Raw genomic sequence first — 236,981 nt, forward strand, 5'->3', positions numbered from 1 at the left:
ACAAATGTTTTTCTGCCAGTAAGTAAGAATTCTAATCCTGTTTGAAACCAATTCCAGGTTTGGAGAGTCAAGGAGATCATTGAGTCAAAGTCTCATTATGGCTAACAGAACAAAATCATATTTTTAGCTTTCTACTTCATCACATCTGTGTTTTCTATCTTCTGACATTCTTACTTCACCTCTAGTCTCTCTTGTTGGCTCAGTATTTCTTCTTAAAGAAATATTCTTCCCACTCACTACATTAATTTGTAAGCAGCCACTGGACAGGACTAAGCTATCCATGCAATTATCCACTGGTACTGCAGAACTTCTACCCAAATGAAGCATGGTAGGAGTGGAATGATGACTGTTCTCGTTTTCTAGAATTCTTCCAAATGAGGAGGAAAATTTGATATTTTTTCTTTAGTCACTTCCATGCTCAGTATGGTATTAGGTTGGTGCAAAAGTAATTGTGGTTTTTGCCACTACTTTCAATGTCAAAAAATGCAATTTCATTTGCACCAACCTAATATTATTCTACGGGCTAACAGTGTTTGTGAGTTTTTATGATCACTATTTGGGGACTGCTATCTTCAGAAATATTATTGCGTTAAGACCCTTTTGCTGTGTGCTTCTGGCCAGCAGGACTTTCCTTTGGCTGTGAACTGTATGTGAAGTAGCTGGGCAGATGCAATGGCTTCCACTAACTCACTAGAGCAGTTGGCTCCCTTGTTAGGAAGACCCTCATTATCACTAACTTGAGAACTGCTGCCAGGTATAAGACAAATGTGGTGATGCCATAGTCATTCATCAAATGAAGGGAAAGAGTGACCTTTGCCATCTATTAGGATGAGATGGAATGCTTTGATGTCAGCTCAGTTAAAGTGGTATATGTGCCCATACCTATCCATTCAAACCCAGAGTCAGGGAATTGTTAGGAGTCATTTGACTGAGCTTTCTGCTCCTGCACAGATGAATGTTTTATACAATTCAGACTCTAGTTCTAATAGTCCAAAGCCTTTCATTATTGCCTGGCCTGAGAAAAACTTCTCATTCAGTTCCTTCCATTCTTTTAAGGACAGGGGACATCTTTTGCTAAATGTTGTTGGAATACGTAGACATTTAGTTGCAGCTTCTCAAAGAAAAAACATCTCTCACCAGAGCTAGCTATCTTTAGCGAGGTCTTCCCTATTTCTTTTTTTGGAAACATGAACCATATATTTCTCTGGCTAATTGGTATTTCAAAAGCAAGCTCAGAAACAAGGCAAGGACTCCAGAAAGTTTTTGTAGAAATGTTTATTTTTGATGTAGCCAAGGCAATTTAAACACACACTTAATCAGAAGCAGGGACAGGTTGAAAAATAGATCTGAGGTCTCAAGAATTATTGGACAAGCAGACTAGAGAGGTCCTAGGAATATTTTCTGGACATGGGATTGTGGGCTAAGCAAGTGAATTCAGCAAAGGAGGTCACAGGAGTGGATCCTGTCAACTCACCTTCCTGCACCTCCACCTCCACATTTACCTGCTTTGCTTCTTTCCTGCCAACCAGCCCAGTAATCCTGAACCCCACTCCATTGCAGGAGCCAGTTTCCTTAGAGACAAAACTAGGGCCAGGGAAAGTAAGCGTGCCAACCGGGCCAGGGTGTTGGATGCTCCAAAGGAAGTAAGAAATGGTGCTGAGCCATAGGCTGAGGCTCCATGGGGCAAAGCCACTGCCAGAGCCTTGTGCCAGGGAGAAAGTCAAGGAGTACCAGGTTCGAGGAGCCAGAACCAAGCACAAAGACCTGTGCTCAGAGATGCCAGGCCAAAGGGTAAGGGAGAGGAGATCCCAGGTCACTAGCTCCAAAGTCCACAGATGCAATGGCTTATTCAAGAAAGGCTCAGCACTCATAGAGCATGGGCTAAGATGAAATTGGAAGCACTTACTATTTTTCAGCTGTACCTTTCATACATGAGTCAAAGAAGTTCATGAGTAGACACTAGTTCCCTTCCTTGTATTAGAAACAGGCATCTCTCTATCCTCTGTTTCAAAGCTGAGGCCTCCCTCAGCACGCTGGATTCCATGTCCCTCCACCTTCCGTATTACCATGCACTAAATCACTCTCTCTGGCTCTGCTGTCCTCAATCTTTCTCCCTTGGATCTTTCATATCATCCTATAAACCTATCTCATTTCCCCACACCAGGAAAAACAATGATTTCCTAAATGCTGCCTTCTCTCTTAAGTGACTTAGAGAAAGAGAGAGAGAGAGAGAGAGAAAACTCTGCAATTATGAATGTATACATAGGTCATAAAATTGATTTTTCTAATCCAGAAAATTATGACAAAGGTCCAGATGAAGAGGAGTGAGATAGTATACAGTTGGCTTCTGGGCAATTGATAATATTCTATATCTTAACCTGAGCAGTGAGCATTCAGTATTTATTTTTTAATTTGTTAACTGAACACATAGGTTATATGGAATTTTCTATGGGTAGGTTGCATTTGTAAAATTTAGGAAGTTTTTGAAAACTGAAAAAACAAAACAGCAACAAATCCTGTGCTGGGGGTTCTGTCTCTTCGCCTTCTGGTGACCTTCCCTCTATATTGTCTGTTCTTTCTCAGGCAGGTTTTCTACACAGCAAGAAAGTTTGCCATGAGCACACCTCACAGTTTGCAATGAGAGTGAAAAAGGGCACCTTTTCCCTGAGATTTGTATATCAGATCTCTGGGAGGACATTCATTGGTCTGCATGTGTTTATGCCCACATTCAGTCATGTGCCGGTAACCTGGCTCTCGGCAAGGAGGGAGGGACTGATTTTTAGTGTTTGCTAATTTCTGTGGTGTAAATACCTCCACCATGGCTAATTTCAAGCTACTGATGTAATGCCACTTGTGAAGTGGAAGGAGCCCATTCTAGCACGTCACTGCCACATCGCTGATCAAGTCACTGTGGCCAGGGTGATGAGACACATACTCTGTCCATCCTGGAGCAGGAAGCATAGCATAGTTTGGACAGGACACCATGAAGGTTTACTTCAACAGAATTACATGCAGCAGGGAGGTGTGGCTGGCCAAAGGAAATAAAGAACTAGCACCAGAAAAAAGGAATGAATGCTGTGCAGCTGAAAAAGCACATGCCCATTGGACTTTAATTTTTTCCTTTTCCCTTCCCTCTTCCCATTCTCTGTGTTTGGTCTGCATGATCTCATCCATCTCCATGGCGTCAATTCTCATGAAGTAATGATATCCAAAATCTTCAATCCTCTCCTGGCTTCTGAGCTCCACCTTCACATTTCACCTGTCAATTGGATATCTCCATCTGCACGGTCCCAGTGACCACAAACCATGCATATTGTTAAGTGAATTCATTCTCCCTCCCCACAAGCATGTTGCTCTGGTTCACTGGTTAAAGACTTCAGAGTCATCTCTGACTCATTTCACTCTCCCTCACTCCCATCTCCCCACGAACAGCCCGAGTCCTATTGATTTGTGCCTCTACAATATCTGTGAAACATATCCTTCTTCTCCCCTTTCCAGTGCCATTGCCCAAATTTAAACCTGCACTGTCTTGCACCTTGGTTTTTAGAGTGACCCCCTTCCTGCTTTCCAAGCCTCCTCCCATCCATCCAAACTTTAAACAACACAACTTTTAAAAAATACAAGTGTGATTATGCCCTTATCCCTGGGTCAAGACTTTAAAGGCTCCCTGTGTCCGTAGGATGAAATTCAGACCCTAACTCAGCACACCAGGCCTTTGACACCTGGCTCAATCTTCATCACCTGGTCACACCAGGCATTCTTATGCTCCTTGGCTTTTACACGTGCTGTTCTTTCTGCCCAGAATTCCTTCCCCATCCATTGTTTTTACTGGACTCTCGCTCATCTTTCAAGTCCCAACAAAAAATTGGATCCCCTCTCATTACCCACCCTCAACCACAGAACTATCTAGGCTCCAACATCTTGTGATCCAAACCTTAATAATAATACTTACATTGTATTATAGTTAGCCATTTATTAATACATGTTTTGGATGAATGGAATGAATGGGTGGATGGATGAATTAATGAATAAATGAATGAATTCTGGATGAGTAATGAATAGGAAAGGCAAATGGATAATACCCACCAAGCTCTGCAGTCCTGGAGGTTTCTATTCAGTGATCAAAACCCCTGTTCTCCCTTATAAGCGGTAAAAGTTTTATGTAAGTGTTAAAAATTAAAAAAAACCAGTAAATTATCTAGGCAGAGTCTTGACAGGACCATAAGCTCATCAAATAATTGGGTGAAAGATGCTGACAGTTCAAGAAGAACACATTTCCTTTTGAAAAAGCATCTGCATTTACACCTTATGTTCAGATAAACACATTTTTCTCCATTTCATTTATAATCAAATATGTTTTTATTAAAAACATATTAAAGAATTATTTTTGAGATATACCTTCTGCATCCGTCTGCTAGGAGGTACAGTGTTGCATGATGTAACAATAAAACCTTTTTGTAGTAAAGCTGGGATCACCACGAATCCTGAGGCATTGTCAGCTTTTTGTGTGATTCAGTCTACTAAAGTGAAGGGGTATTAACTTCATTTTCTCTCACTTTGCCAAAAGACAAATTTAGGCACAAGAAAAGGCAAGTTTGACTCAAAGGAACATAATTTGATCAGCGTGCTCCTGTTTCTTACTCTAGTTTCTAGGACACACTTGCCTTCTTAAGAAGGATTAAATAACTTCAAGTGGAAAATTAAGTAAAGAGAACTGATTACTACAGAAATAAGGATCTTGTTATTATGTAAATGGTAAGACCGAAGGAGAAAAACTAAAACACAAAACCAAGGATAGACTGTGGAAGGAAAATTGAATCCAACTACAGTGTTTATCAAAATTTCATCTGCCAGTTTTAAGTTCTATAGGATAATATGGTTTTAAATTTTCAGGTCATCCTTGGCTGGGCACGGTGGCTCACACCTGTAATCCTAGCACTTTGGGAGGCTGAGGCAGGCTGATCACAAAGTCAGGAGATTGAGACCATCCTGGCTAACACAGTGAGACCCTGTCTCTACTAAAAATACAAAAAATTAGCTGGGCCTAGTGGTGGGCGCCTATAGTCCCAGCTACTTGGAAGGCTGAGGCAGGAGAATGGCGTGAACCTGGGAGGTGGAGCTTGCAGTGAGCCAAGATCGTGCAAATGCACTCCAGCTTGGGAGACAGAGTGAGACTCTGTTTCAAAAAAAAAAAAAAAAAATTTCAGGTCATCCTCTAGTTATAATTTCCTTCTTCATATTCATATTAACATTTGGGTATCTTAAACATGTAAATGAAAATCATCAATAAGCCTCAACTAAATTATAAGAGCAAATACTTGATCCTAGATTGAAGTTCCTTATGGCCCAATCTTTATCTACTGCAATAAATGTCTGTGGCAGGAATAGGAAATATATGGGATTTTTGCCATGTTTCTCTTCCTCCCGTGCCCAAGGTCAACAACAAAGAATCATAGCAGCACTTTGGGAGGCTGAGGCAGGCAGATCACCTGAGGTCAGGCGTTCGAGACCAGCCTGGCCAACATAGTGAAACCCCATCTCTACTAAAAATACAAAAATTAGCTGGCTGTGGGGCTCACGCCTATAATCTCAGCTTCTGGGGAGGCTGAGGCAGGAGAATTGCTTGAACCTGGGAGGTGGAGGTTGCAGTGAGCCGATATCACACCACTGCATTCCAGCCTGGGTGACAGAGCAAGACACTGTCTCAAAAAAAAAAAAAAAAAAAAGAATCATAGCATTTGTTATCGTGATCTGTATGCCAGTCTTCGAATCTTCAATACAAAATTATCCGTGGCGGTCACCAGTAATGTATCACTGTTAGCCCACATTTCAGTCAGGGATGAGCAGGAAGCAGCTGGTAGATTCAAACTAGTAATTTTAAGGGTGCTTAATACAGGGACTATTGTTAACCTTTATCACTCTTAGGCCTGAAGGGACAAGTGGTTACAAGAATCTAGAAGGAGTGGCTGCATGGAGAAGGTGTTTGACAGGAGCCTTTGGTGGAGAGAAGCAGTCTTTGCAATCAGACAAGGAGGGAGCTGGGGAATCCATACCCAGCCCTCACTCTCCTCCCTCCTCCAGTCTCCTGCCAGAGTGTTCCATTAACCAAGCACAGTTGGTTCTATTGCATGAAGCAGGGTGGAGAGTAGATTTGGAAAGGACAGTGGCAGACATCGGATTGAGATAGGGTTGAAAACATGCTGCCATTTATAATTTCCCTCATTGTGCTGTCTTTGCATGTGAGCGCAAAGACAAAACAGATGCCGATGCTAGGATGTCATTGACTTTTCATGTCTTCATTTCCCAGTGGTTAGGCAGGAGTGAGCCTGCAGACCTCTAAGACAGATGATGCAATTCTCCAAGCTTAGCATTCTAAACCAATTGAATTGTTGGCAAAAGACTACCAGCCGATGCTTTTTAGAAAGATGTGATAGACTATTTTGTTTGTAACATGTCTCAAGCAAAGCACGCAAGAAAAATTTCCTCCTCTTTTTCATCTGTCTGCAGATGGGATCCTTGTTTCTCCGGAGTCATCTGCAAGTGTTACTGATCTCCCCATCTGAAACCCCAGTCAGTGGAAGAGAGTGAGATTTCAGGGGAGTTTATTCATATCCAGTCTATATATTTTTGATTGAAACCTGATATCTTGACTCCAAGTGTCTCGTGATCTGCCGTCACCCAAATGTGTTTTTGAGGCTTCATCCCAGTGGTGTTTTCTTGTGCTGCAAATAGAAAGCTGATGGTTTCTTTCCTGTTGTGGAAAATGTTTGTATGTCAGTTTTCGAAATAAATATTCTAAAACTGTCCATGGAACATTCTAGGGTGAATCTTAAGAGTGGAGAAGGCCTTGTTTAAGTAGGGTTTGGTTAGCATCTGGCCTGGATTTAAATGATCACATTAGGTGAGCAGCCTGTGAAATTTCAGCTTAATTAACTATAATATTTACTATTAGTGCAAAGAAAAATGGGAGAAAGGGAGGAAAACTGATATTAAAAATAAATTTACTGTATTGCTTCTTTCCGCCTTTTGGTAAAAGGGTAAGTAAAACAAGGAGGTGCAAATAGGCATTTTATATATAATCAATTACTATTTCTCATCTGGCCATTTAAAAATTCATTCAATAGATATTTTTAGTCAGTGTGGTCAGTGTATCTTTAGTGTTTCAACAGAAAAATGAAGGGAAAGTCTTTTGGCATATTTTCCAGTTGTGTTTAAAGACATTTTTCTCACTTTAAAATTAAAGACTACTTATGAAACAATAAAATCTCTCTCTCTTATGCTGTATGTTTGAAGATCTTCCAAACTTTATAAATAATAAGCTTCCAAATATCCTTGTGAAAATTTGGTTTTATTTTCCCTGGGCCAGAGAAATTACATGTGAGAAATAAAGGTCCAAAGGCATGGGACAGAGAAAATGGGATTCTCCTGTTCTGTGCCCCCTTCACCCCTGCCTTCATGCCCCTTGTTTCCCAAGCTCTCCTTGGCCTTTCCTTTTGCTCTCCCATCTCCATTCTCTGCTATTGTTCTGTCATCCCCAAGTCCTTTCATTTAGTTCATTTTTATGCTTTCCTCCTTTGATTCCTGTTTAACACCCATGTTTCCTGGGTTTTGTGAGCCTTCCCATAACTTGGGGTCAAGTATTGGAGATGCCTGGGTATCTGAATATTCACCAAACCCCACTTGTCCTTCCTGTGTCCTGTGGAAGGCTTTGTGAAGGAAGAGACTTTGAGGATGGGCTCCACCAGAGGAGAGGGAGCAGGGAGACCTCTAGCCAGTCAGAGGAGTCATGGCCTGGCATTGGCAAGAGAGTACCAGCTCACCTTGGGGGAGAGGGAGCTGTGGAGTGAGTCATATCACAGAGCAAGAGAACACAGTGGGGAAAGGAAAAGGGAGAGGCAGAAGCTGGGAGACTGACTAGATTCGAGGAAGAGAAGAGGAAAAGCTCAATGCGGGTGCTTAGAGAAAACCATCAGAGATTGGAGGAGAACTAAGGGTTCAGTGACAGGGAGGCTAAGGAATGAAAAAATTCCCAAAGGAAGGCATCCAAAGTGAGAGATTTCAATAGAATAATTAGGCTAGATTGCCATAAAAAGACATAAAGGTATTGAGTTTTAGCATCTCGTCCAAAAAGCTTGACACAGTGAAACTTAAGAAATGCAGCAGTGGCTTAATGGATAGCAGGCATTTTTTAAAATTTTAGGCATGAGGCTAAATATGAGCTTGAACATGTGAGAAGAGGTTCCCATTAAAGACGTGGGAGGAAGTGGCATCGTGGACACACACAGAAAGGTTATCTTGGAAAGATAAGGGACACAGCTTCCTGCCTCTGAGATCAGAGGAAGGAGGGTGGAATAAACATGAAGCAAATCTGATGCAAAGGGTAGAGGAGTTGAGGAAGTTTACCTAGGATGGCCTCCCTCTTCTCACTAAAGATTGCTAATGAAAGGAGCTAGGAGCTCTGAAAGTAGAGGAGTGCCACTTTAGATCATGTACTTGGAAAAGCTGATCTGTAAAAAGTCGTAAATGTCCACTTAGAATGCCTAAGAAGCATATTTGAGACACAGAATGAAGAGCAAGAAAACAATGCTGCTGTGGAGGTGGGGGGAAATGGAAGCTGGTTTTGAAAGCAAGCAATCCCAAAGACCAAAAAAAAAAAAAAAAGCAGCTTCACATTCACATTCTAGTTGTGTGCCTAAACTTCCTTCCTTACTGATTTTTGCAATAAAATAGTAGACCAATGGTTTGGACATGTGTATACCAAAGAGAGCTCTGATAAATTAAAAGTCACCTTGGCAGAAAGCAGTGTTCTGGATCTGGAATGCCCATGGTATATCAAAAGGTTCTTTGTAGAACAACCCCAGAGATCAAGGGTCTGAGGTAGGAGTTTCTGAGTTATCTAGAGAGCTAGGCTATGCACAGGGCAGGAAATTCCTTCATAAATTACCGACGTAGTATTTGCCTTTCCTAAATGATCATAGAGCAAAGTACAATGAAAAGAGCACAGTGCTGGGCTCTGAGAGTCCAGAGTTCAAGTCTGGGACCCCTACTTACTATATGGGCAAGTTACTTAATCTCTCTGAATCTGATCTATAAGATCTAGATAATCATACCTACCTCATAGAACTGTCAGAATTGGATGACATAATAAATTCCCCTTCTTCTTTCCCTACCTGCCTGAACACTTTGAAAATTTCAAATTCTAAATTGTGGAAAAGAGTGTATTTATTATATCCATCATGATTCTATAAACATCTCTCTTAAAGACTTAAGGATGAGTTTTTTAAAGTCATGAAAGTAGAGAAAGGAATTTTCAGGGACAATCTCAATGTAAATCTGGAAAAACCAGTAAGATACAGGACCTCCCTGAAGTTTCCCTGGGGTTTCCTTTGGTCTACTGTTTGCTGCGACTGCCTCCAGAGCATGCTCTCCTGAATGTCTGAAAAGAGATTTGACAGGGAGGGGGAACCTTGAGAAAGAGAAAAAAGGCAGGCACTCAACGAAATCAAGGTAATGGAAGGTTTATGTCTCTTCCCCTAGGAATGACAGAATCGGGTATGTGAGACTTCCTCAGAACTGTCTAATCTGGGTGTCAGGAATTTGTTTCTAGAAAGACAAGCCCAGTCCTAGGATAGCAGAGCCATCTATTCTGAAAAGTATGATAAGTTAGGCACAAAACTAACAATAGCTGCACAACTCATTAGGTTTCCTAGTCACAAAATTCTCAACATTGACATTCCTTAGCTTTGTAAAAATGTTGAAAGCAACCTCTTTGCATGAAAAGCACACTACTTCAGCAAGAAAATGGAAGTGATGAGAGAAGAACTGTCATGAGGTTTCTACCTTGCATCTGCCAGCCTACCTGCTGCTGGCCTAGCCTCTACCTTCCCCTATCACTGTGATGACCTAGCCTTGCTCCTGCCCTCGGCCAAAGTCTCTACCTGGGTGCTGGTTCCACTGTCCATTGTACCCAAGGACATTTGCTCCAGCAGTTCCCTGCCGCCTCCATCCCCAACCCTGCACCTTCAAGTTTTTCTCTACAGTGGCAGTCCTATCAACTTACAAACATGCTGTTCTTTCCTAAAAATAATTCTCTTCTCTCCCTACTTCCTCTTCCAGTTATATCCCATTTCCTCCTCTCTTTAAGAAGAAAACCCCTTGAAGGAAACATCTGTTCTTGCAACCTCCAGTTGCTTCTCTCTCTTTCTCTCTCTCGTGAACCCAGTTTGGGACCCCCACCTCTCCACTCACACTACTCAAGGTCACCAATGGTCAAGAACACTGCTAACTCTAATGTAACTTCTCAGACCTCCTCTTAATTGACCTATGGGCAGCATTTGACAAAGTTGGATGCTTTATGCCTTGAAACACTTTTCTCTCTTGCCTCCCAGTTTCTCCCGGTGTTCCCCCAACCTCACTGGCAGTGTCTTCCTCATCCCTCCAAACTCTAAATGTTGGACTTGCCCAGGGCTCATCTCTTGATACTTCGCTTTTGTAATTGCATTTACTGTCTTGGCAAACATTTCCAGTCTTACAACTTTAACACCACCTCTGTGCTGATGACTCCCAAAATTGTATCTTCACTCTGGACCTCGCCATTAAACTCACAGCCATCTACCCACTTGACTCTCCAATTGGATATCTAATTGATGTCTCAAACTTAACACGTCTGAAACCGAGATCCTCGCATTCTTCTTGAAACTATCTTTGCCTGCAGTCTCCGGTTGTTGGCTACTCCATTCTTCCAGTTGTTTCAGCCCAAAGATCCTAAGGGCATCCTTGACTCTTTCCTCTCTCACACTCCCTATATATGATCTGTAGGCAAATACTGTTGGATCATATATATATATATATATATATCTGTCATTCCTAGGGGAAGAGACACCAGGGTCTTTGCACTTGCTGTTCCCTCTGGATCGCTCCTCTGCCAGGTATTCTTATGGCAAGATCCCTCACTTCCTTAGTTACTCCATCTTAGTTACTAGCTTTTTTATATATATAATAAATTATATATAATTTTTAAAAATTACATATTATATAATATATAAATCATATATATTTATAAATTATAAATAAAGTATATAAAATATATATATATATATATGTCCTTCACATTCTTCACATCACCCTCTTGCTACCATTCTGGTTCAACTCTCCATCATCTCTCACTGCTGTGGCAGTCTCTAGTCTCTCTGCTTCTATCCTTGCCCTCTGAGGTTTCTTCTCAACCTAGCAGCCAGGGCTATTCTGTTAAAAAACGTAAAGTTCAATCATGAGACACCTCTGCTCAAAACCTTCCAAGGATTCCCATCTCATCCAGAATAAAAGTCAAGTCCACATGATGATGCCCTCTTATCCCTTGACCCCATTTCCTACTGCTTTCCCCTCAATTATGCCAATGTAACCACACTGGCCTCTTTCCTGTTCTTCAAACAACTGAGGTGTGCTTCTGCCCCAGCGTCTTTGCACTTGCTGGTCCCTCTGGATTGCTCCCTCTGCCAGGTATTCTTATGACAAGATCCCTCACTTCCTTAGTTACTCCATCTCAGTTCCTAGTTTCTTCTAAGGGCTTGATTAGGCTTGGACATCACCAAATGCTAGTTACTCTTCTTTCATCAGATCAGCTTCCTCCATATCAGTTCTGTTCTCATGCCTTTTGTAGTCATTCAGATGTTTGCCAGCAGCTTCCAAGATTATATCCTTCCAAGCTTGAATACAACAGGAATTGGCAAAGCCTTTGTCCCTTCATTATTAGCAAGCATCTAGCAATTTAGAAGCACACATCCTTTCCATCTTAGGAAAGCCTATCCTGCTTTTCTGCGTCATTTTTTCCCCTCATTATCGTTTATCACTACGTAACTATACATTTTACTTACCTTGTTTGTCGGCTTCCTCACTAGAACATATGTCCCACAGGGTCAGACATTTTTCTCTGTTTTGTTCACAACTTTATTCAAGCACCTAGAACAGGTCCACTCATGTAGTATTTGTTGAAAATTTGAAGAAATTGATTTTATTAATTGAATATATTTGAGTAACCAAACATATTGCCATCCAATATTTTTAAAGGTATTTGGGGAGAAATATGGCAGAAATCTAGTTTAAACTTATGCCAGACCTGGGAAAGATACCACGCAGTAGTAACCTTACCCATTATACTCAAGAATGAGGTCTCCAAGAATAGCGTTTTCTTTGTTGCAGGCCACTGGCCAGCATCCAGCCAGACGCCTCATTGCCAATGAAAAGCCAGCTTCACGACCCTAAGGATAAGAAAACCAGTGCTCACAACCACCAAGCGAGGCATCACAGACAGGGTGGAATCACTTCTTACCGATTGATAACATCACAGCGATGGGATAATATCTCGGGGCAGTGAGGAAAGGTGCCGTGTTATGGTCTTGGTTATAGTTATGGTTATGGATAGGAAAATTGGCTCTGTCCAGTTTGTGACCCAGTCACATTTCAAGAGCTCAGGTACCTTACTTGAATTAGATTTAATGTTCCTTTTGTATGAGTGAATCATGTCTTCTTTTTTGTTTTTGTTTTTGTTTTGTTTGTTTAAAGAAGGAAGCTGTACTTCAAACACCCAGGTATAAGAGATGAGTGGATAATAAATATGTGGTAGCATTTGAACTTACAAAGAAATTCAAAAAAGTTTTTTCCCCCTAAAATATTAATTAAGTGACTAGTTGTGCGATGTTAGGTAAGTCTCCCGATTTTTCGGAACTGTAATGTCCTCATCTGTAATATAGTAGTGCAGGACATATGATCACTAAGGTCAGTTTCTGCCCTTTTGTTCTTTTGTTGCAACACCAATTAACCCTTATAAGAATAAAATAATAATGTTTGTCTTATATATCTCATGTTTTGCTAATGAGGATCAAATGAAATAATGTTTCTGAAAGCTTTTGGTAAACTAAACACTTTGCCCATGCAAAACATTATTACTATTCTCTATAAGTTTGGTAAGATATGTTTACTGTCCCTAAAATATTTTTGGAAAAATATACAACTCTAATGAAGAGCAATTGTGACAATCCTAATACATAAAGTACTTGGATAACTGTCATTTAAATTTCTTAAAAGCCTCAGGTGCGGCTTGATCAGCTTTAAATGACATCACCAGAAACATTACTCTTCCTTCTTCGGGTCAGCTTCCTCCGTATCAGTTCTATTCCCATGCCTTTTGTAGTCCTAAGATGTCTGCCAGCAGCTTCCAAGGCTACATCCTTTCAAGTTTGAATACAACAAGAACTATCAGAGCCTCTGTCCCTTCTGTATAAGTAAACATCTAGCGATTTAGATGCAAACCTCCTGCAGTGTCTGTGACCTAGAGAAATGCAATATGTTTATTGGCTTAGACCTGGGCATGAGCGCTATCTGAAAGCTGGGCAGATCCCTGTCCAGCCCCCCTGGATGAGGAGTGAATAAGGAGTGGATCCCCCAACAAAAAAAATGGTCCATTGAGAGTGTCCTTGCTGAAGAGGCAGGCCACATGTACACATTTCATAAGAAAAATGTGAGCATTAACTTTTGTCATAGCTGTTGGATAACCCCTCCAATTGCCAAGAAATCTGCACGTCGTTTTTACTGTGCAAACGAGCAGGCTGTTGGGAGACTTTTGTTAGTAGAAAGCTCTGAGTTTGCAGAGTAGAGCCAAATCTCCCTCAAGAGCCCATGCAGTCCGCTGTGTTTATTTTGTTCTTGCTTTCAGGTAAGGCTGGCTGGAACAGATCAGCCATGCCGTTAACAGCCATGAGAAGTGCTGTATCATTCACAAGCTTTGGTACACACAATTTCCAGGCACCACATTTTCCAGGGCACCTCAGTGAGGCATCACTCTCGCACAGTTCAGGGAGGAGAACTCAGTCTATCCTCCGAGAGCACATTAAACACAAGTTTGTGGGTTTGGTGGTTAGCTGCCAACAAGAAGACTGATCTCTGAATAAATAGTTCATGACAGGAGGACTCCAGAGTTCTTGGCAGAAAGAGGTGTTTCCAATACTAATGCTCCTTATGGCCGCCAAGGCGCATATGCTAAGTGGTCCATGTTTACTGGTAGTATTTGCATAAAGGATCAGCTCTCTTATTTTATTCAATGCCAAGATTTCCCAAGAAGAAGGAGATGGTGGATCCTCAGCACGAATATGGTAATGTGGCTGGTGCCACTACAAACCCTGTAAACAGTGTAACTGTGGAGGCTGTACCATCAACGTGACAGGTTTTCACATGAGATTACACTGCTATGAATATGAATTTTCCTCTGTGGCATATGAGAACTGCATCTTACAATGGAAGCTCTGCTACACGGAGATTTGGTTAAGCTGTCAGACTGTTAAATAAGTGGTCTCTTACAATTTGTTTATACCTCGACTGAGCACAACGTTTCAATAAAGAAGGAGAATTTTAACTGCCTGAAGGGAGATGGGAAAGAGATTAGAGAGTCTCTCTTGGTGGCTGACCTTTATCTCATTTCAGGGACTTTATTTTTCTAAGCATTGAGGAGCAAACAGTAAGAAAGTTGCTTCTAAAGATTCTGAGGAAAACCCCACATCTGTTAAAATAACTAAATGAGCCCCTGTTAGCCAAATCAGGGGCTTTCTCACACTAATTTGTAATGGGAAATAGGAATTAAGGTCCACAGTGGCAAAACGATTTTACCTTTTTCCTACTTTCACTGTGATGCCTTATGATTTAATATGACTCTAAACTAGTCTTTTGTGTGAAGGCAAGGTTAAAGAACGAGAAAGAATGAAAACTCCTAAGGTCTGGGGTTCACATGATGTCCCTTGCAAACTATTTGCCTGCCTAAATATTTTGGTTCTTTTGGTTTTTGTGATTGCTAAATTCTGTCCCAGAGTATTTGTCACCAGAACGACTACAGAAAAATTTGGTTAACAATGAAGTGCCAAAAGCAACTGCTGCAGCTAATTCTGATGCTCCCAACAGTCAGAACCAGCTGCTCTCCATAAGGGATTCATCTGTGGCCATGTCTAAACTCCTGTATACAAAACGGTGGGAAGGGATCGGCTGAAGCATGCCAATGTAGTCTTTATTTATTCATGATGGGATTGGAAAAAACACATTGAAGGCAGTTTTTTCTCGAAAAGTTTTAGAGAGACAATTATTCGCCACTTGGCAAAGGCAGGTAGGCAAGTGTCATGGTTAAGTGTTCAGATGCCAGGAACAGATGGACCTACTCAAGCCACCTACTAGCTGTGTGACCTTAGGAAAATTACTTAGTCTCTCTGGTATCTGGTTTTGTCATCTCTAACATGAGGATAATATTAGTTTCTAATGCAGTATTGTCTTGAGAATTAAATGAGATAATGGGCATAAAGTTCTTAGCATAGTTTCAGGCCCATTTGAAGTGCTAGATAAATGTTAGCTATTATTATTATTACCTGATTTACCTTAAATATTAGCTCTTGCTCCTGCTAATTAGAGACTATAAAGGCAGAAAAAAACTACAATAATGTTGGAAGATGCTTGCTTTCATGTTTTCAGAGATGAACATCCAATATGTTCTACTTAAAATATAAGATATTAGGAATCCAAGGTTTCCATTTCAAAAGCCAATTAGAAGTGGTAAGAGATTTTAATTTGGGAGGTAACACAAGGCTCATTCTAGGATTACCCTAATGAACATCTCGTTACTTATTTACTTTTGCTTTGAATGTGCTGTTGCAGAAAGAGCTTGGAGAAAGTGCTGGACAAGCTGTGAAGATAAAGTGTAAGTATAAAAATTTTCCATACATAACACACACACACACACACACAATCTGAAGAATTGAATTTTCTGTCTGCTCAGAACAGTTACCTCTTTGTGCTACTGCTAAATTTGCTGAAATGTTTCCCTTAATGGTGGTGCATTTGAAAAGGAGATTAAAAAACATGTAATTTTTGTCTTCATGAACATGACAGAGCCAGTCATATACTGGAGGCCACAGGGAGAGTCCAGGGGCCTTTGTGGCTGGGATGAAATCCTGAAGGCCCCAATTCCTGCTGAGAATCCATCAGTGCCAAAGGCCCATGGAGAAGGCGAGGAGAGAAAAAGCATAGGGCAGCCGCTGCCATCCACACGTTCATTTTGCCTGGCAGAAGGGTTGACCAGAAAGCCTTTCCTCCAAAGGTATAAAGCAAGTGAAAAGCAAGTTACAAATATATGCACTTTTGAAAATTACCATGTGGGCACAGAAAAGAAAAAGATTCTCCTTGTTCTTATTTTAAGAGAAAAATACTCTTCACATTTCCTTTCTGTGAGAAAGATAAATAAGAAACATTAAGTAGGGAAAATAGGTGGTGAGACAAAAATTATTATTTTTTCCTTAGCCAATGACCTTTGAGAAATTGAAATTTCCTTTGAAGGAATTAAAAAGGAAAAATAAGTAAAAACTAAAGCAGCCTTCTGGCTTTCTTTGTTACCCTACACATTGAGCACAACTGACAGGGTGGCCACTGCAGGACAATTCATAGGCCTTCATTGTTGAGTCATGGTCTCAGGTGGTGCATTGGAGGTCGCCGAGGCCTTGGCCTGCAAATGGACTGAGAAGGCCATTGAACAGTGTGGCGCATTGCTAATTAGTGGCAAATTTGGCCTGTTTCTGCGTGTGAGGAAGCTTGAGCTGAATATGGCCCCATCTGCTCTGAAAATAATGATAACCAAATATTAAGCAAAGGCTTTTCTTTCACAGGGAACTCCTATCTACAGTAATTTTTATTTTCATCTTTGCATTTTTTAATTTTTTGGTTTAATGCACAAAAACTGTTTTTTCAAGATGTTGTTGTCATAGGATGGGCTAACAGGCCCCCTAAATTTGAGGAGGTGTTCTTCATTTCTTTTGTTGCTTTCATTGAGCTTTCATTGTTGCTTTCATTGAGAATTATCTCCTTCAACTTCTGAACCCTGCAGAACACATTTTAGAAAACTGGATTTAAACTTAGCTCTGCAAGGTAAAGTAGCTTCCCTTCATTCCATCTGCCTCTGTTCATTTTTCACTGCTGTGCAAAGGCCATGTCTCCAAAAGTTGATTTACTGGAGGCTGACTTTTCCTGGAAAAAAATGTCAGAAGACTCTTCCCATTCCTATAATGGTTTCTGAACTGGGAAACTCATGTCTTCTTGTTTCTGTGTGTGCTTATTTATTTTTTAGTCAAGCAATAATAATTGCTCATTTTTTCCCTAATTTACTCATATTTACCTGGGGTTTAAAACCAGAAAAAAAAGTAAATAAAAAGAAAACAAGTACCAAGAAAAACACCAAAACAGAGTATGACTTTTCTCAGATCCCACGTATGGATTCCAAAAATAAGTAAGTAAGCAAAGGTACAGAACTTTTGCATTTTTCCTCCCTCTCCTAAAGGCCTGACCAGAGAAGGGTCCCCTACCTTTTTGTTGTCTCATCTAATCTTCATGCATTTTCTTTTTTTGTTTGTTTGTTTTTTTGAGGTGAAGTCTTGCACTGTCACCCAGGCTAGAGTGCAGTGGTGCTTTCTCAGCTCGCTGCAACCTCCGCCTCCCAGGTTCAAGCGATTCTCCTTGCCTCAGCCTCCCAAGTAGCTGGGATTACAGGCGCCCGCCAGCATGCCCAACTAATTGTTTTGTATTTTTAGTAGAGATGGGGGTTTCACCATGTTGGCCAGGTTGGTCTCGAGCTCCTGACCTCGTGATCCGCCTGCCTCAGCCTCCTGAAGTGTTGAGATTACAGGCGTGAGCCACCTTCTTCCTGCATTTCCTAGGAGCTTGCACAAATAACCCTCATTAGCTGAATGGTCCTAATAACTCCCCAAAACTAATTTTCAGCAACTGTAAAAAAAATCCACTAAGAATGGAAGTCTTGTACCACTTGCAGCAGATAACCATTTTTCTGTTAATTAAGTCGTTATAATCTTATTGCTATGAGAGGGACTTTGCCTGTATATCCATCTACTCTATAGCCCAGAATAATGAAAATTCTGCAAGAACCTTTGCTGATGGGTGCACCTTTGAGTTTACAAAGACAAATGATTTTAAAATGGACTCTATAGACCACTAGTAATGAAATTGACCATATCCAATTTTGAAAGCCCTAAGACCTAGGAGAAACTGCAAATTAGTGGAAGGTAGTATGTTTCTGGTGATGTGAAGCCCAAGCTGATATTGGTCCAGTGAAGTGTTGCAGGATTTGATAGAGCAGGTTAATATTGTCCCACCAGGTTAAAGGTCGACCCAGACATGAAATGTGTAGGCAGCTTTAGGCCTAGTACATTTGCAATTTCTGAAGAACTGAAGTAGTAACAGAAGAGTGGCTGGTATGATTATACTGGTGCTCTACGGGCATGTGATACAAATTAAAAGAAGAAGTAGCTTAGGCTGTTATCTTTCTTATGTAGAAGTAGTAACGACGGTAGCAACAATAGGAGCTGATATTTATTGAATATCTACTGTGTTCTAGACATGAGGCTTAGCAATTAGTATTCATTACTCCACGTAGTTCTCACTGGAGCCCAAGTGGGAAACACTTATCGTCCCCCATTGTATAATTGAAGAAACTAAAACACAGAGAGGCTAAATAACTTGCTTGGCTTAATCAGCGGTCAAGTAGTCGAGCTGAGACTTGAACCTCCATCTGATTCCAGAGGGAAATCACTTAGTCACTATCCTCCATTAACTTTCTGCTACATTACTCTGCCGCTATAGTTTATAGAATTATGTGACTGGGCAGGGGTTGCCAGGATGGTGCCTACAGCCAAGACTTTTGTCATCCGAAAATCTTTTGAATAACATTTCCAGTTTCTTGTGAAACCTTCTCTTTGTTTAACAATCAACTTAAATTCCTCATACTTCCCTTTCAAACTCTTAGCTGTCACTTCCTCTTGTGCAATTACAAGATCAATCATATGATCATCTTTTTTCTTCAAAGAAAATGGAAGCAAAGATAAGTGTTATGGTCTCTATACCTCCTTAGTTAACATCTCCAGGCCCCAAACTCTCAGAGTCCCTGCACATTGTAATATTTGGGCACTGTCCTTGCTGAGGTAGGTAACCTTGGGTATCTAAATCCTGGACCCATAAACGTAAGGTGCAAATGCTAAGGTGCAAAGCACTGAGAGGTAATGTGATGTATAAGTCCTGTTTTACTGTTCTCATGTAAATCAATTTCTCCTTCAAACATTGCAACACAGCATTTGAAATTCAGCTGAAGAAAGATTCATTCAAGTGTTTTCTTAAGTGCACGTTTCTAAGTTGTTTTGGTGTAAGGGGAAAACGCCATTTTAAAGACTTACTTTTATGAGACCTAAAACTTTTTATGTTCTCCTGTTTTTTTTTCTCTTCCCTCTCTCCTCATCCTATTTAGCCTTTCTCAATGGCTTTATTTTCAGCAATACCACTTTTACATTGAACGTATGCTTTACAGTAACAAAAGGTAAAGAGTAGTCTGTGTACTGGATTGATTTTCAATTTCTTTTCAAGAAAGGCTTTTTTAGCTCAAAAGAAGGGCAATCAGAAATAGAGCATTTTGCCTCTTTCTTTCACAATACTCAGTGCTTGGTTGTGGTTCCCTAATTTTTTCTTCTTCGAATCTTGGTACACGTTTCGAACTACCCTCACCTGTACTATCTCTCAGGCTTCGCAGTCTCAGTCTTGGCCAGTCTCCAAGTAGATTCTCTTTATGTGATATAATTTTAAAAAACAGAAGCAGTTTGTCATCTCAAACACTAGAAGAATGTGCCATGTCACTCTGCTGTAACTCCCTCTCTTCTGTCTTTCTCTCCCACTCCATTAAGTTTCAAGGGAGCAAAGGTACCCAGGAAGTTTTCGCTATAAATGAAGCTCCCTCGAGCTGGACGATAATAAAATGGAACAGATAAATGACCTCCTTTGTCTTTCCATGACTGCTTTATCAGTTTAAGGAGCCAAATGATGTGGCAGATTTGCATTTCTATCTCATGGAAGCTGGCATATTTTTTTTGTAGCCACGTCATAGTTCATCTAAATTTGAATACGTGAGACACAAGAATCCAGAGTTAGATGCTTTAACTTATTTCTATAGCAACTGGAGTACAGTGCTCTATAGAGGGGAGCCACTCAATACGTATGTGCCAACTTCAGCACCTCTCAGCCTTACAAAGATACTGGAACGCTTGAGCAATTCCCAAGACAGGAAGCAAAAAAGTGATAGGTTGTTGCTGATAGCTTAGCTGCCTGGAGCCTCAGTAAATTATTAATATGAGGGGATCAGCTGATCAGCTTCTGATTTCTATGGAAAAATGTAAGGGGGGACTCCCCCCAACGAATCTACCAGAAAGAAAATGTTTCTGGAACATATTGAAATATATAACCAGAAGGATAATTGCTATTGAAAATTAGAGGATGGGGAGCTGTGACCAAAATTTGGTGATATCATTTGATTAAAAATATTCGTAAGCACAGATGATGATGATGGAATTAGTGCTGCCTAAGTGTTTGTTCACAAATTAGAGAAGGGCTGGGACGTGGTATGAGTTGAGCCCTCACAAAGGGGCATGAAAAAGAAGTAGAAAAACTGCAAATATTTACGTTTTCATATCTGATATTACTTCATGCAGCCTTGCCTCCTTCCCCCTTCTCTCTGAAGTCAGCAAAGGTGGAAAAGCTGAGACTTTAGGGCCTTCAGCTCTGGAAACAAAGTAACAGAGTAAGGGAAGCAGGAGGAATGAGAAAAAAGTTCTTTACCAGTTAAATATGCATTTGGGACTATAGGATCCTCTTTAAAAATAAAAGCAACAACAATAATTCCTTAGACAAACTGGCAGAAGAGAAAGGCAGAGAACTGTTTTGAGTCTTAGCTCTGTGTCAGGGGGAAGTGACTGAACCTTTCTGAACTTCAGGCTCTCCACTGGTCAAGATGAGATCAGGAATCTACTTCTGCCCTTCTTAGAAAGTGGCATTGGAATAATGTATGGGAAAGTCCATTTTGGAGTGAGGGGCTGGGGTTGTGGTGGTTGGGATTTCTGAGTGTATTTATGTCCTGTGGCTGCCCTGACAAATTATCACAAACTGGGTGATTTTGAACAACAGAAATGTATTCTCTCAGAATTCTAGAGGCCAGATGTCCATAATCAAGATGCTGGCGGGGCCATGCTCTCTCCAAAGTCTCTAGAGGAGAGTCCTTCCTTGCCTCTTCCAGCCTCTGGTGGCTCCAGCATTTCCTTAGCTTGTGGCTGCATCACTCCAATCCCTGCCTTCTCCTCTTCTTATAAGGACACTTGTCATTTGATTTAGGGCTCACCCAACTAATCCAGAATGATCTCAAGATCCTTCACTTAATTATATCTGCAGAAATTCTTTTTCCAAATAAGATCACATGCATAGGTACTGAGGGCTGGAACTTTAACACATTTTGTGAGAGGGGGGCACAACCAACCCACTGCACTGGATTTCTAAGCCTCAAGACATATGGATCATCATAGCTTACTATGAATTAGTCTAACCTAATAACAGATTTGTACAAAGCATAGCAAGGGTGGTGCTCTGCTAACTAAAGGAGAGCTGTCTTGGAGCTTAGGATATTTGGAGGAGGGGAGATGAAAGTGGAGTACCCGTGGTGATACATTCAGGATCCTGAGAGAAGTTGGGACCACTGTCCTGGCATTGAAAGAGAGGTTGGGCGGGGGGAATGAAAAGTTAAAAACAAACTTCACCTTCCTTACCTTCATTCCCAAGGATCTGATAATTGCTCCTGTCATGGCAACAGAAAGTCACTGGAGTGCCTCTTTGTCACACTTCTGCCACCTGTACCATAAGGTTGATCTGTTACTTAAATGTAAAATGAGAGACACTGGTCTCCCTGAAGAACAAGCGTACATTTGAATCAGGTAGCCAACCCGTGTGGCGGGTGGGACTGCATCTTCACATAATTTATATATTGTCAGGGGAGTTCCTCACTGTGATGAACAGAAAGCAAGGGTGTGTCTGGTTCTTGAGCCTGTAGGCTGATGCTCTCTAATAGACCACCCATTCTCATGCCATAATCCTGTTAGGAGCTGCAATGAACACAAAGCACTATTGGACCAGGAATGCATGATCCCATTAGGAGCCTGCCCCCTGCAAAGTTCATCAGCAGAGCCTTAGGTGCCCTCTGGAGCTGTTTTTATTGGCTTTGACACCTCTGCCTATTTCTAACACTCCTAGAATAACTTTGAAGTCCAAAGGGCATTTGATTGATTGATTGAGAGACAGGGTCTCACTCTGTCACCCAGGCTGGAGTGCAGTGGCGCAATCTTGGCTCACTGCAGCCTCAGCAGCCTGGGCTCATGCAGATCCTGATCTTCCCACCTCAGCTTCCTGAGTAGCTGGGGTTACAGGCATGCACCACCACGACCGGCTAATTTTTATTATTTTTTTGTAGAGATGGGGTTTCACCATATTGCTCAGGCTGGTCTTGAATTCTTAGCCTCAAGTGATCTGTCTGCCTTGGCCTCCCAAAATGCTGGGATTACAGGAGTGAGTCACTGTGCCTGGCCCCAGAGGTCATTTTAGAAAGTGGGGCCTGGACTCTAAAGCTCTTGCCTGTTCTAAGATCTATGCTATACATTCATTTATTCTAAAGAATAGCTAATGCGTAGTGAACATTCTAAGCACTGTTCTAGGTGCTGAGGAGGCATTATTTCTTTAATTCTCACAAGAATCTTGCAAGTTAGGGAGATCATTGCCTCCTCTGTTCAGGTTAAGAAATGATGATCAGAGAATTTAGGCAATTTGCCCAAAGGCATATTGCTGGTAGGTAGAGAATCCAAGAATTAAATAAATCCAGGTGTCTAACTGCAAAGCCCATGCTGTAGAAGGCCTGGAGGGTGACAGGGGTAAGCTGTTTGCACAGGAGAGAGAAGTGGAGAGGGAACCTGGTAAAAAGAAGTTTTTTCTAAGAAAGAAGGGCTCAAAAACCTAAAAACTGAGACCAGGGAATTTTCAGACCATGTGACAGGGACAATCTGTCACTGCTTAGCACCCTTGCTCCCATGTCCTCTCAAACACTGATCAGACAGAATAGATCTGCCCGTGAGAAGGTAGTGAAAGCTGACATATGGAAATATTTCAGGTCAGCTTTTACTAGAACTTCTGGTTTGAAATCAGGATCGCTTAAAACACACACACACACACACGCGCGACAGATGGTTGTTTTCAGGAAATCTTCCCTTATGAAATGGAATTCCGTGTTCTTAATTAACACAGAGCAAACCCTGTTTTGGGTGTCTTGCATACCTAGCCACAATTTTTCCCATTTTATAAACATAAGATGTGTCTCTCTCCACAGTGATACTGTGATGAGAGTGGCCGAGCTTACTAAGAGGGATTTGAATACATATAGAAATACAAATCAGTGGAGATCCTTTTGCCACTTTAATAAACTGCTATGAATAATTCTGAATCTGAGACCACTAGCTATTTAACATGCCCAGCGATAATGGAATATGGCTCTCTGAACACTTCTAAATGATTTCTATTTCAGAGTTGGGAAACACCAGAGAGACTTTTGTTGCTCCAGTTACAAAAAAAAAAATTTCTTCTTGGGAACTCCAATTCTAGAAAAGTAATGGATAACTGTATACATGTTGGAAGAGGAGAACCATGCAAGCCTTTTTGACACGTAATATATAAACACCAGTTCTGGGCCCTGCCCATCAACTCATATAAGAAAAATATAATTTAAAATGCCTATTTTTCAAGTTATTCCCATGAATAATTATGAAGGGGGCCATATTTCTTGTTCATCAAAAAATAATTTTTTTTCACATGTTAACTCCAGGAAAGTTCAAATAATGTACCTTTCTGCTTGAAACAAAGTGTTCCAGATACTACTGCCAACAACAAACTCTCCCAAGATATAGCAGCTTAAAACAACCACCATTTTAATAAGCTCATAGATTCTGTGGGTCAGGAATTTGGATAGGGCACAAAAAGGATGTGTTCATTCTGCTCTGGGACATCTGAGTTCTCGGATGGAAAGGCTCAAAAGCTGAGAGTGACTCAGCGGCTGGGGGCTGGAATCCTCATACCTGTAGACTGCTTCACTCTCATACCTGGGATAAAAAGGTGGCTTGTAGAGTAGGGCTGCTGACCAGAGCACCTCCATGTGGCCTCCCCATGTGGCTCAGCCTCCTCACAAGCATGGTGGCCTCAGGGCTCCAAATGCATGTGTTCTGGTAGACCAGATAGAAGCTGAATGTCGTGTTGTAACTCATAGAGTTACTTCCACCATGCTGTATTGAACAAAGGTGTGAAAAGCCCATGCAGATTCAAGGTGAGGGGACACCACCTGTTGATGGAGAAGCGACAGGTCACACTGTAAAAGATAAACGTGAGATGGGAGTTATTGCTTCAGGTGATACATATATATTTTACCCAGGATGCAGGTAACAACAATGGTAATAATAGTAACTAAATCTTACAGTGCTCACTATGTGCTGGACACTGTTCCACACCATTCACCTATATTCATTCAATTCAGCCTCGGTGGAAACTGGGATACAAACAGGCTAAGTAACTAGCCCAGTTATACAGCGAGAGAGCAGTGAAACCAGGCTTAAAGCTCAGGCAATTCAGTTCCATTTGCTGTATGCTTTAACTCCTCCATAGTGCCTCTCCAGTCCAATGAAGATACCTTAAGTATAAGGAAACACAAACTATAAAGTGACATTTATGACATTTACTTCTAGGCTATACTAGGGAAAGGGGACAGATCTTTATTGATTATCCACCACATGTCAGGTATTATGCATCACACATTACCTTTCTTAATTCTCCCTGTAACCCTGTGAGGTAGGTATTATTACTGTCATTTTACAGAAGACAGACTTGAGGCTCAGAGATGTTAAGTAACTTGAGCAAAGAGCAGAGCTGTCAAATGTTGGCCCTGAGATCTAAAGTCAGATCCATCTGACTTCAATTTACCTGCTCTTTCCCCTTTCCATAGCTACAGTCTGCCTCCTCTTGAGGGTTTTTGTGTCAGGGTCCACTTGAATCCTAGCTCACATTAATTCACTATGGAATCTTTCGAGTCTTGATAACATGGCATTTTAGGAATGTGGCTGGATGATTCGGAGCAGCTAAAATCCCTTGTTTGATTATGGAGCTTTGGGGACTAATAGTGCAACATTTGTGTTTGTCTTCGTAAATTCCTGCTGGGCGTGAACTGTGACTTTTATCTTAGGTAATAAGCCTGAATTCTGGAAGGACTGTCTTTTTTCTCTTTCTAAGACTATGACTTACTGAATACCTGACATTTCCAAGAATGTATCCTTTGCCCTATCAGACCATTAAGTAAGCAGTAACTGCTCTGAAAAGGTCTGTGCTTTGCTTTGTCTTCAGCTATAATTTGATAGACACTCAACCATAACATTATGATTATGAAGCACTTAGGCAGGACTGTGCATCTGCAAGATGCTGTCTAAATATTTTCTGATCTTGTGCTTCTTCCTGTAAGTCTCTAATCCCAGCTGTGCTGGGTCCTTAACTGATTCTGAGAAAGTTCCTTGATCTGTCATGGAAGAAAGAGACAATTTGATTTGGGAACCCAGGGATATTTGTACACTCTTTTTATTCCATTAATGTGACTGACAGCTTCAGCTCTTGTGCCAGAGAGCTCTCTTTCAACTTGCTTCCTGGGCTGACAACTGATGTTTTAACTTGCCCATGACCTGTGGACTCAGAGGGTTATACTGTTTGTCCTTTTCTTCAACGACAAAAATGGCACCAAATCTATCATTGCCTCAAGTCTGACACTGTGCTTTCCAAGGCTAAGATTCAGTGGACTTTCCTAGACTTTGTCCAGAGAGAAAGTTGAGGGTTTTCAGTTATTTATACTCTTAGGAAGCTATAATGACATTATTTGGAATCACATCTGTTCCTAATGGGATAGAATTTAATGACGGGAGATCAGGTAGAGTCACAAAGGTTTTAGATAGGTACAGAATTCACCAGTGCAATATTCAGGCATCAATACAAATAGGAAGCTAGTGAGTGAATGATATCTCTTATCAGGATTCAAAAGCCATTTGGATGTGTTTATCTTAGTTCACTTTCTAACACAAAAACTCCTTGACAAGGTGCCAAGCCCTTTTCATCTTAGTGTAGGCTCACTGCCTAGCACATGGCAAGATTTTAGTAAATCTTTGTCGACTTGTTCAGAATTGTCTCAGAAACTTGCTTACAGGAATTTGTTTAAACTTGGAATCCATGTCAGAGAAATTTAAGGAAGAAAGGGCTGAATTTTTTATGTGTGGCTCAAACCCTTCAACTCTCCGGCCCAGTGCTTTCCTTTTGAAATCATCCTTAGCATTCAGTGGGCTGGAGTGTATTACATAGTAGCTGTGATTTACTCATTGTCCTACGGGGAACCTTACTTAGAACTTACCTAATCTCCTTGAGGGCTGCAGAACTGCTCACGCAGTGCCTAGCACATGCAGTGGACACTTACTATAATTTGCTGAGTGACTGCAGTTACTGAACCATCCATCTTACGAGGAAAAGCTTTTCTATTAAGTTCCATCTTGGTCACAGAAGTTACTCATCAAATCCCATTCTGGATGAAACTGCTGTTCTTTGCAAATACTTAAGATATGCATGCTTTGGTGCTTGCCTTCAATTTCCTTCAGAGAGCACCAGAGTGGGTGGAGGCCATTCCTTTCTATTTTTTAAGGCATTACTAAATGCAGTATTCATCCAGATTAAAAATATGCACATAAAAACAGAATTATCTTAATCTCATTATAAGAAAAAGAAACACACAAGCTAGTTGAAGTAAAGAGAAATTTATTGTAACTGTCAAAAAATCCTATGAATCTAATGATACAGCTGGGGACAGGTGGGAACTTAAATTTCTTCAGGCGGATAATTCCTCTTGGTCTTTCTCAGTTTATTGTCTTTACTTCTCTCTGCAGATCAGCTCCATCTTCCCTATGGAAACAAACTTCTATAGGTCTTTTAGGATCTGCTTCCCTGTAGCTTCAGCTGCATTTAACTTTGGGATGCTATAAAGCCAATCCTAATATTAATTCTATTTGACCTTATGGCTCTTAAGCCTAAAATGTCAATTTACCCAATCTCTATGTTTCAATTTCCGAAATTTCTGAAAGAGGATTTGAATGGTCCTGACTGGATCATTTGCCCACTCTTGGTCCATTTACCAAGGGCATGAGTCATATTCCTTCAGAGTCCGTAGCAGGAAAAGTTCTCTAAGAAGAGAGTTTGGACAAGGGAAGATGATGGACATATCTAGAACAAGAATCTTCCAAAATTATCAAGGAAATCTGACTTTGGAGGGAGATATTTCTGATTAGGTTACTTGTCATGAGAATATTGAAAATAAAAATGATAAAAATTAGCCTCATAGACTTTGTACTTAATACTTTACTTTTTATTGCTAAAATACATCTTTATCTCCAAATCTGCTATTTCCTTTCCAAAAATTATCTTTAGAGGATAATTTTGTAAACGTTGACCTTGTAGGTTCTATGTGAGAAGCCAAACAACAAGGGTAAATCCTTTGAACATTTCTTGTTGCTTCTGGTAGTTTCATTTGTAACGACTATCTGGCCTAAATTAAAGTGAGGTGCGGGCAAGTGGAAATCAAACTCCAGGGAAAAGATTGGAAAAGCTGGGGATACTTTTGAAGTTTGTGAAGATGAAAGAGATTGTAAGTAGTCTCAAACCTTTCTTTGATAATTTACTCATTTAAAATCTGCTTTCTTCAAAGGCAATACATAAATTTATTGAAGAATTAACTTTGGAAAATATGGGTAGGCTTACATCTTAAAGATTATGATATTGATTGATTGCCTAGAAATGACTATATTTGATTATTTAAAAATTTTTAAATGGTCCCATTGTAATGTAATGTAATTATGTAAAATAGACAATGTTAATACCCTAGTAACAGGGTATTAACAGGCTCAAGTTCTCAGTTCTGCCCCAAATATACCACCTACAGTAGACATGTTTACAGTGCCTGCTAGCCCAGAGCAGCTTCTAGCGAAGCAATTTCCACTTGAGAGAAGAGAGAGAGACAGAGACAGAGAGTGCACACAACAGTGCATCATTGGCGGCCACGTGCGGTGCGGTGGCTCACGCCTGTAATCCCAGCACTTTGGGAGGCTGAGGCGGGCAGATCACCTGAGGTGGGCAGTTCGAGACCAGCTTGACCAACATGGAGAAACCCTGTCTCTACCAAAAATTCAAAAGTAGCCTGGCGTGGTGGCACATGCCTGTAATCCCAGCTACTCTGGAGGCTGAGGCAGGAGGATTGCTTGAACCCAGAAGGCAGAGGTTGCGGTGAGCCAAGATCGCACCATTGCACTCCAGCCTGGGCAACAAAAGCGAAACTCTGTCTCAAAAAAAAAAAAAAAAAGAAAGAAAGAAAAAGAAAAAAAAAAGAGTGCATCATTGTCAGCCATTTTTTCTTTTCTTTTCTTTTCTTTTCTTTTTTCTTTTTTTTTGAGACGGAATTCCACTTGTCACCCAGGCTGGAATGCAACGGCATGATCTCTGCTCACTGCAACCTCCGCCTCCCAGATTCAAGCGATTCTCCTGCTTCAGCCTCCCGAGTAGCTGGGATTACAGGCACCTGCCAACACGCCCAGCTAATTTTTGTATTTTTAGTAGAGACGGGGTTTCACCATGTTGGCCAGGCTAGTCTTGAACTCCTGACCTCAGGTGATCTGCCCACCTTGGCCTCCCAAAGTGCTGGGATTACAGGCGTGAGCCACCGCACCCGGCCGGCAGCCATTTTTTTCTACCACTTGACTCTTCCTCACCATTATAGCTGATTGAACCAGGAGGGACAACCCAGCTCAAGGCTGGCCTATAACCTCTGACTTGATGTTCCAAAAAAACGTGTTGAGCCAATCAGATTCCTTCTCTCAGGAATGTGAACTTAGAAATGTCAAGAGAAGGAATTCAGAGAGCATTATTAGGAGCAGAAGCGGAACCGTTTGTTACAACATAGAGGAATTTAATTTCCAGTGTGCTCTGCAAATATGAGCCAATAAAGGAAGTCTGACTATAGAGAGGAGGTGGAGAGCAGGAACATATTAGAAATCAAGCATCTGCTGATAACTGGACAGCCCACTGGCCCCTGGAGCTGCCCCAGTTTCTTTTTTCTTTTTTTTTTGAGACGGAGTCTCGCTGTGTCGCCAGGCTGGAATGCAGTGGTGTGATCTTGGCTCGCTGCAACCTCCGCCTCCCTGGTTCAAGCAATTCTCCTGCCTCAGCCTCGCGAGTAGCTGGGACTACAGGCGTGTGCCACTAGGCCCATAAATTTTTGTATTTTTAGTGGAGACGGGGTTTCACCATGTTGGCCAGGATGGTCTCAATCTCTTGACCTCATGATCCTCCTGCCTTGGCCTCCCAAAGTGCTGGGATTACAGGTGTGAGCCACTGCCCCTGGCCTCTTTTTGATCCAGGTGGAGACTTACAGCAAAATCTCCCTTTTCTTGAAGTATCACGAGTGACTCTCTGTTTATTGTGATTCAAAAGGCCTCACACCACAACATCATCTTATCTAGAGTTCATGTAAAAAGGCTAAGGACTGCCAACTTACATTAGGCAATGGAACTTGATAATTTGATATTCAGGTTACTGACATTGATCCTTTTGATAATGAAATTTGAGCAGATTTGGAGTTAGCAGCATTGTAAAGCGTTATGTGCATGTTGGCCTGCTTTCATGGAGCCAGAAGTTTGTATCTCTCCCTCAACCATGCTGAGGTAGGCACTCTCGGCAGCTGGCTATGGACTCAGCTACAGAGGACACACTCACCAACAGACAACAGACAAACCTGTGTTGCTCAGAGGTGACTGGACCATTCCAGTCTAGGGTCTCTTAAGAACAGATAGGATGATGATTAGGATGGCTTCCCAGTTCCTGAACAAGAAGCATGGTTCTTTGGCAAGGCCATAAACTCTTGCTTAGTGTACAGAGTCAGAAGAGCCCTGAAGTTAAAGAAGGTTTTTAGTCACCCTATGCATAATAGAATCACTCTATAGCTAGGCCAGAAGTGATCTGGTGAGGGAGTTGGATCTGCCAGTCGCTCTTGACAGTGAGGACACAGAATGCCTTTTCCACTGAGAGTGAGTGTGTGTGTGTGTGTGTGTGTGTGCGCGCGTGCGTGCATGCACACACATGCACATGGTGCTGAGGCAGCAGAGCAGTGAGCAGAGATTGAGCCTTTAAACACTGGCCCACACCCAGAGTGAAACAGCTCTCTTGTTTGCTCAGGGAGCGCATTGGGTACATCAACTGGCCTCAAGGGCTTGAAGTTAGCCAGGTGCAGTGGCCCATGCCTGTAATCCCAGCAGTTCAGGAGGCCAAGGGGGGCAGATCCCTTGAGTCCAGGAGTTTGAGACCAGCCTGAGCGACACGGCAAATCCCATCTCTATAAAAAATACAAAAATCAGCCACGCCAATAGCCCCAGTTACTTGGGAGGCTGAGGCAGGAGGATTGCTTGAGCCCAGGAGATCGAGGCTGCAGTGAGCTGAGATCGTGCCACTGTACTCCAGTGCCTGGGCAACAGAGTGAGACCCTGTCTCAAAAAGCAAAACAAAACAAAAACCCAAAAAACAAAAAAGGAGCCTGGAGCTCTTACTGGAGGGTTGACTAGCACAGTCTATGATTCCTCTGTTTATAATACCTTGTGAATAGGTATCTCTGGCCCTGTGCTTTTAGTTACTTTGAGACAGAAAGGTACATCTAGTTAGCTAAATGGTCCTCCATGCTAGAAGTGCATGTGTGGCACAAAGTGATGTGCATGATAGGCATATAAAAGGACATTAAGATAATATCACCAATAAGTGTAAAGTAAAATTTTAAAAAGTAATTAACGTCATAGCATATTGTTAAAAGGTGTGGATTCTGGAACCAGGTATTTTGAGTCTAAAGCCCAGCTCCTACCACTTACTAGCTGTAGAGCTCTGAACAAGGCACCTAAATTCTCTATGCTTCAATTTCTTTATCTAGGTAATGAGGATGCGATGCTAATAGGGCCTACCTCATTCAGTTCTTGTGAGGATTAGATATATTATTTGTGTAAAGTCTGTACGATAGCACCTGGTACATAATAAACATTCAGTCAGTGTTAATGATGCTACTATTACCTACTGAACTTCAAGAATAAGGCACAGAGAACTGAAGACTTGTTGAAGGCTCTATGGTGATGAGCTGCAAAGTTAAAAGGAACACAGGTTCCTGTTTGACACTGGTTCTTTTATAACATTCTGCAATAAAACCAAGCTTTGCATTTCTCATGCCTCTGGGAAGGAAGTATAACGTTACACATGCTTTCTTATCAATTACAGGTGGAGAAAACTAGAGAATAAAAAGGGAAATTTACACTCAAGGTGATGTCCTCTCTGGTTTGCCTTTTTGTGGTCACTGAATTGTTCTGACTCTGTTGCCATTCTCCCTCAATAGCACCCAGGAGTAGAGTCCCTTAGCAGCCCTCCAGGCAGTGAAGACCCTTCAGAGGCTCTAGAGTATATGACTAAACTAATCCCAGAGCCCAGCACTAGGCCTGGCACAGAGTAGACACTCACTGAATAATTATTTTAAATGCATGAATGTCGATTTTGTTCCTGTTGTTTTGACATCATCACCTCCCATCTCAAAATCTTCAACAAGACCTCTCTCCTTCCAATTCAAATTACTCTCCTATATTTTAATCTTCTTGATCTAATCCTTCACCATTCTTTACTTCCATTAATGTGTCTTCTTTGGCTATGCTCTCCCATTTTTATCCCACACACAGTGCTAAATATAGCTCTATAACATTTTTTGTTTACACTCCATTTTTCCCACTTTCTCTCCATTGGAATGATAGTTGTAGTAGACAGTTTCAAGATGTTTCCCAGCCCACATCCTTTTTTCTCTAAAAATTGCTCCCATAGTAGCTATGTTTGAACTTCATGCCCCTGACTGACCCTTAGCCTTAGCTGATGGGACCAGGACTTGTCACCTCGCCCAAGGTAAGCCAATCAAATTCTTTGCTTTTAGAACTGGAATTGGGATTGCGAGTGGCTAAGCAGTTTTTGTTAGTTACATGAGCTAAGGACATGTAACTGCGGGAGCTATAGGGTGGACCCCTTTGACAGGTGCATAAAGAAACAAAGATGACTGCACAGAGAGAAGATAAAAGTGAAAACACAGAAAGAAGAAAAAGAGGAAGAAAAAAAAGACACAAAGAGAATCCATGCAGTCTCAGAGGAAAACAGAGATCAACTACCTTAGTTCTTGGTGAGATTTTCCATTTTCTGGTTCTGTCCTTGATGAAGCTCAATTGCACTTCCTGTCATTCTTTTCCATAAACTACCTACATAAACTTGTTACAAATTCCTCATCTTTAAGATAGATTAAATGGGTTTCTGATACTTGCAACCAAGAATGCTTAATAAGACTATATTAAATAGGTCGGGTGTGGTGGCTCATGCCTGTAATCCCAGCACTTTGGGAGGCCGAGGTGGGCGGATAGCCTGAGATCAGAAGGTCAGACCAACCTGGCCAACATGGTGAAAGCTCATCTCTACTAAAAATACAAAAATTAGCCAGGCGTGGTGCTGTGCACCTGTAATCCCAGCTACTTGGGAGGCTGAGGCAGGAGAATCACTTGAACCTGGGAGGTGGAGGTTGCAGTGAGCTGAGATCACTCCATTGAATTCTAGTCTGGGTGACTGAGTGAGACTGTCTCAAAAAAAAAAAAAAAAAAAGACTATGTTAAATAAAGGGATAGTGTAGTTTATCTTATTTAATTTATGACTGAGTTACAAACCACCCCAAAAGTATTTTGTTTTGCAGTAATAGATAACTGATACAATCATCCTCAAAAGCCGCTTAATAACATCTCTAATTGTGAATGAAAATGTATGCTTAGAACTATAGACATTTCAACTTAATATCCATACTTTTTATTACAAAAGATGATTGCCAGAAAGATTATAAATTTTAAAATGCCTAGAGGAGTGAGAGGGCAAGGGATTTAATTTTTAAGCCAAAAAAAAAAAAAAAAAAAGCTAGCTTGTAGCATCTATTGGTCTAGACGTAGAAGAGGACACATTTAATAAAATGTTCATTTCATAGAGGAAATAAATTTGGTTCTTTTCTCTCATAAATGAATATTTCTTTAAATGGTAAGTGTTGGAGCTTAGTTAAGATTTTTGACTTTTCTGTTGTGTATTTGTAGCTTGCTTTTGGTCAACAGCAGATCTTTCTGGCATATTGACATTAGCCAATCATAACACAAGAACTGAACACAAGAGGGAAGACCTCTTTGTGTAATTGACCAGTGACCGAGCAAAGAAAAAGGTTAATAGGAACTTACATTTCCCAGGCGGGTGGATGTTTTGTAAATCAACAGTTTTGATTTTGTGGGCCTTAAAGTGTTTAATTCTCCCATTGCTATGATTCAGCTGCAACCTTGGCTTTAATGCTTTTGAAATAAATGAAAAATGTCATTTTATCTTATTATTTATCTTAAGGGAATAGTTACAACTTCTGCCTCTTAGCTGGTGCACATTCCTACCTTAATTGTTGACTGTGGGGGTCAGTTCCATCTGGGCAGAGCTGTGTGTCTACGTGCCCTTGGATTTTTCATGTGAACTAGCACGTGGTAATGGAGATTGGGTGGCTCTGCTTCATGTGTTTATTTTGCAGCTAAACACACCTGATTGCTTCATATGTGCAATGATAATGGCGGCATTTAAAAGAATAATAAAATGGTAAGAATCAAATGAGTGCCCTTGTTGCACCCAAGTTAAGGTCAAATGGATACTCATGGGCTAGTTGAAGATGATTGAAACATTAGATCAAAATTTTAGAGGCAGCTTCCTGACATAAGCTGATCTTTTAGTATTCTCTCACAATCATGCTACTGTATGGTACTCTATAGTTTAGAAAGCATTCTCGTTTGGATCAATTTCTTATTTCAATTCTGAGACTCTAGTTGTCACAACTAGAACATTTCACAACTAGCAGGAAAGCTACAGATTATGTGGACTTTACCAGCCAGATTTCCACACCCTCCCCATTGCATAGCTTTGCACTGTCCCTCATTCTGGGATCAGGATTTTACCTCCAAAGTGTGACCACTGGGAATTCTGGTTTCCTGCTGTCTTACTTGCTGCTGTATCACTTGCTGTATCTATCACCAGGCCTTCAAAATAATAGATACTAAATAAATATTTATCACATTGGCTTATGATTACAGGGCTGAACCTACGAAGTACAGGAAGCTTTCAACACATATTTACTGATGTGTTATTTAATAGTTCTACATTCTCCCTCACACAATATTCTTCCTGTAGTTTTATTCAAAAATAATAATACTGTACACATGTTAATACTATGCAGTATGCAAATAACCATCACATGCATTACCTCATTTGATTTTCTGAAAAATGTTGTGAGATACATAGCCAGGAAGTGTTACCTCACAGATGGGAAAACTGAGGCAGGCAAAAGGAAATTTAGTAATGTCAAACTGAGGTCTCTGACTCCTATACCAGGCCTCTCTCCACTCTATTAGAATCCCGTTCTCAGGCTTCAGGTTAACTTCTTACTTGAGTCCCTGTCTCATTATTAAACAAGTGTAGGGAGGCCCTCTTTCAGGACCATCTCACTGTTATAAATTTGTCTCTTTGTTTGCAATAATTCTGGCCTTTGGCTAAGAGTGTAAAAATGAATCCTTTTGTTAAGAAATAACTTATTATGCAGCTTTTAAAATGCGTATCTTGATTTCAGCCAAGCATTTTATGGTCTCTCATGATATGTATGTAGGTAAAATTGTTAGATGATTTTATGTTTTATTGTTTCAACAACTATTCCCAAATCGCCAGAGAATTCCAATATCGAAGAGAAACAAATCACATTTTCCCATCATTACCCGAAAGCCCAGTATAATCTGACTCCTATCTACCAGTATAATCTGACTCCTATCTACGTCTTCAACTTTTCTTATATGCCTTTCCTGCTCATTCAGTAAGCTCCAGTAGCATGGGTTTCTTTCTGTTCCTAATATATGCCAAGCTCATTCCCATCTTAGGGCATTTGTACTTGCTGTGCCTTCTGTATGGAATATGACTGTTCCTTCAGATCTTGCACAGGTGACTCTGTCGTCATTCATTCATCTGCTCAAAGGCCTCCTTTAAGAGTCTTTTCCTGGTCTCTGTGTTAAGTGAAAAAAGTTAGCAGAGTAGTATATATAGTGTGCTGCCATTTCTGTATATTTTCTTAAATATTATTTGCACAATCATATACATACACAGAGGATAATGCTGGAAAAATACACAAGAAACTGGGAATGGTGGTTTCCACTAGGGAGGAGAATAGTAGGTTTAAGACATTTTTTACCCTTTGGTATTATTGTCATTGCTTACCATCTATATGTACTACTTATTGAAATAATTAAAAGCTGTTTAGTAGAATGAGAAAAAATTCATTGAATTGTCTGAAACTAACAAATTGGAAATAAGATAGAAATAAATATTTAATATTTCACTTAGATTCAGTAATTTAGTTGCACAGGTTCTGATAAGGTAGACCCTTCTTAAAAGCAATTCATCTGACAAAAATCCAATATTTTCTTAACTACGAGCTCAACCATTTTTGTTTTAAAAAGTGAATGCAGGCCGGGTGTGGTGGCTCATGCCTGTAATCCTAGCACTTTGGAAGGCTGAGGTGGGCAGCTCACCTGAGGCCAGGAGTTCAAGACCAGCCTGGCCAACATGGTGAAACTCCGTCTCTATTAAAAATACAAAAATTAGCCAGGCGTGGTGGTGTGTGCTTGTAATCCCAGCTACTTGGGAGGCTGAGGCCGGAGAATTGCTTGAATCTGGGAGGCAGAGGTTGCAGTGAGCCGAGATCGTGCCACTGCACTCCAGCTTGGGTGAAAGAACGAGACTCCATCTCAAAAAAAAAAAAAAAAAGTAAATGCATCCACCCAACAGCAGCAGAATGCACATTCTTTTCAAGGATACACAGAACTTTCTTCAGGATCAATCACCTGTTAGGTCACAAAATAAGTCTGAACACATTTAAGAAGATTGAAATAATACCAAGTATCTTTTTGGACCACATTGGGATGAAACTAGAAGTCAGTAGCAGAAGGCAAGTTGGAAAATTCAAATATGTGGAAATTAAACAACATGCTCTAGAACAACCAATTGGTCAAGAAGAAATAAGGGAAATTAGAAAATAGTTTGAGACAAACAGAAATGAAAACTATCATACTAAAACTTATTGGATTTAGCAAATGCAGTACTAGGAGGGAAGTTTATAGCAATACATACCTACATTAAAAAAGAAGCAGGGGCCGGGTGCGGTGGGTCATACCTGTAGACCCAGCACTTTGGGAGGATCCACTAGGTGAGTGGATCTCTTGAGCTCAGGAGTTGGAGACCAGCCTGGTCAACATGGTGAAACCCTGTCTCTATAAAAAAATTAGCTGGGTGTGGTGGCACAGACCTATAGTCCTACCTACTCAGGAGGCTGAGGTGGGAGGATCGCTTGAGCCTGGGAGACAGAAGTTGCAGTGAGCCAAGATTGTGCCACTGCAGTCCAGTCTGGGTAACAGAATGAGACCCTGTCTCAAAAAAAAAAAAAAAAAAAAGAAGGATCTCAGATCTCAAATAAGCAACCTGATTCTATACCTCAAGGCATCAGAAAAAGAAAAACATACTAAGCCCAAACTTGGGAAGAGGAAGAAAATAATTAAGTCAGAACAGAAATAAATGAAATGGAGAATAGGAAAACAACAGAAAAAAAATCAAAACTAAGAATTGGTTTTTTGAAAAGAACAAGTGAAAAAAGATTCAGATAAAATCAGAAATGGAAGAGGAGACATTGCAACTGGTGCCACAGAAATAAAGAGGATTATAAGGGACAACTATGAACAATTATACATCAACAAAGTGGGTAACCTAGAAGAAATAGATACATTTCTAGAAATGTAAACTACCGAGACTGAATCATGAAGAAACAGAAAATCTGAACAGACCTGTCACTAGTAAGGAGATAGAATTGGTAATCAAAAAACTCCCAGCAAAGGAAAGTCCAGGATCAGATAGCTCCACACGTGAATTCTTGCAAACATTTAAAAAATAACTAATGGCAGTTCTTCTCAAACCCTTCCAAAAACAATTGAAGACAAAGGAACATTTGCAGACTCATTTTGTGAGGCCAGTGTGTACCTTATGAGATAGTCTGGATACTTCTCCCAGCCCAAATCTCGTGTTGAATTGTAATCCCCAATGCTGAGGGTGGGACCTGGTGGGAGGTGTTTGGATCATGGGGGCAGAGCCCTCATGGCTTGGTGCTGTCTTCCTGATAGTGAATTCTCGTGAGATCTGCTCATTTAAAAGTGTGTGGCACCTCGGCTGGGCGCAGTGGCTCATGCCTGTAATCCCAGCACTTTGGGAGGCTGAGGCTGGTGGATCACTTGAGGTCAGGAGTTTGAGAACAGCCTGGCCAACATGGTGAAACCCTGTCTCTACTAAAAATATAAAAATTAGTTGGGCACGGTGGTGGGTGCCTGTAGTCCCAGCTACTCGGGAGGTGGAGGCAGGAAAATCTCTTGAATCTGGGAGGTGGAGGTTGCAGTGAGCTGAGATTGCACCACTGCGCTCCAGCCTGGGAGACAGAGTGAGACTCCATCTCAAAAAAAAACAAAAAAGAGAAAAAAAAGAAAAAAATGTGTGTGGCACCTCCTCCCCCCCAACTCTCTCTCTCTCTCTTTTTTTTCCTTTCCTTTTCTTTTTTTTTCTTTGTTTTTTGAGACAGGGTCTCACTTTGTCACCCAGGCTGGAGTGCAGTGGTGTGTGATGAAGTATGATTTGTCCCTGAGATGCAAGGATGGTTCAACATATGAAAATCAGTCAATGTGATATTAACAGAAGGATGAAAATCACATGATCATCTTAATAGATACAGAACAAGCATTTGAAAAAATCACATGATCATTTTAATAGATACAGAACAAGCATTTGAAAAAATTCAGCACCCTTTCATAGTAAATACACTCAACAAAATAGGAATAAAAGGAAATTCTCTTAACATATTAAAGGCAGCATATGGTAAGTCCACAGCTAACATAATACTCAATGATGAAAAACTACAAGCTTTTCCTCTAAGGTCATAAGCAAGGCAAGGATGCCCACTCTCGCTATTTCTATTTAACATAGTACTGAAACTCTCAGCCAGAACATTTAGGCAAGAAAAAGAAATAAAAGGTCTCTGTTAATAAATTAGCTCTGTTCTCAGGTAACATGATTTTATACATGGCAAACCCTAAAGACTTCAGAAAATAACTGTTACAACTAATAAATGAATTCAGTAAAGTTGCAAGACACAAAAATCATTTGCATTTCTCTACACTAACAACAAACAATCCAAAAAAGAAAATAGAAAAACAATCCCATTTACAATAGCATCAAAAAGGATAAAATACTTAGGAATGAACCAAGGAAGTAAAAGACTTGTACACTAAAAACCACAAAATATTGCTGAAGGGAATTGAAGATACATAAATAAATGGAAAAATATCCGATGTTCATGGATTGGAAGACTTAATATTGTTAACATGTACATACTAACCAAAGCTACATATTCAATGCAATCCCTATCAAAATCCCAATGGCAATTTTTACAGAAATAGAAAAACTGAATCCAAAATTGATATAGAACCACAAAGGAGAAGTTAAAACAATCTTGAGAAAGAAAAAGAAACCTGGAGGCCTCACACTTCCTGATTTCAAAACATATTCAAAGCTACAGTAACCAAAACAATATGGTACTGGCATAAAGACAGATATGTAGATCAATGGAACAAAACAGAGAGCCCAGAAATAAACCCATTCATATATGGTCAACTGATCTTCCACAGGAGTGCCAAAATTACAAAATGGGGAAAGGATAGTCTTCAACAAATGGTATTGGGAAAACTGAAGATCCACATAAAAAAGAATAAAATTGGACCCCTATTTTATACCATACACAGAAATAAACTCAATAGATTAAAGACTTGAACATAAAACCTAAAATATAAATCTCTGAGAAGAAAACATAGGGGAAAGTCTTCATGCACTGGTCTTGGCAATGATTCCTTGATATGACACCAAAAGCACAGTCAATAAAAGCAAAAATAGCCAAGTGGGACTGCATAAAACTAAAAAGCTTCTGTACAACAAAGGAAACCAGCAAGAGAGGGGAAAAGCATACCAAATATAGGTATGGAATGGGAGAAAATATTTGCAAGACATATATCTGATAAGAGGTTACTACCCAAAATACATAAGAAACTCCTACCACTCAATAGCAAAACAAACAAAAACACAAATGACCCAATGAAAACATGGGCAAAGAACTTAAATAGACACTTCATTAAAGAAGATATAGAAATTGCCAACAGATATAGCAAAAGATACTCAGTGTCACTAATCATCAGGAAATGCAAATCAAAATCACAATGAAATATCATCTCATATCTATTAGGATGGCCACTATAACAAAACAAAGCAGAAAATAACAAGCGTTGGCAAGCATGTGGAGAAATTTGAATCTTTGTGTATTGTAGATGGGAATGTAAAATGGTGTAGCTGCTATGGATAACAGTATAGGGGTTCCTAAAAAAATTAAAAATAGTGCTAACATATCATCCAGCAATTCTAATTCAATGTATTTATCCAAAACTATTAAAATCAGGAACTCAAAGAGATGTTTGTACTCTCATGTTCATTGCAGCATTATTTACAGGAGCCAATCTAAATGTCTATTAACAGATTAATGGATAAGGAAAATGTATATACTTACAATGAAATATTATTCAGCCATTAAAAGAAGGAAATCCTGTCATATGCTATCATATGGGTAAATCTGGAGGCCATTATGCTATGTAAAATAAACTAGTCATGGAAGGACAAATGACTACATGATTTACTTATATGAAGTATCTCAAAAAATCAAACTCATCAAAGCAGAAAGTAGTATGGTGGTTGCCAGGGGCAAGGGGAAGGAGAAATGGTGAGCTGCTGTTCAATGGGTATAAAGATTCAGTCACGTAAGATGAAAAGGTTCTAGAGATGTGCTGTAGAACAATGTTCTTATAATTAACAAGCTGTACTGTGCACTTAATAATCTGTTAAGGGGGTAGGTCTCATGTTATGTGGGGTTTTTTTTCCCACAATAGGAAAAAGTCAATGTATCTTACAATAGCAAATCATGAAAATGCAAATAAAAAATTACCACCCATTAAATTAGTAAGGATTTTAAAATGCTGGTGGGAGTTTCCTGAGGCAGCCTCTCACATACTGCTAGTTACAGTATAAACTGGCAGTTACAACCTTCTGAAAAATGGTTTGGAAATATGCATGAAAGGGTCTTAAAATATTTGTACCCTTTAATATAATAATTTTACCTATAGAAATATGTCTTCATGAAGTAATAACAAATATAAACATGTTTATTATTTATAAGAGCAAAAATTAGAAACCACCTACATATTCCACAGGAGGGGAATGGTTAATAAATGTTGATGATGAAACAACAAAAATATTTTTGAAGTTTTAGTTACAAGAGAAAACTTCTGACGATATAATATTAAATTAAAAAGGCAGGATACACTTTAGAGAGGGTGATTATACATATGTCAAAAAATTAAAAATAAAAAATGAAGGAAATACACAAAAATGATAAATAGGGTTTTTTCTGGGTAATGAGATTATAGATGATTTAAGACAATTTTTTAAATCCTTTTTTTCGTATTTCTAAAACTTTTGACAAAGAGCTTATATTACTCTCAATCAGAAAACTACAAAAAGATAACAGCTTAAAAATGAAATGTAATCTAAAGTTGCATGAAAAAATATACTGTATCTTGCTCGGTTTGTCCAAACATATTTTTGAAAGTGTCTACTTGCTCTTTAGTCTTTCCAAACATAAACATGTAAGGTAGAATGTAGAATGACCAAAAATTAGATGCTTCATTCTAGAAATACTGAAAGGTATTTGACTGACTTTAGGTAAGTTTAAAACAAACATACACTTTTTCACTAAATCTTTTGATTTTAACAAAACAGGAAGACATAATTGGGGAAAAGTCAAGAGAAAGCCTTACATTATTTATTTGTATAGTAAGCATATGGCCTCTGGTAGCCCAAGAAATAGCACAGACTCCCTCTGGGATGATGTGGGTGGGTCATCCTCTTCAAGAGAGTGGTCTGGGGTGAGGGATATAAATGGAATGGCAAGCAGAGAGAGCAGGGAAGGGTCTGCCCTGGCAATCAAGTCAGCCAAGCCCACCCTGGCTCTTAGTGGGTTGGCAGATGGCACAGCCAGATTGTCCCACCAGCCTGTAGCAACTCACTAAAACAATTACATTCAAGAGGGGATAAATCCATGCTACAATCAGATTCTTAATATTAACTGGGGATGATGGGGTCATGTCCTAATTGGTTTAAGTTGTGAGCTAATAACTCTGATAAGAGATGCACAGAGAAAGTCACACGCTGGCTTCTTTAGGAACACAAGCCATCAACGCTCTGAGAAAATCAAGTTAACACCCCTCACCACTCTGCCATCCCCCTAGCCCTACCATTTGATACCATTTGAGAAGTGTTTTTACCTTTACTCATGTCTGTTTCCTTGAAATCAGAGAAAGCAACTGTGGGGACCTTGGGTACATAGAGTCTAGAAAAACAGACATAGTTTTGATGGGCTCATGCTGTGTTTCAAGAAAATTGAAAGTGTGAATGAGTTGCCAACAGTTAAAAATTGAGAGGTTTGGTGTAATCAGGATTTGAGGCTTTTAGAAAAATTAAATCTAGCAAGAGTGAACTGTCATTATCACATGGCAACAATCAGCTAGAGATGAGTGACAGATAAGCCCTGTAGACGGGACAGACCCTACCAATGTGCCACAGTCCTCACTCAGCCCATTTGCTCATTTGGATTTCCATGCCTGGTCCCTGTATGTATTCTTGACTGTGATCAATAGAATTGCTCTTACCAGTCAGAAGCTTTCAGGGCTCAGAGTGATTCACAGAGCTGATCTAGTCTTGAGCTGCCTAGGATAAAAAGCCTCCATTGACACAAAAACTCATTCACAACAACACTTCCTGTAAGTCAGTCTGATAAAGACAGACCTGATTAAGTACTATAAACATTCTCAAAGACATGTTGGGAGAGTAGAGAGACATGTCCCTCTGAAAGTCAGGGGTGCCACAGGCAGATAGCTAGACTGGGGGGCCTGGGAAGATTGGGATATCCTATGGGAAACTCTCAGCCTAGTGCCGGGAACTTAGTAGGAGGTTAATACATATTTCTTTCTATCTTCCTAAGAGCAGATGCGAAGCACAGCAAGGAGGAAATGTAGCCAGAACAGTGTAATGCAATGCAACGCACACAGGCACAGCAGGCCAAGACAGAAGGAAGGAGGTAATGGTAGCCTAGAGAGCAGGAGCAGCAACAGAGCAGGCCTAGAGAAGTTAGGGTGACAGAGGCAAGCACCATCGTAATCGGGCCAGCGCAACTGCAGAATGATTCTGACAGATCTTTGATAGTCATACAATCTATGTGGTAAGTAGATACACAGAGTACATGAAGACAACATTAATCCAGCAGAAATTTGAAAGAAATTTACATCAACACTGGGGAGGAGACATGATTTATCCCTTTAGTGAAGGAGTGCTGGTTAAAACTGCAACAGATTTTTTATTACATATAAAAAATATAGAGAATACGTAATATATGCAGAATAACTAATATTCATTTGAAATACAGAATTTCTATAGTTAGCTGAAATAAATTAACTGTTTAATAAAGTTTATTTTTGGCTTACCAGTGGTGTGGCTTTAGTTACTTTGGAATAATTTATTTCTAAAACCTCAATTAAAAAAATCAGTTCCTAACTGAAGTAAAATTATCAGAAACATCATGTCACTACCGTAATAACCTGTCAGAGAATGTTACACAAGGGGTGCAGCACAGCGGAATGGAAGGTTACAGATGCAATTATTATTTTTTCTAGCCCTTTGCTTCGGGTCATAGCCAACCAGTCACTATACACAGGGTAGCTTTTGCAGTATTTCTTTCTTTAAATATTTAACAGTGTTGAGAGGCAATGACTCGCAATAATATGTAGAGTTTCTAGCACATTATGAGTGCTTAATAAATGTTAGAACAATAAAATCCTGTATGATGAAAAACAGCAGTCAGTAAAACTATCACAGTCTACGATATTTTAAAGCCATAGCAATAACTAGTTTAAAAAGAATAGAAAGCAAACAGTGCATTGATTAAATCATGGTCATAAAGGAACATTTACGTTCACTAAAAAGTCCACCCGGGTATTTTCCCCTTATATGTATTAGGGGATGGAAAGAAGGCACAGGAAAAGTGGATAAAGTATGGATTAAAAAACAACTCTTCCCCCGTCCCCCCGCCACCCCCCAAAAGCCAGGTGGAGCTCTATTGACCACAAGCCGGGGTAGCTACATCCAGTGCAACGGTGGGGTGCTCCAAGCGCCTTCGAAACGTCCTCTACTCCAGCACCAACTGGCAAAACCTTCTAATTTTCTAGACGCCTTTCTGCTTGGTTTTGGAAGGGGAGGCACCCAAGTGGGTGTGTGCGACACCTCTAGATGTAAGCCGGGACACAGTGACATCGAGAGAGCGCTATTCTACTCGGAGAGGAAGTTAATCCCATCGAACTCCAGCCAGGAAAACGTGGGCTTGGGAACCGCGGCCGCTCGTTTCCAGGATCTCCCGCGGGCCTTCGCGGCTGAAGAACCAGGCGGCGAGGGCTGAGGACCCCGCGCTCTAAGTTTGGGGAAGGAAGTGAGGAAAAAAAATAGAGCTGCTCCTTTAAGAACTTCCTTTCCCTTTTACTCTATGTTTACATAACACAGGGGCCGAGCCTCCCCCGGGCCGAGGGGGGCGGGGACTGGGCGCGGGCGGCCCCACGCGCCGGGGGAGGGGGCGCCCCGCGGGCCGGGGGCGGGCGCCTGGCTCTGCGTGGGGCGGGGCGGCTCCCACCTGCCCGCGCGCTGGCCCCCGCCTCCCCCGCCTCTCGTGCGCCCGCTCCCTCCTCCTTCCCTCCCTCCCGCGGGGCTTCGGCGGCGGCGCTCAGCGCAGGCAGGTCCCCCTGCTGCCGGGTCCCATTTGTTGCCGGCTCTGACTCGGGGCGGCCGCGGCGCGCGGAGCTCCGGGGAGTCAGGCGGAGCAGCCGCGCAGCCACGACGGAGCAGCAGCGGGACTGGCCGCCCCGCGCCCCCTTCGCCGCCGTGCCCTTCCCCGGCGCGCTCACCCCGTTCTCGGGATGGGATTGTAGCGGCGGCGCGGACTCGGCGGGGATCGCGGCGGAGGCGGCGGCGTCGGCGGCCGAGCGGGGCTCCATGTTTTCCCCTGGCCAGGAGGAACACTGCGCCCCCAATAAGGAGCCAGTGAAATACGGGGAGCTGGTGGTGCTCGGGTGAGTCCTGGGGTCCCTGGTCCCGGGCAGCGGCGCGGGCGGGGAGCGCCCGCATCCTCGAGCGGGGCTGGCGGGGTGGCTCGGCGCTCTTTGGGGACCGCCGGGGCGCTCGGGGCGGCAGGAGAGGCTCTCAGGGCCCGGACGGCGGCGCGGGGGCGGGATGCCCCCCATCGGCGCGCGCTCGGGGTGCTGCGGCGGGCGCCGGGCTGCGCTGTCCGCGCGGAGGACGCGGCGGAGGAAGTGGCGGCCAGAACTCGGGCGACCCAGCGGGGGCAGCGCCGGGCACCGGGTCCGCGGCCGTATCGTGGGGGCGGGGGCAGGGGCTCCACTTCCCGCGCGCCGCGTCCGGGCCGGGGAGGGCGGGCAGGGACTCCATGTGAGGCGCCGCGGTCGCGGGCACTTCGCGGGGTCGCTTCCCGAAGCTGAGAGGCCGGCCGGCGAGGAGCCCCGTCTTCCCACCTCCCGCGCGGACCGTGGTTCCCGCGCCCCCGAACTCCGAGCGCGGCGCGGTGAGCTCGGGCCGCCGCGGGCTGTGGGATCCCCGGCTGCGCTTTGCAAATTGTTCCGATGACCGCCGCGGGCCGCCGCAGCCCGAGAGCAGTGAACTGTGTGTGACCCGGTCGGCCGGCCCTCCGCTTCTCCCCGCTTGGAGTGCTCTGGAGGGGAGGGGCAGGATGCGGCTGCTCGGGGCCTGGCACCGGGGCGCGGGCCGTATCCCCCCGGTCCCGGCCTCGCTGATGCCCTCCCGGCTGCGGGGAGCTCGCCAGCCTCGCCCGCCTCGGCTCCCTCTCTGCTGGTGAAAGCCGCATCTTGAAGATAGTAATTATGTACGATCGTTAAACGGCAGCAATTAGAGACTTCGTCTACTTCCTGAGTTTCCTTGTGACATTTCTATTGTTTACCCTTAATAAGCCAGGAGAGAGGCTTTGCGGGCTTAAAGCTGGATATAGTGGGCAGTGAAAGGGGAGGGGGAAGGGGGAAGTGCAGGAAACTGGGGGGAAGGAACAACTTGGGTTTAGTGTTGAAGAAAGGATTATTTTTTCCTTTGGATGTGTCGCTCCTGGGAACCCGCGCTTTTGTCCTTCTGCGTTGAAAGACCTGTATTCAGAACATCCTCGGCGCTGATAGGTAGGCTTAGCACACATATGAGGAGTCATGGCTGTGGGAAGACTCAGGGAACTTTGCAAAACGTGTTTTGATAAGTGAGTGCCTTGAAGTAAGTGCTGACTTAAAAATAATTTTAAAGAGAGGAGTTTTTGAGGGAAGCTTCCAGACACCGCACAACTCAAAGCTTCCCAGTCTTCCTGACTTTGTTGCTAGTGCATTAAGTGGGGGTGGTATTGGAAATCTCATTACCTATTTTGAAGCTGTTTGCAGATAAGTGTTTTTCTCACCTACATCTTAATTGCACTTCAAAGACAAATATCAGGGTTCACAGGAAGGCGGGAGGAATGACAGGAGAAAAGCCGCAGTTTAGTCTGTCTTATGTAACTTCAGCCCAACCTAATTTTGTGGAGTTTGGTTTTGTTTGTGTGGCCGGCTTCAAAGTGTGTTTAACACTGTGAACTTGACGCGGAAGATTAACGTATGCCAGAACTTTATTTCATTATTTCCTTTTGAGGAAATCATTGTTGAGATGTTTCAGAAAAGCAGCGAGTGGGCCTGGAGAGGTTTTGTGTTCATAGCTGGAAGTGCAGGGCATTCCGAAGCCACGGAAAGGATTGAAACCCTGGATTGTCCTAGTATCATAGTCTCACTCCGCAGGAGCCTGTGGATATAACGTTGCAGTTGCATATGGTCTGCCCTTTGCTAATGCTTTTCCAGGAGACCAAAGTATGACATAGTTGGCACTTAGGGGGCGAGACACTCAACCGTCGTTTGTGTACCTACTCTGTGCCTGTGCTGTTTAGGCATTGCTGATGCAGTGAGAACAGGGAACTTCCCTTTTAGAGTGGAGTGACAGGCATAAACAGAAAGAAACATGCAAATAGAGGAGTAATAAGTGACAATTTCAGGTGCAGCCAAGTTCTGAAGAGGAGTTGATAAACTCGGAGAATGACTGCTTAGGTGGGTATTGGTTTCTTCGGCTGGAAGGTGAGGGAAGTTCTCTCTGAGGAGGTGAAATGTGAGTAGAGGATGCTAGTCTGGTTTTTGAATACTTGAATTGTGGTATTTTTCTTTTTTCGAGAGTAGGTTTCTGACTGTTTACAATGTTGAACACATTGAAGAGTGCAGGTGAAAGAGTGACTAGGTAGGAAGATTTTTAGAGAGAACCTTATTCGTATTCCACCCTTAGGATTTGAGACAGTGTACTTCATCTTAAAACAACAATAACATTCATGTAGAATTAATATCATCTTTATGATATTATCTTTATGTCCTCTGGGGTATAAATATTGGAAAACAGAAAATTTCAAGTAGATTTTCTGAATAATGAGATGATTCCTGAGATCTAAAAATGCCTAATATTTGGTATTGATAGAAGCTTTGCTTGTCAAATTCAATGCTTTTTTTTTTTTAATGGTTATGTGACTGTCCTTTTTGCTCACTTTCGAATGTCATAGTGAAACATTACTAGGAAATCCTGGAGAGCAGAATGAAGAGCTGATAGATGTCTATATCCATATATAAATACTTCTATATCTTTTTGTGTGTTACACAGTATTATTAAGAGATTCCACATAGCTAGGATTTTAGTGAGCTCATCACTTTCTGGGCAGATTAGTGGAATTTAATTATTTCATGATTCCAGCCAGTTAATGTATCATAGCCACAACTCTTTGTTGTGTCCACTACTTAACTGAAGGTAGAGAAAAATGACTGGTCTAACCAGCAGGTCTTTTTGCTATAATTTTAAACTTAAGTTTTAAGGTTAGGGAAGTGGCTCAGGATTTGAGAGGCAGTTTGGTATAGTGGGAAGAACATGCATTTACAGGTGGGTGACCTGAATAAACCCTGCTGTCTTGCTGACTGGCTCTGTGACTTTGGCTTAGTTCTCCTCCTCTCTGTTTCTTTATCAATTTGCAAAATATGATTGGATTAGGTAGGCTTCAAGAGCCCTTCCTGGTCTGTGCTCAGTAATTCTGTTCATTGGCGCAAATGTAGAAACTATTTAGTTAACATATTCTAAGTTCCCTGACAGTTGTTTTAATAGCAGAAAAGACCAATGCTGTGGTTGTTTTTTATGAAGATGTGTGTAAAAACAGAATTTTTAAAAAAGTTGTAATGATATACATCTATTTGACTCATTGGTGTTAGGTTACCCATGAGAGCATTTAAATTGTGTAAAACTTTATGTTCCAAGTTTAAGAAAGACAGTGATGTTTTGAAATTTAGCTAAATAGACTGAAATAACCAGCATGAAGAGGAGATGATCTCATGATAAAAATTTAGGACTGGATAGCATTAGGGGAAATTCCTAATGTAGATGATGGGTTGATGGGTGCAGCAAACCACTATGGCACGTATGTACCTATGTAACAAACCTGCACATTCTGCACATGCATTCCAGACTTAAAGTATAATAAAAAAAAATTAGGACTGGAAGGGGGCCTAATGGTCATGGTATATGTTTAGCCCTTATATTTTATTCTTGAGGACACAGGCTCCCAGAACGAGAGAGGTTCAAGTTCATAGTTGATCTGGGCTGAGCTGGGTGGCTGTACTCCCCTACTCTACCCTTTCCTCACTTTAAGACAGATTCCAGCAGCGCTGTCAGTTCCTCAAAACATCCTTTCTGGATTCAATTTGAAGCATGTGGCTCTCTTGCTGACTAATGGCCCATGGTGGTTTTTGGAAAAATATTGCTTACTCTCTTAGTTCCTCTCACCTCACAGTTGAATGGATAATGCATTTTGCAAGACTTTTTTTTTTTCTTTTGATGCTTCACAAAATGTATTTTTATTGGCTCTCTCAACCAAGGGTTCTTAACCTAGGGTCCACAGATGGAGTTTGGGACGTTCTTGAACTTAGATGGGGGAAAAACATGTCTTGATTTTCATGATATTCAAACTGCAGTTTAGCATTTTCATTCACTTATGAGTGTAGGCAACAAAAAGACTTGCTGCTAGATTTTGTTATTTAATGCATTTTTTTTTTTTTTTTTTTGAGACGGAGTCTGGCTCTGTCGCCCAGGCTGGAGTGCAGTGGCGCAATCTCAGCTCACTGCAAGCTCCGCCTCCCGGATTCACGCCATTCTCCTGCCTCAGCCTCCCGAGTAGCTGGGACTACAGGCGCCCGCCACCACGCCCGGCTAATTTTTTGTATTTTTAGTAGAGACGGGGTTTCACCATGTTAGCCAGGATGGTCTCGATCTCCTGACCTCGTGATCCGCCCGCCTCGGCCTCCCAAAGTGCTGGGATTACAGGCGTGAGCCACCGCGCCCGGCCTAATGCATTATTACAGAAGTGCACATGTGTATAGCAATTTAAGACTTTTGATATTTAAGTATAAGTGATTCCAAATGTAATCCTTTGTATTTTATTTTATATGTTTAAAAACATTAGTCTGAGAAGGGCTCAGTACATGTCATCAAACTGCCAAAGGGATTCTTGGCACAAAAAGAGGGTAAGAACCTCTACAAATGAAAATTTATAAATGTGACTAAATATGACTGAAAAATGAAGTATTTTAGTAGAAATTGATTAAGCTCTACAAAAGGAGGTAGATATCTGCCTCATTTCCTTTGGATGATTCAGTGTTTTGTTAGGTAAGACAAAGAGGGGTATAGTAGCTTGTAGAGTTTATGGTCTTTTTTTTTTTTTTTTTTTTAAAGCAGGTCCCAATTTCTGTATGCTTTTTGTTGTTGCTGTAACCTCAGCACTTTGCCTTGACTACTCCACCCTTTGGTGGCAATAAGAAACCTTCAAATATACCCTAACACTTTTCCTTTTCTCATCCTCCACTCTAATTTGGGCCCAAAGACATCAAACATTAGTATCTTTTATAGACTAAAAGGTCTTTGAACTTAAAAAAAATTTTATAAAACAAAATCTTTACTGTCGCTCAGCATGTGGGGTGATCTGAAGAGCTCAGATCTGTTTGTGTGGATGGAGTGTCTAATTCTGTAGGCTATTAAGGGTTATGGTGTTACTGTCTTTGAGTTGCTATATTTTCCTTTACTAACTTTAGCCTTGTTTGGAATATGTGGCTGTCTGTGTTGCTGTGTGGTTTCTGGTCTGGCTTTCTCAGATTTATTTGTTTCTCTCTTTAACACACCAAGACTGAAAGCTTCATTAGGTCTTTTCATTTCTGGTTGTGTTTCATCCTGTGATCAATATTTGGGGATGCTGTGTATAAATGAAAGTAAAACAGGCTTGATTCAGGTTCAGTAATTTTACCAAACATTTTATCGAAAAGATAAAATACTTATGCACAAAGGACCAAAACAAAACAAAATAGCCATTGCTATATTTGAGGAAGACCAATATTGTCACATTGGAGCACTGGTTTTATATCTGCTGTGCAGGGCTTGCAGTGTGGCCTTCCTGAAAGTATGTATGTGGGGTTGTAGGTTGGCTTTTGAATGGAGACAACAGCAACTTGGTAGACCTCATTGGTATGGGAGAAAAATAACTGTGAAAAGGAATTTATAATGTCTTTTGATTTAATTAAACGTTTCTCCTGGGGTGTGCAGAAATCTATTTTATAAAAAGAAAAGTAAAGGTTAGAATAATTCAGTTATTAGTTCTTACTGAGCTTATTGTCACCTTCATCTTCTAGAAAATAAAATAATAAGAGCAGAAAGTGCTTCATATTTCTTAGCTTTGTCTAAATCAGCTGTTCTCAACCACTGTCTCAACTACCTCATATGTGATGATCAGTCTTGAGGGTATGTGGCCAGTAATTTATGACAAGTAATAAAGTGTGGATCTTTCAAATGATTCAGATATGTCATGTTAATAATGCCATTTTTCACCCTTTTGCATTCTGATGTGTTTTCTCAAGTGGGAGAGAAAGGGGTGGAGTTACATCAGGCAAGCCAGGAATGTATGCATTCAGCAAATATTTATTGGCTGTCTACTCTTCCAGGCATGAGGAATACAGCTAGGACAAGGCAGACACATTCCTTTTCCTGGTGAACTGCTCTCTTATTTTTGTCCCAGTCTCTTTGTGAATAACTGTTACTGATACATGGTTCATTTATTTATTCCCCAAATATTTAAGCATCTGCCACTTGTCAGATGCTGTGGATTGCACTAAGGGATGCGCAGGTGAACAAGACAGTTATGGTCCCTGCTGCTGCAGCACTGACAACCTAGCTGGGAGACCTGAAGGCTGGGATGGTGGATGTGTTAGCAGGGTCCCCTAGCCATGTGCCAGGATGAGATGGGGATGACCAGGATGGAGATAAGAGGGAAAGAGTGCTTTCCGAAGAAGGTTTGGAGTATTCTGCAACCTAGAGATGGACACGTGCAGCTACTTTGAGGAACAGAGAAACACTCTTTATGGCTAGAAAAGAATGATTGAATGAAACATTGTGAGGGATGATGATGGGGGGAGATCATGAAGGGCTTATAAGATATTGGAAGGGATTTGGACTTTACCCTAAGGGCACAGGAGACTGTCTCAGGGTTTTGCTAGTATGAGATGGGAGTGAAGAAAGCCTTCTGCTCTTTGCAGAGTGGAGTTGGAAGGCACGGTGGAGTTGGAAGGAGAAACTGAGGCTGCAGCCCAACAAGGCAGAGAGAGAATGGAGTGTGAGCTAGAGGGCAGCTGTCTTGCTTCTAGTTCCTGGTTCGGGTACCTCCTGAGACCTAGTTTCGTGTGATTGACCATTCATTCAGTGACTCAAGATACTGACTGAGGACCAGCACTGCTCCCAGCCCTGGGCTACACCAGCGAACAAGACAGACAGCTGCCCTTCCTGCCTGCTTGGAGCTTACCTTTTACTGGGAGAGGTGAGCAAGCAAAGGAGTAGATAAAAAATGGAACTTCAGAGACTGCTGGGAGGAAACTAAAGCAGGATAAGGAGGAAGAGAGTGATTGGGTGGGCAGGGGTGGATGAACTGGCGGGGTGAAATGCTAGGGATAAGGTAGTGGGGGATCCTTTCGGACAAAATAATCAGGAAAAGCTTTTCTGAGAAAGTAATCCTGTGTCCTTTGAGAGTCCCCACTTCTTTCGGTTTTTACTTACTTTTTTTCTGTTTAAGCCACCTTGAGTGGGTTCTGCTCTTACAATCAGAAGATTCCAAGTATCCCCGTTAAGAGGCAACGTACATAAGCAATTTACTGAAGGGAAAAATAGAAGTGTAAACAAATATAAGGGCAGATAGTTAAGCATCCCTGGACAAAAACGTGGTTCTGCCGTCTGTGCTGCATGCCATGTGCCCAGAGTGGCCATTGAATTCCACCAGAGCGTATTGCCACTTGAGGGTAGGAACCTTGACTTCCCCCCTCCTTGGAATGCTGGGCTTCCCTTTCTGGTGCATGTTAGGTACTCACTGAGCCTCTTGGAGAAATGGATTTCTGTGGCACACCCTAGTTTGCCACCCCACATGGAGATGTGGCCAGGGCTTAGTGAATGTTTCTGGACTTGGAAGGAGCACTCTGCTTCTGTAGCACAACTGCAGTTTTGTAAACAATCCTACCAACCTTTAGGGCCCAAGTCAAAGTTTCCCTGAGAAACTAAACATGTGCGTTACTGACATCAGATATTCCAGTTTCAACTTTTGTTTGTTTTTCTTTTTGTCAGTCACCTAGCAGTCATGTTGTCACCTGCAGAAAGTCCTGCCTTGAAGGGAAGCAGGCCATCTGTTCTGATTCCACCAGCTGCTCGGAGCTGCATTGCAGTGCGCCACAGTGGCGTTGAAAGGCTGTGGTCATTAATGCCTATTAATGATGGCTGGAAATACTGTGGCATACAAGCCTCTTGGATGACAGACCTAATAAATATGCATCAGGGGGCATTTTCAGCAGCAGGTTTAAGGCTATTGCGAGTCATTCTCGATTGAGGTTTTCTTTCTAGCCATCCGCATAATGCTTCTCACTCTCAAACACTTCACTCTGCTTATCCCTGCTTTTCTGCTCATGCAGAATCTGTTTTAGGATAAGAAATCATTATTTCAAGCTTTGTACTTCCATTCTTATTAGTACTGGTTTAACAGAATTTAACCAGAGCGAGCAGTTGTGTGTTTGGCTTCTAGGCTATTGGTATAAAACGGCTGATCGTGATTACCAAGTGCCTCGGAGGACCTCGGTGGCCCCCCTCCTTTCCCATCTTGTGCTTCCTGCTCCATGATTATAGAACACTAATTATAATCAGAACTGGTGATGGGTGAGCAATTAGGCTTTTCTGGACTGATGATTGATTGATTGATTGATTGATTGCGTTGGGGAAAGGCCCTTCCTGCGGAAGGATTGTAGACACAAAGGAGTGTGCTTTCACACCAGATCCCAGAAAATTATGCTGACTAGATCCTTGATGTAGTACATAAGATTACATTATGGTTTGGGTACTTTCATCACATGCTGTGGATAGAATTCAAAATGCAACCTGACAAGACTGATAGGAAATAAATTCATTAAGTTTTTGTTGAGTTGTTTTTTGTCTCCTCGGGTTGTTGATCATTCTAGTGAGCACAGTTTCAGCCTTTTTGATGAGTTATTCCAAACATTAAGTACTGTACGGTTTAAAAATCTTAGCTAACAAAAGCATTTTTGGAGTGACTTTATAATTTATAAGTCATCTGCAAGTCTTTTTGCATTTGTTAGTCTCCAATATTATCTGAAATTTATTGAGAGCATGGCAGTTGAAGAATAGCCTAGCTTACTGAGAACCATGCTTCTGGCAGACTGGAACATAAGCAGCTTTCACCCAGGAGAGCTAATGCATGACACAGATTTTCAAGCTTTTAAAGGTCACCTGACATGAAATAACAGAACTAACAGAGATTCGAGTAGGTGGGGTAATCTATACAAGCATCCTGCAGGTACAGGATGGCGGAAGGACCAGAAGAATGTTTTAACACTGCATTCGGGTGGTTAAAGGACAGGATGAAGAGCTCATTTATGTTGGTTGTACCTGTCTGTGACTGTCGGCAGTAAGAAGGTAGTACAGTTCCTGAAATACTTTATGTCTCCTCCACACCATAGAGAACAGTACTGTGTTGGTGAGAAGCAAGCCAAGGCAGAAGATTGCTCTTGTGTGGTGCAGTTTACAAAAGAGAGACAAAATTTGATAGCAGCCACTGCTGCCAGCCACCTGCACAGCACTCAGGGTTGGGAGAGCTACAGGCCTAGCATCCACCGGTTACTGCCTCCAGATTGAACACTTCGCCATAGAAAGAAAATGAAAACATTCCTCTAGTAGCTAAAGTGAACGTAACTTCTGAAATTTCCCCAAATTCTGTTGGGGAATTTTAGCATTTTTCATTTCTAATGAGAGGGACTGAAAGATGTGAAATCAAAACTTTTGCATTCAAAATTGGTCAACTGAGTGTAAAAGAAATTTAAATAATTGAACTTCTAGATGATGTTAAGTCTGTAGCTTTTATAATTTTGTTGTTTTTAAAGCTTAAAATTACACTAAGAATTTTGAGATGCATGTGTGTATGTATATATTTTATTGCATGTGTGTTCTGCATGGGTATATTAAAAACAGGATTCATTGATCCTCCACATGGACCCCTGAACTTTAAGATGAAGAAAAAAAAGTGGGATTGCCTGTACATACTAGGAATTAAGCACTATCTAAACATACACACTAAACACTGATCATTCAGTTTGTGTTAGGTGATGCTGTTGTTGCTGTTGTACGAGGCTGATTTCACTTCAGAGGACTAGGGGTGGTGGAGCCTACATAAGGAAATGCCCCCCAGGGGTACACAGTCTAAGGGCAAGACAGATGACTTAGCAACAAATCATTAATTAGGGTGTAGCGGGGTGGTGGGCGAGAGCTCTGGGCGTATTATATGCCAGGTTCCGTTAGGTGGTTTACATTATCCTTTCCAGGAGTTCAAATTTATTATCTGGGCAATGAGGCTCCAGCTTAGTGACTTGTCCAAGCTCACTCCCCTAGTTAGTGGGAATCTGATTAGAAGGTAGGTCCTTGTGGCTCTCGTGCTTGGTTATTTCCACCAGGGTGAAGGTGAGAGGCATGTGTATTGCTGGGAGATTGGGAAAGATTTCCTGGAGCAGTTGGCCTTTAGCAGAGCCTTGAGAGGTGACCTGGGTTTTTTATAGAGCAGTGGTAGTAAAAGCATGGCGATTTTGGAACCTTGAGGGGTTTGGCTGGAGGCTGAAGTACTTGGGGAGGGAGGTGAAGTTGGAAAGTCAGGTTGGGGTATTGAAATACTTGGGCTAGGGTTATAGTAGGTAATCTCAGAGTGGTCCCTGCCTTCATGGAGCTTACAGTCCATCAAGAAGGAAGCCCTTTAAGCAAACCTGGCAAGGTGCTGCCAAGGAGAAGTACAGGGTTTCGTGTAGAGTGGGGGACAAAATTTGTTTTTGGGGGAGGGCAGGTTTTTGTGGGGAGGGAGGGAATTCTGTGTCAGCAGAGGTAGAAAGGGTGAGTTAGCTAAGGGTTAGCAAGGGGAAAGCAGAGTGCCTGAAGGCACATCGAGAGGTTGAGGGGCTGAGAGGCTGAGAGATATCCAGTGCCTTTGGAGTTGAAGGGATGAGAGGGCCTTTGTGATGAGAGAGACTTGAAAGGAAGGACCTGGGCCCAGTAAAGGCTGTGGCCTCTGGGAGGGGGAAGCCCTGCTAATAACATTTCAAGGCATTATTGCAGACTCTAGGTAGCAGGCAGTGTCAGCCTTCTGAGTAGGTTAGTGAACTAATCCTTAGGACCCAGTCTTGCTTGAAATCTCCAAATAGGCTTGTTTTCCCTTTTGTAATTCATTTCCCTCCTACCTTTGTCTCTCTTCCCCTGCCAAAGAACAGTTGCTCACAATGGGCGTAGCCCCCTTCTGTGCGATGGCAACCGTGAGGTGAGATAACGTGATCCATTTAATCATTTGGGCACTCAGTGGTTTGATTTTGAAACTTGTGCTGGAACCACTGAATGTTTTGGGGTTAAACTCCACTGGCAGAGCAGTTAGTGATCCAAGAACTCTTTCCTGTTACCCATTCAGACAACTGTGCCTCTGGAGCCTTGCTTTCCCTGGAGGCCCAAGGGATGGGGTCCTGAGTGCTTGTCCACCAAGAAACGAGGAGAAGGACCCATAGCCCTGTGCTCTTTCCTGCATGGGAGGTTGCACAGTGTGCCCACCAGCTAGAGGATCGCCCTCAGGAGGCAGAATGGGCTGCTTTTCCTCCAGGCTGTTGTTTCAAGCAGGGGTGGGCTTGTCCCTCTGCCTTGGGGTCTTGGCTGTCTCTTGCTGAGCTATGGCAGCAATAGTGTGGAGCAGCTGGGGACTGGCATTTAGCCCCCAGACCAGCCCCTCTGAGGGTGTAATTGATCCCATTGCTGGAGAAAAGAGCAGAGCAGATTTCTGGCCTTGCGGTGTTTGCTGCAGGTGGGGGTCTTGGATCACTGAGGGGCTGCCCTGCTTGGCCTGGTCATATTCCCATCTCGACTTCTGCCATTTCTTCAGGGTGCTCCTTTTGAATTGAAGTGGAGGTCCCTGGCCAGAACCTGCAGTTAAAAATGATCCTTAAAGAGGAAGCATTGAGATCTGAGTTTTTTTTTTCTTTTCCTGAGGAGATGAGGAAATTCTGGCTAGACTCTTGCTGCTTAGTGGGTTGGTTCTTCCTGCTCCTTGGGGGAGGTCCCCAGAGGGCTGGCTCCTGAGCCCTGATGGTATCTGTCCTTTACTGAGTGCTGATTCTTAGCTGGGTTCTTTGTAAAATGCTAATCGTGTGTGGCCTCTTTAAATGTTTAGCAAGGGAGGTAGGTACCATCACTCATCATTTTATGCATGAAACTGAGTCATGATGCTTGAGAAGCTTGTGCAGGGCCACATGTGACAGAGTGCTGATTCGAACCTAGGTCTTTCTGACTCCAAGTTGTTCAATCCTGCCTTTACTGTATGTGTTCCAAAGCAGTTTTGTATGTTTTTATTTTGTTTTTTTTTTTAACCAAACCCTTGCCATACTGGGTATTCTCATTAAACATAGTGGTGTAAAACTTCACTCATTCAAAGAAGTTACCAATAAGGTGAAATGTTTTTTCCTTGGGTTTACAACTTATATTAACTTTTTTGGGAAGTTGCCCACATACGTGCTTTGCCCACGTAAGTATTGTGCTCCTAGTATGTTTTCAGAAAATTAAATGTCTGTTTTTGAGGAAATAAAAATGAATCCTTATATCTGCCCTATTTACCTGAATATATTATATATAATTATATATCATATTGAATTGATGCATCAATATGATTTGGATGTTGGATAAAGGCAGGAAAAGCTGCCTTTGTCATCCAAAGTAATAAGTTCATTTCTCTAGTTTTCAAGATGATCCATTTTGTTCCTCCTTCCAGAAAAGCTGTCTAACCTTACTAGCTGTGGCATGTACCCTTGAAATCTTTCTTCTTGCTTTTGTTGCTGTCGTTGGTAATTTAGGCTAGCATTTGTATTTCGTTTATAGTTTGGACAAGGGGCTTCAAGTACTTTTCCTCTCTAATAAAGGTCTATCTTTGCCTGGGACTAATGTCACTGTTATGTTGATTTTTCCTTTCTTGTCTTTTAATCTTCCTGTTAGTATTGATTAAGGGAAAAGTCCATATAGCTCCTATCTCCTCACTAACAGTACCTGGTATAACTTGTTCCAGCAGTAGCACTTGGTTTAGCTAATCCAAAAAGCATAGTCCAACCGCAGTCCAGGAAAAGTGCCTTTTATTTGCTTATTGTGTTAGCTTAGACCAGGTGCCAGCTCTAAGGCTTTGATGAAACTCAGTTGATTTAGACCCTTCTGAGAGCTGGCATAGCTTTACACTGTATAGTTTGAACCTTCCTGTGAGAGCAGTTAAGCCTTTTTGGTTACATAGGTGGTGAGGTACATATGACCCAGAGTTTCTGAAAAACATTCTGAGCAAACAGGCATCTTGAGATATCAGTTGGTAAAATACCAAAGGACAAATACAGCATCTTCATAAGCAGTATTAGATGTTATATGGGAAAAACCAGAGACCTGGAAGCACTGCAGGGAAGTAATTCAATCAGCAGGTTCTGCTAATGTAATAAGCGACACAAGGGTGAAACCTGAGTAGTTTACATGTACCAGAAATGCCCTTCAGTTGAATTATTGTCTTATCATGGTTGCCTGCCTGTGCACTACTGTTTTGAATATTAAAAGACAGCACAGCTCACTTTCTCCCCAGATGGAAAAGGCCCAAATCTTCATCACCTTAGTAATTTGTTTCCTCCTCTTCCCGCTCCTTACCCCATTTAGTCAAAGCTCATGCTTTGGGTTTATTACTTAGAAATCTTGTCCGGGATAATAAAGCATACAGACTTGGTGTTGTATAAAAACCACTACAATCCAGCCTGGGCGACACAGTGAAACCCTGTCTCAAAAAAATGAAATAAAACTGCTCTTTAATCATGCCGAGTTCAGGAGAGAGTTGCTTCTCTCTTTGCAGGTAGTGTGGAGGGCTGAGCCGAGGGGATTTCCCCCTCACTGAATTTTCCTTGCTCCTGTGCAATTTACTAATTATAAATATACTAATTATAAATCAGTAAATTGAACTGCAAGTCTCTTGCCCAGTGTGAGAGGCTTATAAAGGGGCCCAGGCTCCTGCCGCATGCCATATGCTTCTTTACAGCAGCCCTGGAGGAGGAGATGCCATCCCATTGAACAAATGAGGAAATGCTGATGCCCAGACACTGAGTGACTCGTGTGACTCTGCATAGTCAGTAAAGGATTTTGAAGTTCAGGAATTCGAATCCAGGTCTCAGATTCTAAAGCTCAAGTGTATTCCACTTCTCAAAGCCTGTGTATACATCTTATGTTTGTATCAGGACTTTACAAGACTGGAGGCACTTCCCTAAGCCTGTATCATCGTCCGTAATAACTTTTGATAGAGATCAGGAGGATGTAACTTAATGTTTTACATTAAGGTCCGAAGTTGTGATGATAACAGTGGAAATGCTGGAGACTTCCATGTGGGACTGCTGTCGTGGGGTGGACAGCTGTGTAGGCGGACAGCCCTGCTGGAGTCACCCCCGCCCTGCTGCTTGATGGCTTGGCCTGCTTATGTTCCTGTTCTGTTCTTCCTTCCCAGACCCACGGAAAGGGTCAGAGGGTGCCTGCCCCTGTTTTTCCTGTTACCTCCATTCAGATCAAATCCAGACAATAGAGCTCATCTCCCTCAGGAGAAGGGCTTTCTGTAGCCCTTTCAGCTCAGTTTAAGTGACTGTTTCTCTGATCTAATTGGGTCTTTTTATCTATTTGAACACTCACCATGTTGGTTACCATAAATCACGCCCTCTTCGATTTTGCTTGTGAAATTAATTCACCCCAGTTTTCCCTAGGTTAAGCCAGTTTTAAGTTATCTCTCATTGATTCCTACAACTTTCAGATGTGAACACTAATCATTAACACAGATCATTTAGCTTTCTTCGCTAAAAAATTTGTAAATGGGATTTTTTTCTTAAGGCAGGCCATTTATATTTAGGTAATATTGTATTAATTTAAAAGGCTGTATACTAAATGGTATATTAATGAAAATTTTGGAAGAAAAATTTTTCCAAATTTTGGAAAAATCCTCATTTTTGTTTAATCCATGATGCTAATATTATTTTCGTTTTTTTCACTTTCACTTCTAGTTATTGTCCATATACATATTTTCATACATCTCATTTTAAACATAGTATATGTGCTTCTTTTTAAAGTGTTAGCCAACTGACTTTCATTTTTAGAGAATTTGATTAATGCTAAAAATCATTTAAAATAAGCCAAGTATATTTTTTCTTGATCAGAGTGAGGTATATGTTAATAGGTGAATACAAGCCTGCTTTTTTTGGGCAAGTTGAGGGGGCAGCATCAGGAATTGCCATGTGATTTCTAAGGTCTCTGTATGTTTTAACAGGATATATGGGAGGAGGAGAAACAGGGTTCTGTCCTCTGAGAGCTTTAGAAGATCTCTGAAAGACTCAGTATGTATGCACAGGGCATGGCTTCTGAAAATAAGTCTATTAGGTACTTAGAGGAAAGGACACTACATTTCACACATGTCCTGCCCAGGCAAGCTCGGGATCCAGTTTTCTGCCCTTGGGGCCTTTCCCCCGCCCCCGTTACATGTTCATGTAACTTTCTTCTTTTTCTTCATCTTTTGGGCTTTGGCACATGCAACTCCCTCTGCCTGCTACAACCTGCTCAACTGATAGGATTTAGCCCAGGTGTCACTTCCAGCATGATGCCCTTCCTGAATCCTCCCCCTTTTCCCTCCAGTCAGGAGCAAGGATCTCTAGTGAGCTTTCTGTGCCTTGTAAATGTCCCCTCCTTCAAGCACTATGACAGGGCAGGGTCTGGGGCTCATTCAGCTGCCATCTGTCCCAGTACCTGGTGTACCTGGCACTACATGGAGGGTCAGAATGGATTGGAAATATAAACATTCTCATAAGGATGTCTTCTTCCTTCTTTTTGCTATACCCTGCTGTAGTTTTTAAGAATGTATTATTTACTTTAAAATAGGTACTTAGTTTATTTGTATTTCTTTATAAAGAATGCTTAGTTTATTTGTATTTCTTTATAAAGAATGTGTCTTCCAAGGTAAGGTAGATTGTAAAATTCTTCAGCACATAAATATAGTAAGTACTCATTGACAATTGACTGTCTAGTTATAAAGTGAGATGGTGATAAATTTTAAAGTTTCCTTTTAAACTTTTAAGAAAGAGAAGGGGTTACAGTCATGAGTACAGAGATGTGGCCAAAAAGCTGACAGTAATTTCAGCTTTTTGCCTTAAATGATCTTTCTTAGTATGTAGTATTAAAGTCTCCCCAGAAAAATCAACAAACTGAAACATATTTTGACAGTGATAAAGCTTTATTTTTACTCAAAATTAGTTGCTCTGGTTTCTTATCTTTTCACTCTGAAGTCACAGATAAATACTGTATTATTTTTTCCTTATAGTTATCCATCTGGCTTTTGTATTTATATGCTTGTATTTGTGTTTTCACTCTGAATCTTTTGCTTTTCAACTCCTTTCCTTTGATTCTTAGAGAACTTTGTGCTTACAATCTATATGTGATATTTGCTGTTCTGCCAATTTTGATGTATTCTTTTTTCATGTCCCTACAAAAATACTTGCTATTTGTTGACTTTTTTGCCTCCACTCTGCTCCTATGTTGAGTGCAGCTTGTTGTATTTGAAGCAAGACTGCTGGAGTGATAACCGTGAAAGCCAACTTCGGTTTATTTTTTTCTCTCTTTTTAAAAAAAAAATCATTATGAGGAACCAGTAATCTTGTCAGTAAACTATTTTTTTTTTTTTTTTTGCTGGAGAGAGTTGAATATAGCAGGAAAATATAAACCATCTTTTTTCTGTTTTTCTTTTATTACACCATCCCCCAATCCAGTTTCCCAACCTGCCTTCAGTTCGTAGAATTCTCAAATGAATATTCATCTCCTTTCTCCATTTCTAATCTAGTTTTTATAGGGACCATAATGGATAATAAAATTTCTAAAATTCAACTTACTGATAGGATTTATAGCAAATAAAAAGGGAAATGTAATGTTTTTTAAAATTACGTGTATAGTGGAGAGCAGTGTGGTGGCATAAATTATTCTGAATTAAAGTTCTTGGTCTTAGTGGTGTCTCTGCAACCCCAGAGCTGTAGCGTAAGTGTGAAAGATACACAGACACAAATCTGGTTCTGTGAGCATGTGTGCTGCCGCGTGAGGGGCCCGCGAGTAGAAGGGTGAGGTCTGCTGCTCAGTGTGTGTGCACACACCTTGGGAGTAAGCCGCAATCCAAATGATTTGTGAATTGTGGCTTTGGGAGGTGGCTTAATGAATTTGTTCATTTAGTTTTGATTGGATTATAATAAGAGACTGTCTTATGGTGAGTATCTGGCCGATTATTTTTTGCCTTGTAGATTTTCTTAATGGTATGTAATGGGTACATGCTCTCAATAAAAAATGATCCAGAAATTGCAGATATTTTCTCTCATAAATAATCCTCAAGGATGGTAGCTCGGAGATTTTGAGGGCATGTTGGTGGTTGATGAATCAATTTATTATTGAAGATCTCTCAAGTGGGATTTCTTCAAGAGGTGACATCTTTTGGCTTTCTGTTACAAATGTATCAGCTACACATGGTGACTATTATTAAATTGAAAACAGCCTTTATTTTTCTGATAGACTAGTTTTCAAAATCTGGAACTGTTGTTTCTTCTGGACCAAAAGTAACTGGGTGAAAAAAAGACCAAGACTAACAGTGTAATATGCTGTATGTTTTGCTTGCTAAGAAAACTTGAGTGGTTAACAACCTTGGCTTTGTGTAGTAAAGACCTCTGTTAACTGGACTGCTTCAGAAGAGGCATGCTTTTGGACTGGAAGTTTTAGGTTAACTGATGATTAAGCAGAAATCTTTGTAGAGGATTTTTTTTTAAATTAGAGTTTGTGATTCTGCTTTTTCTAACACATCATATGGAGTCTGCTTGCATCTTTCTTTGATGGATGAGGCTTACCTCATTGATCTTTCTGAACATTAGTAATTGTTGAATAACACTGTAAATTTAAAAGACGTAGAAAACTGGGACCCAACAGAATTCTCTGAAAATACCATTTATACATGTTATTCTTATAGATAAAATTAAAACTTAAAAATCAAGTGTTAAAGGATGTTTAGCTCTCTGTAAGGACAGATTGTAGGGAAGGCATTTCTGTTATCCGGGGTTCCACTGGTTTACTTAGATTCTGCGTATTTGAGTTTTTGAGTATTTTCAAGGGGGTGTGGTGGAATGTTGAGGTCCACAGTGTCTCTGATCACACCCGGAGGTTCTGGATTTAGATAGCATGGCAACAAAATAAATATGTTTACTTGGTGCATCTGCGGTGCTTATAATTTAGAAGCATCACTGCTGTCAGATTATATTTTTAACCTTTTAAACTGGCATTTCCTTGTAATGCATTGGGCTGTTGAAAATGAGATTAAATCAGGGTTTCAACTGAGGAGAATTGGGACCAGAAAGCAAAGCTGGAGATGTCATATGTGATATATCATTCTTCAGAGCTGTTTAGTTAGAGGGCTGCCTTTTGTTTAAATAAGAATAAAAATAATAATTGGCTACTTCAGCCCACTGACCTTGGAAATTGTTACATCCTCTGATGTAATTTATTAGTGTAACTTAGTGAGTGCCAGGGGTTTTAATTGATGCATAAAGCGCAGAATTTATATGGGACTCCTGCCATGGGTCTCACTCTAAAGTTGAATGTGTCTTTCTTTTCCTCTTTTTCTCCTCTTTCTCCTTCCCTTCCACCATACCTCCTCTTCCTCTCCCTTCTCCACTTCTTCTCTTTGTAATTGTGCACTCTGAGATCATTACTTTCCAGGTAGACCTTGGCAGTTTGTCTTTGGCAGTTTCTTCTAGGATACATGTGGAGAAAAACCCACCAATATAGAATTAGTCTGTTTCTCAGCTTCTTGAAAAACTGCTTCACACTTCCTTGCCTTCTAGTTAGAGGTGACAGTGTTATGCCTGGCTAGTGTCTAGTCTTACGTTGACTGGACAGGTTTGCTTGGGTGTTACTGAAACAAAATGAGTTTTCACCTACCCAGTAGAAACCTGTACTGCATAAGAGGTAACAGTGTCAAGTTTACAGCTAGGAGTTAAAGATGGGATTTGTAACCTCTTTCAGAAAGTTTTATGTCTCATCATTAACAATAGTAACCTTTTTTTTTTTGTCTTAGAAGAGAAAGGCTGTTGAGTGTGTATAGTAAGATGAATTTTTCATGTGAAATTTGAGAAGTGTCTTTCTCAGTCATTGGAATGGGTAACAGAGAAAAAATGAGCTTTTTGGACCACATAGCATGTCATTGCTCTGCCTCTGGATTAAAGTGGAGGAAAAGAATGAAACCCTACGCTACCTAGAGCTTAGCGGGTCATTGGATCCTGTCCCATTGCCAAAACAGCAGACTTTTTTCCAGGTTCCCTTGACGGTACTCTGACCCTGGTTCCTTATCACCTCCAGAATGTTGCTGATTTGAATGTCTTAAGTTTGATTCTTCTGCTGGAGATCAGGCTCATGCATATAGAAAGGAGCAATGTAGAAAAGTGTGTCGTTTCCCCTTCTAGGGTACTGAGCAATATAGTTATGAAAAAGCACTCACATTCATGTGTGGAGCTCTAATTTGACCGTCAGTTGTTTAAAAAGCAAGATTGTGTGATCACATTTGAGGCTGATGGATTTAAGATGTTAAATTGTTCTGAGTTTATTTAAATTGCTGATGTTCTTTAGGGAGTCGAAAACATTGATCGTTGCAGAGAGTTCAGAAACCTTTAAGAGTAGTGCTTGGATCATTCTCGTAGAGCTATTAGTTGATGTCACATATTTCAGTTTGAGGTTGGGATGAGCTTGCTTGCTCTGGGCTGTGGTTCCTTGCCTGACATCACTTCTTTACCTGCGAAGTTATGGGAAGCTCCCAGGTGCACATTTCCCTTGGGCTGTCTTGTGGCTGCTGTCTTTGCTGCCTCTGTATCCGTGGAGGAGGCGGCTTTGTGTGCTCGATACTCCGCGATGTGGGTCAGCCAGGCTGCATGCCTTACCTCTCCCCAGCCCGCTCTCGCTGCACCAGCTTGCCACTGATGCCTGTGTCTGTTAGATGCTCACCAGAGCGTTACAGGGCTCAGAAAATGGCTTTCTCTAAGAAATGGCTGTTTTTGTTTAAAGTAGTCATTTTCCATGAGGAGGTAAAAGTAACTTCAGGAATATTCTTTGAAAATTGTACATGTATTTGGCAAAAAGTGCCACATCTCAAAACAGATAGTGCATTTCTACATAGATTTTGACACAAAGTTCCATACACTTGGAGTTAGAGTCTGATTGTGGAATTAGAAAAGACATTTTCCAGGATTTGAGCATTTCCTCTCTTAGGTGTCCCCTGCAACTTGTTAATCAAAGTACAGGTGGTTCTGTGGTTCTTTTTTTTTCAAAGACTGAAAAGTATTCATGAATTATGTTCTGCAGTATCTACCTTTATTAGACTATGAAACGACAGCTGCTTAATAGGAATATTATCGTTTTGACTTTTGTAACTTCATAAAATGTCCTGTTTAGTTAGTACACTTAAGAAGAGGTCAGATCTACGATTAGTGACGTGTGAATAATAATGGAATATTAAAATTTTAGAGGTTTGATCCACCAAGCCTGTCTTAGCATTTATTCCATTTCAGACTATAACTGACTTATGGCATAACTAAAATACATAGTAAGCACATTGTTTTCGCATATTGTCAGTCTAGTAATGTCCGTCATTCATTCACTCAGCTTGTGTGAAGTCTCAATAGTGTGATTATGGAAACGCTCAGTTCAGGTTGAAACAATGATTTCTCCTGTGTTGTTGATTTGTTTGTTTTCTCAGGTGCCTTTTCACAGCCTGACTTTTACTTCTTTCCTGCTGACAAAGTTGATGAACATGTGGGAAGGCAATGGGAAAAAATGGGGATTACATGTGATTCAAGCTGGTCCAGCCCGACAGGGTACTGGAGGGATTTTCAGAATTGTGGGGACAGCTGGGTTGAGGGGGACTCACTGAATAAGCCACAGAATCCTTAATTATCTAACAATGTGCCTTGCTTCTCGCACACCCTAAATGATAGGGCATTACATACCCAATCACTTTCCTTGGTTTGGTGCTGGCTGGAGGTGGAGATAGAACGGGAGGAAGGAAAGGAAGACAGATGGGCCAAGGAAGGTGGAGGAGGAGGGAGAGGATGGGGGAGGAGAGAGACCTTGTAGGCTGCTGAATACAGTGGGATTGAAAAATAGTGGGTTTTCTTTGTGCTTGGTAGTTGCGTGATTTAATTGTCTTAGACTAGTTGTGAAACTATGAAAATTGATTGATTTTTATATATTTGCTATGAGATTGCTTATTTTCTAAGGAAAGTACCCTGAAGTTTTTTGTTGCGCTATGACAGTTAATTTCTTATTGAACTGACTTCTTTCCCCCCCGTTTGTTGCTGCTTATTATTGTTTGCTTTTCCTTTTCATTCTTCTTTGGGTACGTTTTACATTATGGTTCATTAAAAAATTTTAGATTTACTTTTGTCAAGTACCTGAAGGTCTTTTTAAAAAATTTCTTACTGCCTTCTATGTTTTCAGCTTGTTCCCCCACCACACACACCTTTTTCTGTTTTTCTATGTTGCAAACTTAATTTTTTAAAGGTAATTTTCTAAAAATATGATTCTGCTATCCAGTGAGACTCTACTAGCACAGATGAAAGAAAAACTGGGCCAGAAGTCCTCACAGTAATCATGTCACACACCACTCCCAATTCGGCAGTCTTTATAGTTGGTAAAATTCAGCTCCTTTCTTTGGAAGGGGTAATGCAAACCGGGGTAATGCAAACCAGCTTCTTTACTAAAAAAAAAAAAAAAGAGGTGAGATTTTAGTATTTGAGGTTTGTCATTTGTAGGGCAGCTCATTGCTGTTAAAATTTCTGGCTTTTCTGGCTTTCATCAGAAATGAATGATTAATTTATTCTGAAAATGGACCTTTCCTCCTTCCCCCTTCTCTTTTTCCTGCCTTGTTAACGTCTTAGCACATGTCTGAATGAAATGGAAGTATAGCTCTGTTGATTATAGCTAAATCATGCATCATGCCTCAAACATGTATAATTTAGAGCTGGGTGCTTCAATTGAGTACTGTTACATCTGAAAGGTTTATAATTTTACAGAATTGATGCACACTTCTCATGAATGTCGTCAGGACTTGTAAAGAATAGTTAATAACAGCCTCCTCCTCCCAAAACACAAGCAAATTCCTTCTACCCCATTGTACTTATTCATTTAAAATGAAGTACAGCCATATCTATGGTCATTTTAAATGAAAGCCATTTGAATATATTCTTGTTAGGTGCAAATTAATCTAATTTCTTCAAAAGTAGTCAAAGCAACAGTAGATACAACAATAATGTCTCCTTAAGTTCTATTTTGCCTTCACAGTGAGGTCTAAAAAGAAAAGGACATTAAATTTAAGCAAACCTTTGAAAACAACTCCTGTTTTGAAAACAAGTTTTTGAAAGTTTCTAAGTCAAGACTACCTACATTAAAGAGTTATATGCAGATACAATACAATCCTCAGTAGGATCATATGCCTCTTTAAGAGGATGTTTGTCAGCTTCTCCTTATGGAATAATGGCAGGGAAGAAGAATATTGAAGACTTAAAAGTACTTTTAGTTTTTAACTTTATCCCAAGGACTTAATAGTGTTTTCAGTTTGAAATTTTGGTTTAACCACAAGATGGAAAAATTAATGATGCAAGAACTAGTGCCCACAGGATCTAATGGGCAAGTTGGGGGGTGACTTGGTATTATGGGAGCTTTGCTCTTCATCCTGAGGTACAGGAGGGAAGGCCAAGAGAATGGGAAAGATGTGTGAAGCTGGCAGGTTTGCTGGCCTGGGCATGGGGTTGCTGACATAGCAGCTGAACATTGATTTCTATCCTTTTTCCCCTCGTACTCTATTGTTTAGTTGTCCTGTCAGCTGAGGAGAGCATTAGTTCAGGAGTATAAAAATAGTCGTTTTGTCTGGTTTGGTGAGAACCCAAAGGCTATGGCAAGGCTTGGACCATCAGGGAGGGATGGCTGTTCATAGTACTGAACAGTTTCCTGGGAAGTCTGGGATTCCCTTGCATAGATGAAACTAAAACTTGTTTCATTCAACTTAAGACAAAGTTTCCATTTGATTCATAATGAAAATGCTTAACATTTTCCAGGCATTATTCTGTTTACTGTGTGTATGGGTCCGGGAAAATTAAATGTAGGAAGAGACGACATCAGACCAGAATGTTGTATGTGCACCCCTGTGCCCTCAGGGCTTTTGTCAGGAAGGACGTTGGGACTGGCAAGGCAAGATTGGCTGGCACGAGAATGGCCAGTTAGGCAACTAAACATCTTTTCGTCTTTGGTCTGTTAGGTTTTTTCTGAGGTGGAATTTGCCTCACAGTTTTTAGGAGATAATTTATTTCGTAGACCAGGTATTAGCCCATTCTCATGTGGCTATGAAGAAATACCTGAGACTGTGTAATTTATAAAGAAAAGAGGTTTAATTGACTCACAGTTTGGCATGGCTGGGGAGGCCTCAGGATACTTACAATCATGGCAGAAGGCATCTCTTCACAGGGCAGCAGGAGAGAGAGTGAGGCAAGCAGGGAAAATGCCAGATGCTTGTAAAACCATCAGATCTCATGATGCTCACTCACTATCATGAGAACAGCATGGGGGAAACCACCCCCAAGATTCAGTTATCTCTACCTGGTCCAGCCCTTGACACGTGGGGTTTATTATGGTTCAAGGTGAGATTTGGTTGGGGACACTGAGCCAAACCGTATCAGACCCTATTCCTGGATTTGAATTATAAACATTTCATGACAAGGAAAATTCCTTGTAGCATTGTACAAAGGCCTTGATAAACTTAAACAAATGCAAAGGGTGTTGCTTGTGGCTATTCAGTACCATATCAGTGTAGTTCTGATCTTTTCCAGCTCTAGAGAGTTCTTTTATTAGTAATGGTCTCTAAGTTACTGTGATTTGAGTCTACCTATCCCCCTTGGAAATAAGAGGTCACTGTGGGCTCATAACTTCAGATAGCGACACTGATCTCTGCTTCATCTGTAAAATTTTGGCTCACCCTTTAAAGTTAAAACAAACTCAAGGTTTCAAGTAAATAGGCAACAAATATATTACTCATTTAGAAATCTGTTGGACAGAATCAAGACATGCCACTTCTTGAATGCTATTACCTCTTAAGTGGAGGCTTGCTCCTACCCACTGCACTGTCTGAGAATATGGTGGGCTTGCGAGAGGAAACTCCCACTGAGCCATTAGGCTCCCATTTACCAGTAACTGGGTGCCTCACAGTTGCTAAATTGTCAGAGTTAGGAATTTAATACTTAGAAGTGGTGGTGAGCTCCCTGCATGGGGACAACATAGTAGTATCCCTAACCTAGAACCTGGCAGAGGCCTAGAATATTGTGGGGGCTTAGTAGAAATGTATTAAACAAGGAATGAATGAATCAGTCTTCCACACCCTTCTCTTTGCATACACATTTACACATAATTACATATACATTTGTCCTTTACAAAATTCTCAAGTTTGATTTTTTTCCTTCCAGGCCAGTTCAGTTCCTTTTCATTGTAAATAAAGAGGATGAGGTTATGGCATACTTTTTTTTTTTTTAAACACTAAATATTGCTATTTATAATACTTATTTTTAATAAAAATAGGAGTACATAGCCTTCATGTTTCAAATAAAAAAGATGAAAAAAACTACTGCGCTGTGTTTTTAAGATTAAAAAATTATAGGACCAGATTTAGATCTTTTTAAACTACAGCTTTTTTTCTTTGCTTTTCATTTTGATCTTATGTAAAAATTGTTCAACTATACAGAGAGTTCCCATATATCCTTCATGCTTCTTCTAATATCAATTTTCATATTCATGGAAAAATTATGGAACCTGGAAATTAACAATGGTACAATATTATTGCTGAAACTACGGATCTTCTATGAATTTCACCAGTTTTTCCCCAATCCCTTTTTTTTGGTTCCACAATCCAGTCTAGTATCTCACATTGCATTGGTTGTCATGTCTCCTTACTCCCTTCTAATCTGTGACAGTTCCTCAGTCTTTCATGACCATGACTCTTTTGTTGAGTACTGGTCGGTTATTTTGTAGACTGCCTCTCAATTTGGGTTAGCCAGTGTGTTCTTGTGGTTAGGCTGAGGCTATCCAGTTTTGTCTAGAAGTCCACAGAAGTAATGTGTTCTTAGTGTATCACAGGAGGATGCACTGCATACAAATGATGATGAAATGTCTTACCTTGATCACTTAGTGAAGGTGATGTCTGCTTAATTCTTCTCTGTAGTTATTATTGTTCCCTTGTATTTGATAAATATCTTGGGGGAGACACGTTGAGATGAATTTTCATGTTTTCCCTTAGACTTTCACCAGCTGATTTTAGCATCCATCAGTAGATCTTGCCTGCAAGTTATTTCTGTGATGTTTGCCTAATGGTGATTTTGTATTTCCTTTATTTCTTTTTTTTGTTTATTGGAATTCTTCCGTAAGGACGGTCTGTCCCTTCTCCTTCATTTAAATATTTATTCAGTTTTTTATATCAAAATGGAGTTTTGGATATTTATTTTGTCCTATGATTGTAATTCAAAGAAGTAAATTGTTATTTACTTTTTTGCTCAAACTGTTTCAGCTTTGGCCATTGTTGAGTTTCGGCAGGTTGGCTCCTGTGTCCTTTTGACATGCCCCATTGGGCACTTCCTTGATTTTTAGCAGCATATGATGTTTTAGGCTCACCTTGTATTTTCCCTGACTCAGCCTGCAATCAACCACTTTTTCACAGAGCCTCATTTCCTTTTATTGGAAGATGATATTTAGAAGTCAGGATCTGGGTGCTAATTGAACTCATTGCTACTGGATTATCATTGCTTCCAGACCATCTTGGTGGAGAGCTAGTAAAAACATGCATGTATACTAGCGTATGCTTGTATATACATCTATATTTATTTCTATATACATGTATTTGTGTGTGTGTGCATGTGTATACTCATACTGTACTACCGCTGATTCCAATCTAACACCCTAAGAATCATTCTAGCCTTCTCTCTTCCCTTACTTGTAACTTCTTTCGTAGACAGTGAGAAACTTGGTTCTCATTACTACAGCATATTTACTACTTTGTTCAATCCTATTGTATCATTGAGGATTCAACCAGAGAAACAGAACTAGCAAGAGATATATTAAAAAGATTTCTTGCAAGGAATTGGCTTATGTGATTATGGGCCTGGCTAGGTGAGTCCAAAATCCATAGAGCAGTCTGCCAGGAAAGACAGACTAGAACTCTTGGGCATGAGCCAAAGCTGATGTCCACAGGTGGGATTCTTCAGGGAAGCCAGAGTTCTGCTCCTAAGCCTTTTCATCTGATTCAGTTAGGTCCCCACAGGCTATCTAGGAGAATCTCCTTTATGTAAATATAACTGATTATGGACTTTAATAACATCTACAAGATACCTTCATGGCAGCATGCAGATTAGTGTTCGAATAACTAGGGACAATAGTCTGACTGAATTGACACATAAAACTGGCCATCACACCTAATATATGCATAATATAGTTACAAAATTGCTAATATAGATATGATTATAAAATTTTGTAAAGATGATGTATAAAATTTTGTAAAGATGATTATAAAATTTTGTAAAGACATGATGAATGTAAAATAGCACTGTTCAGAATCTCTAATTATGCATTTATTTATAATCTTGTTGGGCCTCTTGCCCTGTAACTCCAGCCCTGTCTTACCCTGTAATCTCAGCACTTAGTATGGGGCCTTGTACAGGAATAAAAGGAATAAGGATTTCCATCCTACTATTTCTTTATTACTGACTTTACTGTTTGCCGGTGTTTCTCCTGTAATGACAGAAGAGGGATGTGGAAGACCCAGTTTGGAAGGGGTTAGAAAAAGACCAAAAGGTGGGTGTTAGGTTAAGTCCTGGCTTCTAGGTGTATTGCTATGAAGAACTTCCTGAGACTAGGTTCTTTATAAAGAAAAGAGGCTTAATTGGCTAACAGTTCTGCAGGCTGTGCAGGTAGTGTGGCTGGGGAGGCCTCAGGAAACTTTCAGTCATGGCAGAAGGCAAAAGGCAGGCACATCTTCACATGGCAGAGAGAGTGAAGGGGAAGGTGCCATATACTTTTAAACAGCCAGATCTCATGAGAACTCTATCAGTCATGAAACAGTGCTAGGGGGATGGTGCTAAACCATTAGAAACCACCCCCATGATCCAGTCACCTCCCACTAGGCCCCACCTCCAACACTGGGGATTACAATTCAACATGAGATTTGGGTTGGGACACAGCCAGACCATATCTCTAGGAAAATGTTTCATAGATGTTCTTTTTGCCTCTGGTTAATTTTGAAATAGTTCAGTGAATGACAGATCTGTTTCAGTCACAGAATGCCTGCTTTCCCTCCCTTCCCCACACCTTCTTTCCACTCCTTCTACAAGTTCTGCTTAGTTAGGTTTTATACCTTTGAGAGCAGGATAACTCCCCATAGTTTAAAGCTCCAAAATAGATTAGCTGAGGGCGTTATCAGACAGTAGCAGTTCACATTTTTTTTGTTTGGAGTAGCAGCAGAATGCAAACTATCATTTATTCAACCATATTTAATGAGAGTTTTTCCTATGCCATGCATTTGGGCTACAGAAAGGAAAAGATACGGCCTCTGCTATGAAAGGGTATATATTCTAGTGTACTGTTTCTCTAATTTGAGTAACACATGGTTCTGTTTCAAAGGGAAAACAATTATCTGAACTCCCAATGTTGACTTACATTACTTTTGTTATAATATTACTGAAGTATGTAGAAACCTGTAACTAGGAATAAGCACTTTATGCTTATATATTTTTTACAGCTGTAAACCAAAGCCAGTTTGTAATGAAATATAAAACTATAAAGTCATTGAAATCCAAATTGACTATATTAATGTGACAGATGACATTGTTTTGCTAAAACAAAAGGACTGTTTGCAATACAAAATATTGTATTGACTCATCCAGGCAGAGGTTTTTAAGTTCAGACTACCTCTCCTGCGTGGGATGACTCAGTGTTCCTAGTTCTGTGTCGGAAATGCTGAAGTCCTGGTTCTTGTGGAGTGCAGTATGATTTCATTTGGTCTCCTGTTGCCCCAAATGCATCATCTGTGTGGTAGGTCTGCCTCTTGGTTTTTTGTTAGTGACAGACAATGGAACGGGTAATAGTTTGCCCCATCATGACTCTAAATGCAGTACAAACTGGGACATTGAGAAAGAAGATTTAAAAATAGGCTTCTTTACATATTGTGGACCCCTAAGAATAGGTCCATGAATCTCCCTTGGCGATACATTGGTTCAGTGGAGAGAGAGGTGCAAACATACTTTCACCATATGATGTGCTCATTACTGTACTGGAAGTTCATATAAGATACAGTCTGATGGTAGGAGAAGGTGTGAGCATTAGGTTGAAACTTGAAGGATGAGAAGGATTTTGCCAGGTTGACATGTAAAGGAGGGCATTTCCAGCAGTACTAACGGAATGTACACAGTCATAGGGTCTTGGAGGAATGGGTGGTTCTGTACTATTGGAATATAGTACAAACTTGTGAAGTTGAAAGTAGCATTCTAGCACAGTCTTCATTATGGAATTATTATGTTTGCATGATGAGAGATAAATTTTACTCGTGTTATAACATTAGAAGATAAAGGTCTTCTTTTTTTTCTTCTTCTTTACTGAGGTGTTCTTTATATGCCATACCTCACCTACTTCAGTACAGTTCAGTGGTTTAGTAAATTGATACATTACTTTATATATTCGTCACCACAGTCCAGTTCAGAATACTTTCATCAGCATACATTGTTCCCTCCTGCCAGTCTGTGGTTACTTCCTGTGCCCGTCTCAGCTTTAGGCAACCACTGATCTGGGCTTTGTCTCTATAATTTTGCCTTTTCTAGGAAATTCATAACGTAGGATCACACAGGATTTAGTCTTTTGAGTCTGGTTTCTTCCACTTAACATAATGTTTTCATTAGTCATCCATGTTGTAGCATGTATCAGTACTTACTCCTTTTTATGACCAAGTGATATTCCATTGTATATCAATGGCCATGCCACATTTTGTCTATGTATTGATCAGTTAATGGACAGTTGGATTGTCTTCAAGTTTTGGCTATTATGAATGATGCTGTTATGGACATTTGCTTGCAACTCTTTGCATGGATGTATATTTTTCTTTGGTAGGTACTTAGTAGTGGAATTGCTAGGTCTTGTGATGAGATGCTGTACCATCTTACTGAGTTTATTGTATTACTGGCAACAAGCCATAGTGTTGTCATTTGCATTTATGGGGAACAGCAGCACATGTACATGGGGAAGAGGGAATGAGAAGATATGAAAATCACTGGTGGGATGGCTTCTTTCTTTGCCTCTTACTTAACATTCTGAATTCCTATACCAGCACCAAATTGCATAGAATGGCATTCTGAGGATATAACATTTTTCTTCCTGAAGTTTAGTGTTTATATTAATTCTTTTTCTGTTTATGAGCTCTGGTTTTATGTGAACTATTTGTTGATCCATGAAATCTAGGAAAATACCCCTGTAGTGATCCCCAACTGGGCTAAAACAACACCGTTATAATTCTCTGTCTTGTGATGGAATTCTCTGGCCCTAGCCTTTTAGAAAGTTAGGGGAGAGCTATAAATATGTAGGAGGAAGAGAAGATATTTTGAGGTGTGTGGTTTGGGTGTGTGTTAAGAAGGAAAACTGGAGTACTGTTATGTTATTACCCATGTGGCGTTTTGACCACAGGATTATTAGTCTGACAGGTTGTCTTGGAATCAGATTTGGTACAAGACTGCATAGTCTATGTAACTGAACCTGGGAACAGTTCAGTTTAGGTTTGGTGCTTTAATAGCATTAGATGGGAAATGTAGATTACTGAATACTTTTGGGTCATAATATAAAGTTCAGCACCAGATCGTTATCTTTCCCTGGTAAATCCACTTCCTTGCACTGGATTCTGTCTCAGGGCAGCTGGCACTATAAGCTGTGCAAACCAGAACCTAGAAGTCAGCCTGGATCCTTCCCTCGCCCCTCACATCACATAAATCACTGAGCTTTTTTTACTTCCTTATGTCCAATCTGACTTCTCTTTTCTATCCCAGGCTTGCCTGTAGCCTCCTTATTCCTTTTCATCTTTTCTCCATTCCAGCCCATCCTTCACAGTGCTAACCACAGAGATCTAGTAACAATGAAAGAGAAGTGACCCTGTTAAGATTTATGTAAAAATGTGTGCGCATGTGTGTGTTGGCTTTAGGATAAGGTGCAAATGTTCCGTGGTGTAAAAGGACCTTCACAGTACAGGCCGTGCCTGCATCAGCTCCCTCTGTGTTCTCATGTACAGCCCGCAGCCTATTCTTGGGGCTTCTCAGGTGGCCCATGTGCTCTTGCTTCCAGGCCTTTGCAGATCCTGCTCTGGCTGTCTGGGACACCCTGTCCTCCCCAGCCCTTGTCTGCTCCGAACATATACCTTCAGCCTTTCAAGACTCAGTGTAGGTGCCTCAGCTGCCTGAAACCTTCCCACACACCTTTTCCCTCCTCTCCTCCTTTCTTCTGTGTTCTCTGAGCACTTTTGCAAACCTTCCTATTGTCCTTTGTCCCTAGGGACTGTAGCAGTGTGTTTGCTTCTGCTCCCCTGCTGAACTGTGTTCTCCTGGTAGCAGGGACTTTTCTTACATGTTTGTGACCCTGGTATCTAGTCCTGTGCTTGGCAAGAGTGAACACTCCACAAGGATTTTCAGATGAAGAGGGAAAAGGAGTCAGGGAAAATGGGGGATGGGAGCAGCAGATACTTGTGAGAAGTGAGAGGCAGCCCATGAATATCGGAGGAGGAAGTGTGTGGGTAACTGTGTCTTTCAGGAAGGTTGAGACCCAAACCCAGTCACTGATTGAAAGAGCTTCAGGAGAGAGGTCACCTCCTTAGCTTACTTGTTTCAGTAATCCAAGCTCTCATGCTAAGAAAATGTAGAATGACATTTTACCCAAATCCTTTCAACTAGGGTTTAAATCTTTTTGGCTTTAGTATGTATGGATCCTTCTGTGAAGGCAGATAAAACATTCTAACCAGGGTTTTAATAAAATTGAAACGAGTTGTGAAGTTAGATGCCAAAATGGGTGAACCTACTAGATAAGCTTTAAACCTCATATCCATGGTTATTGAAAAGTGAGGGCTTTGCAAACAGTGTGCTTTTCCCTGTTTAACTTTCTTCTTATGCATCGTTCTGCTTTATGTATTCTGGTAAGATATTCCGCACACTGCAGCTCGTTCTCTGTCCTTTTTTATTTCTACAACTTGCCAAGTTTAATCACATGTGGAATTATGCCTTACAAAATAAGAATGCCTGCCTCAAGGAGCATGGGAGTCTAGGAAGAAAATGCTATGAGAAAAGAAATGTAAGAATATATCTTATCACCAAGTATTTCTCCATTTGGCTCATGGTTCAGTTTCCTTGGAGATTGGAGCCCACCTTTTACTTTTTTTTTTCTTTTTTAAAACTACATCACAGTGTGAAATCTTTTTTGTTGCTCTGGTAGATTAATTTTTACCTGACCTTGAGGAGTCGTGTTGCCTCAGTTCATTTCCAGATTATCTCACTTTGCAGCATCTCTGAAAAATATCTTAAAATCTCTAAAATATTGTGTATGTTATATTTTTATTCTTGGTCTAAAAGCTCAAGTATCTTTTAGGGATTAATACAAACATTTTGTATTTTACTTTCGTTAAGGACGTTTAATGTCTTTCCTCCCATGTATATAGAACATGCATTTTTCCTGCCTTCTTCGTTTTTTGGTGCTGGTCGGAGATTTAACAGGTCTTGCTTCCCTCTAACTCTCTATGCTAGCTCCAGCTACCTAGTGGATGGGATTAATGGTTTTTCTAGACATCTATGTTATAGACATTAGTAATATTATTATTAAGAGGAAAATGTTAATAACTTTAGTTATGCTTGCTACCTTCCCTCTCAAGTGCTTAAGATATAAGGAAAAATAAGGTAAAGTGCTTTGATCTCTTCAAAAGCGAAATAGTTTGAAGAGGAAATACTGTGGGAATTAAGTCCCTGGCAGAAAGCATGGCGTAACTGTCAAGTGTGTCTGGTGGTTAACATTAAGATGCAGTGTTAACTGCCAATATGCCAGCTTGAAGGAAACCATTTCCCCATGTATAAGCCAAAATAAATTCATTTAGACAGAGTTTAAGAATGAAGATGTATTTTAATGAATGCTATGTATGTTAATTGGTCCAATGTAATCTCGTAACTGATCCCATTTTCTATTAGCCATATGTTTGGTTTTTTGAAAAATTATTTTTAAGTATACTCAGTAGTCACTCTAAGTGATTTTTTTTTCAGGCTAGCCTATATCTGACACACTGCTGAGTAGTAGAGTATTTATTTATTAATGAGTTTTGGAAGTAGGTAATTAACATAACCAAGAATGTTTAAGTATCTGTTTATATATTTTTGAGGTATTAATAGTACTTGGAAAATATCTTACAATCTCTTGTTTCCAAGATTCTAAATATCTGAAGGGCTGTCAGGTAGAAAAGTGGCAGATTTATTTGCATTGGTTGAGAAGGCTTGATATGGACACTGAGTAAAAACGACAGAGAAGCCAAGTTTAACATAATATACAGAAGACCTTTACTAGGGATGTGAGCTGGCCTTCTGTGGCTGTGCTCCATCCACTTGGGACAGCTGGTCGGCCAACCCTTTGTCTCAGAGCTAGCAGAGTGGATTCTTGGCAGCATGGAGTGGCTGGACGAGGTGATGCACAGGATTCCTTCATCCTTGACCCTGAGAAATCTGATGTAACTTTATGGATAAGAAGACTGAAGTTTAAGGGGATGAAATGATTTTGTCTTTTGCATGTTAAGAACTATGAAAATGAAAGATTCAGGCACCCTTGTCATCTTTGTGGCTGGAACTTAGAAATAAAAAGTGAAAAATGAGATTGAAGTAGGTGCTTCTGACCCGTGTTCTGACAGTGTTGCCTGCCCATTCCTGCCCACAGCACCCCGTGCGGCCTCTTTGCAGCATCTTTGGTGACTTGGAGCAGTTGCAGGGGTTTAATGCCATGTGGCCTTTGCCTGTACCATTCTCTTATTGCTCCCTCCCTCGGCCCCCATTTACCTGGTGAATTTTTACTTCTAGCCAGTGCATTGTTGTGCAGTTATCACCTCTGTGAACTCATTTTTGATCCTCACTTATCTTTACCCCATGCTTACTGCTCATCCTTGCTGGCCCCAGGTACTTCAACTGTGATGCTTCCTTGCTATTTTACACAGACCTGTTCTAGAACAACATTACTTATTGTAAGTGTTGCAGATTTCTCAAGGGGCTGAACTTCTTCAATGCATTGTGTGACCTTAATAATACCTCAACCATTAGAATGTAGTTGTTCAGCTAGGACCTGAAGTCACAGTGTTTGTTCATCCCAGCTCTGCTGCTTCTTAGCTCCGTGGTGGTGAACAAATTACTTAACCCGTGCCTAAGTTTCTCTTCTCTTAGATGAGGATATTAACAGGGCCTACCCCATAAGTTTAAGATTAACTGAGTTAATATATGTAAAGTACTTAGAACAGTATCAAGTAAGCATTTAGTAAGTTATAGTTACTATCTGGACTAAAGCTGAGAAACAAGTTTTATTAAGAAACAAATTATTAGTAGTTTATTTAAGAAGACAAAGTTCTGGGCCAAAAGAAAATGAGATTAAGCTGCTCTTAACAAAGATACCCCAACGACACCTAAGTCTTATAGTTGAAATTTAGTAGATGTTTCCTCTCTCATCAAATAGCCCAAAGTTGAGCAGTCCAAGGCTGCTGTAGTCCACAGGATCATTCAGGGACCCAGCTTCCATTCATGCTGTTACTCCCAGGTAGTTGGTCCCACTCACATAGTAGAAGCTGCCCTGTCTCCAGTCTGTGTTCCAGCATTCAGGCAAGAGAAAGGCCAGGGAATGTGCTTTCAACTTTAAGGAGAAGAGCCAAAAGTTGTACTTATGGTCACATCCCTTTGTCCCAGACCATTACGTGGCCACATCTAGCTGCAAGGGAAACTGAGGGAGTTTCCTTCAAATGGACAGGTTAGATTCCCAGTTCTGCCACTTAAGGCTGTAAGACTTTGGGAAAGCTTTTTAACCTCTTTGTATATCCTTTCTTATTCATAAAATGGGGGTAATAGGAGTACCTACTTCACGGGGTTATGGGGGAGGACACATGAAGGATTCTGGACAGGGCTTGACACAAAGGAAGCATTATATAGATGTTAGAAGTTGTAATTATTCTACTAAAAGGAAGATGGGAGGATGAGTATTGAGGGACAATTACAGTCTGTTTATGAGAGGAAAACCAGAGACTGGAGCTCTGCAGCCTGCCTCATTATTTGAGGTTTCTGGGTGGCCACCAACTTACTATAATTATTGAAGGTCCCAGGAACTTTTAAGCTCTATCTAAGTCTGTCCTGCACAGGTCTTGTTTAGACCTCCCTTGGGTCAGTGTGAGGAAGGTTTATTATCTTGTGTTTATGGTTTTGATCTCTTAATTTTTCATATATATTCTTCCTTCACTATAGCTTGTCATTAATATACCAAGGAAGTAAACATTCTATTTATAACCAAATTAGTTTATAATTAGAATGTTAATTCTTTCTTATAGTAGATATATTTGTAAAAAGATGGCTGTAAAATGAAGTTTTCACATATTGAAATTGATTTCCAGTTGATGTCAATTAGAAAATATGGATTAGTGGGAATGTAGGCAATATGCATTCTAGTTATTTCTCACTCCTTTTTCTGCAAGACATCATCCCATGTCTTCGTCTAGTGAGGTGGGCTTTGTGGTACTGTATGTATACACACCTACCTCTGCAGTTCCAAAATTAGCTGCTTAGAGCACTATTCCAGAAATGATTCTGTGTGCCATGATAGTAGGATAGTGGGTTAAGTACACTCGGGAAATATTGCATGTTGTTTCTTCCACCTGGAGATTCATAACTCTTTGAATCTCATTACATTAGCATTTTTAAAAAAGCATGAGAAAGATGATAAGGAAAACCCTGTTTAATTTTTTTTAGATCTCTTCACAAACTCATTTGAAGATGAACTTTTTTGGCTTATTGGTTTGTTATTGGCTATAGCCATTTGGAAAAACGGGGTTTTTGTATATAATGATTTTGGCAGTATGAGAGATCCCTATCTATCTCTGAGTTGCCTGTGGTTCCTGCTCTTAATTGTCATTAGAGTCAAACTTAAAGATAAAGCTTACTACCCTGTTCAGCTAGAGAGAAAGTAGCAAGAAGATGGTCACTGGTGAGAGAAAAGGATTTGACATTGCCTGATTCATGGTGCTGACAACTCTATTCTTTTAGGCATTGATCCAAGACAAACTTTTCAGACTGAAATGTTTTCAAAAGAGTGTCCTTAGGCCCTAGAAACCAATTTTGTATGCTAATGATAAATTACATGAGTTAAAAATTTGACTAATATTCTATATAAAAGAATTAAATATATCCATGTGAGGAATCTCTGTGGAAAAAGCAAAAAACTTGAGATTTAATTTTAAAAATAAAGTATAAGAATGATAGGTACATAGAGTTTTTTTGTAAACAGCTTCCCCAACTGTTTTTTATATTTAAAATGGAGGTCATTACCATGCATCCTGAAAAACTGAGTTCTTTTCTTGTGCTAGAGATAATGTGTGGATTAGTGGTGTTTGTGAATGTATGTATTTAACAATTTGGGTGCATGGTAGCCTTCTACTGAGTATAAATTTAAACCCTCTTCTTATGGTAAGAGTTGATTTTGTTTCTGGCTGTTGTTTCAAATCTAAATTGAGTAATACTGTACCATTAGAAATTAAAACAATGAAGACAACTTATTTAACAAAATATACACTTTAAATTCTGATTTAAATATACTCAACATAGACATTTAGAAGATATAGAAAAATATAAATAATTAAATTACCCATTTCTAATGGCTAGCAACCACTGTTAATATTTTGGTGTGTTTATTTAGTTTTTCTTACGCATATTAAAAAGTTTCAACATGTTTAAGAGATGATGCTATGTGTACATTTGTATATTTTGGTTTACATAATTTTTTTCATTGGTATTAAGAATTTGTAGTAAATATAATTTCATCATGTAGAATTACACAGTCTACTTGATTCATTGTTATTTGAACATTGATATGGTTTGGCTCTGTGTCTCCACCCAAATCTCATCTGAAATTGTAATCTCCAGGTGCTGAGGGAGGGACCTGGTGGGAGATGATTGTATTATGGGGTGGTTTCCCCTATGCCTTTCCCTGATAGTGAGTGAGCTCTCACGAGATCTGTTGGTTTTATAAGTGGCAGTTCCCCCCATTCTCTCTCCTGCTGCCATGTGAAGAAGGTCCTTGCTTCCCTTTTGCGTTCAGCAACGATTGTTAGTTTCCTGAGGCCTCCTAGCCATGCGGAACTGAGTCAGTTAAACCTTTTTCCCTTATAAATTGCCCAGTCTCAGGGAAGTTCTTTATAGCGTTATGACAATTGACTAATACAGACATTCATGTTTACATTTTTTCCCCTTATAAACAGTGACATAATTAACATCTTTGTACATAAAACTTGACTTACATTTCAAATTTATGTCCTTAGGATAGACCCCTCAAATTAGAATTATTAGCTCAAAGTACGTGAATACTTTTATAAGGGTGTTGATGATTGTTGCTAAATTACTTTGTGGAGAGATTGTACTAATTAACATTCTTACCAGTAGTATGTTAGAGCACTGTGTCATTTGATCAGAGTTTGGTGATTTGATTGGCAAATAATGAAACCTTGCTTTAATTTGTGTTTTTTTGATTACTGATTGGATTTATATGTTAAAAAATGTTTGTTAGCCATTGTTATATTTTTTCTGTGGATTGTCTATTTATATTCTTTGCCAGTTTTTCTCTTGTGTCTATGAAGATGTCTGTGTCTTGCCTTTATTTGTAAAAATGTTTATTAAAGACACGAGGCTTTTGTCATGTTATTGCCAGTATTTTTTCTAGTTTTGTTGGATGTGTAATTTTATAATTTTTGATATGCAGAAGTTTCAGATTTTTATGTATTCAAGCATATCAATCTGTTGGGTTTTTTTTTTTGGTTAATTTTTCATTGCTTTTATGTTAGGAACATTATTCCTGATTCAGGGATAAGATGAATAATTAACTTTGTTATTTTATTTTCTGACTGTTCAGATCGATCTTTTGAGTATTTTAGAATTTATTGTGTGGTGGAATGTAAGATACAGCTTGAAACAATTCTTTTCTTTCAAAATAGCTTCAGTTTCCCCAGCACAATCAATTGGATGATCCAACTTCTTTCTCATTGACTGGTGGTCCTCTCTTCATCATACATTACTTTTAATATATCAACGGTCTATTTCTGAAGTGTTTCTTCTGTTCTACTGGCTTTTGGTTTTTGTTCTCAAGTAATACATTTTTTTTTTTTTTTTGAGACGGAGTCTCGCTCTGTCACCCAGGCTGGAGTGCAGTGGTGCGATCTCGGCTCACCGCAACCTCCGCCTCCCGGGTTCACCCCATTCTCCTGCCTCAGCTTCCTGAGTAGCTGGGACTACAGGCGCTCGCCACCACGCCCGGCTAATTTTTTTTGTATTTTTAGTAGAGACGGGGTTTCATCATGTTAGCCAGAATGGTCTTGATCTCTTGACCTCGTGATCTGCCCCCCCCTCAGCCTCCTAAAGTGCTGGGATTACAGGCGTGAGCCACTGTGCCTGGCTTCAGGTAATACATTGTTTTAATTATTGTAGCAACAGTGTTAGTTTTCTGCCTTCTTTTTCAGCAATTAGTACCCCTTATTTCCGTTTCAATTTTATTGATTAGGCTAGAACTTTTATAACAGTATTTAGGAAAATGGTAATAGTGGACATCCGTGTTTTGTTTCTGATTTTTAATATAAGTACTTCTACTGTTTTATCTTTAATTATGTGAAAGAAATATTGTTTTATTCTTGGTTCTTAAAAACAGTAATCTGGAATAATAAAGAATTTATCAAATGTCTTCTCAGTATCTGTAGTAAGTCTGAATTTGGAAGTTGTTTATAGATTGAGTTTTTATAGGTGAATCATACTTTGTGAGTAACATATTGCAAATTCCAAAATGTGTCCCTAGAAAAAAATGCTTCAACCCCAAGCAAAATATATTTTTTGATGCTGAAATGTTTCCTTTCCCTTAAAAGGCAGTAGGACATTTTCTTAATTACCAGTTAGAGAGAAAAACATCTTCAAGCAGAGAGAGAGAGAGAGTTTGAGAATGTCTTCCAGCCCTCCTGGCATTATTCCAGCAAACTATTTTAGAAACATAATGTCCAAAAACTGTTAAATTCTAGAAATCGTGAGGACAGAATTGAACTAGCATTCACGGTTCTTCTGCTGATTGGCTGTGTGACCTTGAGGATGCTTCACTTGACATGATTGAAAATGTATACCAGCACTGTCCAGTGTAACTTTCTGCAATGTTGGAAGTATTACATGTCTCACCTGTCCGGTATGGTAGCCACTGGCCACATGTAGTTGTTGAGCACTTGAAGTATGGCTAGTATGGAGAGCTAGATTTTAAATTTTATGTAACTGCAATTAATTCAAATTAAAATTTAAATGGCTGCATATGGCTAGTGGCTACTATGTTGGACAATACAGATCTATACGATGAATCATTATACCTATAAGGTCATTTGTAGCTCTCAAACTGTGCCTCTCTGAGTAAGGCTGCAAATTACCCAAGAATCTTCTTACATTTCACGAATTTGTAAACTGGGAGATTTTGGAGAAAACTGCTGTTGTGTTCTGATTCTTGGATTTTTGATCATGTATTTATTCCCTGTATTCAGATTATGTACATGGCTGTTGACTGACTCCTAGCATCCATGTAAAATATAACATGCTATTTGTGATAATTGCCGAGTTAGTGTATTCATGTATTTTTGTGGCATATATGAAGGGCTTCCCTCTTTGCAGCTAGTGGGTTAATGTGTCAAACTAAAATTAACTTCTAGGTAATATACTTTTGTAACACTGGAGAGTTGGTTGTGGCAAACATCATTTACTACAGAGAGGCTCAGAGGTACTTTTGAGTAATTGACCTGATTCACTTACTACTTTGCAGTTAGTTAGAAAATGTACTTCTAGAGAGTGCTTCAATTTCTTAAAATAAGCTTGAATTTGTATACATTTTATTTCTAATATTTTCTAATCTCATGGTTCAGCTATTATATGTAGATGTTCTAGAAATAGAAGAATCTTCTTTAGAAAAGTCTTATGAAGGGGATGAATCCATGTAGCATCAATATACACCATGTAAAGCTGTGAATGGCTTTATGCTTTGTAGCTCATTAAAAAGTGTTTATATTTCGTATAAAATCACTCCCCCCAAAAAAAAATCTCTCAGGGGTAATTGAACAAAGCCAAAATGATTTGTAAAAATTATCATTTTGAGAATTTGTTTCTGTACAATAGCAATTAAGTATCTCCTTAGTAAGTAATTTGTTTGGATGTTGTCCATTAATGTTCAAAGTTGGATTTGCTCGATCTGGCATGTCTGTATTTCCAGGAATTTTGAAAAATTCTCTAAGCATATTCAAAAAGTTTAAAGTAAATATATATTAGCGCGATTCTTAGGAGTAGTAAGAAAGGCATGCCATGAAATGTTAAAAGGAAAAGACACTGGAAGTAATTATTTTAGTAGTTAGGTATGATACAGAGGATTCCAATGCTAGTTTCAATTTCCGGCTTTAATACCTAGTCTCAAACTTAGGGCAATAATCAGATTTCTGTGTACCATCAAGTTTCTTTATTTGAAATATTAGATGATAGGGCCAATGTTACTATGTTACTGTTTCCTTTATAGGTAGCCTTTGAGATTCTTCTTCTTCTTCTTCTTTTGAGATGTAGTCTCACTCTATTGCCCAGGCTAGAATGCAGTGGTGCAATCTCGGCTCACTGCAACCTCCACCTCCCAGGTTCAAGTGATTCTCCTGCCTCAGCCACCTTCCAAGTAGGGATTATAGATGTGCATCACCACGCCTGGCTAATTTTTGTGTTTTTAGTAGAGACGGGGTTTCATGGTGTTGGCCAGGCTGGTCTCGAACACCTGACCTCTGGTGATTTGCCTGCCTCAGCCTCCCAAAGTGCTAGGATTACAGGCGTGAGCTGCTGTGCCTGCCCAAGATACTTATTTTAATTTAATTTTATTTTTCGAGACAGGGTCTCACTGTGTCACCTAGGCTGGAGTGCAGTGGTATGATCTCGGCTCCCTGCAACCTTGACCTCCCGGGCTCCAGTGGTCCTCTCACCTCAGCCTCCTGAGTAACTGGGACTACAAGTGCATGCCACCACACCTGGCTAATTTTTATATTTTATTTATATACTTTTTGTAGAGGTGGGGTTTCACCATGTTGCCTAGGCTGGTCTTGAACTCCTGGGCTCAAGCTGTCCTCCTGCCTTGACCTCCCAATGTGCTGGGACTACAGGTGTGAGCCACCACACCTGGCCGAGATTATTTTTTAAGAGGCTTCTTACTATAGTAGAAGTTGTATATAAACAGATTTAAAAGAGTCAGTGTTTTGCCAAATAATTAAAAATTTTCCTAATTATTTTGTATCTAAAATTGATCATTAGAGATTAAGATATTTGTGCACACACATTATTTGGCTTATTTGAGGGACCACAGATTTTAAAAGACATAATGATTTATTGGAAAGAAAAATAAAAGACATACAATTTAATATTACCATCTGTCTTCTTTAATATGTATTCATTTTTAAAAAGAATCTGATTTTCTTATAACTGATATTAAAAGGGAGACATTTGAAGTTATCCTTAATTTTAGACTTCTTTCTGAAAGAGTATTCTTTATATATAAAACGTTCAGAGGGTATATATTTGGTATTTTATGTGTATTTAGCTCACAGTCTTTAGATACAGAGGAAGCTGCTTAAGTTAATTTGCATGTGAAACACAGAGTATCAGCTAATTATTGCCATATGATGCTGTGTAACAAATCATCCCAAAACTCAGTGACTTAAAACAATTGTTTGTTCTCTCAACTCTGTGGGCTGGTTGAGGAGGCACTGCTTTAGGCTGTGGTGGAGTGGCTTTGCACCTGCTGTGTGGATGTGGTCTGGGTCTTCTCCAAGTGTCTCTCATTCTCCTTGGCATGGCAGGCTAGCTGGACATGTTCTTCCTGTGGCCATGGCAGAGATGACAGAGTATAATACCAACTGCCAAGCACATTTCATGCTAAAGCAAGTCACATGGTCTAACCCCAAAATTATTAATTGGTAAAATATGTAAAGTATGGAGTATAAAAATCGCTCTCATTCAGGAATAAGATATAATAAGAAACCTTTACCTGGTGGTTCTTGCATTATACAAATAAGTACTATACTGATCTATTTGTTGCTACACTTTGTTTTTTTCTCTTGGTGTGATATTTTCTCTTCTTTTGGGAATCAAAAATTACTGCAGGGCAATACTTAAAAAATAATTTTTACCCATAGGGTAAAAAAAATTACTTGACATAAAGAAGTAATGTTATATTAATATATACTTAAGTGGCGATATTTTGGATTGTTAGAGCCAACAGCAGCATACAAGAAACAGTCTTTAAGAGTAACATAAATAGCCTTCCTGATTCCCAGTGCTTTGCCCACCTTCAAATTGGTCAGTGAGAAGTGCTCTGCTGTTGACCCGCCAGCAATGCTCAGACGTCAGATTCAGAACAATAAAAACATCTTGTATGATTCAATAACAGTACCTATTTGAGATGAAAAAGGAGAGGAGAAAGACTTCAAAAAGGCAAGCAGCTAAATATTAGATAATATAGTTCTTTTCATAAACAGTTTCTTTGTTTTTTTTTTTTTTTAGGTAGACTGGATTTGTTTTGCATGTTCTTTTTGTGTGTGGCCTGGTTGGAGGAAGAAGTAGGGAAATTTGGCTTTCAAGAATTAATAGGGATTGGAATAAATGCAGGAAGGAACAGAGTGCTTGCCCAGGGATTAGTGTTAAGTGTGGTACTAATGAGGCTGGGGTTGGGAGTCAGTCGAGGCCTCCCGTGAGCTAGTTAACTCTGCCCTTACCTCCCCACACCACACTGTCCCAGAACCCAAACCATATGGTGTTATGCTTTTCTACTTTATGAGGCAGGAAACAGACTCTGAGAAGTTAAGGGATATGTGCAAAGTCACATTTGGCGTTGGAGGTAGAGCCAGGACACAGTCCTCCTCTTCCCTTTGCACCAGGTCTTTTACTTCGGGTGAGGGTAGGGGGCTGATGAATGATGGTGTGTGGGTACATAAATACAGGAAGAACAGGTTAAAACTTAATGAACATGGGTGTGGTACTGTGTTTCTGATATTAAGAACTTTTTAATAGCCTTGGGAAGCATTTTGGCATGGGGAAGCTGGAAAACTTCAAGATAAGAAAAAGGTTATCTGAAAGTCAACTGCCACATCTCAATTGCTATAAAGATTTGGGGGTCTTCTGTGAACTGCAGCAACATATCAAAGCCAGTAGTTAACCTAGCAATGACAGCCTCCACCGTTCTTAGACGGGATGCCAGTATTTTAGTTGGATGAAACGCCTCCTGTATTGATACTGAATTGAAATGTTTGAAAGAATTTTAGGATCTTTTAAAAACTGAATTTGTAACTGTGTTACTATCTGTGTAGCTGAGGAAACTGGGGCCCATCTTAGTTATGGTTTAGGTAAGTTCACAGCATCAGCTAGGAAAAGAGCTAGAGCTGGAATCCCTCTCTCATGATCCTTAGACCCCTGCCATTATTTTCACACAAATGTGGTGACTTTTATTGGGCCCCTCCTCTGTTTTAAGGTTCCCTGTAGAGGTAAAGGGGATTATGCAAAGAAATATGAAACCTCTCAACAGCCAGTAGAGATGTGTAAGATAATGGAAGATGAACTTATGTTGTCACACAGGTCTGGCATAGAAGACTGTTATTAAGGTTCCATGACTAGAATCACACGTGTAAGACATGCCAGGAAATAGCCCCTCAAAGACATCAGAGTAGCATCCCAATTCAAAGCTTACTGTTCTGCTTTCATTTATTTCTTTTTTTCCTGTTGTGCTTTCTAAGTCCCTTTTATTAGCATTTGTCAGGGGTCTTTCATCTGTTCATCTTTTTTTTTTTTTTTTTTTTTTTTTGGTGGTGGTTGTTTTTGAAACAGTCTCACTCTGTCGCCAGGCTGGAGTGCAGTGGCGTGATCTCAGCTCACTGCAAACTCCACCTCCCAAGTAGCTGGGACTACAGGTACGCGCCACCACACCCAGCTAAGTTTTGTATTTTTAGTAGAGATGGGATTTCACCATGTTGGTCAGGATGGTCTCGAGCTCTTGACCTCGTGATCCATCCGCCTTGGCCTCCCAAAGTGCTGGGATTACAGGCGTGAGCCACAGCGCCTGGCTGGGTCTTTCATATCTGTTACCTTGACTATCTTGTCTACCTGGCTGAGTCTGTCAAAAGACAGGGTGTCTTTTTGTTTCCTAAGTCCCTTAACATCCAGCCCTGGGACTAACATGCCCCATGCACATTACTTGATGCATTTTGAATGAATACATATTTTTTTTTTCAGTTATATCTTAAGCAGCTACTTGGAGCAAAGACCATTTCCAGCTAGGAATGGGGACTTGAATCTATTGTAAGGCCAAGCCAGGGAACATATTCTGAATGAACTGATGTTTACAAAGCTGCTGCAGGTTATCTCTGAAGTCTGTTGTGGCACTACCATATTAGTTCTCTGGCCAGCAATCAAACCTACGTACTTTGTAAGACTTTCCCATATGCAACATTTCTTTTTTTTCCTTTTTAAAAAAATTTTGGTGGGTACACAGTAGGTGTATATATTTAGGGGTACATGAGATGTTTTGATACAGGCATGCAATATGAAATAACCACATTATGGAGAACGGGGTATCCATCCCCTCAAGCATGTGAGTTACACACAATCCAGTTACATTCTGTAAGTTATTTTAAAATGTACAACTAAGTTATTATTGACTGTAGCCACCTTATTGCCCTATTAAATAGTAGGTCTTACTCATTTTTCTATTTTTTTTTTTTAAATACCCGTTAACCATCCCTACCTTCCTCTTGGCCTTCCCAGCCACTGGTGACCATCTTTCTACTCTCTATGTCCGTGAGTTCAGTTGTTTTGGTTTTTAGATCTTACAAATAAGTGAGAACATGTAATGTTTGTTTTTCTGTGCCTGGCTCGTTTCACTTAACATAATGACTTCCAGTTCCATCCACATTGTTGCAAATAACTGGATCTTATTTCCTTTTATGGCTGAATAGTACTCCATTGCGTATATGTACATTTTCTCTATCCATTCATCTGTTGATGGATACCTAGGTTGCTTCCAAATCTTAGCTCTTGTAAACAGTGCTGCAGCAAACATAGGAATGCGGATATCTCTTTGATATACTGATTTCCTTTCTTTTTGGTATATACCCAGTAGTGAGATTGCTGAGTCATATGGTAGCTCAATTTTTAGTTTTTTGAGGAACCTCCAAACTGTTCTTATAGTGGTTGTACTAATTTACATTCCCAACAACAATGTACAAGGGTTCCCTTTTCTCCATGTCCTTGCCAGCATTTATTATTGCCTGTCATTTGGATAAAAGCCATTTGAACTGGGGTGAGATGATATCTCATTGTAGTTTTTATTTGCATTTCTCTGATGATCAGTTATGTTGAGCACCTGTTTGTCATTTGTATGTCTTTCTTTGAGAAATGTTTATTTAAATCTTTAGCCCATGTTTTGATTGGATTATTAGATTTTTTTTGTTTGAGCTCCTTATATATTCTGGTTATTAATCCCTTGTCAAAGAGTAGTTTTAAAATATTTTCTCCCATTCTGTGGGTTTTCTCTTTATTGATTGTATCCTTTGCTGTGCAGAAACTTTTTAACTTGATGTGACAAATGGCGCTTTGGTTGCCTGTGCTTGTGGAGTATTATTCAGGAGATTTTTGACTAGGCCAGTGTCCCGGAGATTTTCCCCGGTGTTTGCTTGTAGTAATTTCATAGTTTGAGGTCTTAGATTTAAATCTTTAATGCATTTTGATTTGATTTTTGTATATGGTGAGAGATAGTGGTCTAGTTTCATTTTTCTGCATATGGATATCCAGTTTTCCCAGCACCATTTATTGAAGAGAATTTTTCCCAGCGTATGTTCTTAGTACATTTGTCAAAAATGAGTTCATTGTGGGTGTGTGGATTTGTTTCAGGGTTCTCTATTCTGTTCCATTGGTCTATGTGTCTATTTTTATACCAGTACCATGCTGTTTTGGTTACTGTACCTCTGTAGTGTAATTTTAAGTCAGGTAATGTGATTCCTCCGGTTTCATTCTTTATACTTAGGACAGCTTTGGCTATTCTGGGTCTTTTGTTGCTCTGTATACTTTTTAGGTTTTTTTTTCTATTTCTGTGGAGGATGTTACTGGTATTTCAATAGGGATTTCATTGAATCTGTAGATTGCTTTGGGTAGTATGGACATTTGAATAATATTTATTTTTCCAATCCATGAACATGGGATGTCTTTTCATTTTTTGGTGTCCTCTTCAGTGTTATACAGTTTTCATTATAGAGATCTTTCACTTGACTCGTTAATTCCTAGGTATTTAATTTTATGTGTGGCTGTTGTAAATGGGATTACTTTTAAAATTTCTTTTTCACGTTGTTCAGTATTGGCACATAGAAATGCTACTGACTTTTGTATGTTGATTTTGTATTCTGCAACTTTACTGAATTTGTTGATCAATTCTAGTAGTTTTCTTGTAGTCTTTACAGTTTTCCAAATATAAGATTATATTATCTGCAAACAAGGATAATTTGACTTCCTACTTTCTGGTTTGGATGCCCTTTACATCTTATCTGATTACTCTAGCTAGGACCTCCAGTACTATGTTGAGTAATGGTGGTGACAGTGGGCATCGTTGCTATGTTCCAGATCTTAAAGGAAAGGCTTTTCCCCATTCAGTATGATACTAGCTGTGGGTCTGTCATATATAGCTCTTATTATGTTGAGGTATGTTCATTCTATACCTAGTTTTTTGAGTGCTTTTATCATGAAGGGATGTTGAATTTTGTCAAATGCTTTTTAAGCATCAATTGAAGGATAAATCCATTTTATCCTTCATTGTGTTGATACAGTGTATCATATTGATTGATTTGCATATGTTGAACCATTCTTGCATCCCAGGAATAAATCCCACTTGGTCAGGGTGAATGTTCTTTCTAATGTATTGTTGAATTAGGTTTGCTAGTATTTTGTTGTGGATTTTTGCAGCATTATTCACCAGAGATATTAGCCTATAGTTTTCTTTTTTTGATGTGTCTTCATGTGGTTTTGGTATCAGGGAAATATTGGCCTCATAGAATAAGTTTGGAAAGTATTCCCTCCTCTATTTTTTGGAATAGTTTGAGTAGGATTGGTATTATTTCTTCTTTAAATGCTTGGTAGAATTCAGCAGTGAAGTCACCAGGTTCCGGGCTTTTCTTTACTGGGAGACTTCTTGTTACAGCTTTGATCTTACTTGTTATTGGTCTGTTCAGGTTTTGGATTTCTTCCTGGTTCAATCTTTGTAAGTTGTGTGTATCTAGGAATTTTTCCATTTCTTCTAGATTTTCTAATTTATTGGCATATAGTTGCTCATGATAGCCACTAATGATCATTTGGATTTCTGCAGTAGTATCAGTTGTAATGTCTTCTTTTTCATTTCTGGTTTTATTTATTTGGGTCTTGTCTCTTTTTTCTTAGTGTGGCTAAAGGTTTGTCAATTTTGTTGTTTTTTTTTTTCAAAAAAACAACTTTTTGTTTTATTGATCTTTTGTATTGTTTCATTTCAATTTCTGCTCTGATCTTTATTATTTCTTCTACTAATTTTGGGTTTGGTTTGCTCTTGCTTTTTCTAGTCCTTTAAGATGCATCATTAGATTGTTCATTTGAAGTTTTTTCTCTGTTGATGTAGGCCATTAACAGCTATAAACTTCCGTGTTAGTACTACTTTTGCTGTATCTGATAGGTTTTGATACGTTGTGTTTCCATCATCATTTGTTTCAAGATATTTTTCAGTTTCCTTCTTAAGTTCTTCATTGACCCACTGGTCATTCAGTAGCATATTGTTTAATTTACATGTATTTGTATAGTTTCCAAAATTTCTCATTATTAATTTCTACTTTTATTCCATTGTGATCAGATAAGATGTTTCATATTTCAAATTTTTTGAATGTTTTAAGACTTGTTTAACATTTGTTTTTAAATAGCCTGTCTTCAAGCTCGTATGTGACCTAACACATATGACCTTGGACAGACCACATAATGTGGTCTATGCTTGAGAATGATCCATGTGCTGAGGAAAAGAATGTGTATTCTGCAGCTGTTGGATGAAATATTTTGTAAATACCTATTAGATTCATTTTTTCCATAGTGCAAATGAAGTGCAGTGTTTCTTTGTTGATCTTCTGTTTGGAAGATCTGTTCAGTGTTGAAAGTGGGGTGTGAAGTCTCCAGTTATTATTGTATTGGGGCTTATCTCTCTATCTAAAGGGGCTGAGTTGGCCCTTGTATCATTATATAGTGACTGTCTTTGTCTCTTCTTATAGTTTTTTTCTCGAAATCAATCTGACATAAGTATAGCAACTCCTGCTCTTTTTTGGTTTCCATTGGCTGGAATAACTTTTTCCATCCCTTTATTTTCAGTCCATATGTGTCTTTATAGATGAAGCTTGTTTCTTGTAGGCAACAGATCAATGGGTCAGATCAATGGGTCTTTACATTAAATGTAAATAGACTAAACTCTCATTATTAATAAGGGTTTCTGCCATTTTGTTATTTATTTTGTGGTTGTTACATGGTCTTCTCTTCTTTATTTTCTTCTTGTCTTCCTCTAGCGAAGGTGATTTTCTCTGGTGATATGACTTAGTTTCTTGCTTTTTGTATATCTGTTGTATGTTTTTTGATTTGAGGATAACATGAGGCTAGTAAATACTGTCTTATAACCGGTTATTTTAACCCAATAACAACCACTATTTGCATAAACAAACAAAAAGAAAACTAAGAAAAATGCTATGCCTTAACTTTGCCACCCCTCCACCTGCTTTTTAACTTTTTGTTGTTCTGTTTATGTCTTACTGTACTGACTATGTCTTGAAATGTTGATGTAGGTATATTTTTGATTGGTTCGTCTTTCTACTTAGGATAAGAGTAGTTTACACACCATAGTTACAGTGTTAATAATATTCTGTGTTTTTCTGTGTACTTACTGTTAGTTGTGAATTTTGTACCTTCAGGTGATTATCTATTGCTCATTAATGTCCTTTTCTTTCTGATTGAAGTATCCATTTAGCATTTCTTGTAGGAGGGGTCTGGTATTGATGAAATTTCTCACCTTTTGTTTGTCTGGGAAAGTCTTTATTTCTTCTTCATCTTTGAAGGATTTTTTTTCTAAATATGCTATTCTAGGGTAAAGTTTTTTTTCCTTCAGCACTTTATGTCATGCTACTCTTCCCTGGCCTCTGAGGTTTCCACTGAAAAGTCTGCTGCCAGACATATTGGAGTTCCATTGTATGTGATTTGTTTGTTGATTGGTTTTTTTTTTTTTTTTTTTTTTTTTCAGACAGAGTCTCGCTCTGTCGCCCAGGCTGAAGTGCAGTGGCATGATCTTAGCACACTGCAAGCTCCGCCTCCTGGGTTCACGCCATTCCCCTGCCTCAGCCTCCTGAGTAGCTAGGACTACAGGTGCCTGCCACCACGCCTGACTATTTTTTATGTGTTTTTTAGTAGAGACAGCATTTCACCATGTTAGCCAGTATGGTCTTGATCTCCTGACCTCATGATCCGCCTGCCTCGGCCTCCCAAAGTGCTGGGATTACAGGCGTGAGCCACCGCGCCTGGCCTAGGATCCTTTCTTTGTTCTTGACCTTTGGGAGTTTGATTATTAAATACCTTGAGGTATTCTTCTTTGGATTAAATCTGCTTAGTGTTCTATAATCTTGTAGTTGGATATTGCTAACTTTCTTTAGATTTGGGGAGTACTCTGTTATTATCCCTTTGAATAAACTTTCTATTCCTATCTCTTTCTGTACCTTCTCTTTAAGACCAGTAATTCTTAGATTTGCCCCTTTGAGGCTATTTCCAAGATCTTGTAGGCATGCTTTTTTTGTTTTTTATTTTTTTTTCTTTTGTCTCCTCTGTATATTTTCAAATAGCCTGTCTTCAGGCTAACAAATTCTTCAGCTTGATCCACACTGCTATTAAAGGACTCTGATGCATTCTTCAGTACACCAGTTGCACTTTTTCAGCTCCAGAATTTCTGCTAGATTTTTAATTATTTCAGTCTGTTTGTTAAATATGTCTGGTAGAATTCTGAATTCCTTCTCTGTGTTATCTTGAATTTCTTTGAGTTTCCTCAAAAACAGCTATTTTGCATTCTCTGTGTGAAAGGTCACATGTATTTGTTTCTCTGTGTTTGGTCCCTGGTGCCTTATTTAGTTCATTTGGTGAGGTCATGTTTTCCTGGATCGTGTTGATGCTAGTAGATGTTCTTCAGTGTCTGGGCATTCAAAAATTAGGTACTTACTGTAGTCTTCACTTTCTGGGCTTATTTGTAGCCCTCCTTTTTGGGATGGCTTGCTGGATATTTGAAAGGACTTAGGTGTTGTGATCTAAGCTATATCGGCTTTAGGGGGCACTTCAGGCCCAGTAACACTGTGGTTCTTGGAGACTCAGAGAGAAACTGCCTTGATGGTGTTGCACAAAATCCAGGAGAATTCTCTGGATTGCCAGGCAGAGACTCTTTTTCTCTTCTCTTACTTTCTCCCAGACATACAGAGTCTCTTTCTCTCTTCTGAGCCACCTAACGCTGGGGGTGGAGTGACACAAGCACCCCTGTGGCCACCACCACTGTGACTGCACTGGATCAGACCTGGAGCCAGCACAGCATTGGGTCTTGCCCAAGGCCTGCTGTAACTATTCCCTGGCTACTGCCTATGTTCACTCAAGGCTCTGTGGCTCTGTAATCAGCAGGTGGCAAAACCAGCCAGGCTGTGTCCTTCCCTTCTGAGCAGCGCGGTCCCCCAGGCCCTGGGTGGGTCCAAAAGTGCTGCCCTGATGTCAGGGACTAGAGTCAAAAACCTTAGAAGTCTACCCGGTGTTCTATTTTATTGTGGCTGAGTTGGCCCTCAGACTAGAAGGTGCAGTTCTTCCTGTTCTTGCCTTCCCTTTCCAAAGGCAGAGAAGCCTTACCCCTTAGCCACTGCCACCCTAGGCCATGAGGAGTACTGCCAGACTACTGCCAATGTGCCCTTATGGCCTAGAGTCTCTTAAGTCAGCTTGTTGTGAATGCTGCCTGGCCTGGGACTCACCCTCAGGGTAGTGGGGTCCCCTCTGGTCCAGGGAAGGACCAGAAATGCTATCCAAGAGTCAAGTCCTAGAATCAGGGACCCCAAGATTCTGCTTGGTGCTCTACCCCGCTGTGGCCGTGCTGGTACGTAAGGTGCAAGACAAAGTGCCCTTTGCTTTTCCCTCTGCCTTTGTCAAGCAGAAGGAGTTTTGCCCCATAGCTACCACAGCTGGGAATGTGCTGAGTCTCAACAGAAGCCAGCAAGTCTCACCAGAAGCCACCAAGGCCCTTGATGTAGTACCTGGGTATCACTGCTGGTTATTCAGGGTTCAAGGGCTCTTCAGTTAACAGGTGATGAATTCTGGCAGGACTGGGTCCTTCCCTTCAAGGCAGTGGGTTCCCTTCTTGCCCAGGTTGTATCTAGAAATGTCATCTGGGAGTTAGGGCCTGGAATGGGGACCTCATGACTCTGACTGGTGCCCTATCCTGCTGTGGCTCAGCTGTTATCCAAGATGCAAGACAAAGTCCTCCCCACTCTACCCTCTCCTCTCTTCAGTTGGACAGAAGGAAAGGGTCTCTTTTGGAGCCACAAGCTGTGCAGCCTGAGGTTAGGGGAGGGGTGATGCCAACACTCCCTGGGCTGTTCCAGCTGGTGTCTTAAGTACGTCATGTGTCCCTCCTCTCCCCGCCGCCAAGCCCACGGTCTCTGGGCCTAGCTCATCACTAGGACTCACCTAAGAGTTGCAGTCCTTCTGGCCTCGACTGCGCTCCAAGTTTACATGGAGACACAGAGCACTGTATCCCTTGGTGGTGAGGTTTGCGGAGACTCAAGTTCAGACCACTGGATAGGCGATTGGCCAGGGCTGGTTTAAATGCTCCCTCCATGGTTGGGCGTCAGCTGAGTTGGTCGGGTGTTCCTTTTGCTCTAACAGAACAGCACTGAGTTCAATGCCTCACCATTACTGTGCTCTCCCTCCTCAGCTCCCAGAGAAGCTCTTAGCACTAGGCTTGCTGCTGCTGCGTGGGGTGTGGAAGGGATGGTGTCGGTGGTTCAGGACTGTTTCTTCTGTCTCTTCTAGAGCCTCTTTCAGTGATAATGAAGTTAAAACCAGGTATTATCAGTGCTTACCTGATTTTTGGTTCTCATGAAGGTGTTTTTTCTGTGTAGATAGTTGTTAACTTGGTGTCCTTGTGAGGTGGGACAGTGGGTGGAGCCTTTAATTCTGCCATCTTGCTCCGCCTCCTCCTATATGCAGCATTTCTTAAGCAAAGAGAAATAAACGTTGTTGCGTTTCTGGGCTTTATAGTCCATTGGGTCAGGGGAAGTCCATGCATATATGATAGGTTAAATAATAAGAGGGTTGGGACTATAATTTCATAAAACCAATGTTAGGCGCTTATTGGCATATGGGCATTTCCTTAAACGCGGTTGGAATAGTGCATTTATACAGTGAGTTAGGGTGAGCTACCTCAAGACTGGTGCCAGATTGCAGGGTTTTCTCAGAGACTGTGTGCCCTGCCTTTGAGTCTGTCTGTCTCTAGTGTCACGTCCTGTTCATCTGCAGTGTACAGTCTACTTTGATCGTAGTAGTTGCTTGTGATTTGTTGGTGCAAGTGACAGAGCAGTTGCTTTAGAAGGAAGGCAGAGTCTTCAGCCTGTAATGAAGAGCTGACCACCTCTGGAATGTGATCCTGTGATGCTGATGCAACCTCCACTTCTGGAGCCCACATCGCTTCCATTCCATGTGGATGTCGCTGTAAGAGTTCAGGCTAGTTAAGATAAACTGTGACGTCTCCAAAATGTGACTGGGAGCACCTAGCATCCCCCTTCTTGCTCTGGTTTCCCATAGAAAATTCTTATTGACAAATACATTTTTAGGTGGCAGACATCTTTTTAAGACTTCATCTTTGCACTGTATGCCAAAAAATGTCTTGAATTTAAAAACTGTCAGTGTTGTCTACTGGAAAGAGTATGAAATTTGGAGTCAAACAGAACTGATGTAGCTTTAGGTTCTGCCTGACCTTTCCTAACTGTGTAAGTTCGTGTGTGATCAGCCATTCTGAGCCTTTTGTCCGTCCACTGGGAGTAATAATGTCTCCTTCACAGGGTTTCTTGGCACATAGTAAGTGTACAGCAAATGTTATTAATTCCCATTAATATGTGAATTAATATGTGAACTCGGAACTATAAAACAGAAAAACCCTTTATTACTTGGTTAAGTTTCTTACAGAGCATTTTCATTATTCTTTGCAGCTCCCAAATACCCTTACTATAAAGACCAACTGTTTGCTCTGCATATATGAAGAGTTAAATTTTCATCACACATTTATTAAATAACTGTTTTTAAGTCTCCAGAATAAAAAAGAAAGTTAAGCCTGAAAGGCTCTTATGGGCTCGAATTGAAACACCCCTGTTGCAGCAGCTGAAACAGGTGTGGCAGCAGCACTCGGACATTTTATTTCTACAAACTTACTGGCTGAAAAGCGTGCCAGCCCAGGGAACGTTCTGACCTTCTTTCATGGGACAGTAACTTTTTGCCTTTGTAAGCAGAATTTTGTCTTTATGTCTGGGCTCTATTCTACTATACAAAAGATGGTTGCTATGGTTTGAATGTGCCCCTCAAAGTTCATGTGTTGGAAACTTAATCCCCAATGCAACAGTGTTGAGAGGCGGGACCTATAAGAGGTGATTAGGTCATGACGGCTCCACCCTTGTAAATGATTAATGGTGTTATCTCAGAAATGGGTTCCTGATAAAAGGATGAGTTCAATTTCTTGCTCTCTCTGGTACACATGCTCTCTTGCCCTTCCACCATGGGATGAAACATCTAGGGAGGCCAAGCAGGCCTCTCCAGATGCAGGCTCTCTGACCTTGGAAGTCCCAGTCTTTAGAACTGTAAGAAAGAAATCTCTCTTCTTTATAAATTACTGAGTCTCAGGTATTCTGTTATAGCAGCACAAAACATACTAAGATAATGGTCCTCTCATCAGCCAGCCAGCTTGTAGGTTTTCATTGCCTACTGTGTGTCCCTGTTACACTGTGCCAGGTGCCAGAGATACAGAAGGCCTCACTTTTTTAGAACTCACATTCCCTAGGAGGCAGATGGGCCAGATGGGGGGTGTGAATAGGCAGGGGAAGATTTGGTGATAGTTTTCAGGAGGAGGTGACAGTGTTCCACTTAAAATAGATTGGGGACCAGCCAGGCACAGTGGCTCATGCCTGTAATCCCAGCACTTTGGGAGGCTGAGGTGGGTGGATCACTTGAGGTCAGGAGTTCGAAACCAGCCTGGCCAATGTGGCGAAACCCTGTCTCTGCTAAAAATACCCAAAATAGCTGGGCATGGTGGTGTGCACCTGTCGTCCCTGTTACTCGGGAGGCTGAGGCATGAGGATCACTTGAACTCGAGAGGCGGAGGTTGTCGTGAGCCAAGATCATGCCACTGCACTCCAGCCTGGGTGGCAGAGGAGACTCCATCTCAAAAAAAAGAAAAAGAAAAAAAGATTGGCAGGGAGAGGATGACTGTGGGAAGGGTTTGGGGCTTCCTGTTCCAGGAATCTATTACTTTGTAACCAACTACCCCAAACTTAGTGGCTTAAAACATGTTACTTAATGCACAATTCTGTGGGTCAGGAGTTTGGGCAGTTCTGCCCCATATGGTATCAGCTGAGGTTACCTGGTGGTCATCAGCTGCTCTGGAGTGTCCATGATGGCTTCACTCATGTCTGCTGCCTTAGCGGGGTGGCTGGAAGGGTGGGCTCTGCTGGGACCACTGAGCAGAGTGCCTACGTGTGGCCTGCCCAGCATGGTGGTCCCAGGGTAGTCAGCTTTTCACACTGGCCTTTGGAAGTCTCAGAACATCACTTCCTTTGCGTGTTGTTAGTAAGCAAACCACTAGAGCCAGCCCAGATTTAGGGAGAGGGGAGTTAGACTCCACCTCTTAGTGGGAGAAGAAGCCCTCTTTAATCTACCACACTGGGTTCCTTGATAGGAGAGTGGCTGGGAGACTTTTAAGGAGGGGAGGTTGGTTGGTGTGCCGGGTGTATGATGAATGATCAAATGTACTTTTGGATCTGGGGGCAAAGATTGAATGATAGTGGACTGAAAAGCCAGCAAGTATTGGAAGCAGAATAATGGGTGTGGGTACTTTTCAAGATTCTTGGCTTTGTGAGGAGACAATGGAAATCAGAGTGGAGGCTCATAGTGAAGCTTAGGGTTGGAGGCATTTGCTTGTTTTTGCTTTGTTTTGAAGATGGGTGAGATCACCAATGACTCATTCTTTTCCAAATCATGGTCGTGCATTTTCTTTCTCTTAACTGACCTCTTAACTGATTAGACTCTGTTGAAATTCTTTGGTCTTTGGCGATATAACTTTTTCCTGGTCCTGGTCCTTATGCCTGTGACAAAGAAAGGGCTGTTTCCTTAAATAGTTGAATTTCCCAGGCTCTGTCCCAGCTTTCCTTGCTTCCTTATTCTGCACCTTTTTCTTGAGTAGCCTATATTATTCTCATGACTTTAACTGCCCCTGCATGGTGAAGGCCCCAGGGTTATAATTTCTCTGGAGCTCCAGACCTAACTTCAGTTGCCTCCTCCATGCCTCCCCGGATGTCCCTGTAATTCCTGTTCCTAACAATGCTGTCACTCTGGCCAGGCCAGAAGGCTGTATGTTGTTCCCTTTATCCCTCACCCTGTGCATCCAAACGGGTTACCAGTTACTGTGAATTTTGTCTTTAAAACCAGGGTTCTTACCTGTGGCTGCATCACTTGGGGAGCTTTGCAAAAATGCAGACCCGGAGCCTCATCTCAGGCTTATTGAACCAGACTCTCTTGGGTTTTAGGCATTCATATTTTTGTAAGGTTTTTTTTTTTCCAGGTGATTCTGATGTTCACTTTGTATTGAAAACAACTCTAAAATTTTTCTCTAATCCTCCAGTTCATCTCCACCATCGCTGCTTTGGTTCAGGCTTTTATAGTTTCCTGTGGCTGCCATAACACATTACCACAAACTTGGTAACAACAACAGATGTTTATTCTCTTACAGTTGTAGAGGCCACAAGTCTGAAATCAAGGTGTCGGCAGGGCCCTGCTGCCCCTGAAGGCTCTTAAGGGGAGAATCTTTCCTTGCCTCTTCCAGCTTCTGGGGCTCCAAATGTTCCTTGGCTTGTGGTTGCATCACCCCAGTCTCTGCCTCCATCACATGGTCGTCTCCTCTCTATCCCTGTGTACCTCTTACAAAATCACTTGCCATTGGATTTAGGACCTATCGACCTAACAGTAATCGAGGATGATCTCATCTTGAGATCCTGGGCTTAGTTACATCTGCAAACACCACTTTTCCAAAAGGTCACATTCACAAGTGACATAGATGTATCTTTTTCTTTTGAGACTGAGTCTTGCTCTGTTGCCCAGGCTGGAGTACAGTGGTACGATCTCGGCCCACTGAAACCTCTGCTTCCTGGGTTCAAGTGATTCTCCTGCCTCAGCCTCTCAAGTAGCTGGGATTACAGGCATGTGCTGTCATGCCCAACTAATTTTTTGTATTTTAAGTAGAGACAGGGTTTCACCATGTTGGCCAGGCTGGTTTCGAACTCCTGACCTCAAGTGATCCACCCGCCTCGGCCTCCCAAAGTGCCGGGATTACAGGCACGAGCCATCATGCCCAGCCTTGGATGTATCTTTTTAAGGCCACCATTCAATCCACTGTACATAGCTCCCCATGGCTATGGTGGTGCTGCTATCTGATTATCTTGCCTCTAATCTGGTCTGGTCTTGCCTCTAATTTCTTCCAGTTCCTCCTGCACTGTGCCACCCTATGTGATTACTTTATATTTCCAGTCATGTTAGCCATTTGCTTAAATCTTACCAGACTTTTCATTCCCCTTAGGGTAAAAAGCCATAACCCTTAGGGAGTACCAGTGATAGGGTTTAGCTCTGTGTCCCCACCCAAATCTCATCTTGAATTGTGATTCCTGTGTGACAGAGGAGGGGCCTGGCGGTAGGCGATTGGATGGCGGGGTGGGGGTTGGATTTCCCCCTTGCTGTTCTCGTGATAGTGAATGAGTTCTCACAAGATCTGATGGTTTAAAAGTGTGTGTCACTTTCCCCTTCTCGAGCTTTCTCCCTCCTGTTGCCGTGAGAAGAAGGTGATTGTTTCCCCTTTGGCTTCTGTCATGATTGTAAGTTTCCTGAGGCTTCCCAGTCGAGCTTCTTGTTAAGCCTGTGGAACTTTGAGTCAGTTAAACCTCTTTTCTTCACAGGTAGTTCTTTATAGCAGTGTGAGAATGGACTAATACAACCAGGACGTTACAGTCGGGCTCCTGCCTACCTGTTACCCTCCTTTCCCACTACTCTCTCCACTTGAACTTCATACTCTCCACAGTGCTGAACTGTGTAGTCCTCCTTGCCTTGCACATTATATCACCCCTTCATTCTCCATTTAGACTTCTTACTTAGATTTCTTTTTCTTTCTTTTCTTTTTTGACAGTCTTGCTTTGTCACCCAGGCTGGAGTACAGTGGCATGATCTTGGCTCACTGTAGTCTCCACTTTCCTGGCTCAAGTGATCTTCCCACCTCAGCCGCCCGAGTAGCCGTGACTACAGGTGCATGCCACCATGCCAGGCTAATTTTCATATTTTTTGTAGAGGTGGGGTTTCGACACATTGCCCAGGCTGGTCTCGAACTCCTGGGCTCAAGCTATCTACCTGCCTCAGCCTCCCAAAGTGCTGGAATTACAGGCATGAGCCAACGTGCCTGGCCAAGATTTCGACAGTTCAAGCAGTGCTTCCACCATGAAGACTTCTCTAATGCGTCCTGCCATGTGCCTTGTGCTATAAGCGCATCTTGTTACATGTATATTTATCATATTTGTTATTGTGCCTTTCTCTCCTTCTGAGCAGAGAGCTCTGTGAAGGCAGGGAAGCTGATATACATCATTGTAGCTCTAGTACTTGGCATTATGAATATCGAATGAATGACCATGTAGCTTAACCTAATTAGAAACTTGTCTCATGGTGACACTGGTTTTTCCAGTGCTACTTTAATTATTTCCAATAGGATTTTTCATCTAGATGTATTAAGTAAGTAGGCAGTCTGTAAGTAGGCTGGCTTATTATTTGCTTAACCTGCAATATCTGTGCCTCTATGCTTAGGCAATTTAAATTAAAATGTTTCTGCATGTGTTAAGGTTGACACTTCTGGTTTTTTCCCCTCCCTTTATATTAGATATGACTTTTGGGTTGTAACTCGTGGAAATCAAATTGAGTTAGCTGAAGCTGAAGGAATTTTGTCAAGAACGGCTGGAGTACATCTGGGCCAATAGAAACCCTTAAGGATCCTCTTTCCATTGCTTTTTGTGCTTGTCTCTGTTCTTCTGCTTCCTTCTTCACTTTGTCTGTTTTTTTCAGCCATATAACACTTTGTGACATCCCCACAGCTCCTGTGTTTACATTTTACAGCTCTAGCCAGCAACTGAGAATGGATGACTATCTCTCTGTCCCAATTTTGTATTTTCCAAAACTAGAATATTATTGGCCAGGTTAAGTCAGATGTCAGCCTCTGGCCAGTCAGCCCCAGAGTGGTGGGGAAGATGTTGGCATGGCCATTTCATTCAAATGTGGTGCTGGGGTTCAACTTTTGGAGTTAAGGAATAGATGCCAGAGAAGGAGGTATAGTTGTGATCAGATAGCCAAACAAGCGTCTGCTGCACTCTTAGGAGGCTGAGGCCTATTGACCTGGAGTCTATAGTTGAGGCAAGAAAGATGCAGCGCAGAGTTGTGCCAAACCCCTCTCAACTCCAGTGGGGATGGCACCAGATTCAAGAGGCTGAAGAAGAGACTCAGAGCCAGCAGATGAGACATGGGGTTTTGTTGGTGGCTTACATACAGGGGAGAGAGCCAGTGGCGGTGGGTTGAGCAGGAGAACCACAACTGCATATAAAAGGCATGCAGTTAACATAGCATTTTCATTTAACATGCTCCCCCTAACTGCCACCTGCGAACCTTCACTTAACCAAAGCAAAGGGCCGTGATATCCTGGAGAGCCTGCGTTCCTTGGGACTGGATGGGCACTCAGATGTTCCTCATAGATAAAGAATGACTCTCTGGTTTGGCCACTCTTGGATACCGTAGCTTGGAACTCTGAACACACATTCAAGTGCATCTACCATACAGGGTCATTCTCAATCACATTATTGCTGTCAAGTGCACCTGCCATACACACAGAGCTGGGTAGAAGTGAAGGGCATACATAGCAAGCCTTGCCAGATCTTGTACTAATTGTGTGTAGGCCACAGTAGTGAAAATGTTCCTCTAAGTTGTTTACAATCCTGGCTTTAATTGGTTCACATATGCTTCCTTTAATATAGAGTGTTCATCTTGATTTAAGTGACATGGAAATATATTAAAACAAAACGGGTTTGTAATGGTTGTTGACTCATGGATACTTTATAGTAGTCATCACAAACACGTTTAAGAAAATAGTGTACATGGTTCTGATCTGCCTGAGAAAAACTAGAGGAATAAGACTTGAAATAAATTATCTTTTTATTATGGAGACATCTTTATATAGCTGACATTCCTTTGTGCTGGAAATGGAAACATTAAAAAGACAATGGGAATAACTTACAGTGATAATTTGAAACCATTGTCAGACTGTGGCGCTGACTTGACTGGTGAAACAAACACACAAAGCCCCTTTCTTCCAACTTATGTTTCCCAGTGGGTCACAAGTTCTTGCTTCCCCCTGTCCAGCCACTCCCTTCTGGGTGTAGCTGGAAAAGTGGAGAAGGCCCAGGGATCTGTCGGACAGGAACAAGCCACCAGACCTGCTGTCTCCTAACCTTGGTGTTCTGGGGGAGCCTTGGAGCTGTCATACATACCTGTGTAAATTTTAAATATTCCTTGTTTTAGTTTTTTTTTTTCTTGAAAAGAACTTCCGCCAAGGTGGAAGCAGAGAATAGTTGTGTTAATGTAGCAATATGGGCCATCAGTAAGAACATACAAGGGCCGATTAATCCAGAGTTAGAAAATACAACTAAAAATTGAAATGCTAACTGTGATCCTGCATGTCTTTTAAGCACTGGTATTAGCTAAATACAGGAAACCTGCTTAAGGACATTATATGTTTTCCAGATGACTTCTAAGTTATTTGACAATTTGTGGACTAAAACTCATGTGTATATTTTTGCAAGCTAATTTTTGCTAACAAAAATATATTTAATTTCTGCAAGCTGTCTTTTGCTGATCTGACAGCGTAGGGTTCAAACAGAAATGAGAGTGAATGTGGAGGATTCTGAACTTTTAAGAAAGCAAGTAACTAAATTGGTTGTCTTACAAATAAAGATCCTGCAGACAACATTAACATGGTTTGAAAGTGAGAGATGAGGTTTAATTAGTATGCTATTTTCTAACTAGTTCATTTAAAAATATTTCTCAAGTGTATCTCTGGGGTCTATTAGAATGGTGCTAGTTGAATTGAGCCAGCCCTAATATGGCCTCTGCAGAATACTCATTTGCTTATTTATACTCTGCCTCTTTCCAAAAAGATTTGAAGAATCTGACTTTATAAAATAGGAAACCTATAATTACTTGTACATCACTCTTAAATTAAGTTCCTAGAAGTGATTTGAATTTCATTACAGCTGAAGTCTGTGTTGCAACCCTTTCCTTTTGTGGAGTGTTTAGTGGGCAATTCTTTTATGACCATTCCTGTCTTTTCCCTTATTCAATACCTCTTTTATGTTTAAAACTTGAAAAATCTGCAGATAGATGAACTCTTTCCTCTCTGTTTCTAGGTACAATGGTGCTTTACCCAATGGAGATAGAGGACGGAGGAAAAGTAGATTTGCCCTCTACAAGCGGCCCAAGGCAAATGGTGTCAAACCCAGCACCGTCCATGTGATATCCACGCCCCAGGCGTCCAAGGTAGGTGGGTCTGTCAAGAGTTGGGAGGGTGCTGGCAAACAGTGACTCACAGATACTCCTTGTCCGCTGCTCTCTTTCCTTTCGTCTTTTCATGTAGGACAGTCTCTCAGACCATTTGAGGCTGGATAATGCTTTGTTGTGAGGGGCTGGGCTGTGCATTGTAGGGTGTTTAGCAGCTTCCCTGGCCTTCACCCCGCATTCTTGCTCCCCGCAGTTGTTAATCACCAAAAATGTCTCAAGACATTGCAGCCCGTCTCCTGGGGAGGGCTGGGCAGGTAAAATCTGTCCTATTAGGAAGCACTGCTTTAGGATACCAAAGCAGCTAGCATTTATTGATTTGGAATAGATGTAGTTGAAATGTGATGTTCTTTATCCTAAAGAGTTTTTGTTTTAAATCTGGGTATAAACCTCATGATTTATTTTCCTTCTGTTAATTGAGTGTAGTAGGTGGTTTTACATAATCTATATGTACATGGAATTGAATTTGTGTGGCTCATAGAAGGATGAAAAGTATACACGACCAAGTGATAAAAGAGGCCAACTATACGTATTTTTTTCTCATAATTTTGAAGTGAATAAAATGCTAATTTAAAAAAACTGGTTATTTGTTTTCTGATCTATAAGTCGAGGAAAAAATCTGAGTTTTTATTCCAATTGATACATGTTACATAGTCGATTTATTACAGTGTTTCTTTGATTAAATAAATTCCTTAATATATAGTCTTATTTTTTATAAAATATATTTACATGAAGCATTTCATATGGGGCTACTGGCTGTACCTGTTGATCATGAGTTTGGACCACCTGGCATATAAATGAGAGTCTTGATTTCCATTTTTCCTGAAAACCCACTTTTGGAAGAAAAAGGAATGGCTTCCTGGAAGCATGTGTGATATTTATATGCAATGTAAACATAGATCACCTTTGTTAATGTTTTTATTTATTTATTTTTTTTTTTTTGAGACGGAGTCTCGCTCTGTCGCCCAGGCTGGAGTGCAGTGGCGCGATCTCGGCTCACTGCAAGCTCCGCCTCCTGGGTTCATGCCATTCTCCTGCCTCAGCCTCCCGAGTAGCTGGGACTACAGGCGCCCGCCACCACGCCCGGCTAATTTTTAGTATTTTTAGTAGAGACGGGGTTTCACCGTGTTAGCCAGGATGGTCTCGATCTCCTGACCTCGTGATCCACCCGCCTCGGCCTCCCAAAGTGTGTTTTTATTTTTAAAAAGCTCCTATTTCTGAAGCAGTGCCATTGAAAGAATTTGTTAGGAGGTGCCAATTGAAATGATCTTGTATTAATGAGGGATGAGTAGATAAGAAAATATCAAACACCATGGAAACAAGAAAGATTAATATTTAGTAGATAAGCCAAAGCTAGAAAAAGAGAAATAAACTAAACATTTTTAGGTGGAAAGAACATTTTATGAGGAAAACAAAGGAAATCCAACTTTACGAAGATTCTGAGGAAAGGAAGAGGTAAAATAACAACAGAATCTTAAGAGGTCAAGGAAGTAGGATAAACATTTTATACTCCAAAAATATGTGGTGAAGAACGATACCAAAACAGATGTTTTTAAGCATGTGATGAGTGCCAGAAATGTTCTGGTATTTAGATGTGGTCCTTATAATTTTGTCTATTTGTTGACATTTCTTTTTTTCCTTCCTCTTTTTTAAAATCTTGGGTTCGTGTTAATACAATGGCTGACATTTTAAAAAATGTATAGAAATCTTGCTTTGATTACTCATGCTTCATGTTGTGATAGAATGAAAATTTGCAACTGTTGAGAGAAAAGTATCTCTTCTTTAATCTTTAGCCACTGCCATCTCCTCCCATTTTAGCCTTTTATGTTTTACTTTTATACCTAGATTTTACTTCCAAGTTATTTAGATTATTAATCTTTTGATAATTGTCATCTAAGTCTGTGTTTAAAAATAATACCCACAGTACTAAAAGTAGGGCAGATTGGGTTTAGGTCTTGACCCTCTGTATTTTATAATCTGGGAAAAATATATTCTCAGGGCCTCGGTTTACTCATTAGAAACTGAGTAAATTGGCTTCAAGCAGGAGCTCTGTTGAATTAGAAAATATACTTTGGTCATAACAATAGAAATTATTCTGGCTAAGATAAAACAGACAAAAGTAAGAGAAATTATTATAGGCTAGCCCTCAGAATCAGGGAAAAGTTGAGTAACCAGGTTTTGAGAGAGAGGAGAACTGGAGTATCAACAGCAGTGCGCATGGATATTTTTTCAAGAGTGTTAGATAGTGACTTTCCTCCAACCAGCTTCTATCTCTTTTAAAGGTTTTACATTTTCTGATAGGTCTCCCCTGGGTCACCGAACTATGACCAAGGGAGATGGGCAAACTAAGAGCAGACATATTTATTGTGAGCAGATCAGCCACACCATGTTGCCTTTCAGACTCTCAAACTCTCGTCCCGGCCAGCTGTACCCGGCCACTCCTGCTGCTTGGTTTGCTCTGTTGGCACCTTCTACCTTGGCGCCCCCCATCTACCTCTTCCGCCCCTTACTCCTGCTCCCTCTCAAACTCTCATCCCTGCCAGCTGTGCCCAGCCACTGCTGCTGCTGGGTTTGCTCTGTTGGCACCTTCTACCTTGGAGCTCCAGCCAGTTGTGCACTCAGCCCTTTACATATTTAACCTTTTCTTCAGATACCCCTCCCACTTCCTGGCTTTAACTGAATCTGATTTTCAGTGAATGCACTCTTTTGTTATTTTTTCCATCTTATGTTTGTGGAACATATTTCAGTGACTCGGTACCTACCCCCGAGTCTCTTTCTCCCTGACCCTGTAGCATCTATAGCTTGTAGTACTTTAACTCTTTCAGTTTCTTTGCCACTTTTCCCACTGATATGGTGCTCCTTACAGCCCATTGTCACTTGGAAATGAGAATTATCTCCAGTTCATTCTATTTTTGGATATACTTCCTTATCTCTTATCAAGATATCCAACCCATTAGCCTGTCTCTGTTTGCCACGGTTATTGGCCCACTTGTCCTCTCCAGGTATATCTTAATTCCACTCCAGATTCTCTTTCTCTGGGCTTTATGGATATCCTTCTTCCTGTGTCTCTGGCTCTGGGCCCTTCCTGACCCTGGTGGACTTTTTTTTTTTTTTTTTTTTTTGGTCTTTATTACTCACCCCATGCCCCTTAAGAATGCCAGTAAATGTCATGGTACTTGGCAGACACTGGCCTGAAATGACAGTGGTTTGTGTACCCTGAGATTTTTGATGCTGCAGTATTGGTAATGAAAGTTCATCTTTGATTGGAGTTGGGAAAGTGGGACCTAGAAGGGTAGGTGTGGTTATTCATTGCTAGGATTTACGCTCTTTGCCTTTTGGCTGTCTTGTTTCTTCCCTCCACCACAATCATTCTCTCTGCCCACATTCTGGGGACAGAACAGGGATATCCCTTTGCTGGTGGTCGTGGCAGCTGGGAAACAGGACCTCTTAGTTTTCCATGCATGTCTATATCCAGGCTAAGTCAAATGAGGATGGCAAGTGCGTGCTACTGTTGTGTAATCTCTATTTGTGTAGTGTTTATTCATGTATGTATTTGCTCTTAGAATAATACTCAGAGGTATTTCGCTGATTATGTAATGTGTGTGTGTGTGTGTTTTTAAATTAAAAGTCCTGTTTTACTTCTGGCCATTCTGTTGCATAGGCATAGGGCTTTTAGCAATTTATTCACCCATCCATTTATTCAACAAATATTTATTCAGCACCTTCCATGGCCAGGCATCATGCCAGGTATTGGATATTCTGCTGTGAACAAACACATCCACATGGAGCTAAATGTCTAGTGAGTAGGCAAACGAGAAAGAATCGTGGGATATATATTCAACTGCGCATTGTGGAAAGTGCTAAGAGGAAGGGAGCACAGAGTTTAGACAAGGTGCAAGGAAGGACCTCTAAAAAAGTGGTGCGAGAGCTGTGAGCTGGAGAGGAGAGAGGAGTTGACCAAAAAAGCAGAGATCCAGGGGTCTTGTGGGTCTGGCTGGAAAATTTGGATTTTTATATAAGGGGAAATATTGAAGGGTGTGAAGCAGAGGGAGTGACATGATATGACTGAGAATTCAAGTCAGTTCATGTGTTCGTTTACTTTTTTATGATATGGGACAACTATTTTGCTCTTACTTAACCAGTAAATAGTATGATGGTGGTAGTGGTGACGGTGTGGATACTGGTGCCTAATAGGAAATATTTTGTTAGCTGCATGTTTTAAATTTAGCAACATTACTATGGAAAACTCTTCATAATGGTTTTCCCTTCTCAGATTATGCTTTATTGAAATGTCCTTTTTTGGGTATTTTACTTTTAAAAAGTAACTGAAAATCACTTTATTCCAGCTGGCCTATTTCCGAATGGAAAATATTAGTGGTCTTTGATAGTTTAGAGAAACATGAGGGCCATTTAATGTCATTGCTACAACCAGGCTGCTCTTCACCGTGTTTGGGCTGCTGTGGCTCTACTGGGTGATAAAATATTGAAACACTTTCTTATCAGTTGATGAATAATACAACAGTAACCATGAGAAGTGGTAAAACTAACAATATAATTTTCAACATAAACTCATTCACCCTAGCTGATTTTGTAGGATGTGCTGGGGTCCACTTTGGAAGCGCTCACTGTCTGTCTGCCGAGCGTGTGTCTCATGGCAGTGAGTGGCGTTGATCTCCTGCACATTCATGACGGAGCTGGGGCCTCGGTGCTTCGGGAGAGTCATCAGCTTATCATCAGCCTCAGACTTTCGCATTGCTCCTGCTTTTAAATAACTGAGTTTTAAATAGGTCTTTCTTTGGTTTCTTTCATTGTTACTGCATTATAACTCTTGGATTAGTCGTGTGTGGTGTTTCATACTTAGAAATTCAATAATTAATTTGTTGAGTATTTTATTTTAAATAAAGAGGCAATGAAGTTTGGGAAAGTTTTCTTTTTTTAGATGTCATAAACATGAATATTCTGAATCTCTGAGAGAAGAAAAAAATAACAGTAATAAAACACAGCTAAGAATATCTTTAATACTATGCAGGAATATAAACCTGAAACAAATGATTTGTAGGTCTAGAATCAAGAACAATTTGATTATTTCAACAAAAAATAATAAACATAAATCAGTTTCCAAAAAATTGAAATAACAACATCCAAAAACATTTTATCTGAGAGTTTTGACAAGGCAAAGGAAAAAAAATTTACGAAGTATCAATATAATATACTGTATAGTTTAAAATAATTTTCTGACATAAAGTATTTATTAGGACTTCAAGAATTGTTTTTATGTGAATGTAGCATGAAAGTTTGGGTTTATGGTCCTGATCGTTGCAAAACATATATCTACTGAGATGCAAAAATGCATTTTGGAGAACTTATAAATCAGGGCAGTAAAATTTCAGTCATTATTGACATAGCTCCAACAATTTCACATAGAATTGTTTTAATAATTTACTTAAAATGCAATATTCAAGACTTCAAAGACAGTGTGATGGTTTTTATTGATTTCATGAAGCTGGAAGGAACAACATCTGAAATATATTAAACTTTATTAGTCATACTCAAGAAAAATTGTTTCAATGAGAAATACTTACATGAAAACCTTGTGAATGTTTCACAGATGGTGCAAGTATAGTGTTAGGGAGAAAGAGTTGTCTTAGCTGAAATTCTAGAAAAACTTCTAGGTGTTTTCATTTGATGCTGTCTCACTTATATTTGGTTATCTCTGGATGATGCAATAGGAAGATAAGCCAAGTAAACCACTTAACTTTTTTTTGGAAATTTTACATTTATCTTGTATCAAATAAATACTAGAGAATTAAATAACATATTTGAGACCTTGGAATTGAGATAGACTGTTTGGACCTTTAACGGTCAGCCAAAGATGGGAATATTCATGTTAATGGACATTGTTAAAATAGCATTTGGACAATTTTTTTAGCAGTTTGGCTCTATTACATGATATACTAACCAACGTGAATTTTTTCCATGGTTTTAGAAAAAAGAAAAATTTTAATTATTAAAATGGACAGATTTATTTGACAAATACTAAGTGATAGAATATATAAATCAAATACAGGAAACTGTGATGGAGAAGAAGGTATTAGAGGAACAAACAAATTTGAAATGAAACAAAATATTAATTCCAAGGGAAAAACTCTTACATTGCCTGGCAAATTAAAAGAAAATGCACTTATTTGGTGACAAATCTAAGGAATACAATTAAATTTTAATAACATCCTTTTAATTTATTGATTCTGAGAACTTGGCTAATTGTTGTTTTCAAAGCACCATAGATTGAAGGCAAACAAAATTTTGTATAATTAAGCCAGAAATTAAACAGAACAATCCAATAAGGCTTGGATGGTAATAGAAATAGTGAATATAAAATCTCAGTATTATTAGGGCTGAAAAAATAGAATTTAACTAATATTAGTTCAGTAGAAGGTAATGGAAGATTTACTATGAGCAGTATTATGTGATGGGAAAATCTGTATATATTAAGACTTGGTTTGCCCATTGTACTTAAATTAAAATGGGGGAAATTATTGGAAGAATTTGGTTTCGTATATCAATCACAGCTCATATATTGCTTAGCTTGTGACAGATACATCAAATAAAAAGATCATACCAGTAATTTGTAACAATTAACAGATGACTTGGAAATGAGTCACATGATTTGATGATTGGTTGCTGTTAGAACTTACTTCACCTGGGATACGGTTTCATAAAATGTGTAATTCATATTATTTAGAGAACAAATGGAATATTTTACAATTTTTTATTTATATGGCTTTTTTTTATTAGAAGGCTGGTTGTTAAATAATATCACTCCTGACATGAATAACTTTAATAAGTATATCTGTGATTAGGTGATTATCCTATTATATGTTTTACATAGAGTGAGTTTTAGATCAAGAATTGGCTGTTACTAACCCTCTATTACATTTCCATTAATTTTGACTAATCAGTACTTTTCCGTAAAATTTGATTAATCAATACTTTTATGTTTTTATGTAGTTCTTTTGGTAATTCTGTCGTTGCAAATAATGTAAGTATAGTAATTTGTGAGCTGTTCTTTTTCCTTCTTATTTTTGGTTTAGTTTTTCACTTCTGTTACTCACAAAGCAAACATTAGGCTCTCTTATTTAAATACATTTTCTTTCAAACCACCTAAGTAAAATGTTGAGTTTTTTGCTGCTGTATTTAAGCCAGGCAGTGTTACTTTCACTGATTTAAGATCTGAAGCAGCATACCTACTTATCATCATTTCTTTATACAGATTTGTGTAAGAGTGTTTAAAGTAGGTTTTAAGATACAGTATGTTTAAAATTAAAATTTGAGGTATGATTTGCAGTGTCTACTGAATACTTCAAGAAAGTAGAAGAGTTGCTTCATTATATCACATTTTTGTTTGTTTCAGCAATTAATCTAGTTTGACATTAGCATTTTTGTTTTTCTGTAATTTTTTTTTCTAGCATATGTAGTTTCATCTTTTCAAGCATCAACAACAACTAATTTTGTGTGTATGTATTGATACTTAACATAAATTGCTGCTTTGCTGTGTGGTCTGGGTAGAATTATTCATTGTTTTCTAGCAAAAAGGGACATTTGTCTCTTTTTTCCTGCATGTATTATTTGGTTGGGAGAATAATTTCTGTCCCCATTCTCCCAAGATGCTCATACATTAATCACTGGAATCTGTGAATATATTACCTTACATGGCAAAAGGGATTTTGCAGGTGGAATTAAGGTCATGAGACTTAAAATAGGGAGATTACCCTGGATTATCTGGGTGGGCCCACTGTAATCACAAGCGTCCTTAATAGTGAAAGGGGAATGGAGAAGACTCATGAGATGTGAGGGAAGAAGGAGCAGGAGAGATTTGGAGCATGAGAGGGACTCCACCTGCTGCTTCTGGATCTGAAGAAGAGGGGACTATGAGCCAAGGAGTGCAGGTGGCTTCTAGAAGCTGAGAACAGCCCTGGCAGCTGTCCAGCAAGGAAACAAGGGCTTCAGTCCTGTAATCACATGGAACTCAATCCTGCCAGGTCCCTGAATGTCCCTGAAAACAGATTATTCCCTAGAACCTCCATAGATGCTGCCCTGTCAGCCCCTTGATTTTGGCCTTGTAAGACTCAGGCAGAGAAATCAGCCAAGCCTGCTGAACTTCTGGCAAACAGATCTGTGAGATAATACATTAGTGTTGTTTTTAGCTGCTAAGTTTTGTGGTAATTTGTTATAACCACAAGAGAAGACTTATACATACTATTTTATGGAAAATCAAATGCAAAATACCTCACATTACTGAGCAGCTCTTAATCTCGTGGTGTGGGAAATGAAAGGTTGGGGAAGAGATGAAAGAATTGAGAGGCAGGGAATGAGGTTTTTTGTTTCTTTTAAAATTCTTTTGGATGGAGAGCATTAGAGCAGGAAAGTTTGACTCTAGCACTCAGTAACTTAATTATCTGTGTAATTATCTGCATTACTGATAGACAGTAATTATAATTTTGACTTGATGCATGTATTCATTGGAAAAATAATTTAATTTGTGTTGTCCTTAAAGCATAATTTTATTAGAGTTGCTTTTAACATGTCAGTGTGGAAAGAATAGTTCTATCTGCATTTATAATTATGCTTCTACTCAAACTTATTTGAATTATGACCCTGATTCAGGCACTTGCAGCCCATCTTTTCATGGAGGAAAAGAATCTTCTGCTGCAAATTAAAAAAACAAACATGGAGCATTAAAGTTGGAAGGAACTTTATTCAAACTGACTGCTCATTCAACAAATGAAGGAGTTAAAAAGTTCAAGGAAGCTCAGTATGTTGACCTAAGTCACTAAGCCAGGTGCGCTACCGAGGACCCAAGAATGTTGGTCTGTTGCTGCAGATGGCAGGTAGAAAATATTCTGAAGGATAAGACCAAAGCTGGGTTCTGCTCCTCATTTTTCCACGTTTCTATAGTGTGAATTGGGAAATTTATTCATCTCCAAACTAGAATGCTGCAACCCTAAAATAAGTGAATATGATATTTGCCAATAAAAATGGAAGTTGCTCTGTAGACCTACAAGGGACAAGTTTGTACATTATATAAGTATCAGTGTTAGGATAAGCTGTCAGTCTAAAATCAGATGCTCTGTAGAAAGAGCCTGTTCTACAAAAGCAAAAATAACGGAGGCTTGACTTTTAAGTAGTTTGGTTGTAGGGGTAGTTATGACCGCTTGTAGTAGAGAATATATCAGGATAAGTTCTGTATAGCTGAAAAGAAGTCACAGACTTCAAGGGAGGATCATTGAGGTACCAGTGGCTGACTTGGAATGGTTGTGGCCTGTTTTGTTACACCTTTTGCTTTTCACGTTAAAGTGCGTGATTGGCCTTAACTTTTCTGAAAAAGTACTTTATCCTCTTTGAAGTCCTCCCATTGCTGACTGATTCACAGAGATACCTATTTATAAGCTCTTTGTTGATCATAACCGTGTTCCAGGAGAGGCACGAATGAGTGGCTTCAGGAAGCTTTGGTTTTGTTTTATTGAAGTTAGAGGTGATGGAGGGCAGCCTAGGTTTGGGAGCTCTCAGATAGGCAGCTCCCTTCTGGTTCACACTGTGCTCATTCTGCTGCCAGGTGAGCCCTGCAGGATTGCCGTGCTCTTCTCTGTGCTCCGCAGGTAGCCACGTTTTCTCTGGCCTCTGGATCTTCGCAGGGGGCGTTGTCGTTGCCTAGGATGTTCTTCAGCCTGGTGTACTAGCCCTCAATATCAGTATTCGGAAAAGTTGGCCCAGCTGCCATTTCCTCCTCGGACGTCTCCCCTCACTCCCAGCCTCAGTGAGAAGTCTTTCTGTGAACTCCTAGAGTGCCTCTTGTAAATCCCCACAAGTGCTCTGACACTGCATTGGAGTTGGCTGACTTCTCGTGTCTTCCTGGATGGCAGGCTCCTTGAAGGCAGATACTATCTTTCATTTCTGTACTCCCATTGCCAAGCACACTTTGTTGAATGAGTAACCAAATAGTGTGACCTGCTTTGGGACAGTCACTGGTTCTAATGGGTCAATAACTAATGGATTGGTATTCTGCAAACCCACAGGCACATGCATAGATAGTTTATGTATCAGGTATGCTTGGTAAATTTTGTTCAGGTTAGTTCTGGAATCTTGGGATTATACTGTGAATATTGCTTTCTATCCTTTTTTCCGTCTCTTATGTTACGACATTTCCCTGTGTCATAAAATGACCATTGAAAACTTGGTTTTTAGCCACTGCATAGTATTTCATTATGTTAATGTATTCAGTGTATTAACATTAAAATTTAACCCTTCTATTGTCGTTTCTAAATTTTTCTATTATAAGTAGCATCATGATAAGCAGCTTTTGCATAAAAACTTGTGTATCTCTGGTCTTTTTTCCTTCTCATTTCAGGCATAGCATTTGTTTTTGAGAGTTTTAAGATGTAATGGTTGATTATATGTTTTTTAAATTATGAAAAGCAGAACTGAGTGAAAGTGCGGGCTTTCAAATGTAGATTTTTTGAATGTTTAGTTTCCCTGTTTAATATCTGTAGGCTCTTGGGCAAAAGATGCCTTTTTGTGGCTCATCTTTCACTTTATAAAATAGGGATTTAGGCTGGGCGCAGTGGCTCATGTCTGTAATCCCAGCACCTTAGAAGGCTGAGACAGGTGGATCACCTGAGGTCAGGAGTTCGAGACTAGCCTGACCAATATGGTGAAACCCTGTCTCTACTAAAAATATAAAAATCAGCCGGGTGTGGTGGCCTGTGCCTGTAGTCCCAGCTACTGGGGAGGCTGAGACAGGAGACAGCTTGATCCCAGGTGGTGGAGGTTGCAGTGAGTCAAGATCTCGCCACTACACTCCAGCCTGGGTGACAGAACGAAACTCTGTCTCAAAGAAAATAAAATAAAATAGGGATTTATATCAGTCAGTTGAGACCAGGTTATTGTACAGTAACAACTCTGAAATCTCAGTGAGTTGACAGCAATAAAGCATGTTTACTACTCAGTTTTTGTCCATCATGGGTTAACTTGGGGGCTGTGTTCCTTGTGAAAATTCAGGAAGCCACACTGATGGAGGTTCCATCTTGATGTATACTTCAAAGATTATGTAGGACGAGGTAAGAGAGAGAACATAGCTCTTCAAGCTTCCGCCTGGAAGTGACATGCTTTTGTTGCACTGGCTAAAGCAACTTTCATGGCTCTCTGCCTGATTTCACAGGTTGGGAATGTATAATCCTTAAGTCCCTGCTGGTAGTAATAAAGTCTGCCTCCAGCTAGTGACTCAGGATGGGAAACACCTGGAACGCATCATATGCCTACTACGTGGTAGCAGTTGATTAATGTTAGCTAATATTAATGCTGGTTTCTCTGGGAAGTATTAATGACCTGTTATAAAAGTTATACATAGGTGTAGGATATGATGAAACCTAACATTTGTACTTACTTATTGGCAGTTTAATTATATAAAAAACTTAGCTAAAATGCATTGATAGATTAAAAATTAAAATTGCATCATCATAATTTGAATATAGATTTTCTCTATAAACTTTACAATTTAAATGTATCTTTGTTTTTGTTTTTAAATCACAGCAGTGAAGGTTTAACAATGAACAGTTTCTAAATTAGTTGAATATACTAACTTTGAAAGCCAGTGCCTTTCGTCACGGGAGAATGTACTTACCAATTACAACATTTTGATAAGGCATTCTTATGTGAAAATGCATCTGATCTAAATCAGTTTTGCATTCTCTGGTCTGCTAACATTAGTTTCATTTCTTGCATTTTGAACAAAGAGTTGTGTATTTTTTTCAAATTAGAGTTGGACCTCTAAATTGAGGTTTCATATGAATAGTTATATTTTTAAAAAATCTCTTCAAGTCATTCTGTAGTACTTGATTGAAATCATGAACATGACATACCACTTCATCAGCAGTTTTTCCCAGCATTAAATTATTTTATTATTTTACTCTAGTGTCACAAATCTAAGAATGTCATTTCTAAAAATTTCTAAAATAGCATTGATAATTAAGTCTTACAAGTTAGGTAGACTGAATATTAAATTTGGTTCTCTTAAAATGCAGAAGAATGAGAATTCTGATAAATAGATCTTACCTAGCATTTTTTATTTTAAGAAGATTTTCTTTAAAGTACACAAAACATACATGTAGAGTTTGATGAATTTTCATAAAGTGAACACACCCATTTCTACAGTACCCAAGTCAAGTAACAGGACATTATCAATACCCTCAAAGACCCCCTTGCTCCCAGTTACCCCCACCCCCAAGCAGTAACAGATAACCCCCATCCTGACCAAACACCACAGATTAGTTTTGGTACTTTGTACAGTTGGATCTATAGTGTAGACTCTTTGTTGCTGACTACTTTCATGTATCATTATATTTGTGAGCAAAATAACCTCTGTTGGATATCATAATTGTTCATTGCTATATAATATTCCATTGTGTGAATATTCATTCTCTTAGCCAATATGCTTTAACATTTTGATAACACTAAGACCTGTTAAGTTTTTGTAAATTATTAAAGGTATTTTAACTTAGTTTAGGATGTAAAGTCAAAAAATATGGAAGTCAATAAAAGCTACCAGTGGTCACATTTATAACTTGCAGCAATTTGAATTGTAGTTATTTGTTGCATAAGTAAAAATGTGTCCTCACTTAGAAAATTGGTTAGTCTGCTAAAACAGTAATGATTTTACAGAATTGAATATTTGGAGGACAAACTCTATGGTAAACTCTGGATTTTATTCTGAAAGGTGAGTGACGGTCCCCGATGCCACCCCTTTTGTGAAATCTGTGGTGTTCTCTAGTGTGCCCTTTCCCTGCCTTGCATTGGACTTGGTCCTGACAAGTCTCTGTTCCCAGCAGATTGTGAGGTCCTGGACAGCAGGACCCACTCTTATAGGCAGGTCCCCAGAGAAGAAGGGTCACATAACTGATGGAATGAATGAGCAACACCCAGCTAGGACTCTTAGAATCTGTTGCTTTTTAGGTAATTTCATGAAGTGCAAAGCAGTTCAATAACTTTTGACCAGAGACAGATGAAAGTTTTTAGTGTTACAGTAAAATTGGTTGAAATATTTTCTTCTCATTTGTGAAAGTTCATCTTTACCTAACACTCGAGTGGAATCCTCAGGTGGGAAAATGCAGTGTGGCTGACTGGCAGCAGCAATGAACCACACAGTGATGCCAGGTGGAGTCCAGGCCACAAAGACTGTAACTGCTGTGGAAGGGTTGCCTGCCTGGGCACCTCAAAAGGAGAAGGGCAGCAGGTTCAGATCAGGTTGTCTGCAGCCAGCTGCTGGAAGGGTATTTGCCCAAAGGGCATTGCTAGTACCCATGAGGAACTCCTTCCATTCCTTGCCCACCTTCTGAGCCTGTGAGATTAGACAGAGGCAGTGTAAATTCCTCTAGTGAAGTTGCTGTGCCACTAGCAACTTCAAAATCTGGCAATCTAAACTATAATTTTGAGAACTTTCTACTTGAGCTATAATACAAAATCATTTTTAGTAAGTTTTGCTCTAGTTAACTACCTTTGTTTTTGTTTTTGTTTTTAAAGAAAAGATTTTATTTTTATTTTTATTTTTGAGACAGAGTGTCACTCTGTCACCCAGGCTGTACTCGCACTGCACACCCAGGAGTGCAGTGGTGTGATCTCGGCTCACTGCAACCTCTGTCTCCCAGGGTCAAGCGATTCTCCTGCCTCAGCGTCCCAAGTAGCTGGAATTACAGGCACATGCCACCACCCCCAGCTAATTTTTGTATTTTTAGTAGAGACCGGGTTTCGCCATGTTGGCCAGGCTGGTCTTGAACTGCTGACCTCAAGTGATCCACCTGCCTCGGCCTCCCAAAGTGCTGGGATTACAGGCGTGAGCCACCGCACTTGGCCAAGATTTTTATTTTTGATTAATGAGAAGGTACTGTTGTTTTTGAAAAATGGAATAAAGTTTCTAGCACCAATTTACTGAAATTTCTTGCATTTTGTCTTTTGTTACACTGATACCTTTCTAGTGTACATTCCCTGTTCATCATTTTCCAAAGTTGAGTCATGTTAAACTGGGGTAAAGGAGGGAAACATGAAAAGGTTTAGGAATATTATTTCTAATTAAAGGTTGAGAGTTTCTCAACCTTAGCACCATTGGCAGTTTGGGCCAGATAATCTTTGTTGTGGGGCCCGTGCTGTGGCTTTTAGGATGTTTAGCAGCATCTATGGCCTTTACCCACTCGACACCAGTAGCATCTCTTGTGCCCTCATATGATTACCAAAAGATGTCTTCAGATGTTACTGGATGTCCCCTGGAGGGCTACTGATTTAGGCTCTTAAGCTCTAGTTAGTATGGAATCCGGTTAATAGTACAGGCTCTGAAGTCAAATTCCTTGGATTGAAATTCTAACTCTTCTTTGGCCAAGTGACAACCACTCTGACCCTCAGTTTTCTCATCTCTCATGTTAGGGACTATAATATTACTCAACTCATAGGTTAGAATGAATGAGTTAATACATGTAAATCTTTAAGAATGGCACCTGGTGTGTTGTAAATGCTCAACAAATGTTAACCAATATTACTGTTTTTATTTGTAAGAACATTGGGTATTATAGTACATCTTTTCTTCTTATTTTTCACCATGTCACAGAATGGAGACCTAAGGGGAAATAATAAGTGAGAAAATTTCTTAACAAATTATTCTTCATTTTAAAAAGCTGCATTGCTGTATCCTCTGGCAGGCAGTGTGGCAAAGTGAATGCATATCTGACTCTTCCGACAAGTTCCTTTGCCTTCAGTAATTCTGCGCTGCTTAGCAGAAACCATTGCTTTAAATCAGGCTTTGTGGAAATAGAGGGAGATGACTTACAAGTTGACTTTCAATATGGGGTTAATCCATCTTTGTTCTGGATTAAGAAAGGCTGGTCTCAGTCCTCTGAGCCTCTGTCTTCCCAGAGTTGGAGGCACATTTCAAGACCGTCTATCCCCAGCCCAAGACAGAGGGTAGTGAGATGCCCCCAGATGGGAGTATGGGCTGGAAGAAATGCTGATTTTCTCCTATTACCTCAATCAGTTGAAGCTACCTCCTCCTTGAATTTAACCCATTATCTGATTTGACAAGAATTTATTTTGCTAAAACCCTGATTGTGGCCATGATTGCTAATTTCAAAGAATAAAAAAAATGCAGGGGAGTGGGGCAGGGAAGGGCGTACAGAAGGAATAGTAGAGATTGGACAGAAGGGAGATATTGTTTCCTAAAACCTGACAATGGGAAAGGAAAAAGAGAAGAAGCTGCAAGCAAATATGTAGTCATACATACCAAAATAGACTTGAAATAATTTAAATCAGCCAAATACCTCCACTAGTGATACATGCAACTGAATGACATTGACCAGTTTATAGGTTTAAAAAATCCATATGAGTTAATCTCAAATATGTTAATGACCAATATTTTAAAATTTTATCAAGTTTCTGACTTTTAAAACACGCTTCTGATAAAGAATTGGAATTTTTAATGTAGAAAAAATGTTTTAAGTTAATGTGAGATTTTTGAAGGGAAGTCAGCCTCCTTTTTTGCCAAAATAAAGGAGTATATAATTTGCCCCAGTTATGATGCCATTTTCCTAGAATGTTAGGAAGATTCTGATTCCTCCTGTTCACTTTTCCCAATGTGAAAACTGAGACCTAGAGTTACAGGACCTTTCTAGGATTGCTTAGCTACCTTGAGCCTTGAGCTCTTGTTAATTTTTTCATTGTTGGGGGGTCTTAATTTGGCTTAATAAGTTGATACAAGTCTTTTACAACTTTGTTCTTTTTTAAAATCTAGTAATTGTTTCTGAACTTTGTGGACTTGTACATCGTAGGAAGCACTGATAAAAACGCAGCTGAGTGTCAGATGCTTTTATTACCTGGAAGCTGGGGCCCTGACTATGAATACACAGTTTACTTCCCACTTGGGCAGCATGTTTCCTGGCATGTGTCTGCCTCTCTCCCTGCAGGCTCAGGTGCCCCTGTTCCTGTCCTAAGCATCCGGCCCTGCACTGCTGTTGCCCTCTGAATCTCCTGTGTCTTTCCTGTCTTTGGCTGTGGTCTCTTCACTACCTACCCTGTCCAATCTAAGTGAGAAAGCTGCATCATGCTTAAGGTTTTCTTTCCTTGATACCAGGCCCCACTGCCCCAGTGAGTGCCCAGATCCTGCAGAATCTGCTTCTTCACCAGTCACCATCCCTAGCATGGACATTTGCAGTGGACATTTGTGAATGGACTGATGGATGAGCCACTGATAGTGTTCCCTTCACTGCAGGCCTTAGTATATTCATGCCTGTTAGATGTGACACTTAAGTGCTAAATATACTTTGAAGGTAATGTGGAACCCTCTCTCCATCACATGAAGCATGTCTGCTCAGGGGCATCCCTTCACCCCGCTGAAAAGCTTGAATAATTCTCCATGGTAACTGGATAAGGCAGCCCTGGATAAGGCAGCCCCACGTCCAGAGACTGGCACATGAAGTCTTTCACAGAATGCCCCCCCCCACCCATACCCGTCTAGCCTCCTTTCCACCAGTGCCCATTCCTCTGCCTCAAAATTCAGTCAATGGAGAATTGTAAAAGATTAGTACATTTAGGATCTTGTCTTTTACGTAAGTGAAAATAAGGACCGAGTGTTGATGCTTTGGATTCAAGAGCCAGCTGTGCAAAATTAAAGTATCCTATTATTCACTGTGTGTAATGATGACCCTAATGAATGTGGGATAATTCACTTCCCATTGATGAGAATTCAGTCTAAAACTGTAAACTAGATGCTCATTAATTTAATGCTTTTCCTTGACACATGTTTTGTTTCTACAGCTGTTAGTGAAATGTTTTTAGGCATCTGTGCAGGTGGAAGGATGCATGCAAGCTAAATAAGACTAGAGGACGAAGAGAATCTCTTTGGTATTCCTTATAACCATCCTTCTAAAAGGGGATCCCCACCCCCCTTCAAAAGCATGCTTCTGGAAGTCTCTTGTGGCTCAGTCTCTACCCTGTTTACTTGTCATATTGTGTCTTTATGTCTGCTTCTCACCATTTTGCTATTCTCATTTTCTAGTAGGGACGTGGGCATGGAGAGACAAACACCGGAACTGCCAGGAGAGAGCAGAGCTTCCCCTTCCTGTGAGCAGCCCTGGGTGGTCCTACCCCCTCCCCTCACAGCTGGTTTGAGGCTGAAGCAGCTTTCCACTGCATCTGTTCACTGAGGCAGTTCTGAAGCTAGTTGGGCCTTTTAATGGCCGTAAAACAGAATTGCTGTGTGGAAGGCCTTTCAGCAATTTAGCTAAAGGCTTTAGAGGCAGTGGAGATCTTTTCACTTACGAATATTGGCACTAATGAAACAGGTGGGGATACCTTTCCTCTAAATGCTGCCATTCTCTGTGTTCAAATACTGCAAACCCCTCATCCGGAGAAACTTTCCCACCTTGGCTGTGTTAGTCCATATTAAACCGTTTCGTAAGTTTGGGAGCGGTTCTACAGAGATCTTCTGGTTATTAAAATGTGAATCAGATGTCAAAAAGCCTAATCTGCCCAGCTGGCAGTTTGCGCCCCAGTCTCAGAGGCTGCACATGTGCGCAAGCCGTGATTGGCAGGTGTGGTGTCAGGCAGCATGCGACAGTGCTCCGGACAGGAGAGCATGGCCTCTGCAAGTGTATTCCCAGCTGGCAGGATGTGGCTTTTATTTAACTGCAAAATGTCAGTTTATCATTACTGGGCGTGGGTAGAGAAGGAGGGACTCTGTACAATTAAGTATTTACTCAGCAGATGACTACAATAAGTACAGAAATGGTTAAAATGTTATGACTGTGATTTTTAAGTACAATTTCTAGGATTGTGGAGGTTACATTGTATAAATAGGATTAATAACAAATGAATTTAAAGGCTAGAGAGAAGAGATTCCCTAGGAGTAACTCCCCACCCCTCCTTAAAATAACGATGTCCGTTTCTTTCCAAAGCATGTTTTCGTTTTGTTTTTGTTTTGAGGGGGTTTTTGGTGAAATTGTGAACCCTGAAGCTAGTGTGTCTGGCATTTATTTCTGGAGAAGGCCCTTCTAAGTCTATGTTTACTAAGCAATTTGAGCCACAGAAAACTTTTAGTCTCTGATATTTTGATATCTGGTGATGAGACAGTAATTACATCACTATTTCTAGGTTGGTAATCTTTGCTTTGGAAAATGTGTAATCCTCTGCTTCAGACATACTCAGTGTGGATCCATCACAGATGTGGCTGAAAGAAAAAAATCTGCAACCTCTTGCTTTTGTACATTCTTTGCTCTTGCCAAAGCTGTCTTGCCCTCTGCACTGTGATTGTATTATACTGCCCATTTGAAAAATGGCCGATAGGATCATTTTAAAATCATAATCTTTAAAAAAATTTTTACTTTAGGAACGTTTGTCTTAATTTTTGCCGATATGGTGTGTTAAGATTAGAATCTGTTAATTTCCTGACATTTATTAACTACCTGATATTTAAATTCCTTGCCTATTTTTGAATTGTATTGTTTGACTTCTTTTTTTTAATTTGTAGAATCTGTTATATGTGTTGCATATATTTTGTTTATCTTTTAACTTTGTTCATGGTGTCTCATCTCATACTTGAGTTGGGTATAATCAAGTCTGGAATTTTCTCACTTAAGCTTTATAAGTTTCTTGTTTTGCATAAGAGGTGCTTATCTATCTCAAGGTTTATGTAACATATTTTTTCAGATACTTTAAGTATTTTATTCTAGGTGTTTAGATTTTTCTTGCATTAGAATTTTTTGTTTATTTAATATTAATTGAGCATCTGCTGTGTGCCAGGCCCTAGGCTCTGCATGGGATGAGTTAAGACAAACATGGTCCCTGCACAAATGGAGGTTGTAGGGTCAGAGGCAGGCAATAAATAAGAAATCAAACGAATAAATATATAATATTCATTGGTGCTCAGCACTGTCAAGGAAACAAACAGTGGAGAATACTGTGAGGGCCAGGGACACATATTTAAGTTTTGATGAGTTATGAAGGCATACATAGAGTTTAGTCTTGCAAACAGAGAGGGGCAGAAGTGTATCTGTCAGCATATTCTAAGACTCTGAGGCAGGCTTGAGGGCTCGTTAGTGGGGAGTTGGAGCTTGGGATGAGATGAGGGTACAGTCAAGTCTTGTTCATGGGCCTTGGCTTTAATCTGATTGCAATAGGAAGCTGTTGGGTGTTTGGGGAGACATTTATGCATGAAGAGGGTGTTCTGGCTTTGATATGGAAGGAAAGGATGGAAGCAGAGAGACCAGTTAGGGCCTGTTGCATTGGCTTAGACCAGAAATGAAGTGGCTTAGACTAGTGTAATGGTTAATTGTATGTGTTAACTTGGCTGGGCCATTGTGCCTAGGTATGTGGTCAGGTGTTATTCTCAATGTTTCTGTGAAGGTGTTTTTGGATGAGATTAACATTTAAATCTCTAGACTTTGAGTAAAGCACATCAGGTAAAAGCTTGCATAGAACGAAAAGATTAACCCAATCCAAGCAAGAGGGAATTATCAGCAGATGGCCTTCAGACTTGAACTGCAGTCTTGGTTCTTTCCGGGGTCTCCGGCCTGCCTGTGCACACACACACATGCAGACACACACACCAGGAATCGTGACTGGTGAAGACACACACACACACACACACCAGGGATCATGACTGGTGAAGACACACACACACACACACACACACACACACCCCTTTGGTCCACTCATCTAGAGAACCCTGACTAATACAACTAGGATGGTGGGAGTAGAAGCACAGAGAAGCGAATATATCTTTGAGGAAGAAGCAACGGGACTCTCTCAGAGGAATAATTAATTGATTGTAATGTATGGATGATGATGCCATTCAAGGCAAAAGAGAGGAGCTGGTTTAAGGAGAAACTCAAAGAGTTTGGTTTGGGTCTTGTGTAGTCTGAGATGCCAGTGAGATATGAGGGGAAGAGTTGAGGGCACAAATTGGATACATGAATCTGGAATTCAACCATGTAGAGAGGGGCAGAAGATTTAGGACTGAGCATTGGTGAATTCATCCTTTAGACAAAGGCTGAAAAGGAGTGACCAGGAAATAGGGAGGAGAACCCAGAGAGCGTGGCATCATGGAGCATGAGAGGAGTGTGCCTAAGGCAGACTGGAGTAGCTGACAACATCAGATGCACTGAGTGAGTCCAGTGAGATGCGAGTTAAAGGAAGGGACTTAGATTTGACCACTTGCAGGTTGGTGGCTATGATGGCTAAGGCAAATCTGATGGAGCAGCGGGGACAGTGTCCAGCATGGAGTGGCTGAGCCGTAAGCAGGAGATGAGCAAGTGCAGAGCCCACATGTGGCAGCTCTTTGGAACAGATGTGCAGTGATGGGGAGTAGCAAAACTAGGGAGGGCTTGGGGGTCATGACTTTTTAATGATGGATGATAGGAGAGCATGCTTATATGCTGATGGAGATGACCCAGTATGGTGGGATATTGATGACAAGGAAGGAGAGGGTATAAATGGTTCTTGTTTTCTATCTATTCATTGGTCAGTTTTGGTACTTTTATATTTTGTTAGAAAATCTTCCATCTACTCTGGATTTTTGACAAAGTTTACATAATGTTCACTTTATTTTAATCATTAGTGTCTGTGATTATATCACCTTGTCTGTTCCTAATTTTGTAAATTTTTTGTTTTTTCCTTCTTTTCTTGCTTAAATAGCTTTTGTTTTACTCATATTTTCAAAGAGCCAGCTTATGACTTCACTTACTTTTTCTACTGTTATTTTCTTAAGTTTTATTAATTTTACCTTGTATCTTTCGCCCTTCTTCCTACAAGAATTCTGTAAACAAAAACAATTTTATTACTATCATGTGTGAGCCAAAAGTTTCTCTCTTGCTGCCCAAGGTCTTCCCCATGAGAGTCATCATATGATGCTTCTGGGTTGTCCTTAGTGATTGTCCTGAGTGTCTCCACATGCCCATATTTGGAAACTGAATGTAGCGGTTCTGCCTGGGCTCTAATCTCCATTTACTTCTGTTCTGTTTTTGTTTATACAAGAGACGGTCTGGCCTGGTCATTTCTGGTCTTGGTATGTTACTGCTGAGTCACAGTTCAGTTAACCAAGAACCATGAGAATGAAAGTTCTCAACTAATCACAGACGGTAGATTCCCCAATGCAATGAAAAACTCTTCTTTATATCAGGAATATTAAAATGGAAGATTTACATTTAAAATAATAATTAAATCTACCCAGTGCTTCATGGTTCTTCTTGTTGATTTCTCAGGGTGTGGTTAGCAATGAACTGAGGTTTATAACTAGCAAGTATTAGTGAAAACCCCCAATAATTCAGTTTAATGGCTACTTTGACACACTCATCCTGATTTAAACACAGACCCTACAGGTTATATAAACGGATAAGATACAAGTTGTTTTGGTGAATTAAAATCTGTAAATATGTATGATAAACCAGCCAGCTATTTCTTAAGTATTTACATGTAGTTTTCACTCAGCTTACCAGGGCCCAGGGATTTAATTAAGCTGTACTGCAAGTTCTGTTTATGGTTGTGCCATATACACAGGTGGTGCTCAATAAATCTTTGTTGACTTGATGTTGATTGAGTGTATCTGGGGTTTACCTTCACTGTAGAAATTACCTTACATGGATGGCAACGCTAGGTGTATTCACCTGGTAGACAGTGGGTCTGTATGAAGCTTAGGTTTTGCTGGCAGTCAGCAGTTTAAGTGATTAACGAAGAGTTCTTACAATACAGGGAGCAATGATTTAAAGCCAGAATTCAAGGCCTCAATATAACTGTTTACATTCTTTTTAATCTGTGTCATAATTCATTTTCAAATATTTGTAGTTGTTATTGTAACAGAAGGTATTTCTTCTTTCTTTTACTACTACTACACCACCTTGCCCTAACAATAATGAGAGTTCAAATACAGAGTGCTTATTCTGTGTCATACAGGTAATATCTATGGCCACCAGATTCTGTGCTAATAAGCACTTTGCATATTTTTTTTTATTTTCCCTCACAACAGTTTCACAAGGTAGGGCTTTTATCATTTCCATTTTCAGATGAGGAGTGTGAGGCACAGAGTGTTAAGTAACCTCCCCAAGGTCACACAGCTGATGAGAAGTGGAGTGAAGACACGCCTGGGTCTGTCTAATGCCGAAGCTTCCTTTCATAACTACCACACTCTACTGCCTTCGTTACCCTATAGGGTACCATCTAGAACTGGAAATGACGACCAAGAAGGAAGGAAATCTCACTAAAGGGCTGGCAAAATAATCAATATAACCACCATTCAGCCAAAAATACACGCAGGTGTTGAAATATTGGCTTTTTGATTTCTGAAATGCTGATGACTGTAAGTGAACAGCCTGTACTTCAGGCAAAGGTGATTCTTTTTTAAGTAACTGAATTCCTGAATCAGGTCTCTCCTTCTTAAAGTTCCTGTTAGACAGTTTTTAATATCACAGCAGGCCTTAGCAGAAGAACTGTTGGCATTTTCATTAGTTGTCTTACATTTGCATTTCAAACAAACATTCTGATTGTTTGCCTCATAGATTTTGCCTGGTCTAATGGCCGTGATCATTATTAAATGGAACTGTCTAAAGATTTCACAAGTTTGTTTGGATTTCATAGGCCTTCTTTTTAAATAAGAAAGGCACACAGTCATCTCTAATATTAAAATACATTTAATCTAGGTATAAAACACCAATTAAAAAAACATTAAACTTGGTCTTTAAATGTGAACCCAAGGAAGAGCACTGGCCTGTGCATTTGGAGGCCTGGAACATGCGCCCTGCAGTGTGGCTCCAGATAAATGATTCACTGTCTCTGAGCTTTAGGGAGAAACCTGTAAAATGGAACTGTAGATAAGTACCGTTTCCATGCAGTTCTTCAAATTCAGTATTCTGTCAAAAGGATTATCCTGGATTCGCTGGTGGTTTTTCCATGAGAGTGTTACTTAGGAGAAATGCAAAAGATATAGATAAAGATAAGCTAGAACTAGTGACAGATTTTTTCGTTTAGGCCTGCAAGCCTCCTTCCACATGATGTGAAATAGTCACTCATCGTGGAGACTTGGACAGTAATATACCCAGTAGTGACAATTATCCAGGAAAGAGCTGGGGATTTAAACAACTGTAGTAGTGGTACCCTATTTTTAAGTTCATGTTTCTGTGTACAGAGAATTTTGCATGCATTCATCCATCGTTTTTAAGGGCCTACCACGTAGATGTTATTTTTGAGGAAATATTTTTCCCTGTATATTATGGATGAATTGTATTGTCAAACTCCACCTGAAACCATTTCATTCTCATAGGCTCTCATCTGGTTAATTGCAAAATATGGTGAACTGCTAAATGTCTTTTGCTTTTAGGGGGTGGCTCAGTTGCACCATAGTTTACCAAGATATAGTTAGTAGTGCTTAACCAATAATTCATCAAGCTAACTATATACAATAATTCCATCCATAGTCAATTAGTTCATATTCTTTATCTACAAAAGCTGAATTCTGATGGCTCAAATCATTTTAAAGTTAAAATAGGCTTCTTAACCACAGACTTACAATAATATTAATAATAACTCACTGTGATTACAAAAATCTACTGAATGTTAACTATGTGTTAGATACTATTCTAGCACTTAACATGTGTTTAACTTCTCTATTCTCACAACCCAATGAGGTAAATTCTATTGCCCTATTTGATAGATGTAGAAACTGAGGCACAGAGATGCATGAGATAACCTGCCAGTGTCACACAACTGCTAAGTGATGTTGGTCAGGTCTCCAAAGCCCACATTCTTAACCAACTTAAAATTATCCATCTGGGGCCATAGAAGGTATTTGTTGTTGTTGTTGTTAAAAAATACTTCATTGTTTTCACCAAATAACAGTGGGGTTGATTGTACCATGTTTGTAAAAATGGAAGGAAAAAGCAGATAGCATCACCCCTTTAGTAAAAAAATACTTGAGGGAATGTTGTCTTAAATATCAAAATAAGCCTGCCTTTAAGAGTTGCTTTTTTTCCTTTTGGCTTCATTTTCAGTTTTTCTCTAATGGCTTTACACCTCCTCTGTCCTACAGAAGTGAAAGCCCTCCTTGGCCCATTCTGACTCATAGTTACCTGTCAGTTCTGTTCTCAGTGGAGACAGCTTTCCTGGAACCCTCCCCTCCTTCGCTACACTTGGAGCCTGCTCTCCAGGTCTGCTCACAGCCGGGGTCCTGCTGGCTCTGTGTCTTTCTCATTAGAGGCTTTCCCAAGTGTCTGATGATACTTGGATGTCTGTTCACAGGGAGGGCCAGCTGGAGTCTGGGAGTGGGGAAGGGTGGGACTCAAGAAGCCTGGGCCTAGGTGTAGGATGATTGAATTGGGGCAAGGCAGGGTCTTCTGGGGATGCATCTCCTGATGTTCTGCAGTGGTGGGAAGTACACAGCATATCATCTGTGAAGTCTTCTTGACAGCATCTTTAACCAGAATCTGATTATTGAGAAACAGCTAGACAAATCCAGATCATGGAGCATTTTGCAAGATACCTGTCCTGGTCTATTCAAAAATGTCTATAACGAAAGACCAAAATTAAATAAAAATAAAAGGCAGGGAAGTTGTCCTTTATTAAAAGAGATTAAAGAGGTAGAACAACCAAATGCAGTGTGTCATCATCCCTTGGATCCTGAATTTTTCAAAAAAAATTCTGTTAAAGTACATTTTTTAAACAATTTGGGAAGTTGAAATATGGAGTAATTATTGCACAAAAATTAATTTATTGCATGTGATAATAGTATTGTGATTACGTAGAAAATTGCTGAAAGATCTAGGGGTGACCAGCCTGGCCAACATGCTGAAATCCTGTCTTTACTAAAAATACAAAAATTAGCCAGGCATCACGGTGGCATATGCCAGTAATCCTAGCTACTCGGGAGGCTGAGGCATGAGAATTGTTTGAACCCAGGAAATGGAGGTTGCAGTGAGCCAAAATCGCACCACCTCACTCCAGCCTGGGTGACAAAGCGAGACTGTCAAAAAAAAAAAAAAAAAAATCTAGGGGTGAAGTATCGTAATGTCTGCAACTTAATGTGAAGTAGTTCAGCCAAAAAAAGGTATGTTTTTTGCAAATATACATATCTTTTTCTCTCTCCACACACATACTAGTGTGTGTGTGTGTGTGTGTATGTGTGATGTATGTATATAGATGTCTTCTGTATCTGTAGCCTTTTTTTCTGGGAACTATTTGATTTATTAGGAAAACATTAATTTCTCAGAGTTGGACAGTGAAGGGCAAAGCAGTGATTAAAAATGCAGTGAAACAATGAAAACATGATGTTTATGAGGCCATTTATTAGCCTGATAATTCATTAACCAAAGATTTATTGAGTACCTGCTAAGTCTGCCCTTACTGTGCCAGGTGCTCCTGAGCAAGATAGATCTCACTCCTCATCTTGGTCAACTCTGCAGCCCAATACAAGTACAAGTAATTAGGGCTGTTGTTTTGGAAAGGGATTATGGCTATATATACAGGAGGTCCCACCCTACTCTAAATTAGAGTAGAGAAAATCAGTGACTTTTCAGCTGAGTCTCTCACCCATAAAAAGATTAGGATTTAACTGTTAAAGGGTGAGTGGATAGAAGGGGGATAGAGAAAATGACAAATGAAGGAGAAACAGCCAGTACAAAGGCCCTGCTTTAGCAAGAAAAAATAATGGCAGTTCCCTGCCTCTGGGAGGGGTCAGGAAGGGAGATCTGAGCAGTAAGCAGGGCTGAGCTCCTGGGAGGACCTGCCAGCCCAAATATCAGGCAGGCGTTAGAGGGCTTGTTCAACAGGGGCCGATTGATGGGAACGAATATCCATTTTTGAACAGTCACATTGGTGATTGCTTTGATGTTATAGAGATGATAAAAGATCTCAAAGTTGGTGAATACTTGGAGATCAGTTAGAAGCTATTGTCCAGGCAAGGTGATGTGATTTAGACTGAGTTGTTTTAGACCGAATTGGTGGCAGCAAAACTAAAGAGTAGGTGACAGCTTAGAGTGATATTCACATAGTAGGTCAATGTGGATGCTTGGATCAGTCCTTAGGTTGTCTTGATGTGGCAGCTAAGAGAGCCAGAAAAGGCTGGGGCCACTCTGAGCTTCTGACTTGAAGAAATGGAAGGGTAATGTGAATTTGGAGGAGGACCATGGTCTTTTTCTTGGAGGTAGTAGAACGGGGGAGAAGATGACTGCGGTTTGCGGTGTGATGAATTTGAGGCATCTGTAAGACCTGAAGTGCTGGCATTCAGAAGGCTTAAAATGTATGGGTGTGGAGCTCGGAAGTGGGGTTTGGGTAAGATTAGGGAGTTTTTCATAAAGATGGTGTTTGGAGAAAGGAAATGACTCCCTGGGAAAGGACTTTTAAACTGTTAAGAAGAGGGCCTGGAAAAGAGGTGGGAGTCTATGAGTTAGGGTCTGGAGGGTGGGAAGAGAATCTGAAAGTGCTTTATTAATCCCAGCACTTTGAGACGCCGAGGTGGGTGGATCATGAGGTTAGATCGAGACCATCGTGGCTAACATGGTGAAACCCTGTCTCTACTAAAAATACAAAGAAGTAGCCAGGCGTGGTGGCACGAGCCTGTAGTCCCAGCTACTTGGGAGGCTGAGGCAGGAGAATCGCTTGACCTGGGAGGCAGAGGGTGCAGTGAGCCGAGACCATGCCACTGCACTGCAGCCTGGGCGACAGAGCGAGACTCCCTGTCAAAAAAAAGAAAGAAAGAAGGAAAGAAAGTGCTTTAAAACCAGGGAGTGGGTAGCAGACTCAGGCTGCGAGAGGTCAGGAAGAGAGGACTGAGAAGCCTGCTAGCTTTGCCAGTGCAAGGGTCATGGGGACCCTGTGGGGTGCTCTTTGACTAGAACATGGAGCGCTGGAGAAATTACAGGTACATGCTACCGTGAGTGGACTGTGAGGTGGGAGGCAGTGAAGACATGGAGACGGCAAGCCAGGAACGCATGCAATTTGTGAACAGAAGATCAAAGAGTGATACTGGTAGTGTAGTGGAGTCAAGGAAGGATTTACTCATATATATTTTTTAATGTGAACGAGTCTTGCTTAAGTGAGCCTATGGGGTCATGAGCCTGTAGGGGAGGGGGGAGATTGAAAATTCAGCAGGGAAGAGTTGATTGAGCTGGATCCTAGAGAAGGCAGGAGTGACCTGAGCTTAGCTAGGACTGGACTGAAGAAGCATGAAATCCTTTTTTTTGTAATAAGGTTGTGGGGGCGTGGGGTTAAGGGGAAGCTTGGAAGCTTAGATAAAGGCAGTAATTCTATAGAAAGTTAAAATGAATGTTTGAATAGCAAAACTATTTAGTAGTTTTGAAAGTAAATAAAATGTTTTGCTGTCAGATAGTGTTCATGTGGAGCTGAAGACTTGGATGCCCCTTTCAAGAGCACAGCACCATTCCAAGGGGCTGCTGCAAGGACCTCTGATCGCTTTGAGGGCCCTTGTGTCTCAGGGTTGCCTCCGTCACGCACACCTGACCCTGCACTGGGTGCTGGATGTTGGAGATAGGAAGTAATTGGGAGAAGGAGGGGAGCAATTAACTAAATACAGCTGAAATAAAAGGCTGCTCTAAGTATCATGGGTATCTAAGAGGGTAATTGGAGAGTTCGATTTTTTTTTCCTGTGGACTAATCAGTAACCATTATTTTGATGCATGAAAAGAACTACAGATAACCTACCAAATAGCAGTTAGCTTTCAAACCGGCGCTCCCAGCAGGAAGTGTGGCAACTATTCAGAAGTTCACTGTCTTTTGCAAAGGTTGAGTACTGAAGTGACACACTTCATTTACTAGAGTATTTGCAGTAGGAAGGTGACCTAATTAGAACAAATGGTAACTTCAGGAGCTTTCTCATCTTCTGATTACAAGGTGGTACTTCAGATTACTTCCCTGTACTTGATCAAAAGAGATGTGTTGTGACTTGTTAGTAGAATTAATCAGAAAAACACAAAAGTTGTATTAGAATGTGGGTCTGCATATCGCTCTTCCATTTCCCTTTCAAGAAAAATTTTAAGTTATTCTTAATTGACAAAAGTATCTCTTCTACCTGTCCCAACTTTACAACATTCTCCTTCACCAAATGGATTATACTTTGTAAACGTTTTAAGAGGTTCTTTCCAGTTTAACCTTAGTGTTTTGGTCATACCAAGCGCTCCAGTAAGTTGTCATTTCAGAGTTCAGTAAATGACTCTTTTAATGTGCTATTTCTATTTCCTATATTCCATTAAAAGCCACTTTGTTTTTCTAATGGTTCTACATTCCTAGAATACAAAATCAGAGTGGTTTCGCTTCAGATGTTTTAAAATAACATAAAAATCCTGGACTTTATCACCAGCCCGTGCAGTATTCTATGGCTTTTTTCTTTCCTCCTTGATCATTTTTTTGTTTGTTTGTTTCCTGCTGTTGAGTGTTTTATCAATCTAATACCAATTTTCCTCTTGGTTTATGGCTCTCATACACTGACTGTTAACCTTTGATATGGAACTCTGTCAAGTATTTTCTGAATTCCAAGATCACTGCCACTCCTTTGATTAAACTTGTCTGTATTATCCTCAGAGGGATTTGCTGCACGTTATGTGAGAATGACTTGCCATTCCTGAAAGCATGTTGGCTATGCCTAATCAAAATGTGCTCAACAAGTTATCAAATAAAGGTTCTTAGTTTTCAGTGATTACATGGGTATTCAGTTGTAATTCTGCAGAGAAATCCTGGAGAGGTGGTTTAAATTAATAACAAAAATTATCACCCCAGAGCAGAGTGAACATACGGCTTTAAGATTCATGAATGGTATCTTTTCTCCTCACCCTTAGACACATGCTAAGATTGCTAGATTACTAGTATTAATAAATACTGTACTTTGTACATTGACCACAAAGCTGGGAGAGAAAAAAAATAACTGAATAATCTCTATATAAACCTTAATGTTCCTGTCATTGTCATCATATCAAAATCAGAACAGCTTCTGCTATGGACTGCTGTGTTCTAGTCACTATGCTAATAATTTTATATATATTATTTAATTGCTCCAACAGGTATTTTTTGATCACCTACTATGTACCAGATACTGTGGTAGCTACCGAGGATATTATACTCACTACCCACAAGGGATTTATAATTTAATAGGAGACTCCAGCAAGAAAATTTGAAGTCCCACTAGAACATGATATTATTGGGGTATATTAGGAACAGGAGCCAACTTTCTAGCATGTTCATTTTCCTTTAGCAAATTGTATTTACATAAAAATGAGACTTACATAGTGTGGATAAAGCACAATTCAGCTTTAACATCCCCTAGACCTACTCAGGGGAAGCAGATAGGGAGATTGCTAGGAAAAGAGGGTTGGTAAGGGTTACAGAGCGCCTCACTCCAGGTAGGATTCAGCACCAGCTAAAGGCCAAAAGGGGTAGAAACTGTAAAGACAGCCGAGGCTTTTCTTGTCTGGCCAGAAGGTAAAGAGTGCCTGCATCCACAGGGTTCACCAGCAGAGAGCAGGAACTCTGACCAGGATGGTACCTCATTATCTTTGGCTGTCCTAGGGACATGGCCATCATGCCTTCTCTCAGGACAGACTGTGGACCTTTATCCAAATGACAGGCACGTTGGAGGTTGTCAGGTATTCAGGCTGGGACTCAGAAGGCAAACATAAAACTCTAATCTTTTCCAGACATATAAGTTGTAAAAGCCAGACATCTCTTGCATGTCAGACACTGCATTGGTGCCTACATTCAAAGTGCTGTGTTATCAAGATGCATCAGCCAGCTTTATAGCCAGAGCTTTAACAGCTTAGGAGTTGTCTGTTGAGCAAAGAAAGAGTCATTCTTGAGTGCTTGCCATGATGAGGGCAGGCGCTAACGGGGAAGGAATCGTCTCAAGAGCTCCTACTAAAGTCATTGACCATAGCATGCAGGTGCTATGGAAGTGCCCAGGGTGGCAGTCCAACTAGTTTCAGGCAGACAGAGAGGACTTTCCAGAAGAGATGTCATCTAAGACCTGAGAAATAAATTTGGATGGAGGAGTGTGAGGAGGAGATGGGAAATGACTGTTCAGACAGGCACAGCAGAATCTGCTCTAAGAACTAAAAGTATTTCTATTTCACTGGAAGGTGTAGGAGAATGGGGGTGCTACAATACGGTTGCATTTGCCTTTTTTCCTTGTGTTGACATTTGCACTAATGATGCAAAAGCAATGGTGGGTAAAACTGCTGGCACTTTAGCATGAATCAATGCAGTGGCTCCAAACCGTAGTCATTTTATTCTTCATTGCCACAAAGTATCTGCAGTGAAAAAAATACAGTTTCATTTGTAGAAGCAATAACATTATTTTTATTAAATCTCCACCCTTGAGTACTCATGAGTTTTTATTATGCATGATGAAATGGGAAGTACATAGATAGAACTTTTGTCACATACCAAAGCATGATGGTTATCTCTAAGAAAAGCACTTGTGCAGTTGTTTTACTTGCAAGCTGAACTCACCACTTTCATAGAAGACCATTTTTACCTAAAAGAATGACATACAAATATGGTTATTCAGACTTGGGTATTTGGCAACCGTTTTCTATAGGGAAATTGCAGGAAAATTTTGTTACCAGCGTTAAAATTTAAGCTTTCAAGCAAAAATTAGGATTTTGGAAAACTTGTATCTGCTACCAAGACTTGACAATTCCAAATACTTAATATTTTTCTGATGAAGTTGGTGGTGATATTAATAAATGTGATTTTTTGATAAGTATAATGAAATATGTCAACATTTGTAAGACCTACATAACTCAGTGAATTAATATTTCCCAAATGATCAATGCATGATGTTACAGAGTCGTACATAGTTAAAAGATTAATTCAAAGTATAAATTACACCAATGGATTTTAACATCACAGAGTAAGAAAAGCTCATTGATGTAGTTTCAGACTCCACATTGCAACTGACCTTTAAGAAGTGACCCCCACTTGCTGAGTTTGGTGTAGTACCACAGCAGCGTCTGCCGTTTTCTGAAAAGGCTATTAAAAATTACCCCTTTTTCCAATTATATATCTATGTAAAGGAAGATTTTCTTCATATACTTTCAACCCAGTCGATGTGTTGCAACAGACTCAGTGCAGAAGCAGATATGAGAATTGAGCCAGACATTAGAGATTTGTAAAAATGTAAAACAACATCACTCTTCCAGTAAATTGTTTTCATTTTGGAAAACAGGTTTTTTTAATAAAATATTTCGTGGTAGTACGTATCGTGGTTACTATTGTTTTTTGTAAGCGAATAAATGAGTAAAAATTTTTAATTTTAATTTATAATATGGTAAATGCCCACAGATATATGAACAAAAGCTTTTGGGGATTTTTCCGTCATTTTTAGAGAGTGTAAAGAAGTCTTGAGACTAACGCATTTGAGAACCAATGATTTGAATATTTGAAACTGAAAAGCGTTTAATAAGGGAATTAGTTGCTTGCCAAGGCATTTGAAGGGCTGGAGGACCAATACCTGGGAAGGCCCTCACTAACTCTTAGGTTTGCCACTGGTTTTCAAAGAACTGGGAAATTGCTAGCGCAGCAGGGTCAGGAACTACAGGAAATCCTGGGTAATTTGTACCAGGTGAAAGGAGATAAAGAGTTGAAGTTAAACCCAGGATTCATGATTGGATCTTGGACTGGAGGAAATGCAAATGATACAAGGCATTACTGGGGAAATCAGGGAAATTTGAATGTGGGTGTATATTAGACATTGTTATATTAATGTCAAATTTCTTTAGTGTGATAATGGTACTGTGGTTACGTAGGGTAAATTTTGCCTGGTTCTTAGAAGCATGCCAAAGTATTTAGGAGTGAAATGTCACATTTCAAATTGGAAAAATGAAAAAAAAATGTATGTTGATGAGAGGGGTGTGGAGGAGGAAGAAGAGGGAAAGAGATCAATCAGTGGATACCGTCTGCAATTGGAACTTGTGCTGTTAAGAATTAATAGTAATTAACAAAAGCAACTGCCACAAGAGTTGAAAGTGGTTTTCTTTGGGATGAGGATTGGGAAGTCAGTGTTGAAGAAGGGGCAGGTCAGTCAGTGGCTTCTGTGTTTTATTGTAAGCCTTTTAGAATGATTTTGGTTTTTTTTTCAACTATGTACTTGTATTTCTTAAGTTAAAAATTTAAAAATCAGAGGGAAAATCCTGGAGATCAATAGGGAGGGCTTGATGAACTGCAGAAACAAAAATTGTGGAATTACCAAGTGAACAGGAGTTTGTGATCCCATTAGTTCATATTTAAGTTTTCCAGACATAAAGATGTGATGAGACCCAGAAAATGCCCTTGGGAATAGGTGAATAGATTGAAAGTCTCTGCAATTAAGGAGGTCAGAGAACGAAAAGGCTAAGGCTCCATTTGGCCACCACATGTGTTGAAGTTTCCCACAATAATGGCATGATTTGAAGTGCTAGGCAGGCAGTGCTTGTGGTCAGCCTTCAGTCTGGAGTCCCTTCAGCCTTCAGTCTGGTCGGTAAGTTGAGGGGGATGGGACTCAGCTATTTCTGTCTGACCTATAGCTGAACATCCTCAGAGTTTTCCCTTGACATAAATGAAAAGAGAATCCTTTTTTCTCTAAATAACTAAAAATAACTTTTGAATAACTTTTGCTGTTCCTTTTGGTGGTAGGTATTGCTCCCACCCTTGGTCTTAAGTAACTACCAAGAGCATTTGGGTGCAGCTCACACATTCTGGGCATATTGTATATGCAAGATTTCTAAGCCATCCCAAAGCTGTTTTAGCCCACCGGTGGTACTTTGTCTTGCTACGCTGCCAACTGAGAAGTGCCCATAAGGACAGATAAAATCTCATCTGTGGTCATTTGCTCCATCACCACTGTCGAGTGCTTTGATCCCTTGAGTCAATGCTGCCAGTGCTGAAGCAACTTTAGCCGGTTACTGTGAATACACCAATTGCACAGTTGCTGGCTGGCTGGCTCAGGCCACCCTGAAGGTCAGTATGGGGTCACAAGATGATTGTTTTCTTCTGGCTGGTGGACAGACCTCTGAGTTGAGATGTCACAGAATTGTTGTGGCCTGTCACCTTCTGTGAAGCCTTCCCTGGGTTGCCCCCTCTACTCCCCTCCCCCATCATGTACTAGCTGAGTCAATGCTCACAGGGTGCTCAGTGTGCACCTCTTATGCAGTATCTCACATGTTGTATAGTTATGTATTTTTAGGTATGTTTTTCAACCTTGTTGGGATAGAGAATGTGAATGATGCCTGTATCTTCAGCTCTAGTCATAGTACTTGTCATCAAGTGCAAAATATATATTTTTGGGGTGGATAGATGGGTGAATATAAATAAGATGGACATTAGACTTACATCAAAGTTTCAGAGAAATTTCATTATAAAAGTATTAAACAAATGTGTGTTATTTTTGTATTGTTATTTACAGCTGATAGGGTTGCCAGATGGCTGAATTCCAAGTCGCAGGTGGTGTGGAGATGCTATTTAAAAGGCTCTTTTTTTTTTATTTTTTGGTATATCTAGGCAATCCATCTCTTCTTTTTTTAAGAGGAAAAATACATGTGACCAAAACTCAAGATCCATACAGACGCATGCATGTTGGCTCTCCCCCAGGAATAGAAGTGTGATTTTGAGGACCATTGAAATAGAAGACCCAAAGTCAAATAGCTGACTGGGACCTTCATTTAGTCAGCACATTGTATCAAGAGCCTCTTATGTGCTGGGAATAGTCCTGGTGGTTGCTATTTGGGGCAGAAAAAATTAGAGAACCAGTTGGAGTAGATGTCACGAAAGAAGAGCAAGACAGTGAAAATAGCTGGGGGAAAAATAGGACAGAGACCCCGTTTTCTTAGGACATTAGTATGTCTCCAAAGCCAGCTTGGGGAACTGTGTCTGAAGTCTACAATACAATCCATTCTCTTACTTCATTAGGTATTGAGCATAGCTGGTTTTTCACATTCTACCCTACGTTGCTTTGCTTTTCACAGATACTACTGTGCTATGTTTTATTTTATTATTTTGGAAAGTGGCACTATTTCCCCCTGAACTCTCCTGCCAGAGCTGACTTTCAGTTGATCACTGAGCCTTAGCCTCTGCTCCTTAAGAAGCCCTGATGTCGTTGCCATGTGTCTTAGGCATCCCGTCTTCTTTTCTCTGCCTCCCTGGGATAGGGGGAGAGAGGATCTGTGCCTGGGACCATGGCCTGACCCGGCCCAGCTCCTGCAGTGGAGTTGAAGACAAAGTATGAGGCTTTCTGAGGACAACTGAAGCTCCTCAATGCTGTCTTATTGTTCTTCTTTTGTGGCATGAGGATTCTGACTTTGAGATGTTTGATCACAGTCCTGCCTGTGGCAGCTGCACTGCCAAGCTCATGTAGCAAGTGTCTGAGTCAATCGTGCAGGGTATTAAGACTCTTCATAACTCTTCAGTCTTCTGTCAGCAGCTCCTTTCCTGCAAGTATCCTGGAGGCTGGGCCAGGACAGGGGATGTGTTCCAGTGGCCAGTCTGGGTGTGGACCAGAGGCTGAGCACAACCTGCCCCACAAGAGAGGGGAAGCTTGAGCCATGGCTGAGACATCAAACTAAAGCCAATGGCTAGACTCTCCAGAGTTGCAGGGATGAAAAGCCAGGCTGTAGAGTGGGGTCACGAGGAGGGTCTTAGTCCACACGTGCAGTTCGTGTGCCCTTTTCAGGAGTCCTGGCTCAGAAGTGGATGGCAGGGGCCCTTTCCTAGACCTGCAGCTTGGCAGTCATTGCCCTTCAGTCTTCTTATGGACTCAAGCCCATCTTTAAAATTATTCCTAAAACTAGAAAGTGACTGCAGGTAAACTGTCTGGAGTATCACGTTCTGAAGAATAGGAACTCTGGCACTGGGAGACATCACTTCTGGTGGTTACCTGGATGGAAGTGGAAACTGTCAGGGTAATGATATCTTTTCTCCTCCAACATGTGTGGATGAAGTTACAGTTTTTATCATCATGAATTACTTTTATTTCTGTTTTGCCTCTTACTTTTTGGGCCCAGGCAGAAGCTTTGCACAGTGGAGGCAGAAGGAGATCCAGAAGGGAATTAGCTGATTGGATACCCAGAGAGGAGTACACTTTAAAATCAGAGTCCGAGTTAGCAGGCAAGAGGAGCGACTAGCCCACAGGGCAGCTTAGGGCAGTTCCTGGAGACAGAAAGAGAGAGAGGGACAAAGGCCAGATTGCTGAGAATAAGTAGAAAAAGAGCAAAGCCTGAAGCGGCATGTGGACTGTTGTCATTCAGCAGTTTGACAGTTTCATTGTAAAGAGAAGAATGGTGGTGATGGTGTTTTAGGATGGAGGAAGCAAAAATGTGTTTGGGGGTGAGGTTAATAAGCCAGTGGTAGGGAGGCAGGCATTGAAGTAGCAAGAGAGGAGCTCAGAGTGAGCAATATTGGTGAGGGGTAGGAAGATGCCAGTAAAAAACTTAAGATTATTTATTTAGTTGGATTTCTCCTGAAGGATATATCAGTTTTCTGAATGACAAATATGTGCCTTGCACAGTGGTTTTATTTTGGTTTTTGGTTTTGGGTTTTTTTGAGACAGGGTCTCACTCTGTCACCCAGGCTGGAGTGCAGTGGCGTGATCTCGGCTCGCTGCAACCTCCGCCTCCCAGGTTCAGGTGATTCTCCTACCTCAGCCTCTCAAGTAGCTGGAACTACAGGCACGCGACACTATGCCCAACTAATTTTTGTATTTTTTGGTAGGGACAGGGTTTCACCGTGTTGGCCAGGATGGTCTCGAACTCCACACCTCAATGGATCCGCCCACCTCGGCCTCCCAAAGTGCTGGGATTACAGGTGTGAGCCACTGCGCCTGGCCACAGTGGTTGTTTTTAAAGACTCATTTACAAGATTTGTCCTAATGTCACTACAGTATAATTCCCATCTTGGAGGGGTGAGCATCTGCAGCTGTGAGGCACAGAGGGAAGGTTGATGGGGGAGGGGAGAGAGGGTAGAGCCCCTGGAAGCTATGCAGTGGCCTTACAGGATGGTTTGGGATAGGAAATGATGCTACTTTTTTGCTCTGAATCCATTTTTGGATGTTGGTGCTATTCACAGGTTGGATTGATTGGGTTTAGGAAGTATTGTTTAGAATATCTACAAATGATAATGTGTATGATCATTGCTTTGGTAGAACATCCTTAATTTTAATCTCTCTTCCTCTCCCAGCCCCTCTCCTGAGTATGTCCAGAATTTTATCAAGTGGTTTCTTCTTGGTTCTCTTAGTAGGAAGAGGGCACAGAACCCTGTGTCTTGGAGGGAACCCAGCTTGGAGTCAGCTTCTGCTGTATGTCAGGGGCAGCCTTGGAGCAGGCTGGAGGGCCCAGCAACCTCTAGAGTTTGGAAGCTGGATGTTCAGCCTTTTTGGGTGGAATACTGTGTAGGTGTTTTTCATTTGTAAGATATACATACACCGAGGGGCATAGGGTAGCATTCTGAAGTTTGATGAGTGGGGAAAGGCTGATTGGAAGGGTAGATAGATAGGCTAAGACAGCTCATAGCCTCCGGGATTCCACAGCCTCGGGAGAAATGACCAAGGAGATAAACAGTGCAGTGCAGCATTGCCAGCGTTGACAGAGGAGCATTGCGGACCAGCATGTGACTGCATAGGCTTCATACTCTCCTGAATAGCTTTTTAAATTTTAATTTAGATATTATGGGCATCTTAGCAAATTTCACTTAATAGTCACACATGCAGTTGGTCAGTAAGTAATAACTGCTTTTTTTGCTTAGCTCTAAGATGCTGGCATATGTCACTCATGAATCACACAATTGAGCTTCTCTTATCTATGTGACAGTCTCACTTCTAATAGAGATAACATCAGAATAGATTTCTATCAGCCTTATTTGAGACTCAGCAATTGAAACTTCTCTTTCCTATCTTCAGAAGTGTATTTGCTCTCTAGGAAATAATTCTGTAGTGATAGGTTTTAATGTGTCTTGGAGGCTACACCCTTTTCATGGGCACCAAGGGGTTTGGACATTTACGGATAGACAACCCTATACTGTTGCTGTAGCGAAACATAACACACAGGAAAGCCCGCCGGGGGAGCATGCTGCTGAATGCATTGTGAGGGAATAGACTTTGATGTTCTTTTCACATGATTTGGGGTTTCCTCAATAGGTAGGTAGAAGGAAATAATACTTGTCTTTTAGATTTAAGACTTACTTATAGCTTTTTCAAAACATTATTAGTTCATGAACCAAGACTAAAAGACATGATTAGAAACAAAATAACTTAAATCAATTGTTGGAAATTCATATTTGGTGTTCAACTGTAATAATATTTTAATTTAACTCTACATTTTGGTAGCAAAACACATGAGTTAAGGAGCATTTTAATTTCAAAATTAACTGGGTCTTGAGAATCAGAATGAGTCTTGAAGTATAGCCCAGTTTTGCAAATCAGATTTTTAATTGAACTCACTATTGTTTAATTATGCTTGTCAGGTCTTGTCACTGTCACCAGCGGTGTGGAATTTAGGTACCTAATGCTGCGAGCTTTAGTCAGTAGCTTAAAACAGTGTCACTGCAAAGTAACGACACTACAGTGGGTTATAGAAATTATGCAGTTTTATTTTGTAGTCACATTTCACGTTGTTATGCGGTGGAATATATATCACATTTAAGCTAATAATATAATTTTATTTTTATCTGGGAAATACACGCCAGTACTACTCAGGAATTTGCTTAATCTGGCTTATATTTTGCAGAGATGTCATCTCTAAGCTTTCAAGGTAGCATTTAATGTTGCTTTATTTTTTAGTCAGCATTATAGAAAAGTAAATACAAAAAACTTCATGCAGTTGTTTATGTATTTGCTTTTTGTGTACCCATGAAATCATCTTTTATTTGGTTCAGATTTTACATGTGTGGGGCTTCTTGGCTAGGGAGTCAGGCAGAGGCTATTCAAGGTCAAGGGGAAGATACATGTGTGATTGTAGTGTTGTTTGTTAAGGTTCTTTTCTGTTTTATGTTTTCTATCTTCTAAGCCAGTCGTGAAGTTACACTGTGTTCAATCTTGTTCTCTAGGTTCATTTCCAGGTTTATTATTAAAGTATATTAAACTTCTTGTTCAGCAAAGTGTGAGCTCCTGTTGTTGGATACTTGAGCAGCACTGTTATTTTGTAAAATACACGTACTCATACCCAACAAGACATAGGCTGTTCTGTGCTGCAAGCACAGACACTCCTAACGGCAGATATTTCACAGGATTTGTATCATTTTTGTCAAATTCTAACTCTCTTATTTGCAGTGACCGAGTTTTCATACATTTGATGATAGTTTTTGAATGAACATTGCTATGTGGTTATAAACTGATGGCAATGGCATTCATTTTAACTTAATTCAGAGACAAGAAAAGAGCAAAAACTCTGTAGGCAAAGGCTGTGTTCAGAGTTCCATTGCTTTCAGGATTCGTGTCATCAGGGCTCAGTGTTCTGGCTCCCCTGAAAAAGCTAATTCAGTTTCTTTACTTACCCCGCAGACAGTTGGCTGTGTGCCACAAGCTGTTGACAGTTACTGCTTCTCTTGAGGCTGATTAGCATGCAATGTTACACTGTCCCTAAGAATAATTTTGCTTACCTATATAATAATTCAAGAATTTAATCATTTCCAAACATGTCCTAAATTATTTAGTCCTTTGTCAGCATCTCAATTCAGTTCTAGAAGTTATTTTTTTTTAAAAAACATTCACTGTGAGTGTAATAGTGTGTTAAATACATTAAGGAAAGTGTTTCCAAACAGACTGTTGTTTCTAAAAATAGATTTCCTTGCATTCTTTTGCTACATTATAGTTGCATCTCTCATCTGAGGATAACAACAGTCCTGTGAGGCCAAAATATTAGCTGTGTCTCCCCTTTTCATAGAGGAGGAAACGGAAACTGAGGCCAAGGTAGGGTAAGGACTTTGCCCAGATTCACGTAGCTGCCTGTGGTCTGCAGCCCAGCGCCCCTGCCCCCTCCACCTCCTGGCAGGCCTGTGGGCAGATCCTGTCTTCTGGGAGGGGAATGGGCATATAGCCAGAGCACAGAAGAGGATTATAGTGTCTAACCAACCATCATCAGGTGTGCAGAGAGCATTAATCTCACAGAGGAGATTCGTATTCTGCTGTTGTAAGAGGAGGACTCGTCTGGCAGTGAGGGGAGGACTGCGTCCGGCTTGGCCAGGGGTCCACCAGAGGTCCCCCGTCCGCCACTTTCTGAGTGACAGCCAAGCCTGGGTCATTCTTTTCACCCCGCTCACTGCATCAGGAAACTGTCTAGTTTTTGAGGTTTGCATTAAACAAACATTTAATTTTGTTTAATTCTTTCTGCTCCGCATTAAAATTCATTCTGCTCCGCATTAAAAGCTAGACATACATTTCATTATAGGAAAAGCAAAAACGTGTAATAGAAAAAGGCAGTTTATTTCTTATTTTCTAACCTTTGGGATTTTAAAATTTTGACAGTCATCTCTCTGTTCTCTCCTCTCTTGGCCCAACGTGCTGTCACTTCTCCGTGGTAGGATTGCCTTTCCCTTCTGCCTGCTCCATACAGTGTTACACTCACCAGCTCGCAGATCTGTTAGCAAATACTGTTTAGTCAGGCTCTTGCTCAGCCAGCTAATACAGAGCTACTATTTATGAAGGGTCATTCACCAGGGAAGCACTCTGCTAACTACTTTTCACATAGGACCTCCTGTAATTCCTCCAACCACCTTATTAGTTGGATATTCTAACTATTCCTATTTTATATATGAAAAAATTGAGGCATAATTAGGACACCTGCTCAACATCATGTAGCTAATACGTGATAAAGCTGGGGTTTGAGCCCTGTTTTGCTGGACTCCATAGCCAGTGGTCTAACAAAGAAGAGACTGATTTTGTCCCTTCCTTGGCCAGATTAGGTAGTTGTGATCTATCATTGTTTTCTGGCACATCTCCCTTCAAATAATGTAAACCTGTTCTAAAAAGTAGCTAGCAGCTTTTGCACCTAGAGAATTTTTTTTGTCTGTTCTGATGTTCAGTTAAGCAAACTAGTCTAGTGTTCAACATATAAGCCAAGAATTGCACTTTCTTCTTATTTATGCCTTATGGCACTAGAGCAAAGAAGTAGTTCCAGGTGGATCTTCTGATAATAAAAATGATTGGTGTTGAGACCAACATTGTTACTTCTTTACTTGTTGCCAATTTTTACACATTCGAGAACTCTGTAGTTGACTGTGTAGTCAGTTGCATACAAGTTAATGTCTTGTGCGAGATTTTAAGGTTAATTTCTTCCCGCCTACTCTTCCACCTCCCAGATGTTTTCCTTTATTTTCCCTAGGAGATGGAAATGGAAATGTTATTCTTCTTTATTGTTGCGGGTAATGCCTTAAGAAAAATCAGATCCAAGACTGTGTGCATGCACGCACATGTGTGCGTGTGTGCATGTGTGTGTGTGTTTGAGAGAGAGAGAGGATGGTGGGGAATGAAGAGAGATGATTTAATTGCCAAGATGATTACAGATTAAGCTACAAAAAGCAAGAGAGCTATTGGTCTGAAACTGTGTTGTGTCTATAGAGTGCACTCTGATTCACAGAAAATTTTGTCAACATTAAATGCGATGGGAGTTGAGTTTTCAGAGGTGGTAACTATGAAGGGGTTGGTCATGTAATGCTGTGCACTTGCACATGTTAGAGCAGCAGGCAGTGCTCTCGCACTGCTTTTACCTGGATTTATAAAATGCCCAGTCCTTATACTCTTGAGCATGACCAGATCCATTTCCTGTTTTTTTCACATTTCTTTTTCTAAGAATAAACAGAATCCTAGGAAGGGAAGGTAGCTTCAAATACAAGCCATTTTAAGTATCCTGGTCTCTTAATTCCTTTTTTTTTTTTTTTTTTGGATGACTTGAGGACAATAAGGTGTTTGTTTATTTATTTATTTATTTTGGTTTTAAGGAGCAGAGAGTTTAATAGGCAAGAAGGAAGGAAGAAGACAGAAGGAAGAAGCTCCCCCATACAGAGACGGAGGGGGGCTCCAAAGCTGAAAGAGGAGATCCCCCTCTTAATTCTTAAACTATTTTTAAAATGAATGTTGACTTTCCTGAAGTTATAAACTGTTTTTAACTCTTACCAGTCCTCCTTGATTTTCCTTGTTCAGGTTCCATCTTTTTAACATCCTTTCCTCTCGCAGTGACTACAGCATGATTTGTTTTACCCCTCAGCACTCAGCTATCACAGTCATAGCTCTCTCATCTGAGCAACCTCTCCCTCAATCTTAAAAACAGTAGGCATCCACAAGGAAGTCAAAGAAAGGGTCTCTGAGCTGCCACACACTCATAAGAGGCCTCCTTAGTCCTACTCCCAGGACACATTTGTTCTTGTTTATGGATGATTCTTAACTGGCTGATTATCCCATTTCTATTTCAGTAGCCAATTTAAAAGCAGAAAATTAGATGTGGAAAATTGTACTTAGGTTGGTAAACTGAAAAATGACACGACATGCCTTGACTCTATTCAGTTAGAGTCATTTATTTATTTTTACATGTTTGTAACTTGCCCCATTCCACAGCGGACTTGAGGCAGCTGACATTCTTACAGAAAGAGTCCCTTGTTATGTCTTTAATGGATGCAGCCTCCTTAAAACAGCTCAGGATTGAAAAAACTCTTGTGCAGAACAGTTAATTGAAGTGTTCTGCTAACATTTTTTGTTGCTTTATTAATGCTTGCCCTGGGAATCATATCATAAACAGTTTAGGTAAACAATAAGTTAACAACACTGAGAATTTTCCTGTTTCACCAAACGTGTCTTATCTACAGGCTGCAGACATTCAGCATTACCTCGTCCCTTGCTTCTGTTCTCTTTATAAAGCTCTGGATAAGAGGCACACAACAGACGTGTCCCAGCTGCTGACTCAGTGTGACAGAGCACTGTTGCCAGTGCCCAGGTGATTGCAGTGGGCCACACTGCAGGATTGATGGTTTAACTCTCTGTAGCTTCCAAATCAGATTATTTTCATTTGTGCAAAGGCACACCAGCAGGGGTGTGTACTGTTTGACGCACAGATGACAATCTGGCTGGAAGCTAGTACTTGGGGAAAAAAATAAGGGAAAGGAAAATGATAGTTTTGAAACAACATAGTTATAAGACACAGCATGTATCTATATTTTTCTTCTGAAAAAAGTGAAAATTTTCACCCTGGAAAAATACCCAGAAACCAAGCAATAGCTTCCCTGTGTTTTGGCGTTTATTTAACAGTTTGTATAAAAGGACAACGCTGATTCCAATACTACGTGTGATTGTGCCAAAAAATCATGAGATGAAACAATCAGTATGTTTGCACTTTTGGTTTGAAATTTTTTAAGAGTATTAACAATGAAAAGCAAAAAAGGAGGGAGTGAAAGGAGAATCTGCCCTACAGTTGAAGAGCACAGGGGAGGTGGCATAGATTGAAAAGCCAGGTGTCTGCATAATCAATGGTTAGAGAACCACCACCAAGATGAGGAGGTGAAGGAGATTAGCATGAAGATGGGGAGTAGGAAGGAGGAAATGCCGCGAAATGGTGCCAACTTGTTTGACTAAAATTCAGAATCCTACAAGGACTTCCAGAAAATATAAACAGCTGCACAGTTTGAATTATATACTTCCTACATTTCTTCAGTTTTCAGAAGCATGTGATTCTGTCCTTTCGGCAGTGCTGTGAAGGAGAGGAGGCACATAGCCCTCGTTTATAAGCCAGGTGACCGTTAGGCCTCATGACATTCTGTGCCATGGACGGCTGTAACAGACTGGAGACAAAGCCGTGCCTCCACCTGCAAAACTGGCCATGCTTTCTAGAAAGCCGAAGTTGCATTTCATAGACTGCACCAGAGGCTGTAATACCCACTTCTAAAAAGAACAAACAGTTGGTGAGGCACTGAATTTAGGCCATTGGGAAGGAGAGGAAGGGCCTACCTAAGGAGGATCTGTGCCCAGGAAGTGTTGCTCAGTCCCTGAGACATTAATAGGAGGGGGTTCAGGTGAGGCAGCCAGTGGTCACTTGGAGAAAGGAGGATAAGTGGGTTCAAGGCATCAGCTTGCCCTGGACCTGCAGTGTTGGCAGCAGGTTCCAAGGATTTGCCTGCCAGCTGTTGAGGCTAAAAATCTAGGAATAGGCACATGGTTTTCCAACCCCCTATACTCCACCTAACACAGTGCTCAGGAATAATTATTTCATTTTATAAAACAAACTGCAGAAGACTTGTATTTGCCAGATCCCAAATTGGAAATGAGTGTCTTCTCTAAAACTCCTTTGTCTGACTGCCAAGGTAACTAGACTTACGATGATGAGAGACTAGGCCAAAACACACACCCATAGGGGCCCAGCATACTGTTTTAAGAGTTCTCCCTTTTTGTGTAGATGCTCAAAGGGAAATTGTACTTACGGAAACCTTCAGCTGTCTGAAACCATCGGTGAATGGGTGATTCTATAAAGAAGAGTTTTATAAACAGTTGATAATTTAAATGTTCAAATTTTATTTTAACCTTCTTTTGCATGGTTATGGCCTCCCTTGAGACTAATTGCTTGGTTCCTTTTGTGTGAAAGAGGGATAACAACCCTCAACTAGGAGAATACTGATGAGCTTAGCGTATGTATCCTGATAACATGTGACAGCCACGAGAGGAACTCCATGAAGTTTAGCTTGCTGCCTCTTGCCAGCCTCGAAGAGACTACACAGCAAGAAGTCCTTGACTTGAATAACACTTATTTTGTGTTAAGGTAGATTTCCTCTATGCACAATGGCCCTAGGCTGCTATTCTTTTTTAGCTTTGGACTGTTTTTTTTTTAAATAGTTTTTCCACTTCCTTTTCTTAGTTTTGAAAAAAAGTGTACTGATAAAAAACTTTACCAACTTCCTGCTGTATTATGCTAGAAGCTTTATCTGTGTTACCTCATTTAATCTTCATGGCAAGATGTCTTTTTCATTTTTCTGCATATGTGTGGCTTAATTAAATCATTTTGTAGCTGTGATTCGTTTTTTTCAAATTCCAGAAGTTGTTTTGCTGGATGTAGATCAGAAGCGGGAACAACTTAGTTCCCTTAATTTGCCTAAGGCGGATTTTCCTTAAGTCACTATTAAAAGTGCTCGCATTGTTAGGTGAACCAAGCGTTGAATGGTACTTTACAAAGGTAAGAACATTAACATCTACCACTTAGTTGAAGCTCACCACGTGACTGTGCCAGACACTGTCTGAAACCCTTCATTTATTTCCATTAAAACGGCTCTATTTGACTTAGAGGAACTGATATCATGCCTTAAAATGAAAAAAGTGTTTTATCAAAGGCAATATGAAAATAATTTGTTTTGGTGGAAAAACTGTCTTTTTAATGCACAGTGAAAGCTTAAGAGGATAGGGAGCAGAGCCAGCTCTAGTTCATACGTATTAGAAAAGGATGCCCTCTCTGGGCAGACACTGCACAGGCTTGGTGAATGGATGGTCCTTTTGTGCCTCCGATTCTCTGACACTAGGCTGTGTGGCGCAGGGAGCTGAGTGCAGGGTAGATTTCAGCTTCTTGTGCACTGTTGTGCATTGCACAGCCTGGCCTAACTACATGGCAGTTGAAGTGTGTGTTTGCATGTCGTAGGTGGGGTAGAGTGGGCGAAGGTGTTGATGGAGAAAGGGCAAAGGATGAACGAAGGAGAAGGGAACACGTACAGGACAAAATGATACCTTGGCAAATGGTGAACAATCGAGGACATTATTTGAGAATCGGGAAGGAGAGGAAGGGGTAAATGGCTGCAGCCGACCCCTGTTCAAGGCCTGTAAGGCAGTTTGGTCCTCCCAGTGACCCCTGATACTCGTGCCTCCGTCCACCTCTACAGCGTGTGGCCAAAACCCAAAGGAATAAAGAGGGCCCTGGAAAATCCAAGCAAATTGCACTATTCTCACCACCACTGCCGCTGCCAAGGGAGTCTTTCTTTCCTTAACCGTAACTCCCTCTCTGGTCTTAATTTCTAACTTCAGAGCTTAATAATGCTTCTTCTTAAGGGGCAGAAGGAATTCTTAGGCTCCCAGTGCTCTCTGGGAGAAGGACTTAGAGACACTGGGAGATGGTGTGAAATACTTTAGAGCTTTGGCATTCTCCCCCTTGACTCATATGGGGGTTCCCTGTCACTGTGTAGTATTCAGCCCATAGGTGGTGAGACCCAGCCCTTGGTCTCTGAAGACCATCCTGGTCTCTACTGCCGTGTTGTCCTGTTCCCCTATGGCTTGCAGATGTGCAGAAAAAGGCCACAATTGTGGATTGGGTGCAGTCATAATAATAGGAAAGCAAAATATGAAAGCAGATGTAGAGAGAGGAAAATCTAATTGTAAAAGAGCCTGTTTATAAGTTGCATACATATCTTGATTATTTTTCTTCTTTTCATACTAGAAAATATTTGATCATTTATTATTATTAACTTCATTGAGGGCCAAATGCAGATTTCAATACCGTGTTTAGTAACTCTCTGAAGTTGCAGAAGGGCAAAATAAGTCACAGTAGGTTTTTCGTTCATTTTTCTAATTTAGGCATCATTCACTCTAATTTCATAAGATTTGAATGCAGTTTGCTAAAATTCCAGAGGGAGATTAATTTACCAGTTCGTGTCATATAATACTTGTTTTCCCGTACCATCCAGCACCCATTTTGGCAAATAGAAATATACAAGGATGGTGGAGATCGATGTACTTTAGAGTGTATTTCTGAGAGCAAATGACTTCATAGTCTACAAAATAGTGGGGCAGTATAAATTGATCGTATGTGAAAATATGGATGAACATGGCTTTTAAAAGGAGAAAAGAAAGGAGACCGATGAATGTGTATATATACTTTTAAAAGCTCTGGTTTAGAAATCAGAACAGGTTCAGAAATATCCAGAATAATGCCTAGATGGCTTTCAATATTCATTTGAATGGGCTGATTTCAGGTGTCCATCTTCAGTTATAGGAATACTTGCTTCCATACAATGATTTAATACTGCTTGCAGACCTCATAGAGACGTGATTTAGACTCAGGGAAAAGCAGATTCTGGCATTGTTTACTCAATCTGTCTTGAATCTCATATCCCACCTGGTGGTGACTATGACCTAGTGTGTGGTCTGCACAGTTAATAAGTTGGAATCTTCTCACTTGGAAAGTCCATTGTGATTTGCCCTCTGGTGTCTTTTTAAAAACTCATTAATAGCTTACTCAGAAACTTAGCTGGTAAAATTGTTGCACTTGAGAAAAGGGCCATCTGTTCAAAGTTCAGTAGGGATAGAATTCTTACAGTATAAAGTATTATGTATCTTTCTCTCCTTTTAGAAACTGAGCTCACAGACAAGTTCTACCCACTGCAGTTTGTCAAGATTTTTTAAATTATTAGCTCACAAAAGCAAATCAGAATTTAATATATTTTTTGTGTAATAGTTTGATTTCTGTATATATACGTGGAAGGAAATGTTTTGCTACATTTTTGCAGGGCTTGTTGTATTTTAATAAGGTAATCTTTTTTTCGCTGGACTTGTGAGACTCATAAAAATGTCAACACGTGAAGTATAGTTGAATTAAAATGCAAAAACCTGGCCCCTATACCCTCTTCCTGTCTGCCTCAGCTCCCTCCTCTGGGTACATAATCCTGCCATAGCACCAGCCACACTGCCCTGTAATTGCTGATAGTAATTACTAAGCGGTTTCTCCCCCAGTGCTCTGCCTCATTTGAAGTTCTTGGTGTGTGCACATAACTGTATGTTCAGTGGATGTCCCCATAGCCTACCGTAATGCTGGGTGCTTAGTACGCGGAGAGTGAGTAAATACATGTGCGTGTGCATATGTAATCAGTGTTTGGTAAGGATGAACAATGAGGATGGAGGTCTGACCCTGGTAAACAGGGAAACGATGGGGCCCGTCCAGGAATTCCGAGCAGCAGCTGTGTGAACTTTGGACTTCAGAGGCACAGGCTGAGGTGGGGCATCAGGCTGCTGTTAGGAGAGCAGTGTTGGAGCGAGGCAGAGGCTGGCTTCTCCAGGAAGATTCCTGAGGTATTGGGAAGGTTTCTGAGAGCTCCGACTGAGTACAGCGTGTGAAAGAGGTAAGACTACCAGGAGTGATGTGACCACAAAGCTGTCAGATGTGGAGGATGAGGAGCCCGTGATTAGAGGGAGCTGGAATGAGGCTGGTACCACACCAAGTCCCTCCTGGAGCTCCCAGAATGATGGGAGATGGGGCCCACGTTGGGCTGAATGGAGCACATTTTCAAGTGAGGTCCTGTGCTAGCTGTGGGGGTGACAGAGCCTGGGCCATTCTCCTGGGGACACGTCAAGAGGGCTGCAGTGAGGGAAGGGGCAGGGGCAGTGGTCACAACGCCCAGCAGCATCACCTTTTCAGGAGTGGTGGTGCCCACTTTGGTACTTCTCCCTCGGTTTTCCTTGTCCTAGAGGAGGCAGAAGCCACTGAAGGAGAGCCTGGAGAAAACCTATCCAGAGAAGCCTCTGACTAGGGGCAGCCCGGGAACCACTGCACAGCTGCCCTTCCATGGTCTAGCATGTCACCAAGGTGGGCAGGGGGTCCCTTGCTCCACTAGTCCCCATTCTGGTGTTTGGGGATATGTATGTCGTGGAAACTGAGGCACAGAGAGGTTGCAAATCTTGTGATAATATACTGTGAAGCCTGGATTTGAACTCAGTCTGGTTTCAGAATCTGTGTTTTTAACACTAGACTGCACTCCCTTTCCCAGTGCAGAAACTGACTGCCAGAGTGAAGGTTGCCAAAGGAAGACCCAGCATACCAAACAGGAAAAAAAAAAAAAAAAGAAGAAGACGAAGTCAGGTCAAGTGAGCCTGAGTCGCTCTTAGTTTGATTGAGACCCCAGCCTCACCTTGCTTATCTGACATAGGTCTGACCCACCTGTCTCGTTAGCCCACCACTGCCTGACCCAGCAAGGATTTCGCTCCCAGGTTCTTGCACATGAGTGGCTAACCCAGGCCCAGGCTGCTTCTCCATTCCTTCCATTTGCTTTTCACCCCTGCCCACCTCACTGATGATCAGCCTCACTGGCCAGCCCACCAGTGCTGCCATCTGCTTCTTGGATGTATTCCTTGCTGCCAGGCAAACCTTGCTTCCTGGATTATTTGGAGGCAGAGAGGTGCTTTGTCCTTTTCTGGTAACAATTAATGACACAAAGGCAAGGTGAAAAGGCACTGTGCTTTTTTCCTAATCCACTTGTATGGATTTCAGACCAAATTTTTAAATAAATGTACAGGTAATTAAGTATCCCTCAAATTGTATTGATGGGCATGTGTTTGCACAACAATTACTTTATGAAGTCCTAGTTTACCTTCCCTTTCCAGACGTAGATGCCGTGGCACTTGTGTTAAGAATGGTAATATTCTGTGAGCTGTTGGAAACTTCTCGAATGTGCCGTTTAATTTATTTTACTGAAAAAGAAGTTTATGCCCTGGGATGTCTCCATTACAATTAAATGATATTTTGTTTGTTCAGGCATAAGTTTTGAAATTCTGGAGCACCTTTACTGATATTTAGTGAACTTTATATCTTCAGATATTAGCACTTTAAAAACTCATGTTTGGTGATAATCAAATTTTACAGAACATGTACCTTAGTAGGAATTACTCACATTACAAAATGACTTTTTACTTTATGAAATACTCACCACAGTGTTTCTTTAAGTAGAAGGCCCCCAGGGCTCTAAAATTTGATTCCTCTATAAAAGTTTAAATGTCTTTGGCAATTTTCAGGAATGTGTCTATTATATAAAATGAAAACAAATTATCTAATAAAATATTAGTTATATTTTATTTTAAAGATAGTTACCAAGTTCTCCTCTTCCAATTCCTCAACATTTCAGCCCAGAAGTCATTAGGTGGGCCTGGGCAAGGTAACTGTGTGTGTGGGGAGCGGGGCACTGGGCCAGGGCAGGCCAGCTGGGATGACTAGGTTTGGGTGGCAGAGCTTGAGAGGGATGAGATGGGGGTGTGTGGGGAGTGGCAGTAGCTGCCCAACTCAGGGTGTTTGAGCCCACTTAGAGTGAGGAGAGTGCCCCACTGGGGCTGGGCCTGGTGGTGGCAGTGAATGAGTGGTTAGTTACATACAGGAAAATAGATCAAATACCTAAGTATATCTGGGATAACTGGAGCCAGATTTCTCACTTCAGAGAAAATAATTACAAAAATGGAAAGGAGAAAACGAGAATGAATGCTGTGGTGGTAGTTTTGAATTGGAGTTATTGGTATGAGCTCATGGATTTCAGTACGTGCAGACATAGAAATAAGTATAGATGCAAATATGAATATATGTGTACATAGCTATAGACTTAACATGTAGTCTCTAGCTCTGTTTGCTGGCGAAGCCTGGGAGCAGCAGCACTCCAGTAGCAGTAAGTACAGCAGACATCCAGATCTCGGTTTCTATATATCATTCTCCCCAGAAAGGAACCAGGGCTCCTTGGAGAACTGACCAATCCCAGGGTCTGGGGAAGGAAAGTACAAAATAGACCTGAACATTGTGTTGTGCCAAAAAGTAAGAGAGTGCTCGAAAATTACAGAGGCCTTTTAGAAGGGCTCACAAGCCAGATTGAAGGAGTTCCACCAGCAAATCTGGACAGTATGAGCAGCGAAGTAAATTTTAAAGTTACCCACCAAAAAAAATGCAGATTCAAACTAAGGAATGAATCTGTGCCACTGCTAGGAGTGGAACTAAAAGCCAAGGGTTACCCCTACATTGCTTCTAGGCATCGAAAATAATGTATCACTCCTAATATACATAGTACAATGCTTTAATAATTTTATCTGAATAGAAGGCCATGCTTTCAAAGAAGGCTCCTGCCCTGTAAAACTTTCATTTCAGGAGATAATAGAACAATTGCCTTGTATAAAATACAGCATTTTCATTTCAAATGGATATTAAGCATTTCTAGTTTGTGACAGGAACATTATTATTTGAAGCCAGCCATACTGATCTATCTTGCTGTGGTTCATCTTTCCCTTTTTCAGCATGATGCAGCCACTCATCAGTGCCACTCTGGGAACCTATATGTAGATCCATAGCTATTGGAAGGAAAAAGAAACAATTTTTTAAAACCCAGGAGAATTAGACTTCTGATCTATACTATATATCTATAAAGGCCTAATTTTTTTTCAAGGATACCTAAGTTGAATATCTTTTATTTATTTTTATTTTGTTCACAGTTAATCATGTATTTTATAATTAGGTGACAAAAATAGTCAGTAACTTTATTATGGGAAAATACACGATTATAAACTTAACATTTTTTAAAAACTGGATTAAAAAATTCGCCTGCTCAATTTGCGTTAAGATTTAAAAAATGGCTAGGTGGGTTCCAAGATGGCCGAATAGGAACAGTTCCAGTCTACAGCTCCCAGCATGAGCGATGCAGAAGATGGGTGATTTCTGCATTTCCAACTGAGCTACCGGGTTCATCTCACTGGGGCTTGTTGGACAGTGGGTGCAGCCCACGGAGTGTGAGCTGAAGCAGGGTGGAGCATCCCCTCACCTGGGAAGTGCAAGGGATCAGGGAATTCCCTTTCCTAGCCAAGGGAAGCCGTCACAGACGGTACCTGGAAAATCGGGACACTCCCACCCTAATACTGTGCTTTTCCAACATTCTTAGCAAACGGCACACCGGGAGATTATATCTCACACCTGGCTCGGGGGTCCCACACCCACAGAGCCTTGCTCATTGCTAGCACAGCAATCTGAGATCGAACTGCAAGATGGCAGCAAGGCTCGGGGAGGGGCGTTTGCCATTGCTGAGGCTTGAGTAGGTAAACAAAGCAGCCAGGAAGCTCGAACTGGGAGGAGCCCACCGCAGGAGGCCTGCCTGTCTCTGTAGACTCCACCTCTGGGGGCAGGGAATAGCTGGAAAAAAGGCAGCAGAGACTTTTGCAGACTTAAGCGTCCCTGTCTGACAGCTTTGAAGAGAGTAGTGGTTCTCCCAGCACGGAGTTTGAGATCTGAGAACGGACAGACTAGACTGCCTCCTCAACTGGGTCCCTGACCCCTGAGTAGCCCAACTGGAAGACACCTCCCAGTAGGGGCCGACTGACACCTCATACAGCAGGGTGCCCCTCTGAGACGAAGCTTCCAGAGGAAGGATCAGGCAGCAACATTTGTTGTTCTGCAGTATTTGCTGTTCTGCAGCCTCCACTGGTGATACCAAGGCAAACAGGGTCTGGAGTGGACCTCCAGCAAACTCCAACAGACCTGCAGTTGAGGGTCCTGACTGTTAGAAGGAAAACTAACAAACAGAAAGGACATCCACACCAAAACCCCATCTGTACGTCACCATCATCAAAGACCAAAGGTAGATAAAACCAAAAAGATGGGAAGAAACCAGAGCAGAAAAGCTGAAAATTCTAAAAACCAGAGTGCTTCTTCTCCCCCAAAGGAATGCAGCTCCTCACCAGCAACAGAACAAAGCTGGACAGTGAATGACTTTCACGAGTTGACAGAAGTGGGCTTCAGATGATCGGTGATAATAAACTTCTCTGAGCTAAAGGACAATGTTCAAACCCATTGCAAAGATGCTAAAAACCTTGAAAAAAGATTGGGCAAATGGCTAACCAGAATAAACAGCCTAGAGAAGACCTTAAATGACCTGATGGAGCTGAAAACCATGGCACGAGAACTGCGTGATGCATGTAGAAGCTTCAGTAGCTGATTCAGTCAAGTTGAAGACAGGGTGTCAGTGATTGAAGATCAAATGAATGAAATGAAGCGAGAAGAAAAGTTTAGAGAAAAAAGAGTAAGAAGGAACGAACAAAGCCTCCAAGAAATACAGGACTATGTGAAAAGACCAAATCCATTTCTGATTGGTGTACGTGAAAGTGAAGGGGAGAATGGAACCAAGTTGGGAAACACTCTTCAGGGTATTATCCAGGAGAACTTCCCCAACCTAGCAAGGCAGGCCAGCATTCAAATTCATGAAATACAGAGAATGCCACAAAGATATTCCTCTAGAAGAGCAACTCCAAGACACATGATTGTCAGATTCACCAAAGTTGAAATGAAGGAAAAAATGTTAAGGGGAGCCAGAGAGAAAGGTCGGGTTACCCACAAAGGGAAGCCCATCAGACTAACAGCAGATCTCTCGGCAGAAACCCTACAAGCCAGAAGAGAGTGGGGGCCAATATTCAACATTCTTAAAGAAAAGAATTTTCAACCCAGAATTTCATATCCAGCCAAACTAAGCTTCATAAGTGAAGGAGAAATAAAATCCTTTACACACAAGCAAATGCTGAGAGATTGTGTGACCACGAGGCCTGCCTTACAAGAGCTCCTGAAGGAAGCACTAAACATGGAAAGGAACAACTGGTACCAGCCACTGCAAAAACATGCCAAATTGTAAAGACCATTGATGCTAGGAAGAAACTGCATCAACTAACAAGCAAAATAACCAGCTAACATCACAATGACAGGATCAAATTCACACATAACAATATTAACCTTAAATGCAAATGGGCTAAATGTTCCAATTAAAAGACACAGACTGGCAAATTGGATAAAGAGTCAAGACCCATCAGTGTGCTGTATTCAGGAGACCCATCTCACGTGCAGAGACACACAGAGGCTGAAAATAAAGGGATGGAGGAAGGTCTACCAAGCAAATAGAAAAAAAAAAAAAAAAAGGCGGGGGTTGCAATCCTAGTCTCTGATAAAACAGACTTTAAACCAACAGATCAAAAGAGACAAAGAAGGCCATTACATAATGGTAAAGGGATCAATTCAACAAGAAGAGCTAACTATCCTAAATATATATGCACCCAATACAAGAGCATCCAGATTCATAAAGCAAGTCTTTAGAGACCTACAAAGAGACTTAGACTTCCACACAGTAATAATGGAAGACTTTAATACCCCACTGTCAACATTAGACAGATCAACGAGACAGAAAGTTAACAAGGATATCCAGGACTTGAACTCAGCCCTGCACCAAGCAGACCTAATAGAGATCTACAAAACTCTCCACCCCAGTTCAACAGAATATACATTCTTCTCAGCACCACATCGCACTTATTCCAAAATTGATCACATAGTTGGAAGTAAAGCACTCCTCAGCAAATGTAAAAGAACAGAAATTATAACAAACTGTCTCTCAGACCACAGTGCAATCAAATTTGAACTCAGGATTAAGAAACTCACTCAAAACTGCTAAACTACATGGAAACTGAACAACCTGCTCCTGAATGACTACTGGGTACTTAATGAAATGAAGGCAGAAATAAAGATGTTCTTTGAAACCAACGAGGACAAAGACACAACATACCAGAATCTCTGGGACACATTTAAAGCAGCGTGTAGAGGGAAGTTTATAGCACTAAATGCTCACAAAAGAAAGCAGGAAAGATCTAAAATTGACACCCTAACATCACAATTAGAAGAACTAGGGAAGCAAAAGCAAACACATTCAAGAGCTAGCAGAAGGCAAGAAATAACTAAGATCAGAGCATAACTGAAGGAGACAGAGATACAAAAAACCCTTCAATAAATCAATGAATCCAGGAGCTGGTTTTTTGAAAAGATCAACAAAATTGATAGACCGCTAGCAAGACTAATAAAGAAGAAAAGAGAGAATAATCAAATAGATGCAATAAAAAATGATAAAGGGGATATCACCACTGGTCCCACAGAAATACAAACCACTATCAGAGAATACTGTAAACACCTCTATGCAAATAAACTAGAAAATCTAGAAGAAATGGATAAATTCCTGGACACTTACACCCTCCCAAGACTAATCCAGGAAGAAGGTGAACCCCTGAATAGACAAATAGCAGGCTCTGAAATTGAGGCAATAATTAATAGCCTACCAACCAAAAAAAGTCCAGGACCAGAAGGATTCACAGCCAAATTCTACCAGAGGTACAAAGAGGAGCTGGTACCATTACTTCTGAAACTGTTCCAATCAATAGAAAAAGAGGGAATCCTCCCTAACTCATTTTACGAGGCCAGCATCATCCTGATGCCAAAGCCTGGCAGAGACACAACAAAAAAAAGAGAATTTTAGACCAATATCCCTGATGAACATTGATGCAAAAATCCTCAATAAAATACTGGCAAACCGAATCCAGCAGCACTTCAAAAAGCTTATCCACCATGATCAAGTTGGCTTCATCCCTGGGATGCAAGGCTGGTTCAACATAATGCAAATCAGTAAATGTGTTCCATCATATTAGCAGAACCAAAGACAAAAAGCACATGATTATGTCAGTAGATGCAGAAAAGGCCTTTGACAAAATTCAACAGCCTTCATGCTGAAAACTCTCAATAAACTAGGTATCAACGGGACGTATCTCAAAATAATAAGAGCTATTTATGACAAACCCACAGCCAGTATCATACTGAATGGGCAAAAACTGGAAGCATTCCCTTTGAAAACTGGCACAAGACAGGGATGCCCTCTCTCACCACTCCTATTCAACATAGTGTTGGAAGTTCTGGCCAGGGCAATCAGCCAGGAGAAAGAAATAAAGGGTATTCAATTAGGAAAAGAGGAAGTCAAATTGTCCCTGTTTGCAGATGACATGATTGTATATTTAGAAAACCCTATCATCTCAGCCCAAAATCTCCTTAAGCTGAAAGCAACTCCAGCAAAGTCTCAGGATACAAAATCAATGTGCAAAAATCACAAGCATTCCTATACCAATAAGACAAACAGAGAGCCAAATCATGAGTGAAGTCCCATTCACAATTGCTTCAAAGAGAATAAAATACCTAGGAATCCAACTTACAGGGTATGTGAAGGACCTCTTCAAGGAGAACTACAAACCTCTGCTCAACAAAATAAAAAAGGACACAAACAAATGGAAGAACATTCCATGCTCATGGATAGGAAGAATCAATATCGTGAAATGGCCATACTGCCCAAGGTAATTTATAGATTCAGTGCCATCCCCATCAAGCTAGCAGTGACTTTCTTCACAGAATTGGAAAAAAACTACCTTAAAGTTCATATGGAACCGAAAAAAGAGCCCACATTGCCAAGTCAATCCTAAGCCAAAAGAACAAAGCTGGAGGCATCATGCTACCTGTCTTCAAACTATACTACAAGTTTACAGTAACCAAAACAGCTTGGTACTGGTACCAAAACAGAGATATAGACCAATGGAACAGAACAGAGCCCTCGGAAATAATACCACACATCTACAACCATCTGATTTTTGACAAACCTGACAAAAACAAGAAATGGGGAAAGACTTCCCTATTTAATAAATGGTGCTGGGAAAACTGGCTAGCCATATGTAGAAAGCTGAAACTGGATCCCTTCCTCACAGCTTATACAAAAATTAACTCAAGATGGATTAAAGACTTAAACGTAAGACCTAAAACCATAAAAACCCTAGAAGAAAACGTAGGCAATACCATTCATAACACAGGCATGGGCAAGGACTTCATGACTGTAATACCAAAAGCAATGGCAACAAAAGCCAAAATTGACAAATGGATCTAATTAAACTAAAGAGCTTCTGCACAGCAAAAGAAACTGTCATCAGAGTGAACAGGCAACCTACAGAATGGGAGAAAATTTTTGCAATCTACCCATCTGACAAAGGGCTAATATCCAGAATCTACAAAGAACTTAAACAAATTTATAAGGGAATATTAACCCCATCAAAAGTGGACGAAGGACATGATCAGACACTTCTCAAAAGAAGACATTTATGCAGCCAACGGACACATGAAAAAATGCTCATCATCACTGGCCATCAGAGAAATCAAAACTACAGTGAGATACCATCTCACACCAGTTAGAATGGCGATCATTAAAAAGTCAGGAAACAACAGGTGCTGGAGAGGATGTGGAGAAATAGGAACACTTTTACACTGTTGGTGGGACTGTAAACTAGTTCAACCATTGTGGGAGACAGTGTGGCCATTCCTCAAGGATCTAGAACTAGAAATACCATTTGACCCAGCCATCCCATTACTGGGTATATACCCAAAGGAGTATGAATCATGCTGCTCTAAAGACACATACACACGTATGTTTATTGTGGCACTATTCACAATAGCAAAGACCTGGAACCAGCGCAAATGTCCATCAGTGATAGACTGGGTTAAGAAAATGTGGTACATATACACCATGGAATACTATACAGCCACAAAAAAGGATGAGTTCATGTCCTTTGTAGGGACATGGGTGAAGCTGGAAACCATCATTCTGAGCAAACTATTGCAAGGACAGAAAACCAAACACCACGTGTTCTCACTCATAGGTGGGAATTGAACAATGAGAACACTTGGACACAGGGTGGGGAACATCACACACCAGGGCCTGTCGTGGGTTGTGGGGAGCGGGGAGGGATAGCATTAGGAAATATACCTAATGTAAATGATGAGTTAATGGGTGCAGCACACCAACATGGCACATGTATTCATATGTAACAAACCTGCACATTGTGCACATGTACCCTAGAACTTAAAGTATTTTTTTAAAAAATGTAAAAAGTGAAGCCTGGTGAGGCCTGTGAGTGTATTTGCGCTAATCTGTAGGAAAACTGGAAATGAAGGTGAAGAAGGCAATGGAGCATGGAGTTGGTTCCACTTGTGCATAGCGTGGGTATGGAGGGCTGGTTGTGGGTGCTGGCAGGGGCTTAAATTGCCCAAACCTGGTAACAGGGACTAGGAAGTTTGATCTTCCCAACAGAGCTTTGCATGGAAGCCTTTTCCTTCCTACTACTTCACTTTCTTTTCTCAGGGTGTTACGTTTGTTTCACATCTAAGAAAACTAAAACAAGGCTTAGGAAGTATATCAGGAAAAAACTGTCATCTCTACCTCAAAGTTTAGTATTAGCTTGGTGCAAAAGTAATTGGGTTTTTCATAATTACTTTTAATGGCAAAAACCACAATTTCTTTTGCACCAACCTAATAGTTAATATTCCTTTACTAGAACCACCTAAAAAAAAAGTTAATACTGTGGTGAATAAAATGTTACCTGCTAGAGAAGTAAATAATACAAAGGCCTAAAGAAAAAATATTATTATAACTATAATGTCAAGATATATCCCCCCAAAATTTGGGGACTTTCACAGAAATCTTTGAAAATGCACGTTGTTCTTAAAGAGACATGGAGAAACTCAGTCTCAGAACTCTGGCTCACTCCTGTGAACTCCAGTTGACATCTTGAGCTTTCATCCTCTCTTCTACACTAACGGGTGGCATCTTTCTTTGTTGCTCAGGTCACCTTTTAGAGCCAGGCCTAGAGCTGCTGGCCTAACTGTCCTAGTCTCAGACTGCTAGTGCTGCTGTGGTCACCTGTATGCAGGGGCTGGCCCTGCCAGAGTCATGCAGTCCAAGCCTGGCCATCCAGGGCTATAGTGGTACAAGCAATACTTGTTTGTAGAACATGGTGTTTATGGCAAATCCGTATCTTTCAATTTTATAGAAGGATGGAAGATGGATATTTTCATTTCCTTATATTATTTCCAATACATAAGCATCTGTCCTGCAGAGGAGCTGTCTGCCCAGTTTTCTTGTTGCTCATCCCTGTTAGTAAACCATGGGGAAGACAGGGAAGAGAAGGGCATTTCTGCGTACATTTAGGTACAAAGGCATAACCTAGATGGTGAGGTTAGATTTCCACTGAGTGGTTTTTGATTCAATTTCATTATCTATGTAAATACAAGGAATCAAATTCATAAAATAATTTAACTGTTGGTCCTTGACATTTTCTTTTGTTTCTCTTTTGGTCCTAGTGGGATTTCACCTCCCTCCCCACTATTACTTTAAAAAAATTATCACTTTAAAAATATGTCACTTAAAAAATTTTTGTTTTGATTTTTTAAAGTTTAACTCTTGTGAAACTAATAGAATTTTGTTTTTTAATTTCTAAATTGACCACTTTTAATTACTCTAGTATGTTTCAAAGTAAACATACTTGGAGTTGATTTAAAGCACATGTCGAGAGGTGTGTATATACTGGTACCCACATAGCATTATTCTAGCTACGGCTCTTTGTGCAGAGATAAGCTGTCATGTCATGAATACCTGGAGGAGGCCTTTATTCTCAGGTTTTAATGACGCTTTATGTAATAACTTTTACAGCAGCTCTAAAGCTGTGATCTTAGGATGCTTCTGAGGAATGAATGAGATTCCAGCATATCCAGACTTCTAGCTGGCTTTGAGTGTTGTGTGTGTGATGCATGCATATGCATGCCTTTAGTCTCAGTCCTGTTTTTGATAAATTCAGTAGCTAAAGCGTTTACAGTTCTGATTCTACTCTCTCTTGTTTTTGCTGACTTTTACTTATGGTGCATTGGTTTTTGTATTTTTATTTTTTTATTATGAGTTCATATTTCTTGGAAGCCTATCTGGGGTAATTCTCTGAGACAGGAGTTAAGGGCAGGTTCCTCCAGAGAGGAGCTGCCTTTGCTTTTCCCAGGTGACTGGAGCCACCACCCTCCCCTTCCCTGGGGAGCACTGGAAAGTCAACTTTCAACCTGGGGGTTTTTGGACCTCAAGTTATTTCTGGCCACAAACTTTTAGAAGTGCTGGCTTGTGATTATGAATTCCTGGAGGTGCATGGATCTCTCCCTGTTCTATTTGTACCAAGATTTGAGATAGGCAACTTTCTTTGTACTCCGGAGGTGTCAGTTTAATTGTTTACTTCCAAATACTGAGGCTGTGGTCCTTTGGGATGCCCTATTAGATGCTCCATCTTGGGCAGCCCCTGGGCTTTTCCCCCTGCTCCTAGCACTCTCACAAGACTGTGAAAATCAAAGGAAAATTCTGTCCCCCTTTAGCAAATGTCCCCTCCTTGCTTCTTGAGATTCCTGCCCTCACTTAAGCTTTGACTTCTAATATTCCTTACTCACAGTCAGGTCCTATTTATTATTGACCTGTTTTTAACGTTGTATACATTTTTAGTTTTCAGTATGAGAATTTATGTAGAATTGGTCAGAGTGCCTACTTAGACAAACGCCCAGAAACGGAAATCCTCAATTAATTCCTAAGAAATCAATTAATTATTTATTTAGCCTGTCTGCTTTCCACTACAGGGGCTAGGAAGATTCACAGAATCCATGGCAGAAACGCATCCAGACCTTGCTTAATATTCAATATTCACTTGGTCAGCATCCCATTCTACTCAGACAACTCTAATTTTTAGATCTTTCTTTCTTAGGTGGAACTAAATTATCTCTTCCATTAATTTCTCCCCATTGTTTAATATTCTGTTCTTTGAAGCAACACAGATGAATCTCCCTTTCCCATGTGGCTTCATGTATTTTGGGCCTCTTCCTTTCTCCACCACTAAGCTTCCTCTTCCCTCGGTGTCTCTAGCTGCTTCTTGGGCAATATGGTTTGAGGTAGATCTCCATCCCCAAGCATCATAATTGCTGGTTATTTCCCTCTATTTGACATCTAGTGTGTCCGTTCCTCAGACACTGCATGTTCATAGTTAGACATACTATTGCAGATATGACCTAACCATGTCAGAGCATGTGGACTGACCAGATACTTCTTTTCATGTTGTCTGTGTCTTTCTGTGTAGCTCTGTGGCACCGTTCATTATGGTTGATAGAACTAATAGTCAATCAGTTCTTATTTCCCCACTCCCTACTCCTCCTACCCCCAACCCTGAGCTTTTTCATGCATACTGTTTTAACTCAGATCTTATTCATCCTCGAATTATGGACAATATGTCTTTAGAAAAAGATAAATGATGTTGCTGTTATATGATTCTTTTTTAATGGGCATATTAAGGCCCTGATTTAATTCTATTTATCTTTGCTTAAGAATAATTTTCTTGAATAGAAAATTATCTAGAATCTGAAAATCTCCTAAGTTGTTTAAAAGCCTACCACTTTGACTTAACCTATTGTCAGTCAGTTCTGTCTGCAGAAGTTGGTAGGTATTCAGTTATAATTAATAATAACCAACTCTGCTGAGTTAATATGCCTCTTGCAGTTCTATTGACTTTTAAAATATTATATTTTACAGAGGAATTTCATTTACTGTCTTTAGGGGAAGAGATTAAAGTTCTTAAAATCTCATTTTACCCAACATTTGATGTCAATTGCTGTTTTATATTAACTGCATTAATTAGAATTCCTGCTGATTTCAGTCTTCTAGTAATACATCCAAAAAATCTATTAGGTATATTTTAGGTTCTTGTCATAAATATTTTTAGGAGGCAGTTCTAGCAGTGGTAATAGCAGTTGAAGATGCTTAGGGTTCTTAATCCATCTCTCTGATGATTTTGCCGCTGTCGTAATAAAACCCTCATCCCTCCGTGCTCTTAAGTAACTTTTGTTGGGTTTCCTGACTTTTGATGGAAGGGTTCACTAGGTTGTGTAGACTTACTGTGATTTTATTTGTAACAAGGTTTGTTCTAAATTTCAGGCACCGAATTTGGAGTAAAATTAATTCATTACTAAGATAGTTCTTGAAACTAATTGTACAGAGACACGAAGCTTGTATCTAAAAGCCAGGTGAGTGGCAGATTCCGGGCCCACGAACATATTTGACAGAGATGTTTAACCAGGAGGATTTGTGGGTTAAAGTTATCTTAAGGTTCACATGAAGGGATTTGTTCAGTGAACTAGAAAAACAATGCTTTTCTAGAGATAAAAGAGGTTAGAAGAGTAACAGGTAGGAAGGTAGCTGAAAACTTCCTTAATGTGATTAAACCAACTCAAGCAGTAAATTAAACATACTTTATTGTTAATGTTGAAAAATGTTTATTTCATTGGGTTTGATTAGAAGCATGAATTAATTCTAAATGTTATCACATTTTTCAGAGAGGCCTTTTTATGCTAATTATGTGTTAGTGAACTGGAGATCTTAAAGTATAAATTCATCTTTGTAAAAGGGCTACAATAATGAAAAACATTAATTATTAAACCACAAATGATATTTATTGCCTGTCTTGCTCTCTGCATTTTCAAAAGTGCAAAACAGTTGCCTTTGTGAGTTTTAAATAGTCTAGAAAGTCTAGAAAGATGAATATGTGTTCATTCTTTGGAATTGAAAATAGGGAAATAGTCCTCAAGAAGAGGATATCTTAGAATATCTGCTTTTAAAAATTCCTGGACTTTCCAAGAGAATGTCTCCTAACTTTGACTTACTATCAGTTATTTGAGTTTGATAGTCCTACCAACATATGAGAACTGATTTTTTAGAGTAAGCAGGTATGTTGTATAATGCACTATTTGTTTAAGCATGCTCTTCTAGACCTTTATTTTTAAACCTGCCCTTATTAATACTAATTACAACGTATTTGTAAGGTATTTTCCTGTTTCTATTCTCATTTGATTTCCACAAGAGCTCTGAGTGGCAAACAGAGTAAGCCTCGTGTTTATCCTGTTTGTGGATATGCATATAGACTAGACTGGAGCCCAGGTCTTCTGAGTTCAGTGCCCTATGGTCCTTCCCCAAGCCCCGTGCACTTGTGAAGGGACACGACCCCTCAAAGCACTGGTGATTTGGGAAGTCCTATAGAGAAGCAGTAAGAGCACAGAGCTCAGGGGGAGTCGTGGCTGTTGTGTGACTTTCAGCAAATTCCCCGAGTCTACATTTTTTCATCCATAATCAACTCTTAGTTACATTTATTGATAGAAATGACAAGGAGGATGGATAATGTGAAGTAGACAATAAAAGAAATAATCTATCAGTAGCAGAAAAGAGTAGGATTTGGAGATGAAGACCCAGGTTCAAACTCAGCCTCCCCTGCTGGTGAGCCAACAATGGCAACAAGTCACTGACCCCACTGGGAACTTCCAGTCCCTTATTCATTAAGATATTTGGGCCGGATCATGAAGGCCTGATAAGCTGTGTTGAGTTTGAAATGTTGTTTCAAGGGCAGTGAGACAACACAGAAGTAGTTTCAGCAGGGATGTGTGACACGATCAGATTTGTGTTTTAGCACCGCCACTCGGGTGCAGTGTGGAGGGGAAGACTGGAGGGCAGGAGACCTGTTAGGATAGGAGGCTGTTAGGGTATCCTGGGGCGAGATGATTGGGGGCCTGATGGTGGAGCAGGAGAGAAGGGGATGGACTCCAGAGATGCGTCAGAGGCAGAAATGACCAACTGGGTAAATGATTGGATGTGGGGCTTAAGGAAAGGGAGGCAACAAGGATGATGCCAAAAGTGAAAGTGTGAACTGGATTACAGACAAGGTTGTGTTAGTGATGTTAGCAAGAGTAGTTTCGCTGGAGTTACGGGGGTGAATTGCCATATTTTAGATGGTTGGTGAGTGAGGGGATAACGAAATGGAGACAGTGCAGGAAGACTACTCTTTCAAGGAGTTTGGCTGTGTTAGTCTGTAGTGGTAAGTGGAAGGAGATGAGGAGCAAGAGGAGATCTTTAAGACAGGCCATGTTTGAATGCCAACCTAAGAAGCCAGTGAAGAGGAAACGGAGTAGCTCTAGAAGAGGGGACTGGGGGTAAAGAGATGCTGATGCTCAGGCTCAGGTGGAATGCTAGCTTTGGATGGATGTGGGTCCCCAAGGCAGAGTAGCTGTGGGGAGGAGCTTAAGGCTGAAGCCTGGATACTTGGATTTGGATCCTGCCCCCATCTGATTAGACCCACTTGCCTTCTCTGTAAAGTGGGTCACTAAGAACAATATGACATTATGACCATGTTTGTTTTTCCCTGTATTCCACTGCATTATCTTTATACATATTTCCTTAAAATAACGAGAAAGCAAGAACCCATGGGGATTTTGCAAAGTGAAAATCCCTGTGCTGAGTAGTGAGATCTTGGCAGTCTCCCCTTGCTTGGCTCCTGGAACACTGGAAACTGGACCAGTATCATCCCCAGGAGGTTTGAGTATTCTTCTCTGAGGAAATCAACCACATGGAGAGAAAAAGACCTTACAGATAGCAAAGGGTAAGGATTCTGCTCCCTCCAGTAAAATGAATGGGACTCCCAATAACCCAGTGTTAGGCCTGCAAGAAAGAACTCCTGAAAACTAAAATTTAGTAACAAAAGATTAAAGCAACTCTTAAGATTAAAAAAATCCCTCAAAAAGTAGAACAATTAGGGGGGAAAAGAATATTTGGGAAATTTGGGAATCAATTCAGGAAGTCTGACACCTAACTAATATGAGTTACAAAGGTAGTAGTGGGCAGAAAGTTATAGAGAAGTAATTCATGAAATTGATGTACCTCCAGATAGAAAGGGTGCAGCAAGTACAGGAGTGTTTTGCCTTTTATTCTACCTGTATTGCCGAGGGCCTACCAGAGGACAGGCTGTGTCCAGTGCACTAGAGGCACAGGAGTTGGGGGGAAGCAGACAAAAACCCATGCCATTGTGGAGTGTATATTCTGTTGGAATTACATTAACAATTTTTTTAAATGACTCACACCAGGGCACTTTATTGTGAAATTTCAGAACACCAGGGATAAAGGGGAGATAGTAAAAATATCCAGAGAGGGGAAAATGAGGTTTGATTTAAACGATCGGGAATCAAATAGCATTGGAATTCCTAATGATAAAGCTGCACGCTACTTTTGAGGGGAAATGAGTAAATGAGTTCCAGCTTGGTTCTGTGCTTAGCCCGACAGTCAGATACAAGAGTAGAACTAAGACATTTTAGATCCATAAGGACTAAAATAAACTATTTAGCTGCTATAAGGATACACTCCACTAAAATGAGGGAGCAAAATAAAGAGGAAGACAAGTGATGAAGGAAACGAGATCCAGCACAAGAAGGCGGCAAAGGGAATTCCCAGGATGGTGAGAGGCACAGAGCTCTGTAATGGCCTAGCAATCAGCTGCCAGGTAGGCAGAGGCCTGTGGAAGGAATGGCTGTGTGCGAGGGGTCCAGGGAACAGGAGGACCAACTGAGTAGCCACCTCATGGGTTCTGTACAGAGGATTTTATAGTTGTGTCAGAAGGTTTGGGGATGAATTAGTAATAGGAAAGTAGAAAACCAAGAGACTATGAACAAAGTTATAATTCCAAGAGAAACAGTTATTGAGAAAGGAAATACACTCATAGTGCACTACTGACTCTGCTGTGAGCATTATATACCATGGTCGTAGCCATGAAAACAGTGACTATCAATTGAAAACAAAATTATTTTGTATTAGCAGCATGGGGGAGGAGAGTCTGTGTGAGGAAGCTAAAGTCTCATCATGTAAAATAGGAGGTCAAAAGTAACATGTAATCAAAAAGAACTAAAAGTAGAACTGCCGTTTGATCCAGCAACCCCATTACTGGGCATCTACCCAAAGGAAAAGAAGTCATTCTATGAAAAAGACACTTGCACATGCATGTTTAGAGCGGCACAACTTGCAATTGCAAAAATGTGGAACCAGCCTAAATGTCCATCAGTCAGTGAGTGGATAAAGAAAATGTGGTATATATACACACCATGGAATACTACTCAGCCATAAAAAGGAACAAAATGAAGACATTTGCAGCAACTTGGATGGAGCTGGAGACCATTATTCTAAGTGAAGTAACTCAGGAATGGAAAACCAATTATCTATCGTATGTTCTCAGTTGTAAGTGGGAGCTAAGCTATGAGGACCCAAATGCATATGAAGGATGTAATGGACTTTGGGGATTCAGGGGGGAAGAGAGAAAGGGGGTGAAGGATAAAAGACTACACATTGGGTACAGTATACACTGCCCAGGTGATGGGTGCACCACAATCCCAGAAATCACCACTAAAGAGCTTATCCATGTAACCAAACACCACCTGTTCCCCAAAAACTATTGAAGCTGAATAAATATATTTCTAATTTCCTTTTTATGACTCCTTTCATCCGTGGCTTATTTTAAAGTATCTAATTTGATTTCCAAATATTTGCGAGTTTTCTAGATGTCTGTCTGGTTGATTTCTAATCCATTGATTAGAAACAGACAACAACAACAGAAAAAAGAAAATAAAGGGAGTAACTTGGTAGGTCATGTAACACGGAACCAACCTGCCAGGGGAATGTGTGATTCCCCCTTGACATAAGATGCAGGATGGCAGCCGTCACTTGGGAGTGTGTCTTTTGAGAGCCTCCAGCTGTTGACATCTCTAAGCAGATTCCAGCTCTGAGGGGGTTGGGATGACGTTATTGCAGTGAGGCCCCTGATGGAGCTAACAGGCACTGATCTCTGCAGGCTTTCTCCTTGTCTGAGAGGGTTTAGAGTATGAGAAGAGCCTGGCCCCAGTTCCTGGCACTTTGTGATCTTGGGCAAGTGAAGTCACAACTCAGTTTCTCTATCTGTGAAATGGGGATAATACTACCTCCTTCTAAGGTTGTTGTGAAGAGTAAATCAGTTAAGGTAATTGAAATCTTTCAAATAGTGCATGGCACATAGTAAGCATACTTGGGTTTGTTATTTTTTTACTTTTGTTAACCTTTGCATTTTTGGGTCATTATTATTGTGTTGTTTTCTTTATCCAGTTCACAAGAATGGATCAGTACCTCAGAAGTGGTTCTTTGAAGTATAAAAGGAGTGACAAAAATAAGAAAAACTACAGCTCAAAGTAACATAAGCATAAATAGTGAATGGAAACCCAGTGTCATTATAAAATGTGAATCTTAACATCCAGGGACCAGTTAATCTGCCAGGTTGATAATTTTACTCAAGTCACAGAAAAAGAAAAATTGTAAATAGAAAGTATCATAATGACTTTCTGAAAATTGAATTTTACTTGGGAGGTGATTTATGTGTCCGTAGTCTCCAGTGCTTTCTCTGTTATGAAACTTTGTCAAATAGGGGCATAAAACCCCCAATGCTTTTGAGTCATTTTCAGACAGAGTACAGTGGCCTCTCCAGTAAACCAGTTGAGTCTTCCCAGATCAAGTACAAAATAGTGTTTTCCAGGGTGAAACTGATGAATTTTGTTACTAAGGGCCCAGAATATAGAACAAAACCTCAGAGGCATCATTCATAGTTACATTCATCCTAGCAAAAGTAGATTTGCTGAGAAGTTTGCAACATCAACCTCAAAACTGATGGCAAACATATTCAAAAGGAAAGAGGAACAAGCTTTTGGCAAAATCGTTGATCAAATACTGCTGTTGCATGTGACGTAGTATCAGGGGTATGCAATGTGGAAGAGCAGTCGTGCATGAATGAATATTTCACTTTATAGTTTGTTGAATTCACTGTGTAGAATATGAATCAGTCCTTAGAATATGTCTAACACATGAGGGAGAAATGTTCAGTGACTTTCTGTAATTTTTGTCATTGAAACCCTTCTCTTCAGGAGAGATTCTTTTTGTTGTTTATTTGGAAGGCACTGATAATGAACAAAAGGTTCCCAGACATTCCTAATGACAGGGCACCAGCTGAGTAGGCAGCAAGGAAGATGCCACTCTGCTAATGCTCATCCTCCCTCCACTTCTTCCACCAAGAGCAGGATGAAAACTCCATCACTGAATGTGTATTTTCCACTGGGCTGTGTAAATAGATTCTCAGCAATTAAATAGCTCAGCTTTTCTCCATTGAGTTGTGCTAGCTGTTGAGGAGACCTTTTTGGAATAAGGTATGAAATAAAATATTTCTTCATGGTCTTGATGTGAGTAAAGACCATGTCTGTGATAATCAGTTGGCTTAGACAGATGGCATATTGCATAGGCTTTTCTCTTTTCAGACTGAGTCTGTCTCTTCCTGGTCAATGACAGAAATAAGAAATAGAATTTTTTAAAACTGGATAATACTGCTGAGACTGGATCACTAAGATCTGACTGTTTACTAGCATGTATGATTTTCATCAAGGAAGCATAAATGTTGGGCATATGTAACAACTGGAGGTAAATATAAGCAATAAATGAATGAAGAATCTATTTCCCACTTCTCTTAATTCGAAACATTGCATCTCCCAGCCTTAAAGGATAACTTAGGTTTCCAATAAATTCCAAGCGAGGCGTTTAGTAAATTTTTCCATGATATCTGGGTTCATCCTTGGTGGAAATATCTGTACTCCTTAGTAGAACAAAACACTGCAACAGTTACCAACAGTCTGTACAGTGCATGAGTTGTGATTTTCTAATTGATGTAAATGAAAGTATATTAATTAATTAGCTTAGATGTGGAACCAGAATATTACTCAAGCTAAATGTGTCATTGAACCCAAATGAAAGATTGTGCTGATATGGAATACTTAAAATTAATTTAAAAATATATTTTATCAATATTTTTCTAAAACGTAAAACCATGTATGATAAACATGTAAAAATTATTAATTTTATAATTATCTATCTGCATGTCTACAATATGCCCATTAAGTGAATTCCTAGTTGGCAAAATTTGGAATATATGTCTTAAGGGTTGGAGAGTTGTTATTCTGGCCTGGTGTTTATGTGATTCTATACAGGCAAATTTTCTTTCTTTGGGAACTGTTTCTTCATCTATAAAAATGAGAATAGCCAGATAGTTTTACTAGTCAAAATAGCAATACTACAACTCTCTGTCCACAGGTTCTGCATCTGCAGATCCAACAAACTGAGGATCACAAATATTTGGGAAAAATAACAATACAACAAAAAATAATACAAATTTTGTATTGTATATCAATAAGCATAACAGCTATTAACATAGCATTGGCATTGTTTTAGATGTTGTAAGTAATCTAGAGATGATTTAAAGTATATGGGAGGATGTATTAATACATATATTATATGCAAATACTATACCAATTTATATAAGAGACTTGAGCATCCTCAGATTTTGGTATCTGCAGGAGTCCTGGAACCAGTCCACCATGGACACTGAAAGATGACTGTAGCTACTAAACTAATAGACTTTTTGAACTGCAGAGTGCCTTTGAATGCCATAGATCATATAAATCTTAAAGTTACAGGAGACTTCAGGAGTAATCTACTTTATCCTTCCTCTGCAAGCATGGATCTCCTCTGGAGTGCACCTGGTGCGTTCTCCATGTACTTTCTCTCATGGGGCAAACAGAGGTTGTAAAGCTTGCTATGACTTGACAAGAATAACAGCTCCATTACTGGGCAACTTGGTACCATTTTCAACAGCTGTAACTGTTACAAGGTTTATATATTTACACTCAAATCTGATCCCCCTTCCCTTTAACCGTAACTTTTATACCTTGGTTTTGATTCTGTCCATCACAGCCAAACAGAAAAAGTCAACATTTTCTCTAATGTTAATAACTACTTAAGCTGCTAATCTTCCTTTAAGACATCACTTCCAGGGCAAGTTGCACTAATTCTTTCAACCCTTCCTCCTGTGTTTCCCATGTCCTCCTTTCTGGCCTCTCCGAGCCTCTGCATTTGAGTGCTCTTCAGGACAAGTGTGGTCTACCTGTATTGATTAGAGTGATTTTTTTGTGTTGTTTCTCTGTTAAAAGCAGTGTTTACGGACGTAGGCCAACTGTGTACCAGGAAGTATGGGCTTGACATGGTTATGCATTACTTTATTTAACCCATATTACTTTGCAAATAGTTTTGATTATCTGTAGTACGCTGGGAAACTAAGACTCAAAAGTTAAGTAAATTGTTCCAGGTAATTTACCTAGGAAGAAGCAGCGCTGTGTCTCCTATCCCATTTAATTATTCCATCATACATTGACTTATATTGTGCAATTTTTCTCATACTTACTATCTTGGCCACGTTTCCTTTTTAGAATTTAAGAAATATTACATTCTTCTGAAAAACCTTTAAACTATACAGAAATATATAAGAAAAACCTTCTCCACCCCAGTAACCGTGTGGTAGTGCGATACGAGAGTACCTTTTTACATTGTTGGTCTACTGCTTACTTTCTGTACCTAAATAAAATACAGAGATACGAATGTGTACCTGTGTCTCTGAAAAGATTGAGTTAATAAATATAATGGACCTGTAGAATTGTGTCTGGTACACAGCAAGTGCTCAAATGTTGCTATTATATGTACAAACACATACATAATGTGTGTATGAAAATCAACATACACACATGGAATTCTTTCAAAACCAAAACAGGAATGGGAACAGTCTCTGTATACAATGCTTAAACTACTTTTATCACCCAAGATTTATCGTGTATATTCTTCCGATTATTATTTCAGTCAACTGTAGTTTTTCTTTTTGTTGCTACAAAGTATACTCTATCCCCTTAATTTATTTAGCTGTCCCCTTACGGATGGATGTTTAGGTTGTCTCCATGCTGTTAGAAATAGTGGTGCAGGGGACTGCTTGAGCATAGATCTTTATTCATGAGAGTTGATTGTCTGAACCTACACATATAAATGTACATTTATCACTTTAAAAATGCCGTATCTTGTTATATTTGGCCTGTTTTTATAATGTAGTCATTGGGTAGATTTTGACCCTGTCATCAGTGGATTCACTGTCTGTGATATTGCTTCATTTTAAAAATTGTGATCAACCTACTTTCGTTAACATCTTGAAAATCATGGATTAACACAAGACAGAATTCTGTAGTTGCTACCAGAGGGCTCCTGTTATGTTGAAACTGATTTTATAGGTATAATCATTCACCCAGGTATAAATCTACTTTGGGTATTATCTTCTAACTATATTTCTCCATTGTATGTATAGAAATGTCGAGACAGACCTTGTCAGATGCCTTCATGGAATCTTGTTAAGAAAGTAGTCATTTAGTGAGTAATCTTTGCTACCCAGTCTGGAAGGATGACACTATATTCTATATTTGGAGAAACTTGAAATATAAACGACAGATGTCTATACTTTGGAAAGTGTCTGAAAAATGTCTAAAAATGCCCACTGTTTTATTGCCAAGAGAAGGAAAAGTGTCAGTGCTATTTTGATTTCGTTAGGCTAGCTGCCACGTAACTGGCTCCAGTGTTGATGCTCCATTTGGCAATTTTTTAGCAAGATCAGATTGAATATAATCAGTTAAACTATATTTTCAGAATATTTGGGTTGATTTAAACCATTAAAAGTAGTTGCCTAAGTGTGAAATACAGTCCAAAAATAATTTTCAGCGTCTACCATGCTGCTATTATGCAATGAACATGTCATATGAGCCGACCAAATATGTGGCTTCTTTGAGCATAGTAAATAATGAGAACATTAAGTTTCGCGCATATTTTAATTTATTCTTTAACTTTTTAAGATCAAGAACTCTGAAGTGAGAGAATACAGATCATTATTCCCCTTTTTTTTTTTAGCTGAAAGAATTGAAGCACAGGGAATTAAAACAGCCCAGAAAAAGCGATTCATCCCAATCATCAGGAGAGTCAGGGAAAGCTTCACACAAGAGGTGGCTTACCGTTCTGCTGAGGGTGACTGTGAGAAGGAGCATCCAGGCTGGCAGGGAGCCTTGGTGGAGAGGCACAGGAGAACATGGAGGGTTGCGAAGCAGAAGGAAGGCATGCAGGAGCATGGATGGGGAGGCTGACCTGAAGGGTGCCATGAGGAGGCCGGATCCTGGAGTCTTGAATTCCAGGCCCAGGAATTTGGCCTTGAATCTGCAACATGAGAAGCCGGTTGGGGGGTGCAGAGAAAAGGGGTGACTCTAATCAGGCTCAGGCACAGAGGAGACACCGAGAGGGCTGTTGCTGCTCCTTAGTATTCTGGGGCTTGGCTGTTGAAAACCCTCCCCGGGGGTTGCTGAATGCCATGAGAAGGGCAGTCCATGTGCTGCGGCTGCTCCTGCCATGCCACTTGGAGAGGATATCACGTTTCTTCTTAGGAAGTCTCAGGGAAGCAGGGTTAATGGTCATTTCAAAAAGTAAAATGCACATCTTCTCTCCCAGTTTGTGTCCAGTTTTGGTGTTTGTGTTTCCGTTGGGCCTTTCCCACAAAGGTTTGAGTACTGTTAACAGGTAATCCCTGTCATAGTGGTGCCGTGAATTGGCCATGGGATATAGATTATGTGATGCTCAGAAGTGTGTATTGGCTTCAAAAGATTGATACAGGTCTCTTTTAGTTTCCAAAAATTCACATATGAGAATTCTAAGCTTAAGGAATTAACGTCCACTAAAATTCAAGCAGTATTGAGCATTTACTCTGTGCCAGGCAGGCATAGGGGTGGGAGAGAAGAAAAGTAAGGCCCTGTGCCCTGGGCATTAATGGTTCCCTCTTTCATTTAACATCCTTTACGTATATCATGCATTTGCCCATCCACCCTCATCACATTGTTGGTTATTCTTATTTACATGTTTGTCGACATCAGTGTGAAAGCCTCTCCTCCCCCAGATAACGTTTTCCCTCCTGTTTAAATCCTGCAGCCTCAGCATCCCCGCCAAAGACCACTTCCTCCTCCATTCAACTCTTCCAAGGTGCAGTCAGTTTAATTCAACGGATATTTCTGGGACTATTAGGTGCAGAGTCCCATGTGAGTATCTAAGGGACAAGAACTGTCCTTTGTAACCCCAGTACTGAGCATGCTCCAGGTGTGTCTCATGAACAAGGAAGGGCTTGTGTTCCCCTGAGGAGGCAATGTGGGAATACACACAAGGAGTTACACAGCATTTGGGGCAGCAAGTGGCTGACAAAATGTGTGGCTCATGTGTTCAGCTCTGTGGGAACTCAGGTTAGAGACTGAGAGTGACTGACAGCAGGAGTGTGTCTCTCACTGCTCTGTCCCATCGATGTGTGCCCTGACTCAGTCACTGAATAAAGGATCACACATGCCTAGCATGCGTCATGCGAATCTTGATGTCACTGAAATATTTTTGAGGTGGGGAGAGCATTTTTGGGAGATCTGTTTGACTTTTGTGCACAGACTAGATCAGAAAAGTGTTTCACACAGGGAGCAAGATCAGTGCTCTCTCGTGTTCTCTAAGGGGCAGAAGTCCCCTTTGCCTGTAGGTTTTGGAATGCCCTATCCTCCTTACTGAGGATGCTCCAAATGGGGCTGTATCCTCTCCCTCTGGTAATGCCATGTTTTCTGCCCAAACTTTGGCTTCAAGCTTATTTCCAAAAGCCATCAGCACTGGCTGGACCTGTGGAGCACTGCCTGATGCACTGACGGTTCCTACTGAGAGCTTGGGCCACACTGGAAACATTTCCATTTGTTGATGGGGGTGAGATTTCAGCCAGATAAGTCAATACTAGAAGTTATATGGTGGCTTAGATGAGGTTTTCTAGAAGCAAAGTGTATTAGTTAGGGTTCTCTAATGGGACAGAACTAATAGGATAGATGAATAGATGAAAGGGAGTTTATTAGGGGAATTGACTCACATAATCACAAGGTGAAGTCCCACAATAGGCCATCTGCAAGCTGAGGAGCAAGGAAGCCAGTCTGAGTCCCAAAACCTCAAAAGTAAGGAAGCCGACAGTGCAGCCTTCAGTCTGTGACCAAATGCCGTAGAGCCTCTGGCAAACCACTGATGTAAGTCCAAGAGTCCATAAGCTGAAGAACTCGGAGTCTGATGTTCGAGGGCAGGAAGCATGCGGCATGGTAGAAATATGAAGACTAGAAGACTCAACAAGTCTTCTCATTCCACTTTCTTCTGCCTGCATTATTCTAGCTGCACTGGCAGCTGATTAGATGGGCCCATCCAGATTGAGAGTGGGTCTGCCTCTCTCAGTCCGCTGACTCAAATGTTAATCTCCTTTGGCGACACCCTCACAGGCACCCACCGAACAATACTTTGCATCCTTCAGTCAAGTTCACACTCAGTATTAACCATCACAGAAAGCCTGTGCAAGTGTTTTACTGAAGAAGTACTGTCAAGAGAAACCAGGAAGGAGGTGAGGGAAGGAAGTGAGAGCAAGGGAAGAAGCTGGGAAAAAGTGCTCTTAGCCCAAGTCTAGCCTCAGCCTGACCCCCTGGGGAGCTCTGAGGCCACATAGCCACCCCACGTTGAGCAGGGGCTCAGCCCTCTTTCCTTGGTTCTGAGCTACAGGCTGCCCCTGCGGGCACCATCTCCCAGGCATTTCTGGACTAAGTGGGCCAAAGAAAGTTCTCTGGAGAAGGGTTTGTCTGTGAGCTATTAGTAGCCAGCACTCAGCTGCTCACAGCGGGCAGCAGGAGCTCAGCCTGGGAGGGCCATCGGCAGAGGCTCCTTCAGAGCCAAGTTGACATTGTTACTTCTTCTGCCTCCTTCCATTCACAGATGCAATTATCCTCCTAGGAAGATAGTAGCATAATATTTGTGTAGCACTTTGAACTTAAAAAGCCAAGCTTATTTTCTTATTTTGTTTTATCCCTGCAACAATCCTGTAAGGCGAGCAGGGTAGTTGCTGAGTCTTTACAATCAAGTGTTTTAGTACGCGAAGCTTAAATGACTTAAGATCAAGCAGCCGTAGTTTCTGCTGAGTATTCTGTTTGATCCTTGCAGCAGTTTGTATTGTTACCCTGTTGGTTGATCGTTGTGATGCAGGGAGGTGGAGTTGACACACTTGTGTGCTCATGGTTGGTATGTAGTGCACTTGTAATTGTGAGCCCCTGTTTGATTCCACACCCTGTTTCAGTCTCGTCATACCCTGCAGCCTCTGCAATTGGTAAGCAAAATCAAGTCCAAAACCCAAGTTTTTGACACGAACTACTCTTGGAAAGAGGCTGCTAGCATAAATGTTGGGGGACATTAGATCTAAAATGTTAGCTGTGCTAATTATTTAAAGCTAGCATAGCATAGCATATCAGGACAAGTTGTTAAAGCTTCACATCAAGAGTAGTCACTTGGGATGTTTTAGCTATTCAATTTGTATTCATCTTGGATTCTTATCTAGATTGACATGACAGCTTGAGGTGCCAAACGTATACACCGTAGTTCTTTTTTTTAATAGTGAAGCATAAATGGATTATGATGTAGGACTTTGAGAATTGTTATTAGGTGAGTTTGACAATAACACAGGGTAATAATGTCTCAGACACCTAGGATACTTGGGAGAATAGGGTATTCTGCTTCAATAATTTGTTTGCTCAGCAAACACTGAGTGCTCTCTGTACCAGAAATTGTGCAGTAAGGAGGTAACAATTCATAGTCAAGTAAATATAGTTGTCATAGCCTAGGGTAAGGGTGCTATAACAGTAGCCAGACTTGATAAAAAGGAGTTTAGGCCTTTAAAATTATTTTCATAGCTAATGGTAGCACACTCCTGTTTTAGAGTAAGATTTCCCGAAGCCGAGGTGTTCCTATACCTTGTTCATTAATATCACAATGTCTTACTGGGACACCTGTTGTATGTAAACTACTGTAACCCATTCTGTTACTTGCCAAATCAAGAAGCTTTGAAAGAAGTCTTAGAAAATATAGTTGTAAAGTTATTTATATAAAATCACATTTAACCTGTAATGTATTGTAAGATGAGTGTTGGTGAAACACCTTCTTTGTCTGGGGAATAACCTGTGGTTTGTTGCCTTGAGCCAGGAAAGAATTCAGAACATGGACACATGGATGGGTTAAGGAGCAGGAAGTTTAGTAGTGGAAAGGTGAGAGGAAGAGGAGAACAGCTTCTTGCAAGAGAGAGGAGAGAGAGGGAGAGCGAGACATCTGGAAAAAAGGAGGATCAATAACAAGTTCTGAAATTGAGGCAGTAATTAATATCCTACCAACCAAAAAAAGCCCAGGACCAGATGGATTCACAGCCAAATTCTACCAGAGGTACAAAGAGGAGCTGGTACCATTCCTTCTGAAACTATTCCAAACAATAGAAAAAGAGGAACTCCTCCCCAACTCATTCTATGAGGCCAGCATTATCCTGATACCAAAACCTGGCAGAGACACAACAAAAAAGGAAAATTTCAGGCCAGTATCCCTGATGAACATCGATGTGAAAATCCTCAGTAAAATACTGGCAAACAGAATCCAGCAGCACATCAAAATCCACCATGATCAAGTCAGTTTCATCCCTGGGATGCAAGGCTGGTTCAACATATGCAAATCAATAAACGTAATCCATCACATAAACAGAACCAATGACAAAAACCACATGATTGTCTCAATAGATGCAGAAAAGACCATTGATAAAATTCAACACCTCTTCATGCTAAAAACTCTCAATAAACTAGGTATTGATGGACGTATCTCAAAATAATAAGAGCTGTTTATGACAAACCCACAGCCAATATCACACTGAATGGGCCAAAGCTGGAAGCATTCCCTTTGAAAGCCAGCACAAGACAACGATGCCCTCGCTCACCAGTCCTATTCAATATAGTATTGGAAGTTCTGTCCAGGGCAATCAGGCAAGATAAAGAAATAAAGCGTATTCAATTAGGAAAAGAGGAAGTCAAGATTGCTTCTGTTTGCAGATGACATGATTGTATATTTAGAAAACCCCATCATCTCAGACCCAAACTCCTTAAGGTGATAAGCACTTTAGCAAAGTCTCAGGATACAAAATCAATGTGCAGAAATCACAAGCATTCCTATACACCAATAACAGACAGAGAGCCAAATCATGAGTGAACCCCCATTCACAATTGCTGCTAAGAGAATAAAATACCTAGGAATACAACTTACAAGGGATGTGAATGATCTCTTCAAGGAGAACTACAAACCACTGCTCAAGGAAATGAGAGAGGACACAAGCAAATGGAAAAACATTCCATGCTCATGGATAGGAAGACTCAATATCGTGAAAATGGCCATACTGCCCAAAAGATTCAGTGCTATCCCCATCAAGCTACCCGTGACTTTCTTCACAGAATTAGGAAAAAAAAACTACTTTAAATTTCATATGGAACAAAAAAAGAGCCCGGATAGCCAAGACAATTCTAAGCAAAAAGAACAAAGCTGGAGGCATCACACTACCTGACTTCAAACTATACTACAAGGCTACAATAACCAAGACAGGATGGTACTGGTACCAAAACAGATGCATAGACCAATGAAACAGAACAGAAGCTTCAGAAATAATACCACACATCTACAACCATCTGATCTTTGACAAACCTGACAGAAGCAATGGGGAAAGGATTTCCTATTTAATAAATGATGTTGGCCAGGTGTGGTGGCTCACGCCTGTAATCCCAACACTTTAGGAGGCCAAGGCAGGCAGATCACGAGGTCGAGATCAAGACCATCCTGGCCAACATGGTGAAACCCCGTCTGTACCAAATATACAAAAATTAGCTGGGCGTGGTGGTGCACACCTGTAGTCCCAGCTATTCGGAAGGCTGAGGCAGGAGAATTGCTTGAACCCGGGAGGCAGAGGTTGTAGTGAGCTGAGATGCGCTACTGCACTCCAGCCTGGTGACAGAGCAAGACTCCATCTCAAAAAAAAAAAAAAAAAAAATGGTGTTGGGAAAACTGGCTAGCCCTATGCAGAAAGCTGAAACTGGACCCCTTCCTTAAACCTTATACAAAAATTAACTCAAGATGGATTAAAGACTTAAACATAAGACCTAAAACCATAAAAACCGTAGAAGAAAACCCAAGCAATACCATTCAGGACATAGGCATGGGCAAAGACTTCATGACTAAAACAACAAAAGCAATGGCAACAAAAGCCAAATTGACAAATGGGATCTAAGTAAACTAAAGAGCTTCTGCACAGCAAAGAAACTATCATCAGAGTGAACAGGCAACCTACAGAATGGGAGAAAATTTTTGCAATCTATCCTGTCTGACAAAGGGCTAATATCCAGAATCTACAAGGAACTTAAACAAATTTACAAGAAAAAAACAACCCTATCAAAAAGTGGGCGAAGGATATGAACAGACACTTCTCAAAAGAAGACGTTTATGCAGCCAACAAATATGAAAAAATGCCCATTATCACTGGTCATCAGAGAAATGCAAATCAAAACCACAATGAGATACCATCTCACACCAGTTAGAGTGGCGACCATTACAAAGTCAAGAAACAACAGATGCTGGAGAGGATGTGGAGTAATGGGAACGCTTCTACACTGTTGGTGGGAGTGTAAATTAGTTCAATCATTGTGAAAGACAGTGTGGCAATTCCTCAAGGATCTAGAATCAGAAATACCATTTGACCCAGCAATCCCATTATTGGTTATATACCCAAAGGATTATAAGTCATTCTACATTAAAGACACATGCACAGATTTGTTTATTGCAGCACTATTTACAATAGCAAAGACTTGGAACCAACCCAAATGCCCATCAGTGATAGACTGTATAAAGAAAATGTGGCACATACACACCATAGAATACTATGCAGCCATAGAAAAGGATGAATTCATGTCTTTTGCAGGGACATGAATGAAGCTGGAAACCATCATTCTCAGCAGACTAACACAGGAACAGAAAACCAAACAGCACATATTCTCACTCATAAGTGGGAGTTGAACAGTGAGAATGCATGGACACAGGGAGGGGAACATCACACACCAGGGCCTGTCAGGGGGTGGGGGTCTAGGGGAGGGATAGCATTAGGAGAAATACCTAATGTAGATGACAGGTTGATGGGTGCAGCAAACCACCATAGCACATGTATGCCTATGTAACAAACCTGCATGTTCTGCACATGTATCCCAGAACCTAAAGTATAATTTTTTAAAAAGTGGGGTTGGGGGAAGGTGGTGGACCACAGCAGATTGTATAGGCAGGATGGAGGAGGTGGTGTTTGATTTACGTAGGGCCCACAGATTGGTGTGATCAGGTGTGTCATTTACATAATGTGTGGGGAAGGCTGGCTGCCCCACTCTAATCTTATTATGCAAATGAATTATCCTTGGCTGGCACCATCTTGTCTGCTCCTTACTGTACATGTGCCTGGCAGAGAAGGGAAGATGGAGCCACCACCTTGAACATGGCTAGTCCCTAGTTCCTGCTGGCATTCCCTCGTGCAAGCTCCCAGCTTGCTTGTCTATGCAGCTCAACTTTACAGGGTGCTCTTTGTTAGAAAATGGTTTGGGGCTGCTTTTCATTAAAAAGAAAAGCCTTACTGAGGACTCCAGTACCCTTTCTTACTATCTGTCTAAGTAATTTCATCTTAACTCCTGTGTCATCGGTGCTCATGATGGAGTCAGTTTTGGTTAGGCAAGACAAAAAATACCATTGACACTCAGGAGCAGTGGCTCATGCCTGTAATCCTAGCACTATGGGAGGCTGAGGCAGGAGGATCATTTGAGCCCAAGAGTTCGAGACCAGCCTGGACAACATAGTGAGACCCATCTCTCCAAAACACAAATTAAAAAAAAATATTAGCTGGGCATGGTGGTGCACACTTGTAGTCCCAGCTACTCTGGAGGCTGAGGTGGGAGAAGGCAGAGGTGGGAGAATCTCTTGAACCTAAAAAGATTGAGGCAGCAGTGAGTTCTGATGGAACCACTGCATGCCAGCCTGGGCAAAGATCGAGACCCTGTCTCAAAAAAAGAAAAAAAAATACCATTAACTTCAAAGTAAAAATTAACTATAAATGTAAGAAGCCAGGTGTGAGTCTGAAGAAAGCATATATCCGGAAAATATTTATTGAATTCTTATTAAATAAATTTTTTTATTTTAGAATTTTTTGCAAAGATTTTATGTGGAGATGAAGTCTGCTTTTCTTATTTAAGACATAATTAGAAAATGCAAAACTTCAGTTTTTTTGGGAAGTAACTAATATGTAGAATAAATAAAATTCTGAGTTAACCTAGTGTAGATCCTCTTAAATAACAAAGGATTTTATTTGCGGGTAGATTTCAGACAGATTTCCTCTCCTCTACCCTGCATGCTCTGATTAATGTAGGTTACGCCTTTTAAAGTGGCAGCTTTTTAGAATGTATGCAGGCTTTAGCGTGTAGGCTTCCATATTCAAATTCATATTAGTGTGTGCTACTGGAAGTTGCCAGCTGTCTAACTAGCTAGGTAGGATACCCTGCCTTATCGCATATTATTTGCTTTGATAAACATTAAAGTTTATACTGTTATTTTTCTTTTCAATATGAATTTTAACGTTCATCTTTATTCTTAATGTTTGCCTGCTTATATATAAGGCTCTGTATTAATAGTATATAGTGGGCATCAAGGGCAAGTAGGATATTATTTAACCAAAATTACCTTGATAACAAATAAGTATATTTTCTACTAAGTACCTACCAGATCAGAGAAGAGTTAAGTTAATTGTGTATGTATGTGCTAGGAAATGTTCTAGGTATTGGAGATAAAAGTGTTGAACAACATAGAAGATGATCCTACCCCCTTGGAGCTTACAGTGTAATGTGGGCTGGTGGGAATAAGTAAATAAGTAAAATAAACAACAACTAGTTTCTTGTAAATGCTCTGAAGAAAATAAAATAAAATTAGAGACAACTGGATTTGGGTGTTATTTAGTATTTGATGTTATTAGCATAATTTGATGGTGAATTAAGTTTAAAATTGTTTACGTTATTAAAATTATTTAAGTTTAAAATTGTCATCAATTCAGGTGTACTGGACTTTCTCTTTCTATATATACATGTATCTATGTATATATTCATGTGAAACACAGAGGAACAGAGAAGAGATTCTAAAATGTATGCGAAAAAGAATTCCACTTCCATGCATGAAGAATTAACTGTTACAGAATTCACTGCCTCTCCCTACTGTAAACAACTGGACAAAATATATTAAATGACTGGTTGCAGACAACAGGCAGCTCAGGGCTGTGATCCCTGAGAGAAGGGAAATAAGTGAGGTGAGCCCCAGCTTACTGCCTAAGGCAGTTTTCACAGGCCCAATAACAAGGAATAAGGAACCAAACAGCCCTATGATCTGAGTTGAAGAGACAAAGATTACAGTCTGAGGAGGTGAGGCAGCTGGAATTTGTAAAGGAAACTGCCAGAGATGAGGGGGCTTCATAGAGGCATAGAGCTTTGTAGAGCTACAGAGGATACTCTCTGAGCCCTTGGTCAGGTACCGTTTTGTTTGTGTGCATGGTGAAGCGCCACAGAATGGGGAAAGAACTACTGGAAAGCAATAGGCTGAACAACCTCTGTAGCTCACAAAGGACTGGGATTAGTTATGTTCCCACCTGCAGAGTGAAAAGATCTCAAAATACCAGGGAAATCGGATAGAGTCTGCAGAAGAGTATCACCTTAGTAATGAGGATAAATTATCCCTAGATCAAAGTGTGCTCTGGACTTGCCCAAACAAAGCTTAAAAGCAAGTCTTGGGAGATAAAACTGTTCTAAAGTTAACTGCCTGCCAGAACAAGTCCAACACTCTTAACAAAATCAAGAACCTCCCCCCCCCCCCGCAAAAAAAAATTAATGGCCAGCATCCAATCAAAAATTACCAGAAACTCATGGAAGTAGTAAAATAAGACCTACACCCAGGAGGAAAATAAATCAATAGAAACAAACCTAGAAATTACAGATGGAATTAAACACAGACGAGAAGGTTAAAATAGCTGTTACAAATATATTCTCTATGACCTGGAATGTAAAGGGAAACGTGCATGTTGAGAAGAACAATGTCAGAAAAAAGGTTCAAGTGAAACTTCTGAAGGTGAAAAATAACATGTCTGAAATAAAAAAAAAAAAACACTGGATTGAGGTAGCAGTACATTAGAAACTGAAGAAGAAAAGATCAGTGAACTTGAAGGTATTGCAATAGGAAGTTCCAATATGGGGCAAGAGATGAAAAACTGAAAAAAATAAAGATAGCCATAGTAAATTGTGGGTATATATCAAGTGGTCTCAAATATGTGTAACTGGTGTCCTAGAGAGACAAGTGGAGGTAAACGTAGCAATTTTAAAAGGCCAAAATTTTTCAAATATGATGAAAATGATAAAATCTAGAACCAAGAAGCTCAGTGAGCTCTAAAAAGAATATAAAGAAAACTATAGTAAGACACATGACAGTTAAATTGCCAAAAAGCAATAATAAATAGAAAATCTCAAAATCATCCAAAGAAAAAAGGCAATATGCACAGAGAAACAAAAGTAAGAATGAAAAAATTAAACAGAAACATTGCAAGTCAGAAGACCATGGACCAACATCTTTAAAGTACTAAAGGGGAGGGACAGAAGTAGGGAGAAACAAAGGGAGATTATCACCCTAGAATTTAGCATAAATTTCTTCAGAAGTGAAAGAGAAATAAAGACTTTATTTCAGAAAAACAAAAGCTAAAAATAGTTATCACCAGCACACCTGCACAACAAAAAATGTTAGTTTTTCAGGCAGAAGGAGAAAACAACAGATAGAAATTTAGATTTATATGAAGTGCTGAGTACTAGACGTGGTAAAAATGAGGGGAAATATGAAAGACATTTCTTTCTTATTTTTGATCTCTGTAAAAGAATATTGACTTTTAAGCCAAATTAATAATAATGTATGGGGTTTATAACATGCATAGAGATAAAATGACAGCAGCATCAAGGACAGGAGAGAGGAGACCATAAGATTCTTGCATTGTTTAACCCAGGAATACAAGGTTGGTTAATCATTCAAAAGTTAGTCAGTGTAATTCTACAGACCAAAAAGAAAATGGTATGATCGTCTCCATATGCATGCACAGAAAGTACTGGATAAGTTAAACGTTCATTATAAAATCTCTCAGGAAACTAGGAATAGATGAAACTTCCTTACTTGATAAAGGATGTTTTTGAAAAACTTAACAGGTAACCACATTTACTTGTTTTGTTTCTCAACAGTATGATTATGCACATAGAAAATCCTACAGTAGAAACAAAACAAGAGAAGCTATTCACACTAGTAAGTACATTTAGTGGACTTGTAGGATACAAGACCAATGTACAAAAATAAGTTTTTCTATACTAGCAATAAGTAATAGAGAATGGAAAATTTGAAGATATCATATGAAATACTTATGGATAAATTTAACAAAATGCATGTAATATTGCATACTATAAACTGCAAAACATTGTTGAGATAAGGAAGACCTAAATAAAATGGAGAGACGAACCGTATTTACGGATATTATTGACATACCATATTCACTTGATGTTATTTAGATACCAATTTTTCAAAAATTGATATACATTCAGCACTATTCCAATAAAAATTCAAGATTGCCTGTTTTGTGATAAAAAATTTAAATGCATATTTGCTATATGACCCAGCAATCCCCTTCTAGGTATTTACCCAGGAGAAATGTATATATCCCCAGATATATACATTTCTGGGTTATATACCCCAGCTATATTTGTGAAAGCTAAAAACTGGAAATAGTATAAATATCCTTTAAATGTCCATAGAATGGAATAACTACTAATAGAGAAAAAGGAACAAACTACCAAGACACATAATAACATAGATAAATCTCAAAAGGTTTTGGTAAAGACACTGAGTATGTAAGACTACATATTAAGTTTACATTTGTATGAAATTCCAGAAAAGACAGCTATAGTGACAGAAACCCTATCAGTGGTTCCTGGGAGAGGCAGGCAGTTTGGGGGATTGGCTGCACAGTCATGAAGGAACTGTTTGGGGTGACGGGACAGTTCTATGTCTTGACTGAGGTGGTGGTTACATGACTCTTTTCATTTGTCAAAACTCCTCAAATTGTACACTTAAAACTGGTGAATGTTAGTAAATGTAAACTATACCTCAATAAAGCTGATTTTTAAAGTAGGGAAACAGTTTTTCATAAAGTAAATTTGACGATTTGGTAATCCTTCTGTGAGTAAATAGTACGATGGATTCCTCAAGAAGCGAACACACTCTTTTTCTGAAGTGACAAAAGTAGAACTGTTTACTTTGCCTGGGGTCAGCCCATGTGCAGGTTATGAAGTTCTGTTAATGTGACTTCCTAATGAATGGATATGGACACATCTATGTTCAGCTTAGAATAACCGGGAGAGTAAAGAGATTTGAAGCCGTGTATTTTGAAGAAAATCAGAATGAGTGAGAGATGTTTCACCAAGGGAAGGAATCACTGGAGGTGAGGTGAGGTACCGTGAGGCTGTCTCTAGATATTTGAAGGACTCTAGTATGTGGAGGGATTGAGATATTTTTTTTTTTCTTAAATGTTCTGGCTGCAGGGAGATAGCTGTCTACCCGCCACGAAGCTTCCCAGTTATTCAAGTTTGGTAACTTTTTAGACTGGATACTATCGACAAGGGCAGCATGCTGTAAAGGAGATTCTAAAAACTTCTGAATAATATGTGCACTTTCAGCTTGCATTAATACTTGGTAACTGTGTTCTGTGATGCCACAGATGACTCAGATTCAATGGCCACTCATTTCTATTGCTTGATCTCTCTGCCCCAGCTGACAGTTTTGCTTACGGCTTGTTTCTGTTCATTCGTTCATGAGTTCATTCTTACAAATTTGATTTGCACAGTGCCGTTCTTTACTGGTTCTTCTCTTCTCTTAATGTTGTTCTTTTCTAATGATGGAAACAGGATTTGATGGGTGACTGAACTACATCGCTTTCAACTACATCGCTTTTCAAGGTGATTTCCAATCCTATGGTCTCATAAATTATAAATGATTACAAAAGTTCATATAAATTCTGTCCCCCAAACTTGGAAATTCTTTTGTAAAGGAACAAAGAAAAGAGTATGCAGTGCAGTATAGACTTGCCCATCCACTTAGGAAATGTCTTACCCTAAGTCAGTTTCCTTATTTTACAAAATGGAGATAACAATATTCACCTCATGCTGGTTGTGTGGATCAGATGACTGCAGTAAAACAATACATGCAAAAACACTATGCCTTGAAAAAGCACTAACTACGCAGAATGTTCACTGGTTTGGTTATTAAGGTGTATATATTTATCTTATAAATCTGTTGTGAGTTTCTTATTTGTTAGCTGGAGTTGTATCCATGTAGGAGATTTTATACATGTAGATGGCTAATCTGATTAAACTTCACACATAAATATATTGACTGAAGATTGCTGACTTTCCGTCCACCATAAATAAGACTTGTCTGCTCTGGTTATCACATAGTTTGACTCTCGAAAAGTTGCTTTGGTGGGTGATGTCTTTAGGGTTTACCATTCAGCATAGGCTTTATCCGTAAGAGGGCAACACATTATTTGTTGAATTTATTTACATTCTATCTCTTTCCAAAAGTACTAGAAGCAGGGCAAGTGTATTTTAAGCAGCAATTTACAGGCAAAATCCTAAGGCAAATCTATCCTTTCATTTATTTGTCTTGCTTTAGCTAGATAGCAAGTATAATAACCTAACACTGACCCTGGTATTTTTAGCTGCAGTTCCAGGAGTTTTGTTCCACAGTAACACCCAAGAAATAAACATTTTACCTACTGCATGGATAGACTTTTTAATCAATAATAATAGTCATATTGACTTAATAATGAATTAGATCTGAATCCCCAGTGTATTCAATATCAAGCCATTTGACTTTTCCTGTTGATTGTTTTATTATAAGCAAAAAGATAATCAACCACAGATTTTTTTCATATCAGAGTATTTTCCTTGAGATGTTTCTCACAACCAATTCTTTTCGCCATTAATTTCTAAAGAAATGTAAATTTTAATTTTAATAAGAGCTGAGGATGGGATAATAAAAATAATTCTTCACCATAGATAGAATGTATTCTCACAATGTGAAGTAACATTTAAAATCTGTGCCACGCCTTTCCTCTTTGGCTGATTTGTAAGGTTTTATTTAGTCACATGCCAAAGGACTCATGGTTAGTTGACGTTAGGGCTGAGCCTCAAGCTGAGTGCCTTGTTCCTGATCTAACTCTCTCCCCTGGCACAGGATGTCCTAGTGCTGTTGCTGTCACTGCATTGATTCTTGTGTTATATAATATCCCTGACTTTTTTGATCATATTCTCTACCAAATACAGCCAGAATGTAAAAGTTTTAATATAGAATATGCTCAAGGGAAACCATTTTTGTGTATAATAACTTTTACCCAATTTTTTTTTAGTGACCTGTTTTATCTGGGGGTTGTTTATAAATTTTCTACACTCTGATGTTAAATGCCTTGATTCTTTTGCTCAAGGATGTGCAGTGGCGTGATCTTGGCTCACTGCAACAACCACCTCCCAGGTTCAAGCAATTCTCCTGCCTCAGCCTCCCAAGTAGCTGGGATTACGGGCGCCTGTCACCATGCCTGGCTAATTTTTTTTGTACTTTTAGTAGAGACAGGGTTTCACCATGTTGGCCAGGCTGGTGTCGAATTCCTGACCTCAGGTGATCCTCCCATCTTGGCCTCCCAAAGTGCTGAGATTACAGGCGTGAGCCACCGCACCCAACCTAGTGACCCAAGATTTCTTTACCCCACATTTCTTTTAAATATTCAGCCAATTGACAAATACTGATAAATATACAAGAATGCAGGATATAGAATTTTTATGAGCCCTTACTGAAGAAATTACCAGAAGACAAATTTCAGCCAAAAAAAAGAGGTGAATGCAAAGCTATCATCTAAACATTGAATTACACTCTATCTGAAGGACTAAAACAAATGAGAAAATGATTGCCACAGAATAGAATGTAAATATTATTATTCTGACAATGTAGAAATAATAGAATTTATAAAAGGTGGGCAAGGAAGGAAAGAATGGAGAGAGGTTCTGTAAGCATGCTAATATCCTCAGATTTTATAGCTGGGAGACAAAAATTATCACTTAAAACAGGAAGATATAAGTATATTTAAAGGTTTAAAAAGCAAACAGCAATAAACAGTTTAAAAATAATTAAAAGTGTACACAGAAGGATGACAGCAAATGAAAATAGTCTTATCATTGTTCTTATTAGAGAGTTAATGGGTGCAAACATTTTTATAGTTTTATGCACAAAAGTAACTGTAAGAATAGAAATATGCCCCTTCTCAGTGATCATATAAAATACAGGTAAGGCAAAGAAAGCACAGATCTTAATGCAGACAATTTTTTTAAAGGCAACAGAAGCTCAGAAATTGAAAAAATTTTTTAAAATAATATTTGCAATAGCATAAAAAATGTAAAACACAGTTGATGCTCATTATTCACAGATTCCATATTTACACATTTACCTACTGACTAAAATTTACTTGTAACTCCCAAATTAATACTCAGGGTCCTTTTGCAGTTATTTGTAGATGTATGCACGGTGGCAAGAAATGTGAGTGGCCTGCCCAGGGCACACATTCCCAGGTGAGGTCCAACTAGGCGAAGCTCTGCCTTTTTGCTTCAGTTCTCATACTGTCGACAAGTGTTCTTTGCATGGTATATTTAGTGCTAAGTTTTTCTCACTTTTTCTTGGTGATTTCACTGTTTGAAATGTTCCCCCAACCATGGTGTTGAAGTGTTCTCCAGTATTCCTAGGTGCAAGAACACTGATGTACCGTACAGAGAAACTACATGTTAGATTATCGTTGTTTAGTTAATGTGCTCTTGACTGCGAGTTCAGTGTTAATGAATTAACAATACAGTACACCAGAAAAAGGAGGAGGAGATTTCCCAATACATAGATGAGGCCACACTAGAAAGTGCTACAGTAACATGCACAGTGTATTAGGAAGCTGTGGGAAAGATGGTAAAGTGGCTAAATGATGGGAAAGTGGCGAAATGTATGAATTCATGAGATGACAGCCAATTTTAAAAAGCATAGTGGACACCATTGTTCTGAAACTGAAAGCCAAAGAAATTTATGGTCACATTACCCAGGGGCAGGAAAATGGTAAACCCAGTTCTTGGTTAGTGTTTCGTTATAAAGATTATTATGTGATTATTTGTAAGAAATATATATTAAGTGAGGTATTTTTAAACAGAAACACAGAAAACAATTATTTGATCATTTGACAAAAACGTTGCAACAAGAGGCTCCTAGGAACTGAATCCTGTATTTTCCTTAGGAGCAGTGGCTCAGTATTCGGTAAATCAATATTTATGACAACTTGATAGAATATAACTGTGAATGATGAGAATTGACTGCACTTAGGGATAAATCTAAGAAAAGATGTGGAAGACCTTTATGCAGAAACTTATAAAAACATTGCTGAGAGAAGTTGAGGACCTAAATATGTGGAGAGAGACACCATGTTCATGGATCAGAAAACTCAACAGTGATGTGAATTCTACCAAAATCTGTAAATTCAGTACAATACCAATCAAAATCCCAGCAGACTTTTTTAGGAGAAATTAATAAACTGATTCTAAATTTCATTTGAAAATGTGAAAAACCTAAAATTGCCAAAACTGCTTTGAAACATAAGAGCAGAGTTGGAGTACTCCCAGTGACTTCAAGACTTTATTTTAAAGCTACGGTAATTAAGACAGTGTGGTATTGGTGTAAAGATAGATAAATAGATCATCACAGTGGAGCCCAGAAATAGACCCATGTATATATGGACATGGTTTTTGACAAAGATGCAAAGGCAATTCTGTTGAAAAAGGATAGTCTTTTAAACAGACGGTGCTGTTTCATTTATACATGCAGAAATATGAATTTGATTTATACTTTTCAGCGTGTACAAAAAGTAGTTCATCATGGATCATAAAACTAAATATAAAACTTCTAAGAGAAAACATAGAAGAAAAATCTTTGCAATCTTGAGTTAGGAAAAATTTCTTAGATATAAAACCAAAAATGTGATTTATAAAAGAACAAATTGATAAATGGACATCAAAGTTAAGAACTTACGCCTTGGGAATAAACTGTTCAGAGAATGCAAAGACAAGGTACACAGACGGGTAGAAAATATTTGCAAATCATTTATCTGATAAAGAATTTGTATTCAGAATGTATAAACTCTCAAAACAACAGTAAGAAAATTCAATTTTTGAAAATGGGCAACAGAATTGAACAGAGACTTCCCCAGAGTAGATATATAGATGTCATATTTGCATATGAAAATATTATCAGCCTCATTAATCATTAGGGAAATACAGATTAAAACCACAGTGAGATAGCACTACACACTCATATGGATGGCTACCATTAAAAGACTGACAATTCCAAAAGTTGGCAGGATTGGATCTAACCCAAAGTTCATCAACAGACAAGTGAATGAACAAATTGTGGTATATCATTAAAACTGAATACTCTGCAATAAAAAAGTAATGAACTGTTGATACATGCATATGCTGGAAACAAACTATACCTTTTTATAAGCACTTGACTGTTCAGACATTTAGGTAATATTTCTAAACATGAAGCCAAAATCATAGAAATAGTAAAGAAAAATGGAGAATTCTTCACTTAATCTAGGAGTGAGGAAAGCTTTTCTAATTATAAAGTAAAATCCAAAAATCATAAAGAAAATATTGATGAGTTTGACTCTAGAAACTTTTTAAAAAATCTGCATGGCAAAAAAACCCACAACACTTTAAAGTCAAAACACAAATGAGTGGGAAGATTTGCAACTCATGTCACAGACAATGGAAATCTTTTTTAATATATAAAGAGTGCCTAGTGCCTGTGTCAATAAGAGACAAGCAACCCAAAAAATAATGAGCAAAGGGTATAAGCTGTTCATAGTAAATAAAAAAAGAGATAACTCTTAAGCATTCTTAAAAGCCTTATTCATAATAGTAGAAATGCTAATTAAAAGCACTATGAAATTACTCTTTTCACATATCAGAAGGTAAAGATATCTGCCATTTTACGCTTTACTCCCTATAGTTGTGAGAGTGGGGAAAACATACTCTCATATAGTTCTGGTGAGAATGCAAATTGGTGTAACTTCTGTGAAAAGTAGTTTGACAATAACTATCAATATCAGAAGTGGACATACCATGTACCATTTGATCGAACAATTTTGTTTCTAGGAATTTGTCCTATAGATGTATTTCCCTGTATGCAAAACGAATATCTGCATATTTATCGCAGTACTGCTTGTAAAATAAAATTTAAGTAATTTAATGCCTGCTAAAAAAGATGCATTAAATAAACCATGCTGCATCTATACATTAAAAAGAGTGAGACAACACTGTGACTACATTTCGTAGACAATTCTATAAGTTATTGTGTTAAAGAAGCAGGGAACAGAACATTGTATGCAGTATGCTATCATTTCTGATGTGTATACTGTGCTGGTATAGGCATAGACTTTTCTCTGGAAGGATATGTAAGAAACTAGTAGTAGTGGCTTTCTTAGTGATAGAAGATTGGAATTGGAAGGGAGATACCATTTACTGGTAACATTTAGTAACTTGTGTACATATTACCTTATTTAAAATATCTTTTGCTCTACAAATCAGTCAAGAACCCGAGGGACCCCATAAAATTAAGTGTTATAGAGATTATGAATGTTATAGTAATCAAAATAATTGGCTAATAGTAATTATGTGTTGTGTACTGTCCTTTGGGTACTTTGCAAACATCATCTGAGTTTTTGCAGCGAAACCCTTCAAGGTAGTTGTACTTTTCAGATTAAGAAATAGATTCAGGGTATGGCCTAAGAATACACAGCTAATAAGGAGCCTTTTAAGAAGTTCAGTTTAATGATGCTTGAGGAGTAACATCCAGATATATCCAGGCTTTGGAGAAAAACATTTGTGAATGGCATTGCATGGCAGCAGGTACTTCCAAGGAAAGACATTCATTATTTTATTCAAAATTTTGTGTATTAAGATTGTAATCTGCATGTTTCCAGCAGGCTCAGCCTCTTGAAAATACCAACTGCCAAAATATATTTTGCTTTTTGAGAATAAATATTTTCATGGTTCTGTATAACTAGAATGTGGCCTTATTGATCTGGTTTTATTCCATAAAGAAAATGAGATTCTTCAGCAGATGGACAAATTTTAAATTTATGCCAGGTCTTAAAAAAATTCAAGTAAAATGAGGGAAAAATTGGAATCTTCCCGTTTTTGTTTACATCTTTTAAATGGGGACTTTTGCTTCTATCACTATAACTAATCAATAGGATGTTGTATTTTGTTTTCTTTGGAGCTTATCCTTGTAAGTTTCAATCTTTGTATTCCTCAGTTACTCAAGGGATCATTTTGACAGCTGATAAACTGGCTTACATATTAAAACAATTACATGGTAAGTCATTGGGTATCTTAGTATAAAATCAATTTATGTCAGATTCAATTTATAGCATTTGGAAGTTTGCCTGCTCATGCCAACAAACTAGGACTTGCATTTACTACTGACTCACTATAACACACAATATATTGTGGATGCCTATGTACTGTTTCTCCAGTGCTCTTTAGAAACAAGTTATGTGCCTTGTTTTAACTAGTAAGTGCATTTTTGAAAGAGCAATAGGCAAATCGAATTATTCAACTAGGAATTTTGCTTTTTCAACTTAGTCATTCGCAGGATGCTTTATTTTTACTTATGATTCATTTTTGTTAGGTTTACTTGTTCAAAGTTTTGCTTCCCATGGCGAGTAGCTCATATATATGTCAATACTTAAATATTTAGAGAAGTAAATGTAGGATGGGATGTCACAGCAGGTGATTCATATGCATCCTTTAAAGCATTATCTATTGACTAGATAGATATCTCCTTACAAAATTTACCAACTCCTGTTCTTACAGGAGACTACGGTTAGATTTTCTCACTCTCTCTTAGTCTTAATATGTACAGTAAGAAATCCTATCATTATTTTAATTTTTACTATAGCACTTGGCATTTCACAAGAATGTTGCACCTTCATTTCTTCCCCTGCGGCATTTTGCTCACATCTGGAAACATAAAATGTTCAAAAGCAAATGCAATGCTGTTTTAAAGAATGGGGTTGTTCAGGGTCACTTTCTCCATCTCTTATCAGGTGAGTGTGGCCCTCCCTACCTTTCTCTAGGTAACCATCGGTGGTCCTTACTGCAGGATCAGTCCCTGAAGTGACCAGCAGTTATGATGCCTGCTGTGTGTGTGTGTTGAGATGGGTGTGATTTCAGAGCATTGCCTCACACTGTGGTATGTGACGCTTTCAGGTCTGCACCCCTGCTGCATCATCTCATGCTTTGTAGGGAGCTGCTACACGGAATCAGTGTTGGGAGGTGCCATCAGAGTCTGCATTAAAGTGTGCGCTTTCAAAACTGAGACGAAAAGGCAGAAGAACTTTGAAAGTCGTGATTGGTTTTCCTTTATGGTAACTCGCGTACAGTGTGTGATTGGTAATGTGAACATGTTTATATAGATATGTGACTGAGTCACAGCATTCTTATGTGGGAAAGCTACACTTTGCCCCTATTTTCCAAAAGATGTGGGACAAATAAAGCAATAAAAAGAATTGATTGAGTTGGGTGCAATGGCTCACACCTATAGTCCCAGCACTTTAGGAGGCCAAGGCAGACAGATCGCTTGAGCGTAGGAGTGGCCAACATGGAGAAAACCCATCTCTACAAAAAAATACAAAACATTAGCTGGGTGTGGTGGTGTGCGCCTGTGGTCCCAGCTACTCGAGAGGCTAAGGCAGGAAAGTTGCTTGAGCCTGGGAGATTGAGGCTGCAATGAGCTGTGACTGTGCCACTGTACTCCAGCCAAGGTGACAGAGTGAGACCCTGTCTCAAAAAAGAAAAAAAAAATAGATTGCACATTAGGTTGACTTAATACGTTCTAAAACACAATGAAAAAATCCATACAAACTTCAATATGAACCTTTCACTTGTTTAGCAATTTGTCATAAACTGGGTAGATATAGTAGTTGAAACTCAGTTCTTAGCAATGACCTTTCTGGGGACAAGGCCAGCACTTGTACAGGTGACAAAACTGAGGCCAGAGCACTTACGTAACTTGCCCAGAGTCCTACAGCCAGCCCGTGTTGGATTGGAGATTCAGCCCAATCTGTACTATTAGCAAAACAGTACACTGCTGGAATTGAAGGCTGGTTTAAAAAGACTGGAGTTCTTACCCTCAAGGAGCTTTTCATCTGATTGGAAGTGGTAGGATTCCTGGGAACAGGTGTCCACACAGCATGTGAATGTCACCTGCCCAACTCTCTGGCTGCAGCCTTTGGTGTTCATGTTTTCCCAACTATATTCAAGTCAGATCATCTTCTGAAACTGGTACCACCAACCAGATCTAGCTTCTTTGTACTTGAGAGTGACCCCAAATTAGAAACAGACTCTCCTCACATATTCTTACTTTCTCTGGTGTCTGTGCTTGCTGATAGATTGAGCGTGCCTGCCCCAGCCCTGTCCAGCACTCTTGTGTGCCATAGATTCTGTACCAGGGTTTATCGAATAGTTCAGTAAACCAATCCAGGATGGGCTCAGGAGTGGCCCAGGGCCGAGTTCAAAGCTATTGCCTCTAACAAATAGGCCTATGATTTTGATTTACTAGAAAATGCTGTTGATTCTGATGAAATCCAAGTTAGCACTTTGTGACTTTCTTATCGTGGCCATGGTTTGGGCGCTTGTTTGAAATATGGTTCCTTGAAAAGATAGAATATTTTAAAGAGTGTGTTTCATGCAACATAAATTGTGAATTCCTTTAACCACCTCCTCTCTTTAGAAATAGTACTCACACATATTTTAAACATAAATTGACAAAGATGGCAGAGACCTCATCTTCCCTGTAGCAAATTGAACCAGACTGATTGAGGATTTATTGCTTAATTATACTTGTCAGCCTGACATAAAAGTCATTAGTTCTAGAAAAATATGTTTGTCATACCAGGATTATCTCTAATTAATACAGTCAATATCTAGCATATACTTAAAGCCAAACAGAATAGTGGGTTCCAAAGTATATGTTATGGACTGCAGGGAACTGCTCTAAATACAGGTTCGTATTTGAAGGGAGAAAGTGCCATGTTTTATATACATCATTTTCTCTTCTTTAAATCCAGTGAAATCAGTGCTACTGACATTGACTCCCTTTATTGATGAATTATAAAGGTAGTAGTTGAAAGATCAGAGAGGTTATGGTTGGTGAGTAGCTGAACTCAGATACAAACCTGGTCCAGTGTGTTGTTTTTTCAGCATCAGAGTCCACTAGCCAAGTTGATCTCTGCAGTATCTACATGTGGTTATTCCATTTTTCTAAAGTACGTGTAAAGTTTGAGCTCAGCAGAATAAAACCAGGTAGTCATATTGAGAGAGCCAGTTTGATATAAATGTTTCTTCTGCCCGATGTTTAAGCATTTGCTGGATTATCAGTGGCTACTGCAGTGAGGTGATGCAATTTTAGATGCAGTTAGTATCATGCCTCGCGGGATAATTAGTACATGCCCATATACGTTTGATACCCTCTAGCCCTCACCCTGCTCTGCCCCCACATCACAGTGTGCACAGTGCTCGAGATGGTAAAATCATTCAGCAGTTATTTCCAGGCTGCCGCACGCTCGCTGTAAACTCATTCATTTGCTCATAAATGTGCAGCTTTCTGCCATAAACATAAATATCAGAAGTTGTTTCTGAACAACAAAGGTTCAACTCATTGGCCCCACTCAGACCTACCCCCAAACAGTTTTATTATTATGTTTTCCCATACCGACTAAAATGTTTCTACAGCAATACACCTTGACATAGAAAGTGTATTTCATAACCAGAGCCACTGTGAGAGGTCAGTATAGTTATTTTTCCAATTTCATTTGGCACTTTCTGTGGTAGTCATTTTGTATAGTTGTTTATTTAGATTTTATAGTGGACTGAAATATTAAATTACCAATTAGATTTAACAGTTAAAGTGGCTGAAAATAAACTTGCCTAAAACACACATCATCATCGGCAGGGGAGCTGATACTTAGTCTATGATGCCATATTAAATAGTGCCATGTTGTGGCCATCATTCAGAAGGCTGTTGAGAACACAAGCGTACATCACATTTCTTGGTAGAACCTAGAAGACAAAGAGGTCACTAGCTGTCCCAATAGAGCGTTCAGGACATTTCCTAGCCCTGCTCCCATCGGGCAGGCTGTTAGAGAACCTCTGACTTCTTCACAGAGAGCAGATTGCGTGAGCCCAGGCAGAGTGAGGAGACGCGTGCTCATCCCAGAGCACATCCAGCCCCAGGGACTCTTTCTTCCCGGGCATTTTGCGGAGACCTGAAAGGCAAGTGCAGTGAGCAGCCTCAGAGAAGAGCACCACGTTCAGATATGTGGTGCAGAGCTCTTCAGAGCAGCTTGGTATCTAGAAAAGGTTGCTTCAGCATGTAAGCCACACCAGATCTCTGGCCCTCTATTTTTGAGAGGCAGAAACAACCCTAATTATATCCACACACAAAGAAGACTATGCAGAGTGTGCTCATTTCAAAAACATTCATTTGATTTAGCCAGACTATTGTGTGGCCCAGGAACAATAACTGCAGTTCTATAATAGTCAACTTCCGGGATGTCTAGACAAGAGGGATATTAAACTCCTGAGTCATTTGGTACTAAGAAAGACTTCATAATAGAAAAATTTGTGTCCTTTGAAGAAAAAGAATTTCATTTTATTTGAAATGCAGATGCGAGCATGCACATGTATGTGCGTGCATGCATACACACACACATGCACACCGCATTCCCTTAAATGAGGCAGACTCTAGTAAGGCATACCTCTTGGTATACAAAGGCAGACCTAGTAAGGCATACCTCTTTGGTATACATCATACATGTAGTTTGCAAAGCAGCTTCATAGTTTCTAACATACATGGTGATTTTCTTCTTCTGCCTTCCTAGTGTCCCCTCTATTCTTGCTCTAAATGTATTAAGGACTACAAAAATGTCCATGTGACACACTTGGTGACCTTTGTCTTCTCTGGCAATACTTTGAATGATTCACCAATACTTTTTGTAGTCTATAGTCATTTTAAATATTAATTCAAAATTTTCTTCTCATCTCAGCCTTCTAACCAGAGATTATCACAATAAAAATGCATATTTGCTTTAAACACAAACAACCTCTTAACATACATTCAGGAGCACATAACACTTCCATTAGAAACATAGACCCTGCTCTGTGTAGAGACACTGCTGCCTGCCATGGTAGACACACCTGTCCCGTTCTCTTGGGTGTAGGTAAGACGTACACACAGATAACTGTAGTGTCTTGGGTGATGAGTCACATAAGATTTTTTAAAAAGTGCTCTGGTACCAGTAGGCCTTGTAAGCTGATTGTTTCAGTTGTCTTTTGTTGTGTAGAAAACTACCACAGAATTTAGTGAGTTCACAAAAACCTTCTGTTTTATTCATTATTTTGTGCGTCAGGAATCTGGGAAGGGCACCACTGAGTAGTCAGTCTCTGGTCCACATCTGGGGCAGCTGGAGTTGGAGGATCCACTCTCACGGAGGCTTCTCCATGCACATGTCTGCATCTTGGTTCTCCCAGGCCTCCCTATCCCCATGTGGCATTTCATTCTCCAGGCCCTCTCCCTGTGGCTTTGGCTTCTTGGAGCCTAGTGGCATGTACATAGTCAAGCTTCTTGCCCACAGCTGGGAACCCCCAGAGCGGCAAATGGAAGCTGCAAGCCTTTCCTGACCTAGTATCAGAAGTCCCATGTGTCACATCCATGGCATTCTCTTGGTCATTGAGCAAGCTACTGAAGCCAGCCCAGATGCCAGATGATACATGAAGATTGCACAAAAGCATCTTCAGGACAGAAAGTTAAGGGCTGCAAAAAAGCTGGTTATAAAATTCCTTTGAGGAATAAATCAGTTTTGTAGCTACTGGTTGCCCAATAACTACTTTGTATTTGAGGAGAAAAAGTGAAATGTAACACATTGTTTTGTATTTGATTTTTGCCTTAATACAGTGAAATCAGCCCGGCTTTGACTCCCTATTGGATTAATTATGAAGGTAATAATGCTAACTGTATGTGAACAACGTGGCAAGAGAGGGCTCAGGGGTGACATGAAGCTTTTAAGTGTGAGTGACTGTTGTGCTATTGACTGAAATAGGAAACCCAGAAGGAGAAAATGTTTGAACCAAACCATGTAATGATGCTGTACACTGCAAGTGACAAAATGCCTAACGAAAAGCAGCCTAAAACCCTGATTTTTATTCCAGAGGTCTGGTGACAGGTAGCTCCACATTTGATTCAGCATCTCAAAGATGTCAGGGCTCTGAGCCAACTTCTGTGAGAGTCTTTTGACCTTCCTCTCACGTTGCAAGGTGGTCTACTTCAGCTCCAAACATCATGTCATATTTTAGTGACAGAGAAGGGAAGGAGTCTCTCTCAGTGTCTCTCATCCCCAGGAGCTCCACACCAGATGTCTCCTAAGTCCCACTGGCCGAGAGTGGATACATTTCCATGCGCTAGCCTCAGAGGAGAGTGGGAGAGCTAGCGTGGATGTCGTCAGGCTTTTTCGCAGGAAGCCAGCTCAGCCAGCAGGGAGAACGACATTAGTTAGGCAACCAACGGTGTCTGCCACAGTGATAAATCCCATTTTCTCTCTCCATACAGTTGATAAAGGCTCACTTAGCAGCCTTATAGAGCTTGAATTAAATGGGCTAAATCATAACTATAATAAATTAATATTTTCTGGATATGTGTTAGTTTCTCTATTGGCTTTCACTTTGTGGTTGAGAGCTAACACTGCTTCTTAACAAATAAAAGATTTAATTATTTATTTCCCTCATACTTTAAAATTTGGATGAAAATTCTTTGGCTGCCATTAAGACATGTTACCCATTGTTTATCCTGCAATACGGCCTTCTGTTATCATTACATTTTATATAAGTGCCTTTACGTGTGTATATGGGTTTATAAGAGGAAGAAAATTCTCTAGACGTATGAACCATGTTTGTTTTAGAGTCTGGAGACTCACAAAACTCCCTGACATTAGTTTTGAGTTGTAAGTTGAAGCAGGACAGCCAGTTCTAACTGTTCTCATCCCTGAATGGCAAAGGCAGGCAGAGCTGAGCCTGTGACACAAGCAGCATAGCTGTAAGAAAATACATATCCTCAGCTGAGAAGAAAATACTTGACTCACATCTGGTCTGGGCATCTGGGATTGCAAAGTAAGGCCTAATTTCTTCAGCTGGATAAAGCTGAAATTCTTTAATCTGTTTATCTGTAATTGCCCAGTTATATTTTAACCTAATAACATTTATACTGTAATAAAGTGGTTTTTATTGACTCAAAACATTTGAGCTGAGAGTGTCACTACTGGTACCTTTGCTAGTGAGAAGTAGGGAAGGTGAGGGGAAGACCTGAAGAAAGAAACTCTAAATCTCATCTTGTATCTGTAGCAGTTCGTTCGTTTATTCTTTCATTCATTCATTCATTCATTTGACATTCATTGAATGCCTGCCACACTGTTGATGCTGGGGTGGAAAAATAAATAAGACTGAACGTGTGTTCGAGGCACATGCAGTGATATGAGAACAGAGATGGCGACCTGCCTTCTCATCACAGCTGCCCAATAGAGAAGTGAATATAGGAAATCATTATTGTCTACACCAGCAGTCCCCAGCCATTTTGGCACCAGGGACCAGTTTTGTGAAAAACAATTTCTCCACGGACCGGGGAGGCACATGGTTTTGGGATGATTCAAGCACGTTACATTTGTTGTGTACTGTATTTCTATTATTATTTCATTGTAATATATAACTAAATAATTATACAATTCACCATAAGGTAGAATCAGTGGAAGCCCTGAGTTTGTTTTCCAGCAATTAGACAGTCCCATCTGGGGATGATTGGAGACAGTAACAGATCATCAGGCATTAGATTCTCATAAGGAGCGCACAATCTAGATCCCTCACATGCGCATTCATAATAGGGTTCACGCTCCTATGAGAACCTAATGCCGCTGCTGATCTGACAGGAGGAGCTCAGGTGGCAATGATAGCAATGGGGAGCAGCTGTAAATACAGATGAAACTTCGCTTGCTCGCCTGCCACTCACCTCCTGCTGTGTGCCGTGGTTCCTAACAGGCCACAGACTGATAGCAGCCTGTGGCCCAGGGGTTGGGGACCCCTGGTGTACACAGCAAGCTGCTTGAGCTGGTTTTCTTTATGATGTTAAAGAGCTTTCTAAATTTGTGTTGATGTAGTAAGGTCACAGCATTATGTTACAGTAATCGTGTTTGAACTAAGTTATAGCGAATGCCAAGAAAAGACCCTACCTGCTCTCCTTTCTGATGTTTTGGAAATAGATTCCAAAACAACTTAGGGCCTTGGAGAAACTTTTATTTCCAAAATACTGGAAATGATTGGCTCAAGTCAGTGAATCTGTCATTTACTAGAAACTCTATTTCTGAAAGTCATATTTTAAATGTTAAAAAATATTGTTGAACAATTGATACTTCTAACAAAAAGTTCAATGCCATATGTACTTGCAGACTTTTCCGTAAGACATGACCCAAGAAGGAAAGTGAAAATTGATCTCAGGCTTAAACTCTTCTTTAATTTCCCCCAACCACCTAAATCTGACTCTATTTTAGACTTTAATACATGGAAACAAGGTCATGTGAGCCCTAATTCATGTAATTGAAGGAAGTCTACACTTCCCCATTTATTGACGATGATCCTGCTGGTGGCCTTAGGCGCCCTGGTTTTTACTGCCACCAAATCCCAGTCCTGGCTTCAGTCTCATCTTTTCAGGCCAGCCCAGCCCACGTTTCTGCTTTCCATAGGTGCAGCGTGTTGGACCCCAGGGCACCAGTACTCTGGGCCTTTGTAGAGGCAGGACTCTTCTCCTGGCTTAGCATTACCAGAGGGAAATCCTTGCCAGAACTGGAAGTGACTTCGAGGTGACTATCATGCTAGTTCCGAAGTTCCTCAGCCACCCATGCTGCAGGGTGTGCATCACCTGCTGCCCCGGAGCCACTCCCCACCTTCATGGGATTTGTTTCTGCCTGCAGTCTCTTTTCCCACTTTCATACCTTCCCCAAATTCCAAGGCCTCCAAATCACAGCCCTTGGCTAGTACTTTTTTAATCTAAAAGACACAGAAAAGGCATTTTCCTAACCTGAAAGCATTCCCCTTTCCTAACCCTGGCCATTTGCCTTAAGCAACATACAAAAATGGCAGAAGTCTGATATCACAAATTTTCTTTAAATGGGCTCAACATTCAAAGCATCCTACATCAGTGTTTTCTTTCCATTTTGGGGGCTTGGGTAAGACTCCTCTTTGCTGTGGGCAGTTTCCAGGTAATGTGATGCTTTTGCTATAAATACCCTTTTTCATGTGCTACATAGTCTTATAGTTTGGGTCACAAGAATATTTTTATAATGAAACACCTTACAATAATTTGTGTCCAGTAACAACTTGCAGCCTATAAAATGGCTGTTTCTGGTGTTTTCTAAAGTGGTGAGGAAGTGTCTCTAGGGCAGAAATCTCCAAACCCCAAGGTAGTTGTCTGTGGCCTGTTTGGAACTGGGCTGCACAGCAGGAGGTGAGCAGCAGGTGAACAAGGGAAGCTTCATCTGTATTTATAGCCGCTTCCCATTGCTTGCATTACGGGTTGAACTCCGCCTCCTGTCAGATCAGCGGTGGCATTAGATTGTCATAGGAGCACGAACCCTATTGTGAACTGTGTGTGTGAGGGATCTAGGTTGCGTGTTCCTTATGAGAATCTAATGCCTGATGATCTGTCAGTATCTCCATCACCCTCAGATGGGACCATCTAGTTGCAGGAAAACAAGCTCAGGGCTCCCACTGATTCAACATTATGGTGAGTTGTATAATTATTTAATTACATATTACAATGTAATAATAATAGAAATAAAGTATACAATAAATGTAATGTGCCTGAATCATCCCCAAACCATCCCCCCGATCCAGTCCATGGAAAAATTGTCTTCCACAAAACCAGTTCCTCGTAGAAAAAGGTTGGTGACCACTACTCTAGAGCACCCTGTCCACGGCTGTGCTAGGCCTCAGGTGACCAGAGCAAGTCTTCATGAGACAATGACTTCCCAGCGAATTTGGGAGAAATACTTAAATGTTAAAACTAGCAAATGTGTTAGGGAATAAAAAACAAAATTTATAATTTAAGGTAAGCTGTTTTAAGCATGAGCAACTCCATTTGAGGGCTGCTCCCCAGACATCTCCAGGTTCAGGTAACCCTTCCAATTCAGGCAAATGGAGTGGAAGTTTGAGAAACACCATACTTAAGCAGGTGCCATTGTACAAAAACGTATAACATTTAAAAGTATTTCCCATTATTGCACTTGTTAACTCCTTGTTTTGCAGATCATTTGTACACTATAGACATTTTATGCGATATGTATATGCCATGAAAGTTGTGTTGGAGTCGATATATTTGTAAATTGAATCCATTTAAAATGCAATAGATACTTTATAGGAAACCCTAAAATAAATTATTTTATAATCAACTCCTGATTGTTAGTTTTATAAGTTTGAGTTTAATAAATTATTTTTCTTCAAGTAGGTTTTTTCACTGACTATTAAGATAAACATGTACTTTTTACAAATTGTTTTTCAGTTTTATTGAGGTATAATTAACAAATAAAAATTGTATATATTCAAGGTGTACAACGTGATGATTTGATATATATACACATTGTGAAATGATTACCACAAAAGTTAATTAACACAAAGATTACATCCACTTAAATTGAAAATAGTTCTTTATAAATTTGGCTTTCAAAAATAGTCACTCTCAGTGAATTTATCTGACTCAGATCAATGAAAATTTAAGACGATGTCTGTTAGTAGTGTTGAGTACTTTAAGAAGTATGTTTTAGATTCCTGACCATGTTAAAGAAGTATTATCCTAAGGAAGCACATAAAATGAAACATCAGCTCAATCATGAAATTCCTCAGGGCAGATTATTAAATAACCATGAGATTAACCAGGCTAACTTCAGAGTTGATTTGGAATGTTTTACTGTTTATTGCTGTAAGGAATTACATTAGTCAAATATAAATGTTTAGTACATTTTCATTAACATGCTGTGTGTGTCCAGTTTCTTCTAGATGCTTTCTTGGTCTTCGTACAGTGTCATCATTCAATAAATGTGTAATAGAAAAGCTTATTAAAATTTTGTTATACTTAATGTAAAAGATTAAAAATGAAGATAAGTTAGATTAAAGTAGAATGAATAGAACATAATTGAAATAATTTGGAGTCCATTTTATATCGATTTATTTGTTAATTTAGAAACATTAAAAGTATGTGACCACAACTTTTTGTTCAAACATATCACTATGGACAAAATAAGAATGATATCATATTATTCCTAGGCTATTTGAAAAAGAATATTAGCTTTTTCTGGCCTAAAATTTGAAAAAAATAAAATTGCTAGTTACCTTATTTATTAATAAAGTAAATATCTGACTTAACTAGTTGCTTATACAAGATTTAAGTGAGATGTAGAACAGAATACAAATATGGTTATCATTGGCTAGGACGGTGTATTATGATACTGAAATCTTAATTAGAACATTGACAGATTTTCCAGTGATTCTTTTATGATGCTGATAATCTCTATCACCTAGGAAAAATAATAATATGTGACTTATCTGTTGTGTGAAATCTCAAAACTTGAAATAAATGACTATATTAGTCTAAAAATTCTATTACTGAGTTTAGGTAATATGGAGAAAGTATGTGTTTTTCTTAGAAAATCACATTTTCTAAGAATGTGATTGAATCGAGTCTTTCAAACTAGTAAATAAACTTTGATTTGATTTAATAAAATATTGTTCACTTTAAGACAGACTTTGATAAAACCAGAATTGTGACTCTTGGCTTGTCTGTGATTGAGGGAATAGAGCATAGGGGAAAAAACCTGGCTGTGTGGAAAATGCTGGCTTGTGCTGGGCTTTGCCGGTAGAGTGGTGGCTCATAACTACAGGCAGAATTGATACGTTGTTGAAATGGAATTGTAATGGATTTTTTTTAATTTTATTATTAGGCTATCAGCTGCAAAGGTCAACACAGTATATCCTACACTTTGTCAAGGAATCAGACTGTGGTGGTGGAGTACACACATGATAAGGATACGGATATGTTTCAGGTAATATTTTTCTTTTTTAATAGAAATTTTAGCACGTTTTCCTTTAATTCTCTATTTTGTATGTGTAATCAGATCTTCCAGCCTAGTGTGTCCAGGGGGAAAGAGTTGAAGATAATATAAAAATTATTCCTGTTTGGTTGTTGAAAGATTAAGAAAAAAACTTAATTCTTTAACTGTAAAAGGAAATTATAAGGGCTACATTCTCAGACCTCAGTGCAATAAAAATAAACATTAATTAAGCAAGAATAAAAATTTTAAAAGCTAACCACTTTTAAAAGCCAACATTTTCAGAATACTTTCTAAGTAGCATTTGAATGAAAGGGACATCCAAACTACATTTATAGGTCTTTTCAGAAATAACTGTGGGAATATCATGTAGCACAACTGACAAGATGAGGCCAACATCTTACTCGGAAGAAAATGCCTTACGTGCTTTCATTATTAAGAGGAGGGAAAGAGAGAGAAAGAAAGAAAATCAAGGGACTAAACATTTATCTCAAAAGTTCTTTTTTGACAAAGGACAGCAATTAAGAAAGTACAGGATGGGTTTGGGCATAGTTTTAGTGGTATATAGTATAAAGTCTAGAAGCACATCAAAAGAAAGCAGAAGGAAGGAAAAAAACATTCATCAGTTAATGAATTTAAAAAAAGGAGAATTAATGAATATATTCCAGATTTAGTACTTTAAAACAACAAACAATTAAAATTTAGACTAATAACAGAAAAAAGCAAGTATAAGTTGGAATTGATGAGGCTTTGCATTTCCATATGGAGAGTTAAATTATTACATAAATGATGTCAAAACAAACATCAAAAGAGTATGATAGATACTAACATCATACTCTGCTGAAGTAAATTCTAGAGAATAAACATTTAAATATAAAACTGAAGGAACAAAAAGTTCTAGAAAAAAACTCAGGAGAATTCATATTCTTGGAATAGGGAAGGATCAATAGTAAATGGAGAAATAGATTTTACCCTACGCATTTTCACTTCTTTTTAAATGTCACAAAAATTAGAAGTCGAACTAGAGACAATTAGGGCAACAAATCAAGTAGACAAAGGATTGATACCTACTATACAGTAATCACTTTTCCCATGCTTTCAAAAATGGACAAAGAACAAAACATATAATTCTCAGAAGAAGAAATATAAATGGCCAATAAATATATAAAATAATTTTTAAAATACCAAATGAATTAATAATAAAATACTCTTTATTACCTATTAATTGGAAAATATTAAATAATACAGCACTGTAAAACATTGTATGGAATTGGTCCCCCTGGTGGGACTGTGAATTGGTGCAACATTTCTATAGGGCAACATTGCAGTACTACCATGAATTTCAGCGCTCAGACCAATTGACCCAGTAATTCTAACTTCAGTCATTTTTATACATAAATAATTAAGGAATATGAACAAAGATTTAACCAAAAAGTTGTTCATTGTAGTGTTGTATATACTAGTAGAAAACTAAAAATAAACCTACACTTCCAGGAGTAGGTAAGAATGATTACAGTATGGTGCATTTAAATGCAAAATACCATGCAGCCATTACATGATTATTAAATGGGAAATGCAATAAAATAAGTGAAAAAAGGCATATATCCACTTCATGCTGTATTTTTATATGCACACACATAAACATAGGTATGGAAGAGAGATGGGACTAGAAAGAAATGCCCCAGCTCTTTTTCCATTTTCTGTAACATTGTAAATTACAGGCCTAATCTGGATCAACTAATTCAGTACTTTTGATTGAGAAAGAAAGAACATTTTATGTGGTTTTTAAATGTATTTGCAGTAGTCCTGAACTTCAGCACCTCAGACTGATAAGAAGAGCCAAAGGCAAATTACAAATTGGGGAAATATTTACAATTTGTATCACAAAAGGTTAATGTCACAAATATATAAGGTACTCTTGGAAATCTCTTTTTAAAATACCTACAGTCAGATAGACAAATGAGCAAAGGATTTGACAGGCAGTTCACCAAAAAAGGAAACTAAGTAACTCTTAAAAATAAGAAAATATGCTCAACCTCATTTACAAAAAGAAAAATGTGAATTAAAACCACATAGAGATACCACTTTTCACTTGTCAGATTGGCAGAAATCCAAAAGGTTTTGTCAAAGATATGGGGAAAACAGACATTATCCTACGTTCTATAAATTGGTGTAGCATTTATGGGGTAGCAATTTGAAAATAGTTATGAAAAATACAAAACATTTACATAGTTTGACTCAGCTCTTCTCTTTGTAAAGCTCTTCTTTCTAGAGACTTACCCCAGAGATATCCTTACCTACATGCAAAACGCCATTTGTACAGTTATTGCTCAAAGCATTGCTTAATAGGAAAAGATTGGAAACAACCTAAATGTTCTTCAGTAGTGGACCAGTTCAATAAATTTGGGTACAGCTATACAGTGGAGCCCTCCAAGGGTATAAAACAGAACAAAGAAAAGCTGTATGTATAGCCACAGAAAGAGCTCCAAACATATTAAATGAGTTAAATATTAATATTATTGAGTATATTGAGTCATATTGGTAATATATATTCAATTAATTTAACATACTACTAAATAAAATGTTATTAAATAATATGAAATATTACATTATTAAATGTTAATTTAATATGGTAAAATGGTTTAAATCATGCTTATATGCATTAAAAAATCTCCAAAATGATTAATAAGACATGAATGTAGCAGTTCCCTTTGTGGGGAAAGGGACTGAGCAGGTGGTATACAGGGAGATATTTTACACTTTTCGATTTTTGGAACTATGCGTATGTATTAGATATTTAAAAACTAAATAATCTTAGATAAAATATATAGTCATATTTATACAAATAGTTATTAAAGTGCCAGTTTGAACTCAAAAATAAGATTTATCATGTTTGGGCAAAATACTAACTGTGGTTTTACTCTCCATGCCATTCCATTATATAATCTTATAAATGTCTTCTTATTCTGTTAAGGAAAATATCTTCCTACATAAGTATATGCATATTCTCCCCTGTTGATATTTTTATGGAACTTTATTATTATATCTTTTTAATACTCATTAAAATTATTTTCAATTTATAAGTTTTTTTTACTACTTATAGTAGTAGTGAAGATTTTAAAGATTTTTTTTTACAGAGAGAATTCTTAATACTAAAAAAGTGAATAAAGCCTATTTCACAATTGTCAGTGATACTTTTTTACCACTTAAATTCAAAAACTACTGTGATGGTACCTGTTATAGGTAAGTCAGGTACTCTCAAAGTGTGAGACATTAAATTCCTTTAAGAAGAATCTTGTTTCTTCGGAATTTTTCAGAGTTTCATAGATATTCTTTAGCGACGTATGTGTCACATAGTGTATTCCGCACTGTTGAACAGTCACATTCGACTCACATGCTCACTTTCTTCCCTCTCATTTCTGCAGAATGAATTAAAGATTTAGTTGGACTTTTTCAGCTTCCCGTTACTAACTTCGAAGTACTTTATGCATACTTCCTATTTTGTCATACAGAATATCAAAAGACTCAAGATTTAATAAAGTTCATAATTTTTAACTGCAAATTCACAGCAATGAAAAATACAATGACTGTTAATACAGTTTGGTGCCACTGCTTTGAATCATGCCAAAGCACCAGCAGCTTTACCCACCATTGTTCTAGCACCATCAGCGTAGAGAGCAGCACAGTGGAAAAGGCAGTTAACATCTTTGTATTATTATGAAGGTAATTTTGGCCTCATGTACCTAGACCCCATGGCAGGGTCTCAGGGACCCTCTGGGGTTCGTCAACCACATTCTGAGAATACTGATTTGTACCAACCTCTTAATTTCATAGCTGAGAAATCTGGGTGTTTGAAAGGAAAAGTAATGTAAACTAAGGCCAGAAGAGAAGAGGCATTAGGGGCAGAGCTAAGATTTAGGTCACTGAGCTCTTCATTCTCTGAATAGTACCAGCTCAGCCTCTTTAAATAAAGTATGGTAAGCCAAGCAAGAATTCACATGTTTCTTAAGGAAATATAACACATTACATTCACAGACTCACTGGACCTGTTAGAAGGATCTGTGGCAGATCATTTTAAGCAGAGAACTAAGCAACTCTCATAAGACCTTGAAAAGACAGGCTTGTTTCCATTTTTTCCTCCTTTTAACAAGTTTATATTTCCAAAGCCTACTACTGACAAAAATCACCGAGCAAAAAGCGCTACAGCACTCATAGTTCTGAAGTATGGACCTCGGTGTGGAGAGTTTGTTCGTTTTAGTCATTCCCATTAAAATGATTTCTAGGGTTAATTGAGTATTCAAAGGCAGAATATCAGAAAGAACCAAGAAAGGGCTTTATGCTGCATTTCCCACTGTTGGAGTCAGTTAGTAGACTCAGAACTCAGAAATATTATTGCCTGAGGAGAAAAATCAAAGCTAGATCTGAATTTAAGGTATGAGAAATTGTTAGTTAATATAATCAGAGTGAGATCTTGGTCATTATTTTCTGGAGTAGGCATAAACAAGGAAAGAAAGAAAAGTCTAACAAGAAAGTGAAACATAAAAGAGAAGATAGTTAATGGAAGGAATTAGAGGGGTGCATTGTCTTTATAATGTCCCTAGAGTAAAGTGTGGTGCCAAGTGCCTTCTGACCTTAAGGGCCAGGAGACTGACTGGGTCCTGCAGCCGGTGTTCAGGGGTCCTTTCTCTCAGATTTCACAGTTTCACAGGCTTCGAACGTGGTGCTACAAGGCCTAACATTTTTGGGTTTTGGTTTTTTGTTTGGTTTGGTTTGGTTTTCAATTTAGTTGATTTACTGTAGTTTTTTTTTTTTTTTGATTTACTGTAGTTTTAGATGATAACATTTAATTAGTATCTATTAAGTTAAGAGGAAAATGTTAAAGAATATCTACATTTTCTAGTAGGTATTTCTACAACCATTGTACATGAGCATGCATGTGCAGGTATGTTTGTATCTCATAGGATTCAGCCTCCCTGTCATAATCTTCCAATTACTAGTTTCATCTCTTGACCATCTGCTGTGTCAGAAACTCCTTTGATGACTGGGGAGAGATAACTAAGGCTCTCCTCTCTCAAGGAGGCTACATCTGGAGAAGGCAGACCACAAATAAGCAAACCCTCTGGGCAGAGGAAACAGTGAGTGCAAAGGCTCCAAGTCAAGATCACAGTGGAGAAGGACAGCAGTGAACTCAGATGGACTTGGAAGGGCAGGTAGAGGCTGAGACAGGTAGGACCTTCAGGCCAGGTTGAGTTTGAGATTTATTCTAGGAATTTTGGGAAGCTGTTGGAGGATTTTAAGCAGGAGAGGGGTATAATCTGATTTATGTTTTTGTATGATTTCTCAAACTACTATATGGAAAAGAATCTAGGTGGCAAGTATGAAAACAGGGAGACCAGTTTGGAGGCTAAGGTGATAGAACCCAAGTAAGAGATAATGGTAACCAGAACCAAAATGGGAAAAGTAGAAGGATTGAGGATGTGTTTGGAGGTACAGCTGACAGTGTTTACACAGGGCTAATGTGGGCATGGAGGAAACTGAAGAATCAGGTTATTCTTGGGTTTTGACTTTTAGCTTGAGCAAATTGGATGTCAGTCAGTCATTGATATAGGGAAGCCCCAAGGTGAAGGGGGATCCAAGTTCTGTTTGGCATATATTACATTTGAGATATTTATCAAACATACAAGTGGAGATTGGGTGTGCCGGTCTGAAGCTCAGGGGAGAGATGAAGACTTTCAGCTGATAGGTGGGATTTGGTGATACTATCTAGGGAGAGAACAGAAAGAAAAGGGAAGGGGGGACTATTTACCAACTGGCCTGAAAGTTTCATTATTTTAATACCAGGTAGAGATGGACCGGGATATGCTGGCTCAGCATAAGCCCTGGATTTAGCAATATATTGATTTTTGGAATCTTAGCATGAGTGGTTTCAGTAGAGTTGTGGGGAAGGAAGCTCAATTGGAGTGGGTTGAGGAAGAAGGAAGCTAAAGATATGGGTGAGGAAATGGAGGAGATAACAGGTTTTCCAAGAAGTCTTGCTGTTAAGTGAATCAGAGAAACAGGGCTGGAGCCTGGGGCTTGCTTGCAGGTGAAGGAAAGCATTTTTAAAGGTGGGAGACTAGGCCAGAGCAGGGCTACTCAAACTGCACTCCCTCTGCCCAGCAGTGAAATGTTTGTTAAAATACAGAATGAGAGAAGCCTACAAATTGAGAGGAAACTTCTATGACAGTTTGGCATTGCGGAAACATCCAAGCAGATGATCATTTCTCAAGTACTCATTTTTATTGTATGTTTAAAAGGCATCAGTGATGGGTTAAAATTTAAAACAACAACAGCAACTATACTGTTCCTTTAACCACAGAGTTTGAGAAGCTCCAGAATGTGTGTGAAAGCTGATGGCATGATCCAGTATAAAAGGAGAAATTGGTGACTCAGGAAAGAGAGGAGATAATATTAGGAGCAAAATCCTTGGGAAAGGGAGAACATTGGAATACCAAGTGTCAATGGAAAGATTGCTTTTAGATGGGAGCAACAATATTTCATCCTTATCCCAGGAGGGAAGTCAGAAAATAAAGTGATTGATGCAGGGAGATGGGAGGAATTGGTTGAGGGAGGTGAGAAAAAGGTGAGGTCCTTCTAGATGCTTTGATACCATCTTACCTGTCCTGGCTTCAGCTGACATCCAGGCAAACCCAAACTTTTCTTATATATATAAAATTTAACATGCTGAATGGAGCAAAGTTCTCACTGTAGCTAGTTATATGACTACCAGCATTCTGTGACTATCACATGAAATTCAGAAGCACCCTGGCTTGCGTGCTATATGAAAATCAGATGAAATTCAAAAGCATCTTGGCTTGTGTGCATGGCTGCCTTTAAAATAATGTAGAGTTGATCCAGTAGTCGAAAGAAAGGGCAGGCTGCAAGTTTTCCACATTGAGTGATTTTTCAGCAGGAAAGTGACTTAGTTTTGTTTTTTTGTTGTTTTTTTTGTTGTTGTTTTTGTTTTCCTGGAAAAAGCAACATGAGGCTTGTGTCATAAAGTATAAAATTTTACCAGCACTCTAGAGGTTAGATTTAAGTGGAAGCAAACTGATAAGTCATGTGTATGACCAATCAAGATAAGTGTCATGACTTAAAATCATTGATCTTAGCAGGCTGTTCCAGTTAGAATAAAATTTCCTCTTTTTACAGTCAATTTCAATTACTTCATCAAGACATTAATTTAATACATTTGGATGAACTCAGAATGTGGCCCTTCTAGAAAAGAGTAATTTCTCTACACAAGAAGGAACAGTTATGAAACATTCAAACCAGCAGAGTGGTTTTGGCTTTGAACTTAGAGCTTGAAAAGTCATTGCCCTCTTCCATGGAGATGGACAAATCTTGTGACAGTGACTGTCGCTATGAGGCTCCAGGTTTGGTGAGATGACTGGGAAATTCTAGAATTTATCACATTTTACTCCTAAACTTCACTGGAATAGAGGCTCAGGACAGGTTTACGCCTAAGTTTGAAGTTGGCTTTGTTTTCGCCTTTATACTTTTCTCCATTTGTTAAATATTTTGCAATAAGTCTTCATTACTTTTCTAATTTTCTTGTTAAAAAATGTTTAACAAAATTAAAGCAGTCTGAATCAGTAGAGTTTCCAAGTTACCCAGTTTTTAAATGAATCTAGCAGAGAGGAGATTTTGCAGCTTTAGAAGGATGAATTATATGATTTTATAATACATCTAATTTAGATTTTACATTGCATTTTTTAACAAGTTATGTGTTTTCAAAACCTGAAATGCATATATCTAGGCAATATGCATCTGTTCAAATTGTTAAGTTTCAATGAAACCAGCAGTTTAGTTCATTCCAGGCACATTTCATTAGGACAAGAAATTAAGGGTTATAAAAAAACAAAAGAAAATAGATGTCTGTGGTCTGTTGGTTTTAGAGAGATTGTCTGTGCATGAGAACGTATATATGAGATTTACAAAAGAAATGTAATATTGTTCCAGGAAGCAAGCTGAGCTAAGTGATACAAGATTTTTTTTTCTACTTTCTTCATTTGGATGAAAAATGTATTACATTGCCTAGTTTGTAGATAGAACTTTGAGACCAGAATAAAAATGCCTTGGAAATTGACTTTTGGGAACTTTATGTGCATACATCACAGGCCTCTGCATTCCTCCCATTGGCAACTTCAGAATCAGAGTTACAGTTGTTGGGATGGAACATTAATCCAAGAGATAAAATCTGATGAGTGGCCAAAGATCTACTCCTGTCCTCTTAATTGAGCTTTTTCTCAATACTTAAAATCTAATGAACTAGTGAGTGGCATAAAGTGAGTTAAGCAAGATGAGTAAGTTCTAGAGAGTTGCTGTGCACCGCTCTGCCTGTAGTCAACAATGACTGCATTATGTGCTCAAATATTTCAGAGGATACATCTCATATTATATTCTTAGCACAATACAATAAAATTAAAAATAGGTATCTCTAATATTTGGTTACCCTAATATCTTCCCTAGTTAAATAGGAAAAGGAGCACGAATGAAAATCTTGCATTAAATTCTAACCCTCAGAACAAGGATAGTGAATGTTAAAGGAATCCTGAATGCTTTTTCCTTGTGAATAAAATACGGCACCCTGCTATTTTCCAAGTGAATCACGAGTACATTTGATTTATTTAGGTGGGCAGATCAACAGAAAGCCCTATCGACTTTGTTGTCACAGACACGATTTCTGGCAGCCAGAACACGGACGAAGCCCAGATCACACAGAGCACCATATCCAGGTTCGCCTGCAGGATCGTGTGCGACAGGAATGAACCTTACACAGCACGGATATTCGCCGCCGGATTTGACTCTTCCAAAAACATATTTCTTGGAGTAAGTACTGTCAAGAAGTACACGATTTCTAGAAAAATGCTTGTGATTATGATATGGAACATTTAATTGGAGCAAAAAAAAAATTGGCTTTGTATGTTGCCTCTAGTGAGATTTTGAGATTTTAGTTTTCAGGTGGCCAGTTTGAGAAACTTGTTATTAAAAATCTGAACATTAATAAGCATTGCTTGTTATTCATTATATTTTTTATATTGTAATATTTACAGTAAGTAGTTTTTTTAAAGCATGCTTGTAACATTGTCCATAATGTATTTACGGCAACGAAGAGGTTTATTTCAGAGAGAAAAATAAATGGGCCAAATTTAGATCATTAGGGCTTAGAGGAAAATGTTAGTGATTCACTCACTCAGAAATGTTTTATGAGTGTTTGCTATGTTGCATACTGGGTGTTTTAGTTATGGGATTACAGAGAACAACACAGACTTGAATCCCTGCCCTTATAGGGTTTCCTTGTAAACCCCAGAAGTTTTAGTGAATATCCAGGTTTAACATAGTTTCCTTTTGAGTTAGGATATTTTTGCAGGAAAAAAAGAACCCACTCAAAATGGTCTAAAACCAATGAAAACGTACTGTTCCCACATAAGAAGTGCCGATGAAGGCCAGCTCCAGGGTTGGTGGTTCAGTGGTTCTGTGACATCCAGTGCACCGGGTTCTCTCTGTCTTGCCTTCTGCCTCCCGTGGTGCACCAGCCTCTTCCTGGGAGGTCTTCTTGTGGGTGAGAGCTGGCTCCTGCACTTCCAGATGTCCCCTGCCACATGACAACTTCCAGCCAGAGAAGAAGGTGGCAGAAGCACTGTTTCTTCCTTGTCTCTTCTTAGAGCACAGACACCTTTCTCAGAAGCCTCCGAGAAGATATCATGCGTCATCAGTCAGAGCCCAGTCATGTGCTGTGCCCACCTGTAAACCAGCTATTGGGAAGAGGGCTGGGAGTGTCATGTTGGGTTAATCAGGATTCCCCACCACCCCCCAACCCCCGCCCCAGCCACATGAACAGTAGCTGAGCTCTGTCACCAAGAAAGCTGAAGGGAAGAGCTGTGGCACAAGCACCCAAGAGTGTCCGTCCTGTCGTCATGTCAAGCTACATGCGCCATCTACCTTTGAGAATTTAAACGGTGATTGTTATGAAAACATAATGACCCTGACTTGTTGGCTTAACATTTTTGGAATTTTCTAGCTTTAATAAAAAGTCTTTCTTTATGACTGTCCTTTCTTCTCTATCCTGACAGTGAGTACATAGAAAGTACTTTTAGATAACAGGATAAGAGCATGGCATAAGTATAACTGAAAAGAGAAAACACACCAGATTCCTGGAATCTCATGGGGTTGTGGGGAAGGTAAAAAGAATCTTAGAGGGAGAAGCCCAGGCATCCATTTTTTGCAAGTTCTTGAGAACTATAATGTGTGTCCAGTGATAAGTCATTCATCCATTCAGCACTTCTTTTATATGTCGAAATGATTGCATATGTTATCCTTGTGATTATTAGCTTTAAATAGAAAATGGAAATTCATCACCTTCCTCCCCTCTGCCTCTATGCAATGTATTAAAGAAATTCCAGAATCCTTTCCATTTCAACATCATCTTAACCTACTTTTTCTGTTCTGCTGTGTTCTCTCCAGGAAAAGGCAGCAAAGTGGAAAAACCCCGACGGCCACATGGATGGGCTCACTACTAATGGCGTCCTGGTGATGCATCCACGAGGGGGCTTCACCGAGGAGTCCCAGCCTGGGGTCTGGCGCGAGATCTCTGTCTGTGGAGATGTGTACACCTTGCGAGAAACCAGGTCGGCCCAGCAACGAGGAAAGCTGGTGAGTATGCTTCACTCTGCAAGCGTGAAGTACAAAACTACTCAAGCCTAACTCGAAGGCTATCATTTTCCTCCCCTGATGTTCAGAACCTTTGTGCAGGTCCAAGCGCCATGTACCGTAACTCAGGAGAAGCAGAATTCTACAAGCCCCTGAAATCAAGAGGGAAATGGCCTTATCTCCTTCAGGGGTTCAACTTTTCCCATAGTGGGAGTAAATTGTGTTTTGCTCCTTACCACCTGAAGAGCATTATCTTTTATTATATACCTCACCACAAAAATCTACTTAAATTCACTTTAAGGAGAATAAACTTATTTTTAGTGTAAAACTTTATTGATGTGGAAAACGTTTGAGCAGTCCAAAAACAATTAGTAAAAATTATGCATTAAGGAATTATTTACTAGACTTTCTGGAAGTAAAAAATAAGTCAGCTGGTTTTCCCTTTGAATTCCTAAATATTAAGGCAGAATTCTCTATACTGTCCACCAAAATCATAGTTACAACTTTTTACTTGAAGTGATTTATATACTGCATTGACCTGGCATGTTAATATTTTCCTATAAATATCACCACTTATCCCCATGCCCTAAAGCAGTTTTTTTAAACCCATTCTTTCTTAGAGAATAATTATAATACCTTAAATGTAGAACTTTGGGTTTCTGATCTTGCCATAGCCATGTAGCACAGCCACTGATTTTTAGTAAGCTGTCCATTCCTGTACTTTTCTTAATTTGCTAGGTAGAAGCTAGAACGAGAGAGAACAAATGTCTTTTTCTAGAAGCTAGAAAAGAAGGAGTTCTTCAAAACTCCCACAGAATAAAATGTATACAGAATAGAGGATTTGACCTAGCACTTGTCAGAGAGAAAGATCATCACCAAAAATGTCTAAGTTGGAAAAAGAAGTTGGGGGCTGTTTCACTAACCTCATTTGCTGTTCTCTGCTGGATGTTTGTGTTTGGGGAATGGTTTTTTTATTTCTATTTTACACCATTTTTCAGCTTCAGGCACAGCGTATGCATCTTACAGTGCACCATGGCTGAATAAATATGAGAAGCATTTTCTAAAAAAAAAGCAAATTCAATAAATTTTGTATGAATGTTTTCAAGAAATTGTAAACAAAGGAGGAAATGTGAAAGCAGTTTTTCTAAATAATCTTTTGTTTCTGATCACTGGATAGTTTTATACAAAACTGACCTAGATTGGCCAAACTGGTTATTCATCATTATAACAGCAAGAGTAAGAAGTCAGTAAATGGTTGCTGGGTGCAGGCTCTGCGTTAACATTTCCGACATCAGCTCACTTCATCTGCACAGCAGCCCTCTTAGGGAAGTAGAGTCATCCCCATTCCATGGATGAGGAAGATGTGGCGTGAAGTTAAAGATTGCCCAGTGTCACAGAGTTAGCAGGTGGCAGCCGGTGGGATTCAAACTCAGGTCTCCCTGATTGAGAGCCTGGACACCTAATACTACTCAGTACCATGTTGTGGGGAGCCAGGGATGGTTTACACCTGAGCATTTGCCTCCCTGGGTGAGTATAAAGCATACGCTGGAGTCCGTGGGGAGCGCCTTTGTCCAGGAGGGCATATCGCAGGATGAGTTTCTCGTCCACTCTGGTTATTGTGTAATGACCCTTCTCAGGCTGCTATGTGTGCTGGAGAATTTTACAGCGCGACTGAAAAGAACGAACTCCAAAAATGGCTTGTATTAATGGGTTGTATTAAATATACAGGCTATTTTTGAAGTTAGTCCCTATAAGCGACACTTAGAACTATGTAAAATTGTGCTGTCCTATATGATAGCATCCGATTAACCTGGCCAGTTACAAAGGCTTCTATCAGCCTGATCTTGGGCTTATGGGACACTGAACGGATACATCCTTCCTGCAATCTCCTCTTGTTAACCTCTGGAGAACCGTTTTTGTCTGTCTTCAAGGAAAGCTTACTGACTCTTTGAACTTCTGTTTCAATTCATGACTCATTGGTCCTGTACATGTTGCTGGTAGCATTTGATATAAATTATGTTTATCTGGAGATTAGATTTTGGGGACAGTCTCTGGCAGTACTTGTCATTTGCAGTCTAATACAGAAATATGAGAAATAAAGTGAGCTGCTAAAAGTCTAAAATATTTGTTAAAAGAATAATAGCCATATTGTGGAGCTAGTGCTGGTGGAAGATTATGTATTAATATCATACTGAGCATTTGATATGAATCAATATACTAATGTATGTGTAACAAGAAATCACCATTGTTTTTCATTATTACAGCAAATGATGGAACCTCAGAACTGTGTACTAATCAACAAAATTAATTAAATGTGGGGGAAATGTCTTATCAGGCCTTTAACTCCCTGAATAAATAGGTGAATGGAGTTTGAATTGTGCCCTACTTTTTTAGCTAGTTAATGATAACATATGGTAACATTTATAATATTACTCGGGGAGGGCCTTGAGTATTTAATTAAATTATATATGAAGTATTTTATTAAACTAAGCTGGCTTTGTATAAAATTAAGTAAATTCAGTTAAGTTGATTGCATACCTAATTTTAGGTGAAATTATAAAAATAACCATAGAGTAACTATGTTCAGGCTCTAGCAGGTGCGTTACATTAATTGTCTTTCCAGTGTTGCTTAAAATAACCCGTGAAGTCAGTGTTGTTATTGTGTCCGTCTACAGATGAGGAAACCTGGGCTTTAAAAGGTTAAGTCACTTGCTAATAAGAAGTGATGGATGGGGGGTTGAATTCACTACCCTGTGCTTAGATAGTTGCTATGTAGGGGCCATTAGTTGCCATGGTAGAGGCCAAATGTCTCTTGCTTCCACAATACTGTCAATTCCTGTGCCTGCTCATAGCTTTTCTTTTGTGGTAGAATTTAAAAAATAAAATCTGAATTCATGCCTACTAATGATTGCTAAATCAGGCCACCAGGTTCAAGTCCTGGTTTCACCACTTAGTTCTGTGGTATTGAATTGACGACGTAACCTCTCTGTGCCTGGCTTCCACATCTCCTAAACTGGAATAATATTAATACATGTCTAATAGGACTGTTGTGAGAACTAAATTAATTCAGTAGCTGGAAAGGATTGGAACAGTGCTGGACACAGTAATGCCCCATAACTGGCTGGTTGTTATTACTAAGCAGTGGTTGCAAACTGGGGATATGGCAGAAAATACCAAGTCCACGCTCTGCCCTCTAATTGCGTGGTCTGGAGGAGGTCACAGACTGGGCAGCAGATCAGCAGATACTGTGTGATGAGCACAGGTCATGAGAAGGTACCGAAGGTACTTTCCCTCCGCAGGACACCTACCCCAGATGTGGGAGTCAAGGGTATGTGGAAAATAAAAAACCATACACCCCAGATTTATAATAAGACTTTGTTGTTTACCAAGAACTGCCCTGCAGGAGGAAAGGGGGGTTGTTCCACAGCCAGAGGCTAGGCCACCACCATACCTCAGCTTCTTACCACATCAGGGTGATCCTTTAGACACAGTTTTATCCTGCAATGAGGCCTCCTCTGAGAATTGCCTGTGGTCAGCAAGGGCAGGAGCCTCACGACACCAGTTAGAGGAGAGGAGACCATGGGATGCTCGGTATGGTGGTGGGGCGGGGAAGGAGCATCAGCAAACTTCAGGCTGTCTGAAAGGAGTCACAGTGTATGTCCTGTACAGTATTAAGATTTATCATTTGTTGGGACCTTAACTTTTTCTAAAAACTAATACTTGGGAAGGGCTGATTTCTTCATGACAAGGAAAATGTCCAGGGCTAAGTGACATCCAGGTGAGACCTGGATGACAAGTAGGAGTTTGCCAGCCAGGGCTCAGCTGGAGCAGGGTGTACTGGAGTGGAGTATTCCAGGCAGAGGTTGCTCTTGCACCTGCCTGTGGGCAGTCCGAGGTAGTGCGCTCATGGACTCCAGCTCTTTGCAGCTCATCGCAGGACAGTCCTGGTTTCCAGTTAGGAAGGGAAGAGCTACAGCAGGAGAAGTCGAGTGACTGCATTGGGAGTGACCTTTTAAGTGTGTTAAGAAGCTTGGGCTGTACCCCAAGGGCAGCAGAAAGCCGCCAAAGTCCTTTGGACCAAAGATTGACAAAATTTCTGATGCTTCCCATACCTCTCTCTTTCCCTTACATGGTTCTTTTCCTCCACCCCAGCTCCTGGCTCTGTGCTCAGTCCTCTCTGCCCTCCCTGGGACCCTGCCTGGGCAGTGGCATCCATTCCCACAGCTTCACCTAGGTGCAGATAACATCCCAGATATGTTTCTTCGAGCCTGATCTGTCTCCAACGCTGCATCACACGTGCCTTGTATGGATTACCACCACCGATACTCTGCACACCCTCACATTCAGCACACCCAAAACTGAACTGGCCTGGCTTTTGCTGTTGAACTTATTTAGTTCTCACAACAATCCTGTAAGACATGTACTGGCATTATTCCAGCTTAATGGATGTGGAAGCCAGGCCCAGAGAGGTTAAGTCGTTGACTCAAGACCACAGAGCTACTAAGTGGTGAAATCAGGATTTACTCCCTCATCTGCCATTTCTCCTGTGTTTCTGTCTGTGGAAAGTACTGTTCTACCCAGACAACCAGGCACGTAACAGGCTCTTGCTCAGATCAAGAGCTGAGTGCCATCGAGTCTAATTTCTTTCTCTCTAGTCCCTGTGCCTCTGTCTCTTGCCACTGAGACTGTCTTTGTTGAGGTGTACTCACCCTCTCTACCCAGAGAGAGCACCAGTTGCCTCCTTCACAGCTCATCTTTACCCCTCCAACCCACCCTCCAAAGTTCTAGAAGTGACCTTTTTGAAAGGTCAATCAGTTCTTTTATAGTTACCTAAACCCCCTACCAACTCCCTCTGGGCGTGGATGCTAGCCTCCCTCTCCCGCCTGGGTCTCTTGTCCCTGCCACCCAGTGCCCTGAACTGCGTCCATCCTTGTTCAGCCTGGCTGCACAGCCTCATCAAACTCCCTGTTGCTCCCTTGGTGCAGCATTTGGTCTCTCCTCCCTCTCCCTGCTGTGCCTTCCTGCTATCCTCCCTACTGAGGCCTGACATCTTTCTCAAATCTCTGTTAAAGAAAAACCTTTTAGAAACCATTTCTGACCGTCTGTCATCATCAGAGTAATAGTAGCAGGTATTTACAGAGTGTTGACTGTGTACCAGACAGTGTTCTCTAAGAACTCTTTGCATTTACTTATCTAACACAACCATCTTTTCTAAAGTTTAAACAAGGGGAAACTGAGGCATGAGGAGTTTAAGTAGTCTGCCCAACGTCATACAGCTAATAAGTGGGAGAGCCGGGGTTCAAACCCAGAGTCCACACTCCTGGCTGCTATAAATTTGTGGCCTTGAACAGTGCTTTACTGGCCTTCATGCACTCTGAGCTCTGGGCATGTCTGCCTTCCACTACTGAAGAGCAAGTCTCAGCAGGATGGGGAAGAGGTTTTATTGGCCTTTGGTACCTCCAAGGCTTAGCATGCATCTGGCATGTGGAGGCAGCGGTCACATTCTTGCTGACCACGCCTAGCTGCTTCTTGTCAGCTGTTAATCAGTCTTATAAGCACTTAGTGCATAGCACGGGCCTCCTTCTAAAAATGAAGGCTCATGTTGAACTGTTCAGCTTCAAACCTTAAAAATGAACGATGAAAGATAGATTCAAGGTGGAGGAAGCTAAGGGTCACCAGGAGTGCTTTGGACCCTCCAGTAATGACTGCAGGCCCCCCGCAAGATCTTCTGGATTGGCTATCATCAAGATGAGGATGAGTCTCCACTGGATGGACTGGTAGGACATCTCTCATCCTATGGGATCAGTGAGTCATTGTGTTACTGACTTAAGGAGTTAAAAAGAAAATCTTAGGAGATTTGTGAAGTTCATTAAAATAACCACTATAGTAATTGAACATGTAAAGCTAGGTATACATACTGTGCTCAGGGCTTTGTACATACGGCATATATGTATCATATCCAGTGATCAGATGAGGAAGATGAGGCTCGGGGAGGATAGGTTACTCCCCCAGTTCTGTTTTTGTGGGATAAATTGCTTCCCTGTGTTATCTTCAAATATTTTTTTGCTTGTTCTGAGAGGAAAGAATCTTGGAGTGATTTGCTTGATTTTGCTTTTAAAAGGCATGTGTCTCAAACTTGTTGTAGGTGGAAAGTGAGACCAACGTCCTGCAGGACGGCTCCCTCATTGACCTGTGTGGGGCCACTCTCCTCTGGAGAACAGCTGATGGGCTTTTTCATACTCCAACTCAGAAGCACATAGAAGCCCTCCGGCAGGAGATTAACGCCGCCCGGCCTCAGTGTCCTGTGGGGCTCAACACCCTGGCCTTCCCCAGCATCAACAGGAAAGAGGTGGTGGAGGAGAAGCAGCCCTGGGCATATCTCAGTTGTGGCCATGTGCACGGGTACCACAACTGGGGCCATCGGAGTGACACGGAGGCCAACGAGAGGGAGTGTCCCATGTGCAGGACTGTGGGCCCCTATGTGCCTCTCTGGCTTGGCTGTGAGGCAGGATTTTATGTAGACGCAGGACCGCCAACTCATGCTTTCACTCCCTGTGGACACGTGTGCTCGGAGAAGTCTGCAAAATACTGGTCTCAGATCCCGTTGCCTCATGGAACTCATGCATTTCATGCTGCTTGCCCTTTCTGTGCTACACAGCTAGTTGGGGAGCAAAACTGCATCAAATTAATTTTCCAAGGTCCAATTGACTGACGCCCTTGACAGCCATCTACGACTTTATTAACAGGTTACTGTGAAGATTTTGCCACTAACTCTAGATTTTACCTTTTTGTAATGCTGTTTATCAGGGGAGGGTGACAGGGCTGGAAATAAAGAGAGGGGACATGGTGATGAAACATGGCAGGAGTGTAACAGATACCAGTGGTGTGTTGCATGCTCAAAACAGCAGCATCGTCATTGAAGTCTGCTTGATTAAACCATAATATCTTTGTAATAATTGGATTTAAAATGCTATGCTTCTATTTTTAACCTTGGGTTTTTAACCAAGTTTTTTTTTTTGTAATCTTGGACAAGACTTTAAATCATATTTTACAGATGTAGAAGAAATTTATTCAAAAGTGTGGGCTCATGAAGTTCACTTCAGTGCAGTGTGGTGTAGGTGTTACGCGAAGGGCGCACAGTGTCTAGAAATACTTGATCGTGGCTCAAACCTGACCAGACAGCAGAGGGGCGGCTCTGTACAGTGTGACTGGTGGACAGATGGCCTTAGGCACAGGTGGTTTTGAAATCTGGGGCTTTTTCTGATTTATTTTTCTGACTTGTTGGGGGAGAGAATATTCATATCTTGTGGGCTTTTTTTTTTTTTAACTTCAGTGGAATTTACTTTAGATATTCATTCATCAAATACATGGGACTTCACAAACAATTTTCCATAACTTTTTAGCCTGTCTTTTGTTATTTCTGCCTAATATGATTTGCCCCGATACTCATCTTGCACGGCCAGAACTGTTTGGTTGATTAAAATACATCAGCTCTTAAAAACTCATTAACTGAGGGTAATTACAGTAGTAGACATGGTCTGGGTACTATACTACCACATTTATTTGCTGACTGAATTAAGATTTAAGAATGATTAAAAATAAGCTTTTACTTTTTAAAACCACTTGGGGTTTCATAAAGCTTGGGTTTTTTTTTTCCTTTGTTAAGAAAGCCAAATTCTGTGAGTCTGAAAGCAACCAATCACAATGATATAGTCATTTTTGTGCACTCCCTTTTCACCATCTGTCACCTTCCCTTGCAGCTTAAGGAGCCCAGTAAGTTTCGAAAATGTTTGCAAATCAAACTAAATTTAAGTGGGATGATTAGATATACACAACACCAAGTGGTACGTCTGCAGAGATAATTCAAAATTCCTGCTTTTGAGAGAGCAAATGAGTGTTTGCTGAGGAATAATTAAATGAGAATTTCATAGGAGCTCCACCATTCCTGTTACTTTCATTTCATTTTGATTAATAATTCTTGGATGCTTGGCATTGATCGTATCACTGCTCCTAGAAGGTAGAGATCCTTTAGGACATGAGACTGGTAGAAGCTGGCTGAGATAAAATAAGTATTTATTTAAACTAATGTTCTCTTAATTTGACCATTGCAGATTTGGGTGACTTTTTTTTAACCTTTGTACATATACGTAATTTATATGATTCTAATGTACTATATCCATACTTGAATTGGTTTTTTCGTATTTTGCCTACTGGCAAATATTTTGCCTATTTTCAGTCGTTCTAACCTATTTGAATACACTTTTCCTTAAAGTGATACGATAATATTACTCTTGATTGCTGCTGCTTATTTTGACGTAATATGTTTAAAGTTCAGCCTCTCAGTTTTAATGTAGCTTTATTTTTCAATGGAGATCATTGTTTAGGATGAGACATTTTTGGTTTTGGTTTTGTTTGGGTAAATTTTAAATGATGTGAAAATCTCACAACAGTCCTCTTATAGATAGCTTGCTGTATTCTATATAGCTTACTCTACCTGCAGACAGAAAATGAAAGAAAAAAATGGACTTGCCTAGAATAATATATTGAATGCCTTTTGATTTAGCCAGAGTCTCTGATGATTAGCTTTCGCTGATAGAGTATGTCTTTTCAGCCTGTAATTCTTTGGGCCCCAAAGAATGACAAAGGAGGCACTCGTTCTCTTTTCTTGCTGTATGCCTAGAAAGTGGTTGAAGGATTCTTGATGCCCTAAAACCATCTTGTAAGCTAAATGGTCTTGCATCCAGAAAGGCCAGATTTTACCTACCAAGAAAAAAAAGATATTTTTCCAGAGAGTTAGGTATATCATAATTTTCCATTTCAAGTCCTGTTTATAAGTCTAGTCATTCTGCAACGTGACATATCCCCCAAAATGAAGTTACCTTCCAAGTTGGACACGTCCCATAGTTGGGCATATGTCTAACTAAAAGTTTCTGACTTTTAGTAAATTCAGCTTAAATATAAGTTGAAATTTGGGAAATAATTTCCAAGCTCTTGGAAGGGGTAACAGTGAACCGCCCTCCATGGGCTCCACATCTTTTCCTTTGGCTTCCAAAGTGAGGTCCCGCCCACCCTGCCTAAGGAACTGCAGAGAGGTGGCAAATCAGCAAAAAGGACACCAAGCTCTTCTTGGCCACTTGTAGGAAGATCCCTTTACAATTTTGACTAAGGAGATTTTTTTTTTTCACAGTTGAGTTAGTTTGTGAAAATAAAGAACTCTGTAGCTCACCAAGGTGGAGAAACGCAATTCAGAAAAGTAATTTCTCCAAGGTCACTTCTTTTTTTATGTCTTGCCATCACTATAAAGGACTAGCCCCACTCCCCCATGTGTATACACAAGGAAATTGCAGACCAATTAGTTGTCTTGGCCTGACTCTAATGCCTTTTGCAAGTAGCTTTCCAGAAGTAAAAGTCCCAGTGATGTATTCCCATAGAAATATTTTTCAGTTGTTTATGTCGTTTACTACAAAAAAAATGATTCAGAGTGGATGGAGTACAACTCTGAGTATTTTTCTAGTCCGGAATTTTTTATTAATAATCGGTGCTGCCGGGTCATGCATGCTGCAACTCTCAACATTTCCCTTATTTGGTTCAGCTTTTAGCAAAAAGGGCTACAGTTCACCCTGCAGAGTATTAAGGTTTCTGGATTTTTTTCTCCCAACTGTGGCCCGAAAGAATTAAAATCTGTTAATATAAATAGAGAACATATTTATCATTCCTCGATAGTTAATTATAGACTTTGGTACCTTTGTGCCTCAGGGAAGCCACGTGATATAACTGGTTATAGAATTTCAGGGTTAGGGTTTAAAGAAAGGAGAAAGCCATTGGAAAAATGATGGGCTCCATTAAGGAGACTAATGAATCTGGATGCAGAAATATGTCAGAAACTGGCATAAACATGATTGTAGTAGAATTTATTTTCCAGTACCAATAGGGAAATTATTTTAAGTTATTACATTTACTGTATTGGGAAACTTGAGGAGAACTCTTTTCTTCATAAAGCTTCAATGTCTTTTTTTTTTTTCATGGAAAAACTCAAACCTCTGTTATTTGGGAGCTCAGTATTGTGTGGACACTTACGAGAGTTTTCTGCTTAATTGAAGTGTAATATAGGTTATAGAATTGTTACCTGCAGTTCTATGGTTTTGTTTCACTTCTTTTCTTTTTTAAAGCCATTCTGTTCTTTGGATGTGCTTGAAAGGGTGTGTGATTACACCATTGTTAATGCTGGGTAAAAACTATCTTCTTGCAGCCTTGCCTCATAACAGTGGAATTTCTGATAGACAAACCACAGGACTTTGATTTTAAGCCAAATCCATCTCCATCCCTTTACTGTCAATCTTCTGTCCCAGTAGTTTAGCCTTTGCGGCTTAGGGTATGATGCGCCTCCTTCTGTGCGACCAATGAGACGACTTCAGCATCTTTTTAAAATAATCTAAGCATCATTGAAGCAGTAACACAAAAAAAGGTTCAGTATTTTCTTTTTAGTATAACTTACATCCTTTCAAATAAGTCTTTGCCCTCATGAAGAATCCCTAGAGGAAGATAAGGAAAATAAGTATTTTCCAGTTTTGCTTGACAGTTTCTAAACAAACAAAAATGAACTCAATGAAAGGAAAGATGTTTCTTTTTAGCTGAGATGACAGATTGCTTCTCTGTATTAAATAGTCTAGAAGTTAAGGGGATGGTCACATTTACCATGTATTGTGTTATTAGCAGTTAAATTTTATGAATATGTTTGTAAAATTGTTGTTTTATATTTCATGTCAAATTGAAAAGTTTATTTCTTCACTATTGTACCTGTGGAAATACAAGCCATTTTACAGGAAAAAATCTTCAAAAACTATTAAATGGATATCAGCCTGTTTGTGAGCCATTGTCTTCAGATTCTGTGGTTGTCACTGAGTTCATTAGGACATTTAGTAGGTTGATAAGAGTAGAACTGATTTTTTTCACTTCTCTAACTTCCAGGTTAATCTCCAACTGTTGAGTTTATTAATTGTTTTATATTCTGCACAATACATATTTAAACCTTGATTCTGAAAATCCCCTACAGTTTTTAATTAAAGAAATTTCCTTGGTGCCTATATTACTATTTCTCGTGACATTACATCACTGTCAAATAAAGTTAACTTCCAGGGGAATTTAACCTGACTTGTAGAATTAATGGATTTTTGTCATGATCATTTCAGCCATATTGCTGCTTTTGTGACAGTCTTCATTCACTTTTAACAACAACATAAGGATTGTGTGTAAGCCTTCAAGCCTTCCTTGAAGCCTTAAACTAATATATCTATCATAAGAAAATATATATGTTTATGACAGATTTTGTTCTCATCACATTGATATTCAAAGAGTCTTAGTATTATTGAGAGAAACAGATTTTTCATTTCCAGAAAAAAAATGCACATTTATATAGGCTTTTATTTCAGGGGATAAGTGTTCCATACTTTGTCAAATCTAAGATGCCACGAATTGTGAGATGTGTTATAGAAAATCACAACTGGTTATAATTGTAAGTTACATTCCATTGGGCAAGGAATACACCTCACACAGCATACAAACATTAAATCAAAATGGGTCAAAGAGCTACAACTATAGAACTCTTAGAAGAAAACATAATGTAAACCTTTGAAAACATAATGTAAACCTTTGTAACCTTAGATTTGTCAGTGATTTTTGACATACCAAACATAAAAACACAAGCAACAAAAGAAAAAAGGCCAGGCACGATGGCTCGCGCTTGTAATCCCAGCACTTTGGGAGGCCGAAGCAGGCAGATCACTTGAGGTCAGGAGTTCAAGACCAGCCTGGCCAGCATGGTGAAACCCCGTCTCTGCTAAAAATACAAAAATTTGGCGTGGTGATGGGCGCCTGTAATTCCAGCTGCTTGGGAAGCTGAGGCTGGAGAATCGCTTGAACCTTGGAGGCGGAGGTTGCAGTGAGCCGAGACCGCACCATGCACTCCAGCATGGGTGACGAGCGAAACTCCGTCTCAAGAAAAAAATAGAAAAAATATATAACATTGGGTTTCATCAAAACTAAAGTTTTGTGCATGGAAGGACGCTGTCAAGAGAGTAAAAAGACAACTCACAAAATAGAAAATATTTAGGGATTATATATTTGATAAGGAACTTGGGTCCAAAATATGTAACAGGCTCTTACAACTCATCAAAATGCAACCTCATTAAAAGACGATAAAAAGTTTATAACTTTTCAGAACATTTTCCAAAGAATGTATTAAATGGCCAGTAAGCACATAAAAACATGGCTCGACAATTAGCCATCAGGGAAGTGCAAATTAAAACCACACAATACCACGTTATACCCACTAGGATGGCTAAAGTCAAAAAGACAATGATGACTGTTGGCATGGATGTTGAAATACACTCATAAATTGTTGGTGGGATTGTAAAATGATGCAGCTGCTTTGGAAAAAATAGTTTGGCATTCCTCAAGAGGTAAAATCTATGTACAGTTACCATGTGCTCCAGCAATTCCATTGCTAGGTATATACACAGAATTGAAAACACGTTCACACAAAAATAGGTACATGAACGTTCATAGCAGCATTATTGGTGATAGCCGAAAAGTGGAAATAAATGTCCATCAGCTGAAGAATGGACAGACAAAACATGGTATATCCATACAATGAAATATTATTTGACAATAAAAATGAAGTACGATATTGATACATACAACATAGATGAATCTTGAAAACATGTTAAGTTGAAAAAGCCAACATATTGTATGTAAGAAATAGGCAAATCCACAGAGACACAGAGTAGGTTCATGGTTGCCAGGAGTTAAGGAAAGTGGAATAAGGAGTGATTACCAGTAGACATGAGGCTTATCTGGGGGAAGATGAAAATGTTCTAAACTTAGTGGTGATGGTTATACAACTATATGTGAATGGACCAAAACCCACTGAATTATACACTTAAAATCATGAGTTTTATAGTGTGCGAATTAACATCTCAATAAAAATTAAAAGAAAACATGCATCCTAAATTCAGAGATGTTAGATTATGAAGAGTTTGTGTCTTAGAAACCACCATGCTATGATCTTTACTTAGTCCTTCAGGTAAAAATATTCAGGATTATCCAGTTTCTTGCTGCCTTGAGATGTTTTCCACAATGTGACAACATAGCTCAATTTCCTTACACTTTTACTTGTCATTAAATAAAGTGAACATCATGTAACCAAACACCACCTGTTTAAAAAAAAGAGAACATACACATAAGTCTTCCAAAAAAAAAAAAAAAACCACCAGACAACTCATATTCTAAAGGATCTACCTAAGATTTTTTTTTTCTTTTTTTGGAGACAGTGCATTACTCATGTATTTGTGGTGATGCTAGTATGCTAGTGTACACAAGCCCACTGCACTGTGATATAAAAGTATAGCACATGCAATTAGTACAGTACATATTTGATAATAACTATGTTATTGTACTTTTTATAGTTATTTTAGAATATACTCGTACTGTATAACAGGTTAGCTGTAAAAACAGGAGTTCTTCAGCTCCATCAGGATCTTATGGGCTCACCGTCATATATGCAGTCCATTATTGACTGAGGCATTGTTATGTGGTGCGTAACTCTGTCTTTCTGAACTTAAAATAAGAATTTTAAATTGGATGTCGGTAGCAGGAATGTGTCTGAGGCTTGCAAAATGGGGCCATGCTTCTTACGGCTGCGGAGCTGTAAGCCTGAACAAACTGTTTTCAAGCTGTTGTGCTGCCCAGAACACCCACTGCTAATTATGGGATGTGCATTGGAGTGCCCAAATGGACCATTCTTAAGCATCACTTCCTTCTTTTGTCTTCTAAACAGGTTCTAGTTGAAGAATACCAAGGTTATTCTTGTTAGTTAAAAGAAGTATAATGAATTCTTTCTTGCCTAATTTCAGGTTTGAACTTAAGCTTACATCAGAATTTCCTGAGGTTTGCTTAAAATGCAGATTCCTTAGCTGCGCCTACAGAGGCTGATGTTGTAATTTTCTAGGTTTCTCTCCATGAATTTTCACTTTGGACAGACAACCTAGATGATGTTACAGGTGATCCATGTTCTATACTTTGATAAATTCTTCTTCAGCTAAATGATTGTATTGACTGTATGCCTCTGCTGTGCAAGTTACTAAATTCCCATTGTGCTCATTGGTTTTGGCACATCCAATGTGGTTTCCTGGGAACTTGAGGCCTGTGGCCCCACATGGAGATGGGAATGGATGGCCTAGCCAAACAAGGGCCCTTCCTGCCCCGTCAGTCTAGCTGCCATTTTCTCTTAGGTGAATGGATCTGACTCTCTTAACTCCTTTGCCTCTTTTCTAAACTTGCATTCCCCATCCTTTGCCATTGGTTTTTAGTTCATGCCTTTAACCATTTCCACTCCACAGGAGAACAACCTCCAGAAATTTTCAAACTGGTTTGAAAGAGGTCAGTGTTAAGGATGAGGTTTTTTTGTACATAGTGCGGGAAGCTTGCTGAATTCTCAAAATTGTCATTAACCTGATAGAAACTTGCTGTGGGTAAGCAAACTGGGTGTCATCAGGGCATATTTCACAGGCTTTGGGTTCCTATCATCTAGTGATGTATTCGTAATAAAACTGGGAAAGGGACTTTTTTAAATTTCAGAGTTTGATTTCTGTATACATTCTGGAAATGTTCTGCTGTTTGGATTCATTGAGTTCAAGTATTTCCTTATCTATAAAATAGAGGTGATGATAGTGTTCCTACCCCTTAGAGATGTGGTCAAATCAACATAATACAGGCACTATGGTTATATAGTAAGTGCTCTCTAAATGATAGTTGCTTTTATTATTCCCTTGCGGTAACATTACCCAAAGTGTTTTCTTTAAATTTTGAGTCCCAGAAATTCTCTGCAAAAAAAGTCATATAATCTTATAACTCTGAAAAATAATCTACTGTATCCCAAATTCATTTGACTGCAGACTTTCTTTTTTCTCCCCATATAAGGTATTTTGAATTCTTCGTGAATGCTAAAATTGATAGAATTTAGCTATTGTGGAACTATTGCCATACATTCTCAAAATTTATTTTAAATGAAAACAGATAAGCATGAACCCAATGTTAGTTATTGCTATTCATGTGGTTCTAAACCCTAATCTTCACAGAAAAATACTGTTACTCCTTATGCAAAACTCTGTATCACAGCCTCTATGACTTAAAACAGTTTAATATGGTATTACTGATGACCATGGAATAACTTTATTTTATGAAAAGAAAGACATAGCAAATATACTTGTGACTACATATTTGAAAACACACTATAAGACTATTGACAATTAATGCACCACCCCTTCAGTTGGTAGATGTTTCTCAATTTTAAATATATTTATTTTTATAATATTGAAGCCCTATTCTGTTATTAGAATTAGTTTATTTATTTGGAATAATTCACTTCTTGGATTGGATGGATGTCAAGCTGGATTATTACCCCAGGCTGCTGATGGAAAGCATCCAAAAGTTTTACCAGTTCTTTTGTTAGTTTCTTGTATAGGGTAAGAATAAAAACTCATTTAAATTGCCATAATTTATGCAATGAAACCCAATAAACTAGCCAAACTTCAAGTTCCTGCCTTCCATCAACATTTCCATTAGATGAAAACTCCTTCTTTATCTAAACCAATTGATGGTAGTTAGATCTTTTAATGGATTTGATTCTCTACTTAACATTCATGAGTCTTTAGGATGAAAACTGCTTCAGAAAATGAAGATTTCAGTGACTAGTTTAGTCTGAATCAACATAGCTGAAATTAGAAAACACAAAGCCAGTGTGATCAATGGGAAGATCATTGACGTAAGTGTCAGTTTCTGTTAATTGTGTAGCCTCTAATTAATTTTGTGATCTTTTGCAAGTTACTTAATCCCTGTCTGTTTTTTACTCTGAGAGATAATAAAATTGGACCAAATCAATGGTTTGCAAATTGTTATATATGTGCACAACACTTTTGAAAAAAAAATCAAATAAAATCTCATGGATTCCTAACATGCAAGTAGAGAAAAGCAATATTGCAGCAATATTTAAGCTTCATAAGCTTAAATGGGTAAAATTGTGTAATGAGAAAAAAAATAATGTCTAATGTTAGAGGAAATAGTTATAATCTTATATCAGTCTCATCTGTTTTTGTGTGTGTGTGTGTTTGTTGGAGAAAATGATTCATAGCTCACCTGCAATCTTAATACTCTTTAGTCCAAGCAAGAAGCTTAAAAGAGAAGTAATAGAAAATGTTTTTAAAGTTGAATTATTTGCAATACCTAACAAGTATATCCGTTCTCGTTAATACTCATGTCAGGCAAAAATTACCTAATAGAGTAAGTGCAAAAATATCTATAGTATGATATCTTGGCACAGCATTTAAGTGGATAGACCTGAGCTGCATTCTTATTACAGGTCTGAATGTTTAGAAAGAAAAGAAAAAATGAGGTTTATGGAGAACTAATGTTGGTAGAGTCTTGTATACAGCATATTCATTGAGTGTTAGCTCTATTCTCCAGGAGCCTGTTGTCTAAAAGTGGCCTGCTGTACCATCTATTACACATGCAATTTGTAATCCATTAATTTGGAGCTTCTGATAATTCAAACAGGATTAGCTACCTATCAAACCCCCCTTTTTCATCCTAAATTGATAGAAGATAGCAAAGGAAAATTTAAAATATTTCAAAAAGACTTTTGAATATGGTATAAATATAATTTATGTTAAATATATTTAAAAGCAATTAAATATTTGACTATGTATTACTATATATGTACATGTAATGGCGATGTATGTATTTTCCATTCTTTACTATAAAATGTTAATATGTTAAGGCAGTTTAACTTAATTAATAGTTAAACTATCATATATTTAAATACTCTGGAATACTTACCCTTTGCTGCTCCTTGGAAGCTGCTCCTTGTCCTGAATAACACTTTCTCTATAAGCTCTCTTATAGGACCTCTACTTTGCTTTCTTACGGGATTGACCACGCCTCTATGAAACATACTAATGAATGCCCATGGCATGCCCATGCTCCCACCTAATAATTTGCTACCTTCTCCTAACCCGCATACTTCTGCTTCTGCCAGTTGAGTTGTATGCTTACCAGGATTCAGTTATCGTTGTTTCCAAACTTATTATATCAGTCATACTGTTAATATTAGGTAATTAAATGTCACATAATCTCATAAATATGAGTATCAAAGAGTTGTTTTTCCTTTGAAAATTAAGCTGAATACTTTGAGAGGACTGTAAGCAAATTGCTTTTAAAAAAAAGGTTTCAAGTATGGGAAAGAAAACTGGAAAATATTGGGAAGTGTATGGGCTTTGTGAAGTTTTTGCTCAGATTGTCCCTACTGCCTTTTGGTTCTCACTCCACTTTAAAAAAGCTTAAATTGGAAATGATTCATTGTGAATGCTGTTCATTCAAGAAAGATCATCAAGAAGGATCACTTGACTCTTTTGTAAACGGACCTATACTCGAAAGGCTTTGGCACACTGTCGAGATATTAGTATACAAATGTGCATTTGTGTTTAAGTTAAAATGAGGTATGAAGGGTAAAATGCAAAATAAGTATATATTTTCTATAAGTTCCCTGCTATAAATTACCTTCAATGAACTGAAAACTACCTTTCTTTCCTTTTTTAAAAAAATTTTTTTGGTTTTGTTTTTTGAGACATGGGCTCCCTCTGTTACCCTGGCTACAGTACAGTGGCGTGATCCTAGCTCACTGCAGCCTCAAACTCCTGAGCTTACATGATCCTCCCACCTCAGCCTCCTGAGTACTTCGGTCTATGAGTGTACACCACGATACCCAGCTAACTTTTTTTTTTTTTAGAGATGGGGTCTCACTATGTTGCCCAGGCTGGTCTTGAACTGCTGGTCCCAAGGGATCCTCACCTTAGCCTCCCAAAGTGCTGGGATTACAGGTGTGAGCCACTCTCCCTGGCCTGAATAACTACCTTTCTAACTACATCAGATAAGAGACTTTCTGCTATAGTTCACATTGGGCTTTTGTGCACCCAACTGCAGATCACAACTGTATTGTGACTGTTTTCCCAAAGTAAGTTTGACATTCAGTTTGCTTTTATTTATTTCCTTTATTAATTCTATAAAAAATATTTATTAAACCCCCATTGTACTCCAGGCACTGCACCAGCCACTAGAGGAGACTTGTGTGACTGAGGTAGATATAGTCTGTGGCCCTAGTAAATTTGCAGCTTGGGAAGAATACAGATAAGTAAAATGAAGCACCATGCTACGAGAGAACACAGAAGGAATACTGACTTGTATTTGGAGGATGAGAGGCGGCTTCTTTGTTCTTTTTTTGTTGTTCTTTTTGTTTTTGTGGGGTTTTCACAGTTAAAAAAAAATCTTCCTCACTCCTTGGTATGAAACCGAATGAGAATTATCTTTGACAAATGATTGGCTTGCAGCTTATCCCTTAATGAACAGCTCCTGTATGAAAGCCAGTGTTATACACACAGACACAGACTCACACACCTTGGCACTGTTTCCCAGACTGCCTGTGGCAACCATGCTTCCAGGAAGCCCAAGTTCTATGAATTAGATATGCACTTAATATCAAATTAAATATTAGAAAACTGTCATCACAGCCATTACCAGGCATGCTGCTGGGACCCCCAAAAGTTTTGATTGAATGCTGCGCATTATCCATTAAAAGGAAAAGTATGGAGGCTCCAGATGTTATTCTTCACCAAAGGGGAGTACACCTTCTTTTGTTAGGCAAGCTGAGAAGGGGATAATCAACTTTCACTGAGCTGAGTGAAATCTAGGCTCCTAAGGCCTCAGCCAAGACCCTGGTTTATTCACCAGGGCCCTTCCCCTTGTGGGTCCTGAACCATAATTCTTGTTCCCTAAGCATGGTGACCCTGCCAAAAACTTCACTCTCTTTTCAGTCTTTCCACTTAGCCTTTTGCTCTGTTAATCTTTTAGCCGTTTGCTCTCTTAACCTCTTGCAGAGAAAACCAGGGTCAGTTTTCTGCCTCTCACCAGGATCTTGGCCTCGTAAATTTTCAGCTTTGTCTTTTTAACCCTCCAAGGCTGTCTAGAGCTCTGCTGATTTCTCTGCTCCAGTGGCGGATTCTTACTCTACATCTAGACTCTGCAAATGTCCCCGGATAAAAGAAGTTGCAGATCAACAGATCAACAACTCACCCTCTGTGATTCTACCCTCTTCAAACTGTGGCCTTGATAGTCACCTATGCATCAGCAGTTCTCTTATGTCTTTTAACAGGGCTTTAAATTTAATTTTATTTTATGTGGCCTTTCTAGTTATTTTTGGTGAGAGCATCAGTCTGCTGCCCGACAGCCTATTCAGAGGCAGAAGTCCTAAGCCTGTATTTGAAACCACAGGGCAGGAGCTGTGTTCAAGCATGTAGCTTTTCATAAGTCTAAAGGACTTTATCCAGTTTCCATCTGGGGGCTCTAAAAAGGTCTTCTCTGCTCAGAAAGTTAATGTTCCTCAAGATTTGACAAATGTATGTCAAAATTCATCTTGATCCTCCTTTTAACAGGGCTTTAAATTTAATTTTATTTTATGTGGCCTTTCTAGTTATTTTTGGTGAGAGCATCAGTCTGCTGCCCGACAGCCTATTCAGAGGCAGAAGTCCTAAGCCTGTATTTGAAACCACAGGGCAGGAGCTGTGTTCAAGCATGTAGCTTTTCATAAGTCTAAAGGACTTTATCCAGTTTCCATCTGGGGGCTCTAAAAAGGTCTTCTCTGCTCAGAAAGTTAATGTTCCTCAAGATTTGACAAATGTATGTCAAAATTCATCTTGTTCCTCCTTTTAACATCAAATGGTGAGATTTTCTTACAAACACATTAAAGCGTAGCATTTAGTGATTCCAAGTGTTAAGCCATTATTTGTTAAATCAGCTTTATTTTAGTAAGGCTTATAGACTCACTTGGAGTTGGCCAGGATTGATTTTGGCAGGGAGGTACATCCTCTCCCTGCTTTCTGAAGGTGCCATTGTGTGTGGAAACGGAGAGATGGTCTCGGCTTTGGCGGTGCGGGCACCTGGAAAGATGCTCAGTTTCACTCTGAGAAGCTTCGGTCAGTGCTGGTCACCTGTGCATAAAGAGCCAGTGGACTCAACTGTGGGGAATATCAAGGTTCCAAATATCTGACTGTCCAGAAGCATCTTACTGTCCTTAGTGAATACCCAGGAATCAGTCTTTCTCTGAGGCCGTGGCAGGGCACAGATCAATCAGGGAGAATAGTTGGTCCCAGACCAGAGCC

General features: G+C 39.9%; 1 protein-coding gene across 1 annotated transcript; it reads left to right on the forward strand.

Moving 5' to 3' along the window:
• Positions 1-43,950: 43,950 nt before the first annotated feature.
• Positions 43,951-227,868, forward strand: PELI2 (pellino E3 ubiquitin protein ligase family member 2). Its single transcript, XM_031001942.3, has 6 exons — positions 43,951-44,462; positions 104,369-104,498; positions 205,918-206,019; positions 214,699-214,896; positions 216,532-216,720; positions 222,863-227,868. The coding sequence occupies exons 1-6, from the start codon at positions 44,386-44,388 to the stop codon at positions 223,427-223,429; spliced, it is 1,263 nt and encodes a 420-aa protein (XP_030857802.1). The 5' UTR covers positions 43,951-44,385; the 3' UTR covers positions 223,430-227,868.
• Positions 227,869-236,981: the final 9,113 nt, after the last annotated feature.

This window comes from Gorilla gorilla, chromosome 15 (genome assembly GCF_029281585.2).
Source record: "Gorilla gorilla gorilla isolate KB3781 chromosome 15, NHGRI_mGorGor1-v2.1_pri, whole genome shotgun sequence".
NCBI classification, from domain to species: domain Eukaryota; kingdom Metazoa; phylum Chordata; class Mammalia; order Primates; family Hominidae; genus Gorilla; species Gorilla gorilla.

Excerpts from the sequence above, each read along its gene's own strand:
- PELI2 (XM_031001942.3), top strand. The coding sequence starts at position 44,386 with ATGTTTTCCCCTGGCCAGGAGGAACACTGCGCCCCCAATAAGGAGCCA. Across the intron at positions 104,499-205,917 it reads CCACGCCCCAGGCGTCCAAG|GCTATCAGCTGCAAAGGTCA; the intron begins GTAGGTGGGTCT and ends TTTTATTATTAG. Across the intron at positions 216,721-222,862 it reads CCCAGCAACGAGGAAAGCTG|GTGGAAAGTGAGACCAACGT; the intron begins GTGAGTATGCTT and ends AACTTGTTGTAG.